The sequence below is a fragment of the Perognathus longimembris genome, chromosome 6 (genome assembly GCF_023159225.1).
Source record: "Perognathus longimembris pacificus isolate PPM17 chromosome 6, ASM2315922v1, whole genome shotgun sequence".
Taxonomy (NCBI): domain Eukaryota; kingdom Metazoa; phylum Chordata; class Mammalia; order Rodentia; family Heteromyidae; genus Perognathus; species Perognathus longimembris.
Genome location: NC_063166.1, coordinates 18,868,771 through 19,157,128, shown reverse-complemented (window position 1 = coordinate 19,157,128; position 288,358 = coordinate 18,868,771). Strand labels below are relative to the sequence as shown.

The window sequence follows — 288,358 nt, the reverse complement described above, 5'->3', positions numbered from 1 at the left end:
ATAAGAAACTCAAGCTTATTTTGATAGCAAGGTTCCTACAGATACCAACCCAAGATGCACTTTCTTACCAAATATTTTTATCTGCATCTGGGAAAGCAGAAATAAACTACTTGTCGCGCAAGAGGGCAAACACAGGAATCTCAGAATAATCTGAAAGACAAGAGATCACGAACTATTAGGAGGCTAATCTCATTATACAGAAGTTGGTTTTCCAAAACAAGATTTGTAAGGATTGGAAAAGTAGCTTGGGGAAGATACACTCTAACTTGATTTGAACTTACACTTAGAAGTACAGAATTTCAACTGAAAACAGATACCACCAGATTATAAAGGAAATGCATGCTGGGAACTAAAGATTTATGCCTGTAATTCTAGCTAGTCAGCAGGCTGAGACCCATAAGATCATGATTCAAAGCCAGTTCAGGTAGAAAAGTTCATTACACTCTATTACCAAAATAACTGCCAAAAATGTATGCTGGAGGCATAGGTTAACTAACAAATCTATAGTCAAACAAGTGTTCAAACCCTGAATTTGAACCCCAGTACTACACACACACATAAGCAATATCTACTGGAAACCTACAGCAAATAAATTACTGATTAAACAAAGTAGTGTTAGAATTCATGTCACATACCACAACTTGGTATAAAAAATAGTGACTATTTCATCCCAAATTCCCGGGATTCTGAGTCTGCCTCTCCATAGGATTAGCCAATCAGACCTCTGCCCACACCTGGGCATAAATTCATTCATGGTGGAAAGATATTTGATTTTCTTGGGACCAGGACCATCAAAATCCTCCATGTAAGAAGTGGCTCTTTGGACATGTAGAAGCACCTTTCTATCATTTGCCATTCCCCATTTGTCCTAATTCAACCTGACTTCTTTCTACCATAGCCAGACAGTGAACTTAGGACATACTAAAAAAGGTACAGGAAAGTGTTTCATAGACTTTGAGCCTGATGTGGAAGTCAAACAGTTAGAAGCCTGATTTCTGAGGCTTGCAAATACCTGTGGAAGAACATACTCCCAGAAGTAAACCCATAGGGATAAAGTGAACTAGATCATGAATTAATAACCCAAGGATAATGAGAGACATCTTTTGGAAGTTACTTGAAACCAAACAGTTGGAAATGTCCCCAACGTGGTATTCAATTTCTACTCATGCTAAATTTTTTTCTATGGCTACTGTTTATTTCCTCTTTTCTCATTTGTCACTAGTTTTCTCGTACTATGTCACACACATTTTTTACTCTGTTTATGAAAACCTCCTATTCACATATTTTACTATATTTTTAGTTTTTAATATTTATACCCACTAGAATATTTTATACATTTGTATATGCATGTGCGTGTGTACACTTCATACAGAGAAACAATTTAAGCCATAGAATCAAAACATCATAAAATAAATATTTAACAAAAATGTATCCAAATATATAAAAATAAAAACTCTTCAAAACTCAAAAATTAAAAAAATAACCCAATGAATCAAACTGGTCAAACCAAAAGAAAAAAAAAAACAAATAGAAGAAAAAAATCTTCTCAGTCTTTCACATTTACAGAGTAGAGCCTCTGGAGACATCTGTGAGGAATGGGCTGATCATATGGCCTTTTGTGTAAGGGTAACCAATTTGTAGGGTAGAAGTAGCACTGCCTATCAATGCAGCAGTTTACAGAGCCACTAATAAAGTCTACAACTAGGAAAGTCTATCATATGATAGGCATATCTTGATCCTCTCTCTTCAACACAATGGCTTTCTTCCCTATACACAGCCTCTTCTCCAAGCTTTCTCCATGGGAAATCAGTTCTTGTTGACATCAGTGTTCATTAAATTATGTATTTGCTTATCCCTAAGGCACGTGCTTGTTAAAATGTTTTATCACATATCACATTATATATTATCACATATAAGATATGTGATGTTTGGTAAACAACTGAGTTAGTAAGAGAAATATACGAAGTTGAGGAATACAGAGGGGAATGAGAGGGGAGGGGCCTAGGGTGCTTATAAGCAGCTCTTTATGGACCGCTTTGCTTAAAAATGAGGACAATCCCACTGGTTCCCATGGTTAAATACTCCTATTCAACTAGCAGAAAGTTTCGAAACATCAGAGAATTTCCCAGCCATGCAATGTCTGTTCGGGTAACAATTTGCCAGATGTCTATGAGAGTTAATTCACTCTAGGTCCCCATGCAATCAGTCCTCTAGTTAACAACTTTACAGGCATTAAAAATTCAGGATTAGTTGTCTAGCACAATATTCTTTATCTAGAAATGGTTCCTACATGACATTAAAGAGAGGAACAATGAGCACTTCACACAGGGTGATGATGTACTCAAAATCTTATTTCTGAGTATAAGGCCTCCACATGGGAGAGTGTCTGCCCATTATCAGTTCTGACTATTAATATATTTTAACACAATTATTTGTAAGAACCTTTTCCATTTAAAAAGAAACATGTCAGAAGTTGCTCAACAAATGAATTCTAAGAATGCTACAGTTTGCCAGAATTTTAAATACCTATTAGGCATCCAGAATATCTTTGTAACTACTCTGCATCCTCTCCATTGAGAGATAGATAAGTAGACAGACAGACAAACAGACAGATGATAGATGCAAAATATTCACTAGCTGGGAAAGAAATTATTAAACATATGACAAGAATCAGCATTCTAGGGGCCTCATGTTTTAATTATGTATACAAATGACTTACTATGGAGAGAAAGATTTGCAGATTACATTAAACTAGGAGTAGGGGGAGGAACAGCTCAGTAAATAACAAGGTACTCAAATGCCAAGCAACAGCAAAGGATTTACATTATTATGTGCTCTACATGAGCTTCAAAGATGGGAAATGCAGATAAGTGTAAATAAATATCAGATAATGCACACAGTGGCCAAGAAATATAGAAAGCAGATTTGAGATCAGCAGAGCAATACTGCAGCATAATGATCAGGAAGGGACACATTTATTTTTCACATCTAGAACAAGCTTCCAGGGAAGCCAGAAATGTTTCTGTGAGAATCAGGATAGAAGACAAAATGTACTGCATCACATAAACAAATACCTACTTTACCTCTTGCAAGCACAAAGGCACTAGCTTCTCCATCTAATTTGTCTGTGACCTATGGGTGTCATGCCAGCTTCTGTTTTAAAAAAAATAAGGATGGGGCTGGTTTTAGTCAGTTCTGCATCATCTGCCACTGGCCAGCTGATTAACTTTAGTCAAGTTTTTCACATCACTGGGGCACAGTGACAAGCCTCACACCTATCAGAGGACATCCTAGCCAACCTTTTTGACTACTGATGACAGATAACTTTGTCATTGTAGAAGTTCACACCTCACCCCACTTTTCCTGTGTTGGCTCCAGTACATACCAGTGCCTGGAAATGTTAGGTACTAAACACATAAACATGAGCTAAATAAGAAAATGTTCCTGCAACATTTTCACTTTTCTTATTTTAATCTTCACAACACACTTTTCAGTGCCAAATTATTATTATTATTATTGACAGAACACTCATTTTATGAATAAGAAGACTGCAAAAACTCAGAAAATAAAAGCAACTAAAATGAGAGGTCCCTGACACAATTTGTCTGGAAAATAGCTGGGTTAGCTTTCCATCGCCATATAAAATTACAGGAAATAATCAACTTATAAAGAGTCAAGGGCTCTAATCTACATTTGATTGGTCCCATTGCTTTTTAGTCTACCATGAGGCATCACATCATGGTGGTAGCCTGTGGCAGAACAAAACCAACTTACAAGGCAAGAATCAAAGAGAATAAAAGAAAGCTAGGCTTCCAGCACCAGCACACTTCCTCAGTGACCTAAAGACCTCCCCATAGGTCCTGTCTCTTAAAGGTTTTACCTCTTCCCACTAGTGTTTCTCTAGAGACCAGACCTTTTGTAGGACAGCTAAGATGCAAACTATAGCAATGGTCTTTTTTCTGTATGTAATAGAGATTTTATTTTATATCATTTCTAAGGACATAAATGCTACAGTCAAATATGCCCACCTATGGATCCTGATTTCCCCATTTATTATTTGGGTGACCACGTAAGTTACCTAACTTTCTAAAATTTAGTGGCCAGCTTGCTAACATGGTAATAAGCATAATGCCTACTTCATAACATTATTTTAGAGATTAAATGATCTATTTTTAAAGTAACAAACAAGGGAAGTAAATTATTAAGGAGAAATTCTTAAAAAATGACATAGTAGGTTTATGCTATATATTTTAGTATCTGCAAAATAGGGTTCCATAAGTAGAGTTTTAGCAATACAGCCCAATGTTAGCAGACCAAAGCAAGATGCAGAGCTCTGCCTTCTACATTTTTATAAGCAAATGAAATGTTGGATAAAATTATTGAAAAAATTATTTTATAATAAAAGAATGCAAAGTACTTTCAGTATTCATTCCCTTGACAGAAGAAAATATTTATGATGTATTGATGAATGATATTCTACTTCAATAGCACTGTCATGAAAGATGACCTTTTTGGCAAGAGTCATCTGACTATCTCGTTTATTCAAATAATGAAAATTCTGTAAGCGATGTCAAGTCCCTTTGCCTCACATATTAGTAACCAGATGAGGTAGCCTGAACAAGTCATTGCAAAAAGTGATCTGGCCTACATTAGTGAACTCTACCAAGAATCCAGCACTACAACAACATCATTCTACTGAAGAAGGCTTTCCATTGGCTTATAGCCCACTATTGTTGATATCATCTTTGGACACAAAAAGAGTAAGGAATTAGGACATGAAATCTGAAACATGACTTTGAGAGCACCACAATGTACCCCTTTGATGCACAATTGGATAAAACACCTGGATAGAGACATAACCAGAGCAACTCTCATAATTCAGACAACTCTTAACTTTCCTCAAATATCCTGATGTCTAAGTGGAAATATGTATACATTTCCAGACAAAATTGCCTCCACCTATATTAGTTGGAGGAAGGATATAGGTTCCAGCATAGTTATCTTAAACAAAGTATAAAAATCCAGAATAGTTATTGAACAAATCATGAAACATGCTTTGCCTTACTGTTCAAATGAAAACAATGCATAAAAAATCAAATAAAATATCAAAAGCAAAATCCTTTCTACTATTGTTTCTACATGGGTAGTAGTTACATTTTTATCTTTGAAGATCACAAATACCCATAGTGCTATTCAATCACCAGGAAAGAGGAAAAAAAAGAGGATAAATATTGTTTCACATCATAATTACATTTGTGGAAAGGCAAAGCAATATGACTTGCCTAATCCCCGAGATTTTTCATTCATTGCAAAGGTAATGATCCCCAAATCCCCTTTTCATGAACTCTTCAAATAATAAAAGATAGGCTCACAGGAAGACAGACAAGCCAAAGTAGACAGAATAATTACAATCCGTGACTGTAAAGAGCCAAGAAAGAGTCTGAGTTGCTAGGAGTGAGGACTAAGAGAAGAATGCTGAAAAAATAAAAAATAGAAACAATGTCTTGGAAGGGGAAGGAGAATTGAAGTCTAAGAGCAAACCAGCCCGGAGCTGGCTACTGGCTCATACCTGTAATTCTAACTGCCTCCTGAGCACAGGAGGCTAAGATCTGAGGATTCTGGTTTGAAGCTGATAGGGAAAATCTGCCACTAGCCCAACCCAAATATGATCAAAACTAGCTCAACTTGATACTGCTTGAATAAGTTTTCCAGTGATTTTCAAGAAATGGTAACCATTGGGGTAAACCAAAGCTCAAAACACCTGTACTCTACTGGAGCAAAGGATTTTACTCCTGTCACTTAAGGCCCTGAGTTTAGGGGAGAATCTCCTCCGGACTTGCCTCCAAAAATAAAACTGAGTTCTCCTGCTTCTTTAAGTGAAGCTGGATTTCTTTTCTATTGTCTTTCCCATAACAATGCCAGCTCAAGCATAAAACTTAAAGACATTTATCTCCACTTCATCAGCAAAAGGCTAGGAGTGGAGGTATGACTCAAGTGGTAGAGCACTAGCCTTGAACAGAAAAGGTCAAAAAGGAACATAGACCCCAAGTTCAGGCACCAATATTGGCACAAAAATAAATTAAATTAAAAAGCATAAAGCAATCTGCTCGAGGATTAGATGTGCAGAATCTGCTCTCTCTGCAGATCTCTGTCCTGAGAGGAATTTGAAAGTTTGCAATTAAGGATCAACCGTAATTCTGAGATTTTTTGAGCAACAATTAATTAATCTCTTTCAGGAAGGACATTTTGGCATCATGCTTGTCTTTGCAAAGAAGCACCTGCCTTCAGCTCCCACATTCTCTACCCAAAGCTGCTGTTCAGTCTTCGAAACAGAGATCTGAGCATTGAGTTATATCAATTACGTTAAAAATAAGACCATCTCTTTTTTTCCTTACTAGCAAGATATATGAGCAGGATGGCTCTGGTCACCCAGTAATTCACCTCTTCATCAGAGAACAGGAAAATCTTAAGGAGTGAATGACATAAACTTGAAAGATGACAAGAAATAATCACTGCAAGCTATATGAGTTTTGTGACTGGGGAAATATAAATAAAAATGGAAAGAGATCTAAAGAAAGTATTTTTGCACATTAGGGGGGAAAAGTCTGTAATTGCCTTCCATGCAAGATTGTCAAAGGCAAAAATGAGGACCATTTAGAAAGCAATTAGGTGTTATCCTGGGGAAAACATAACATTAAAAAGAAGATTACAGTCAATCGTTCAAAGCCTTTGCTTGTGCCCCCATAGGGTCCTTTGCTTTAAATGTGCAATTGAAGGATTGACCTACTAGGGAAATCTGATGAGGTTCTACAAGTTGAACTGTTGATGGCAGAGGATGGCTTCATTACAGGATGATAACAGCCCAACACCACAGCTTATTACAGACCTGCCGTGCCCCCAGATATAATTGGATACTTTTCCCATCTAAATTCCAACATCATTGCCAGTCATTGACAAGTGACAAATAGAGGACAAACTTCCGAATTACACAGAAATCCCAAGGACACATATACTAAGTTGAAAAGAGTTGATTGAAGATACTAAGGGCGGAAGAAGGGAAAGAAATGAAAGAGTTCAACAGCAAAGACTTCTCCTCTGAATGTGTTAACCTTGTAATCACCTCCTTCATTTTCCTCAGGGTACCTTTTTTTTTTTATCAGCTAAAGTCTCTTGTTCTACAGCTGTCTCACACTGGAGCCACCAACTAAAAATCAGAATCTAACAGTTTAGAATACTTAGTATGGTTCACCTGGGATTTGCAATTAGACACTCCAGTCATGAATTCCATTCTTCTAACAAGGACGCTGAGCTCGGTGTTCTTATTCCCAGAAAATGCATTGGCTTTGTTCACTGTATCTTTTGCTCTGTTCCCAAGATCCCTAGAAGTTCCTCTGCATTGCTATTTTTCTTTCTCCATTTTCTTTTCTACTTATCCACTATCATGTGCTGCTGTTTTCCAAGAAAAAAAAAAACCTCTATATTCTATATACATTTGTTCCAATCAGGGAGCCAAAGTGAAACATACCAAAGTTGGTATGTTTTCAAGCTTATTACTAACTCCAGCTTTGGAGCAAATGTCAACTTGAATACTAGTACCACTACAAATGGAAACTAAAGCTATGCAATACCAGAATGTAATTATCCATTTTAGATTACAGCTGGAAAGAGCAGAGCCTAGAAGGAAATCTAATAAATTTGCCAAATCTATTAGATTAGATTAACTTAGATTAGATTAGTTTAGTTCAGGTTTATTAGCAGCCTTGACTCAGCTATGATTTCACAATAAGAGCTTTCTAGAACAATAATGAGTATCAAATATCAAACTGCTTGAATTTCTAGCCCCTCTAGCACTAGTAACTAGATAACCTTCAGCAACCAGCTTTACAAAACTCCAATGTTTCCATCTCTAATATGGTATAATAGTAGCATATGTTAGTAATGACTAAATTAAGAAATCTTAAAATCTTAGTGCAGCGCCAACCTCATTGGTAAGAGCTCAGTGTTAACTTGTATTGGGAATGTGTTAATGGAGAAAATAACCAGAAATAAGGTTCCTTTTCCCTAAGGTATATCCTCTAAAAAATAAACTACCCTGAAAACTACATATATTGAAATTTCTACAGTAAAGATTCTCCAACACTGTATGCATCAGGATATAAGAGGGCTTTTTAAAATTCACCAACTCCTAGAGTATCTGATTCAGATTTGTATTTGCATGTCTAATAATTATGTTTTTCAATGCTAATGCCAACACCTGCTGCTGAAGACCAGGTGAAAGCTACTACTATAGCAAAGAGCTGATCAATAAGGCATCTACCAAGGATCAGCCACTCTTGTCCCTGTGATAGTTCTTCAGATGTTTGCAGGGGGGGGGGGGTGGCCAAAAGGGAACACAACTGCACTGTTGGTGGGAATGTAAACATGTTCAACCACTCTGGAAAACAGTATGGAGGTTCCTCAAAAGACTAAACATAGAGCTTCCCTATGACCCAGCAATTCTCCTGGGCATTTCTCCAATAGAATGCAAGCTATACCACACTAAAGTGACCAGCACAACCATGTTTACCTAGCTAAGATATGGAATCAACCCAGATGTCTCTCAGTGGATAAATGGATCAAAAAATGTGGTGTATATACACAATGAAATTCAATGCTTCCATGAGAAAGAATGATATTGCATCATTCATAAGGAAACAGAGAGACTTGAAAAAATATATATTAAGTGAAGTAAGCCAGACCCAAAGAAATATAGATTGCATGGTTTCCCTCATTTGTTGTAACTAGACTGCTCCTATAATATCTACAAGTAAACAAACTGGATGGTTAAAGACAAAAAATACACTTGGACAGTATAAATTATTCAAGACTCTAGATAGTCACACAGTGAGACCAAAGGAGGATATTCTTAGGAAAAGATGATAAAGGCTCAATACCTATGTGCATATAATCATATAAAATGATATTTATCAAAATGTTCTCCAAGAAATGGAAATAAAAGGTTTTTTGTTATTTTGGGGGTTTTGTTTCCCCTTTATTGCTGTTTTTGTTTTCTGTACCCTTGTCTTGCATGTAAGCTTATCTGTTTTGCGGAGGGCAAAGAGGGAGCACAAAAACAGTGAGACAACGGGTGAACAAATACAACAGTGATACTCACTAGACATTATGTTGAAAATGAACTATGCAACTGGCTGGAAGGGGGCCTCTGGGAGATAGGGAGGAAAAGGGTGACACTGTTCAAAAAGAAATGTACTCATTACCCAACTTATGTAACTGTAACCCCTTTGTACATCACTTTACGATAACAATGTTTTAAAAGATCATACTAGAATCCGAAAACTTTGCTCAGTTCCAACTACCAATCATCATAAGCCAATTTAAAAATGTAAATTGCATCATAATATAACAAAATAAACTGAAGTTTAAATTTATGTTTAAAATTTTCCATAAGCACTTGGGTGGGTGGCTAAAGAATAATAATCAAAAATGGAAATGAGATAAATGGCCCTTTTAAAACCTTCAAATTCTAAGATCTAGATAAAGAAAGACATTTCTACTCACATCCCTTTCATTTAAAGTAGTATTCAAGGTAAAATATTTGAAGCCAGTCACAGCAACAAATGTTACACAGAAGCCTGGTAGAGGAACAGTTGACCTCATTAATGCCAGCTTCACAGTTTAATAGCATTCTATCTTGTTGAATGTTAAGGTTTAAAGTGCAAATTAAACATGGCACCAGAAATGTACTGTTCCATTTTGTCCTGTTACAATACATTTTTTGACTATAGTTAATATGACCTTCATTACAGTGACCAAAGAAAGCAAAATTCTAAAAAAGTAAGTTTTTTTTTTCTTGTCCTGGGGCTTGAACTCAGGGCCTGCGTGCTGTTTCTGAGCCTCTTTGTACTCAAAGTTAATGGCTCTACCACTTGATCCACAGAGCCACTTCCAGTTTTCTCTGGGTAGTTTATTGGACTTTTCTGCTGAAGCTGGCTTCAAACCATGATCTTCAGATATCAGCCTCTTGAGTAGCTAGGATTACAGGCCTGAACCACTAAAGCCCCAGCATAGGTAAGAAATTTTCTGTGGTTTTATTGTATCTTATGCTTTTAAATTAGTAGTAAGTACCTTCTAGAACAAAGGTTTTACACATGTATTGGGTTCCATAGTCCTCAAATCATAAATTAATCATGTTTCTACTGACTGATTGTTTCTAAGTATATAACATCCTGCTATTCTACTCCAACTTCTAACTTGAATCTGGAATCTTTTATTCAAGGGCATATTTAAAAAACTATTACTTTTATAAGAAAATGCAATGTGTGAACTAAGAGGACAGGATTTCACCTTTATTTTGTTTCATGTTAGATGAATTTCTTTGACTATTTAAGATTATTCTTTACATAGAAAGAAATCAAATATGGAAGGGAAATTTCTTTGATGATTGATAGTGGTGTTTGATTATTTTTCTTTAACCAAACTCAAACTAGAGCTTGCTTTCACCTTGCAAGACAGATAATTCTTCTATACTGTAAAGCAATGTCTAATTTTCATGAAATTGACTGTAACAAATTATCTTATTCCATTGCCCCATTCAAAAGGAAATGGAAGAAGTTGGAAAAAAATTATACTAAGTGAAGTGAGCCAGACCCAACGAGACATGGGCCCTATGGTTTCCCTCATAGGGAATAATTATCACAGGTTTAGGCTAGTCACAACAGAGGATCACAAGAGCCAATAGTTATACCCTTATGAACACATAAGATGATGCTAAGTGAAATGAACTCCATGTTATGGAAATGAGTGTTGTATCACTGTTGTAATTACTTTCAACATGCCATGTGAAACTGCAGCTTCTTTTGGTGATGATCCTCTTGTATCTCCTTCTTGTGGTTGTACCCACGCTATCATTGTATCTCATCTGAGTACCCTGGATACTGTATATACTGGTATTAGAACTAGGGAAGTGAAAGGGAATATCAAAATCGAGAGACAAAGGATAAAAAGACAGACGACTCCAAAAGCAATACTTGCAAAACCATTTGATGTAAACCAACTGAACAACTCATGGGGGGGAGAGGGAAAAGGGGAGGGGAAGGGGGGAAGGGGGGAGTGAGGGAGGAGGTAACAAATAGTACAAGAAATGTGCCCATGGCCTTACATATGAAACTGTAACCCCTCTATACATCACTTTGACAATAAATAATTATTATTTTAAAAATGCAAAAACAAATTGTCTTATTCAACTTTTTCAGACTTGGACTTTTTCTACACATTGAGATTGCTGAGCCCTAAGGAACACAGCGTGGTTGATGAAGATCTGCGGATTGAAGAGGGGATTCCAGGTACATGTGATGATTGTCCAACTCTTATTGGAGCCAGACTCTTACCGAAATAGCTCCACACTGTGTAATCACTGGTGTTCAAATGGTACAGGAAGATGACCTTGAGGGACAGCATCATTTCTGCTTAAATAATGATCACTAATTGAGGTCTTCTATCTACTAGCTCTTGTACTGAGTATATGGACACACACATGCCACATATATACTACATATATAACACACAGATGGTTCACAATCTACAAGGAGAAAAAAACATATGTTCCCTGTGTATCCTTCCTTAAGCATCCCATACTCCAGGTGCTCTGGGATTGTTTTAGGTGATTGATTATATATCTTGTTCTTTCTCATCCCACAGCCTGAGCACCTAGGCTCCTCCTTCTTGGGATACACTTTCTGCCTTTACTTACTATTTATTATTCATGTTTTCAAGTGTCAAGTTAAACACTGTTTTCTCCAAGAAGGCATCTCTAGCATCCTGGTTATGTCCTTGGTATTCTGAGATTTTCCCATTTTATGACATGTATTGCAGTTGGTAATCATGTATATCATGGGAATCTTTAGTTCATAATCATCTTTTTCACTAGTCAACAACATCTTACAATCTTGATCAAGATGTTGTCATAGCTAGAATCTGGAACCAACCCAGATGTCCCTCAGTAGACGAATGGATCAGGAAAATGTGGTACATATACACAATGGAATTTTATGCCTCTATCAGAAAGAATGACATTGCCCCATTTGTAAGGAAATGGAAGGACTTGGAAAAAGTTATATTAAGTGAAGTGAGCCAGACCCAAAGAAACATGGACTCTATGGTCTCCCTTATTGGGAATAATTAGTACAGGTTTAGGCAAGTCATAGCAGAGCATCACAAGAGCCCAATAGCTATACCCTTATGAACACATAAGATGATGCTAAGTGAAATGAATTCCATGTTGTGGAAACGATTGTTATATCACAGTTGTAACTACTTTCAATGTCCCATCTGTATCTGTAGCTTCTATTATTGATTATGTTCTTGTATCACCTTCCTGTGGTTGTCCCTACACTATCTCTGTAATCTTATCTGAGTATATTGGAAACCGTGTATACTGGTATTAGAACTAGGAAATTGATAGGGAATACCAAAATTGAGAGACACAGGGTAAAAAAAGACAAACAACTACAAAAGCAATACTTGCAAAACTGTTTGGTGTAAGTGAACTGAACACCTCAGGGGGGGGAAAGGGAAAGGGAGAGGAGGGATGGAGGTATGAGGGACAAGGTAACAAACAGTACAAGAAATGTATCCAATGCCTAACGTATGAAACTGTAACCTCTCTGTACATCAGTTTGATAATAAAAATTTGAAGAAAAAAAAAGACTGTGAGGTAAGGTCTATTACCCTCCTAATATTCCAGATGAAGAAACTAAGAATAAAAAATAGACTGTTCTTTTTATAAACAGAATAGAGCACGGAGAGCATATTTAAAAAACAAGAAGACCTCAACTAGAATGCAAATGACCATCTTCGTGGTCCACTGTCACTTGACAGAATTCATGGCAACAGGAAAATAAATCGTAAGAACCCTTGATTAAGTAGTCTGACCTCAGATGCTTTTTACTTCTCTTTCTTCCAGGCTTCAAACGTGCTGGTATTTTTAAGGTACTTTAATAACAGCACCGGAAGTTGCTTTGCTCACCCAAATGAGTAGTTTTCCCCTAAATCAAATAAGAGCCATCTCAAGGGCAGTTTGTAATTCTTCCATGCTGTGACGTAGAGGGTCTGAACAACAAGCTGCAGGGTACAGAGAAGCTAGAGTATGATATTTATGAAGTAAGGGGCAGCAAGAGAGAGTGGAACAAAATAAGACCTTGAATCTAGAGACCTGAATTCTCAGCCCAACTTCTTCTTTACCAATTATGTACCCCTGAAAAGTTGTCCAACTTCTGTGGACTCAGTTTCCCCATCTGTGATGACAGAATTGGATTGGATCATCCCCAAGATCCTGTTTGTCTGTTTCTAGGATTCACTGGCAAACAGGAATTTGAACAGTACATCTGTTTTATCCAGGAAAGGAAACTGAATGTTCTTTATCTGCCTAGAAAAAAATGTAGGGCTTTTCCAACCATATGAATATCTTAACCTATTAGTTATATCCATGCTATTATTTTGTAACAGTCAACAGTAAGCTGGGTATAATGGGAGTATGTAGCAACCTGCCCTTTCCCTATGGAGTCATTTCAACTTCCAATCCATTATTTCAGTGAATGGAGAAGCTAGTTAAGAATTATCTGTGGCTGGAGGCATAGTAGAGCACAACTATAATCCCGGCACTTGGGAATCTGAGGAACAGAGGAGCCTATGTTTGAGAACAGCCTGGACAACAAAACAAAATTGAGGATAGTCTTGGGGATACAGAGTATGACTCTGCCACAACAAATAAACAAAGCAATAAACAGCAAAAAAAAAAAATTCATTGTGGAAAAGACTAAAACCTTTTCTGTAGTCTTAGTTCATGTTCGGCCTTTCTAAATCTATGAATGAGGTCACTGTCTTACAACATAGCAATGCCCACCAGTTAAGGAACGCTTTGAAGACACTCCAACTAAATTATAACACCTCATTAACTAGTCTGATACACTCATGGGGACAACCATAAATCATTACACTGACAAGACTTAATGCTTGCTTTGTTTCTAATGTATTGTATAGTATCTAATTAAAAGACAGAGTGGTCTGGTTTCAGGAAACCTGATTTCTGATACAGAACTTGCCACTGTGTGATAGTGCACAAGTGTTTAAGCTGTGACATAATTCAAAGAAACATCCAGCACTCTGCTAAGCACTAGAGAGCAAGACCGATGCCTTCCAGGAACAAACTGGGAAGGAATGAAACTTTCTGCTATGGGCCAAAGAACTGTCTGTGCAAGCACTGGTCCTTGCCTGTGGAAGCTGTTGTTGTGTGCCACATTCATTTCATTCATCCACTCAGCACCCACTAGCAACCCCTTCCCCTGAAAGACACAATAAAAAGAAAACAAAATTGTCCCTAAGTGACATAGTCCTTCCTTTGGATTCATGGAGGAATGATCTTTTGATTACTTAGTTGTCACAAACAAGTTGCTGAGGACACACACCAGATGGAGAACAATCCCAGAAGAGAAGATATAAAAGACAGAGTCCCCCGTCTTAAGAAGCTGACATGTTATTCAGGGGGAAAAAATCCCTATGCTGAGGGCAACTATAGGATGACAGGTGTGATGGAAATGCACAGGAAGTGATCTTTCCCTAAAGCAGGAAAAGGACTCATGAAGACAATAAAGGACTATGTGGGCATGGACTCAGAGTACTCTTTTCAACTCACCCCATATGCTGTTCTTGCTCCATGACCTAGAAACACAAATCTACTCTCAAACTGGCTTAAAATGGTCATAGAGATAGAGAATAGTAACATTTTTTTTTGCTTTCAAGTTAACATGGACTGGGCAGACATTTCTCCCTGCCTCCTAGATGACAACTTTTGAAAGGTTTCTTTGAAAGTAAATCTGTTGTGCTAATTTGTCTCTTCCTGTACTTTATCAATAAATCCTCAGGAATATTAAACTATAAAGAAAGATTTCCAAAATGCATGGTCCTTTTGAATGCAGTCCACAAAGGCTTCCAAATGAGAACAAAGTACCAGGTGTGTACCACTCCATTCATGTGGTTTTCAACCTTTCAAAAGAGGATGCCAGACACAAAATGGACCACTGGCCTAGATTTTGATGTGTGAGAATGTAAATAACTGTTGGCTTATTATAGTGAAGAAAAATCTCAAAAGCTTATTGTTGCTTTTTGTCCGATGGAGTTTCTTTCATTATGACACAGTCTTTCTATCGTTGGTGACAGGAGAGAAATACCTTTTGTTTATCTTACCAACAGTATGACTGATGGACTCATTCTTATAGGAACAGAGTATAAAGATGAAATACAGGTGGCCAAGACCTAAAGGTCCTTTCCTGTAACAAAACTTAGGCTTTACTGTTACAGAGTATCTGAGAAGGACACAAATATTAGCTTAAAAATAGTAAGGTTACAGTTCTAGTACTTTTCCTAGATAATACTCCTAGATGAGCCATTACTTTTTCTTTTAGCAGAATGGAGTGCTTCATTTATAAAGTATTACAGGAGAATGAGATGGTAAATTATATTAAAAAGTCTCAGGAAGACTTAGAGATTTTGATGGATCTCTGTAAACTACCTTTCCCATATGATTCTAAGGCATTGCAGTTCAAGGAAATTTATAAATAGTTATACTAAAATATATATTAAGAAAGGAATGTTATTTTGTTGCAGGGAGGAATAACCATTGCATTAAGTCAAGACGTGGAATTCTTATGGGTTTACCATATTCACTTCATCATCAATATCCTAAAACTAATCTTTCATAATATTGCTAATCATTTCTTTAAATTTTTTTAAATGAGGAATATGAGTTGCACCTATGAAATAAAAATAGACTTTAATAAATGAGTCAGAAATAGAAGCCAACCTTCATAGATTCCCTGGTCAGGTACTGGAATAAAATTGGCCAAATACTAAAGTTATCAGCACAACCATGATCATTGCAACATTACGTACCATGCTCATTCAACATTACATACCATAGCTAAGATATTGAACCAACCCAAATGCCCCTCAATAGATGAATGGATCAAGAAGATGTGGCATATATACATAATGGAGTTCTGTTCTTCCATCAGAAAGAATGGCATTGCCCCATTCAAAAGAAATGGAAAGACTTGGAAAAAATTATATTAAGTGAAATAAGCCAAACCCAATGAAGAGTAGGTTGCATGGTTTCCCTCATTTGAAAGAACTAGAATATGTCTATGATATTCTTCTTTTTTTTGCCAGTCCTGGAGCTTGAACACAGGGCCTGAGCACTGTCCCTGGCTTCTTTTTGCTCAAGGCTAGCACTCTGCCACTTGAGCCACAGCACCACTGCTGGCTTTTTCTGTATATGTGGGCTGAGGAATCAAACCCAGGGCTTCATGTATGCAAGACAAGCACTTTACCATTAGGCCACACTCCCATCCCCATGTCTATGATATTTTTAACAGGGGATCTCTACAACCTAATTGCTTAATATATAAGACCATATATAATGAAGTATATCAACATGAACTCCAAGATATGAAAACAAGAGGTGATTATTATGCCCTGTACATAGTTTTCTGTTTCTTTTATTTTTTTCATCTCTCCTAATTTTCTGTGCCTTGTGTCTTATATATAAGATTATTCAGGCTGGGAATATGGCCTAGTGGCAAGAGTGCTTGCCTCCTACACATGAAGCTCTCGGTTCAATTCCCCAGCACCACATATATGGAAAACAGCCAGCAGGGGCGCTGTGGCTCAGGTGGCAGAGTGCTAGCCTTGAGCGGGAAGAAGCCAGGAATGGTGCTCAGGCCCTGAGTCCAAGGTCCAGGACTGGCCAAAAAAAAAAAAAAAAAAGATTATTCAACCAGGGAAAGGAAAAGGGAATCACAGAAATAGCAGCTCAAAGGAGAACTAATGCAACAATGACACTCATTTGACACTAGATTGGATATCAACCTTACAACTAGGGAGGGAAGGGGAGTAGGGAGGGGTAAGTGGGAGAAAATGAGGGATGGGGTAACACTGTTTAAAACAAATGCAATCACTACCTTACTTATGTAACTGTAACCCCCCCCCCGCCCCGCTCATCACCTTATCAATAAAGATAAAATAAAAGAGGCCAAAAACATGGATATATATATATATATATATATATATATATATATGTATTTACTAGGGATTGAGAGAGTTGCAGCTATTGAGGGAGACAAGCCTATTTTCTTCTGCAAGTCTGCTGGCCACACAGGTGTAAACTTCAGAAGGAGAATGGTAGAATTGTTGAGACTCTGGAATTTTATAAATTACAGCTCAGAAGAAAAAGAGAGAGAAAAAAGATCAACACTGATCTATTTCACATCAAAGCTGAGCTTTCAAACCACCCTATACATGCTAAATTTCTTAGTGTTATGATATGTCATTCTCTGGCCTCCTAGGAAATTTCAACAACCACCTGAAGCAATCAATAAAAATCCTTTCCCTTCTCACAAGACTCAAGCAATATTCTCTAACTTTGTTTTGAGTCACTGAAAGGAAGAATTTTTTTTACAGTTCTTTTGAAATGTACACCTATAAAAAGAAAAATATGTGTTTGTTTCAAAATTATAACTCTTTTTTATATATATTTCTAAAATTAAGTTCTTGTAATCTTGTAATTAGAACATGCATGGCTTTAAAAGACCTAGATGTTAGCAGGTATTACAGCTATGATGAATTGGTGGGAAAGAATAATAAAGGATGGTTTTAGCAGCTGTGAAGTTTGCAGATGTGGAAAAACTTTGCTGAGTAAAATTCTTAAATTCTTTATCAGAATGTTATCAAAGCCAATACAATAAGCATGTGTATACTCATAACCCATCATGAGTTGAATATTCCAACACATTTGATTGAGAGCTTTAGATAAAACTGAACTCTTCTGAAACCCTTCTCAACCCTTTACCTCTCTCTTTCTCCCCAACAACAATCCCTGTCCCAAACATATTTGTGAAGTGCACTCTCTATATATTAGCCATTAATACATATTTGAAAATTATATAAAAACATGTACAGAAATGCCATCACACCCTGTATAACTTTCTACAGTTTGCTTTTGTTTTGGGATCTTGGGGGTTTTGAAATCTGTTCTTATATATTTGTGTCATTTTTTTTCAACTGCTATATCATGAGTAGCAGCCAACATTTTTTTTGGAGGGGCTTAAACTCAAGCCTGGACAATCAGTATTTGTGCTCCAGGCTGGGTTCTACCATTTGTGCCATGACTACACTCTCAGCTTTTTTGGTGGTTAATTAGAGATTGCAAAGAAATTGTATAGACTTTTCTACTTGGGCTGACTTTGAAATTCAATCCTCAGATCTCAGGTTCCTGAGCAGTTCAGATAATTACACCTGTGACCCACCAGTGCCATCACCGTATTCTTCTTGATAAGCATTTGAAAGATTTTTCTCATCTTACAGACAGTACTGTCGTGTTTGGATTACATGTTCTAGAACTTTCTAGGACCTACATCAAGAGGAGATAGATAAACGGATATATATATGCCAGACCAAACTATCAGTGTACTTGCCCTGTTAATGGGGCTTGAACTCGGGCCTGAGTGTTGTCCCTGAACTGCTCTTGCTACTGCTGCTACTTCTCTTTTTCTTCTTCTTCTTCTTCTTCTTCTTCTTCTTCTTCTTCTTCTTCTTCTTCTTCTTCTTCTTCTTCTTCTTCTTCTTCTTCTTCCTCTTCTTCCTCTTCTTCCTCTTCTTCCTCTTCTTCCTCTTCTTCCTCTCCTCCTCCTCCTCTTCTTCTTCTTCTTCTTCTTCTTCTTCTTCTTCTTCTTCTTCTTCTTCTTCTTCTTCTTCTTCTTCTTCTTCTTCTTCTTCCTCTTCTTCTTCCTCTTCTTCCTCTTCTTCTCCCTCTTCTTCTCCTTCTCCTCCTTCTCCTTCTCCTTCTCCTCATTCTCCTCCTCCCCCTCCTCCTCCTCCTTCTTCTCCTTCTTCTTCTCCTTCTTCTTCTTATTCTCCTTCCCCTCCTCCTCCTGCCCCTCCTCCTCCTCCTTCTTCTTCAACACTGTCACTCCAACACTAGAGCACTAGAGCCACAGCCTCACTTCTAATTTTGGGGTGGTTAATTGGAAATAAGAGTCTCATGGACTTTCTTACTCTGGCTGGCTTCAAACCAGATCTAAGCTTCCTGAGTAGCTAGGCATGAGCCACTATTTCACAACGCCCTACCAAAGTGTTCATCCCAGTTGATGCCCTCACTAACAACGGGAGAGTGTTTTATCACATTTCCCACACCTGATTTTCTATGTCTTTGTAATTTGTCATTTCTGATTGTGTTTCAAATAGCGTTCTTTTTCTATCTTGAGCTATCAGTGAGGTCGACCTTTTTACGTCTGTCTGACCAATTTCTGTTTCTTTTTCCACACTTACCAACTCATATTGTTTGTCCATGTTCTGATTGAGTTGCTTTTTCTTTCATATTGGTAGCTTACAGTTATATTTTTGTGGCTATAATAAATTGATCTATGGTAGGGTCTGTTACTCACTTTTTTAACTTGTGGTCTCTTTTCTGAGAACATTTTAAATTTTATAGCACATGTCAAGATGGCATCATTTATGATTCCTCTTGTCTCTGACTAAAAAAACTTTTAAATATTAATATGATAAATGTACTCACAATATTTTATTCTAACACTTTGAATATTTAGGATAGTGACATATTTTTAAAAATTGTATGTTAGAACATTTACCAATTATTTTTCTGAGATTTTCTTTAATCTGTAAATGTGGTAGATTACACTAATAACTTTTTGTTAATATGAACCAGATGGGTTTTTTCAAGAATATAGAATATTTTACTTTGTGTTCATTCATTTATTATAAATTTCTATATATTGTTACTAATGTTTTATTTAGGATTTTTACATGCTCATAACTTAGAGTGAACTAAAATTTTATTGTTATGAATTTCCCTAATTATGCCTTATCAAATTTATACTGACCTACTAAAATAAGCCAGTTATCTCTTAAGTTTCCCCCTCCCTTCCCCATTTTCTCAAAGAGGAAATAACTTGTTTGTTTTAATACCACTAATATTTATTAATAAATTTTCTGTACCATCACTAAGTATTGTCTACTTGTGTCATATTTGTATTTATATAAGCTTTTATCAACAAACATATTTCAATAATATAATTGTTATTGGGAAGAAAATCATTGGGTAGAAAATGTGGTATTTTCTCTCCCAATATCATCAGTCATAAAGAAATAAGCAGGGCACCACCTCCATCTGGAGGATGCTTGTGATAATTCCAGCACAAGCAACCAGAAACCTTCTGAAAAGCAATATTTAACATCTAAGCTTATAATACAATGTTAATAGAAGTCATGACTAATTGATTTCAAATGGTGAAGAAATCAGTTTTTTTCCTGTTTTCATTCTTGTTTTCTTTGCATAGTTGTAGGAAGAAGTTGCCATTTAACAAAGAAGTTTAGGAATACACTATTCTTGATCAATGTCACCCCCTCAACATTCTCATCCATCCCTCCCCTAGCTACCCTTTCCCTCATGGTTCTCAATTTTGTAGAATATACATTGGATTCTTGGCTGAATTTTCCCTGTCTTCTCTCTTCATTTCTCTTCCCATTTCCCCTTGAAAGAGCACTCTAAAATAAAATTATTCAGGTGACTTTTGTTTTCAAGTTTCTTTTCCTAAATTCTTACTTAAAATGACTCCTCTATAAATTTTGTGTGGGGAACAGAAGATAACACTTTTAAGTTATGATGAATAGAAAAAAAAGCTACACAAAATGCCCTACCCTTTGAAGGCTTAACATGTGAATTAGCACAAAAACTATTTCAAACAATTTTACAGTGAAGAAATCTGGTCAGCTTTAATATTTCAATGTTATTTAGTCACCGTACCCCCTTTCCCTATGCCTTGTCTACTTGGGGTCAAGGAATTACTTTGATAAACATTTAATAAATTGGAACTTCAAAATGGAAAATGAAAGCTACATAGAGTCAATGGGATAAACTTATACATAGGTACACAGTTCACATATAGAACACAACACCCCCCGCCCATAAAAAAAGATAAAGGAAGGAAAGGAGGGAGGAGAGAGAGAGAGAGAGAGAGAGAGAGAGAGAGAGAGAGAGAGAGAGAGAGAGAGAGAGAGAGAGAGAGAGAGAGAATCACCAAAGCTTTAGTCCTATATAATAGCCCTACATAGTAGCTGTACTGGTTTGTTTCACCTTCCTCAAAACACTCTACCACAGACTGGGTAAGTTATAAATAAAAGAAGCCTATTTTGGCCCATGATTTTTTGGATGTAAAGTTGAAATCCTACATCTGGACATTTTTTTCCATCTGGAAAAGTCAGAAAGCAAAAGGCATCCCACTGGAAAGAAATAAAAAGTTCATCTGCTTACCAGTGTGTGTATGTGTGTGTATGTCCATGTACATGCGTGAGTATTTGCATGTACATGCACCGTGGTCTTTCTTTCTTCCTCTTTCTTCCAATCAAGCCCCTGGTATTTAATCATGGGACTCTACCCTGATGAAAGTATCCAACCCTGCAAACCTCCTAAAGACCCCACCTCTAAATACCTTCCATCTCTCACAAATGAAGCGTTAAGTTTCAACACATGAGTCCTTAGGAAACATTTAAACCATATTCAAACCATCGTAGCAGCTAAATTAAGAGAATTACTTTAAAATAGATAGATGTGTGTGTGTGTGAGAGAGAGAGAGAGAGAGAGAGAAAGAGAGGTACTAAAATTCGTAATCATTTGCATTTCCAAAGTGCTACTTTTCAAAACAACCAATGTAGTCAATGTTGTATGCATGAAAGAACAATCATAAAAACTTCTTTTCTCTCTCATTTACAACACACACACACACACACACAACTGGAGTGGAGTGGAGTAGCAGAGGTGTAACTGTTACATATCAGAGTACAAGAAGGCAAATGTGTTAAGTCATTCCTCAAACAGACATCCATTAATATAATAAAATGTCTGTATTCAGCCATGAAAATGTGATTCTCCTTTTGGATTGAATTTACTTTGAGCAACTAACTTCAGCAGTCTAACTAAATAGACTTATTTAAGCACTGCTAGAGATAGGGGAGAGAAAATAAAAGAGAGAAAACAGTTTTGCCAGGATCTGGGGAGTGCTGACCTGTCTAAATGTCTTTTTCCTTTTTTGTGATCATCTATCTTTACACTCAAGAGGACCAAGAGTAACTGAATAAACATTATCTTGTCCTTGGCCTTCACCAAGCAAAATTGTTTATATCGGAGACCATTTCCCTTTAGAGCCTGAGATCATTATTTTAAAGTAAATTGTCAAATGCTCCACAGTTGATCTCAGTTCAGTCCTGCCATTTGCTGCTCTGTGAAGCAAGACCAGGGCATGACATTAAGCCTGTGACTACAGAACATGAGAAAAATGTTCCTAAGATAAAATAAAACATCACCCACAGTTCCTGGCACTGAAAGTAAGCCATTGAAATATCCCTGCCTTAGAAAACATGATACCATACTGTTTCAGAAAAGTGACAGGCAAGCCCACCTCCTGTGCCGTTGTGAGAATTTGATGAAATGATAGCTGGAAAGGAGCACAGGGCTACAACATTTGCAGGAAATTTCCAATAAACTATTTGGATTATAATGTAGCAAAATGTCTCCGCTGGAGAAAATATTGTGTGATTACCTGCTTACACTTTTTCATCACCATACATTGCTTCTTTTTTATCTTTCTCCACATTTATATTTCTCCCTACAACCTGAATCAGCCTGATTATACTACAATAATTACATTATTTATTTCTTGCAACCATCCTAGTTAGGTAGGTCAAGTCCTTTTATATCTGCTGCTCAGTCAAGTCATATAAGATTTTAAAAGGTTATATACAGGTTGCACATCTCTTTTGATCACTAAACCAATTTCTGGAATGCCAATGAGTGTTATCCATCCATCTTCAATTACTACACTGAAATGCTTGTGTCTGGATACTTGGTGAAGAAAAAAAAGATACTTCAGCTTACAGTTCTGGGGGTCCTAGAACATGGTGATGGCTTCTGCACCATTCTGATGAGCAGCTCTTTTCTATGTCACTGTAAAAAGAAAGATAGCCTCAAAATGCTGATGTTCATGAAAGGGAGAGCCCCAATGCTGAGAGGAAATGGCCAAGATTGTTCCTTTATCACAAAAGCTACTGCAAATGAATTATGCTATTCTTAGTCTCTTTCTTGGTAAATGTGCCCTTCTCAGTCTGTGAGATCTGAGGTCTCATTCATTCTTGCGTGAAAGCAGCGTGTTTTGGAGTTCAGAAATCTGACATCAAAATCTTAGTGTTTGCCCACAAGAATAAACATAACAACTCAAAAGGCTCTCTCTACTGACTGAGCTTTTAAGTTTTGCAATACATGGCATGAATTTCTGTTGCAGTGTTTTCTTCTTCAGTACCAAGACAGTACTCATTGTTGAGTAGAGATTTATCCCACATGCTCAGCAAGTATCCATGCAGTCCAATGCAGACACATGCATTTCAGTGTAGTAATTGAAGGTGGATGAATTGGGTGATGTCATTCTTTCTGATGTAAGCATAGAATTCCATTGTGTATATATGCCATACTAGATTTTTCTTATTTCAATGATTTATTTAATCTAATTACACATTAATTTTTCAAGGTTGCTGTAACAATGCACCACACTGACTTAAAACCAACAAACAAAAAAGAACTGTTGCTGGACACATGTATCTCAGGACTGCAATCCTAGCTAGTCAGAAGGCTGAGATCTGAGGATTGCACTTTGATGCCAACACAGGCAGGAAAGTTCAGGAGGCTCCTGTCTCCAATTAAGCACTAAAAAGCCAGAAGTGGAGCTTTAGTTCTAGTGACAGAGTGCTAGCTTTGAGCACAAAAGCTCAGAGACCGCACCCAGGCCCCGAGTTCAAGTCCCAGGATCAACATACATACAAAAGAGAAAGGTATTGTCTAACAGTTGTGAGGCTGAAAGTCTTCAGGTCACATAATAGCAGGGGCATGCTCTCTCTCTGCAGGCTCTAGGGAGGATCTGGCCCAGTACTTCTCTTAGTTTTTACTAATTCCTGTGACAACATAATCACCATCTTCACATGGGATTCACCCTGTGTGTGTCCCTGTATCTACATTTCTCCTCTTTAAAAAGATACCAATTATATTGAATCAGGGTCCCACCTGTCTAAAGTAATATAGCCTTATCCTCCTAATTATATCTGCAACAAACCAATCTAAGGACATAACTTCAGGTAACAGAGCTTATAACTTCAACATTTGAAATGGAGGAATGCACATTTTAAACCATAGCACACTTATAATCTGTAATTAAATCATTGTTGTTATATTTTATATAGATATTGCATGTTTACATTTGCCTATATTTATTGATTTCACTGTTCACTATTGCTTCAAGTGTCACACTTCTTTCTAGATTTAACATTCCTTCTTTTAATTCATATATTTTAGTAGTTCTTTCACCAAGCATGAGCAGTAACTTTTCTTAGTGAGGTGTTAAATTTGTTTTTATTTTGTACACATTATTTTATATACTAAGTATTTAAGTTCTAAATCCTTACTGTCCTCAGACATTTGAATATAATATTCCTTTGTTTTGGAGCCTCAATTATATTTGGTGTGAATGGTATAGTTTAGTTTGTCTATTTGTTTCTCTGTATAGATGGCTTATTTTTCTTTCTTTCTCTCATTCTCTCTTTTTTTCTTTCTTTCTCTCATTCTCTCTTTTTTTCTTTCTTTCTCCTCCCTCTCTCCCTCCTTCCCTCCTTCCCTCCTTCCCCTTCCCTTCCTTCTTTTCTTCTTTTTTTTTTTTTTTTGCACCAGTCATGGGGCTTGAACTAAGGACCCGGGTGCTGTCCCTGAGCTTCTTTTTGGCTTAAGGCTAGCACTCTACCACCTGAACCACAGCACCACTTCTAGCTTTTTCTGAGTAGTTTATTGGAGATAAGTGTCTTGTGGACTTTTCTACCTGGGTTGGCTTCAAACCTCAATCCTCAGATCTCAGCCTCCTGAGCAACTAGGATTATAGTTAGGAGCCATCAGCACACAGCTGCCTTTTCATTTTTGGGTTTTTTTATTTATTAATTAAATTTTGTTGACAAGGTGTTGTACAAAAGGGGTACAGTTACATAATAGGGCAGTGAGTACATTTCTTGTGATATCTTACACCCTCGTTTTTCTTTCTCTTCCCTAGATCAGGTAGGCATATATATAATACCCAGTGTACCAAAAACATATACAGTAGCCACGTGGCATACACCAAAGGAAATTCACCTAGAACTCTAAATATACATCAACAATAGAGTTTGCAATATTTTTTTAATTTAACATTATTTGGAAACAATTGGCTTGACAAAGAGAATCATATAAACTTCCTGTGGCGATAGTGACCATGACTTCATCTTCTTCCCCACACACCCCATTAAGCCTAGTAGTATACAGATGAAGAAAAAAAAATAAAAGAAAGAAAGATTATTCAAGGGGAATGGTAGAAGGGTAAAGTTCCATGGTAGAGCATGTGTTCAGCCTGTGCAAGATCCTGAGTTCAATCCCAACACCTTGCCACACACATATACACTAGATAAAAGAGTCTGATTATGGACTTTTTTAAAGAACCAATGTCAGTTCAATCCTTAGTGAATTACCAAAGGCTGTCCTGGCAGTCATGATAAGAGGGGAAAGGCAGTGCCTGCTCTGTCAGGAAGCCCTATGGCCTGGAGATGTTTCAAAACAAACTCCTGAACTCTGTCTTTTATTTTATACCATTTAAAGAAAAAAAAAGTAACCCCTCCATTCTTGTTCTTTATGTCTTTTCACAGTCTTTGGGAAACCACACAGGGAGTGACTTGCAGCTGAAAAGCCATTTGTAGCATCACTGAGCCACTAATGGCCACCCGCTCCCAGCAGGCTTATTTATAAAAATATGACTGTACGTCGGACCTAGTGTGTACCATGCTTCTAATAACACCCAGCAGTCCATAGCTGATTTTCACTATACCCCAGTTTCCAAGCGGATCATAGAACTAAATCATCTCTTACACCAGCCTGCTCATTTTGAAGCAAGTCATTTTACAGTGTGGTTAGCATAGCCCTTCTAGTTAAGGCTGATTGCTCAAAGCACTTTGGGCGATGTTGTCTTTGCCTCAGCATCTACAGTGAGGCAGTTGACACAAATTGCATCGTATGCTGCTTGAGATTTATTGCTGTTACTGCCAGGAGAATATCTCTGTGATGGTTACTGATGTATAACAGAATAAAACATGCACCCAAATCAAACCCTCAATCAACATTCCTTATTTAGTTCAAGATGCCAGTTGTATTGGTTTTCTTAAATGTAGGCTATTACCCAAGAAGATGACAAACAAAAGCTGCCTTTTTAAACTCATACTAAAAATCCTTTAGTGTAAGACTATGAAAATAACACTTTACTTTAAACAAATCCTTTGGTTCCAAAATAAATACATCGGCATGTCAAAAAACATCTTACAAAAATGTTATGCACATTTTACTTCTTAATCTCTATGGAACCCGTTAATTGGAGAGTTCAAAACAAAAATCGCAATAATTCGTTTCTTCTCTGTGTTCTACATTGAAGGGAAATAACAATAACATAAAATCACCCTCTATAGAAAGGATACACTGAGTATCTTTTGAAATGATTTTTGTAGAAGAATATAGTTAGTTTTCATTTCCTAGAAGCATATTGTGCAGGTCATAAATTTTACACTGCTGCCCAATTAGACTTTATATCAAGCAATACAATTTAGCCTTCTGTGAATCTATGAACTCTTTGGCCCACCATGAATTAAATGGTCCTGCAAATCACCACATACAAGATAACACGCTCTGTGTGCATATTTCCCCATTAATTACTTCTTCAATACTAATGTAATTAAGAGCTAGACCTAATATGTTGGCTTCTTATTTTAATTACAGTCTACATCATGTAATAATATTTTTAAAGTTTTTCTTTTGCATTTCACCTGACTTTATGATTAGAATTTTTCATTCTTTTATTATGATTTTGATTTAACCTGGCCTGTCACAAGTCTCACTTCAAACTTGTCTACAGCTAAGTGTGGCTACAGTTGGAGAGCCTTTCTTCTCTTCAAGTCCCATCTACTCACTCTTTGTCCAAACAAGTACTTACAAAGCACAAAAAGAAAAATCAGCTACAAATAAGGCTTAATAAATGGGGACTATGTGCATGAAATATCTGCTTTAGTGTGTTAACCATTGGTTCTCAAAGTCATTTAATTGCATTGTTAAATGTGATGTAATAGTTTTCCAAAATTGTAACTAGAAGAGGATGACAATGCAACCAACTGGATTAAGTCTTCATGCCAGGTGTTAACTGATCATGATTATCGTGGCCTCTGGGTACCAATGACCATACTGTGAGTGAGGGATGTGAACATCAGAGCAAAAAACAATGATTCTTATGGTCCAAATCATGATTTTGGTATCACTTTTCCTTTACTGTTTTTTTTTGCGGGGGGGGAGAATTTACAACTCCTTTGAGATGCATAGGCTTGAAAAGGTTCAGGAAACTGGTTCTATTGGCATAAACTCTCCATATTTGAAGCTTCTGTAGTAACCAATGTACATAAACACTCAAATTTCAACCTTAAACATATATATGCATATATATATATATATATAAAGACTGTGGAAAAGAAGTCCACAAAATTATTTAAATTACTACTCTTTGTATTAAATAGCTGAGGATAAGCCTAAGATAATTCTGACATTTTTAAAAACTTTATTTCAAATCTCAACAGGATAAGTAAGGATTTCAATATTAAAAAGTATAGCCACTCTGTTCACTGGGGGCTCGCACCTACAATCCTAGCTACTCGGGATGCTGAGATCTGAAGATCTCAGTGTGAGACTCTTATCTCCAATTAATTATAAAAAAAATAAAAGCCAGAAGTAGTGCTCTGGCTCAAGTGGTAAAGTACTAGCATTGAGCAAAAGAAGCTTAGCACCCAGGCCCTGAGTTCAAACCCCAATACTGGCAAAAAAAAAAAAAGTATAGCCAGGATTGTTTATGCAAGATTACATGAAACTAAAAGCATATAGTAAATAGTCAAGAGTAGCTGATGTTGATTACACAAAAAGTATATGTACTAGCACATAGGCAAATTTGGGAAACATTTTGCAAAGTGAAATAAGTCAATAACAAAAGATCATGATTTATACCTAAGTCCATTTATATGAAATATCCTGAAGAGGCAAATCCACAGAGACAGAAGGTCTGATGGTGCAGCCAGGAGTTCAAGGCCAGGCCGAGTGGGGAGGTGGGAGGAAGAATGAGTGAAGAACAGGAAGTCATTGCTGGAAGGTACAAAGTTTCTTTTCAGAAGGATAAAAATATTCCATAATTTATAGCAGTGATGGCTGCCCAACTCTGCAACTATACTTAAAGAGATTGAATTTTACTTGTTGACGGGATGCACTGGATACTGTTTGGATTCTATATCAATAAAACGGTTTCATGTTTTTTTCAAAATCCAGAAGGCTAAATTCTGCTACATAGGAGGATAAAAAATTGTCTTGTATTAGTATTCTTGACAATAGTGGTCAATATTTTTTTTCTTTTTAAACAGTGCAGGATTAGTGACACCAATCAGCATTTCTAACATTTACAGTTCAGTTTTTAAAGAGAGAGAGCTGAGCATTTTGTGTGTGCATTTTGTGTATGTTATACAGAGAAGGTGAAGCTGAACAATGGAAGTAATTATCTAAATTATCAGGACAAATACCTCCCCTATTCCACAAAGGAGATCTACAGCCACAAAGGGAGGAAAGCTATTCAGCATCTGTTTTAATCACATTATCCCTTGGATCGGATTGCCATTTTAAATTGATCAGAACCACTAAGTGACTGCTCAGCTTTCTGTCTTGCTGTATGCCCTCGTAACTACCCATTATTTCTAGGTCTTCAGACACTTCTATCGAGGAAAATGCAAAACAAAATTCTAAAAGGCATCCAGGAGCAGACTGGGTAGCTAGTTTTCCTCACTTGTGGATATCCTGTCTCCAATTCAACCTAGAACACAGACTCCTTCATCATAATAAATACTGCAGGCATCCTGCTTCATTCATGAATTAGGAGAACTGAGTCACAGAGGGCCTTGAAGGCTGCAGTCTCCATTTTACTTAACAAGATGATTTTACAGGCCACTAGTGCCAACATGGCCGACATACTATAAGTTTATTAGCATGCACTAGTTGTACAGAGGAATTTCATGTCATCTCTGTACACGCTTACAAGTACTCTGATTGAACTCATCTCCTCTGTTGTTCTCCCTTACCCATTCCCCTCTTCTTAAAACAATTTCAGTAGATTCCATTGTTCTGTTTTCATGCATGCAACTAAACTACTTCAACTATAGTCATCCTCATTCACACTCTTCTTTAGACCTTCCCACTCCCACTGGTACCCAACCATGCCACAGAGCCTGTTTCACTTCTTTGGGTGAATTTATACAAGTTCCAACACAGATTTAAAAGTAGGAGAGTGAACAGGAGAGAGAATAAGTGAGTGAATGAATAAACAGATGGAAGGTAGATGAAAGGAAGAAAGAGAGAGATGGGAAGGAAGGAAGGAAGGAAGGAAGGAAGGAAGGAAGGAAGGAAGGAAGGAAGGAAGGAAGGAAGGAAGGAAGGAAGGAAGGAAGGAAATATAGGTGGATACACACACATGGAAGAGAGAGAGAGAGAGAGAGAGAATTCCTGAAGAAAATATATTCAGGGTGAAAGTTCAGATCAGTTGAAAGTCTACCATCTTAATGTAGGGCTGCCCACACCACTGACTGAAAAAAGGGATGTTTGTCAGACAGCACATGTCAAATGGACTGGGACCCATCAATCTTTTCTTATCAAGGAGAGAATTCACCATGGACCTAGACTCAGTCACTTGTCTGGCAATCTGGGCAGCAAGTGTCAGAAAATGTTGCCCTTCATTTTATGTCACTGACACTGACCACAATGTTTTTCCTTCTTTACCAGGGAAAATAGGAAGTGAACTTAATGGAGGAAATGAGACTGTCAGAGGAATGATGGGAGAAGACCAATATTTTAAAAATGACAGATTGCCACCACTGAGTGCAGACACTCTCTGTTCAGAACATTCAGGACAGGTTATTATTATCCTAGCATGATTCAGAGAGGGCTCACTCACTCCTGCTGCTAACACGGTAACAAGCTGAAAGCCGGTGACATTCCATCCAGGAGAGACAGACCTGGCTTTGCACAGACAGAGGTCTACTGATGTGAAGTGAGTGTCCAATCATTTTTGTGTCTTAAAAGATGTAGCCATGCAACTTATTATGTACAGGAGGAGAATGGGAGTTTTGATTGTCATTGAGTTGAGTTATATTTTGCAGACCTCTCTGTCATACAGAATTGACAGAGAAAAATGGAGATTTCTCTTCATTGTTATGCAGTTTGGGGAAATTAAGGATGGCGAAGGAAATACATACAAATTAGCAACTCTGCTTTACAATTGTGTAAAAGCAAATATGCATTCCATCCATTCTTTGGGTACTGTATTTAGATCTTTGCCCAGGTTACCCATGATCCTCTCTGGTAAGGCTGGTTAGTAGCCATTAGCCACCACTCCTAATTTGCCACATACTAAAGAGAGGACAGAACCTGCTATCTATAATGGATTGTGTTGCCCAGCTGTGATGTTTAGTAGGTTAGGTATAAGAAAGGTATTTTTGCTTTATGATATTTCCAGTTTACAAAGGATTTATCCAGAGGTAAATCCATCATAAAGCAAAGACAAGTACAGTTAGAGGATCTATGATTTTTCATTGCAAAGGGAAAGCATAAGGACAATGACCATGCTCCTAAGGTTTATTCCTACCCCCACCTCCCACCTTGGGGAAATATCCATGTCAAACAAGGAATGTAACTGCCATTGGAGCTTGGAGACAGTACCCCCTGTAGGCTACAGTGAGCAGAACATTAAAGCTGTAAATGATCACATTAGCTACACAATGGTACTACAGCAATGGATCCATTTCAAAAACAAGTGAGTGCTTGATTTGGTGGCTCAAACCTGTAATCATAGCTACTTGAGAGACAGAGATTGGGTGATCATGGGCAGAGAATAAACCAAGTAAAAGGGAACTTCTTGAGATTCCACCTCAGATGGCTAGGTATGGTGGCACATGCCTGTTATCCCAGCTAGAGAGGAAGTGTGATGGCTGGGTGGAGTGATGTGTGTCTGTGATCCTCAGGATCATAAGGCAGGAAGCACAAATACACGGATCACAGCCTAGGTCAGCCTGGGCATAAAGTGAGACCCTACCACTAAAATAACCAATGAAAACAAGGGTTCAGGTAACAGAGCATCTGCCTAGCAAGCTCAAAGCCTTGAGTTCAATGCCCCAATACAGCCAAGGAAAAGAGAAAGAGAGAGAGAGAGAGAGTAATTCCATCAGTCTGGCTCTGTCAGAAAAATATGTTCTTTGACTGTACTTTGTCCCCTTTCTTAAGAGAAAGAGATGCAGCAAGGGGGAAAAAATCTCAACTGCTGATGTGCTGTAATGAATAAGAGTATGCCTACTTTGGGAGTATTAGAGCTATAAGCCTTGTTTCTGCAAGACACCTTCCTATGTTAGTTATCTCTGAGAGACCCGTCTAGGACCACATACTTTGCCTGACAAAAAGAAAAGACTTAGAGGAAGAAGCTACAGTTATTCTTGACATTTTGGAATGCACTTTTGCCACAGCCTGTGTTCCCTCATGGACTTTAAAATGTGAACCATTATAGGAGAAAGTTTGTTTTCTTTTGAAAAGAAGGGTCACATGTGTCTCGGCTTTGCCTTGAATTAAAAAAGATTTTAGCCTGTGCCTGAAAGGTTACCATCCAACCAAGTGATAAACAAGAGTAACATCTAGCTTTCTACTGATTAACTTATGGTTAGGTAGCAATATGGACAATAGTTGTTGATTTTTTATTATGAGACTAGAAATAAATGGGATGCGTAGGCTAGCCCTAGGTATAAGCTTATTAATTATATGTTTTCTTCCCTACCCTTGTCTGTTTTCCCTAGATTTTGTCAAAGGAATTTTACTTTTACATTAAGAAAACAAGCTGTCAAAAAGGATAATAAAAGAAAAGCATTACTATTTGTCTTTAACTTGGAAAAGGAAGACTATCAATGTGTTAACAAGGACTGACTTTGATAAGAATATGGGTAGTGATTTTTCAGATTTTAGTTTCTCCTAACTCGTCTATAATTTTTAAATTTTCTTCCAAAAACCATTCATTTTTAGTTAACTGATAATCTGAATAATATACTTAAATTGAAAATAAAATGATCCCATATTTATTAATTTGGGAGGGGGGAGTACTGGAGTTAGAATTCAGGGCCTTGAGCTTGCTAGGCAAGAGCTCTATTGTTGAGATTTTTTTGTATTCATTGTTTCTCAAATAAAGACTCACATTTCTACCCTGGCTGGCATGGACCACAATCTTACTTTTATTTCTTATCTAGTTGGATTATAAGCACGCATCATCATGTCCAGCTTTGATTAGTCAAAATGCTATATCATAAATGTTTTGCTCTGGCTGGCCTTTAACTTCAGTCCTCCCACCTCTACACCTGAGTAGCTAACAGGTGTTAGCTTTCATTCTCAGAACCATATTCAATTTCAATTTTCTAGATATTAATGTAAGAGAATGCCACTGGATAATTGGAAGAAAGATGTTCAGATCAGTCCCCATCACTCTTGAAAACAAATGGTCAAACCTAGAAGCATCTATCTGCCTTGTGTTAGGCAGGCCTCAAAGTCACCCAAACAGTGTAGGCTTCTAGTTTTCTTTTCATTGGTATTTGATTGACACATAGTAAGTCCTTTCATTTGTGGAAACATAAATGGACTTAGAAGACATTGGTACAGCAGCACAAATAACACACCATCTGACATAAGTGGAATCTGAAAAGGTTGATCTCATAAACAGTAGAACTATGATTAGCAGAAGTAAGTGTGCAAGGATGAAGAAGGGTCTAGTACAGAATGCATTTACTGTGTGGTAACAGTAGGGATTTGAAGACCCCTAAATGTGAAGACTCTCCAACACAGCTTTTCTTTTCTAAAAGAGCAGCTTCACCAATCCCATTGGGTTTCATTTTTCTTGCCAGTAGAGTAATTTCTTCAGCTTCCAGGAATCTCGGAATCATCCCTCTTAAAATGTGCCTGCCCTACCTGACTGGAAGCTGCTAGCAACTCAGAAAGGTTAATGATGCCCTGGGAAGAACATGGCTCTAGATTCTGGCACCAACATGGTCAGTGTTTTTTCTCTAAGCAATAGTGAAATTGAAGTTTAACTTCCTCTACTGTCTGCTTTTTTTCCCACACAATGAAAGAGTGGGTTCAAAGTCCACTATCATCTTTCTTAGATCTAAACTCTGTCAGTTTAGATAGTTCTAGCATTGAAGGGAAAAAAAAACAGTGTGAAAGGAATGAACACCATTGAGACAAAGCATTCATGGAGCAGGAAGAGGAAGAATTCAGGATCTTGAGACATTGTAAGGAGTTTGGTCAGCATCAGAGTGCCTGGTTTTCCACATTCCCCCATCAGAGATCATGGCCTTAAGGAACATCTCTACTCCTTCTACAGTTTTTCTGAGCTGATCTGACTTGCAAGTTTAATTTCTAATTTTAAGACATGATCATACTGTGTGGGCTTTTTTTTTTTTTTTGCCAGTCCTGGGCCTTGGACTCAGGGCCTGAGCACTGTCCCTGGCTTCTTCCCACTCAAGGCTAGCACTCTGCCACTTGAGCCACAGCGCCGCTTCTGGCCGTTTTCTGTATATGTGGTGCTGGGGAATCGAACCTAGGGCCTCGTGTATCCGAGGCAGGCACTCTTGCCACTAGGCTATATCCCCAGCCCTTGTGTGGGCTTTTTAATGGCTTATTTTTCAGAGGAACCACAGAGAGTTGTAATAAAACTCTTACCAAAAAAAAAAAAAAAAAGTGGCCATTCTCTATGTGTTTCTGTGAGCAGGGAAAGGTAAGATTGCTTTCTAATCACAAATGCATCAAACACAAGAGAGTATAAAATATTTATTATATAAATAGTGCTCATTCTGTGATGATAAAGGTGGAGTTGTACCCTCTTCCATAAGAAACTAAGAAATTAAGGGGGAGGAAGAAAGATAACCAGTTTAAACAAAATTAACACAAGGATACGAGAAATCAAATGTTCCCATACCAAGCAACTTTACATTATCTTAGAAGATACCATTGATATTTTCCATGCACTTTATACTGCTACATTGTTATCTATTTCTGTGAATGAAATAACATTAGTTGGATTAACATAAAATACAGTCCTGTAGCTTTTATCTATGTACCATCCTCTTGGATTGACGTCCAACCGCAAACTGCCTCAGTGCTATAAAGCTGACCTAGTTCCTAAATTAAAAGTTTGCTTCTATCAAGTTTTTCTTTTCATCACCAAGTTTCTTACCCTGATTCATCATAGTCCCACTGGCTAGATGAAGTGAACTGTAAAATTACTCACTGGAAATCCTAAAATAAATTGAAGTGATTCATTCTGGAACTCCTTGCTATTTTAGGACTCTCAGCCATGCTTCATGGCATTCCAAAGTAATACATGAGCCTGATTTGACACCTTGATTCGTTAATTCAGAGAGGTCTAGTCAAGCCCTACACTGGACACATGAGAGACTCTCTCAATGATGATGGTGAAGAGGGAAACCTTGACACATCAACACTACCATTTTATATCTCTTCAAAGTTTGGGTGTGTTTTTTTTAAGATAACCAATGTGGCAATATCTTAAAGGATTCCAAAAATAGATTATTGAAGATAATTGAACCAGTAACTCATGATGCCGGGAGTAATTAAATAAATAAGCAAACAAATGAGTGCAATAATAAAAAACAATCAAACCAGTCATTCCTCTGGAAGTGCAGTCTAGGTGGTAGGTAATTTTTTTAATATATATATATATTTTTTTATCAGACTGAATTACACAGAGGTTACAGTTTCATACAGTAGGCATTGGATACATTTCTTGTACTGTTTGTTACCTCGTCCCTCATTCTCCCCTCCCCCTCCCCCTTTCCCTTCCCCCCCCCCATGAGTTGTTCGGTTGTTCAGTTCATTTTCACCAAACGGTTTGTAAGTAAGGCTTTTGTAGTTGTTTGTCTTTTTTTTACCCTGTGTCTCTCGATTTTGGTATTCCCTTCCAATTTCCTAGTTCTAATATCAGTATACCTGGTTTCCAATATACTCAGATAAGATACAAAGATAGTGTAGGTACAACCACAGGAAGGTGATACAGGAATATCATCAATAATAGAGGCTACAGTTACATATGGTGTGTTGAAAGTAGTTACAACTGTGATATAACAACCGTTTCCATAACATGGAGTTCATTGGTAGGTAATTTAACACCTGACCAAAGAACTAAGCTTTAAAGGTCAAAGTCATAGCCAATATCTCAATGGCAAACAACTGGACAACAACCCACTTACAGGATTTGCCTTGAAACATTACTCCAGCAAGCATTGATTAAGTCAGATTGTTTTATCCACTCTGTGAGCAGTATCTTCACTTGACAAATGCTAACTATTTGCAAGATGGTAAAACAGGACCTTGAAAGAAGATGTTTATTTCTGGTAATTGACTTGCAAAAGGAAGCTCTGACAGAGAGATGCAGGCTGTGCCCTGACCTCATGGGAACACATGTATGACTGATCACAGATGAGACTGTAGACCATCAAACCTCAAATTTCACAGCTCAGTTTCAATGATATAATACGGCAACAAACCAATCATCTGAAGATAACAGTGCTGTGAATTTTTTTAAAAAATCATTTGTGTTTAAGTGATCTATTTTTGTGAAGTGTACTCTAATCTTAGGTTGCTATTCTCAACACTCGTAACAGTATATAGTTAACACTTATATATTACCTACATATTGGGAATACTGTGGTGTATGTATATTAATTCTTTTTTTCTTCTCTTTAGCATTATCTTTAAGTAGTGGTACAAAAGGGATGCCACTTAACAAAGCAGTTTATGAATACACTATATCATGATCAGTGTCACCCCTTTCAGCATTCTCTAGCCCCAACTCTATCTGTCTTATTTTAAAATGATGGTGCTAGATGAAATGTCAGGACTCCTGTTTTTAGCCATAGGTAAAGGGATTCCTATTTGGGGGCCTGGTCTTTCAAGTGTCTTACTTTCTCTCTCTTCCAGCCATGAACTTCCTCATCCCTACTATATCCAAAGGGCTAAGAGAGCATGCCCACACGAACCTACACTTCCCCTTCTAGATGTATTCCTAGTACCTGAGAACTTGGACTACCTACACATTGTGAAGCCTGCTTCCCATTCCTGAGCATCCCTCCTTCCTAGGAGCTAATAGACTGTGAGTTGATGCATTGAAATGGATATGAAAAAATTTAGTTGACTGACTAATAATCATACACAAAACCTTGGTGTATTAGTTTCTATATTCTGCTATGGTTTCCAAAGACAGGTATGGGGTTGTTTGGGGTTTCCTAATTCACCTCAACTTTCTGGAAGTGAGAACCTGTCGTTTAACTTCTAGTTTCAGAAAGTATCCTATAGCTGGGCACTAATGGCTCACACTTGTAATCCTAGCTACTCAGGAGGCTAAGTTCTGAGGATAGAGGTTTGAAGCCATCCTAGACAGGGAAGTCCATGAGACTCTTATGTCCAATAAACTTCCAAAAAGTTGGAAATGGAGCTATAACTCTAGTAGTAGAATACTAGCCTTAAAAACTAAAAACAAAAAAAAAATTAAGCCCAGGGACAGCACCTAGGCCCTGAGTCCAAGCCCCAAGACCAATGCACATGCACAAAAAATAATATAAGTAACATTCAGTAAATTATACCCAATGGGCACACTACATTTGTGATACAAGCAATTTGAGAATTTTAGATGCTTAAAAACTTACAAATTATTTTTAAATGTTTAAATACCTAGGTCCTTTGTGTTACTCTTCCAGTAACATTGGTTTGTGCTTTTCCAAAAGTGTGCCCAACATTTTTCTAGCAAACTGGACAATGAACCAAACCTTTGAACATATTCTGTCTTTCTGGCCTACTGCGGTAGATACAATGTTTAAACTCTTAGTTATTTCATCCATCACACCTTCCTGTTTATTTTGTTTCTTCATGACAATGATTAGACTCTGTTTACAGACCAGGCCTTTCTAGCACAGTGCAAGCCTTGGCACCACATGCTGAACATGAAAAGAATCAATGAGTATGCCTGTTAGAGGTAAAACTAGCTAATGTGCTGCCACTGGGATCAGGGAGATTTTTCCAGAACATATAACATCATTAGTGGAGGAAGCCATGTTTCATACAGCAAGACTATGACTGCTTGTCAATGCAGAGACTTCCAATAAACCAAAATAGTTCCTCAGCCTTTCCTTAAAGAAAGTGCAGGATACTGAAGCAGACATTTCCTTGTTGATTCTCCGTTGAAACCAGCAACAATCTAGAGAAGAAACACATCCTCCAGGGGACAGCATCACAAGATATCCTCAAATATAAAAATAGGAGTTTTAATTTGTTTGCTTGTTACCAAGGAATGTAGATATGGCCCTTCCTTAACCGGAAGTGATTTTGCATACCCAGTAAACATTTGGCAATTGTCTGGAGATGCTGTTGCTTTTCACAACTCAGGATAGGTAAGGGAAGAAGGGAATAATACACCACGATTATCTACTAAGTACCAAGCTAGTAGACCACCTATAATACCTAGGGTAATTTCCTACAACCAAGAACTGTGCATCTCCAAATGCTAACCTGCCAAAGCTCAGAGATACTATTGTAGAGACACAATGGCATGATAAAGGCACACTGAATACTGCTTATGTAGAAATGGAACCAATTTCCACTCTCAGCTGTTGTTACCTAAACACCCGCAAAAGACACTTACAATGTTTACTCATTCAGGCAGGAACCACACAAACTGAACATGTGGGTTGTGTGGAATCAAACCTGGAGTGCTGTATGACACGTTTCTCTCTGGAGATCAAAACCATTTCAGAAGAGTCATTCCACTGAGAGAAGGAATTTGGAGGGTTCTGTAATTCACAGATGAGAAAACAGGGGGCTGGTGGAGACCATTGTTTGTTCAAAGTGACTTCAATGAATCAGATGCACAGCTCAGAAAACTAAGAGGCAAGACACTGAAGAGGATTCTAGAAGAATGCAAAAGGATAGCAAAATTCAGCTGTGTGCCATTCACAAGGCACATATTCTGAGCTCCTTGTGTCAAAGAAAATAAAAAATCAGGATCTACATGGGACAGTTTTTGTGCTTCTCCCTAGAAACAGTGCTCCCCAAGGAGTTCTGCCCCTTCTCCAAGTAAGCCAAACAGCCCTCACCTGACAAAAGCCATTCCCAGGGCTCTTCTCCAGATGTTTATACTGTCATAGGATTTAATGAACTGCAGACAAGGGTTGGTGTGTCCATTCGAATCGTCTCCATAATGAGAAAGATGGATGGCATCTGCCCTTATCCTCTGTCAGTCTGTCACATGGAGGGGGGTCCTCCTGATCAATCACCCTGCTATGCTTTATGTAAATACCAGAGAGGAAATGTCAGCCTATGGATCTCACTGTTCTTGCATGCCTTGTGGGAAAACGACTGGTGGACCCTGCTACTCCCCTTTACAAACAGCATTAATTGGAATCTTTGTTACTGCACCATGGCAGTCCCAATGGAATGGTGTTAAGGCCCCAATTACCACTTTCAAAGGGAAATGTGATTCAGGCTGGTAAATCAGAAAGTGCAGAGAAATCTGAGAAACTCTTAGGATCCCAGGAATGACTGATAAAGAACTTTCATGAATGCTAGATCACTTTCGAGTTCATTTATTCATAAGGTAAAAGATGGATCTCAAAAAATGTGTTTCTCCTCCCCAAAGAAAAAAGGGAACCCCAGTAGAAAGTGGGGAGGCCTGATCCCAGATAACTGTGGGTGATTTTTCCCACAAGGCTGCTTTAGAAATCATACTCTTGTCCATATTCAGGGGCAGGAGGGAATATCAGTATGAAATTAGACTTTGCCACCAAATTATATATCCTACTAAGGCATGTCTCCTCCCTAAGACACCTTCAACCACAAAATTTAAATTTCTTCTAATACTTTCAATGAAGAGGCATTCGGTAATTTCCAGAATTCCTTCAGAAGGGAGTCATTTAGATGCAAGCCCCAAGATATCCCAGTGCATTCCCACTGAGCAAGCAGGAATATCAAGAATGAATGGATAAAGGGAATATGAGATGTATTCATACAAAATGGAGTATTATTTAGCCATAAAGAATAAAATTGTGTTGTTTGCAAGAAAACAAACAGAACTAGAGATCTGCAAGTTGATAAGATTGAGCCTTGCTCAGAAAGATATATAGTCCATGCTTTTGCTGATGTGTGGGATATAGACCTAAATAATAGTAATCATCATCATCATCATCATAACAATAATAATAATAATATGGCATTATGTAAAGGAGAGGCTGTTTGGATTTAGGACCTGGAGATCAATGAATGATGAATAAAATGGGAAATATATTATATATCCATATAAAAACCATGTGATATAATCCACTAAAACTGTTTTTAAAAAGAAGAAAGGAAAGAAAGGGGTAAGAAACAACAATAGAGGAGGTGAATTTGATGAAAGCACATAATATGCATTTATAGAGATATTACAACAAAACTCCTTTGTACAAGTAATTGATGCTAACAAAAAGTATTTTAAAGGGGTGGGGAAGGAATTCCCTATTCACAAGCACAAACACCCTTAATTCAAATTTCTTTTTATCAAATCTTATATTTATGTTATTAAAATTTTTATTGTCAAGGTATGTACAGAGGGGCTACAGTTTTATATGTAAGGTAGTAAGTACATTTTTTTCAAGCTTGTTACCTCCTCCCTCATTTTTCTCCCACCTTCCCTCATCCCCAAACCCCTCGAGTTGTCCAGTTAGTTTACAACATATTGTCTTAATGTTGCATTAGCTCTCCTTTTACCCTTTGTCTCACCATTTTGATGTTCCCCTTCCCTTCTCTAATTCAGCCAAACATATATAAAATACCCAGGTGCCACTAATTTTGGTTCAAATTTCTTAAGGTGAACATAGAACTGCTGTAAAGTCCTGATAGAAAGAATCTTATTGATAAATACATATAGTATATAAACTGGTTTTTTTTCATCTTAGAGAATGAGAAATTTTAACATTTCCTCTACTAGGAAGAGTGCCTCACAGACTTTCTTGCCCAAATTGACTTTGTATCACAATCTTCAGACCTCAGCTCCTTGAATAGCTAAGATGACAGGTGTGAGGCACCAGCAACTAGCCTCTCTCTCTCTCTCTCTCTCTCTCTCTCTCTCTCTCTCTCTTTCTCTCTCTCCCTCTCTCTTTGTAGCCCAGTCTAATCATGATTTTTCTGCTTCAGATTCAGGCTCCCAAATACTGGGCTTACACATATATTTCATCTTTCTTGGCTGAGAATTCCAAATTCTCAGTTGGCTCATTTTCAAAATGATCTATAAGGTTATTGGGGAAAAAAATTGGCCACCTATCACTAAAATAAGGGAATGAAGTAAATGGCAAATGAGACTACCATGAAATTTGAAATAGAAGTTTATTTTTGTATGCACAATAAGCTATAATCATTGTCTGGGACAGCTGGCAGGTTCTCTCGTGCTCCAGTTAAACACAACTCCAGCCATGAAAAGAATCATGTCTCTCCATCCTATATTTACTCTGCAGATGGACAAGAATCCCCCACATGGCTCCTCGATTCTCCCTCCTGTTTATTTGTAAATGTGCAAGCAATCCATTCAGGTTAAAGAGATAACATTAAGGAATGTGGTTGCAATTGCTGTACAGTAGATTACTCTAGCCTGGGCTTCATCTCAGGCCTGTTTTTAAAAAAGAGAGAGAGAGCTTTTCAATTTTAATTAAAATAAAATGGGCCCTGGAACAAAATGCATCTCCTCCAGCAAAGATTGTATTCAACTTGTTCTCTATAATTTCGTCCATCACACTGCTGGCTGTTGCTTTTTTTCCACAGCTCTTAAATGGTGTCTAAATTGACCAGCTCTGTTGCTAAGGCAACGGGCAGGACAATGCTAATAGACGCTACTTAGGACACACTGTGAAAAGCTTAGAAATAAAATTGTTTGACATGAAAGGCACCATGTCAGCAGCCAGGCAACTCTGTTAAAGGCTGTCCTAAGCTGAAGGTAGTTACATTCCACCCCCCTCCTGCCCCAACACACACATTCTCTCTCTCTCTCTTTTCCCTCAAAGCTCTTGTAGAAAATGGATTCTATCTTAGGAGAGTGGACAGTTTTCCCTATCAGAATCACTTTGTACTTTTTTTTTAACTCAAAGTAGAGAAAAATCTTTATGTTGTGCTTTCGAAGTATCCAGAATAGACTTCATTTTGTGCCCAGGAAAATGAGCTGTTTTTTTTTTTTCTTTCTTTCTAGCAACAAAGTCCTTTACTCTCATGAATAAATTACAAATATTCTTCTGAATTTTCTAAGATTGTTAATTAAAATCCACTTGATTTAAGCTGCGTCTCCCATTTTGCACTCACAAACCATAAATTATGGAGGAGGTCAAAGAATGAATGGCAATTTGACATGAAGAGGTTGATTTATTGCTTCAGAAGGAGTTTTATACCAGATGTGGCAGGAGTCATAAATTAAATGCTAAATGTTATGTATTATTATGCTTTCAGGAATATAAATGTGTCTAAAATGCTATGCAGGTGGAATGATAAAAATACGAATCTACTCTCCTGGCAATTTTAAAAGGCCCTTTAAAGCTGTCAAAAAGAAAATAAGCTAAAAAGAAATCTAGATGGGCCGCTTAGATACCTTTAACAGCTCACCCCTTTCCTACCATACACTGGGCATCGCCTTGTAGTGGCTTTGGTAGGAAGAATAGATAAAGAATTCTTTCGTCTGTTAAAAGAGAGAGAGAGAGAGAGAGAATGAGAAAAAAAGAAAAAGTATCACTTGTGCTTCGATGACATTCTGACAAGCATCTAAACCATTATTTCTCATCCACTCCTCCATGGCTACCCATAATTTCTTTTATCAGCTCTCATTTGGAAACCAATCTGGACCTGATGAAACTTGCCTAACTTCACCCAGCAGCTGTCATGGTCATAATTACTAAGTTTAAAAGACCAAAAGGAGACTCATTTCAGGTCTTATGAAAGACTCAGAGCTGGAAGTAACAGTGGGAGGAAAGTTCACTAGGGGGCAGAAGTTACAAGGGCAAGAACTCCATGTGGACTACAAGTCTATTCTGATCCCACCTCTGAAAGGTAGAACAGAAGGCAATGGCAAGTCAAAGCCTGAGAGTACAGCCCTGCTCCTTGCACACAGTTGGGGAGAAGAGAGCCCCTTATTCTTCTTCATCCCATCCCTCTACTCTGTTGTCCCTGTTCTCCCTACCTTTGCACCTCCCAGAGGCTCACTGCTTGCAGGTGAGGCTTTCCCTTCTGGCTTGCTTCTACAGCTCAACCCCTTGGGGAGTAGACAGCCAGTTGTGTCTTTAAGGATCTATATTAGTCCTATGTGCCACTTACACTACATATCCGCAGGAGTCCTGGGGGCGGGGGGAAACACTGTGCAAAACAAGTACCAAACATGAGTTTTTCCCTCAAGGTCTTCCAGTGTTCTCCATCACAGTTCTTCACAGGATAGGCCTGCTACCTGGACCTCACCAAGTATGACCTTCCTGAGAGATGAGGGCCTGCTAGCCGTGTCATGCAGAAGAAACAGCCACAAAGAGTGCATGTGCTGAAGAACACAGCAAAGTAAGGGTCACCCAGTCCTTTGGTGCTCTCAAGAAAGTTGCCAGATTTGGCCAGTTAAAACACAGAGCCCCCATGGTTTCCCTCCTAGGGAATAATTAGCACAGGTTTAGGCTAGTCTAGAGGATCACAAGAGCCCAATAGCTATACCCTCATGAACACATAAGATGATGCTAAGTGAAATTAACTCCATGTTATGAAACGAGTGTTATATCACTGTTGTAATTACTTTCAACATGCCAAGTGAAACCGAAGCTTCTTTTGTTGATGATCTTTTTGTATCCCCTTCCTTTGGTTGACCTCGTGCTATCACTGTATCTCATCTGAGTACCCTGGACACTGCATATACTGGTATTAGAACTAGGGAAGGGAAAGGGAATATCAAAATCAAGAGACAACGGATAAAAAGAAAAACTACTCCAAAAGCAATACTTGCAAAAGTATTTGGTGTAAACCAACTGAACAACTCGTGGTGGGAGAGGGAAAGAGGGAGGGGGAAGGGTGAATGAGGGAGGAGGTAACAAATAGTACAAGAAATGTATCCATGGCCTTATGTATATCACTTTGACAATAAATAATTATTTTTTTAAAAGAACAACAATAAAAATATACAGAGCCCCCAGTTAAATATGACTTTCAGATAAACAGTAAATGTTTTGATAATATAAGCATGTCATAGAATGTGCTTGGGATAATACTTGGGATATACCTACCCTAAACAGAAAGGAGAATGTATTTAACTAGGTGTAGAAAGTCTATATTCTATTGCTAAACTACAGCCATCATGCTCATGTCCATCTTCTGCCCCAAAGGGAACAAGCATTTTGGTGATCCCCTCCCACAAGTCAGTCAACAGGATCACGATTCAGCCATCCTGTGAGGAAACTGAGTTTGGAAACTAAGGAAATGCACAAAGCATCTGAGAAGAAAAGAAGAGCAGATTGTGGCCGAAGATTTGCCGATGGGTATGACACCCTCCCTCCCCTGGAACAAGTCACAGTAAATGAATAGGCACTCATCCTAAACACAGGGCAGTTTTGGGAAACAGCAGCTGCCCCACATGGCCTGTGCCTTGCTATCTCCCCCTCTACACCCTGCCCCAATGAAGGTTACTATAACACTTTGCTCAGCTTATTAGCTCTTTTAGGTCTCAGGAATAAAAGAAATGGGATTACCGTACTTTACAAATATGTTATTTCACCAACCCCCCAAAAGTCCTGTGTTCAAAAAGAAACCTCATAAAACCCAAACAACACTTACCAAAACAATTTCACACACACACACACACACACACACACACACACACACACACACTGTCATCTGTTTTTTGTATGTGTGCTGGTACTGGGGCTTGAACTAGAGGCCTTGAGCTCTTATTTGTTAGTTGGTTGGTTTTCACTCAAGGCTGACTTCCTACAACTCAAGCTACACCTCCACTTCCAGGTTTTTGCTGGTTATTTGGAAATAAGAATCTCACAGATTTATCTGCCCTGGCTGGCATTGAACCTTGATGTTTAGGTCTCAACCTCAGTAGTTAAGACTATAGGTATGAGCCACTAGAGCCTCTCCTTTTTCATATGCCCAAAAGGAAAATATAAACTTTCATAATTTTGTTTTCTATTTATTTATTAGTCTTAAGTAGTTGTACAAAGGAGTTTCAATTCAACATGTCAGTTTGTGAATATAATGAAACTTGACAAATTTTTTTGTTTTTGTGTTTTCTTTTGCCAGTCCTGGGCCTTGGACTCAGGGGCTGAGCACAGTCCCTGGCTTCTTTTTGCTCAAGGCTAGCACTCTACCACTTGAGCCACAGCACCACTTCTTGCCGTTTTCTATATATGTGGTGCTGAGGAATTGAACCCAGGGCTTCATGTACACAAGGCAAGCACTCTTGCCACTAGGCCATATTCCCAGCCCAAAGTATTACCTCTTGTATCGTTCTCCTTTTTTTTTTTTTTTTTTTTTTGGTGGGGCTTGAATTCAGGGCATGGATGCTGTCCCTGAGCTCTTTTGCTCAAGGCTAGCCACTTTGAGCCACAATTCCATTTCCAGTTTTTGAGTGGTTAATATGAGGTAAGAGTCTCACAGGGACTTTTCTGTCTGGGCTGGCTTTAAACCACAATCCTCAGATTTCAGCCTTCTCAGTAGCTAGGAGTATAGGTGTTAGCCAACAGTGCCCTGCTTTATTATCCTTTTTTTTTTTTTGCCAGTTCTGGGGCTTGAACTCAGGGCCTGGGCACCGTCCCTGGGCTACTTTTGCTCAAGGCTAGCACTCTACCACTTTAGCCACAGTACCACTTCTGTTTTCTCTGTTTATATGGTGCTGAGAAATCAAACCCAGGGCTTCATGCATGCTAGGCAAGCACTCTACTGCTAAGCCACCTTCCCAGCCCTTCACTCTCCCTTCTAAAAGCCCTTTTTCAAGTCCTCAAAATTGCGATATAGACATTCCATATGATCCATCAATACTACCCACAGGATACTAAGAACAAATACACACACACACACACACACACGAACATACACATGTATGGGTGTATATGTGTATATATGTATATACATGTATATATATACATATCTACCTATATACATAGATAGGCATACATCTGGTCAAACTGATGTTTGATTTTGTATTGTTTTTGTAGTTCTGAGGATCAAAACCATGCAAAAATTATTTTCAAAGTCATTTTTCTTGCCTGGATCAAACCCAGGGAAAATAATTAAATTTGAAGAACTGAAAGACACACATTTGTAGACTGAAGGGGCCAGTTTAAGTAGATGAGAAGGCCCAGGAAAAAAAGATGAAAAATGTGACATTATTTGAAATTTCAGGTCACTGGAGACCAAGAAGAGATTCTGTAAACTTTCAAAGGGAAAAAGAATGTTTCATTCGAAGGATTTAATCATCTATTTGAAGAAGCCAACAGGCCACTGTTGATGGACAGGGGCTTCCACAGACCAACAAGGCAATTTGACACCAAATACATAATGACAGCAGTAGATTAAAAACAATTATTTAGTGTAAGATATTACTTTATTGTTTTACTTAAGTAAAAGAAAAAATGAACAAAATTCATTTTGCTCTTCACTCTGAACAATACCAATTAAAGGATACCAATACCAATCAAAAGGATCATCTGTTACCTGAGCACCCTCCTGAATGAGGATAATCATTAAATAGAAATTTTCCTGCCAGTTTCTCATACCTGTAAATCCTGGCTATTCTGGATGCTGAGATTTGAGAATTTCTGTTCAAAACCAGCCAAGGAAGGAAGATCCATGAGCTCTTATCTCCAATTAATCAGCTAAAAAAAAATACAAGCTATTGCTCAAGTGGTAGAGTGAAGGTAAAAGTTAAGGCAGAACCCAGATCCTAAGTTCAAGTTCCAATACTAGCACTAAAAGTATATATAAATACAATAAAATAAAATTTCAGTAAGTCAATGTAGAAGAGAGAGAAAGTAAGAAACAGAGCAATCAAACATAAATAAAAATTGTTTCAATATTTTTATCCAACAAAAGTAACTCAAAACATTTGTACACAATGTGAGATTAAATATTAACATTGTTTTAGCTGGGCGCTAGTGGTTCTCACCTGTAATGATAGCTATGAGATCTGATGACTGCAGTTCAAAGCCAGCTGGGAAGGAAAATCTGTGAGACTCTTATCTTCAATAAATTACGCAGAAAAAGCTAGAAGTAGTTTTGTGGTTCAAATGGTAGAGTGCTAGCCTTGAGAAAAAGAAGCTCAGGGACAGCTCCTAGGCCCAGAATTCAAGTCTCAGTACCACCAAAAATATAAATAAACAAAAATAAATTAAAATTTAACTTGTTTCTTAATTTAATTCCTTCACATTTGGAAGCATAAGGTTTGAAAACAATAATGGAGATTAGCTATGATAATGACACTGTACATATGTACAAACCATATCTCTTATTTTCCTTTGGTGATTCATTTAAACAAATTGGTTTGTTCTCATCTACTTCAGCAAAACAAGTGAACCAAAAAGATGGTGGAAGGACCAATGAAGCAAGTAGGTAAAGAAGTAACGTGTTCATTGTTGTTGTGGTTAGTCATTTTTAGTTGAGTGCATGGAATTTCTCTGAGCTCTGCACTTCATATGTATGATGGGACATTTTCCTAATAAAAATTGTTTAATTCTGAAATAAAATAACATCTAATTGAAAAGTCTACCTTAGCCATTTTTTTTCACAACTAGAGTATCAGCCCTATGGACCTAGTTAGAGCCTATAAGCTTTGCTTAGGTGAAGCCTGACTGGTCATACTCTGATCCCAATGTAGTATTTGACTCTGCCATGAATGTTTTCAATACCACTATGATAATCATATAGAGAGAATTTTAGCTAGTCAAAATTAGAGTACAAGTTTCCAGAATATGGGAGGGTAGGAAGGATGCATTTATGGAGTGGTGCTCACTGGCCTATGAATAAAGGAAATCTAAAGTCTAATCTTGCAGGATGCAAGGACAATCAAAAAGCTAAGATACAAATAAGTAGCAATAGTGTTCAATGAAATCACGGAGGTGGGGGGGAGGGATACAAACTGTAGCCTCTTCTCAGGAGATGGGAGATGATAGGTATTGGACACAGATATGTTCATTTTACTAACATGCACTGTAGAAATAGTTGGCTCCTTTAATTCTATTAATGCAACTTTGACTTAAAACAATAGAAACAAAATTACTAAGAAAGAATATACCTAAGTTCCTTAGAGATATGAAAGTAGTACTCTTTGAGTACGAATCCCATATTTCTAAGAAGTTGAAGTAATTATCTAAGGGGAATAAGAAATATACACAAGTTTGGTTTTGTCTTAGTGAGTAAAAATTGAATAATGAAAGTGCTAACAAATCCTTCTAGGGGATACTTGAGTCTAACCAAGGGGTAAAAAATGGATCAGGTCAGGTGAAAAGATTTTATCTTTTTTCCATGTAACAGTACAATCTAATTAGCCTTATGACTAAAGTCATGTTTTTCTCCTTCAGGGAGAGCCTTAGTTATTTCCATTAGACATATATTCACTAACAGGCCCATAAATATTTCTAATTAGCTTGTTTGCCTCCATTTTATGAGTCTGCTTTCAAATTAGCACCCACATTCTATAGAATTAGAAGGCAAATCTTTGAAGATTGTAATTTCCTTCTCAAAGAGGAACAGGACAATGGATCACATGTCCAAAAAGAGTATTCATTAGATCCAAGCCATTTATAGTACATGTTATTTGCTGCAGTATACTTGTCAAAGTTGGATAAAAGGCAAAAAGTGAGTAGCAGTTCCAACCAATTATTTTCAGGTCCAACAGCCAGCTTGATGGAAGGGTGTAGGCAAAGCACTGGGAGAGAAATAGCATGGTGATCAGCACCAGCCTTCCTCAGGCTGTGATCCCAGCTGGCCTTCCAGATTGAAGAAAGACTACAGGGAGTCCTGCCATGACTTGAGAATGATCCCCCAAATCAAGGATTCAAAAATAACACTAGAGCCTCCAAAGTGCAACAAAATTGGCTTTAGCCACATGAGACCACATAAGGAAAGAGGCCTCATCTAGAGAGTCCTATAAAATAGAAATTGTTCAATAATAAACTTATCATCATCATCAACATCAACAACATCATCATCATCATTTTAGAACACAGCTGAGTAGATGTGGCTTTAAGGACAGTAGGAAAAAGGATTAGAAAACAAACAATTTTGGGCTGGGGATATGGCCTAATGGCAAGAGTGCTTGTCTCGCAAACATGAAGCCCTGGGTTCAGTTCCCCAGCACCACATATACAGAAAATGGCCAGCAGTGGCACTGTGGCTCAAGTGGCAGAGTGCTAACCTTGAGGAAAAAAGAAGCCAGGGACAGTGCTCAGGCCCTGAGTCCAAGCCCCAGGACTGACCAAAAAAAAAAAAAAAAAGAAAAAAGAAAAGAAAAGAAAAAAGAAAGAAAGAAAACAAACAATTTTGATACCAAAGGAACCTGCAGGATGAGTTCAAGTGAAGATATGTTACTATTTTGATACGTGATATATTTTAAAACCATGACTATATTTTATTAGAAGTTCATTACGTGCCCAAGCATTGTGCTTGATGGTTTCTCTATACTGTCTTTAGGAATGACAATAATTCTGAATATGCATAGTACCAATGAGGGCCTGCTACTCAGAGGGAATGATTTCTTCAAGATTCTGTGAATAGGAGAAGACAGCACCATACGGCCTGTCTGGGTAACTGATTCCTAGTCTACAATTCTCACACTCTTCTTACATTGCAAATAACTTTTGCAGGAGAACTTTTATAAATTTTATATTATATATAGATATATTATATACAGATATATATCTATGGATGTAGATAAATTAGATAGATAGATGTATGGATAGATAGATGAATAGATGGACGGATGGATGAAGGACCCATTCATTATCCAATTCTCAGTGATAGAAACCGTGACTTGGAGAGGCTGAGCAATTACCCTAAAGTCACCTAGGTAGAAAGGGCGGGGGGGGGGGGCATGGGTACACAAACTGAGACTCCCAGCCTCAGATAATATATATGACTCTTCCAGCATCACATTTCTCGGCCCACCACACAACTATGAAAGATTAAGGTAATTCCTGTGCCATAGGCAGAAGGTTTCACAATAACTCCTTTTTCAGGTTTGAACTAGGATGACCTCATGTAACATATCGTTCAAACAGGGAAAGTTTCAAAAGTAAAGTGAAAACTAGGAGTTGCAATGCATAGCAATCAATACAAATCAAGCTTTGTTAGATACACCAGGGAATTATGTCTGCTCAGAGATAAAAGGGCCCTGGCCATTGCTTCTACAGACTATTTTTCTTGATATCATGAAAAAAAATGTATTTACCTCAGTTTAACTGCTGTTATTACCATCAGGTGAGGTGAAATTCTTGAAAAAGCCATATATGTCGTGCTCCATTTGCTTTTAAACATTACTAGTTAACTGAAATAGCCTATAGACCAAATGTTGCTCACTTGCTGCCTGTTGTACATAAGTTTTATTGGAACAGAGTAGTACCTGTTTGTTTAAGTGTTGACCTTAACTGCTGTGTCCCTGAACAGCAAAGCTAAGTACTTATAGGGCTGATACAACCAACAAATCCAAAATAATTTGCTCTCAGGTTTCCTTACAGAAAGAGTTTATCTGGCCCTGTTGAAGAAACCCACGATCTGAACCTGCTTTTGAGTCTGCATTTCAGCTTCATCTGACCATACTCCATGCCCCACACCCCAAGGTCAACTTTCAATCCTACCCTCACACCTCCAACCTGACTCATATCTCTTTGCATTCCCTTCTCCCTTTACTCAGTGTCCAAATTCCCACCGATTACTTCTGGCAAACTCTCTTCAACGTTGTAAGGATTGGACACTTATAAAAATGTAGGATACACATCAAAAGCACTCAATTGTTAACCACTATTATTACTATGATTTACTGTTCTTATTACTGCCACTATTTCAATACTGTTTTAAACTAGTCAAATTACATTTCCAGTGTTTCATCGTGTCACCAATGAAAGAGCAGAAACTAGCATTGTGATATATAGGAAAATTGTGACTAGGATGATCTCATGTAACATATCATCCAAACAGGGAAAGTTTCAAAAGTAAAAGTGAAAACACAGAAATGTTAGAAACCCTGAATGTGCCCTGTATAAGTTTGAACATTTATGTTTTGATTATGTTTAAGTAGTTGTACTAAGGGTGTTCAATTAAACATGTCAGTTTATGAGTGCAATGCATCTTAGTGTCATCCCTTTCGTTACTCTCCCCATCTCTCCCATTCCCACCCATCCCTTCAATTTTCCTAGTTCCATTTTCACTTATATACATTGAATTTTATCACTGCTTTCTCCCTTCATTTTTCTACCCTCATCCCCTTGGTTTCCTCTCATATGTGGAAACTTTTAAATATATATGTTAACAGACACAGGGTCATATTCACATTTACACAAATGAATTAGCTAAAGTTGAAATATTTCAAGATTTGTCTAGGCAGGATTAGTGCTCATCATTTGTTCTCCCAACCCAAATCTTGAATGCACATGTAAAAGAAGATAAGTCAAGAAGCTAAAATAAGAGTCTGAGTATCTATTTGGGATTATTTCTGACACTGGTATTAATGGTCTGAAACAGAGTGGAGCTAAGCCAACTCTAGCTTGAAAGACCAGAGTGACCATCTTTATCACTGTAGCATCTTTATGATTTATTGAATCCTGGGATTTATGAATGATTTTTTACCACTTTGTTGTATACTAATCCCAGCTTTTCTTTCTATATTTGTGCCCTTGGATAGACTATTAGTCATACAGTTTATTGATAGCAAGGAGAAAACACATGTTTAAAATACACATCCCAAGCACACCAAATGGATCTTTAATTTTAGGCTGCCATTCCTTTCATTGAGCTCTTCTCAGAGTTTCCTGCAGTGTGAATAATAACAGTGTGGCTGGCTAGCTTTTTTCTTACAGATGCATGAACTGGCAGTAGGAGCATTCATCAGAAAGGAAAGGTTCTCCCAAAAGGGCATTCTGAAAATAAACAAAAAGCCTGCTTGGAAATCTGTACAAGAAGTCCTAGCACATGACTTGAGTGTGATTTGTACCAAATTTGTACAGTGATTTTATACCTGATGACTAACAATGCATAGAATGAAATGAATGCTCATTGGGTTTCAGCGTTGACATCAAAAGAAATGCCTTCTCCTAGAGTTCAAGAAAAATATTTTTAAGCATATGTATACATGTATATATATAGACACACATATATGTATTCAAGTCAAAAATGAACAAAATCACATGCCAAAAAAAAAAAAAATGAGCCAGGCACTAGTGGCTCAGACCTGTAATCCTATCTACTCAGGAAGATAAGATTTGAGGATCGAAGTTCAAAGCCAGCCCAAGCAGAAAAGTCCAAGAGACAATTATCTCCAACTAACCAGCACAGAACTGCTGTGCAGGTGTGACTCATGTGGTAGAGTACCAACCTTTAGTAAAAAAGCTAAGCAAGAGTGTGAAGCCCTGAATTCAAGCCCCCATGCTAGAATATAGAGATAGAGATAAAGATACAAATTGAGATGGAGATGGAGATAGATGGATGATAGATAGATAGACAGTCAAAATAAAAGTGGGAAGCTAGTTAGATATCAGTGTGGAGCCCCAAACCTCTCTCAGGGTCAAAGCAGCCTGGGTTAGGACTATAATGACAATACCAGGAGACAATGGCTTTCTAGGCTATAAATTCTGTAAACTCAGGAGTCTAACACTGAGGTATCAGCACTAAACACAATCTCTGAAACAGAATCCTCAAAAACTCCTCTTGTCTGTCAACATCAGAAGTTTATTGCTAATCATGAACTTGAAATTCTCCCCTAAAACATTAACTGTGCAACACAACTCAAATGTTAAGAAAATAGCAACCCTTTATCAAAGAAGAAGATAAAAGAACACATTTTAAGGCCAGGAATGGTAGCTTACCACCACAGCTACTCCTGAGGGAAAACTAGTTGGGCAAGGTGGTATGTAACTATCATGCCAGATGTTCAGGAAAACTAAATAAGAGAATTGTGGGGAATGAAGGTGTGGTTCAACTGGTGGTGAAGTGCCAGCCTTGAGTGAATACGGACACACACACACACACACACACACACACACACACACACACACACATTAAAAAGGAACACAGAATAGAGGATTACAGATAGCCAGACCAGCCTAAGCATAACCACAAGGGCACATTAGAAAAATCAACTAAAAGCATAAAGGCCTGGGGGTATAACTCAAGTGGTAGAGCACCTGTCTAACAATGTAAGGTCCAAAGTTAAAAGCATGAGTACAAAAGAAGAACAAGCAGGAGGAGGGGGAGGAAAATAAGAAACCAGAAAGAAGAAAGAGAAGGAGGAGGAGGAGCAAGGATATTTGTTTTAATGCAAGAAGCCTGTGCAATAGACAAAAATTTTCAACTTGTTCAAAGCAGAGCAAATCACCTGAGGAGTACAATAATACAAGTAATAATATCAAGTATCCATTTTCACAAGGTACCAACTTCAGCATTATATGTTTATAAAAGTTATATACCATCCTCTAAAAATATCTATGAAGTATTTATTATTCTTGGTGCAAATGTTTGAAAATCCAAATATGAAGGCTAAGAAAAGTTAAATGAGCCAGGTGTTGGTAGCATACTAGCTACTCTGGAGGTTGAGGTCTGAGGATTGCAGTTTGAAGCCAGCTCTGGCAGGAAAGTCTGGGAGTCTTTTTCCAATTAGCCACCAAATTAATCTCCAATTAACCACGAAAAAGCCAAAAGTAGAGCTGTGACTCAAATAGTAGAGTGCTAGTCTTGAACAATTAAGCTCAGGGACAGCACCTAGGCCCTTAGGTCAAGCATCAGGGTTGGTACACACACACACACACACACACACACACACACACACAGAGAGAGAGAGAGAGAGAGAGAGAGAGAGAGATTATGTGGTAGTTAGGATTAGAACTCAGTGCAGAGTTTGAGTTTGTGACTATTAAGCAGTAAAATCACGGGCACTTACATCCCATTATGGGTTAGATCCCATACATACACCAGTGTCACAAGAGAACCTTGCTTCCCCAGGGTTAAGTAGGAAGAAAGATGTATCTGAATGTATAACATTCTGATAGTCTTGTGTTTTGAAATCAGACTAATTAATACTCCTATTGGATAAATGCTTTAACTGGTGCAGCTTCAATAAAACAGTATTTGTGCTGGCTTACATCAACTCGCCTGTCTGAAGGATGCATACATCTATGGATTTCTTCGACACAGAAATATTTCTAGGGGCTGGGAATGTGACCTAGTGGTAAAGTGGTCGCCTCATATACATGAAGCCCTGGGTTCGATTCCTCAGCACCACATATATATAGAAAAACCTGGAAGTGGCGCTGTGATTCAAGTGGCAGAGTGTTAGCCTTGAGCAAAAAGAAGCCAGGGACAGTGCTCAGGCCCTGAGTTCAAGCCCCAGGACTGGCAACAACAAAAAACAAAAACAGAAGTATTTCTAGTCTGTAGTCACTCAATGGGGTATTATCTTTTTACAGATAATAATACTGACATTCAGAGAAACTGGGTAATTCACTCAAAATTACAATGTTCATATTTGAATTTGATCTTTTGTATAGTTAGATAGGCCTATATATCTATATCTATTTTTATAACATAGATAGATAAATCCATATATCTATCTCACAAAATATATACCTGTGTATATCTCTACCTATAAATGTAGATATACCTATACATGACTATAGGTATAGATCTATAGGAATATCTACCCTATCAAAGTTCTGAAAATGTATGTGTGGGGGTGTGTACCAAAAGATACACAGCCACTTAGAAGTATCAGAACAACCTATGATTGCCTTGCCTTACTTCATAAATATAGTATTAACTTATCATTTATCATTTTACAACCAGCACCTGATTGTTGAACAATTTAACAAGGAGCCAAAATAAAATCATAAGAGATTAAACTGTGCATCTAAATTCAAACAAGAAAGTGCAAAAGTCAGCACTCCACACCACACACCTTTGTGTTACAGGATCTATCATTTTCTTGACAAAGATAAAGATAGATAAATGATCTGTTTGTTCAATTATACTGTTTTCATCTCTGGCTTCATTTTCCAGCTACGTATTTTATAAATAAATGTTTTTTCAAACATTAGACCTACTAAAATTATATAAATCCCTCCAATGGAAGTAGGGACATCTTGCTAGTGAGTTGTTATAATCTCTCATCCTCCATTTTCATAAAGTATCTTATTGCACAAAATGCCACAGTTTGAATCACATTTATAAAAATACCACTGAACTGTATCCTCTCGCCAGACAAATTGGTTTAGTGACTCATGATCTCCCTATCCCTTTCTTTACCGTGTCTGTTAATTCCATAATTTCATCATGTTTTTTCTTCTTTTCTCTGCATTGGGGATGAGATAAGAAAAGGTAAAAGGAAAGAAAGAATACACACCCATGCTATGATTTTCTGCGTACATTGAACAAAAGTAATGTCACAAAACTGGGTTACATCTTGTTGAAGAGACTCTCCAGAGCAATCACAGAGCCCATGAAGAAGATTAAAAGCTCCTCCAGAGTAGTCAAAGGGGAAAACAGGTATTGAATCTAATGGGATTTTATCTCTGTAGTAGATGCACAAGCAGGCTGTGTCAGAACACTCTAAGTGCCAACTCTTGAGATGTAGAAAACAAGACCATCCTTCATATTATGAGTGACAAGTCTTATTGTAAGTCTAGAAGATGGTCCTCCTCTCTCTCTCTCTCTCTCTCTCTCTCTCTCTCTCTCTCTCTCTCTCTCTCTCTCTTTCTTTCTCTCTCTCTCTCTCTCTGGCTCTGCTTTCTCTTCCTCTCTCCTCCTCCCTACACACACACACACACACACACACACACACACACACACACAAACAAACACACACAAAACCCAAATAAAATATTGCAACATCAGCATTGCAACAGAATCGCTTACTATACCATAATGTTTTAATTGACTGAAAGTCAATCAGGAGTACTACATTTATTATTATATATGTATAAATGAAAACAATGGATAGTAACAAGTTCCCACACTCAAGTCAATTTGCTTAGTCAATAGTTGAGTGATAGGCTAGATTGTAGCTCAATGTTAAAGACCTTGTCTAGCACAGACAAACAAGGCCCTGAGTTTGATCCCTAGACCCACACAAAAGGGAAAAAACATGAAATGGTATTTGCACTCACTAACATAAAAAGTGAACAACTCAAAGACCTTAAAGCACTACCAGGCTAGATCACACTTCCCTACTACAAGAAAGGAAACCAATGAGAAAAGAGGTACAAACAAGTAAAAAATTCACAATCATAGTGGGGATATTTTTGTTTTGCCAAGCTTATCATAGCAATGGATAAATCTTTTAGAATTCCAAAAAGTTGCTACCTTTGGACAACTTCTTGGCAGCATTTATTCACATTGGTTCCCAGGTACATGCTTGCTGTTCTGAACTCTATATCCATCAGCTGTTGCTAAAACTCCCTTTGCAAAAGAACTGTAGCCATGATCCTCTGTGCCAATATAGTCAAAGTGCCACATTTTAATACATTTTCAGTAGAAAGTTTGCAGCTATAGGAAATTGTCAACCTCAATCATAAGGCCTTAGTTAATGGGCTTATTCAAAAGTAAAAGTAATGTCCTATTTTATTCTTCCAGGCACTTTACTAGTGTATGTCACATTTACATGATTTGTGTTAAAATAGAATAACACTTGGAATCATGCAATGTTAAAACTACAAAGAATCCTACAAAGAATGTGTGAAAAATAAGATCCATCCAGAGGTTAAATAATGCACACAAAATCACTAATATCTTTCCAGTTCCTGGAGTTCATTTCGATAAATATTATTTCATATGATCAGATGTACACAGTTATTGCACCTTTGTGATTCTCTCCTAAGAATAACCTATTTTTGTCTTACTCCATGTGGATGCCTAGAGACTTGTATACTATATCATGTCCCTGTGTATTTGTTTTCTTTTACCATCCAAGTGTGTTTACTTATGGATTTATAGGAACATTCTATTTACCACAAATGAGGGAAACAATGCAACTTGTGTTTCTTTGGGTCTGGCTTACTTTGCTTAATATAATTTTTTCCAAGTCTTTCCATTTCTTTATGAATGGTACAATAACATTCTTTCTAATGGACAAGTTGAATTCCATTCTGTATATATACAGAATTTTCTTGATGGACATCTGGGTTGATTCCATATTTTGGCTATGGTAAGCAATGCTACAACAAACATGGTTGTGCTGGAACCATTAGGGGGGCTTGCTTATGGGTTTTTTCTTTGTTGCTGTTTTTGTTTTATTTTCTTTTGGTCTTATTTGTTTGTTTATCTGTCTTTGAGAGGATAGGACAAAGTGAGAACAAATGCAGCATGATACTTACTAGATACTACCTTGAAAATGCACTATGCAACTTGTAGGTTGATAAGAAGGGGAAAATGGGATAGAGTGATGGAAGGGGTGAAATTGTTCACAAAGAAATGTACTCAATACATGACTTAGGTAACTGCAACCCCTCTGTATATCACATTTACAATAACAAAATGTTTCTTAATCTCTGATATCTTATTAAACTAACAGCATCCCAAACTTTATATCTATCCTTTTATTATGATCCATCTTACTATGTTTTGCTCATCCTCATCCCCAAAAAAGCTTTTATATATTGCTCATGAATTTTCCATAAAGTAACATTTCTGCATTCTTATTGTTTAATATGATTATTCTTGAAATATTTGCCTCCATAATTATGATGACTGCTTCAGAAAAATTTTGTTACCTCACACCTCTTTCTATCCCTAAAGTGACAATAACAGTGTTTTTTTTCTGGCTGAATCTAAGAAACATTGGCCTCATTAGCACAGGAAACACTGTCACAAGTTGATCCATTCAGTAGTAGAGGCAGAATAGATGGTGTATGGCTCCACTCTGCAAATGGGAGTCTCAAGTCATTAAAAAATAATAATAAAGCAAACATAGCAACACATTTATCTATATGTTTGCTTCTGTGAAATTAATGTCCAACAAACAAAATCTACACACAGCAACTGCCACATTGAAGTAGCTTTCTTTGGTGCTTGAATAGAATGATTTAGACTTAATTCTATTTGTGAAAACTTAGCCATTGTTAGAATGAGAACCATATTTCTTCTCATGAAAGAATTCATACAGAGTAAGTAAGCTCTGGTAAAGTTCCTATTTCTTCTAAGCTTAAAGAAAAAATCTTGTCTTTCTGAAATCCACAGGTAATGCATCTCATAATGAAATTTTAAACAGAAGTTATACTAGCTATTGCTCTGTGAAGATCAAACCTAATACTTTTCCTTCATTACAAAAACAAAAAAAAAAAACTGAGGTAAGACTTACTAGGCTATTTTATTAATTTGATGTCATTGTGTTCAGATCAGTGGAATTACAGGACTGCCCATAATGGTCTCTGCCCATGTATGGTCTTCTGTTCTCTTTCCCATTCTCTCTTCCCCATCAGTTAGCTGCATGCACAGGAATATAAGGACATGCAAGGCGTGTGTAAAATGTCTGAAACCCAAGGCAATTTGTGGAGAAGAATTCCCCAACCCCCTGTCACTACCAATCCCTTTACATGATGCTACTTATAAATTTTTATGCTATTTATAAATTTGATTTTATTTGTGTATAGAATGCAATTTATTTTTCTGGTGAGCCCCTAAAATCTTGCTAAATTAATTGATTCTAATAACTTATGTCTTTCACAAATGACGAGTTTTCCTTTTTTCTAATCTCTATAGCTCGTATTTTCTGTTTCTTGATTTATTTATTGCACTCACTGTGACTCCTGAGTTTGAGAACATGTTCTCCATGAAAATGCTGATTAGAAATGATGGAACCTGCCTCCCTGCTCCCATCTGAAGCACAAAGGAAAGGTAAGCAGCCTCTATGCCCATATGCCTCTATGATGTATTCATTAGATCTTTCCAGGTATGTGCTATCAAATTAAGAAACTTTCCCCTTGTTCATATTTGGCTGAGAATAGTCATGAAGAAATGCTGGGTTTAAATGTATAATTTTCTGCATCTAATTGTATTTTTCCTTTATTTTATTAGTGTGACTACTTATATTGGTTGAGTTTAAAACACCAAATGAACCTTACATTCCCAGAATAAAATCAGCTTATCCTAAAACATTATCATTTTTACATAAGGCTACATTTCACTTCTCTGTGCCTTGCATGATATTTTCACTCATATTTATTTCTCCTTTCTAAGAATGTCCTATTCGATTTCAAAATTAAAATTATGTTCAGGAAATCATGGTGGGAGAGGGAAAGGTGGGGGGAATGTGGGAGGAGATAACATATTGTACAAGAAATGTACCCACTGCCTCACGTATGAAACTGTAACCCCTCTGTACATCACTTTAACAATAAATAATTATTCAGAAAAAAAATATGTTCAGTTACTAAACAAGTTGGTGAGTGTTTCTCTTCTTTTTCTGGAAGGTTTTCTGGGAATGTTTGATATAATTCACATTGAAAACTATAAGGGACTTTCTCTTTAATTTCTATGTTTAACCTCAAATAAATATGGTATTTCCTGATGTTATCCACCATAACTTTCCTCCTTTCTCTTTCTCATTTCTGATTTCTTTCCTCCTGCCTGGACTATTTCAGTAACTTTCTCAGTGCAAACAAGTGTTATCAAGTGAACTGCCTACACGGGCTCTTATCATCAAAAACACTCAGATTTCTTCTGATAGTTAGTATCAATGTTTGGCTTCCTGTCTTATGGCCTCTGTGATTAAATGGAAGCCTACTTACCTCTGAGGTCTTCCTTTCTCATGCCTCTATGGTCGGTAACCGAACTCTCTGTTAACTGAACCCAAACTTCCTGTTGCTATTCTAAATATGTCTTTTCCTCATCTGTATAACTCCTTTCCTACATAGTTCTCTCTTCCTAAACATTTAGTTTCTTTCTGTTCTTTTACTTTTTTGCTACTCCTATTTTCCAAGCCCTTAAATCTCTTGTTTTAGGGCCATACCCAAACACCACATTTCTCTTGATTTGTATCTTCAGGTAGAAGAACTGATGCATGGTTAACCCTCATCATGGTTTACCATCATCACTGTTAGGTTATGGTTAAGGTTTTTTGTTGTTGTTGTTTTGGCTAGTCCTGGGGTTTGGACTCAGGGCCTGAGCACTGTGCCTGGCTTCTTTTTGCTCAAGGCTAGCACTCTGCCACTTGAGCCACAGCGCCACTTCTGGCCATTTTCTGTATATGTGGTGCTGGGGAATCAAACCCAGGGCTTCATGTATATGAGGTGAGCACTCTTGCCACTAGGCCATATCCCCAGCCCTAAGGTTTTCTTATTTCAGCTTTTAGACACATAGCAATGTCTTCCCCATTTTGTGTTTAGTTTGACATGATCTTCACAATTTGTTGTAGGTACCTTATGAAAACTTCTATTAATAACCTAATAAACTGAGATGGAAGAGACTGGAGAATCACATTTCAAAGGCAACTTTCATTCTATGACTTTTCTCTCCAAAGGTTTAAATAGAAATGATCCTCCTAATGCATTTAAGTTGTGAAGAAAATTAATCACTTGATGAAAGCAGCTAAAGAGAAAGTAGGTTGCATATCAGTATTTCCTTTCTGTCAGAAATAAAGACAGAACATTGCAAAAGGAAAGAAAGTATTCAGAAGACAGATATGACAATTGGTATAATGGTACTGTATGTCCAACTTTTTTAGAGTACTGTGGTCTATCAGGATTGGCTAAGGATACAGTCACCAGCAATGATAGAGTGTGCTTTGTTCCTCAATTAGGCCTCACCTAGAGGACTAGAATTGCCCATGGATAAGCTGAAAGTACAGTTCGCTCTCTCACCAGCTTTTATTAACCACAGTACATCACTTTAATGAAACAATTTACACATGTGTGCTTCCCAGGAGAAAGACTGGGGAAAACAGGTAGATCAGCTTGTCACAACCAACTCACACTCTATTTATAATGAACAGAATTTTAAAAACTGACCTCCAATGGCCATTACTATGAATAGAATTGTGCGAAGAACTTTGACTATATGATGGTCTAACATCCAAACAAATGAGCAAATTACCACCAGGTACACAAACTGAAAGTCCAAGAAGTTATGCAGCTTGCTTAAAGCAAACAGCTGGAAAGCCCAGAGCTGAGGTTTTTGGGTTTGGTTTTTTTTTTTAGAGTTATGCTTCCTTTTGAGTAAGGGACAATATTACTTACCATCAAAAGCAGCTGTCTCTGGATGTCACTTAATGATATACATGATACTTGTTGGGGACACAAGAAAGACATGACTTATACAGGCACTAGATAGAACAGGAGTGAGGGAGAGTCAGAGCAAGATCAATTCCACAGCAGTGAGCCCATCCTTTTCATGCCCTAAAGATCTTACACCTCAGATAGATTCTGCATGCCCTCCCTTTACTCTGCAGGCAAAGGACTGTGGTCCTTTCTGGTCAAGAGCAGACAGCATTCTTCTTCACCAGATGTCATGTGGCACACATGTTTAAGCAAAACTAAGAAGGATGCATCAAGCCCAGGACAGTGAAAGATAACGGTAAATAGAGATAAGCCAAGCATAGGCCATAAGGGCTGTGTTTCTGCAGGGAAATGTTCTAGCCCCATAGCTACTGTCACATAGCCATGCTGGAAGTGACTGAGCATCACCTTTCCCCCAATAATTCTTAACTTTCTTTTAACTTTTTCCAATGAGAAAGAGGAGACTTGCCTCAGATCAGAGCAATTCATCTGCATGCCTTACGGAGCTTTATTCAGAAAGATAATTGGCTTCAGAGTGTATGTTTAAATATATATATATATATATATATATATATATATATATAATCTGCATATCTATATATGCAACAGGATAGGCAATCAAGGCCTTCAATAATAAATCTTCCCAGATCCTTGACTACTGAGATTGTTTTCCCCACTTCTTCCACTCCCTAATCTGTTTACTTCTCTCTACCTTTTGGGTTTCATTTCTTTCCATCAGTAGCCATGGTAACAGCCAGAGAGAAAATACAAGCAGGAGATGCTCACAAGGATCTTGAAACATGGCCCCTTGCCAGCATTTTTCATCAGGGTAATACTGTGTACCACACAAACAAAGCAGCACTCATCCTCTTCATTCCCATTCATTTCCCACCCACTTAGTGGCCGCCAAGACCATTTGTGAAGCTTATGAGATGACTGTCTGGTACATTTGTATTCATAAACTTGCAGATCATTCTTTCAATATTTCAAAAAGAAATGTTTGGCCTAGAAACCATTGGATTCGTCTCACCACTCCCTATTAACCCTTACCTAAGGACTAGGCATTAACCAGAAATGAGCTTTTCTATGAGATGTTCCGTTCACGGTTTATCTTAATCAGAGCTGATTGTTTAAGATCCCATAAAGACTGAATATTCAATGAAATTCCACCACATTGGGGCTTTTCTGAATTTCTCAGCTAGATTGGGACTACTGAAAGGCAGGAGAACAGAATCTGAAATCAGGCTTAGTACAGTATTAGCAAAAAGCAGTCCTGATTAGATTCATGAATATATGAGCTCACCCAGACAGAATACCTTATTACTGATTGCATGGTTTTAAATCAAAGGAGATTACAAAACAATGATCATATGTCTGGAACACACTAAAACATGAAGAGTTTGCAGAGATGAATAGAGGGTGGATGGCAGAAGATGAGTGCAAAAACAGCTCAGTCTTCTTTTTAGCTTCATTATATTTTTGATTTGTCACCTGTGATTATTATTTTAAATTATCTATTTTTATTTCTTTCTCTCTACAAATACTAATGGCCATGTAATGGGCTGTGAGCTAGAAAACCAGTTTACTTCATTGAGATGCAATAAAACCCTGACCTTCTAGTTTCTTGACTGCCTCAATTTTTTTTTCTTTTGTGGGATGCCTAGGATCGAATCCTTGAATCTATTATGCAAGTTCCTCTGAGCTACATCTGCAGCCCTGACCTCTGCAGGTTTAACAATAGATATTTTCTGTCTGTGTTATTACAGGCAATAATGTTTTTCATTCCAATTCCTATTCAGTCTTCAACTTTATATGATATGGATTTTTAGGCTTACTTCATAATAGCAGACATTGAGTCTCAGAAAGATTAAATAGCTTCCCGGATATTATATACTGGTAGTAAGGAAGGCATAAGAACCAGCCCTGTGACTGCCTACACCTCCTTACATGGGATCTTGTGTCCATTACCCATAACTTCCCTTAGCTACCAATTGCATAAGCATTTATAGATGTTTTACTATGAACTCCCCTGACCACCATGTTTCTTTGTATGGTCTTCCATGTTTCTTCCTGTGTCTTCCATTGAGTCTACCTACCCTTTATGTCCTCTTTTTTTAATTATTTTATTTTTTAAAATTTTATTGTAAAATTGATGTGCAGAGGGGATATACAGTTATGTAAGTCAGCTAATGAGTATGCTCATCCTCTTCCACCTTCTCTCCCAGTTTTTCCTTTCCCAACTTCCCTCCCCCTCAAGCTTGTATAGATTATTTTCAAAAGTTCATTTCCAACATAGAGTCTAGTGGATTTTACTGCTGAATTGATTCACCCTTTGTGCCAGTTTCTGTGCTTCCCCTTCGCCTCCCCAAATCAGATAAACGTATATACAATACAAAGGGTACAGAAATCAAAACAGCAGACAGAAGTAAATTAATCAAATAAAAAAGGGAAGAAAAGAAAGAACCACATGCATTATAATAAAAAAAAACTTTCATTTCTTGGAGTTCATTTCAATAAGCAGAATTTTATATGATCTTATACACACAGCTATTGAGCCCTTGTGATCCTCTCCTAAGACTATCCTCCTTTGTTCCCACTGAGTGAATGTTTATATTGCTGTTTAATTATTCATATCCAGGTGTAATTATCTGTATTTTACTTTCCTATGACCCAGAAATCCCACTTCTGGGTATCTATCCAATTGACCACAAACCAGGCTACACTAAAGCCACCAGCACAACCATGTTCATTACAGCATTGTTTACCAAAGGCTAGGCATGGAACCAACCCAGATGCCCCTCAATGGATCAAGAAAATGTGGTATGTATACACAATGGAATTTTATGGTTCCATCAGAAAGAATGACATATTAAGTGAAGCAAGCCAGATCGAAAGAAACATATGCTCCATGTTTTCCCTCATTTGTAATGATTAGTATATGCCTAGGAGAGTCCTAGCAAAGATTCACAGTAGCCCAATAGTTATGTACAAATGACCACATAAAATGATGCTAATCAAAGTGATCTCCATAATATGGAAACAAGAGGGTGTGTGTGTGTGTGTGTGTGTGTGTGTGTGTGTGTGTGTGTGTGTGTTAATTTTGTTTTTCTTTTTCTTTTTTCTTTTTAGGGCACTGTTTTCTGATCTTTTGTCCCTTGATTTTTTTTCCTCCTCTGGCTATTCCCTGTGGTGAAAGATTCTAATATGGGTACCCTTTGTCTTGTATATAAGTTTATCTGATTTGAGGAAGGGAAGGGGATTCATAGAAATGGTGGGACAAAGGGTGAACCAATGCAACAGTTATACTCACTAGAATTCATACTGGAAATGAACTGTACAACTTGAGGGGAGGGGATTTGGGGGAGGAAAAGTGGGAGAAAATGAGAGAAGGGTAATACTGTTCAAAAAGAAATGTACTCATTACTTATGTAACTGTAATACCTCTATACATCACCTTTACAATAAAATAATTTTTAAACTACTGCTTTTATTATCAAACTCATAGTGTGATCATTGTTTCTGATGCTTATGATAGAGTACAGCTGACCTTCTGTATGTACACGTTCCACACCTACAGAGTCAAGCAACTGTTGTGGGAACAAAGGATTAATGAATGGGTAATGAGTGATGCCAGAAGGAAACCCTGGCAGTGTGATTGCTCAGGTGTAGTATGTTTGACCTTTGTCAGGATTCTGTCAAAAGATAGGAATTACTGCCTAAGGGTAGTTATCTTACTGCTTCCTGTTATTCCATTTTCTTCCTCTTGAAATGTACCCTTTTGATCTCGTCCCTTAAGCTAGCCCTGGGATGATCCAACCCTATAAAAGTGGAGGGTAAGGAAGACATCTTTGGTTTAACCATGTCTGCTCATTAGTTTAACCATTTCTTGTCTCATGGTGTTGTGGCACAGCATGAGCATTTTTTCATTCATTGCCCTGGTATCTGCTGGATGGAACTGGAAAACTGTAAATTTAAAATAATAATAATAAGCCAGGTGCTCATGCCTCATTCCTGTAGTCCTACCTATTTAGGAAGCTGAGATCTGAGGATAGTCGTTTGAAGTCAGCCTGGGCAGAAAAGTCCATGGGAATCTTACCTCTAATTAACTATAGAACACAGAAAAGGCTGAAAGTGGCACTGTAGCTCAAGTGCTAGGACACTAGCCTTGAGTGAAAAGAAGCTCAGGGACAGTACCCAGGTTCAAGTCCCAAGACTAGCCCCCCCCAAAAAATCAGAAAAACATTGTGGCTGAACATGAACAGACTACCTTCTTGCCAGTATTCTCCCCCCAATACAATTGTATTAGATATTATATTGTATTAGATATTATAAGTATGCCAACAATCATTTAACATATACATGAAGATGTGTGTAGGATATATGTCAGTGTTATACATTTTCTATGAGGACTGGAGAACTGAAGGATACTCAAAGACCCATGGAGTAATTCTAGGACCAATTATCAATGGATACAAAGGAATACTTTTATATAAAGGTTTACACTGAAAGCTGTTCTTTGATTTTCTCTTCATACTTTATTAATTTCACTTCTCAGGAGAATATTGCTTCATTTATTCTTGCTCAGAACATCATGGCAGCAAGGGCATATGGAAGAGGCTATGCCTCTCATGGTGAACAGAAAACAAAAGGAAATGTCAAATTGGGTGGGGTCAGGGAAAGACAGAAACCCAGTGACCTAGTTCTCCAATGAGGTTCAACATCCCAGTTCCAGCAACTACAAGTAGTCTATGTAAAATTTGAATCCTTCAATTGGATTCCATTTATTCCTCTCTGGAAAAATCCTCACAAAAACTCAGCAGTGGGCCTTACTAATCTTCTAGGCATTTTATTATTAGTATTATCCTAAAATAGTAGTACAAAGGGATTTCTAGTCAATATGCCAGTTTGTGAACACAATTCATCTTGAACAGGGTCACCACTTTCATTATTCTCTTAATCCAATCATGTTGACAATCTAGATTAGCCATCATTGTATTGATCCTGGCATATACCAAGGACTTAATTTACATTTGTCCAATTGAATTGACCTATGTTTCATTTTAAAGGACTGGTATTTAAATTATTTTCAATGTGGCTTGATTGAGGAACTTCTTTAAGATAACCTGAGTTATGACTTTTTGATTTCACTGTTAGATTTCTTTGAATATCACTTCTCATCCTTTTGGCTTAAATCAAGTGTAGTGTATTTCTTCACATACATTATTACAATACTAGGGTCTTTGCAAGCACAAGAATATCTCAGATTTTATCATCCAGGGCCATCTGTCTTTCTTTTGACAACAGTAGATATTAACCTAATCACATATATCTTAAGAATATTAAGCTACAATAAAGTTGGAGATAAATTTTATTAGATTACATTAATCATTTCCAAACTGGTACCCCAGGTATTCAGAAAAGACTGTTATTTCTTTCTCTTTAATGTATTAACCTTAAGTCTTAAAGTCTATCCATTCACATCTGTTATCTTTTTCTTTGGTATATATTGCCAAGTATTAATTATCTTTGCAAAGATTTGTGGGGGGGAGTGTTTTCTTGTACAAGTGATAACCCAGGCTTGGAAGATGTATGTACGAATACATGTCACAGGCTTAAAAAAAAAAGCATTAGCTTATGTACATCCTCAAACAAACCATAAGCATAGAATGAAGACAAGTAATGCCAAGTGAACTCTGAAAAAGAGCCAAAACGCAGCTTTTAGAACTTTAATTATTGCTTGTATCAGAGAAAAAAATCTGCTTCTAATACTTTGTGTACCTGTTAAAGATACTAAATCAAGTCAGATATATAGGCATTTCTCTATAGTGAAAAGAATTAGTATCCAATTATTGTGCAAGGACATTAATTGAATATCAGTTTCAATCTGTACAAAGATACTAGTCTCTTGAACTTGTAAATACATTAGGATTGTTCTAAATAGATTAAATACACTGCAGTGTAAGAAAAAGACAGCCTCTTTCTGATTCTGTTTCAGGCCATGACCTCTGTGAAAGAGAGTCAGTTTTTCATACTGGCTGCATGTGCTAATTGTTGAACTTTGTGCTATAGTTTCCATGTAAAATCTCTCCCCAGAGGCTTGTGTCTCCAAGATTTGATGTCTAACTTGTGGCACTTTTGAGGAGTGGTAGAACTTAGAGGGTGTTAGGTCTCTAAGACTGTATCCTCAAAGACAAGTAGAATCCCAATCTTTACTCTCTTTTTGTTCCAGCCACGGAAATGAATGGTCTTCTTTCAACCCACACTCCCACATGGCCCAAGCAACTGAGCCCATCAGTCATGGACTGAAACCTGTAGTACTATGAGCCAAAATAAAGCATATTGGGGTGATTTATCTTAAGTACTTGTGACAGTAACAGCCAACTAATAATACTATGCTTGAAAAATAAGCTGCAATCTTTTTAGAGAAGTTACAAAGGAAATATCTCTCCATTTCTCCTGTGACCTGTACTTTGGAATCAATCTCTTCTTGTATTTTGGAATTATCTTTTAGAAATTTGTCCTTAATGTTTGTTTTAAATTCTTTTTATAATAAGACAATTCTTTTTCTCATATTCCATTCTCAATAGCAATGAAAGAAAACTTGCTTCATCCAGTGTGATATACCGTCTCTGCTGTGAATATTTTCACTGTGAATGAGATCTTATTTCCTCCAACCAAGGGAGCTGAATTGTGACAGGCAATGAGAGTTTCCTGAAGCCACTGGGCTGAGTGGAAGAACTAAGAGCGCAAATTGAGTATGACTAACTGAGTGGTAAAATGGAAATGATTCCCACTTTGGGAGAAAATTCCTATGTCATACCTGAGTCCAGAGAAGGTAATGCTTAATCACATTAGAGGTGAACTTGATAATTTTTAAGTGTACTAAATATACCAAGTAGATGCTTTAAAATAAAAGTTGTTCAATATAGTTAAAAACAAGTAAATTTCCAAAATGGTTTGGGATGGCTACACAGTTCTCTGTGTAATACTTCATGTAAAAGATCAGTTAAGGGCTAGGAATATGGCCTACTGGTAAAGCCTTGTATACATGAAGCCCTGGGTTCGATTCCTCAGCACCACATATATAGAAAAAGATAGAAGTGGCGCTGTGGCTCAAGAGGTAGAGTGCTAGCCTTGAGCAAAAAGAAGGCAGGGACAGTGCTCAGACCCTGAGTTCAAACCCCAGGACTGGCAACAACAAAAAAAAGACTCAAAAGATCAGTTAAGATAGACTTTATCAATGTTAAATACCAAGTGAATTGCATAAACCTATACATAAATTGAATAATTTCAGAAAGACTAAATGCCAGAACTTACCATGGCTTATGTGTATGCACATATATATGCATATATGTATATACGACATACATCAGCTCTAACAATATCTTAAGCAACTAATGAAAATATTTATCTTAAATTATTTTATGAAAAAAGAATTTTATTTATTTCAAGGGCAGATGGCTTCATGTTAATTAGATCAAAGGAAGCTTGAACTTCATTTTTATATTCTGTTGGAGAAATGTACCTTTAGTCTTCAAAGGGCAGCAAACATGTTACAAGGAAATGGGGCCTATGTATGTATCCATTTTTAACCCATTCATCCCAAGATATTAGATTTATACAACATATTGATACTCTGAAAGTCACATGAAAATGAATATAAACATAGTATGGAAGATTTTTTAAGTAGCAAATGCAACATCATCTGTTTCCTTAAGAAATTAATTTGTTGTAAGACATGTGATAGTGACAACACTTTGGAGACTGAAGCAGGAGGACCAAAAGTTTGAGTCCAGCCTGGACTACATAGTGAGTTCCAGACAAATCTGAGATCTACAGCGAGAACCTGACTTTAAAAATAAAAAAAAAGAAGCAGAAAAGTCACAATCCACCATACTTTCAATGGGTTGGAAATGGAAGTATGTCCCTATGACTTTTGTCTAGTGTTCCAGTGTACAGAACTGACCAGGTGGTGGTGCCCTTCGCCAGACTAAGCAACAGTGATAATGGCCTTAGTGGGCTTGGAAATCCTCAATTCAAGGACAGTTTGAATGATATGTCAGGCATCCAATTGGAGATGTTAACCTGGCTGCTGGATACATGATCTGGGCATCCAGGGAGGGAAAGGGAATATTAAAATTGAGAGACAAATGGCAAAAAGACAAACCATTCCAAAAGCAATACTTACAAAACCATTTAGTGTAAACCTACTACACAACTCTTGGGGGAAAAGGAAAAGGGGGATGGGGAAGGGGAAGGGGGGAATGAGGGAGGAGGTAACAAGTTGAACAAGAAATGTACTCACTGCCTTACATATGAATCTGTAACCCCTCTGTACCACACTTTGACAATAAAGAAAAAAGTTTAACTTTTTAAAAAAGAAGTTAAAAACCAAAAGAAAGATCTCTGTGTATTCTTTGGCAAATCTCTTGCATAAAAAGTAAATAAATAACATTCCTATATGGTTAATAGGTAAAATCCTTATAACATCCTACATTTAACCCCCCCCAAAAAAATTTTAAACTAAATGATGTATTGGCAAGGAATTAAAAGACTTTTCTTCTACTACAGCTTCCACTTTCCTCTGTTTTTACTACTATAGTGGGTACATGTATGTATACCTATATACATACATGTATCAGATACACACACACACACACACACACACACACACACACACACACCAATAAACCTTCTCATTCCACCTATTCATTCTAAGAATACAAATCCATTCCTGTAGACCAATTTACCTCCTCTGGGCTTCTGTTTCTACCATCTTAAAAATTCCATATATCATTGTAGAATGAATGCTAGTTCTATAGAATAAAATAAATTATGAAAGTTAAAGGTAATTCCAATGAGGGCTTAGAGATAATAGTGAAGACATTGTTAGAAATTAGAAGAGTGATTTTCATTAGAAAAAAATTCACGTTGGTTATTATGTATTTTACATTGTGTTGTGTAGAAAGCAGAACTTCTAGGTAATGAGCATTTAACATAGGAGATTTCCAACTAAAGTATGAAAGATGTAGCTTGAATGTTTTCCTTTTGCATATAGCTAAATTCAAGAGGGGAAAAACGACAGAATGATGTATTAAGCAAAAGAACCAGATTTAAGAAATTGTTAGGCTGGACACTTATAGCTCACACCTATAATCCTAGCTACTCAGGAGGATTGCAGGATCATGGTTTGACTCCAGCTGTGGAGATAAATTCAAAATCCTATTTCAGTCAACAGCTAGACACATGCTTGTTATCCTAGCTACAAGGGATGCATAAACAGATCAACTGAAGTCAAGAATAGCCTGGGCATATAAACAGATCTTCATTAGAAAAATAACAAAAACAAAAAAGGCTAAAGTACAGTTCAATAGATAAAGCATCTACCTGGACAGTCTAAGGCACTGAGTTCAAACTCCAGTGATCAACCACATATATACTGTTAGTTTATATATAGATTGTATAGACTGCAAATGGTGACACAATTTAAAGATTTAAATTGGATTCCAGTAGCTCCTAATTTCAATCCCAGCGACATGGGATGCTGAGATTGGGAGAATCATGTTCCAGGCCAAAAAAAAAGTTTGTAAGACCCCATTTGAACAGAAAAAGTTGCCTGTTATCCCAGCTATGGTGAGAAGTGAAAATAGGAGGATTGTTATCTAGTTTAGCCTAAGCCAAAAGCAAGATCCTATCTCAAAAGTACCCTGAGCAAAAAAGGGTTGGAGGCATGGATCAAATAGTACAGTCTCTGTCTAGCAGGCATGAAACCAAGTTCAAACCCCAGTACACTGTCTCTCTCTGCCTCTTTCTCTCTGCCTCTCTCTGTGTCTCTCTGTCTCTATCTCTGTCTCTCTCTCTATATATATACATACATACACACACACACACACACACACACACACACACACACACACATACATATATATGTACTCCAAAGGGAGTACATCCCTGAAATTTCTGGTTTTCAGCACTGTGGTAGAATACAAAGCTATTCTTTTAAGCCACCAAGTTTGTGTTAATTTGTTACAGCAGCTATAAGAAACTAATAGAGTATTTTTATAATTAAAAAAACCAGGGACCACACCTTCAGAGTTAAGCAGTTATAATAAATACAATGTTCTCTTGGAGGCCAAAAAAAATAAGGCAATGTCACTTCAAACTTCCTTTACAGAAAATTAGGATAAAGAATAAAGCAGCCAATGCCCAGTTTTCTCCTGGAGTCATCAGACAATAGCCCTTCCCACTTTCTTTGCTGTAGCTTTGAAAAGACACTGACATGAAATATATCTGAAGAAGTCAAGAAGAGAGAAGTCATACATATGACAAATAGTTAAAGAAACTAAGATCGCATGTTTAGTGTTTTTATCCTAAAAACACCTGGTGAGGAATATGACAGCTATTCTCAGACTGCCCAGAAGCTTGTCTTGTGAAAGATAGAACAGCCTTAATGATTCCCTCTTGGGGACAGTGTCTGGGAGATTCTTGCCAAAGGAGCAAGCTAGATCCCCAAGGGTCCATCCAAATAAGAATCTGAAATTCCACTGCCATTAGTAGGAGGAAATTAGGTTAAGTTTATATTGTATGCCATTTAAAAATGTGTTCATTCATTGGTTAGCTTCCTCTTTTGCCACACCACATATATATGTGTGTACATGCATATAGGCATGTATATATTTATGCACATGCAGATATATTTGTTTATTACATATGTTATATTAGCATAAAAGCCATGTAATTTACATATAGCTTCTTTTACTGTGTTCTCATTAGAAATTAAAAGACTCTTGACTTCTCAAAATATCTCATATTGTTCATTATTTCCCTAAATGCACAGTGTAGCACAGACACCAGCTCTGAATCAGGACTGGATAAACAGAACCAGATAATGACAGAACATACTCTATTTTCCTTCCAAAGACCACCCAACACAAAAGCACACTTGCTGTTCTCAAAAGGTCATGAAGGACTTTTTTCACCTTTCCTTACTAGTTTTCAACTGAAATTCATAAAACTTGCTGATCCTCGCCACAAGAATGCAATAAACTTAGCAGGAACTACACTTGGTTCTAAGCACTAATTAAATGCTCATCCCATCCTCCACAGAGTGGTCCCCTCAGCTACCTTAACAAGTACTCTCTCTTCCTGTACTCTTGATCTCTAAACAACTGGATAAACAATGAAGAACCCATGCTGTATCTCTGAGATCTCCTCTTGGCCTATGCTTGTAAAAGCAGAAACGCAACATGGACATCAAAGAACCAGTTCTTTACACTTTGTTAGCAAGCCACAAGGTCTTATTTTTCTAATTTTTTATCTGCTTCTGAAGAAGCAGAGCAGTTATTAGCTGTTCCCAAGCAGGAAGTGCCTGGCCAATTACCATTCCTCTGTGACTCTGACCGAGGATATAATTACCTACAAGAAATCAAACTTACCAGTGTTTTCAAATATGCCATTGGAGCCCATAATTCTAATATGGGTCTCCCTTCATTGAAAAAGAGTCTTCTATGGTGCCATTAATAGGCATTAATCACTTATAATATCTCTACCCCAAAACATACAAGGATTAGAATGCTTTGTCTCCTTTTCCTTAGACTTGCTTGCAATAAATCGATTATAGAAATCTTCCTTATCTTACTTGCTCGTGTGTGTGTTCATGGATGCAATTTTGACTCCAACTGTCCTAAGGAAAAAGAAGAGTTCTAAGACAGGTTTTTAACCAAGAAAAAAAAAGTTAGAACTAGCTTTAACCAAAACAGTAATTTTATTTCTGAAACATGCAAACAATCCACACAAGTTTGAATCCACTGACAATAATGTGCTTGTGAATTCTAAAGTTAGGATCTTCAAATTAATTCTAAGCTGTATCTAAGTATTACAAGGTAGAATGTCATATACAAAAGTTGTTTCTGGCTTGTTGTTGTTGTTTTGTTTTGTTTTGTTTTAATATAGATAGAGCAATTCACTCATTAACCAACACAAATGCGCCAAAATTCCCAGAGGCACAAGATAATTGCTAATAAAAATGATTATGATTCATTTTATTCATACAAAAATACCATGTAAATACAGAATGATTATAAGTCATTATTTCAAATCTGATTTGAAAGGCAGAGCATCTATATTTGGCTACACTTGTTCATCTGCTCCTACATTCTTGGCAACCATGAAATTGACTATAAACAACTGACACTTTATTTCCAGAAGCTTTCAGATTTTCAAGCTATAACATTGTACACTTGCTTTGGCAGCTCTTATTTAGGCCACTGCATGAAAGTTTAGATACCTACCATAAGTATGGGAACTACTGACTTGGTTTTCTTCTGCATGATCAATGTCATGTCTTTTAGAGCAAAACCAACAAGTATGCTAAAATGAGTTAGAGAGAAATTTAAATTATGTGTTAGCACAGAATATATTCAAGGGCTAAATCCCTGCATCTTTCCTTCACATAACAATTCTACATTCTACCAAGTATTATGGTAGCTCTCAGACTATGCTAAAAGGTCCCACAGAGTCAAGACACTGGGCTAGATTTCTATGTGTGATCTTCCTTCACAACCACAGGTAGTTACTAAGACTGTTTGGTGAACCTCATGTTGAGAAAACAAAAATGTTGCAGTCTCTAAACAGATCTACAGGCAAGCACTCTGCCCTCTCGGCCCCCACTAGCCATCCCCACACAGAGATGTGCTTTCTTGGCCCAGGCATTTGTACGAGAGCAGGGTGGAGTAAGCTGGGTGGCAGGAAAAAGACTTAACTGAGACACTTAGGCAAGTCTTTCTCCATCTACCCCCACCCCTCTGTGCATAAAATGATAGGTGCCATTTGCTTGGTGCTCCTTCAACAGTAAGACAAAAACCCCTCTCACATCTAATCCCCCTGAATACAATGCAGTATCATTCCATGGGAAAACAGGATATTAACGGAGCTTTCTTTAGTCCATACTTACACTACTGAAGTAAATAAAGGCTTAAGAATTACTTACAAAACTGTTTGGTGTAAGTGAACTGAACACCTCATGGGGGGAAAGGGAAAGAGGGAGGAGAGAGGGGGGAATGAGGGACGAGGTAACAAACAGTACAAGAAATGTATCCAGTGCCTAACGTATGAAACTGTAACCTCTCTGTACATCAGTTTGATAATAAAAATTTGAAAAAAAAAAAAAAAGAATTACTTACAAGCCAGGTGCTGGTGGCTCACACCTGTAATCCTAGATACTCAGGAGGCTGAGATCTGAGGACACGGTTCAAAACCAGCCTGGGCAGGAAAGTCCATTAAACTTAGCTCCAATTAACCACCAGGAAATCAGAAATTGTGCTGTGGCTCAAAGTGGTACAGCATTAGTCTTGAATGAAAAACCTCAGGGACAGCACCTGGACCCTAAGTTCAAGCCCCACAACTGACAAAAAAAAATTATTGTCCTGTCCTAATTGATCACCACAACATTACAGCTTTCTAAGAGGTCCAAGACATCCCTGGAGAGGCCTTGAGAAGAGAGATGGTGAGCAGCAGCCTCCCTCCCAATCCTGCCAAAAATATCTGCTTCACCCAGAGCAGTTCTGCCTCAATTTTATATGTTAACCTTATGAGCAAGATCTCAAGCCCCAGGACCAACACACACACACACACATACACACACACACACACACACACACACACACACACACTCCCATAATATTCTACACATGACTTCATCTTTCTGTTCATCTTTCTGTTCCCATTAGTAAACCCTCTATTTTTTTAACTCAGGCCTGGGCACTGTCCTTGAGCTTCTTTTGCTCAAGGATAATGCTCTACCACTTGAGCCATAGCTCTACTTCCAGCTTCTTTGAGATTAATTAGAAATAACAGTCTCACAGACTTTTCTGCCCAGACTGGCTCTGAACCATGATCCTCAGATCTCAGTGTCCTGGTTAACTAGGATTACAGAATACTATGGGATTTTTAAATTCCACAAATTAATCAAAACATAGAGAAATAAAATGCTTAAAGTGTCCATTCCACCTGGGACATTTTCACACTTTTTAGTCACAACTCAAAGGCCCAGGTTTTTTTTTTATTACCGGACAAGGAAATGGATAAGTGGCTCAGTTGAAAGCAATTATAGGAATTAGGTAAAAAATTCAAAGTAGTTATCTTAGTAGTTTGCTGACAGTATGTTCATCTTAAGTTTTTACTCTAAGACAGAAGATTCCTAGATGGGAAGACTAAAACAAAAGATGAAATATGAATTCTCCCATGACTTCTCTACAAGGTTCACAGTCAAGGGCTGGGGATATGGCCTAGTGGCAAGAGTGCTTGCTTTGTATACATGAGGCCCTGGGTTCAATTCCCTAGCACCACATATACAAAAAATGGCCAGAGGTGGCGCTGTGGCGCAAGTGGCAGAGTGCTAGCCTTGAGCAAAAAGCCAGGGACAGTGCTCAGGCCCTGAGTCCAGGTCCCAGGACTGGCAAAAAAAAAAAAAAGGTTCACAGTCAATCAAAAGATCCCAAATTCCTTGCTAATTCACTCACCTGAAATTCAATGACTTGTCACTCTAAAGGGTATTGATGGCAAATTTGTACTCTCTTCAGTCATCCAGTCTCCACACTTCACCACACTGTGGATGCTAGTCAGGGACATAGCTGACTCACTCAAGGAAGAACACAGATGGCTTCCTGGTGAAGTCCAAAAACACCATTGAAACAAATGATCCTTTGTCTAGGGACATCATTCCAATCTACCATCTCAGCTATAACATAAGTAGTTTGCATTGCCTATCCAAGATCTGTACAGCTCATTTTTCTGTCGAAAACCACACAATATCCCAGTCACTTAGGCCAAGCTGACATGTGTCTTTATGTGACTTCTGTTACCACAGTTCCATCAGGCTATAAAAAGCTGTTGTTCCTTATAAGGATATAAGGTGACCATATAAGGATATCACTCCATGAAGTGTTGACTCCTAAATAATAAATGAGAAACGTTCTTACATTAGAAAACAATCAAAATAATATTCACAAATTCTATATGAGCCAGGGGGATTTCCCAAGATTCTTTGCTTCAAGAAGCAGTACAATGGACCAGGGTTTCTCTCCACAAGAAATCCACATCACAGTCCTCTTGTCTAATTCCTGAATAAACCTATTCTCTGACTTACCCTTGCCATCATGGTCAATAGTACATGGAACGCACTCCTGATATTTATTAGCAGGCTACCATACTTCCTCTCCCAAAGAAAGTCAAAGTAGAGACACTCTCCCCAGCCTTTATCCTCTAAGGAAATTACAAGAGTGAAACAGCTCAGTTGTGGGAATATAATTAATGTCATTAAATCACTGTTGGGAGAATGATTATGTTTTGAATTTAGAGGTCACCTACCTGCAAGGATTTGCAGAGAGAAAATCTCCACGCTCACATTGTTGTATCCATCTCCATGCCGCTTCCTGTGAGACAGGCTGACAACTCGCTTTGCTCTCCATGGCTTCTCTGAGAAAGCACACACATTTAATTTAGCATACTCAGAAGCTTCCCCTAAAGGACCTGACTTTACCTACTCCCTGGGATGTATGTGTTCAGAGCCAACCAACTATAGAGACCTGCACAACTATAGAGAAATCAACATTTCCAATCACCTCCTGCTTAAATTAATGATCTGATGTCATGCTAGTGAAATTCTTCGTAATTTTTAAATAAGAACCACACACTACATTTTTCCCCTGGACTGCACATTTTTGCCGCAAGTCCAAAATGTATTGAGCTGAACCTGGAAAGTGAATGAGGAAGCACTGTTTCAAGAAAATGATTCTTTTTCAATCTCTGCAGGAATTGTGTCCCTAAAGGCTATGTTAGCCATTCATACAATGGACAAGAATTTTAGGTTCTCCATCCAGACAATGATTATATTAAAACTTTAGTGTTTCAAATGAGTAGGACATGATGAGGTCATCTCTAAGAAAAAGGTTTCAAGGCTTGTACCTTCTTTTCTAGGTTCTGTTTCTCCTGCTGTAGTAGCTGAGATGGAATTTCCCTCACAGAGGTCCCTGAAATAGAGAGACAACTCCCAGGAAATCAGCACTAAACATGATCTTTGAACAAGAAGTAGAGACACAGGAAGTCACAAACTCAGACTACTAGAGCATTCTTTGAGATGCTTTGAGACCCATGCAGGAAGCTGGGGTGAAAAGGCAGAGAACATGGGATACACTGGGCCAGCGCAGAGTTTCTGAAAGTAGAGAAGACCCCAATACAGAGAAGTGAGTGGGGGGTGAAGAAGTCCACCAGCTACTGTGTCATGTCTTCACTCCAATTATTCAAACCTGAACTTCAGAAAATGTAGTGTTATGAGGGTTTGTTAGTAACGACGGCAATATGTGACCTTCAGTCCCTATTTGTGTCTCAAATTCTCAGAAAATGCAAATTACTTCATTTTTAGGGATAAGGAGAAGAGGAAAGATAACTCTAAAGGATCCCAAAAGCTACTGTCATTTTTCCTAGGGTTGACTTTACAGATAAACAGTATTATAATAAAATGGGAGAGGCAACAGTTTGCTATAAAAATCCAGCCTACTTGATATGTGTGGTTCTCTCAGGCAAGGAATCAAGGTCAAGATGAATTTCCAGTAGCCTCTGGAACCACTCCATAAGAGAGGTCTCATGCTACTTGCAGGTTGGAACAGCTGCAATGTTCTTTTATTCATGACCAAATGTTTCCAGAATGATTAAACTGGTGTGGTAAATGTGCGGTCTATATCAACCAAGTGACAAAGATTAAGTGAGATTCAGATTAAAATGCTAAGTGAGTTTGTACCAAGATAGAGCCAGATATATAGTTAGCACTACGAAAAAAACAAGCAGAAGAAGAAGTGTAAAACAACTACCTAGAGAAAACCTCAGAATAACAAATTGTACAAGATAAAGTGTCTTGAATTCCAAGTAAGTCAGTAGGGATGCAATTAAATTTTCAAAAGTACAATTGTTGGGCAATATGTAGGGGCAAAAATCCATACAGACCAATAAACAACTTAACCATCATTTGTATTCATTGTGAATTTGGTTTAAAAGTAAAGTAATAATGTGAATTTTGTTGGTACAATAAATGTTGATTGACAAATTCATGGACAAATTATGTTAGAAACCAAAAATACCCTAAAACCTCTATAGTTAATACCAAAACAATATACGCTAAGACATGTAGAGCTCTCCCTTCCCCAAAGGATCCACAATCAAAATCCAAGATGAACGGAAATTTACTCCTTACAAAAAACTAGTTGAGACAACTAGTCACAGAGTTATAACAAGTAGGATCAAAAAAGAAATGCTACCAGAGAAAAACTGCAATTATTATGAGAAATATATTAAAATTTTGTTATGTAATGAGATAGAAATGAAGAGCACACAGCCTTTGATGGCGACATTTGAGGTGATATAGGACATTGGTCAATAAATACGATATTTAAATTAATAACCTCTAACTGCCCTGTGCCTCTACCCTCTAAATCAATATATATTCCATGTATCTCTACCCCATTTATTTCCCAGTCTTTCTTTGATACAATTTGTATTTTGGGGAAAGGGTCTTTCAAAGGGAAAAGAAAGAGCAGTGTTAGACTGACATCCTTACAAATTCCGTCATGACCTATTATCTAGGAAATTTCCCCAACTCATTTCTTGTGAACACTCCTTCCCAGTCTATTAGATACAATAAGCCCGTCTTCCTACAAGTCAGGAAAAACTATTCTCCCTCCTGGAGCTCAGAACAAGAATAGTAGAATTAGCAGAACCCCATTCATCCTGACTGCCAAATATGAGATCATACTCAGGATAAAGTGAATTAGAGGTCATAGGCCTGCCCAGCACTTAAGAACACACTTGAGTCTAAGCAGCCTAAAAATACTCAGTCTCTTTGCAAGGCATCTGTGCATTACCTTGCATGTGGAAATATACATGATTTTAACAAATTCTTTCTCTCTTGGGAGAAAGTTAGCCTCTTGTTTCCTTCTGCCCTCACAGATATTTACTGGGTGCTGTAGATGCTGATTCTATCAAGTAGGTGAATATATGTGGCTGTCCTGAAATGGAATGGAAAGATAAAATACAGACTGCTAAAGAAAGGTCAAGAAGAGACAGCTGCATGGGAAGAGTAAGTAGAAAACAACATTCAAGATCCAACCCCTGAAGAGGTGTTAAATGACTGGTGGGAGAGATCCCTGCTGTAATCCAGTTAACATTTAGCACCTAATTATCACTTCTCAGTGGAGTCCAGACTAGATAATTGTGAACTGCAACCTCTACTCAACACAGGAAATGTGTGATGCTACTAAGCCACTGATTGAATCATTTAGCAGGTACTATCTACCCAGAAGCAATGGGAAAGAGATGGATAATATTGCTATAGTTAACCAGTGAATATTATGGTAGTTAATCCCACTTTTCTGGATCTGGCCTGCAGAATTAGTCAAACAAAATATAGATAGAAAACTCATGGGGAAGTTGGAAATGTCAATACAATCACATGTGTAATGAAGTCATTTGCTGTGAAAGAAGTTGGGAAAAAATGCCTACTGTAGCAATCAAATATGGCTGGGAAAGGTTTGTAACACATTGCACAACAGTAATCATATTTACATTACATCTCAAGGACAAGTGGCACAAGAAAGAGGAAAAGCATTCTGGAAAGAGAGAAGGATAAATGAAAGAAGGCTCAATATGTTTGAGAAAACATATGTTTTCAGAGCAGAGGGAGGGTAAGCTATTGGAAAGACAAGCAGAGGATATTATGGGCCATAGCAGGAGGAATATCATAGTCTAATGACTGAAACTTGAATTTAAACTTGTGGGTAATAAGAACCAATAGGATTTTGCTTAGATCATTTGTGAGTAATTTTTTAAAAGAAAAGGGTATATAACACAGTGGTTTTCATCCCTGAAAACTTATCACACTGGATGTAGTACAAGATAAAATGATTAAAACATAAAGAAAAAAGGAAAAAAAGGAAGGAAGGAAGGAAGGAAGGAAGGAAGGAAGGAAGGAAGGAAGGAAGGAAGGAAGGAAGGAAGAAAAAGAAAAGGAAAGAAAGAAACCAGATGAGATGTTGTGATGGTCCAGGAAAAGTGACTTAGAATTGAGAACTAAGGCAGAAAACAGGGCAATTATCTCTCTCTCTCTCTCTCTCTCTCTCTCTCTCTCTCTTTCTTTCTCTCCTCTCTCTCCTCTATCTCTTCTCTCTTCTCTTTCCTTTCCTCTCTTCTCTCATCTCTCCTCCCCCTCCCTCTTTCTCTTTCTTGCCTGGAGTTTAAACACAGGATATTGCACTTCCTAGGCTTGTGCTTTACTACTTAACCATGCCCCTGGCCCAGTTTTTTGCTGATTATTTTGGAAATGGAGTGTAGTAAACCTTTCTGCCCTGGACTGGCCTCAAACCATAAACCAAATTTGAACTTCCTTAGTAGCTAGGATTATAGGCATGAACCAGTGCTGCCTGATTGACTCAGGAGATACTTCTGAGAGAGAAACAAAATAAGTGAGTAATATCTGAGTGTTCAGGATGAAAAAAAAGAGTTTTAAAAGAGAGAATTAAAAATATATTTAAATACTGGGTATGGTGATACACACTTTTAACTTTAGCACTTGGGACACTGAGACAAGAATCCTGAGAGCTAATATCCAATGTTAAGTACATAATAAGACCCTGTCAAAGAAATAAAGAACGAAAAGGAAAATAGGAGGGAAGGAGGAAGGGAAAGAGGGAGGGGGGCAAGAGGAAGGCAAAGAGACAGAGTTTACTGTACATGGAGGCTGGAGTGAAAAACCACATCCTGAACTGGGGAAAGCAATGGAGGTAGGAGCCTTCCTGGGGCAGTGAAGGACCGCTTGTCCTCATGCTCTCTATACAGGTACTGAACATCTTCAAGACTGCTGCTTGGAAACCTTTATTTCACTCGTGGAATAAAATGAAGCTAACTGGATCACCTTAGGTCGTCATCCATTAGCTCTGCCACATCTGAACCACCTCAAGCTCCAGCTCCCAAATTTAATCAAACACATTAAGCACATACTATCCTCAAGCAAAACCAGAAAGTAATTTCTTTAAAGCAGTGCTTCAGTTCTCCAGCAAGCAGTGCCAGGAAAGAGAAATATGTACAAGACCCATACAGAGCCCAGGAGCAGGAGAATAAATCAAGAAGAAAGCAAGTCATCACAAAAGCATGTCCACCATTGCTGCAGGTGGCTGGTGCTCAGTTGCCCCAGCATTGCACCTAAGATGCACACTGATTAAGGGGTTCCTTGCCTCTCCTATTCCTCCCTCCAGGTATTCCTTTTGATTACTACAATAGCTGAGAAATTAAAGTATACAAAAAAATACCATTCTACTATGTAAGATACTAGAAAACACTTGCTCTTCAGACCTGGGTAAATATATGTTAAAGCAGGTCTTTTATCTCCAGTTTCAATACAGCAGTTTTAGCTGCCAAGTGGTAGCTCCTTGTTCTTTATGCACGTTTTCTACTTTTGCATTGTACGGGGTTGAATAGTGTCACATGCATCTTATCTTTGTCCAGCCAGAACCTCAAAATGAAACATAATTTGAAAAATGGACTTTTACAGATGCAGTTCATTAAGATGAGGGTCAGAGAATGGACACTAAGTCCATTAACTAATATTTTTATAAGAGAAAGAAAGAGAACCATGACATGCAAGAGACATGGTGATGTGAAACTGGAAGGAGCCATTTCAAAGATGTACCCACAAGCCAAGGGGTTCTGGTGGTTGTCGAGAATTTCTGGCCAACACCAGTAATGAAGAGAGAGGCATTAAGCTTATGTTTCCTTTGAAAAATCTGAGGAGAAAGCAGCTTGTCCACATCTTAATTTCAACTTCAAATATTCATCACCACAGAAACACAAATTTCTGCTGTGTTTAACCACATTGCATTACAGAAGCCCTAAGAAATTAACAGAAACTACTTGAGTATTCCAGTTACCCAGCTAAATCTGCCAAATTAGACCTCACAGTCCACATACTGCAGTAGATAGCTGGACCAGAATTGGTATGTAACAAAGAAAAATCCTGAAATACAGACTTGAATAATTTTGCTGCAGAGTTACTCCAACGTTCAAAGAAGTTGAAGAAGGATTCACAGACAGTATATGACAGATTGTAGTTATTTTAGGAAGAAAAGAGAAGACATTCGACTTCAATGTTTTCAAAAGCAAGACCGGGGAGTTAATTCTACATGATGAAAAATCTCTGTTCATATTAGTGACCCAGAAAAGAGAGAAGAAATTGAAACCATTTATGAGGAAAATGACAAGGACAGAAAAATAGTGGAATAATGAAATACCCTATGTCATCATCTCTAAGACAAATATTCTTTCTTAAGTTATCCTCTAAAATTTAGATACAACATAAAGTTTTTGCTTATAAGGTAGATTGCATGCCATTGTTTTATGAAAATCTTTCTTTGATATCTTCTGGAAACTTATAAAGCAACCACGTGAAAGTACATTAAAATTGATAAGATGTAGCAAGAAGTAAGGGAGACCGTTTTGGACAGCTCTCCGAGCTTTAGACAAGTACTTTTGTGGAAGATGAATTACTCTTTTCACATTGAAGACTTCCCTGGGAATTGTAGGATGGGAAGCAATGCCCTCACTGGCCTACACAATGCAGAAACGATCTTTTATATGCTAGAAAATGCATGCTACTCTCCACCATTGCAAAGTTATCTTTTAACAGCTTTCAAGGTTGGTTGTTGGTTGGTTGGTTTTTCAGAAATTTTATACTTGAGAAAAGTATGAAGAAATGACCTGGAGGATTACATTTGAAAAATAGTCTTTACTAAGTTCTTGATTTCATTGGTTTGTTAAAAGGAAACACAAAAAGACTAGGTAAATGTATGTGTTTATGGCTATAAATATATTGAGAACTCAGCCTTCTGCATAACCTAGAACTTTGACTATCATGTCAAATGTCTTTTCTTGAAATTTAGTGAGTTCTCTAGAGAGAGGAATGTAAATGTATAACTTGTTCCTAACAGTTCCTACGTTGTCTTATCACTGTTAGATGCTATGGTTGCTTCACTTGGTAAAACCTGAAAGCACACTGAACTTTTCAACTCCAATGCAGACTTCAGATCAAATGGATTGAGTTTGTACAATTACACACTCTGTTGACATTGCAAAAATATGTTTATTAAAACATTCACCTCAGAGGCCATGCACATTATTCCTGTTGGATATATACTAAACTTAATAAAAATTAAATAGAAAACAACTGTAGTATCATAACAGATCTTTAACTTTCCTTATAAAGTTTACTGTAGACAATGCTAACCCAGTGTCCACTCATGGAACCATTTCTCAGTCCCCCCACCCCACGCCACACTGGGTCTCACACCCAAGGTACTGCTCTCTCTTCCATTCTTTCTGTTCTCATTTCTTGGGATTATCTCACTAAGCATTTAAGAAGAGTACCAATTAAATAGCTCCTTTCTCAATTCTATTTTCACTTTAAAGCTTCCTGTTCACTGTAGGGGGGCCTAGAGTATCTTTGAAAATAATTCCCAGATTATGCCTTATTTTAGACCTAAGTGTTGCTGATCTGAACTAATTGAACTGAATTAACAAATTAAGCTGTTATCAGTCATTACTAGTGTTGCTTTGGTTTCCTTAAATGAGGATCTATTTACATATCAAAGTATAAACCAAAGGGCATAAACTAGGTGAGTTTGATAGTAAAATTGTTTTTTGTTTTGTTTTGTTTTTGCCAGTCCTGTGGCTTGGACTCAGGGTCTGAGCACTGTCCCTGGCTTCTTTTTGCTCAAGGCTAGCACTCTACCACTTGAGACACAGCGCCACTTCTGGCTTTCCTTGTTTATGTGGTGCTGAGGAATTGAACCCAGGGCTGCAAGCATGCAAGGCAAGCACTCTACTGCTAAGCCATATCCCCAGCCTCGATAGTAAAATTGTTTATCATTGTGGTTCTCACATGAAGCAAATGGCTAAATCAACCCAGGAAGTAATGTCAGAAAAAGGATGCTGGAAATCCTCCAAGAACTTTTCCTTACTTAGCAACTTGAGCTGAGACCTGATATCTGAAATCATAATGAGAATTCAGATTCTACATTCTACACACACACACACACACACACACACACACACACACACACACACACCCCACTTCTATAATTTTAGCTCCACATTCATGAAAGAAATAATATTCCACTTTCAATTCTGTGATAGCTATTAGAGCTATTATTATGTGGTTAATGAGTTAATATACTCAAAGCACTTAGATGTGGATCAGAACCATGGTAAGTATTGTGTAAATGTTAGCAATTACTATCATTATGTCCATCCATTTCTTTTGTCCTACCGAAGGTTATTGAGAGTCTCTTAAAAGCCCAGCAATAGATCCTATAGAAATAAAGACAAATTAAATGTGATCCCTGATTTTGAAGGTTTAAATGTGATTTTTTTAAACACATGAAAACAGATGGTCAATAAGCCATCCCCATTAAGCCTGGAAAACATACAGAATCAAACAGCATGCTTGTACACTTTAGGGAAAGCTAAGTAGGGCAACAAGATATGGCTTCCTCCTTCTGTGTAGGTGGCTAGGCAATTTGATTAGAAAAACAATGAAACGATTCATTACTACTAATATGATGGGAGTAGTAATAGTAAACTATTCAGGACTATCTTCTTGTTTTCATTTTTCTTTTGTTGCTTTTTTTTTAAGAAACAAAGGCTCACTATGTATAAGTGAGGCTTTCCTCAAAGTTGTGATGCTCCTGTCTCTGCCTTTTGAATGCTAGACTTTGAAGCAAGTAGCACTATACCCTACTCAAGGACCAACTTCTCCATGTCAGGTATTTTATTCTTATTTTCTCTACTCCTTACCAGTATTCTCAAAGATAAGCATTGTTCTGCCAGTTTTATAAGTAAGTTGACCAAGTCTCAAGGAAGTTCAGAAACTGTCCTAAAACAACACACTAGGAACTCAGAGCTATATTAACTCTAAAGCCCACAGTATAATATTTCCTCCTCCCAGATTAAACAAGGTTGAAGAAATGGTAGCTATAATGTACTATGTGACATGTGGCAGGGCAAATATGGTAAAAGGCCTGAATTCAAATCTTGGTTGTATTCCTCACTAACTCTATACTCCATGAGCAAGCCATAAGCTACATTACCCTATCTACAAAATTAAGGTCACTGACAGAATTACATAAGACTTCAGGTTGCAAAATACCTCTTCCTTCTGTAGGGACTTCTCTTGTCCATAGTAATACTGGGATTTGCAATGCATTTCAAGTGTTCTTCTTTTTTTCATCAGATTTTGTTTCCCAATTTTGATGTTGGAAAATGTGTTCATGCTGCCTTCAACTTAGAGTCAGTTAAAAGTGTGGATTTCTTGGAAGGAAGAACAGAAGGCAAGAAGGGAAAGAAAGGAGAGGAGGAAGGGAGGAAGAAGGGAGATAGAATAAAAGAAAGGAAAAAACGATAGCGAGAGAAAGCCACCCTTTTTCCACATGCACATGTGAGATGTGGCATATTCATTTATCTAGGAGATTGATGTAGTCATCACAAGGGATTCATTTACAAGTGGAAACTATAGCCCTTGGAGAAGCAAAAAGAAGAGTATAACAAGTTTAGCAATGAAACCTCATCCATTTGCAGGTCTATCTGCCCTGGACACTGCCTACCCCCCTCCTTTCATGTTACCCCTGGTCATTTGTGGATATGATCAACAGCTAAATGAAGTGTGAAATTCTTGGGAACATATATATATATATATATATATATATATATATATGTGTGTGTGTGTGTGTGTGTGTGTATTCTTCTCTTTTTATTTGGCAAGACTATTTCTTCTACTCTGACTAATTAATTATCTATGAATATCTTCCAGCATCCCTAGACTTTCTTAAATGAAAGAACAGTGTGCTCACCTTTCAGAACACAAGCATAATAAACAAAATGATCCAAACAGAGGGCTGTGACCTGAAGCCAGGGACAGAAAAGCCTGCTGTGGCTTCTTTCCAGCACTGTTTTCATTGGCATCAGATACTGCAGAGCATAATTCCCAGGACCTCCAGCACAATGGATTTCATACTGGAAAGAGGGAAAATCACAGAAGCAAAGGAGCCACAAGAATGCGATGAGGTTTAGCAATCTGCAGGCTCCACCTAGGAAGTTGTCCCAGGTTAAAGGCATGGGAAGAAGAGAGGATGGTGACATAGTGGGGTCCTGCTGTCGTAGAAAATCTTCCTTATTTCGGGGGAACAGAGCCTGTAAGATAATGAGCTGCTGATTTTTTCACAGTCCTGGGGTTGATTCCGGGTACACGCAGCTCCATATGGTATATTCGCACTCCAGGATGCAATTTTTCTTGTATTTGCAAAACTTTTCTTGAAAAACATCTCACAATTTCTCCTTAATTTTTCTACCTGGAACTGAGCCACTGGCTAGTTCTTTAATGCATTTTTACTGCTATTGTAAAGGTGATATACATAGGGGCCTTATAAGTCATACAAAGAGTACATTTCTTCTTGAACAAGGTCACTTCTTCCCTCACCACTTGCTAGTTTTAAGTGTCCCAAAAGCAGGATCTAAGATCACTATTTCATGTATAAATTTCTACAATAAATCTATTTTTATTCTGAGTGTAAATAATAAACTTAATCTGTAGTATTTCATCCAATGATGAATTGATCTCCTTATGTAATATTCCACCTGATTTTAGAATTCATTTGAAGGAGCAAATGTATAAAAAAAATTTATGGAGATGGTTTTATAAACACAAACAGAACGGGAATCAGACGGTGCTAAAACATATTAAAAACTATAGCAATTATATGACATTGGTATATAATAATAAGTTATTCTGTTTATAAGTAATAAACAGAAAAAAATTAAACCAGATCCATGTACACATAAGGATTTAAAACTTAAATGTAAAATGAGGCCCAGGCACAGTGTCTCCAGCTTGCAATTCTAGCTTCTTGGGAAGTAAAGATTGGGGTATCATGGTTTGGGGCCAGCTTGGCCATGCCCTTTTATGAGACTTCATCTTGATTCGTGCAGTGACACACGTTTGTCATCTCCAGTGACATAAGGAAGCACAAGTATGAAGACTGCCTCCCAGGACAGCTGGGCCATAAAGTAAGACCTTATTCTCAACATTTCAAAAATAACCACCAAAAGAAAAAAGGGCTAGAGGCATAGCTCTGCAGTAGAGTGCCTGTCTGGCAAGAAGCAGCCCAGGGTTCAATCTCTAGTACGAAGGGGAAAAGAGAGTGAGAGAGAAAAAGACAGAGAGGGAGAGAGGGAGGGAGGGAGGGGGAAAGGAGGGAGGGAGGAAAGGGGAAAGGGAGGGAAGGGAAGAGGAGGAAAGAAAGAGAAAGAAAGTAGAGAGAGAAAAAAGAAAAGGAAGAAAGAAAGAAACTGAATCTATAAAGAAAGAACAGATTAGTCAGTAGATACAGTAGGCTTTCTTTTGAAACAACAAAAAAATTTCACCTGGAACTTCTATAAGATTAACAGTATTTTTTTTATTTGCCAGTCCTAGAGTTTGAACTCAAGCCTGTGAGCTGTCCCTGAGTTTTAGGTTAATGTTCAAGGTTAGTGCTCCACCAATTGAGCCACAGCTCCACTTTAATTTAAAGTACTAACATAAAATATTAAGGAATATGAGTAGGACATCATAAGAAGTGCTTCATAAACAAGAGGCAAAAAGTAAATATGGTAAATTTAGAACATCTGAATTTTAAGCTTCCACTTGTCAAAAGATACCATAAACTGACATTAAATGTATGCCACAATTGGATCCTGCATATCTCAATCCTAGTAGCTAGAAATTTGCACAGGTGAGCTATAGAGATTGTTGTAGCACTGCTCAGGTTAAGTATAAAACTAGAATAAGCCCAGCTGTCCACCAACATGGAAATGGTTTTCAAAATATGATACACATATCCCAAGGGATTGTGAAATATTTAAAAATAATTTCTGGGGCCGGGGATATGGCCTAGTGGCAAGAGCGCTTGCCTCTTATACATGAAGCCCTCGGTTCAATTCCCCAGAACCACATATACAGAAAATGGCCAGAAGTGGCGCTGCAGCTCAAGTGGTAAAGTGCTAGCCTTGAGCAAAAAGAAGCCAGGGACAGTGTTCAGGCCCTGAGTCCAAGGCCCAGGACTGGCAAAAAAAAAAATAATAATAATGATAATAATAATTTCATCTACATCTACTAACTTGTATTCATCTCAAGAACATTTTAATGTGGGAAGAAGAGGTAGCATAAGGTATTTTTCCTCCAAGGTGCATAGCAAATGAGCAGGAAAGATACCCCCAAAATTAGCAAGAACAATTATTACCTTTTAATAAAGGGGTAATTAGGGAGAAAAATGAGAGAGGAGGTAACAAGTTTGATAAGACATGTACTTTTTGCCTCACTTATGAAACTATAACCCTTCTGTACATTACATTGACAAGAAATTAATTAATTAATTAAAAAAATAAAGGTATATTTGGGTAGAAATAAAATTAGAGAGAGTAAATAACTGAAGAATAGCTTTGATTTTATCTATACCACCTCCAGTTTTTACTGGGATCATTTAGTTTATATAAGTAAATTTAATTTGCAATCAAACTGTTACTGATGCTTATTAGAGATTTGTGTGTCCAATATTTGCAAAGTGTTCCATAGTTATTATTTCACCCGCAAGTCAAAGCAAGTCCCCATGTGTTATTCTCATTTTACGGTGAGAAACTTGAGCCTACAAAACAGTCATAGGTGTACATGACTTCACTGTCTACTGTTTCTTCTTTTTGGAATATTCTTTTCCATTGGGTTACTGAGAAACAGGACAAGATTAATTAAAGTGGATTTGTACGAAGATTATTTCCTTGTGAATTGGTATGAAATAGATTGGGATGGGAGGCCCCATAGAAGGAGAGAGATGATGTGGAATGATGTTTTGATATGTAACCCTCATGCCCCTCATTTTCTGTACTCCTATTGGTCCATTTCTTTGGAATTTTCTTCCTCCACCTCAGATAAGGCTAATGGAGGGCATGTTTTCTTTGTGCTTCACCCATGCTAAATAATTCATTAGTGCTTCCAAAGGAGACTTAATTGTGACACATCTTTATGATAAATCACAGAGGAGAAAATTACTTTTAATAGAAAACCCAATTAAAACCTTCTTCCAGTGGCCACAGGGCCTATTCAATGGAAGATTAACACTGCTTGGCCTTTGACTCTCACTTAATGAGTATCAACCACTGCCCATCTTCTCGTGAAACCTTAGTCTTGGGGAAGAATGTTACCCCATGTTGTAGAACATTTAGTGAGCTGGTGAACTGGGAAGCTGAGATTATTCTGGCTCTTCCAGCCCCAGGCTAGTTTCTCTTTCTCTGGAAACTGAGTTTGTTTCTAGGAAAGTTAAAACAGAAACCCAGAAGGGGTAATATGGATGCATTTGTGATCCAGAAACTCATATCCTTCTTGTCTGCTGTCCAGAAAGAACAATTTATGGATGAGCTCCATCATCTCTAAGCATCTATCAAGTTAAATCTAAGAAAAGGAAGACTCACATCCAACCCTCATCTCTGCTGGTGCCTGCCTTTCTATTTTTTAATCTTGATTTCTCCACAGAAATGTTCTTGAGCATCACAGATGTTGGTTCACTCATGCTGAGGATCCCATGGTCTCTGAAGAAAGATGAGGAAAACTAATTCCAGATTTCCAACATCACAAGCATGACCAGATCTAGAATACTAGCACATTCTCAATAAATGCTTCACTTTGGAGTAGGATGCAGCATAAAATGTTTCACTTCTGCTTGTGTGAGGCAAAGAAAAATGTCCTAACTCCAAGTCAACATTTCTGATTCTAAGGGCAGTGGAGGGAACGTTTTCCACATAGCTTTCCAAAGAGCAGTCCATCATTGAACTGAATTTTGAAAAGAAAAAAAATAAACACTAAAAAGAAAATCAAAGACTAATTGATAGCATTTGTCAATCTCTGTGGTGCAAATACTTCTACAATAGCCGATTTCAAGCTATCAATGGGCCTCACACTCCTGAATACATACATCCAACAGCTCTTGAGAGCCAGCACTGGAGAACTACAGCCCACAGAAGTCTCCCACTGGATTCTTTCTTGAGATAGAGAAAGTCAGAAACACAAGCAACAACTGAACTCTCTACCTGTCTGTTGAAACTGGCTATGACTCAAATAACTAAGGCAATAGGGGATTTGGAAAGGGAGATGACAATGACCAAATCTCTCTTGACAGTCATCTCTGAAGACTTATAATCAGGATATTTTTACTTGGGTTCAGTACACTGCAATCTCTAACTCAGAACCTTCAATCATTCCTCTGGGGATAATAGTTTGTGGGGAGAACATCTCAGTAACCTCTAACATGAGAGAATGAATTCAGAAGAAAAATCAGTATATTTGATATATACTGAGGACAAGAAAGTCCCAATAAGCTGAACACACTCAATAGAAGCATAAGGAAAACAACTGTCTCACCACATTTACCTAGAAAATTCCCAAAGAAACTAGGAGCTGCAAGTGTTAAGGTTTGAGTGAATTCCACTTGACTCTCTGCAGTGGAAAAGTCTGACCCACAAGCCATGTAAGTCCTATAGAATCATTTGGTACATGGCAAGACAGACATGAATGCTTCTCATCAGCTTCTGGTGTCCACCTGCTTGTCCTGTTCAATTTCTATAGCCCATGAATAATGTTATGATACCTGAATGGCCTTTGGCAGAAAAAAAAATAGTTTCCCTATTCCCACCAGCCAGGGAGACCCCACCAGATATTTGCATTATAAAAGCATGGCTTTACTCTGGAAAACAGTACGGAGATTCCTCAGAAGGCTAAACAGAGAGCTCCCCTATGACCCAGCAGCCCCACTTTTGGGCATCTACCCAAAAGACTACAAACAAGAACACACTAAAGCCACCAGCACAATGATGTTCATCGCAGCACAATTTGTCATAGCTAAAATACGGAACCAACCCAGATGCCCCTCAGTAGACAAATGGATCAGGAAAATGTGGTACATATACACAATGGAATTTTCTGCCTCTATCAGAAAGAATGGCATTGCCCCATTCATAAGGAAATGGAAGAACTTGGAAAAAATTTTACTAAGTGAAGTGAGTGAGCCAGACCAAAGGAAACATGGACTCTATGGTTTTCCTCATAGGGAATAATTAGCACAGATTTAGTCTAGTCACAGCAGAGGATCACAAGAGCCCAATAGCTATGCCCTTATGAATGCATAAGATGATGCTAAGTGAAATGAAGTCCATGTTATGGACAGGACTGTTATATCACTGTTGTAATTACTTTCAACATGCCATGTGAAACCGTAGCTTCTTTCCTCGATGATCCTCTTGTATTCCTTCCTGTGTTTGTCCCCGCACTATCACTGTATCTCATCTGAGTACCCTGGATAGGATACTGTATATACTGGTATTAGAACTAGGGAAGTGAAAGGGAATATCAAAATCAGTAGACAAAGGATAAAAAAACAAACGATTCCAAAAACAATACTTTCAAAATCATTTGGTGTAAACCAACTGAACAACTCATGGGGGGGAGAGGGAAAGAGGGAAAGGGGTGGGGGAAATGAGGGAGGAGTTAACAAATAGTACAAGAAATGTACCCATGACCTAACATATGAAACTGTAACCCCTCTGTACATCACTTTGAAAATAAATAATTATTAAAAATAAAATAAAAATTTAAAAATAAAGATATGGCTTTGCTTTTATTTACAATATATCTTACAATACACACACAGACACACACACACACACACACACACACACACACATAAACACAAATGAGGCAGATAAGAAGAGTCAAAAGTTCCAGTGTTGGTCAGCCACACAAAAACCTGGTAGAGAATGAACACAAATATATGAGCCTAAGACATCCTTAGATCCAAAGAGCTCTAAACCAAAGCCCAGAAGGTGAGTGAAAATGAGGGTGAAATTGGAAAGGATCATTTTCCAAGTGGAGGAGAAAAGCTGTATCCAGAAAATGAAGTGCACCAAAAATAAACTACTGTCCAAAACAAGTCTTGATAGAAGACAGAAGCAGCATTTCCAATAGATAGCTCCAGGGCTAGAGGGACAATGCCCCCCAGGTAGCCCTTCAGGACTTTGATCATAAAGACAGATATGGAATGTTCTCTGCCCTTGTGTGGCACTCCCCCTCTACATGGGGAAGCCAATGCCTGTCCATGGCTGCCAGCTGCCAGAAGGAAGCAGAGAGCGTAGCTGACAACCTCCTCTGGTGACCTTAATCGTGTCTCAGCCCTGCTCCCAGGTACACATCAGCACTGTGGATTGCTGACTTCCTTGATTAAACTATTGGTGGACAACAAGCCAACAAACCTTCATCTTTTGTCATTTTCTCCTTACTGTGGGAAGCCAGTTCTCAAGGGGAAAGTGTAACTCATCCTTGTGCAATAAGCTTGCTGACTCTGGCTTTGCTGATCTTTCACCATTGGAAGCAACCAAATTAAAAAAAAAATCTGTTTTGGTCAAGGAAAAGGAGTATTTTAATAAAATCACTGGTAAAGTGAAAAAGTAAGCAACATTACCAACCACCAAATATCTCAGAAGCCTAGTGACAACAATCATATTATAAATCAAGAACATCCAGAAATATCATTGCTTGTCACAGGAAGTCTTTTTGGTTCCCTCTTTGATCTTTTTACACACACACACACACACACACACACACACACACAGAATATGAGTAAAGGGCAATAGACTTACAGGAGAAATGATTATTTTTTAAACTTGCACATTTTTCCCATAAGAATAAATTCTTTTGCTCTTTAGCCTCATGAAGCTCAAAAAGAGGGAGCTTGGCAATTAGTACGCTTCCTGCACACTATGGGAAAAAAAAAAAAAAAAAAAACCTCATACAGTCAGACCTACCCTGGAATTCGTTTTGGTGATTTTATTAAGTCTCACTCAGTTCTAAATTACTGATTCAGAGCTCAGCAATGACACCACAGGGGGCTGAAAGAGGTCATTTGGATTCATAACATTGCCACATCGCTGTGAGTCATCTGGACGACTCACCACCCCTGAGGAAGTTGAAGAAGAATCGAAAGTCCCCCACCATCCCCCAAAGCCACCCCTTCTCTCCATATCACCGCTGCCCAACTTTGCCCTTTCATTCCTTCCTCTCCAGAAGTCTTCCTGCCCCCAAGCTCACCCCCTTCCTACCTGCCACATGGCATCCCAGAGTCACCATTCTAAAGGTTATATCTGGTTATGTGATTACTCAATTTAAAAACCACACAATAGGTGCTTGTGACTCTTTAAAGATAAAGAACAAACTCCTCAGTACAGCTTGGGAGGCCCAGAATGCTCTGGCTTCTCCCTCTCCATTGTCCTCAGCACACCTACATGCATTATTAAGGTTCTACTAATAACTCATCCCTCCCATTTCTGTGTTTTCTTTCTGCTGTTGTTTCAGCTAGAAATGACCTCCTTGACCCTTAGTCTAATAGTCTGGTTCATTTCTATATGTTAGGTGCAGTTGATTCTAGAGAAGTCCTGTTCTAAGGGTGGGCTCATAGCCTAGAACAGCCCTTACCAAGATTTTTCACACAAACCCATTTGTCATATTATGCATGCATAGAGCAAGTGTACCGCAGCCACTGTGCTCTGGGAGTTGTGTAGAGCTAAGCAATGTGCTTGTCTGCTTCACAAATCTCACTCTAGTAGCTGCATAAAGTCCATAGACAGCAGGCTGATGCTCTACAGCTCCTACATATACAAAACAAAACAAAAGGTAACTGAGTAAGTATAAGATTCTATTTCAAATACACTAGACAAAGGCAACAATACTTGCATAATTCTTAACACTCGACTATCTCTGCTTTTTTAGATTTCATTTCTGAAGATCTCTGAGCCCCTCCAAGCTCCTTTTAGAAGGGTGATTTGGTGGGCTGGCCTTGAATTTTAGGAAATCACCATACAAGGCCTTTGCTGAGAGCCTCACAATCAAGTCCTGCCTGAGATGCTCTCCATGGTACCCCGGCAGCTGCCGCTTCACATGGGAGGACAAAATAAACATACAAAAGTCTGATTCTGAATAAAGCAGGAGCCTCAAAAGAATTCTTGCACACAGCTGATAAAGAGCAAAGGAAATCATTGCGTAATCTGTGATTACCTGAGAATTTCTAGAGCTGTCAACAGATTTTCATTTCCTGCAAGTTCTTGTGGGAAATAAATGAGAATGCATTGGGGTTAGAGAACAAAAAATCAAAAACTCAAAGAAAGAACCATTTTCATGGTACTCTCTGGTACCAGTCAGGGGAGAGGGGCAGGAAGGAGGTAGGTTAGGATAGAAGGGAGTGGGTAAGAAGGGATCCCTACCCATCTGCCTCTGCCCTCTTGAACTTGTTAGTGATGAGCAGTGCTTGACACAAAAGTGCCACCCACACTCAGAGGCTGCACAGCAAACCCTGACAATTGCTGAAAACTAATTATCTAATTGAGACAGAGAGAGAGAGAGAGAGAGAGAGAGAGAGAGAGAGAAAGAGAGAACCTTTCCTGAGATTATTGAGCATTGCCTCCCAGGAAATCAACACAGTTGTAAGGGTTTCAAAAGTATTTGGTGGTAAATGCTTCTCATCTATCCTTCTGGTAATACATTCTAGACATGTCTCTTAGTAGCAAAAAAAAAAAAAAAAAAAAAAAAAAAACAAGCAACAAGAAATTGGGCATCCCCCATGTGCCCCCAACCTGATATAAGTTATAGTCTGGTAGAAAAGGGAAATATGCCTCTCTCCTTATAGAACTTCAAATACAAAAAGTGTGTGTGTGTGTGTGTGTGTGTGTGTGTATACATATACATATATAGACAGAGAGCTCACAGTTTAAAACAAAGACCTTAAGTTTCAACTTTCCAAATGCCAATGAGATGTCATTCATACCCAGGAGAAGGGCTAAAAAAAAAATCAAGTGGAACTCTCTGAAATTGCTGGTAGAACTGGAAAATGATACTAACATGTTGGAGAATTGTTTGTCAGTTTCCGCTAAATTTTAACTTCCATTGAATTTTGGCCAAGCACATGCACATAGTACCCCCACCCACCCAAAGCGATGCAAATGTCCACAAAAAGACCTAATTAATAATGTCTATAATACTCTTCCTCAAAAGTATTCAACAGGGCTGGGGATATGGCCCAGTGGTAGAGTGCTTGCCTCGCACACATGAAGCCCTGAGTTCAATTCCTCAGCACCACATACATAGAAAAAGCCAGAAGTGGGGCTGTGGCTCACTTGGTAGAGTGCTAGCCTTAAGCAAAAAGAAGTCAGGGACAGTGCTCAGGCCCTGAGTACAGCCCCTGGAATAGCAAAAAAAAAAAAAAGGATTCAACACTGGAAGTAACCCAAATGTCTATCTACAGGACAATGGATACATTTTGGTGTGTCTATACAAAGGAATACTACTCAGTGATAAGAAAACAATGATTTGGGCAGGGTGCGGGGGAGGGAGATGAGGGAGAAGGTAACAAATTGAACAAGAAATGTACTCACTGCCTTACGTATGAAACTGTAACCCCTCTTTGACAATAAATAAATAAATAAATAAATAAATAAATATTCATATATTAAAAAAGAAAACAATGATTTACCAATACTATATAAAAGTATCTCAAGACTATTATGTTGGATGAAAGAATCCAGACATTTTATACTCAGACAATGAGCCTATACATCCTGGAATGACAGGAGCCATGATTACATTTACATGAAATCTAAATACTAATAGATTGTGAAATAAATCAGAAAGTTGTTGATCATGAAAACTACCAAAAAGATATAGAGAAGTTTCTGAGGACATTGGAGTGGTACTGTGAGTGGTAACCATATACATATATACTATTTCAAAATCCTTGAAACTTAACTCTAAGCTTAATGTGTCCAATTCAGAAGAAACCTTGTTGGTAATCTCTCAGAACTTCTTGTTCTTTATAACTTCTACACCAAGAAACTTTGCTTCGTAGCCTTTTAGCATATCAATGGCCCTCCTAGGAAAAAGACTTTTAAACATCTCAAGGTTTTGGAAATAAATACATTGTGCAAAGAAGGTAGATATTATTATCACATTACAGTGAGAAAACCAGAGCTCAGAGAATGTAAGCAACTTTCCTAATGTCAACTAGCTAGTGAATAATAGAACAAAAACTTCATACTGAATTACTTATCTTTAAAATATGTGTGCTTTCCAAAACCAAAATGCTCAAGGCACCATGTTATAAGGTAGAAACTTCTCAAAACTATGGTACTAAGATTCTCAACCTGGTATGCCAAAAGAAGGAGGAAACTCACAGAAGGACAGGTTAATGTGTCTTCTGGGGAACAAATAAAAACAAATCACAATCAAAGTCTTGCAACACATTGCACACTCTTATTTCCCAAACGTATAAAAACCTGCTAAAACTGAGTATGAAAAAAAAACCTTAAAAATTCACAGATAATGACTAAAAGGCAAGAAATAGGCATGCATTGAAGAAATTTAAAAATCAAAAATTACACCCCAAAATCGAAAACTATACTGTATATTTAACTAACACTCAACAATAAATAATAAAATATAAATTTTGTCCAAAGTTTACCTAATTTGTTTAAATATCGATAATGTCCTGTGTTGGTAGAAATGTGTGGTTTCTTCAGATACACAGTGTAAACTAATAGGAACTGGCATTACTTTTTTGAAAAACAATTTGGTAGCGTTTATTAAAATATAAAACAGAAACTTCCCTCAATCCTCAAAACCACTTTTTATTACTGCTTTTAACTTTTCAGGGATTAAATAAGACTACATAGTTAAACAGAGTAGGAACTCAGTTACTATTTGGATTTTTATTTTTAGGAGAGCTGATGTAAGCCAGAAAGACAGATTCTTAGCAGGAGTCCTGGGAGTTGGGCGCCAGACCCCACCCAAATACCCCTAATGTTACACAAGACAGCAAGAATTTTTATTTCTTTAGCACTTCTTAAATTATGAAGTATTTTTATGGGTGTTTCCTTAATACTTCTTGAGGTTGACATGGTTATTTCCTAACCTTCTGATATGTTAATAAATAATCCATGTTTACACTGAAAAAAAAAAAAAACAGATCAAATGTTGTCAATCCCCCCTCTAGTATTCCAGGCAATGACTTTAGTATACTACCAAAAAGAAAGGTACTCAAAAAATTTTGAGGAATAAGTTGATGAAAGCAAGCAAATGTGTGCCACTCTTCCATTTCTAGCCCCATTCTCTTTCCATTCAGCCCCACCATGGACAAGAGCTCAGCAGGAAGGAGGTGACCAATAGAAGATTCCACGAAAAGATGTCCAGCAGCCCCAGTCAGTCCCATCTCTGGTATGCTGAAATCCAAACTCCCAAAGAGCATGAATAGTAGCAAGTACTGCCTCTGCAGCACACACCCATCCAGGTAGATGGATCCCAGGAGTGTAGCCAAGAAAGTCCATAGAGCTCCGTGATCCCTCAGCATCCTAGCTCCCTCACATTCCCAGAATTCTCTTCCTTCAGAACATGCAAAAAGATCTAACCACATCCCAGATCTAACTCCCTTACTACCTTCATGGGCACATCTCTGAGCCTCTGTCTTCTCACCTGTAAAGTAGAGATGCTGATGGCTGCTACCTAGAAGGAATGTGAGGCCTACATTTAATAATGTATAGCACTGAGAGCAGCATCTGAGATCTAGAATGCACTCCATGGTTTCTAGCTACAATCAGAAGGCCAATCATAAAGAAAACCTACAGAGAACACAATAAACAGAGGTATATCTGTAAAAAGTGTGTGTTTGTGCATGCATGTATTGCATACTTAATGAGACTGGGGAGTCGAGTTTCCTGAACGGAGATAGTTTAATACTTTCATATCAGGGAAGAGGTTATTTATTTCAAGAATCTCTCCAGAGAATCAGATTCTCAAGCTGTGTTACTGTCCATTTGTAAAAAAAAAAAAAATCATTAAGACAGGAAATGAACAGTGCCACACCAAAAGTTGAAGTAATCCCAGATACTACCCTCTGCCTGAACAGCTTCTCAACATCATTTTCCATGCATGGGCTCAATGAAGAAGCCATCCTAATAGGGAGCTTGCTGCTTCATCATTCAGCCCCCCAAGTGGGGATGTTCCGCTACTTGATTATCATAAACAAGTAAAAATGATGCCACAATCTGCTGTACTGCTGGGTCCAGATCACATCACTCAATAGTCTCTAGTTTAATATGCTACCAATGTGTGATTCCTTCAACTTGGCGAGGCCTCCTTTAGCAATTTTGCCCAAAGTCTATAAACACTGGAGAAATGAAAAGAAATCGCATTTCTGTACTCACTGCAATCTCCCACCTGGGATTGTTTACATCTCTGTCATTGACAAGGCAGCACTAGCCATTGGGAGTCAGTCATGTTTTTCCTGCTGTATCTTCCCCAAACCTCCATCATCTCTTGCTTACAACATAAGGAGACAATGTATTTTCACTGCAAAATGGTCTGTGCTCCATTTCTTGACACTTACTTGAGCTTCCTCTTTTGCAGCAGATTCAATACAGAATTATTTAGCTCAATTTACTTCCCATGTTTAGAACATATTACCTGTTCCAAGAATGCTGAATGAATACAACTAAAATCACTTAGGAGCATCAAATATTGCAGATGCTTCTTGATTGGATGGTCACTGTTGTAAAATTCTTGGCCAACCATCCTTGGAACTTAAAGAGGATTCAGCTGGCAGTGTTTCCTCCTCCCCCTCCTTGCTCACCTCCACCCTCAAAACCCCAATGCAGTGAAGCAGAAATCCAAAGACATGAGAACCATGGCTATACTGGTTTTCTCTTTCAAAAAAATTTTCAAGTCATTTTTATTTTTACTTCTATTATGTAGTTGTACAAAAAATTACAATTCTATATACCAGGTTATGAGTACAAGGCATCTTGAAATATGTGACCTCTTCCATCATTCTCCTATTAGTACCTCTCCCATCCTTACCCTCAAATTATGTAGTTCAGTTTTTACGTAGTGTCCATTTTATGTAATATCTGCATTTACTCACCCTTCCCCACTCTTTTCATGTGTCCTCTTGATTGTTCTTTCACCACAAACAAGTTGCCCCTTCCTGTTATACATTTTTTCTGAAGTGGCTCATTAGTTAATCAAAGGAGTTACACCTTTGGACTCCTTTCCGAAGTATACCATCCTTTAGTCAGTTTGCGTGTATTTGCCTCCACCATGAATTCTCATTCCTATCTTCAACAAGCTACAGCCAGCCTCTCCCCCTTCCTAAAGAAGCCATAGGGTGAGTGTGTTGATGGTTAGGGCATGACAAAAAGGCATCCACTGCTTCCTGAGCAGCTTCAAACTGTAGACAATTCTTAGACAGTATCTAAGAATTGCTTATATTTTTCACAAGTGCCCTATTATCTATTCACTCTCAAACTAATTATTCTCACATGAGGAATTCTCAAATTACCTGTTAAATGCATGTCCTCATTCTGTTGTAGCCCTTACATGGCTCTTATTTTCTGTACCTACTCAGGTGTTTCATAGTAAACCATGAGCTCTAAATTAGGGCCATACTTTATTTGTGCATCTTTCCAACTTATGCATACTTAATATAGTCAACAATTAAAAAAAAATAGCTTGTGGAAAGCTTACTCTGCCCCTCTTCAGCCTGAGTGGGTCAGGATACAACACACATGGACTTGCCAGCAGAACCTTCATGGTGGGAGTTGGAACAGATTGCAGATGTTTTGAGTTACATTTTATAAAAAAATAAAATATAATTTTAAAAAAATGAGGAATGGGAAATAGTAGACAAGCAAGATATAATTTGCAAACAAAGTTCTCTTTGAAACTGTGATTAAATTGATGTGACTAGAATGTGGTCCACAGTAGAGGGAGCACCCAATAAAAATTGAAAAAGTTGTAAAAAGTGTTTCCAGTTCAACCCTCCACCAATAACAGCCAGAATCATTCTACAGTGTCTTGTCTTTTATTTTAATTCAATCCATATTTCTCTCACTGAGAAAACACATATTCCATGTCTCTGTATCCGTCAGAATTCAGTATCTGTCTCAGTCATAGTCCTTGTATTAGCCATTGCTTTGGAAACATTGCCTAGATTCTCTGTCACATGCTTTAGCCCTGATGTTAAGAGACAAGATAGAAACCATACATTTAATTCCTTATTGTCCTCTCACAAAAAGCTGTATGAACATTTTCTAAACACTGGAGTTGAATAAATGCTTTCAGAATTGAGATAAGCTAACCTAAAGTAGAAGATAGAAGAAAGAAAACAACTACGGGAAAATTAAAAGAAAAAGATAAAAGAAGGAAACCTAGATGGGACAATATTAGTGTAAAGAAAAGAATTAGTAGTAAAGCAAATCTTAAGTCTATAAAAGATGAATCACTTGAGGCTTCCACAAAAGGACATCTTAATTGGGAGGAAAGATGGACAAGGACTTTTATATTCCTTTCAGTGTTAAGGCTGTAGGTCACATGGAAATATGACTCTAATTCATAGATCACTAGGCAACTGTAGGACTATTCACTCCCCAAAATGTAGTCCTTTAGTCTATCTTCTAAGCCATCTAGCTTACAGAAGCTCAATGAACCCCACAGTCCTGGGCACAGCTCTGTGTATGGACACTTCATTAACATTTAGTGTATTAGGTTTGGTCAATTTCAAAGCACAAAAAAATACCCTCATCATGCTCTTTCTTTTCTACTTCCAGAATATAATGTCCCAGTCCTGGGTTTGTGAAAACAGAAGACCCTGGCTCACTATCCACATGCATTATTTCTGATAAATCAAGTTTACATCACTGTTACTACCTTATGTGGATCAAATCTGCTGCTTGCCAAAAGAAGAAATATTCCTTCAATGTTCTATTTCTCCATGATGGCCTTGGTGGCCTGGCCATATGGGAATCATAATAGTGACACATAACTCTCCTGCACAGTGCTTATTACATCACACTTGAGTGGACCTTGGGCAAAAGATGACTAATGATACCCATCCTCTTTTAAATGAATCAGACAACACCTCAGGAAGAGTGAAAATAGAACTAGACTATGAATCAGCAAATGTGGGTCTCAAAGTTTGGTCTCTTGCAAAAGGCTCTGGAGGGTTGCATAATCATCTCTTCTTTAAAATGTGTTCTCATTAGAATTGTATATTCTTACACTACTTATGTTCCTATTTGCCACCCCCCCCCACCTGAATTGAATTACTATGTTTTAGGAAGAAGATATTGTACTATCTGTGTGTTTTGTCCAGATATTTGAGTGCCAGCTGGAGGGGAAATAAAACACTCAGCTTTTGCAGAAGATTGGTCTCCAGCCAGCCACCAGTGGTTCATGTTGTAATCCTAGCTACTCAGGAGGCTGAGATCTGATGTCATCCTGGGCAGGGAAATCCATGAAACTCTTATCTCTAATTAACCATCAAAATGCTGGAAGTAGAGCTGTTGCCAAGTGGTGCAGCACTAGCTTTGAACAAAAACATTAATGAACAGCACCCAGGCCTTGTATCTAAGCCCTAGTACTGGCCCCCATCAAAAACAAAGAACACAAAAATAACATGGTTTCCACAGCAGCAACTTAAAACAAGGAAAGCCTTTGGCATTGACTGCTCATTTAGAAAAATTACTTCATACAAAAAAATGCCATTCAGTAGACATTTTTAGGGCTTGCATATAGCAAAGTGAAGCCAAGACAAGCTAAGAGGGGAAAAAACAGCATGCATGCACTTACTCATTTTAAAATATAAAAATATATTTCTCTTCCAACAAAGAGAAGAATTTATTGATTAAATTATCAGTTTGTACTATAATACAAAATTCAAAAGAAAATCTTTACTTGCTTGCAAGAAGAGCAAACATCATAAGCTTTTTGAACTACTCACAGATCTTGAAAATTAGTATAACTATACCAATATTAGTGCTGGTGATACTTTTTATCAAAAATCAGTGGGGAAAAAAGAGAAACTTTGTCCACCTTTAACCTAGAAATTCCTTTATGGTTCTACTGTCTTTGAAGTCATTCTTTTTGATCCTCTCAGGCCCTTTATTGACCAATATAAATGATCAACTCCTCATAAATTTGATAGAATACATGCTTTACACTAAAAGAAATATACTTTGGAATATCTCAGAGACAAGACAAATGTCATACAAAGATTTTTTTTTTGAGCAATGGGTTTCCCTGGAGTCCTGAAGTCCTAGCATTTTACCAGTCAGTCAATTTCAGGAGCAAATTCTTTTGTTCATTCCTTTATTGTCAAAGTGCTGTACAGAGGGGTTGCAGTTTCATATGTAAGGCAGTGTGTATATCTCTTATCCAACTTGTTACCTCCTCCTTCATCCCCCCACCGCCTTCCCCCTCCCCACTTCCCTCCCCTCCCACGAGTTGTGCAGTTCGCTGACACCATATAGTTTTGTAAGTATTGCTGTTTGTCTTTTTTATCAGGAGCAATTTTTAACATATATCAATTACCTGTAAGTAAATTAAGGCTCTTCCAGTTTTTCTTACAGTTAAAAGTTGAAAGCATAGGTCTGAAATGATTTGCAAAGCAGCATAAAACTATACAAGGGAGCCTGGAAAAGGTATGTCTTACCCAAGTTACTCTTCATGAACAACAGAAAAATTTTGTGAGCAAAGATTATAAATAATGCCAATCAACATTTCTCTGTCCACCAAGCAAGCCATGATGGTTGAATGAAAGAGCTAGAGTATCTCTTTCAAGAGAATAATTCATTACCAGAATCTAATTCATTCTAAACCTTTGAGTTTATGTCTGTGTTTCCATGCTTTAGCCTTGATATGACCTTAGACCCATGATTTCAGTAATGGTAGAGGTAAGTTAGCCTAACACTTAACATCTAGTCCAAATGCGGGAAGAGTGAAGAGTGCTAACTCAGAATCAGATTAGTTGCTATAGCCTCATTGAACCATTGAATTAGTCAGTACACCATGCAGCAGATATGCATGCCGGATATGTATGTACATGTGGTAATATTCAGTATATCCTTTATTCCTCTAGAAGTCTACCCAAAGTCTAGTGGCCTCAGCAGCCAGTACAAAGTGAGAAATTCACGAAGACAGAGGAGTTGAGACCTGTAGAGCATGTTGCCCTAGATACTACTCAAACTTGGTGAGGATGGAAGAACTGGTTAACACTTGTCTTCTCTATGATGACAAGAATTTTTTGCTTCAACACAATTACATCCTTTATATTTTTACTTCTGAATATATCAGCATGACTTCAGTGCAGTAGATCCAACTATTATCTGCCCCAGAAGGCACGTGAATGGGTTTCAACCTGTTGGTAAATAACTAAAACTTTTTTACTCTATTTTAAAGATATTTTGGTTCTGCCTATATAGAATTGTATCCACCCATTGCTGCATAAGTGTATACTTACTAAGGTCTGTCCTCAATTTTAACCCTATTATGATGGCTTATCTGCAGTGATAACAAAGCACATCTGAAACCAGGCCTCATGTTTTATTTATTTTTAAAAAAAAATTTATTTTCAAACTGATGTACAGAGAGGAGGCCTCGTGTTTTATATCCTCAATCTGTGTTCAATATTTTTCACACACACGCGCGCGCGCGCACGCGCGCGCTCTAATATTTCATCAAAGAAGAAATTCAAATGCCTAATAAATTTATGGGGGAAACAAAAGCTCTACACCATTACCATCAGCAAGATCAAATCAAAACCGCAATGTGATATCATCTCCCTTCACTTAGAATTACTACTGTCAAAAATAGACAAAGCATAACAAGTGCTGGCAAGGATGTGTGGCATGGGAACTCTCAATGCACTGTCAGTGGGAATACAAATTAGCAGAGCCACTATGCAGGAAAGCGTGGAGTTTCTTCAAAAAACTAAAAATGTATCTGCCATACAATCAAGCAATCCTACTCCTAGTGATATAGCCAAAGAAAATGAAAGCATATTAGAAAGATTCCTGCATGCCCAGGTGTATATAGCATGATTCCCTATGGGCACCAATGTAGATTATTATATGACTGGATAAAGAAAATCTCTCTCTTCTCTCTCTCTCTCTCTCTCTCTCTCTCTCTCTCTCTCTCTCTCTCACACACACACACACACACACACACACACAGGAGTATAATTCAGCCATAAAGAAGAATGATATCTTGCCATTCACAGAAAAATGCAGCAAGTGTAGGACATTATATTCAATGTAATAAGTCACATAGAGAAAGACAAATATCTTCTTTCACATATATGAGGACTAAAGCAAAGTTCATCTGAATAGAAAATATTGATTAATAGATGTTGGAAGGCAGGGAAGGAATAAAGGGAAGTAAGGATGGTTACACAAAAACAGTTTGTCTAAAGTAATAAGTTTTAGTGTTCTATCACACAGCAGAGGAATCATAGTTCACAATAATCTATTATGTATCTTATGAGTAACTGGGAGACAGAATCTCAATGTCTCTCCACATAAAATAAGGATATGGAGATGATTTAATTACCATCTATCTATATATGTACTGAAATATCACACTACCTCTTAAATATGTATAATTAGTAGAGTTAACAAAAATGCTTTAATCTTTAAACAATGAAAATGTTAATTATGCTGAATTGGTCATTATGTAGAACATACATATATCCTACTTTCACACACTCCACCATAAATATGTTTAACTAAAATAACAGTTGATATGTATTATATTTACATATATATAATAGCTAGTAAACCAATGCCTCCCAACTGTAATCTGAGCTACTTAAAAGTCTGAGATCTGATGATCAAGATTGGAAGTCAGCTTTCATGGAGACCAAGAAATTTTTTAGTCAATTAATCAGAAAAAAATAAAGCTGAACTGTACATGTGGCTCAAGTGGCACAGTACAAGATATAAGTGAAGTAGCTGAGCAAGAGGATGAGGCTCTGAGTTCAAGCCTCCTATATTCATATACATATACATGACACATACTATTATATATATGAAATATATAATAAAATATAAGATTGCTCTCTAAACTTTATGATCTTGATACATTATTATTGTTATAGTGGGACTATTTAGGGGACACCCTCCCTAGGACCCCCTATAGCCCTCTCATCCAGCAACTATGAGAGCAATAATCTTCACAGCAGGGGACTACCAGTTCTGTGGCTAGCATCCATGTCCTGCTGAGTCAATTATTAAATGTTTTGAATAACATCCCTGACTTACAAGAATCTGTCAAGAAACAAATGTCATGCTACTCTTCTCAAGTACACTGATACTAAGTTAATGTGATAAAATGAGCACACGAAAAAGAATTCTATCATGGATAATGAGTTATCAAAAGTCAGGCTTCTCAAAGTAAATGAAACAACAAATCAATACTGAAGAATAAGCTGAGAGGGAGTTCCTCAGCATGAAAGTGGAGTTTCATGAAGACTTGGAAGCAGATCTTCATTTGATACATTCAGGATCCACTGCATAATTTGCAGGCAGAGCTGAGTGCAAGGAAAACTTCATAGCACATTATCCAAAAGGCAGAAAACTATCTTTTTCTGCATTTTAACAGCAGTCTTCCTCCCAACATGTTATGATTTATTCACTGTTTGATATTATATTCCTGTGGACAAAGGGTACTCAAAGGGTGAATGTAGACCATCACAGACACCAAAGCCTGACCTCACAACTCACATGTCCACAACTAGGTCTAGAGCAGGTACAAGGGAAAGAGAATGGCAGAAATTCTGTTCCTAGAAGGCAGGGAGGCAGAGGAAGAAGGAAGCAGTTATAAACTAAAGGCTCCAAACCCCCAGATCATCACACATTTTCCCCACTGGGCTTTATTTACAGAATGCAAATTTAGAGAGAAAGTTATTAGGAATTTCAAGATGGCAACCACAGGGCACTGAGCTTCAAGTGCAAAGCTGGCTTCTCAGCAGGGTCTGTGCATCTGCACTGATTACCCATGAAACCCACTTTGGAGATGTCAAGAGGAGTTATGTTGAAGCCTAAGGGGAAGAGTAACCCAAGAAAGAAGAGACATATAATCCGTGTAGACAGCTAACCAGCCATGCTGTGCAACCGTCAGGATGATTTCTATGCCACATGAGTTAGCTACTTTAGGCCTCCAAATAAAACTAAGCAATAGAAAATTTTTGTCTCTGCCTTTAAAATTCTCTACTCAGTTTTCTTCTCAAATAAACAGCAACACCTATGGAAATCATCATTCTGAGATCCTGGGGTAGCTTTCCAGGCTCTCGGTCTACTTTTATTTTCCCTTTCTAACCCTATACTATTTCCTTTCACACACCTCAAATTACTGTTGGAAGAACGGATATGGTTGGCTCAGTAATTATTCAAATGGCCCCCAATACATTCTCTCTCTCAAATAGAAACTTGTAAATAAAAATTATTTAACATGTTAAAAAATCTTACAGCAGTGCATTTATTTTTAAGATCAGCCAATATTCTATTGATAGTAGGTGATAAGAGAATACATATATTTGGGCAAAAACCTGCCTCTGTTGGCTTTCAGTCTTCTGTGCCAGTTAGCCAGATTTGGTGTCACCACCACTGTGGCCTTCTGCACCCTCTATACATGCTAATATGCAAAGCAAAGATTTCCTGCCAAGCAGGAGGCTGGGCCTAAGAATTGACCAAACAGAATTTCTTAGCCACAGCAATTCAGAAAAACTTGAAATTGAATCTTGATCACTGGGAACCTGCCATCATCATTAAGCAGACAGAAAGCAGGCAGACATGTGTTGTGTCCAGGAACCCAGAAAACATACAAATGACAAGCTCCTGCCTGGTGTAGAACATTGCAGCCTCTGCTTGGTCAGGCTGTATAGCAAGACAGACAGAGTCTAACCAGGCCACTGTCATCCTAAGAGCAATAGAGGTAACAACCAAAGTGTCTAGGGACTGGAGACTCTGCCTTTCATCCATAAATGAAGGAACTCAGTGGAGTCCTTTCTCCTTTGGTAGGTATCTCATCTTTCTCATTCATACCCTGGATTCTAGCAATAAGCTTAGGAGCTGAGTCCACAAACTCCATCCTGTGTTTTCCTTCCCTACACTTGTTACCATATTCTTCTCTCCTTCTTCTACCTGAGTTTTTATCCACCTGTCAAGGCCTGACCTTAGATCCACATCATTTATTTGTTAATATGTTCATGTGTTCAAAATGAATACTTAGACAAAAGCAATGTTTAGACAGTATATGAAATGTGACTTCAATTATGGCTGATGCTTACAAGCAAACAGGAAGAATATACTGGTTTACAAAATTCTAGCCCAAGAGGAAAGAAACTGTACAAGTACCATCAAACACGTAAAACTGGATGCTACAGTTACTCAAGAGAACCATGTGTTGGGCTGGGAAGATGGCCTAGTGGCAAGAGTGCTTGCCTCCTACACATGAAGCTCTCGGTTCGATTCCCCAGCACCACATATATGGAAAAAGGCCAGAAGGGGCGCTGTGGCTCAAGTGGTAGAGTGCTAGCCTTGAGTGGGAAGAAGCCAGCGACAGTGCTCAGGCCCTGAGTCCAAGGCCCAGGACTGGCCAAAGGAAAAAAAAAAAAAAAAAGAGAATCATGTGTTGTATTAAAGGGCATCAGATGACCTCATTGAAAAGGTGGTAGTTGTGTTAGTACTTGAACAGGTGGAGACAGATTCAGGGAAGAAACAGTAAGAATCACTGAGAGGATGGGAAGAAGAAAGTGCAAGGTATGTGTGAAGAACATCAGATATGCTTGCTATGATGAGAAGTGAACTTAGGAGACTCATGAGATAATGTGGTTAAAAAAGGCATTTTGAGGTCTAATCATAGCATCCTTTCTGAAAAACAGGTACAGAAACAATATCCTCTGTCAACTGCTCTTCTTTATGACTGTTTATAATGTTCCTGTTCATACTTAACCCTTTGTACTCTAAATGGCGGCATTCAACAAACATGTATTGAATGCTGAATTAAGAAACTAATCTCTGTTAAGTGTTTTCTTTTAACTCATGGAATTTTATGGTATGTACTAAGTCAAAGTTCAGTTGTATCCAAGTAATTATCTTTGTTCTCCCCATATAAAAAGCAATGATTTGTGAAAAGCAAGATAATGGTGACAATGCATAGGTTACAGAAATCTTGAGGTATCTTATCTCATTAACTCAAATGTCTTCCAAGTGAGAAAGAATCAAAGGCAGTTGTGCTCCTAGAAAAACAGAAGATTTGAAACTCTACACTGAAAATATTTACAAGCTTCTAAAATGTTTCACTAAATAACAGTGAAATCATAAGAATGCAAAAGACTTTGTGATAAGTGCCTTGTGGATAGTTTCATTTGTTCTGGTAACTACCCAGTGAAGTCGGTGTTATATTTTGGTGCAACATTTTAAAGGTAAGGAAATGGGGCAGACAGTGGTGAAGCAACTGGACCAAAATCAAATAGGTAGGATTGAAACCCAAGTCTGATTATGTTTGAAATGAACTTTACAGCTTGGGGTGGGGGAAGGGAAGGGAGAGTGGGAGACAATGGAGAAGGTAACTGTTCAAAAAGAAATGTACTCATTACCTTACTTATGTAACCATACACCCTCTGTATATCACCTTTACAATAAAATTTAAATTTTTAAAAAGAGAGAAAAGCATGGGCTGGGGATATAGCCTAGTGGCAAGAGTGCCTGCCTCGGATACATGAGGCCCTAGGTTCGATTCCCCAGCACCACATATACAGAAAACGGCCAGAAGAGGTGCTGTGGCTTAAGTGGCAGAGTGCTAGCCTTGAGCGGGAAGAAGCCAGGGACAGTGCTCAGGCCCTGAGTCCAAGGCCCAGGACTGGCCAAAAAAAAAAAAAAAAGAGAGAGAAAAGCAAAATAAATAAATGAATAAACCAAGTCTGTCCAACCTTACATCCTAATTCTGAATGAATGGATGTCTTACCACTATAGACCAAGACTCTTACCAACAAAGTTGGCAGCAGAAAATCAGTCATGCCCTTTCAGAAGCCTAATGGTTGACCCAAGAGCAAATCAGAGACCCTGGAGTTTTGTAGACTTCCTTGATTCTTAAGGCCTTTCAAGGATAAGAAAATATGCACACTCATGTTATTATCTAAAATAAATAAGTGTTTGCCAGGCACAAATACCAAACATGTGAAGAGCTAACAAACATGTCCAAACTCACTTTTATGCAAGGCTAGAAAAGGAGAAAGAATTAAGTGGCATTTACAAGCTTAAGTGGCAGTGAAGAATGCTAGAAAATAGGTAGGTGTCAACCTCAAAGTTCACAACTCTGATCTCTGTGCCCCTTCAGAATTTATTCAATATTTACTTTTGCATGCCTACTCTTTAATAAAATAGAGCTGCTTTTTAGGCTTTTTCTGTTCAGGAACTCTTGTGGAGGAGAGAAAATGATGGGGAATGTACACTTATACTCTTCATTCTCTAAGGATTATTAGGAGACCAACTTGTAGGTGTGTATATTTCTATACTAAACTGACCACATACACACCAATTGTTCTGAGACACTGCCTGGCAGTTTTGTAGTGTGTTCTTGCTTTTACGCATTCATTCCTATCTCTTGGGTATCGTCATTCAGTCATCCACTTTCTTCATCTTTCTTTCATCTAGACATTGAAATATCCGGGTGTCAGGGTCAGGCGCAAAAGGAGAAACTACCAACACCGATGGAGGTGATAAGGTTCTCACAGTCGATGAAGCTGGACCAGCAGAAAGCAGGTGCTCATCTCCTGCCTCCCGGGGATGGAAAACAGAGGGAGTTACAAGCACAGTTCTGATGGGGCGGTGATGTAAGACACATCCATCACGGCCGTCTGCCTCCCCACCCGTTTAAAAAAACATGCGTCTTTTGAACCAGAATGTGGACTGGGCTGGATAAGAAAGGCAAGAAAAGGTGCGGAGCCCTGGGGAGTTACAGCACCTGCCCAGACACCCTCCGGGGTGGGTGGGAGTGGCGTGCTGCTGCAGGAAGGCGGGCTGGACTGGGGCTCTAGGCCTCTCGGGACCACGCCCACTCCCCTGGACCACACCCACTCCCGGGACCACGCCCACCCTCCTCTTGCTCAGGGACACAGCGCGCGCGGCCCAGCTCCTTCAGCTGAGGCTGCGCGGGCCCGGGCTGCTGCGCGGGCACGTGGGGCTCCAGCTGTCAATCAGGCGCGGGCTGAACTCGGCGGCGAGGCGGGAGCAGCGGCGGCAGTGGCGGCGGCGGCGGCGGCGGTGGCGGCGATGGGACCCCAGTGAGAGATCTGCGGCTAGCTGGCTGCACTTGCTCCACGGGTCGGGGAATCGGAGGGGAAGGTAATACCATGCGGAGCCCAGGGGTGGAGACTCCCCGTGCTCCATCCACGTCTTTCTCCAGCTCGCCCTCTCCCCCCTATTTCCGTCCTCCCTCATACACAGATCTCTCCCCCGCCCCCTCTCCTAATTCGTGTCTCTTATATGCACACAAATCTCTTCCCCAAAATGTGGGTATTAAAATCTCTGAAAAACATGCACATGGGGGGGTAGCCAACTCCATCCTTGGATGGTTTGTGTTATGTAAGAATTTAGGGGGTGTGGGTTACAACGAAACACTTAAAGAGTTTCCTTCCTGTGAGACTAGAAAAGTTGTATATCAGGGAAGAATACAAGCTATGGATGTGGAGTTTGAAAAGCTGTTTTATTTTTCAGACTGAATGGAACCCCCACTTTGTTTTCCCGGCTCCCTTTTCCTATTTGAAGACTTTGGGGGCGGGGGGGTGCTATGATCTCAGTGTCTACTTCTTTGTACTACTAGGAAGGGAGATTGGAGTGGAGGTCAAACCAAAGCTGATTGACCTCAAAACACACACAGAGAGAGAGAGAGAGAGAGAGAGAGAGAGAGAGAGAGAGAGAGAGAGAGAGAGAGAGTGAAAGAAAGAAAAAACAACCATCTGGAGTTGAAGAGCTACTGTTTGCTTAATTGGTTCCTGGCTCTGTGGCAGAAATGTTTTTCAGAACCTTGGAGAGCTCCTCCGGCTCCAGACAGGCCAGGGCCTTTGGTAGAGGACACTGTGGAATCAACCTCCAGAGACAAAATGAGAAGAGTGACAGACAGAAAGAAGGGACATTTAATCGGGAGAGGGGGGAGTGGGGAAGATGAGAGATCAGAGGCAGAGATAGAGACCAGGAGAGAGGGAAAGAAAAATGTGTGTGTGTGTGTGTGTGTGTGTGTGTGAGAGTGTGAGAGAGAGAGAGAGAGAGAGAGAGAGAGAGAGAAAGTGACCTATAGTTGACTCATTTTCTTTTGCTTTATTTACATCCCCGATTCTAATTCCACTGGCTTCTTTCCTTACATCTGCCCATATGTCACTCAAACTTTGGAAGCAAGGAAATGAGCCTTGAAGAAGGGTCAGCTATGCACTATGAATTCTCTTGGAGATCCTGACAACAGTTTGTTAGGCCTTTGCTAGACTTATCTCTCTCTCTCTCTCTCTCTCTCTCTCTCTCTCTCAAAAATTATGAATGTGTGTCTGTTCATCAGGAAGAAATTTTTAAATAATCTCTTGGAAAATATGACCCTACTTATTTTATTTCACAAGAGTAGAGTAATGAAGGCAAACAGATAGCTCTATGGCTGGCAGTTGCTTCTTTAATTACATTTTCCTCAGACACCTGTTTTGCTTAGGCAGATGGAAAGTAAAATGATTTTGATAGGAAGAAAATGGATAGAAGAGTAAAACTAAACCAAATGAGAAAGTTTTCCAAAGAGCCTTACTAAAGTTCTGATGAATCTAAACATACCAGTAAATGCACTAAGTAATGCACTGATTTTACAATATAATGGAACAAGCCCCATAAAAAATCAGTTCTGGAGCATGTGGGAAGCAAGAAATCTTGTCTATCAGAATTTGCAGAACATTGTTGGGTCAATCGAGTTGGTACTACCTACTACATAGAACGTGCTTTGTCCAATATAAAGCATTTCTATGGTGTGCCATAGTTTAGAAAACTCCTTTGATTTATGTAATTTTAATTTCCCTACAAATCATCACAAGAGCCCATTAGAAAGTCATAAAAAAACTTAAAATTTTATTTTTGTTTCATTAAGAAAGCTGTCTCTACTCTTGAAAAACTTATTTATTAATGGTTTGCCTGCATTCAAATACTTTTTATGCATTATCTAAATTGGTTGTGAAACCAAGAATTTTCTATCTGGATCCTATCTGCAGAAATTGTTTTCTTAAATAGGCTTGAAGAATGTGCTGCTAAAAGAAAAGATCAAAGAATAACAACCAGAGGACAAGGGGGAATTCAAAGGTAAGAGCCCTTATCACATAGATTCATAAGCATCTATGGTCTATATGTAGGTAAAGAAGAGCTTTAAAAGGAGAAGATAGGGATTTTTTTCTTATCTCATTTTGGTTTGGCCTTTGTGATAGATAGATAGACAGACAGACAGAAGGATCTAGCTAGACAGACAGTAAATAAGTATCTTGAAGAATTGAAGCAATTGATAATGAGAAAAATAATTATATATCATTACTCTTCTTTTTATAAACTTTTTATAAATCTGACTAGCCACTAACATAGAGGAAATGAGAAAAAAAGATCATAATAAAGGATCATGATCTCTCTGTCCTGTTCCAGAAAAATAAAATATCTCTGAAATGATCCATTGGTAGAAACACATTTCAAGGTTTAAGATCATACTGATATAATTTCATAATGCTGGATTTAAAAGTAGCAAAGCTGTTAGCAGGCTTTCATGCCTCCCTGCCTCCACTAGGTATCTGATGGAGTCCTTTAAGTGAACTGACCTTTTGGTTTTGTTTTGAATAAGTGGTCTAAATGGCCTGTGTGCCTATACCTTGCCTCTGGAAGCACTAACCCTGTGGAAAACGGACCCTAATGGAACCTTAACTTTCATTAGCTCAGAATTATTTTGAGGAAGGGAAAATCAGCATTAAAAATGGAATGACTTTTTAAAGTGAATAAATAGAACAGGGCCTATGCCTGGCCCCACAACTGACTCACACCCAGAGCCGTGGGAAAACACTCATCCTTTCTATGTCTCAATGTGCTGTCTCTCTTCTCTCAAGGAGACTATGAAGGCTAATAATATAATACCTATGATGTGCTCAGAGTTTCCTGAGTCTTACTTCTGTTTTCATGCTATTCATATTTTTAAAGGAAAATGAAACTCAACTGCATGTACTGGACTGAAATAATTCAAATTCCCAGCAAATTAATAGTAAGCCTACTGGTGCACATAATGATCACAGTAACACATATACAAGTTCATTTGCTTAATCAAAGAATTATTCCAGGGATTCTCAGCATGTCTACTCTCTCCTGCTGTGAATGTGTCTTTCTGTTCCATCTGTTTTCTGGAGCTTCTATCCAAGAGTCCATGAAGTTACATTGTGTCCCACTCACCTTTGTGACCATCATCGTTCTCACAAGTACCTGGTACATGATTAACACTTTAAAACATGGATAACAAGGAGAAATGAAAGTGAAGGATGACTCAGGCCATCTCCATGTCAAGCCATGTGAGACACAGAAAGGTTTCAGAGTACTGGTGATTCAAGTGGTGAACAGGATAGAAAAAGTCCCTCCCTCATCCTGTGCCTCAGATACAACCTAGCACATGTATGTCCTGTCCAGACATAAAAAAGTAAACCAAATATAGATTATCAGTGGTAACAGGTGCTCTGCAGAGAAACAAACGTGTATATATGGACAAGACTCATATTCTTTCCAGTTGTTAATATCTTCTAAAAGTGACATCCTTGAAAGGATATATAGATCTTCTGAAATACTCAGGATTACTATCTTAGGCCACATCCATAACATAGAAGAAATAGGTCCAACTAACAATATTTAAAAATTCAGTCTATTCAGTAGCAATCAGCAACCTCATTAGAGGCTTAATTTCTCCTTCACATTAAGCCTTGGAATTAAGTAAGAACTCATATTTGAATTAAATAAGAATTTGGGACTGACAGTCTAGAAGGAGGTAGGAAATCATAAACTCCAACAAAAAGTTATTGACTCCATCTGTGAATTGGTAGCCAAAACCCCTAGAAAGATACATCTGGAAGGAGTTAGAGGTCAACAAAGCCCAAGTATCTCACTGTAACGCCAATGAAATCAGCCTAGAAGCTAATGAGGTTGCCTAAGATTTCATGAGCAGCAGGCTGCAGATCTGAAATCAGGGTTTACCATTGATGTCAACTCTCTGTGTTTAGCACAAAACAGATTGAGCTCTCATTCATGCTTTGTGCTTTTGGAGAATAAAGTGAAGCTCACCAAAATTTGTCTTCTGGAATGTTTCCAACATCACTAAAAATCCATTCCAACTTGCAATACAAGCTGGGGTTCAGAAGCATTTCTTCAAAGGCACCTTATATCCCTTTTGTGGTTTTACCTATCTTGTTTTTAGAATAGGTTAGCCACCAAGCCTCATTCTGTAAACCCTAAATGTTGAACCTGGTATGCCAGAGACCATTTGGGCAGGAACTTAGTCTAGTGTGTGACATGGTCTTACTTCTGCTTCAGAGCTCAAACCTAAGAAAGAAGTTTAGCCCCTAAAACAGAGAGTATCTCTTACTGTTGCTTTGAGGGACTTTACTTGTTCTTATTGTATTCCTAAGGTTTGTTCGTGTGTGTGTGTGTGTGTGTGTGTGTGTGTGTGTGTGTGTGTGTGTTAAAGTTGCTGGTGCTTTACAGGAAATCTGAAAAAATATAGAGATTAGTTGGTTCTGAATATACAAGTACATGATTCAGTCCACACTCCTTCTTATTGTGCTATCTTTACCCTGACTCACAGTGTAACCTTTAGCAAGATGATTGCTCTGTGCCTCAGTTTCCTCAATGACAAAGCCAAGTTAGTAATACTGATACCCTTGACTTGAATTTGTACTAGAATATCTTAGAGCAGAATGTGTTACTTTCTTCTTACATGCCACGAGTAATAGGCTGTTGTTAATCATCCTCATTGCATAAGCATTTAATAGAAAGTACTGACAGGATCATGAGAGCACTTAAAATACAAACATCACCTAACATTCTTCTGATCCATCAGACCTTGCTGTCTGAATCAAAGTACATTCTAAAGCCTTGACTCATTATGAAATAATATCTTTCTGAATGTTCAAAGGGGGGTGTCTTTTTTATTTTTTTAGAAACTACATCTTTGTTTCTCAGCACTGTTTTCCTGGGTGACTTCTTTAGGTGCAGCTGAGCCTGAAACCAAAAGGCAGTTCAGGCACTAAGTCTAATGATGGCCAATAGACAGAAAGTTAAGGCAGATTGGCCTCCAATACTACCTTATTTGAGCTGGGAGTGTGGCTCAAGCGGTAGAGCACCTGCCTAGCAAATTCAAGGGTCTAAACTTCAAAACTTTGCTTGTATCCATTTTCTATGACCAAGGCTACCTTACCCAACTCATTTGACTATTTCATGTATCTAAACCCTTTTGTGCTTAAGAGCACACATTCACAAGATGTTCTTATAGGCTTACTTAGTGGCTATGAGACAAAATAATGCTGAATATCCCTAACTTGCCTCATGATTCTCAAGTAAACTAACGGGATACTTACATGTTTGATAGAACTGTATATTGCCACTTTTTTTTTTTTTTTTTTTTTTTTTTTTGCCAGTCCTGGGCCTTGGACTCAGGGCCTGAGCACTGTCCCTGGCTTCTTTTGGCTCAAGGCTAGCACTCTGCCACTTGAGCCACAGCACCACTTCTGGCCATTTTCTGTATATGTGGTGCTGGGGAATCGAACCCAGGGCCTCATGTATATGAGGCAGGCACTCTTGCCACTAGGCCATATCCCCAGCCCCAGATATTGCCACGTTTTAAATAAACATCACTTGGTAGTTCCTTGACAAGTAACTGAAAATATTTATTTTTTTTAAGTTTTTATTATAAAACTAATGTACAGAGAGGTTACAGTTTCATACATTAGGCAATGGATACATTTCTTGTACTGTTTGAAAATATTTAATATACTTATGTTGGGTATTAAGTTTCTTTACCTCAGAAAATTTCTGTCAAAGAGAAAATAATTTTCACATTGTCCTTCCTCTTGGTATGTGAGATTATATAGAAAGAATAATATAGAGAATCATTAAAAACTACCAAGTATTTTTTTATATTCAGAAACACATATACCTGTTAATACGAAGATCATAAAATAGCCAGGCACTGGTTGGCTCAAATGATAGAGCACTAGTCTTGAACAAAATAATTCAGGGACAGTGCCCAAGCTCTATTCAAGCCCCAGGACCATCAAGGTTTCCCTTGCTGGCCAAAATTACTGCCCTTAAGTTATTCCTTCTTGTTGTTTCCTACAATGAATTATTAACTAAATAAATATGAATGCTTCTCTCCATGAGCATCAATCATATCAAATCAAAATGATATCTCCATCTCAAAAAGCTAGAGCCCAAGCACCCTGTCCATGGTAGGCTGAATTATCTCAATTCCCACTTACAGGAAACAACTCCTAGAAAATAATGTATCTATTTTCTATGTTACACGCTAGCCACCACATAGATGTATCTGCCAATAATGACTGAAATACATGGCAGTAGAGTTACTGAGGTGTAAATTATTGGTCCAGCCATTTGTGATTAATAAACCATGGAATGTAAGTAGCTCAGCAGCTTTGTAATAAAGCTTCTGAATGACCTGACAATCAGTTAAAATGTTAGCAGAAGATATATGAGATCTGAAAACTGACATCCAAACTCCTCCGAGTAACACCATGTGGATTCCACAAGGGAACTTTTTTGAAAATCTGAAAAAACAATCCAAGACAAATTTCAGCTGTAGCCTGTGGGAATGCCTGCCTAATTCATTAACACATATAATGTAAAAACTACTGAGTTCTGAGAGATTAAAGACTTTTGGGGGCAAGGCAGTCAAAATCTCTTTGTTGATATTTCTCATGTGTATCCTCCTTATATCTTTGCATAATTTAAGCAAGCCACCTGTGCCTCTGTGATTTTTCCCCTTTATGGAAAGCCATTTCTAGTGTTTGAGTGTTGGGGGTGATTTTTGTATTCAATAGAAAAGAAGGACAGCGAGTAAGGAAGACAGATCACTACAAGAATCTTTTGCCTCAAGAAAAACACAGTATTGAAATAGTCTGACATACTTTAATTTGGTTCTCACTTTTCACTTGTCTTTTGGTCCTAAGGCCAAAGCCCATGGGCTGATCCATGTGAACATTGTCATTCCAGCTGGGAAGATGAGTTCATGCAGCAACATCTGTGGGTCCAAGCCAGCACAGGCTGCCACCGAGGGCGGGCACCAGCGCTATGGAGTGCGGTCCTACCTGCACCAGTTTTATGAGGACTGTACAGCCTCAATCTGGGAGTATGAGGATGATTTCCAGATCCAGAGATCACCTAACAGGTGGAGCTCAGTATTCTGGAAGGTAAGGAAAGATCATGTATTTAGCTCAGCCAAGGGAAACAAATATCAAGTGTGGTAAACAATACTGCTATTGGTTTAGTACTCTGTGCATCATTCCTGGTAGCACTAAATGCATTTTTTCCTCCTGTAGGGAAAGAGAATATAAAGCTAAAATGCAAAGGAAGTTCCTAAGCACAACATACTTGTTGGTGAGCAGGTTAAACATTGAGTAGGCACAATTGCCATGGTAAGAACAGCAGTAATTATTATTGACACTAATGTGCCACCAAATTCACTAACTGAGAAGGCAAAATACTATATTCTTTCAGCATTCCTTAAATGCTTGGTGTAGGTATTTGACAATGGACAGCAGTTATTATTAAAAAGAAATTATACCTAGCTACTCAAGAGGCTGAGATCTGAGGATCACAGTTCAAAGCCAGCAGAGCAGGAAAGTCCCTGAGACTCTTATCTTCAATTAACCCCCTAGAAAACCGGAAGTAGTGCTGTGGCTCAAAGTGGTAGAGCACTAGCCTTGAGTGGAAAAAGGTCAGGGACAGTGCCCAGGCCCCAAGTTCAAGCCCCATGACCAACAAAGCAAACAAGCGGGAGGGAGGGAGGGAGGGAGGGAGGGAGGGAGGGAGGGAGGGAGGGAGGGAGGGAAGGAGGGAGGGAGGGAGGGAAGAGGGAGGGAGGGAGAGAGGGAGGGAAATATTTATTAAGAGTTAATCCTGAGACATGGTAAGATAATAAGAATACCAGCTCTGCCTCTACCATATATATGACCATGAGGCCGTCTGTGGCCCCTCATTAGAAAATGAATGGAATCTTTCAAGTAGTATTTGGTGAATAGTGACTATATGTCAAAAGGATTTGAAACACAGACGATTAAGGTGGTAAACAGGAAGAAAATATCCTTGACCTCATGGAGCTTCCAGTCTATGTTGGAAAACAACCATAACCCTTACTAGAATAGCAGGTAGAGACAAGTGCCATGAGAAGAAATAAATCCGGATAAGAAAACAGGAGGTGATTGAGACTGGGATTTAGATTTATGTGAGATGAAATCTGAGCAACTACCAGGATGAGCTAGGAAGTAGACCATGAAATCAGTTGGCTGAATGTCACTCTAGGCTGGGAAAAATTACCAAATCTGAAAGGTCTGAAGTGGAGGCAAGAGATTCAGTGGCCAGAGCCACTACTTTACAGATCTTATCTCTACTAAAGGAATAAATCAACTACTCTTGGATTCCTCCTGGGGAATATAAGTGAATTAAGTCCGATGGATTTTATGGAGCACTTTGAACCACACAGAGAAAGGTGCCAGATATGCATGGTTTCTATTATGATCGTTTTAATTTTTTTCTTTTATTTCAAATTGCATCTGTAGGTGGTTTGAGTTGTTGGTGTCCTCTTTGCATTCTTCCATTATGTTAGTATGGATCTCTCACTGACAGCTGTTCTCACACAGTCCTAGGCAAGACACTGACCTTGAACTCTCACTGAGCAGTAGCCTGTGGTAGAGTCTCCATGAAAAAAGAGATTTGAATCATTCAGTGGGTCTGGATTTGAGTCTTTACCCTGTCACTTGCACCCATGTAACACCTATCTCACAATGCTATTTCTGCAAATGTTTGTCTACTATACACTAAAATACCTAGTAAACTCTATTAAACATATAACATATTTCTCATCTCTGAATAAGAATGGTGAACTGAAGTTCACAGTCAAACAAAGGAAGTAGACGTATATATACAGATAGTTGCTATATAAATACTCCAAAAACTCTCCTAAAAGTAGTCATAGTATTTACTGGGAGCACATGGAGCAGGGATCTTTTCATCAAATAAAGTGGCCCCACAAAGACCACCAGTATACTGGGGAATAAGGAAAGGCGGGCTGGGAATTTGGCCTAGTGGCAAGAGCGCTTGCCTCCTACACATGAAGCTCTCGGTTCTATTCCCCAGCACCACATATATGGAAAACGGCCAGAAGGGGCGCTGTGGCTCAGGTGGCAGAGTGCTAGCCTTGAGCAAGAAGAAGCCAAGGACAGTGCTCAGGCCCTGAGTCCAAGGCCCAGGACTGGCCAAAAAAAAAAAGAAAAGGAAGTATCACAGAAGGAAGCACTGCAAAAGATGAATAGTGAGAGGATCTTGCATGTTCAAGAAGCTACAAATGTAGTGCAGTATGGTTGGAATAAGTGTATGCAGGTTTGGGGAGAGAGGGGCAGAGATGAACTGGAAATTAATACAAGAGCCAAGTCAAAGGAGACTGTGAAAGTTACTTATTTAACAAAAATTTCTTCAGAACCTCTTAGCTTGAGTACAGAAAGGGATCTAGATGTAAAAAAATTACAGCTTTGTGGGGGGCAATCTTGCATGAACATACACATAGAAAGAGAGACAGAATGCTACACACAAAGAAAGGAAGGATGGAAGGAAAGGAAAGAAGGAAGGAAGGAAGGCAATAACAGTATGTGTGCAATGATACAGGGCAAATCTGTGACATGCTTTTGCATTAGTGTAGCTGTGGTGCAAAAGGGAGAAAAATTTCAGGGGTTCTTAGGTGGTAGGATCAATAAGATTTAACTATCTATTAATTAGGAATATGAGAAAAGACTCCATAATGGGTGGGTAGTAGGACCATAGAGAAATAAGGAAGGGCCCTAGAATCCTATGTCAAATATTTTGGTTTTTTGAATATTTTGGTTTTCAGGACTCTTTGAGACATTCTATACATCACTCTATTCCTGCTCCAAAATATGATGTGGTCTCTCAGGAGAGCCATCCAGGCTGGGATTGAAGATTTGCAAGTCATCGATAAAAACATTAAGAGTTAAAACTACTCTTAGCTGAGTACTGATTCTGTAATCCTAGCTACGATGGAAGCTGAGATCAGAGGGTCATGGTTTGAAACCAGCCCAAACAGGATAGTCTGTGAGATGCTTTTCTCCAACAAAAATCCGGAAAGGGAGGTGAAGCTCAAGTGGTAGAGTGCTAGCCTTGAACACATATGCTCAGGGAAAGAGCCCAGACCCTGAGTTCAAACCCAGGACACACACACACACACACACACACACACACACACACACACACACACCACATGCAAACCCTGCTCTCACATTCACATCTTGAACAAGATGTGGAGGTCAACAGTCAGAGGAACATCAGTAACCTGTGCAGAAAGAGAGACAGTTAGAAATTCAAATAGAAGAGTGTGTATCAGAGATAACCATAAGAGAAAGTTTCAAGAAAGCACAGGTGTGTAATATTAATAACTGCAGAATAGTTATAGGAGATACAGAAAGGAAATCACATTGGCTTTGATGATTAGTGACTATAAAAGAGCCATTTTAAGCAAATAGTGGCTGTCAATGATAGGAATGGCCCCAAACAGTGAGACACAGGGCACTCAAATAGCTTATGAAAATGGAAGAAATTGGAAATGTTTCTTTCCTGAATAGGAGTCTAGTAAGTAGAATTGCTGATGGAAGAAACCACTATCCAGGCGCAGTGGGTGGGGATGCTAAGAAGATTGTGAAGTCAGGCATAGGAAAGCACCTAGACCACAATGTGACATGATTTTTGCTCTGTGAGGCTTAGTGCCTAACTGAAACAAGGATGGAATTGGGAGTTCATCTGCCACTGTTGCCAGGAAATGTCACTATTCAAAGCTCAGAGCTTAAAAAAATCAGCAGCAGCTCTTCAGACTGTTGTAGGAGCAAAAATCCAGTCTTGCTGATACACTTGCTTATACACTTCCCCGAATAACCTCCACCCCAGATGGTTCCTTTCATATCTAGCTCCATCCAGCATTTCCCCCCACCCCCAGGCTGTTGCCTGCCTTGCTGGGTCTCTCATCCAATAGTTACTACTGCTTCCTCTCTGCCAGAACACCTGTGCTGCCACTGCTGCTGGCTCTGCCTATTGGCACCAACTGCATTTTCAGACCTCATCAGCTCACTGAGAAACAACCGAGAGAGGCTGTTGGTCAAAATAACAACAGTATCTGGCAGAATTTCTGGAACCCAAGTTCTCTTCTTTACACAGTCCTCCTTTCCAACAACAGGGACTGGGTTTTCATACATCCTTTCGTCAGCCAAGATAGACATGAGAAGTTGCTACCCAAACACTGGCCTTGCTCCTGCTTTGGGGTTTGCCACAGCCTGGCCAGGTCCTTGCCTTTCACCATTGGGGTGGACCTCCCTGCAGTCTAAGGATGCTCTATGGGGCTGGGCAGGGGTGAGAGTCAAGACCACTCCAACAGCATTCCATCTCCTCATTTGCTCTCATAGACCTTTAAATGACCCCTTTATTGCCCCCCCATCCATTTAATAGAACCCTCTTTCTCTAAGATCATGAAGTTTAGCTAAGAACTGTGTCCAAAGACAGTCTGTTTGCAATAATGGATGGACTTGCCCCCCCCCCCATTTTTTTATTCCTTCCAGTATCCCGACATGGTACCAGAATTAAGCAGAGGTATTCCCATGGCCCTTCATATCCTCATGCTACACTCCAGAAAGTGAAGCTGCAGCCTCCTTCTGCGGCTTTCTTTGGTCCTTCAGGCCTGTTCCTCCCAACTCTCCCTGATGAGCTTACAGCTTTCGACTCTTTCTGTGGGCTTAGCTCTTGGAAGGGTTCGTGAGAAATACACTGATGGCATCCTCAGAATCCTGAGAGTCAGCTACCTGTGATTCTGTCCTCCTCCTTTTCTCTAATACTTTGGTGGAAATGGGAGGAGAGAATTCTCCCTGGAGCCAACCACTTTCCATGTCTGAAAGTGAGCAGGAGGAGTTCCACCATCTGCAAGCCCTGGTTTGCCTTTTAGCTTCCAAGTGATTCTCCAAGAGTGGATTTTTGTCACTGCTCTGTGGAGGAGCAGACTATGCTGAGAAGCAAACACTGGGCTCCATGTCTAGTAGGGAGGAAATATTTTATTAGATGTCAGGTTGACATAGTTGCTGAGAGGAGCCAAGGCAGAAACAAAAACAAGAGCCCTGGCCTCAGGACTAAGATGGGTACATTTTTTCTGCTCTCCCTCAACTTTTGAGAATTAGTGCCAATTCTTGAGGCAGGAGGTAATTTAGCGACATAGGAAGCATGTCGCCATGGATATTGAAGTTAATTTAGTTTGTGCGTTCAGAATTGTCTATTGTGAGTCATTTTTTGAAGAATTATAAACAATAGTCCCTGAAGGTACATTTATTTGCCACTATTTTTAGAGCAATGTGGCAAGCAATCCAAATGTTTTATTTCACAACTTGATTTCTTCCTATAGTGCCTCCATCTTATATAGAATATCTTCTCTCTTTTAGGAAACCTGATATTGAATTTTCACTTAAGCATTTCTTTTACAATAGTACATCAAAGCATAGTTGTCCATAAAAATTAAGAGAAAATTTGGAATTAAAATTAAAAGAAAATAATAGGGAGGAGATACATAAAATAGTAATGGATGACATATAATGGAAAGTGGCCTGGGGAGTCTCACAGATTTGTATTAAAGCTGGTCATACCACCTGCTAATTATTGGAACTTAAACTTGGGGGGAGGGGTGCCGCTGCTAGACCCATTAGCTTTTTGCTCAGAGTTAGCACTCTACCATTTGAACCATGCCTCCACTTCCAGATTTTTGCTGGTTTAATTGGAGATAAGAGTCACTTGGACTTTTCTTCCCAGGCTGGCTTTGAACTTCAACACTTAGAATTCAACCTCCTGAGTAGATAGGACTACAGGAAATATATGCTTTGTTTGACCCTCAGAGAATCAGTCTCTAGTAGATGAGATGGAAATTAAAATACTGACTGCTCTTAAGATGCATGCTGAAGAGAAATAAAGATACAATGCATACTATGCCTACAACACAGTAGATACTCAGTAATACTATGTTTTCCTCCTCCCTTTGCTAAGGCAGTGGATTTAAGGATGTTTTATTTCTATTAACCAAACTTCTTTTTTAGTATTACCCCTTAAATGTAATAAATAAGTACATATACTTTAAATATTCAAGATTAAATGATTTTATATATTTGCTTATTTTTCCACCTGTTATTATAACTAAACGTAATTAGGAACAGTAGGAAATGAAAGTTTTGTGCAAAAGATTAATAGCTGCTTCTTATTCCAACTATAGAGCAATTGTTTTAACACTGTTACCTACATAGCCTAATAATTTTACAAGGGCTATATTTCCAAATAGTAATAATGATAATGATCATAATGGCAATAATAATAACAGCTACTTATTGTAACAAATTAGCCAAATTCAAGGCTAAGGATCTTTATGCATAGTTTTTTTCAGTCCTTACAACACACGGAGGTAGGTACTATTACCATTACTTTGTAGGTGAGGGAAATCATGATGAAAGCATGTGAGTACCTTTCTTTCTGTGATACACATATGAGGTAGCAGCTCTAGATTCCAGGGCGCAATCTGATCAGTTCAAATGTGTCCACTCCATCCACCAAACAGTCACACAGTTCCTCTTCACAATGGTCACAGAGAAACTTGTCTGAGTTGCTGTTCTGTGAGATTGTGCCCAACTGAAGAACAACCTGGTCTTGCTGTGAGTTTGTAGCTAGCAGTTAACAATACCCAAGCTCTGGGGTTAAAATCAGGCCAGTTCCTGTCTTTTCTTTCCTAACACACCAAATGAGGCCATGTGAGCAAAAGCTCATTTTGTGAAATGACAAAGCATCATACAAATTGAAAATAACCAAGTTTCAGCGCTGTGATTTCTTGTTGGCGTTAAAACCCAAAAGGTCTTCCTTTGACCTTTTCCTTTTGAGCAGAAAATTAAGGCTCTTTTCATGCAGATTTGGATTGACTGTATTCCCTTCTGTCAAGAAAGAAAACATGTCAAGCTGTAATGGCTCAAAGAAAAACTGAGGCTCTTTGCGTATTCTCTTTTGCTTCTCTTGTTACCTTCCTTTAGGTCGGACTCATCTCAGGCACAGTGTTCGTGATTCTTGGATTGACTGTTCTGGCCGTGGGCTTTCTTGTTCCTCCAAAAATCGAAGCATTTGGCGAAGCTGATTTTGTGGTGGTCGACACACAGGCAGTGCACTTTAACAGTGCCCTTGACATGTGCAAGCTGGCAGGAGCTGTCCTCTTCGGCGTTGGAGGCATGTCCATGGCTGGATGCCTGCTCATGTCAGTCTTTGCCAAAAGCTACTCTAAAGAAGAAAAATTCCTTCAGCAAAAGTTTAAAGAACGAATTGCAGATATCAAAGCTCATGCCCAACCCATTACTAAAGCTCCAGGCCCAGGAGAAACAAAGATTCCAGTCACTTTGTCCAGGGTTCAAAATGTCCAACCTCTATCAGCAACCTGAAATTTCTCCCCAACTCATTTATTCTTCCCTTCTCTGATCTGCACACATTATTCAAAGGGGTGGCCAGTCGCTGAGGTGACAAGAATTTGACATTGACTGGCTCTAGGGTCCATGGATGGCTGGGAGCAGCTTGGTGCATAAGCTCACACAAGCTTAGTTAACACTGGTGGTGGGTAACACCATAGGTCAACTTGTGCACTGGCATTGCGCTGCTTCAAGTGGGTGCTGTGTGCCCACTAGAAGCTCCTTTGGGGTTCCTTTTCCAGACATTGTGACATTGTGTTGTTTTCTGTGTTATCTGAAAGCACCCAACAGTTTAGACCAGTCTACCAAATCAATGTGGTCCATTTTCTCTTCTAATGTTGGTTTTTCGAATCCTTCCTGCGTGGTGCTGTCTTCCATTCCCATCTCACTATGTGTAAGATATTGTCGTGTGTGTATCAAAACATGGTGTTCCCTGATCTGAATCCAAACTTGTCTTTCAACTATATCGTAACATAAAATTCCTGAGGTTGCATACAACATTATCAATGTCCTAGAGAAATCATTTTCTCTTCTCTCATTTTCCTTTGCACTTAAAAAAGGTAACAAGGCCAATTTTAGAATCTTGGTGGGGAAAAAAAACAATGTTCAGAGTATATATTGATACAGTATCTACAAGCATTGAACTAGAAGCCAGGAGATTTAACTTTCCTTAGGAATAGGCTGTGTCACTGCAGAATTCTCAGGACTCAGTTTCCCCCTCTGCATAATGGGGAGTCTGAGGACCTTCCATGATCAGATATCTGAGATTCCTTTCCAGCCATATGTCCTCAAGTTCTTTCTGTGTGGATATTTATATGACTTTCAACATGGTGGCTTTTGTTTCAGAATTAAATTCCTGAAAGTCACTGAGTCAGCAAGCTTCACACTACCTACCCTTAAATACCTAACCTCAGCAGTATACACAGTGCTGTCCTATTTTATAAGGACAAAAAGTAAGCCATCCTCAGATAAGAAAGCCCTGGGTAGATATTAACCTTATAAGGTTAATATCTCAAATAAGACATTTTATTCACCACTAATACGTTTCTCTCCTCGCACTTTTATTTAATCTGTAGGTTTAAATTAGACTGAGGAAAAATAAAATAAAAGATGTGATGACCTTGGTATTCTCTCAGAATTTGTGCCATCTTGGAGTCTTGTCTCACTTTTATTATTATTTTCTCTTCCTTCCCTGGATAAATAAAATATGTGAATGAGCCCAACCTGAATTGCATTGTCATTCCTTCAATGTGGCTCTTTTCCCTCCAACAAGATTTCCCATTCTGAGACTGAATAAGCACTGATATTTCCCTGGCTAAATGGATGAATAAATGAAGCAATTAGTGTTCTTTGTGTATTGTGTTTATTTTTCTCCATCCGGGGTCAGGCATAGGGCAAATCAGCACCGTCAGCAGGGATCACCGGGCAGATTATGGAGATATCATTCCAGCATCCTCAGGTTCTCTACCTTCCTATGGAAATACCATTTAATTTTTATTCTTTGAAGCCTTGTGCAAGGCCCCATGCATCTGTACTAGGCAGTATCCTTTGAAGTGTTCTGTGCTTGCTTCTGTCCTGTGTGCTGATGAATCTTAGAGAATGAGACTGGACTTTTCAAAGCTTCCAGAATGGCTGGTGGGGCTTGGGAACATTCAGGTACAGTAATGAAAGTGCCCATTCTACCAAGTAGCACCATTCCTCGAAGGCCTAAAAGAAGCCAAGAGAGATAAACTGGAGGCTGAATCTGAATGAGATTCTCAGAATTCCCAGTCCATGGTTTTCTGCCCAGGCTTTGTGGGAGTGGCTACCAGTAGGCCCCTTCCCCCCACAAGTCAGGAATGAGGGTGGTTATTCTAGTAATGCAGAGGAAGGTAGCCCAAGGGTATTGGAAACTTGGTTGGTCTCCTGACATGCAGGCCATGTGCAATCTGAGGGTGGAAATAAGTAGACTGATTGTTGGGTTTTTTTGTTTTTTTTTTTTTTTAAAGATTAGCTTTGGGTCTTTATTGAGCACATAACAGTTATATGTCAAAGTAGTGGGGTCTTAGACCTTGGTCCTCATTTAACTGGTTGCACTAAAGCAGTCCTACTGTGTAGTAACTTCTGAAAAGACAAATTGATATGGCTTACCTGTAGCTGGGGAGAAAGTGGGAGAGGAGAGGCTGAGACTACAGTTAGAGTATCTCACATATGAGTTCTGACCTGGATATCTTGTAAGCATGGGCACCTGGAGTTGATAGGAACCTGAACCTGGAGTTTTCACCTAAATTGTGAGGAGTCTTCCAGTCCTCACAAGACTTAGCAAGACTTGCTAAGCCTTGTGATGACTCTGGATGGCTATAGAGCTCATCTTTTTATGAAGAGAAGTGATGCTTTTCTAACCCTCCCAATCATTGGACAAAACTCCCATACTTCCAAGTTACCTGAAAGTCCAGTTTCTGTTACACAGAACCAACACACCTTGCCTGTGCTTTTATGGTTGTTGTTCAATTAGCTTCAATCCAGCCACCTTCCTGACTCTCCTCCTTAGAGAGGCATTTGTATATGTTCTTCATGTTTCCCATTTGTCTATGCCATCTTGTTAAATGGGGTTCTTCCTTGTACCACATACGGTGGTTAAATGATACATGTTAAGGATTATCTAACTTCATCAATATTGTTGTTATATATACTGTACTTCAAGCCAGAACACTGATTGTCAAGAGGCCATGTAAGCGGAGACTTTGTGCAGTCCCCTCCTGAGATCTAGCCTACCTCCTTCCTGGTTTCATTCTGGCACATACTCTGAGACCTTGTGCTCTAGTCAACTGTTCTCTTCCCCAAATGTGCCTGCGCTTCCACATCACCCTGCCTTTACTCCCAATACTTATTTTCCCAGCAGTAAGTAGCTATCCACTCCTTCTCTGGCCATTGAAGTTGCCATTCAAGGCCATGTCAAGAAACAAATATGAATAGGAATAAAAAAAATACCATGACTTGAATAAGAGGCACCTTTGAAGCATTTCAGAAGTATGCACTTAATATTCATAGAAACTCTGGGAGTTTGGGAGTACTTATTATATGCTTGTTTTACAGGAGAGGAAACAGGCAAAGTGAGAATAACTCATTCGTGGATACGCTGTAAGTAGCAGAGTTCAGGATTCGAACTCAAGCAGTCTGCCCAGAAGCTGTACTTACTTGATACGCATTTCTATCCTTAAAATTGCCTCCCTCTCTCTAATTTTCCTTTTCTCTCTCTTACTCTCTTTTCTGTCTCTCTCATAGACATGTATCTACACACAGAGAGATACTACAGTTCAAACTTAATATCTTTTTATTACAGGAACCTGTTTACATGTTTTATCCATTCGAATCTAGACTATGAGCTTGGGTTTCAAGAGCATTATAATTACTAGTGAACTCTCACAAGCAAGTGGCTAAAAGTTACATGTGACAATTAAATTGTCATTTAAAATAATTCCTGGGTTTTTACTAAGTACATGGTGCTGCACTGCAGAAAAGGAAAGAATAACATGGGTACTAAAGTTTTTTGCCTTTCTGTGTGTGTGTGTATGTGTGTTAAGCGTGCATATGAAAGAAAGAGCATGTGCATATGTGAGATTGTATGTATGTATCTGTCTGTGTGTGCATGTGTGTGTGCACATGCACGTGGTCAGCATATAGTAGCTCCCCTCCTGATAAGAAGATCTAAAAGGAGCCAAGGTAAATAAAGTAGAAATTGGGCCTGAAAGGCTTATTCAGTATGCTTTGTTCAGCTCAGGCTTCACTGGACATGGGTACTTGTAAATCCCCTCCAGGCTGACAAGCAGGGAAAGCAAAGCAATGGAAGTTTTGGTGCCAGTGTCACCCTGTGCACGTGTAGCCAACTGTTTAAGAAAGGTATTCTGTGGAGCTCCCAAAAGCAAATATTCAGCATGTAATGAAGTAAAGAACAGATTTTCCAGAGTGGGTTAAAACTGCAAGTATGGACAAAAGTCTCCCATAGCAAAACTTTCCGCAACCCAATGGTTAGATTGTAAGAGGTCCAGCCTGATGGCTAGCTTACCACTACTACATCCAAAGGCAGAGTCCTCCAACCGGGATCCATGCCCACTGACATAGAGTTCCCTGTCCTATTCCCATTCCAGAAAGAGAAGAAAAAAGAGCTAGCTATGCCTGGTCAAAGGCAGAGTAAACTGTCTTCAGGCTGAATAAACAGCTGGGTCTTTCATCTTCAAGTATGAAAGTACAACCAGAATCATCAGACATCTGAGGAAAGCCAGCACCTTGAAAGAGGCTAGACAAAGAGAATAATAAATTCCAAGGGAAACATGAGTAATTCAGGAGTCACTGGCGATAGACCTCTAAAAAAAAATCTAATTAGTCTATAGGAAGAAAGTACATCAGTGAGATTTTAAAAATAGAATACTGAGATAAAGAACATCAAATCACTTAAAATAAATTATTAAAAAGAATATATTGGAAGTATTTCTTAGAAAGAAAAATATACTTGTTTAAAAAATGGAAAATATTGAGACAAAAGGTCACATATTTTCCCTCATATGTGGAAGCTAGACCTAAAAGTTAAGCATAAGTGCATTCATGATCATATATACATGTGACATATATATACATATATGTGATCATATTTGTGTATGACATAGAGAAAGCAGGTTTGTAATAGTGGAACTATTTTGAAGGGATTAAAGGGAGAAAGAAAAGGGATAAAATGATAGAGGGTGAGTAATAGAAAATACATCACAGCTGTGTATGAAGAGGGTATAAAAAATTCACAGAAAGTTACCAAAGAATTGTGAGGAGATGGAGAAAGATAGTAATAGAAGGGTTTATTCTAATTAAATTATAGCATATGTATTGTGGAATACTCTGGAAAACTCCTTTATTTATTTATTTGTTTCTTTCTTTCTTTCTTTCTTTCTTTATTTTACCAGTCTTGGGGCTTGAACTCTGGGCCTGAACTCTGTTCCTGGGTTCCTTTCTGCTCAAGGCTAAAGCTATAACACTTGAGCCACAGCACCACTTCTGGCTTTTGCTGTGCTTAATTGGAGATAAAAGTCTCACAGACTTTCCTACCCAGGCTGGCTTCAAACCACAATCCTCAGATCTCAGCCTCCTGAGTAGTTAGGATTACAAGTGTAAGACATCAACACTGACTATTTTAAAAAAATGAAGTGCTCTCTCTCCTCCCCCCGCTGTGTGTGTGTGTGTGTGTGTGTGTGTGTGTGTGTGTGTATCTATCTGTCTCTGTCTTTCTCTCCATTAGTGTTCTGTGATTTAAAACCACAGAAATTGATTCTTTCACAATTGTGGAGGTCAGCAGTCAAAATGAGTTAATGAGTTTTCTAGGACTAAAGTGTCACACTATGGTGTTGATGAGACAAGTTGTTTCTGAAAGCTTCAGGAGTGTTTCTTGCATCTCTTCCAGCTTCTAGAAGCAGCTGGCATCTGGAAAACCCCTTTGAACAACTAATCTACCCATTAAAAATGAACAACAGGAATGTAAAACAGGTCCTATCAAGGAGTAGATTCCCAGGGGAGGAGTAAATATGGTGGAAGTATTTTGTATTCATGCGTGGACCTAGAGCAATAAAATCTGATGAAACTTTTTTAAGAAGAGAAAGGAGGGATGAAGGAAAATGATGGAGAGGTTGAGTCTAAAGAAGGTACATTGTAAGTATACATGGACATCAACAGGAGAGCCCCTCTACTCTATTTAAAAATGTTTAAATAGTGTAGGTACAACCACAGGAAGGTGATACAGGAAGATCATCAATAATAGAGGCTACAGTCTCTGTATCTTATCTGAGTATATTGGAAACTGGGTATACTGGTATTAGAACTAGGAAATTGGAAGGGAATACCAAAACCGAGAGACATAGGGTAAAAAAAGACAAACAACTACAAAAGTAATACTTGCAAAACTGTTTGGTGTAAATGAACTGAACAACTGAACAACTCATGGAAGGGGGGAAGGGGAAGGGGAGGGGGGAGGGGGGAATGAGGGATAAGGTAACAAACAGTACAAGAAATGTATCCAATGCCTAATGTATGAAACTGTAACCTCTCTGTAATTCAGTTTGATAATTTAAAAAAATATACAAAAAAGAAAGAAAAATAACAACAACAAATAGGGTCAAGGGGCATGGTTCAGGTGACAGAGTAATGATCTAACAAACACAAGGCCCTGAGTTCAAAACCCAGGGTTGCTATAAAAAGAATAATAAAAGAAAAACCCAGATCACAAAAAAAGTTTAAATAAAATCTAAAGACACACACATCCAATAAGCAGAAAATGATAATAGCGAAAACAAGAAAAAAGTTATCAACCAATTAATAAGAGAAAATTTCCCATGGCTGTACTATAAAGTAATATTCACATTGGAAGCTTCTACTGTATATTAAGCAATGTGAAGTGGTTTTTTTTTTTAAGTCAGACACATTTTTGTAGTATTTTTAGACCTAAGTGATGAAAGGATCCAAAAAAACTTCCAGAGAAGACAACAGGCCAGCTATAGAATGCCAAAAGTCAAGCTGGGGAAAAAGGGAGTTATGGTTTTATGCAACTGATGGTAGGGTGGCTTTAAGTCTACAGAAAAAATATGTATCACTCTTATCAAGAATCAAAATAAAACAGTAGAAAACTACAAAATAAACTCTACCAGGAAATTATAGCACCAGTATTAAATGCAATTGTAATATGATAGAGAACAATGGATAGAATATAGAAAGTAGAAACCACAGGAAATTTGTGTTTCCAATTGAATACATTCTATTTCTAATAGTATAGGAGTTGAAACCACCAAACACCAGAGGAAACTGCCCCAGTAGTTCTAAGTGACAAATATTTCAAAGCTAAAATAATAAAATATTCTGTTTTGTCATTTTCAACTCTCTGTATCAAACCATGCCCAGAAATAAAATCTAAAGTATGACTATGGAATGGACTGGATTTATGATAAATCTGAAAATGTGAAAGTAAAGGCAGAGCCAGAAAAACCTGGAATATTGAGAGGAAGTTATAAAGAGAGATAATGGCAGGGATCCTAAACTCTCATCTGATTTAATGAAGTCGAGGGTAATTAACTCAGTTATTTGGGCTACTATAATCATCACTCTGAGGAAATACCAACAGATCCAGTGTCTGCTAAGAACTCACTTCTAGCTGTGTCCTCACACACTTCACAAGAAGTCTGGTATCCTCAGCCCCTTAGAAGGTCACTCATCTCAGTCGTGAGAATTCATGAGGGTCTGCCCTCATGATCTAATCATCTCCCAAAACCACACCTCCAAATGCCACTACACTGGAGAACAGGCTTCTACATATAAATCTACCGTAGTTATGAATATTCAATCTATGGTAATGTTAAACTAGCTAAAGATTAGAGAAAGAAGATTGTAGAGGCTTAAGTTTATAATTGGCCATTATAACAATATTTCAATGAAAGAACTGAAAACAATACAATAGCCAATGGAAAGAAAATGTTAAGGAAATAAATTAAACCTTCCTATTTTATACTGGAAATCCATCATTGTCTCAGCTAATGAACAGGATAGAATAATTATTTTATTTGGAGTAATGGAAGAAGCTATTGGAAGAATTTCAAACAGGAAGTGACAAAAGATGTTGCTTCTGCAGGGCCTTGGAGGCCAGGGACCAAGCAAAACTGTGAAGACCAAGTCCTAATCACAAGCAATTCCTAGGAGAAGCTTATGTAGACTTGAAGTCGATCATTGTCATGTCCAATGCTGTGGAAAGGATTTAAGCATTAGCGGATCTTGAAATGAAGAGACTTCCTAGTCTAATGTTCTGGGAAGGGCTCAAGGAAAGTGATAATGAATCTGAGCCATAAAATATGAGAAGTCAGTCCAAGTGCTCCTGGTGAGGGATTATTTAGAGGAATGGATTGTTCTATGTTGTCAAGGGAGTGAAACAATAAGAAGAAAGAGATAAGAGGTAACAGTAGGTGAAAATTCACAGAGCCAAGAGTAAGGCAATTGAAAGAACTGCAAGAAATCCCTTGTCCCTGAAGCAGCTCACAAGCCATGAGAAGAGGATCGGTGGATGACAAGGACATCACAACACAAAGCTCAGAGAAGTTCCTAACCTGGGACTGCCATGCCAACAGGACCTTACCCACGAGGAATCTGAGTAATGGCATGTCTCCAGGATGCCAAGAGCAGATCAGCCTTGCCAAGGAAACCTGGAAGACAGACCCCAATAACTTGGAGCAATAGAGTGAGTCAGAAGTAGACACAAAGTGACAGGAGAGTTGATGTCAATGCCTAAATCCTTAAAGTGTGTGTATCAGCTTGCTCTCCAGGTCCCTGCCTCAACCCATCACTGGTTTCAGAATCAAGCCCTGAGGAATTGTTTTGCTTTGTTACTCTCTTTTTTTTCTGAGAAATGGAAAATGTCAGCTGGAAGAGTTGGACAGTTCAAAATGTGACCTCTAACAAATGTCAATCCTCTATCATGCCCCTGGGTCCATTTTCTGTCTAGTTTTTTTTTTTTTTTTTGAGATCTATAATCTTGTTTATCCAGACAGTTTCTTCTAGAGCACTATGCAAATGAATTGAAACAAAATATAAGCAATGCAGAGAAAATAATCAAAATAATTAGGACATGAAAAGAGGGTTCTCTGTGCCAAGTAATGTGATAAATATTATTTTGCACGTAGTTGATCTATTCTTGAACTTTTCTAAGGTTAAATCTATTGTTACTCCATTTTACAAGGAAGGAAATAGAAATTTGGAAAGATGATGTACCCAAATAGCTTGCGCCAGCTAATACAGTCAGAAAGCAATCCAACTGCTATGTAAGCCCAGGTAGCCTGACTTAAAGGCCCCTCCCTATAAACATGCTTTTCTACTAAGGATTAGAAAATATCTGCATCTCATCTGTACTAGAATAGCCCTCATTAAGAACTTCTCCTATTAGAGAGCTATGCATGTTCACAAGATGCAAAATAAATTGGATGCAAGAAATTATATGTACAGCCATTACCACTACCTGAGCACTGAGTTTGAACTATAAAAATAAGATTCTACTGAGCTTCTGTGCAATGCTAATTTGCATGGAGCTTGAGTGCAAAATGGATTCAGGGGGCCATTTTTGCTTTCCTAGACATCTGTAAGGGCAAATATTCTCATCCATGAACTCAATGAAGGTGGGTATCACCTCTTGTTCATATTTTCCCCCAACACATAGCACAGTGTCTCATTCACAATAGAAGATCAACAAATGACTACTGACCTGAGGCCTCTGAGTTCAAGAAACTGCAATCATTGTTTTTGCCAATCAAACATCCACAGAAGGTAAGAATCCTATTGCTCATGTAGCTCCTGCATGCTTTACATACTTCAAAATGCTAAAATTGTTGGATTTGGGGCATGTACCAGTGCCTTGAAGCCCACGGAAAGCTTGTGGATGTTTATGCAGGTAAGCACAGCTCAGCACTTGGCTTTGGGAGGCAGAAGAGCAAAGTGGTAGACACACAGACCCCAGAGTCAAAGGTCATGCATTGAACTCTCGCTATATCACTTTGCAAACTAGCCAAGTCATCAAAACTGTTTTGCCTCAATTTCCTCAACTATCAAGAATCATGTCAGGATATGCCCAGTGGTGTTAGTGCTGAAAATTAAATGAATTACACATTACTAAAGCACTTGAAATGAAACACATTATTAGCTGGGATGAAGCCCATTTACAAATGCCTTCTTTAGGGCTCCAACCGAGGCACAAAACTCTCATTTGCCTGTGCACACATTTGCTCCCACCCATATAGTCACCCCTACTGTTGCGTCTGCAGTGATTTGGTACTTGCCAGACAGGACACTGACCTTTTCAACATCAAGTTTAATTAAGGCTGGTGAGTCGCTAAAGTGTGATGCTTCGTGTCATTCCATGTAGTTGGTGAGAAAGATTTATTAACTCATTAAAATGTCTTGTTAGTTATTTTCAGCTACTCAGAATGACTGTGACTTCTAGCCAGCTACTTATCCCAGGAAAGACCCAGAATAGAATCAGAGTTTATTGACTTCTTAGACTAGCAGCTGCCTCATCAGATGATATTGCTCCAATGGCACAGGGAAAAATATATAAACAAGCCTGGTGGTTAATTGAGACCCACCTGCTTCTGGTGCTATGGTTGTGCTATGGGGAGGCCACATCCAGCTGCCATCATATTCTGCTTCTTCTTGCATAGGATAGAGCTGATGGAGGAGTCTGGAAATCAGGTTCCATGGAAACTTGGCTTGGATGGGCCTTGCTTTCTATAGAACAACTGTGGTGACCATTAGCCAGAAGCTCAGCCACCTCACCTTGCATTCTGTTCAAAATAAAACCTCACCTGTTTCATCCTAACCCTCCAATTAAGTTGCAATGACTATTCCCCTCATAGGAGACTCCCTTTTTAGAAGAGAGCAGAAACCCCTCATCTGTGTACATCCCCCAGATTCCCTTCTTATCCGCACCCTACAAACTGTGCTTCACTCTAGTGGGTAATAACACATTCATATTTTTTGGCCTACATGGGTACACTTATGGGAAAGCAATTTCCAGTGTTTTCTGGTTTGATTAGAAGCAGAAGAACATGCATAACGGTTAATAATGAGCTGAGACAGAGATAAATCCACTCTGTTGGATTTTCTAATTATGGAACTTAATGCAAATTGTTTATTTCCTGTCTCACATACTTTTTGGACAAAATGAAAACAGTAACTAGTATTTTCCCTCATAGGGCTCTTCTGAGAAATTGTTAGATGGAAGGTGTCTAAAAGTGTCAATTGTGTAATTAGTCACATCGAGACTATCATTTTAATCTTGCAATTGCTTATCATCCATGTAGATAGTTGTTGTTTCAAGCTCTTACAGGGACTGAGAGCCAGTCACTCACTCGGAGTGCCAAGCAGAGATTCTTACTGTTGTTTTGATCACATTCTTTTTTATAATGGCTAATGACAAGAATGAGAAGATGGGGAGCAAATGTCAAATAAGACCTAGGTTTTATTAGCCAGGCACAGTGATTCATGCCTATAATTCTAGCTACTTGAGAGACAAAGATCAGAGGATCCATTAGGCATGGCGGTTTATCTCAACCAACAAGGCGAGCATGATGGTTCACATCTACAAGCTTATCTGGGTGGGCAATATAGGTAGGAAGATGGAGGCTCAAGGTCAGCCCAGAAAAATAGACAAGACCTTGCCTGAAAATAACCTGGAACCAAAATAGGATTGTACATGTAGCTTATGTCATAGAGTGCTTGACTAACAAGTACAAGACCCTGAATTCAAACCCCAGTATCCCCCAAAAAATTAAATAAGATAAGCTAAAATGATTTTCCTACCAAACCTCTAAACATATTTCCACCATCATCTCAAGCTTCCTATTTAACACAACAGTTTCCAGCTTTTGACAATTGAACACTAATTAGCAAATTAATATTTAGGAAGGTAATCTTCAGGCCAGAGAAAAGAAAGCAATTTCTGTAAAAAAAAAAAAATACCAAACTCTCTTCCTAGGATATCTCCAGAAATTGGACATAGTGGCATGGTCTTCCAAAGTAATCTCAGTGGACTTTAACATTTGACTTCTAGACATGAATAGCCAAATTACATCTTCCTCATTTGAATAACCCTAATCATCGCTGATTCTGGATCTAGAGATGGACTGTCAGAAATGCAAGTGAGAATAGGGAATTGCTCTGGAAAGTGTGTGGCTTCTGCTTGCTCTCCCACTGTGGGAGTGAGCAGCCCACAGCTACAGAGCCTCAGAACCACCTGCCTTATTCTATGGCAGCTAGAGTTCCTACCTGAGAGTATGACAAACATTCCATCAATGGCTAATGTGACAACTTTAAAACTTCACATCAATGTGACACAAAAATAAAGTGTCTGGCTGCTGATTGCACTTCCTAGGAAGTCTGACTTTGACCACTTCATGGATATTTGCATTGTGAAAAACATTCTGATATAACATTCACATCATCTGTTGCTATTCCATCTACACAGTCTATATGGGTTGGTATCAATAATAATGAAAGCTCTAAGGTAGCCTCCATTGTCTAGCCCCCCTCCCCCCTAGTTTTTACATATAAACAGCTTGTGAGTTGGACACAGGTTGCTCATGCCTGTACTCCTGGCACTAGGTGAACTGAGATCTTAGGCTGTGCTTCAAAGCCACCCTAGGTAGACAAACTCTGGAGACTCTTATCTATAACTAACCACAAAAATGCCCTAAGTAGAGGTGTGTCTCAGGTGGTAGAATGCCAGCCTTGAGCAAAAAAATTAAGAGTGTTAGGCCTTAATTCAAGCCCTAGTACAAGAACACACACACACACACAAACACACACACACATCAATTTGTATTCTAGTTAGTTCTGGTGTTGGCAGTCTAGATCCCATAAGTCTCCAAGACCTAGTGGTTGGACAGGCAGACAAAGTTCATAACTCAAAACCCTGACAAAGAAGCATAGCTTCGGGAGGGTATACCCTTTGTTTGCCAAGGGCCATTTGAATATTTGTAACTTCATTCATGGGCCATATACAACATAATCATCAATCCATGCAGACAGCTCCAGGTAGTTGATACAAAGTGTATCTGTCCATTCAATCATGTGCCAAATGATTCCACCACTGATGGAATTATTTCTGCAAGTCAGTTCTCTTAGGGGCCAATGCTTCCCAGAACCCTAGTCACCTTGATAAAGGAATCCTTGAATCCCTCGGAACAACTTCCTGTCTTACATAGGAAACTCATGCCAGCTTGCCTGTATGCCTTCTTCCATAGTCTTCCGTGAGACTGATAGTACTGCTTCATTTTGTTGGTACTAATACTTTCTGCAATCTTCTAACATCCTAGTACTATATGTGAACTGTGTCCCAGGACCTTTGCTGTGGACAAGCAGGGGTTAAAAGTGTCACCAAAGCATGCCCTTTAAAAAAAAAAAAAAAGCCTCCCTTTTATTCCACGATATTTTCCTCAGTATTTGATCCAACATCCTCAGGTCTGCTCTAGGATCTGCCATCGAGCTCTCAGGTACATCTACTCAGATATCCCCACACCAGGTTATTCCCCATAAAGGATCTGACATCACCATAGAGCACACACCCAGGCTCTTAAATCCTAGGCTTGGCCTTCAGATCTGTATTTGAATACAGAAGAATTCATTTAAATGCTACTGACAAGACTTTCTGAATTTCAAACTTAGATCTAAACTACTGATTAGTAGATTTAATCCCATCATTTTTCTTTCCTTAATTCTTAAAGTACACTTAGCAAAAGGAACCTGATTCCATAGTCTACCTCACAGTTTCTATTTCTTCACAGATCTCTGAATTCCAGAAACACTGCACCAGTTAATGCATCTCTTTGCATCCATATACCACCACAGTTAGCCACAGGTGAAAATCAGCCATCATTGCTACCATATTGCTATCATCGCTGCTTCCTATTACCCCAAGGATAGGGTACCCATTGCTGTCTGGTCAGCAAGCTATACATCTTCAGAAGTCTACCTAGTTTCCAAAGCCCATGATACTAATGTACTCCTGTTTTAGGTGGAGTTACCAAGATGCAGAAATGGAAATAGCAATTTATTTATGATTTATGGGAGGAACACCCTGAATAGGTATGGGAAAAGTATAAGAGGGCAGAAGAGTAAGTAAAGCAAGGATGTGGTACAGCTGAAAAACAGCTTCTGCCTAACTTTGTAGGGAGCTGTGGAACACAAGTGATTCCCACCTTTAGGTCAAAGGTTGACATCCTTACCTCCCATGTTAAACAGCCATTGATTTGATTCCAACCCAATAATGCAACAATGGACTGTCCTGGTCAAAGTAGCATCTGTCTAATTAAGGGCAAGTCATAAGTCAAAACTCATAGCATATAAGTGCATCAGCCAATCAAAATGGCACAACACATCCTCCCCAACTTAAGAGTTGACTCTGTTGACCCATGAATCAATTGAGAAATAGTCAGTAGAGGAAAATTACAAAGACTGTTTTGAGTCACGTGCCAACAAATATTTTATATTGTCATTATAGCTAATGTGAGACATACTGATAAAATTAAAGCCTCAAAAGCATATGTTCAAAATAAAGAAAGCCAAAATGTATTGAGCCAGTCATACAGCTTAAGGAGTGATAGAAGGGAGTAGAGGTGTGGCTACGGCTCAAGAGGGAGAGCATCAGCCTTGAACACAAAAGCCAAGTAAGGGCCTTTGGCACTATTTTCACATCTGAGAACCAACACACACACACACACACACACACACACACACACACACACACACACACACAGAGCAAGTTACAGAAACCAAAATAAATATTAATATTAAAAATAATGAAAGGCAATTCTAATGAAAATAATCAGTTCCAAGAATCAAAATATAGTTTTTAAAAAAAATTTAAAAAAGCAAGTCTGTGGCCATATGGAACAAAAAGATGTAGTGTATGAATTAATTAAGATATGGGTCTTTAAAAGTTCCAAAAGAATACTATGGGCAAATACTATGCACAAATGTATTTTAAACTATGAGAGAAATGAACCATTTTAAGAAAATTGACAATTGAATGCAATAAATATAAAACCTGAATAGACATGACCAATTTAAGAAAACTGCATTTTTTCAACTTTAAAGATAAACACACAATACCAATCTGAGGTAGTTCTATAAGGAATCAATCTCTTAAGAAAGAGATGGCCCAGACCTCCATACAGCCAAACATAACAATGATAATACAATCTGGTAAAGCATGTGTTAGAAAAAAGTAAAAGAGATTCATTCAATTTATAAACATAAATCCAAGTTTTTAAATACTACTAAGTCAAACCCAGAATCATAACAAATTGCACATATGTATTGATTACTGTGTATATGACCAATGGAATAATGGTTTAACAGATAAAAAGTAAAACAATTCATAGCATTTAAGAACTACAAGAAAGAGTGAGAAATTTAATGGATTCAGTTTCATAAAATATACATATAATTCATCTTTTCAAAGTTTTCACACAAAACACCTCTTAGAAAATGAAGAGTAAAAGACAAATGTCATTTGATGAAATGTACCAAAAATCTGCACAAACACCACTCTTTTTTTAGTAATTACTTATTGTCAAAGTGATGTATAAAGGGGTTACAGTTTCATATGTAAGGCAGTGGGTACATTTCTTGTACAATTTGTTACCTCCTCCCTCATTTCCCCCTCCCCCTCCCCCTTTCCTTCTCTCCCCCTGAGCTGTTCAGTTGGTTTTCACCAAATGGTTTTGTAAGTATTGCTTTTGGAATCATTTGTCTTTTTATCCTTTGTCTCTCAATTTTGATATTTCCTTTCCCTTCCCTAGTTCTAATACCGGTATATACAGTATCCAGGAAACTCAGATGAGATACAGTGCAGGGACAACCACAAGAAGAGAATAGAAGAGGATCATCAACCAAAAAAGCTAGGGTTTCACATGGCATGTTGAAAGTAACTACAACAGTGATATAACACTCAACAAACACCACTCTTAATATTAAATAGCATAAGCTTTCATTTCAGAGGGAGATGCAAATATCTCTCATGTCTGTTTGCATTCACAGGTCACAGCCGGTTTATAAGAAAAAAATAATTTAAAGAATTTGAAGAGAAACCAATGTTAAATTTTATTCTTGGTTTTGGTATTCCTGGAAACTCACGGTTTCATGCTTGCTCATTGAGAACGTGCTCTATCACCTCAACTATGCCTCTATCCCTTTTTGCTCTGATTGTTTTTCAGATAAGTCTTCACTTTTTGTTCCAGGTGGCCTGGGTTACAATCTTCCCAGTCGTCCTTCCCACTGTAGCTGGGATGATGGGTTGATGGACATGCACCAATCTATTGATTGAGATGAAGTTCCAAAAATGCTTCTCCCAGACTAGGCTCAAACCAAATCCTGTAGATTTCAGCCTCCTAAGTAGGTGGGATTACAGGCATGAGAGCCACAAGCACACAGTTACAAATGTCATTTTTTAGATAATAAAATTCTTCATTAAAATCATAGACAAATTACAAATGCCCTTCAAAAAAAAGGAGTTCCACAAATGGCTGAATATAAAACCAATTTACAGAAACCAACCAGATCTTTAAGCATCATGAATAAAAAATTAGAAAACATTTTTAAATCATCCCATTAGCACTAAGCCACAGAACAATAAGACACAGAGGAGTAAGATGTTCAAGACCTTTACAAGAAAACTACACAAATTTTTGGAAGAATTTCTGGAAGCATTTTTAAGATATAAATAAATGCATATCTCAAATTTATAAACAGAACATTTGAATGTTATTTTTAAAACCCTATGGAACTTGAGTCAAAATCTTAATGGTGTTCTTCACAGAAATTGACAAGTTGAGCTTAGAAATTTACATCAGGAGGAGGAATAAAGATGGTAGAGTAGTGACAGGGATTAACTGAGAAAGAGTGAGGGAAGTGGTGACATTGCCCAAAAAGAAATGTACTCTATCTGACTTGTATAACCATAACCACCCTGTATAACAGTTTAAAAGGGGGGAAAAAAGAGGAATCAGTTTGGCAACAACCATGAAGATTCAAATTTAAGCTTCTATCAGGGGAAAAACAAACCCAAAGAAACGGAAGCAGGCTGTGTTGCAGCCACAGGCTCTAGCTGGAAAGTCATCCCAATTGTTTGTTTGTTTTTTCTTTTCCGCTACCCTCTCCTTTTTCCCCTCACTACCCGCCAGTGAATCAACCTCACCAGCAGACAACAACAACATACCTGGGACCCACAAGCTGAATCTCAGCACTGGATAAGGCAGTCACTAGAGCTCAATAGGAATTTCACTTTCAGAGACAAAGCCATTCCAGGAGCTAACTACAAAAGTCTGGAAGGGCCTCTAACCTTGGGAACTTATTCAGTGGGGCCTCTAAGCTGAAGGGTTTGGGCAGATACCTAATGCCTGCCAGGGGACATAGCAGGTTCTCTAACACCACCCTACACCACCCTCCACACACCCCCAGGAATTTCCATGAGGCCCTTAACCCCAATGGTCCACCAGAAATGGACCCTGCAGGTCTCTAGTGGACACTAGCAGACACCTGGGGCCTCTAAGAGCCTGCAAGTGCATTCCCATGCAGCCCCTCCAGGGGTCTGTGCCAATCCATGTATCCCCAAGAAGGACCCTGCCAGCCAACCACAGTGCCAGAGTTCTGTGCCCAGTCAGGCCCCAAATCCCACTATTGCATTTCCAAGCAGGAGATCACAGGCCACCTACAGCCCTGGGGTGAATGGGTCTGTGCATGGGTACTCCCTCGCAAGATCTCATGCAAACCGCATTAAGGGTTGTGTCCAGACAGCACCGAAAGCCTTCTGGGGCATTCCTACATGAGACATCCCCAACCATAATGCCTGGAATCTGTGCCTAGCTTGCCTCAAAAGCTCCTCAGTGCTCTCCTGGACAAATGCCCTCACCCACAGTGCTGGGGGTCAGCTGGCCCCAAAAGCCTGCCTGATCATCCTAGCATAGGACACCACCAGCAGCCCATGGCACCGTGGTTCACACCTAACTAGGACCAGAAGTCTGTATCCCCGGGAATGACACCTTTACATATAGTGCTGGAGACAGCACTCGGCTGGACCCAAAAGCCTGCCCACATCTCTCCAGGGGACACTAAGGACACAGTGCTCAGCCCATGAACTCATACTTAACCTTCATGGTCTCTACAAACCCTGAACCCAGATGTGTAAATCACAGTGAAAGATCACAAAATTCATGAACAATCAAGACAACATGCCACTCTTAAAAATCAACAATTCGAGGCTAGATTCTAGTTACAGCAAAGAAAAGAAGAAAAACAAGAGAACTATTAAAGCCATGAGGAAAGAACTGGCAGAATACAAGGGCAGTTCCACAAATAAATAGAATACTGGGCTGGGGATATAGCCTAGTGGCAAGAGTGCCAGCCTCGGATACACGAGGCCCTAGGTTCGATTCCCCAGCACCACATATACAGAAAACGGCCAGAAGCGGCGCTGTGGCTCAAGTGGCAGAGTGCTAGCCTTGAGCGGGAAGAAGCCAGGGACAGTGCTCAGGCCCTGAGTCCAAGGCCCAGGACTGGCCAAAAAAATAAATGAACAAATAAATAAATAAATAAATAGAATACTGGGAGGAAATGATGAAGAAAATACAGAACATCCAAGAGGACATCAACATAATTCAATGAAGAAAATGAAAGAAAAGATTAACAAAGAGATAGACACCATAAAAAGGCTCTATTTCCCAATTGCAAACCACAATTGAAAGTATAAGCAAGAAAATAAACAAAGGAAAAAATGGGTATCAGAAGTTGAGGATAAAGTAGAGGTATTAGAACAAAAAATCATGAGCACGGAAACAAAAACACACTCAGAACATTCCAAAGGGACACTGGCAGACTCCACCAAAAGATCAAATCTACACATAATACACATAATTGGGCTAGATGAGAGAAGAAATCAAAACTAAAGGCATCAAAAACCCTACTGAACAAACAATAACAGAAAACTTCCCCAATCTCAGAAGAATCTCACCCACCTGACAGAGGCATACAGAACTCCTGACAGGATCAATACTTGTTGATGTGAAAACCTTAGACTTACTAAACAAAGAACTAATTATAAATGCAGAAAAATTAACAAGGGAGCTTTATTACAATGAAAAGGTTAAAATTACTGTAGATTTCTCCACACAAACTCTGAATGTAGAGAGATCCTGGAGTGGTATAATTCAGGCTCTGAACAGTAACGCATGCTACCCAAAACTAGGGTACCCAGTGAAGCTAACATTCACAATTGATGGAGAAACTAATATTTTCCATGACAAACAAAAACTAAAAAAGGAATTCATGTATTCATGAACAGTAATCCAGCACTACACAGGATACTAAAGAGAGCATATTATCTGTGGAAAATAATCAAAGTCAAGGAAACAGCATTGAATGAAAATCAATAAGAGACTAGTAAATACAAAAAGAGAAAGAAGCAAGCTACAGGAAAATAACAAAATAATGGCAGGAAACATGACATATTTCTCCATTGTAATGATACACACTTAACTCCTCAGCCAAAAGAGGTAGAATAGCAGGTTGGATTAAAACACACACACACACACACACACACACACACACACACACACACACACACACTACAAGATCCAAATATTTGTTGTCTTCAAAAAACACATCTCATAGTCAAAGATAAACACAAAGTTCAAGTGAGGGAATGGAAAAAGATCTTTCATGCAAATACATTCCACAAGAAAACAGGAATCACCATTCTGTTATCTGATAAAGTAAACTTCTAGTTAAAATTAGTGGGAGAAAAAGGAAGGACATTACATATTACAGAAGAGAATGATCCAAGAACAGGAAATCACAGTGGTTAATATATATGTACCAAACAACAGAGCAACTAAATACATTAAACACTCCTAGATTTACAGAACATGATAAACTCCAAGACAATAATAGTAGAAGATTTGAACACTCCACTCTCCCCAAAGGAAAGATCAAAAGCAAGCAAAAGATCAGCAAAGAAGCCTCTGAATTAAATGACACAATAAGACAAATGTGCTTAATGGACATCTACAGAGTTATTTCACCCAACAACCAGCAGCCCATAGAACATTCCCCAAACCTGATCATATTCTAGGAAATTCAACATGCCTAAGCAAACACAAAAGGATGGAGATAACTCCTTGCATCCTATCTGATCTGATCTCAGTGGAATTAAATTAGATCTTACCAGCCAAAACACTCGGGAAGTAGTGCCAAGATGGCAGGGAAGCAACAGGGGATCACTTTAGCAATCTCTGATCAGATATTTAGGGTCTTAAAGTTCATGTCACTTTACCTCAAGAGAACAAGGAAAATATAAAGACAGTCACAAGAGGGAAGAAGAATATTCCTAACCTACTCAATGATGGAATACTGAGACGTGCCTCCCCCTCGTCACCCTTCCTGCACCTGCAGTGCCAGCTAGGCCTGCCCAGAGCAGACAGCAACACACCTGAAGATTCGGAGTTACAGATCAGGAATGCGAGACTGCTGCATCCAGATAGAAACCATTCCCCACCATGCATCCGGTCCGCTCAAACCAGCGCCAGAAACTGTGAAGGACGCCACCTGTCCCACGGGAGACCAGCGCTGGCAGTGACCCAGAGTGCTGGACCTGGACACTCTCCTTCCCACCTGAGCAGGAATACTACACTTGAAGAGGACAAAGAGGCTATAGCCCTTTCTCCTGCCCCTTCTTCTTCCTGCAGAGGACCATTGGGACATAACCCTGACACAACCCGCAACTACCTACAGCCACAGGGACCAATATTGGTTAGGGGGCTGTGCATGCCTCACAGCTATGGCTAAAGGCAGTAGAAGAAAAAACACTGACCTGCTAAAAAGCAGCAGAGACGATATCCCCGCCCTGCCCTGTGGCAAGCCACCTGTCCCAGAGGCCTCAATCCAGCCCCTGGCCCCATGGGAAGTACATGCCAGTCTGAGACTCCAGTCGAGACAATTTCCCTGCCCCATCCAGCAGGAATCAGCCCCCTCCTGGGCTCTTGCCTGTCTTAGAGGCCTGAGCACCACAGCTCTCCACCCCATGGGAAGCAGACACCAACCAGTCCAGGACTCAAGCAGGGATGATTTCTCTGCCCCACTCTGTGGAAGCCTGCCCCCTCTGAGGTCCACACCTGAACCCGAGTTTTGAACGCAGCTCCCACCCTTTGGGAAGTAGACACCAGTTCAGGACTTGGGTGGGAACAACCTCCCCTTAAGGCATAGTAGGATGTCCAATCGTCCCCCACCCCCAATCCTGCTCAAACAAGGTCTGAGTGTTGAATGCTACTTCCAGCCTCTCTGAAAACTGATGCCAGTCCAGGCATCAGGCTGGGACAACCTCCCCACTACAACTAGCAGAAACCCGCCTACTCCAGACACAGATACAGGCCAGGACACTTGACTGCTGTACATCACATAACAGGAACCTGCCACTAGGCCTAAACCCAGGCCAGACACCAGACCAAAAAGCCCTAAAAACTGGCCAGAACCTAGTTATCCTGTTTTCACCACCTTGAGCTGAAAGGTGCCAAACACAAACTACAACAGAGATTCACCCAATGATCATACTCCACCACCACTAAACTTAATACACAATATGAATGACCCCAGCAGTCTCTGAACCCAGGGGCACAGAGGTGCAACAGATAAAAGGGAAACAAAAAATGTCTGCACAGCTAAGGACAAAGTTACTACAAAGACAACCAATAGACTAGAAGATCTTTACCAGCAAAACTTAAGACAAAAGCCTAATATCCAATACATACAAGAGCTGAAGAAACTAACTCCTCGCAAACCTAAGAAACTAACCAGTAAATGGGCATGGGAGCTAAGGAGAGTCTTCTCAGAAGAAGAGGTAAGAATGACAAACACATGAAGAAATGCTCATCATTCCTGGCCATAAGGGAAATGCAAATCACAACACTGACATTCCATCTCACCCCAATTAGATTGATCAACATTGTGAATTCGAACAAAAGTAGATGTTGGTGCAATACAGGGAAAAAGGAACCCTCTGCACTATTGGAAGGAATGGAAACTATTACTACTCTGGCAGCAGTCAGGAGGTTCCTCAAAGACTAAACATAGACCTTCCCTATGACCCAGTCTTATCACTCCTGGGCATCTACCTGAACATCATGAGCCAGAACATGACAAGGACACCACACATCCATGTTCATTGCCACACTATTCACAATAGCCAAGATATGGAGACAGCCCAGATGCCCAATAGGTGAGTGGATAAAAAAAAATGGGACCTATACACAATCTAATTTTACACAGCCAGTAGAAAGAATAAAACTATGTCATTTGAAGGGAAATGGATGGAACTAGAACAGATCATGCTAAGTGAGATAAGTCAAGCTCAGAGTGTCAAACCACACATTATTATATGTGAAAATTAGATCTAGAATATACTGGGATATGATAAATTATACAGGATTCAAGATACTCGCACACAGACCAAAACAGAATACTCTTAGGTGAGAAATGCAAAGGTGCAATGCTAATGTGCTTGTTCGTTCTCTCTCTCTCTCTCTCTCTCTCTCTCTCTCTCTCTCTCTCTCTCTCTCTCTCTCTCTCTCTCTCTCTCTCTCTCTCTCCAAGATATGGAAACAAGGAATCTCTTGTGTAATTTTTATTTTTGATGATTTGATCTTCTTTACTTTTTTATGGTGTATTCACACGTATGTCATTGGAAGGGTATGGGCTAGGGTACAGAACTTGAGGAAAAGGGGTGAAAAAGTGCAGCTGTGGAACTCACTGGACACTTATACAACTCATGGGTGGAGATGGGAAGGAGGGACTGGGAGACAGTGAAGGAACAGAAGAAACTGAGCAAAAGTAAATGTACTCATTACCTGACTGATGTAATTGTAACCCCTCTGTATATCACCTTTAGAATAACAATAATATTAATTTTTAATAAAAAGAAAAAAAACATTCAAACACATGGTGACTGAACAACACACAGTCAAACAACAGGTAGATCACCAAAGAAATAAAGGAGCAAATCAGAAAGTAGTTACAATTCAATGAAAATGAAAGCACATAATTCTGTAACCTCTAGAATACAGAAAAAGCAGTGTTGTGAGGAACTTTATAGCTCTAAGCATGCACATAAAGAAAACAGAAACAGCTCTTGTAAATATCCTCATGATACAAACTAAAGCAGCTAGAAAAACAGGAACAAGCTAAATCCAGTGCTACTAAACAGACATACTAAAAGATCAGGGCTTAAATTAATGGAATAAATACTGAAAGACTATACATAAAATCAATAAAACAAAAAGCTGGTTCTTTGAAAAAAATCAATAAAATTGACAGAGCACTGTCTAGATTGATGAAGAAAAGACTCAGGTCAACAAAATTAGAGATGCCAAAGGAAACATTACAACAAACATCCATGAAATTCAAAAAATGATGAAGGATTCAAAAGATAGAAAATCTAGTAGATATGTATAAATTTCTAGAGGCATACGAAGTGCCTAAGATGAATCAAGAAGAAATAAACAGGCCCATCACATGCAATGAGATTAAGAAAGTAATAGCCATCCAGCAAAGAAAAGCCCAGGTCCCAATGAACAAACAGAAATGTAGACCAATCTTTCTGACAAACATAGATACAAAGCTCTTCAATAAAATACTAGCCAAACAGAAACATCACACATTGTCAAGTGGGTTTATCCTAGAGATGCAAGGCTGGTTTAACATACGTAAAGCACTAAATGTAATACATCACATTAACAGAGCCAAAGACAAGAAATACAAAGAAAAATTAAAAATAATTAGAATTATAACATATAATTGACTTCAGAGTTCAGTTACATTACTGCATAAATAGAACATATTAAAATATGTTATATCTGACTGTGCCAATATTAGCATCTTTTTTAGATTATACCGTTTTGGGGGAGGGGGAGATAAACCATAGACTGCAAAAGATATTTGTGAAATACATAATTGGCAAAGGTTATGAAGAATATTTGAAGTTCTTTCCAAGCAATAACAGAAAATCCCCAACACATGAGATACACACATAGATCAATGAAGAGAAACTCTCTTGGCCAATACATGGGATCAGGAAAGTGACCCTTCATAAACAAAGAACACACATGTCTCAAACTTCAGATAAATAAAAGGAAATGGAAGGCTTATTTGATGTAGAGAGTGAGAGAATGGCATTCCTCTAACATGGCCCCAGTTTTCTAGGCTAATGTCAACCATGTCATCAAACAGGAAGGGCAATATGGGAATACAAAAGTCTTCCAGAGAATGTGACATTTGCATTTGGGGAACTTGGAGCCAACTGAGTTGCACACATTTGAAGCTGGAGTGGAGATGCAAATTGGGAAGTAACAGCACATAGGTAATTAAGACATGGTTGTGAACAAGATTGCTCAGGGAGACTTCTCCACATTCAAAGGCAATGAAGGAAAAAAATAGATTAACTGGGAAAATCCTATCACTTGTCCTTAGTCAATGCTATGAAACCAAGGAAAGATGGCTCCTCTAGTTTTAAATTTAGTGGAATTTTGTTGGTTTTCTATTTTTAAAGCATTTTTGTTGTTAATACACTAATGAATTTGTAAAATTCAATGGACAATAAAATATAAAACATCCCTGTACTCTTTATCCTTTTAATGGATGATTGAGTTTGAGCATTTGATAGACTGTACAACAATTGAATAGACTAATGTCCATTAAGAAAGGAGGGAAATACACAGAAATCTGAAGGAAAGTGGTGTGTTTATTTGCACAAATATGCATAAAATAACAAATGTATCTAGCAATTGTATAATGCCTTGTAGAAATCACACTCACTGCAAGCTCTGAAAAGTTTGTCATGTCAATTAACCATGTAGTCTAAGGGGATTTTTTTCTGGAAATTTGGGTCTCCCGTCATTGTTGAGGTTTGCTGTATTCTTACAAAATGATACAGATAAAGCAGTAAAGTGCAGAAGAGGCAGTCTCCACAGTCATGAGATCTAAATCACATAATTTTTGTACTTAGATGTTTTGGAAAGGAAAATAAAATTATTTTTATTCATGAAAACAGTAAATGTCCTCCAACCTGAAATTCAACCAAACTCTGTGCGAAAGAATAAATATGTTCCTGTAGGTGTACAAAATACATGTACTGTGTATCATACCATTATGTATCACAAAACTTCCAGAATTGTGTGTCTGTAAGAAAATCTTTTCACAAAGAAACAGATTTTTCAAATATAACTGAAATTTTTATGAAACAAACGAGTTATATGTGAAACTGTAGGAAGTGACAATGAAATTGAATGCCCATACTATACAAAAATGTATCTTTTGATGTGTTCAATTTCTACATAAGCCAAAATGTTTCTATTGTTTATGAAAAACAGATTAATACATGAAATGTTAGCAATTCAACATCATAAAAAGCCACAAACCATGCAAATACATTTTAATTGTATCACACATCAATCTACTCATGCAAAAGATACCATGAATGAGCATTTTAAAGCATGCACTGACCAGAAGTAAAAGCCTAACTGCTCATAATTTGATCAAAATATAATTTTCCTCACAGAAAGACATTCTACACATAAATCCTATAAAAATAATGAGCTCAAATTCAACCCTACCTACATCATCAACAATTACTTATGTTATTGTATATCTTAAAGACTGAAGATACAAATAAAATTATGGAACGGGGAAACAAAAGAAGCCTTCTCCAAAGTTGCGTTTGTGATAATAATTGAAACACTCAAACTGTTGGTTCAAGCGGATGAGACTTCAGAAAATTCATTTGGCCCATTCATGGATTAAAGCTAAGTCATTGTTAACTTGAAACAATGGAACCCTGTTATTACTTCCTGGTTTTATAAATGTTTGTTAATCAGATTTTCTAAAATTCTTCCTTAAGTGCCCTCTCCTATAAGATGTTATGACACACTACAATTAGTGGGGTTTTCTCATTAACATATGAAGACATTCTTTCCTTCTCCATCTGTTACTCAAATTTCATAGGAAAAAATATACCAATTTCATGTTGGGAGATACATACATACATACATACATACATACATACATACATATCACTCATCTATATACCAGGGCTTTCTTTAAAGCAAAAAATCTTGAATTCATAAAAATAATACTCAGTAACAATGAACTGCCTGTACCCATTGCCTGAAAGAAGCAGGCTAATCTTTAAAATATTAGCTTCATTCCAAGAAGACATTAGAATCATACCAGAATGCTTAAATGCTTCTGCACTGAAACTGAACATGTGGTACACATGCTTATCTCACACCAAAAGTAGCCCTTGATAAATCACATAAATCACACATGTATACACACACACACTTCACCCAACAGTAACTAATCTTATGAAAAGGCAGCGTTGACACAAAATATTCTCTACCTAAAGTATATTGTGCTTAAGGCTGAGGAAAAGTATATTCTATAACTGGAAAACAAGACATGTACGTCTTATTTTTTAAATAGGATTTTTAAATGTTTAACATCTCTTCCTAGAATAATTTTTCATTAAAATGCTGGTAACTCCTTTATTCTTAGAAGAAAATTTAAATCTCTTAGTCTCAGGAAATGAATATTTAAAGCACCATGATATATGTCATTTGTTAACATTTGCTCTCATGTTTTTATGCATTGCTTTCCCTCAACTTCACCCACAAGAACCTTATTCTATTAATAACATTGTGTTGAGGAGGTCTTCTGGATGCTTTACAGTGTGTGCATGCATCTGTGTGAGTATTTGATATATATCTATTGTGTTTCTGTTTGGATTGGCCACAGTTCAGATGTGATGTTTTCTAGTCAATCACTACTCTACTTTTTAAACTCTGATTCTGCTATTTGTTGAGCAACACATGAAAGCATAGAACTAAATCCCATAAAGAACTGATTATCAGGGCTGGGGATATGGCCTAGTGGCAAGAGTGCCTGCCTCATATACATGAGGCCCTGGGTTCGATTCCCCAGCACCACATATACAGAAAATGGCCAGAAGTAGCACTGTGGCTCAAGTGGCAGAGTGCTAGCCTTGAGCAAAAAGAAGCCAGGGACAGTGCTCAGGCCCTGAGTCCAAGCCCCAGGACTGGCAGAAAAAAAAAAAAAAAGAACTGATTATCAAATTGAAGGACCTATCATATTGTCCTGCAGCCACTCTTCTAAAGGAAGTGATCATTTTCCTAAGTAAACAAACTTCATCTTTCCTATATAAGATAGTACATCTAGTAAAAACTTTTGAGAATGTTGGTTTTCAAGCAACACAGTAAATAAATTAGTATGAATAATTTCATATACACATGACTTCACAATTTTGAGCCCATAGGGATATCTGACTTCCTTTAAGTCACATATAGAATGGCTCATCTTTCATATACCAGAATAAGAATTAACACTTTCAGAACAAAATAGGCACCATAACTGTATCATGCTCCTCCTATGCTGGGATTCTAACATTTCTTAAGTAAGAACATTAGATCATAAGGCATCTTATGGCCACAGAAATGAGTAAAACGTTATTATGGTCTCAGTATTACATTTTATAACTAGAAGGCAGTAGGTATTCAACAAATATTTTAGCAGATGTTAATCCACATAAGACATCCTTAGTCTGAAAATGACTTTGGTCAAAATCTTTTATTTGTTCAGCAAAATTCCTAATGTTCCAATTTCACTAAGCAGTAGTTTACAAGTGTCTTAAAATCCAAGTAAGTTTAAGAAAGCAATTACATAAAATGAAAAGTAGGAAATCTGTATGTACAGCATCAAAAACATTCTGAAACATTATTTTGGTAATTATTTAAAAAGCAACAAGTTCTTCATAACCCTCTTGCTCCATAAAACAATACATGATGCATCTACTCTCATAAATGACCCCTAATCTATCTGGAAATTTCAATTTGTGGATCTAGACTGACATGGAAAGCGCCCATCATTGTCTCAGAGGGAGCTACCACGTTCAGTGGGTGAATTGACTTATTGAAGTAGTCCTCAGAGCAATGACCAAAATTTTAACTCATAGTAAAACATTTTTTTTTGCTTAAGTGCCATATTTTTTGGACTAATAATATGCTTGCCACCAATTATAACGTGGTAAGTTATTGATTCCTTCATGATAGGTTACAATTTTATATGTACATCCAAAAGGAGAAGACTATATCGTCATTCTTTTATACTCTTCTGGTTCTGTTGTTGGTTCTATACATTCATAAGGTATACTTACAATTTTCAAGCTTTTCTTTTTCAGTAAAATATCAATGTTGTACTTCATTAAAATGACTCATAAATGCTTCCTTAAAACCTAAAATTCATAGCATGAATAGAGCAAAGAGCAGGAAGGAAGACAGAAATACTTTTATTAAAGAAAAACAAGAGAAATTCTTCATTGAAGAAAGAAAAGAGAACACATCACCTTGAAATCTAGTTAAAATTTGTTATTTATATTTTTATTAACTGTTCAAAATCATACCCCTAAAGCCCAGTAATAGTGCTAGAATTTAATGTTAAAAGGCCAGTGGATTATTTTCTTAATAACATGAAGTGTTTATTAATAGTGCTTTATATTGTCTTTCTTTTTTAATAATCTGTTTCCTGGTAAGACACACAATCTAGATTTTATGCCATTTATCATTTGCCCTCCCAGATTACTACATTCTTGAGTCGTTACTACTTTCCAATACTGTTACATACTTCCCATTGTAGAAAAAGCTAAAGTAGCTGTTAGAAAAAAAATAGAGCTAATTTCTTTATAGTATAGATAAATGACAACTGTTTTGATTCCAGATAGTTGATGATTAAATCCTGAGGGGATTAATAATGAATCTTATGAAAGTACTCTGTTCAAATTTATAACTTCTACATAATTAAAATCTGCTTTATTATGAGAAAAATATATTATTCCTATATTTAAAGAAGAAAGGTATCACCTCTACTAATGACCATCAGTCTAATGCAATTTCCATTTTCTCCACACATACCTCACAAGATGAGAGTAAATTAATTTAATCAGTCCACAAAATTGTAATCAGGAACTGGTTTCATCATGACAATTTTTAAGGTTTTTTCACTAACTCCATTCAGATGGATTCTAAGTTTATAGGAGGAAATCAGCTTGAAAAGGTAAATATAATCAGGAGAATAAACATTTGCTGATAGCTCTACAGGCAGAAATATCACAAGATAGTCCTAATAGAACAAAAAAAAGTGCAAGCAAATAAAATTGGCTAGTCAAAGGTTCATCTGATATCCTACTCTTTCCTTCTTATTATGTTATTTTTGCTTTCTGTAAAAGAGAGTGAGACAGAAAGGGAGGGAGGGAAGGAAGGAAAGGAAGGCAGGCAGGGAGGGAGGGAGGGAGGGAAGGAAAGGAAGGCAGGCAGGGAGGGAGGGAGGGAGGGAGGGAGGAAGGAAAGAAGGGAGGGAGGGAGGAGGAGGAAGGAAGGAAGGAAGGAAGGAAGGAAGGAAGGAAGGAAGGAAGGAAGGAAGGAAGGAAGGAAGGAAGGAAGGAAGGAAGGAAGGAAGGAAGGAAGGAAAGAAGGAAGGAAGGAGTCCTGGAAAAATTCAGTCTTAACCAATATTGTGTTTTCCAAAATAATAACATAATATCATGAGGGGGAATAGGAAAAGGTATTATTGGTAAAGAGAGACTGGATTAATGAAAATCCATAGGATTTCCAAAATTTATAAACCACCAATCTATGCTCAGTAATATAATTGGGTTTTCCTTTATAATCCCTTCCTGAGTCTTGACATTGCAGCCACAGCACTAAAACCCAAAGCACTAGAGGAAAGACATGACAATACCGATAACTAAATTCTAGATGAAGGTTTCCTCCTACCAAAATGAACACCTCATCTTGCCTTTTTAGTTTAGTGTTTTGGCTTAAGTAGGAAGAAAGAAAGGGATATCAATAAGTAGTGGGAACATTTCAGTCTCGCGCTATCTCTAAATTATCTCTGAAACTAAGTTATCATTTGCTCAGCTAAGAGTTGATTGCTTTAAGGAAATAATACATATTTTCCTATTACCAACTCTTTAAATTCTATGCTTTCTTAGATAAATGATTTTAGAACAATCTGCCATCGAAGAATCTCACTTCTAATTGTATAATAAAATATGCAATAGCAGTGATCCTATTCTTTTATCCTTTATAAACACAAGTGGTCACATGTCTGCCCCTCTTATTCTTTGAAATGCACATTTTAAAACATCTTCCACAAAGAGAAGTTACTCTCCTTTAGTAGCTAGAACTTATCTAATCTTTCTAACAAGCCTTGGTTTTTAAAATTCAACAAGTAATGTCCAACCATCCCATCCCATTATGTTATCAGTAACTATATGATTATTATTCAAGTATGAGAACCCTTCATTTTTCTTGTATTCCATATACTTTCTTTTTTAAGATCATCTATGCCACGGCAGCATAGTCCTTGTTTTGTTCGTTGTTTTCATTGTCTTGTGGACTAGTGATTTTTACTTCTGGCCTTGGCGGTCTTTGAGAGTCTAAATCAGCCTGGAGAAAAAAAATAAGTCAAAACAAAAATATTCAGCTCTTTGGTTTTGAAAGCTAATAAAATTTACAAAGAAAAGTATATCTTCATATTAAAACATTCTATGAAATCATGTAAGTACTCAGTTAAAAATAGTTCTTTGATTCCCTTTGGTTATTAGACTGTCATTACTCATTGATTTTTCCATTCTTTTCTATGTCTACCAAAGCTCTAAACACAAAGATGTCCTACCTCTCCCCAAGCATACTGGGCTAAGAGTAAAACACTGTTAAGGGACTGTTTGATACCATGAAAACACTGCTGATGATAATGATAGACCTTCAGTGTAAGCACCCCTTTAATAGTGATTTTCCTTTAAGTCAGCTAAAATGTTTGAGGAAAGGGCGATTTGTAACTACGACAGCTGTTAGACCTCTTCCTGCTGCACTAGCTTCCTTGAGTGAAGGATTATCAGCTCTCCAAACTGCCCTGGTATGAACACTCCACAGACACCTTGAGGAAGCTACACAGGAACCAAAGTTTCTTGTTGCTGAAACACAACTCTGGCTCCAGAAGATACTGTCCCAACCATGACTATCAACCAGCATGCACCCTGCCTTTGGTCATCATAAGCCTCTGGGAACTCCAGATGACTCTCCTGCCACATTCATGAAGACCAGAGGGTAAGCACCTACTTTGGTGACCCAGCAGGAAGCCTGTGATTGGTGCAAACATAGTCCCTCATTTGCATGAGCGATTGTTGGTGCAAGCGCCCTTCCCATCCACCCCATCCAGGCTATATAAGCAGGCCCCTTGACCCACTTTGTGAGCTAGCTTGGAGACATCCTCCTGCATTGTCCCTGTAAAAGGTTTCTCTCTCTTGGGCTTTTCTTGCCTATTTTTGATTTTTTATCAAAAAAAGAAAATCAGGGCTGGGGATATGGCCTAGTGGCAAGAGTGCCTGCCTCAAATACATGAGGCCCTGGGTTCGATTCCCCAGCACCACATATACAGAAAATGGCCAGAAGTGGCGCTGTGGCTCAAGTGGCAGAGTGCTAGCCTTGAGCAAAAAGAAGCCAGGGACAGTGCTCAGGCCCTGAGTCCAAGCCCCAGGACTGGCCAAAAAAAAAAAAAAGAAAGAAAATCAAAGGAAGAGTTGATAATGTAGAAACAGCATAGTGATCATAGCTGCCTCCTCAGCAGCCACAACAGCAGCAGTAGCAGTGATAGTCACTGGGGAGTTCCAGAGGACAGCCAGGGCAAGTAGCAATGGGGAGGAGAGGCAACAGAAACAGTGAGAACTATCAATAAATTAGAGAATCGACTGTCACTGGAAGGGTTGCACAGAGCTGCCAAGAGTCTCAGGCATCCTAGGCCTGAAAGTTATAACACTTGTTGCTATCAAGGGCCAAGAATCCTGAAACCCTAGGCTCAACAGATGCAAAACTTGCCACTGTAGCACGGCAGGTCTGTAGGATGACTATAACACTAACAGGCATTATATCTGCTCCACCCATTTCTGCTAGAAGTTGGTGATTACTGTGGCTTCCAAGTACTAAGGCCATGTGATTACAGTTCAGAGCAGTACAAGTCTCCAATGTTAATGCTTAGATCCATGCCTCTGGCTTCTAAAGCCTTACACAATAAGGCCCTAGTTTCAGGGCTCAGAGTTGTATGCACCTGGGCCTGCCCAGGTCTTTGTCACTGGGCACTTAAAAGCCAGGACTACTAACACTGAAAGAGTTTCTCCTTACTTACCCACAATTCCTATCTGGGTAGAGCAAAATGATTCCAGTTACCTGATTTGAAATACCTTTTCTGGCACCACAGTCTGCCCATGTTTTGAAAGCAGACTCATTTCTTATGTGTAAGCTTTAACTTTCTCAGCCCTCCTTATTCCCTGGTGAGTTTTCTTTTTAAAAGCATATTTCTACTTTTTAGTTGAGCATTTTTCAGAGATAAGAGTAAAATGCAGCAGCTCTGCACTCATGCCTCATTAATCCAGCCCGTTCCTAATGCACCCCTAGTTTGAGCTTCCTGCTACAATTTACAAATTCATAGTTAATACTGCACCAAGCACCATCAAGTATCCAGTAGATAAAAGCAGGTAGAGAAATTCAAGATGCAAAGGCAGCTTTTCTCCAGTAGCAACCCTCATTCCTGCTGTTGGGATTTCTTATATATTATTAATGGTATTATCACCTCCTTTATAACTTGTCTTCCCCACTAGACTGAAAACTGGGGGGTAAGATTAGAATAAACTGGTTTTCAAAGTATGCTCTAGGGTCTCCATGGCCCCCAAAGGGCCACCATTCAAGGAGACAAGATCAGCTCCAGCTTTCCCAAACCCTGCAGCCATGATTTATGTTCCAGAAAGGAAAATAAAGAGAAAAATAAACAATGGACACATGGACGTTCCTAAAGCTTTGTTGTTTCACACAGCTACCTTGCAAAGTTTCTTAAAGGTGTCTTGAATACAGTGTAAGTTGAGTCTCTCAATAAGTGTCTATTGCCTATTGTGTATTTGTCCTATATCTCTTGTTAATTCCCTATTAATCATGTCTCACATTCCACAAGAACTGAGAGCAAATGTTACTCAGTGAGCTAAATGGACTTTTTAGTCATTTTATAAGAATCTGAGAGAAAAGAGAGACAGAGAAAGAGAGGGAAGGAGAGGAAGAGAAAGGGGCTTATAACATTTGTAAAATGGCTGGAATAAGTAAAAGCTGAAAGAAATTAAATAGTATGGGATATTCCCTACTCTACCATAGTGCTTTGGTACAAGTCCTAATGGGTGTGCACACACAAGTAAGCAGGAGAATAGATACCTCTTCTTGTCCATTGTCAGCTCCTTGAGACTTTCTTTCCTCCTCCATGGTCTGTTGAATCTCATTAATCTGGTTCAGTTCCTCTCCATTTTCTTCATCAGGGCCTCCATTTACATGAGCTGGGCCTTCCTTCTCACTGTTAACCTGTATCTCTTCAACTTGGTCAGGGGCATCGCCAGCCTCCCTACCCACATCTTCAACTTCTCCATTCATTCCTGAGAAGTCTTTCTGTTCTGCATTCTTGTTTGCTTTCTCTCCATCTTCTTCCTCATCAACTATTTCTGCCGGCCTCTGATGGATCAAAAGAAATAATGGAGAAAATTAATTAGTATAACAGAGTTTTCCAATGCGTATTAAGGTGATATAATAATTATCATTTAACAGTCAAGTAAAACAACCTTACACTTGCATGATACTGATTGTGTATAGTATGTTTACATTAGCTGAATACCGACCCCACTCCATACTTCAAGCTAACAACGGTATTGTGAGGTTGGGAGTGTTCCCTTTTTGAAGATGAGAAAATTAAGGAAATGGAAGCCCAAGAATATAGTCCAAAGTACCCTAGAAGAGCCAGAATTTGAACTAAGCATGTAACTCCAGAACCAGTGCTTGTAATTGCCCTGACAGATAGAAAACTAAGTGACAAGATCCTTGGACAACATTTAGGGGAATGTCTGATTCAGAGGAGGAAGCAAAAAATAGGTCTTTGTGAAAAGGTTTTCATTCTCAGCACTGTAGGCTAGAGAAACCAGGATGCAAACTCAGAATGTGGGCAGCTTTGCACACAAGACCTAAGAGAATTGACTGCTTAATCTCCAAATTCAAAACTTATTTCAAAAACTCAAATTAATCTTTTTTTTTTTACTGCTTTGGGAGTGTACATGTAAATCAGTTTTAAAAGAAAACAGGAAGCCAAGTCCAGAGCCAAGACTTTGAGAAGGTAAAGACAGTCAAGTTTAAGCCCTCACCAGGCACTTACTCTCCACTACTTAATTTCCCATCTGTAAGATGGGAAGGTAATAAAACTTCTGTGGGGATTTAATGACATGTGTTATGTCAGATGCCAAGCACAATACCTACCACATCCCAAACTCTTAAGAACATAGAAATCCCTCTCTGTCTTTCCATTTATGATACATTTCTTCCTAAAACTATCATATTCTTTGTTGTCATCAATAAAATAACAGTGTTTAAATTTAGAGTAGGAAGAACACATAATTCGTTATATGTTAAAATCACAGACCTATCCTTTTCAAGTCCCAAATTAGAGTTTGGGACTTAATGATTACTGCTCATTTCCAATTCTAAAAATCAATTCTCTTCTACCTAAGCAAATAATTGCTGCAACAATAATGGTAGCACAATGTTTCCAGTTTATGAAGTGAAAGAGGAAAACAAATGAAGCTGTCCAAAATAAAATTCCACATATGATTTTGAAGAAGAAAAAGTTGGAATCATGAATTCTTATGGTCTGTTTAAAATGAAGTTCCTTACCCAGGCACCAGCGGCTCATGCCTGTTATTCTCAGCTACTCAGGAGGCTAAGATCTAAGGATCTTGGTTTGAAGCCAGCCCTGGCAGGAAAGTCTATAAGACTCTTATCTCCAATTAATTACCAAAAAAGCCAGAAGTGGAGCTGTGATAGTTCAATTGGCATAGTGAGGACCTTGAAACAAAGAAACTCAGGGACAGCACACAGGTCCCAGGTTCAAGCCCCAAAACTGGCACATACACAAAAAAAGAAGTTCCTAATTTGATTTTATGATCTCAAAGATGCATTTATTTAAACATCATAGGGGAGAAAAACAGTATTCTTGAAGTACTAAAATAACATAAATAGCATAGCCTAGAATGCCAGATAGATTTCTTATTAAATTATCTGTGCAAGTTGGATGATTGTATACCAATCTCCCAGAAATTAGTGTATGTAAACTGCTGTAAAATTTAGGGTTTCTTTTTAAAGAGAAGTTATATAACTTTTCTTATACTGTAGCTGATTTACTCCAGTCATTTAGAAATCTAGATATTGTCCTTGCCTCTCTGAGAGATACTAATGAGTTCCTGCTAAAATCTAATCAGGTGGCTACATATGAAAGGAAAGGCATAATTGAAAACTGATAACTTCTTCTTTCTTTAGGTTTTAGACTATTTCCTAGTCTTCACCTTTTTTCTTTTAACCTATTACCCAAACTCATGTTACTTTTTCTTTACCTTCTGTTGCAAAGTGCTTGTATATACCCTAATCTCCTGGTAGGAAAGAAGGCCTTAGCCCTAAGTCCCAGGCTCTATTCTCTGTCATTATTTCCATCCTCACTAGCAGGCAGAGCTGCACTTCCATCCTGTTATTTCTGTTAGACTTTCCTAGTGCCATTTCCTTAGTAGGCATCAAGTAAAGCCACAACTGATTAGCTCATTTTTAAGAAATGCAAGATTCTGAAGCTGATATGATCAATTTAAACAAGATGGTCACATTAGTTAAAAGGCTTATAATCCTTTGAGGTTCCTCAAAAAGCTAAACATAGAGTTCACCTATGATCCAGCAGCCCTGCTTTTGGGCATTTACCCAAATGATTACAAGCAAAACCACACTAAAGCTACCAGCACAACTATGTTCATCACAACACTATTTACCATCACTAAAATATGGGACCAACCCAGATGCCCCTCAGCTGATGAGTGGATCAAGAAAATGTGGTACATATACACAATGGAAATCTCTGCTTCCATCAGAAAGAATGACATTGCCCCATTCGTAAGGAAATGGAGACTTGAAAAAATTGTATTAAGTGAAGTGAGCCAGACTCAAAGAAACATAGACTCTACAGTTTCCCTCATTGGTAATAATTAGTACACGTCTAAGATCACAATAGCTCAATAGCTAGTACATGAGATCAACACATAAGATGCTAAGCAAAATGGAAATAAGTTTATCATTGTTGTTATTTTCAATGTACTATGTGAAATTATGCCTTTTCTTTTGTCTTTCTTCCCCATAGTTTTACCTCTGATGTCACTGTAACTGGTTTTGGTACCCTGGGTAATGTTGATTGGAACTAGGGAAGACAAGGGGAACATCAAAGTAGAGAGACAAAGGATAAAAGGCAAACTAATGCAACAGCAATACTTACAAGACAATATGCTGTAAACCTACTGTACAAGTTGGGGAGAAGGGGAGGGAACGGGGGAGGGGGAAGGTGGGAGAAAAATGAGGGAGGAGATAACAAGTTTGATAGGAAATGTACTCACTGACTTACGTATGAAACTGTAACCACTCTGTACATCACTTGGACAATTAAGTAATTTTTAAAAACCACATATTCAGCCCATTCCAGATTCAATACAAAAAAATTCCTGGGACTGGAGTAAAATGTATATTATACTATGGCACTACAATTCAGGGCAAACAAAAATGCTGCTATGACAGATCTGTAATGAATAAATGAAAAGTGATGTGCTTTTTGGTGTAATCTCCTTTGAAGCAGGCATTAAATTATTAAAGATGCTCCCAGTGTATACATCAATCAAATCATCCCCAGAAGGAACACTCAGCTTTACACCCAGAGAGAGAGAGAGAGAGAGAGAGAGAGGAGTGATGGAGGGAGAAAAGGAGGGGGAGAGAGAGAGAGAGAGAGAGAGAGGAGTGATGGAGGGAGAAAGGGAGGAAGGGAAAGAGGAAAGGAGGGAGAGAGAAAGAATTTGTCCCATGGTAAAGACCTGCAAAGAAGAAGAAGAGCAAAGACAAGGAAGAGAAAGAACCCTCCCTCTACCAGATGGTAGGTGTTCATGGTGGGAGGGAACTGAGAAATACAAAAGACAAAGGAAGAATCAATTGGAGACTCCCTTGATTCCTCTCCCTCCTTCCCTCACTAAACAAAAATGATGGAAGTCTGGTATCCTACACACAACTGAGAAGTCATGCCAACTCTGATACAGGGGCTCTCACAAGAGAATGCACTCAGTGAATGGAACTGGAAGCAGACCCTGCACAGAACATTACCTTACCTCCCTGCTAAAGCTAGTTACACAATCTAACTGATTGTGTGTCACACCTGGGAATCTCATAAGAGAATTTCAGGGAAACATTTAAGTCTGCTGATGTTGTCTTCCTTGGTGAAGTCAGCTTGCACTTGCAAAATAAGCTGAGCAGAAGGAGATGGTGGTTAGACAGAAAGGCAGGAAGTCACTCCAACCTCAACTAGTGAACTTACCTCTGTCACCTGTCACCTTCTGAGTGCTCTCATGAACTTGAGAGTGCGACCTCACAGGATTGCAGTAAGTACCAAATGAGATCATACACATAAAAGACCATTAGGAAATGAACAGACTCTGCACACATATGATTATCACTCATTCTTCTTGTCACAGATATGGAAGAAGTTGGGAGTTGTCTAATACAAGGCTCAAGTACAGTATTTGCACTTATGAAATGTTTCCTAGTGGACCACATTGGGCTGTATTACTTCTAAATCTCACTTACATGAAGACAAACAAGATGCTTAGTGATTGTATGTATGGGCTAATACAGTTCAATGTAGGCTAACATCTGTCATAGAATTATTTTAAAAAAATCATTATCAGTCTACTGGTTGAAAGCTGGAACAAAATGAAACTGACATCTGACAAAAGTATTTGGGGTCAAAAGACAGTTCTATAAGATTGACTCCAATTACATTGCCATGTTGTTGTTTATATTCTTTATTATAAACAAAGAAACATCAGTGCAAAATAATACATCAGAAGATATTTTACCTATGATTAACAGTCTCTCTCATGTCCATTACATCAAAATTTCATCAATTTGTGAGTAAACTTAAAAGAACAGGTTTCCAGATTGAAATTCTTTCTGTAAGGAGCATATATAACTCAAAATTTTAGGTCAAACTCATGGCTATGAGCAATTATGTAACACTCTGAATGTTTCACTGGAATAAAAAAACAGGCATTCATTACACCCTTTCTTAAATACTCATTTAAGTAACTGGTGTGTGTAATAATATGTTTATCAATGACTCTATGAGCCATTTAAGCTTAGAGGATCTCAGTCTCCCAGTCTCCTTGCTGCACATCTTTAGCACTCTAGATTATGGACATAACACACACATATGTACAATTACAAATGTGGACCTTTAACAGAGATATTCATATAAGAAATCTTCAATTTTTCCTTTCACTTATTTTATTATATTTAAGACGTTGTACCAAGGAGGTTTACCTTCCATTTTTTCTTTTTGAAAGCATAATATTTTTATAACCAATTGCTGTTAATATTTGTTAGGAAAGCTATACCAGATTTTTTGAGGGGCAGGGGGGCGGTTACTTAACATGACAGCAGAGTTGGCATTTTGAGTGCATTTTGCCTGAGTTTGCCTACATGCATATCTTGCTATTTGTTTTGTCCGTGACATTCTGAGAAACTGGCTGATTTGTATGGAGAGACAGAAAAGGTCTGGTACTTGTTATTGCTGGCTACATCCTAGCAGGGCCCACTCAGGGGAAACCATAAGCATTCAGGTTTTCCAGAGAATATGCATGTGTTACTAAGGTTAACTCAGCATTCTTCAGTGGTAAGGGGAAAGAAGATGGAATATGGAAATCATATGGAAATAAGCACAAGATATGGAAAGCATCAATTACCTGCAAGGTATTTCCATAGACAGATGAAGCTGCCCAAATGACTTACACTTTGAACTCACATCACACTTCTGACAATAACAGCCAAACCCATAACTAGAAATAGGAAGAAACAGCTACACTCCCCAGCTTACTTAGAAGAAAATGTCCATATTTTTAATATTTACATCAAAATTTCCAAGTGATGTTTTCATATTTATGACTTTTGCTATCTGAAATAACAGCACAAGTCAGAATTTTCTAGTTAAGCTCTCCCACCTAACAATCCACCCCTCTTTCCTTCCCTGCCTTCCCTTGTTAAAATGTACCCAACACAGAAATGCAATATGGGAATCAATAAAAATGAAAAGATTCCCTGAGCTGTCCATTTTCTCATGCCATATCTGCTACATTTGGAATTGGGGGCAGGAGAGGAGTGTGTGGATTTGTTAAGACTTTGGAATAGAAGGTGTTTCTGTGGATTTCATGGTAGAGGCATTGATGCTGAAAGTACAGAAATTATCACACTTGTTTTTATTTCTGTTCCCATGGAAACAGAAATCATCTCCTACCCAAGTTGAATGAGGTATTTTGAAATAATCAGTTTCAATTTTTCATGATAGCAAAGTGCTGCTTTTTGTTTCCAGCTTTCAGAGCTTTACTTTTCCAGAACAAAAAGTATTTAAGAAAAAAAAAAAAGAAAGAAACCAAGAGATTTTGATGTGGTAGTCTGAAAGCACAAAACCCTACAATAAGGATGGTTGTCTTCAGAGTTGTGAGTGCCATATATGAAATGGTGGCTGGCCACGTACTGACAGCTGGCTCACCCAAGCTCTGAAACACTCACAAGTGAAAATATACAACCAATGAAAACTTGTATTGATATGGCATGAGAACATTTAATCATCCTTGGGTAAAATATCCCCCCATCAAGTGTTCTCACTTTAAAAGAAAAGGTTGCTTCTTCTTTCATTTACACAAAAATCCTAGGGCTACATTTTAAACACAGTGCAACACAAATGGAAATCAAACACAAATCTAACCTGATGCCAGGCAAGGCCTTACTAAAGATGCACAACAAAGTACAGGACCCTGGTCATCTTGTACCTGATCCTTACAGTACCCATCGTGAATCTGAATCACTAAGAAGCCATGACTTGAAAATAAAGAATGGAAGATTGCACCCTTGGCCTGTAAATCTCTTCAATTAGAAGGTAGTGAAGGCTGAGAGGCCCTCTACTCGTAATCAGAAATCCCAAATCTCACTTCCTTTCCCTTTAGTTTAAAGGGAGGACACCTTGCTTCTGGTCATGGCCTCTAGGCTGCGGTTATTATTGATATGTATGGACCAGTAGTCAGAAGCTATTTAGCCAAAGGGACTGGGCAAGCATCATAAATACACCACTAAGGACAAGACTTATAGACAGTGTTGTACCTCTGTAGTTCTCTCTCTAAACTACAGACTGTAAAGCCTACTTAGAGAGATTCAGAAACTCCTAAAGCATCTCTGTCAGGCAATTCGACCACAGCATCAATTTGCCAGCCAAGTGTAGGTTCTATGAAGTCATCTTCTTCTCCTTCTGATTGATTAGTATAGAAGTGGTTCCTGGGTAAATGCTATAAATGGAACAAACATAGAGGGATTTCTTTTCCTAACTCCCTCCTGATGCCCCTCTAAAATGTCAGCAAAAGCAACTTAAAAGTGTTGAAACCATAACACTAAGAAGGAAGTGACTATGACAGTTGGGGAGCAATAAATTTGATGGATGGGGAGCCAGTGAGAGAAGATCTGAGCAAACTAAAAGTGGAGCCTCCAGAAAGGGAAACCAAGTAGTAAACTTTGCCTGCTCCTTGTACTGAACCCAAGGAGAATAAATGTCTTGACTTAATAGAAAGGCCTCCCAGACCCCTTCCACTAGCCAGATCTCAAGCTACTGACCTACCTTTAATACAAAATACTAAATGCCTCCTCTAAAAGGAAACAGTCCATCACAAAGAGCAATGTGAAAATGTAGAGACAAAACATGTTAGCCCACCAAGGTCCCATGAATGCTGGCAGATGTTAGATGACTGGACAAGAGACAAGGGAAAAGTTGCTCCCAACATCAATAGCCAGCCCAGGCCCTGGGTTCAAGCCCCAGGACTGGCCAAAAAATAAAAACAACCCCCAACATCAATGGCCAGGATATCAACCTGTGTACTTAAAGGTCCATTTCTGACCAAGCAATGAGAAGAGGATTAGGTAAGTCACACTTCTGAAAAACAGAACTCCAAGCTTGGGAAACCCAAGCTTTAAATATTTTTATTATAGAAAAAGACATATACACCTAAAAATCTCCATCTTAAGGAGCCTTCAATGAACAACTCAAGGGCATCAGATCATGTTTAGTAGGGAGTCAACCCATCTGACCTTTGCACAATAGGGAGAGTCGATCTTTATTGTTCTAGACACAAACCTACCCTTTGCTCCAAAAGTAGAGTTGCTTGATCTCATCACTACTGACATTTTGCCTGGATAGGCTGGGTTGTGAGAATTCTCATGTGAATTCCATAGGGTTGAAACCCATAACTGCTGCCCACCAGTTGCCAACCACAGTTCCCCAGTTACATATGACAGAAAAACAACATATCTCCAAGAACAGTTAAATAGCCTCTTAGAGACAGAATTGCCTTCAGCTGAGAATTGTTTGGGAAGAAATCACTATCTCTGGACCTTCACTAGAGAAGTATCTTGAAGAGCCAACCCAGAGCAAAGATAGTCAGTTCTCTGCCCACAAAATGCCCCAACTAGGTGGGGAACCATGGAGAACAGACTCCAACAGAGAGGTTCAAGACTGTAAATTACACAGCTTGTGGGTAATATTTACATACACATACATACACACACACATACACACACACCTTCCTTTGAGACCATTTTACCAAAGTTACAATGTACATTCATTTACATCACAAAAATCAAGTCCAAAGGTATTAACTAGCCAATAGCCCTCAGAGAATATCTATGTTCATCTTTCTTATCAATAAGTGGAAGACAATAACTGCATGTCCTCTTTTATGTTGGATTATTTTTCTTTCCTTCCCTAGGTTAAGAACGGGCTTTTTATCTTTTCATTTACTACTTCCCTGGAAGACACTTCTAACGCCCTTTGAAGTTAGATAGACCTGCATTCAAGTCTCATTTCCTCGACTCAATGCTATAACCTTGAGCAAGTCAATTCACCTATCTGAGCTCTTCTTTCTTTCTGTAAGTGAATGTAACATGGGGGATAAGACCAATCTTACAGGGTTGTCACTATGATCAGATGAGATAATGCCATGCCTGATACTCAGCAGGTACTCAATAAGTGGTAGCTATTATTTAGTGTAGACCACCAGCAGGCACATTCTTGGAGCTGTGCAAACTCTTAATGGAGCTCATGGACTTTGCATTGATTTCAGTGTGGTTTTTTCACAATATTTAATGATAGCTCCTAAGAATGTAAAATGGCTCTAAAACCTGACCTCAGACGCACCTGGTGCCATTCAAATGGACTGAACAATCCCACTGCTAAGATCAATAAAGTCAAAGAGGAAAATAATGCTGTTTTGTTACCTGTCTTTGTTTCCTTAAACTGACATCAATTTGTTGATATGGTCCAGCTTTGGCCCATCTGTTTCTCAGCCTCTCTTGCATACTTGAATTTTAATAAGCCAGGATCACAAGTCAAATAAGAAATCAAGCTCTGATGACACACACCCAAGGCTGTTCAAGTATTATCAGAGATCAAGTCTTCCCCACAACTCCCCTTCCTTATAATCAGCAAATGTATAAGTAAACAAATGCCTCTTACAGATTTTGCATACTGTTTAGTAAGTGATTAACAGAGAGATTTCTCTTTCACACATAATGCTTATGGTTTTCTCTTGATATTTTGACTTTGGAATATAAATGAGTCCTGGCTTCTACAGCGATTAAGTATTGTACATACATGATTACTCTTCTTTGTCTCAAAATATAATATTTAATTATAGCTTCACAGAGACTTAAAATTCTGTTTTCCCTCAGGAAAAAAATAACTATAACTGGAGTTTATGAAAAATTATTAGTTATAGAAAATCCTAGAAAATAAATTGGATTTTTTTTTCTAATCTGTGATTTTTTTTTTTAGCACATTAGGCTTTTCATCAGGAAGGCAACATTTGCAGAAAGTGCCTGTGGAATAATCAAGCAGCAAGCTCACTTCTGCCTTGCTAAGACAAATACAATTGAGAAGATCATCCATGGAATTTGTGGGGTTGTGAAATTTGCTTTTAGCAAAGGAAATATCACATAATAGACAGAGGACAAGTGGCAATTTCTAGTGACTTCTCCCTATCCTCCAGAGCCTGTGATTGTCATTTCTCCCCCCCCTCCTCTGAATTCCAATCCTCCACTCAGAATGGTAAGAAAATCTGTTGAGTTACATTAGCATAACTGACTTCTACATCATTTAACACAGAATTAACAATAGTTAATACTTTCTGTTGCTATGCATTTATAGTACACAAATGCATACACACACACATGCACGCACACACTCATGTACACACTCCTGAAGAAACTAGGCTGTCCCAGTGGCCTAAAAAAATAAATCGATACACACACAGCAAATATTTGACTTGCATTTATGTGAGCAATTTCTTTAAGAAAAACAAATTCCAAGCACAAAAATTCCAAGGACCTTAAAGGAGAGAATACCATGGCATTTTTTTTAAATGCCTTTTAAATAGAGAAGGACTCATTCCCTAGACAAAAAACCCTATTCAATTCTCCTTTGTGTAGTAAACTTTCTCTTCCTTTGCATCTCTAACCCAAATCCATCCCATTGTGCCATTTGATGTTGCTTAGCAAAGACACACCATTGCCCCATTAAAAAAAAATAAAGCCTCAGTCTCTATGGCTACTCATTATGGGAACACTAGGAAGAAGCATGAGAACTGTTAATGTTTTTAAGGTCTTTTAGCCACTTAACACCTGGGGTTTCACTGCGGCAAGCACTGTAATACCATGTACCATAACATAAAGTTTAAAAGGCAACCAGTGATTCGTGGTTTACACCTAGGTTTACAAGAGTGGAGATTACCTGATCCACTGGAAGCTCAACCTGAGTATCTTCATCTTCTTGGACTTCCACTGCCCCCCGCATTTCAGATCTCTCTGCTCCGGCTTTGAAAATCCCCTCATCTGTGGAGACAAACACAGTGAAACTCAAATCCAATTGCGACACCATGTGGCTGAAGGTTGAAATGACACCCAAATGGCTCCTGATGATTTTCCAATGGTATTTCAGTTCCTTTCGTAGTTGTAGGATTTAAGCAGTCTCCACCTCAAATTCCTCCACATTTTCACTTGGAAAAGGCTGAGCTAACCAAACAGAGCTCTCTTGGAATTCTTGATCACGTATTGGCTACCCTGGTTTAGGACTGTGATGGTAATGACCGCGAAGATTTCCTTTCTCTCCACTCAGCCAAGAACCATTGATGATGCTTGTTGCTTTAAAATATACTTTTAGAAAATTTCCTTTCCAGAAGACTATTGTACACTCAATATAATGCACTCGAATAATTCTCTCTATTCAGTCATGTAAAAAATATTTTATTGCAATGTAACAATAGAGCTGCCTTTCCACATTGCTCCCCTCAAAATGCAATATCATTTAGTTTGCAGATTTCTGCAAGATTTTTTTTTTTACAACCTGTGACTTTAAACCCTTAACAATAAAATGGAGCCTAAATCTCTGAGACGTCAGGTTAAGCTCCTTCAACTTGCTCTCCTCTGGAAAGCAATAATCGCTGTTTTCCATATTTGAAGTAGTTTTAATGTCTCCCCTCAGCCTTCTCTTCTCCAGGCCAAGTAATCAAAGAATCACAGAACCATTTGTCATTCTGTCTATCTGCTTGCCTCAAGACAGATTTAATGCTCCAGCCATTCTCACAGCTGTTTGCACTGTCCAATTTTTAAGACACTCAAGGGTTAGCAATTTTACCTCTTTTCCTAGTAATCTATTATAGTATTTGATTACCCTTACAATCTAGGAAATGCTTTTATCTTTGTCTTCCAGTCCCCTATATTTCTTGAATTAGGAGTAGGTTTCCTAGAGCATAATGATCCATTTCCCATCATAACCCTTCATATTGCTACTCATGAACTCACCTTTAATTAAATGTAAAATAAATGTATTTTGTACATTGGTTGAGAACCAGTTATGTGTAAGGCACAGTGTGACAGCTGAAGATAGGACTATGATGTGCACAAGTCTGGGGATGGGGACAGAGCTCAGAGTAGAGCACTTGCTTAGATGTCCAATCAGACATAGATAATAAGCACATCACCAAAAAAAAAAAAAGCCACACCCAGGGAAGAGCTATAATCAAGAAGAACTCCAGTGTTCAGGAAAGTCAGAAGGTATAGCTAAGGCAGGAAAGGAAATGAAAGGAAAGGAATGAAGAAAGTTAGGGAGGACAGGGAAGGAGGAAGAAAGAGAAGAAAACAGGCATGTTCAACATTCATTTCTGAAATCACCTTAGAAGACAGCAAACATAGTCAAATGCCAGGCTCAGTACACTATAGTTATGACTTACGTACATGGCTTTTCCAATGACATTTTTTTTGCCAGTCCTGGGGCTTGGGACTCAGAACCTAAGCACTGTCCCTGGCTTCTTTTTGCTCTACCTCTTGAGCCACCCCTGGCGCTTTTTCTGCTGAGGAATCAAACCCAGGGCTTCATGCATGCTAGGCAAGCACTTTACCACTAAGACACATTCCCAGCCCCTTCAATGACATTTTTGTATCCAAATATGGCACTTGTTTACAAAGAGATATTAAAAAGAAACCTACAGATACCAATGGAATATGTTCTTAACACTCACATTCAATGAAATGTTTAACTATATCCAAGGAGAGCTATGAATGGTTTGCAGATGCGTTTTTAGAGTAGGCATCCCACTAGAAAAGAAGAATACAGTGGATAATAACAAATAAAATAAAATTGAAAGGGCACTGGAATGGAAAATGGCAACCATAAGGATATAAACAGCAAAGAAACAAATCAGCAAAGCTCAGCATCGTGTACAGTGACACAGAGAATACAAAGATAAAAATGTTTGCCTGCGGTGTGGGGGGAAGGGCGTGTTCCTCCATGAACTGAGCCTTGTAAGTCTCCCTTAGCAGCCCAGAGCCAGAGATAAAAGGTGGAAAGGGATGGGCATACAGGGATGGCCAGCAAAGTAAGTGAATGTGAGTATGTGTTTTCCTTCCGTCACTGCCATAGTAAGATGCCACTGAAGGCACTTTATGGAAGCCAAGGAAAATACAATGAAAATCTTAAACACCTCCATGCAAGGACAGAGTCCATAAGAAACGTGCAAAAATGTTACACATTTTATAAAGGGAAATATTATTCAAAGACTTCCCACTCTCCCTTTATTTTTACCATTAACTTAGGCATGTGCCATAAATTTGTGATTCAGAGCATAATGGCAATGATGATATGGTATAGGAACATCAAACAACCTAACTATCATTCATGATGGGCAGGCTGGAAAGCATTCCTAAGAATTATTATGTTATACTAAAAAATGGGATAACAGCCATTCTGTACAGTAAGAACAATCACACTTAAATTTTTATTTCAATTTTATATGATGATGTGTAAAATTAAAGACAGGAGTTGTATTTAAAAGAAAATACGTATACAACGCATTTTAGTATAAATTCTGTATACATCATATGTATGCATTTTAGAAAATGTAAAAGAAGAAAATATTTTTTCATCTCAAGACTCAGAAATAACTGTCATATTTTGACAAATCTGTCCTCTCTCTTACACATTTATTCACACATGCACACGCGCATGCGCTCACACACACACACACCTATTTTAGTGAACATGTAGTTTGTAAGTCTATGAGACTCTTATCTCCAATTAACCACCAGGATGCAAGTTCAAGCCCCACAACTGATAGGAAAAAAAATCATACCATGATAAATTCTCATGCCAACTAATGAAAACAATAAAAGGTTATCATGCCATATAATAATAGAAAATGCAGTGATAATGATAAGAATTATTAAATGAATCCGTTAAATTTTATGGCATTGATGTGTGAGTATGCGTTAGGAACTACTGAATAATGGGGCTCAGAGAAGCTCTTTGAGAGCTTAGCATCTCCTCAAGGGAGATCACAGAAACATGGCTGTTTCCTATTTTCATATTTATACCTATAGCTCTTTTCCTCTCTTCTTAGCACTGGATTTCCAAGCATAGGTGTGGTGCTCTACACACAATAAATTCTTAATACATGTTTATTGAACTGTAAGCCAAAGGACAAATCCTCAGCTCATCCCTTTCTTATATTTGTCAGCTCCCCTCACACACACTGCCCAGTAAATAGTTCTCTTTTTCCAAACTCATGGCTAAAGTACTCTGGCTTTCTGGTTTTGATACAGCTAAGTCATTTCGTTTCTCAGCCTCTCACCTCAAACCCATGTACCTTTCACCTTATACCAAAGGAAATATCACCTCCCCATGTTCTTCCTCATTCTGCGTACAACCATCTGAGGAATAACACCCATAGGATGAGCCATCCCACATCCTGGACTGAAAACCAGAATCCCTCAATTCCATTGACATCCTCTTGGTGCCCCCTTAACCACACGTCTTCTTTCATACATGTAGAGACTTAGCTAATTGCCCGTACAACCAGAACCAATGTACATAACACTCATGGTACCACTGTGCTGTCTTGTGTCCTGCACCTGTGCCTTTATGCCCAGTGCCCACTACAACACCCTTGTGCTTGTGTGTCTGCCTGTTTTACTCACAGCTCAACCCCCATTCCAAGTCATTGTCTGCTGAGTGTCCCCAACACCACACAAAGCCAACTCCTGCTGTGCACTCATTCTCTAGCTCCCATACTTTTGTTTATTTACAAATCATGCTTAATTGTATCCATTCCTCTTGCTGATTTTCCCTGTCTCCCTGTTGGACTACTAGCTCCTTCAAGCATATATATACATATATATGTGTATGTATATATACACATATATATGTATATATATATCATAACTTCTGTCTTTACAAGTTCTGTGCATAGCACAATATAAGGCCCTTGACAGAATTTAAGAAAATGTTTGTTAAAGTGAACTAACAATACAAAGCATTATACAAACACCAAAACTCTTGGCTTGCCTGGAAGTATTATTTGTAATAGAATCTGTAACAGAATACTGTATCCATGGCCAAGATCAGTGAGCCAATGTGAATGTGCAAAAGTAAATCAGGCCATAAATCAGAAAATTAAAATCATTTGACACACAAGGACTGCCAACACACACAAACTACAAGGGGAAAGAATGTGAATGATATAATATGTTTCTCTTCTGCCGATGCCCTGTTAAAATGCAACCTAAGACACTTCATGGAAGGAAGTCAAAGAAAAAAGTTGAAAATTTAAAACACCTGCATGCAAGGACAGACTTCCATGAAAAATGTGCAATCATGTTTTATTTTTATAAAGGGAAATATTATTCAAACACTTGAAAACATTTTCCTCTACTAGATATACTGCACATTAGCCAATTAGAGCATAAATGAAATTATTATATATAATAATGATAATTAATTATAATAATGTAGTTATTTATACAGCAATGTCAGTCATCCAAATTCACAAAAGGTTGTGAACTGTCACAGTAGTTTCAGTTACTCAGCAATTTACCTACTGATCAACATAGCAGATAAATGAATGGTCCCTTTTCACCACAGATTGCTCATCTATAAACATTTGTTGAGTCAACAATAGTCTTGTGCACATTCAGGATTTCTTCCAAGTTCTTTATTCATAACCACTGGCATAATTTTCAATTGCTTGTGGATTTTTTTTTTTTTTGGTTGGTCATGAGGCTTGAATGCAGGGTCTGAGCACTGTCCCTGCATTTTGTTGCTCAAGGCTAGTGCTCTACCACTTTGAGCCACAGAGCCACTTCCAGTTTTCTGGTAGTTAATTGGAGATAAGAGTCTCACGGCCTTCCTGCCTAGTGTAGGGTTCAAACCATCAGCCTCAGATTTCAGGCTTCTGAGTAGCTAGGATTGCAGGCATGAGCCACCAGCACCCAGCATGAAACTATTTCTTATGCTAGGTCCATGATTCTGTTCCCTCTAAAATTAATTGTACACAATAAGAACAAAAGAAGAATGCATGTGCATCATGTAAATGAAACTTTTCTTTTATGTGTAGACAAATCAGGCTGTTGGGAAAAGCAGTAGTGGGATTAATGAATCATCTTGGAATATATCACCTTGCAGCACACCTAGTGCCTAGCTCTAGGCAATCACTGTCTCTATCATTCACTCCCACACTTCCCCCATCCAACTTCTAGCAACAGCACTAAATAGGGACCATGTTTGTCAAAATTACCAATAACCAATTGATAGGTCCATAGTGATGATCATCTTTATATCTTTATATTCTCATTCACTTGCTGTCTTATCCACTTTCATATGAGTGATTCGTTCTCTTTGTCTCTTCTCTCTTGCTCTCCTCTCTTCACTTCTCTCCTCTCACTCTCTCCTCTCTCTTTCCTCCCTCTCCCCCTCCCTCATTCTTTTTCTCTCTCCTCCTGTCTTTCTATTTCTCCATCTCTCTGGTCCTCTCGGTCTCTTCAACATCATTGGAAGCTTCTTTCCAACTTTCTTTGATCAACCCATCCTCTTCTGCTAAATTTCTATGTGTTGAACTACACTAGAGTTACACTATGGATCTACTTCTTTATCTATAAGTTCTTCAAAGGTAGTCCCATCAGAATTATAGTTTAGATATAATTGATGTGCCAGTGACTCCATAATTATACGTATCTTCATTGCTAAGAGCTTCATAGACGCCCCTGTGTACCTACTCAATTGCCTAGCTTAATGTCTCACCATGGAGGGCAGCTCCATCTGGATGTGGCCAAGTGGGAGGCAATCCATGATTCCCGACCCTACATGGTTCCTCTCCGACATTCTCCACCCCAGGAAATGGCATCACTGCTTAGATCCAAAATCCTGGAATTCTCCTTATTTCATTTTGCCTTCCTTCTCCATTTCCATTCCATTGTTAAGGCTTGTCAGTTTGATCTTTAGAAAACTACATCCCCAAATCAATGCATTTATTTCTGTCTTCACAATGAACCTGGCATAATCATCATTATATGTTCCAACAGCTTCTGAATTCAGTTTTTACTCTTGGTCTTCTCTAATCCATCCTTCCATACAATATTCAAGTTGTATTAATAGATGATAACAAGCATTTAACTCATTTCACAACTTAGAAACTCTCCAAACTTTTTCTGAAGCAGGACAGCATCCAAACTCTCACTATGACTTATAGAAATGAAATCTGGCACTTACTCAGAATGTACCATTCTTATCACTTCCCCCTACCTATTAAATTCTACCTACATTGATCTTCATTGTTCCCACAGAAAAGTCATTCCTACCTATGGCTTTGTGTTTCTTAACCCTCTGCCTAAAATCTTTCTGCCTTTCTTACATGATTGGCTATTCCTAACCATTCAGATCTCAGAAAACTCCTCATTATTCCACTTATAGTAGCTATACTTGCTTTCTCTCTCTCTCCCTTCCATATATTATTACTAGGTGAGATTTTGTTTGCTTGCATGTTAGTTCGGTGATATGGTATCTATCCCTCTCGACAAAGTGAATGCTCCAAGAGATCACTGTCCACATTGTTCACTGCCCCCTCCCTACCACTGAATAGAGGTTTAAGATAATTGAGAAGAATGGAAAGTAGACACCAAACAATATTTGCTGTATTGAGAAAGAATATATAGTTAACTTAAAAAACACTAGGCCAATCCATTCATTCTTGGTGTTTTTTAGGAGAATTTTGCCACACGCAGTTTGACCACACATGGCTACACATAATTTGGATGAGGATGGGAGAGAACAACAAATAGATTTGGAATTTTTTTTAAAGAATACTTAGGTGCAACAAGGCAGAATAATAGCCCCTAAGAAATGTCCACATCAATCCTCCTTGGAAACTGTGAATACATTACATTATATGGCAAAGGGAAACTAATAAAGCTGCAAATGGAATTAAGAGTAGACCCAAGATGTGGAGATAAATTGGATTATTCCTGCATACCCATTGTATCACAAGTGTTCTTGTCAGTGAGAGGTACACAACTAGTCAGAGTAATAGCAATACAATAAAAAGTTGAACTGCCACTGCTGGCTTTGAAAATGGAAGAGAAGATAAAACAAGGATTATTAACAGCTTTCAGAAATCTGAAAGAACAGCTAAGCACCACAGATTTATACCCATAATTCTAGCAAGTCAGAAAGCTGAGATCTAGAAGATCACCGTTCAAAGCCAGTTTGAACATAAAAGTCCATAAAATTCCACCTGCAAAAAACTAAAAAGGTAAAAGGCAGAACTTCGAACATGGTAAAAATGGTAGATAGCCAGTCCAGCAAGTCAACCAAGCACAAGGCCTTGAGCTCAAACACCAGTATTAACAAAAAAGGGGGGAAGGAAAAAGGAAAGAGAAAGAGAGAGGAGAAAAAAGAGAAAGGGAAAGAAGGTTGGGAGGGAGAGGTAGAGGGAGGAATAGAGAGAGGGAGGGACTAGAAAAGCATGTACATGACCCTGAAACACTTTAATTTTAGCCTAGCCAGATACTTTTGGAAATTTTGACCTGCAGAACTATAATATATTTGTATTATTTCAAGCTACCACATCTGTGGTAATTTGGAAACAATGGTCATAGGAAACAAATACATTACATAACTAAAAGTCTAGAGAGAATATTAGGGCAACAACTACCACACACCTCCTTTGTAATTCCAACCAGCACCTGCAAGTCAACTGCAGGCAGCTACTGCCAAGAAAACAGTGGTCAGAAAACCCCCTTTTGAGCCCCCGGTCATTTGCTTTCCTTGCTGTCAGTTCTTCTCTTTCTCCCTCCCCCACTAAGAAGTGTGCACCATCACTACCATTTCCAGACATTCCACACATTGGCCAGAAGAAAAGGGATTAGGTATTTTAAGTCTTCCCCTGCCCTAAAACCTTTGTTACAAAAACCATTGCTAACAAACTAAAGAGTGAGGATAAATTCGATACACAATGCTGCTCTCATTCAATTACCACACGAAGGATCAAATTCAATGCTTGGATGCACACTACACCCAAATTCAGCTCTAATCTTTCTCCCTTGAATCCTGAATAGACATTTTAGCGTACATTACACAGTAAAGCAATAACAAACACTCCAGTAAAAATGAAAATGCTCCTCAATTATTTTTCACTTATCCCTTATGAATTTTATGGCCTAAGAAATGAAAGCCGAGCTATGGCGGAAGAAAAGTCAGATCATCACGACGTTGTTCAGAACAAATTATGAATCTGTTTCCCCCACCGAAACGTGGAACAAATAAATGCTGGGGGTGGGGGTTACCTTTCTCCAACTGCAGCAGCTGAAATAAAAGCATTTCTTGGATTCAGTGCCTTCGTGTTTCTATTTCACAAATAAGAAAAATGATCAAATAGTAAGTGATATATTTGAACAATTGATAGTAATCACTCTCAAAGGCTGACATTTCATTCTCACCAAACCTGTTAAACATTAATTTTGAATAGTACTACAGACCCATGTTTTAATACATTTAGTGTTTAAAACAGATTTGAAATTTACCAGGATAAATAAGAAGCAAAATAACATCCTGATCACCATACTATTTCATGAATATCTTTAGATATTTATTAACAGGACACTCTGTCTCTAACCAGGAAAGCTTAATGTGACTATGAATATTTTAATCTAATGTCCTCCAAAAGCTATCTAATAAAAACATTAAATCACATTTAAAACAAAATGTTACATTTAAAAAGCAGCTTGCTACACCAGAATTACCAGGGAAGGGGAGGGGAAAGGAGTTTGTGGCTTTGAATACATAAAATAATATTCTGAGAAGAAAAAAAATGCACATCTCCTCAAAGGAAATATTCTTTATGTTTCAGATCCAGCACCAGAGGAAAAATTTAAATGTGTAAGAAGGTGACCTAAACATAATTTTTATTGCCTTAATGTTAATGCAAACTCCATGCATATGTGGAATCGATTAAATTGTATATTACTCTTTCCCAGTGGCGGTGGTATTATCAAATTCAGTCGAGAACTAGAGAGCATACAGAAAGGTGGTCAAGAAGGAGGCAGTCTTTATGATATTCAGCAAATACTGAGGTGGAAAGGAAGAGAAGATTCACCAGCCAGCACTTCTGGATCATTTTTGATTTTGCAATAGTAAAGGTGATGTACAGAGGGGTTACAGTTAGATACACTAGGTTCTGTATACATTGTTTTTTTAACTGTGTCACTTCTTCCCTCATTTTCCCAGTTTTCTCCCCTCCCAACCTCCCTCCCTGACAAGTTGTATTCACCATAGTATGTAGTGAGTATTCCTGCTTCCTTTGTTCCACCATTTCTGTGTTTCTCCTTCCCCTTTCCAAATCAGATAAACTTACATACATGGCAAAAGGTGCAGAAATCAAAAACAGTGGCAAATGGGGAAAACCAGAAGAAAAAATAATCCACAAAAGTGGGTTATTAAAAACTCCATTTCTTGGAGTTCATTTCAAAAGAAACATAGGCTACATGGTTTCCTTCCTTTGTAATTATTAGAATGTGCCTATAAATCTACAAATACACACAATGGCTAGAAAAGGACAAAAAATTACACTTGAACATGATAAATTAAATAGTACTCTAAACATTCACACAGTAAGACTAAAGGAGGTTATTCGTAGGAGAGGATGACAAGGGCTCAATAGCTATATGCATAAGATCATACAAAACGATGCTTACACAAATGACCTTCCTGTGCTAACTTCTAAATTAAGGTTCATCATCACAAGGAAGACTGAAATACTAATCAATGACAGCTTATGTTCAGAATGCATCTGATTTGATTTGGTGAGAGAACCCAACTGTCTTTCAATCACTAATCTTCTCCATATGCTGCATTATGTCCCATAAGCTCAAATCGAAACTCTGCAGAAACCAAAATATCACAAGCCATATTTTTCTTTAGCAGTTTATACTATTACATGAAAATAACATTGTTCATATACTTATATGGGCTGGATTTTCATAGCTGTAGTTGGAAATATCTTGCTTATTCCTCTTCCTCACTCCCACACCAGCGTATTAAATATCATCTGTTAGAGAACTGACGTATCAATTTGACTGGTAAATATTTGCATAGAATTGCTTTTAACCACATGTATTTTATCATAACTTTAAATAGATGTAACAAAATATTCCAAGTGTAAACAGAAAGCAAAAGTAGGATTGTTATCATTGACTTCCTCAGAACATGGGTACTTTTGTTCGTACCTCTACATTTCCATTTTGTTCTTTTTATATAGAGATGTTTTAGATTTTCATCAAATTTAGGAACACTTAGAATACAAAGATTACAGAATATGTTTATAACATATATAATTTCTAGATTTATTTTACAATCTATATAAAGTTTGACATATTTGCTATTGTTTATATTAGGTATGTGGGACTACTAATTAAAAAAAAGTACTTTTGGGTAGATTTACCTAAACTAATAAGTATAGCTAGTTTTACTTTACCATGTTTAACCTCTGTAGCTTTATAAAAATTACACTGACAGTTTTATCAGAATGACTGCACTGTTCCTCTTCCATTCCAATGACTTGTAGTTGTGTCACAATTTATATGTCTAATTCTGGCTTGTCCAACTACCTCCAAATAACCATATATTCCAATCTGTAAAAGAATTATATTTAAACCACAAAATATACTCTACAAAAGGTATGATGGTAACAAAGCAACAAAACACATAGTAGTCCTATACCTTATGGTCATTGATCCATTTACCATGCAAACATTTGCTAAGCCTTACACTCAGGTCCAGGCTAGATGCACCCCAAAGGAAGACAATGTACTTAGCTCCAGATGCCTATTATCTACTGAAGGAGTTACACGGAAAACTCAAGATCATTAGCAGAGTAGCTGCTACACTGGCTCTTAAGAGAGAAACTACAAGTAGGAAAAGGACACTAGGGAATGAAGACAGCCAGGAAAGGCTTGACAGAGCAACAAACCAAAGGAAAGGTTGGATCAGGAGGGATTAGAAAGAATGATAAAAGGGGTGATTTCCATCAAGGTACAGTCTACTTATAAACTGATTTGTTGAATGGCAACCCCTTTGTACAGCTACTTAAAGATAATACTGTTGTTATTATTATTATACGAAGGCAAGTAGAATTAGCCATTGAAAAGCAGAAGACAGTATTCTGGATAGAAAGATCCACATATGCAAAGGCTTGGCAGTATTCTGTGTTTTGTTCCAGGAACTGTAGGCAGGTTGAGCTGAAGAATAACTGAATAAAAAGCCCAGCAAGCAAAAAGAGTCATCGCAAGAAAAATAAACCGTTGCCTCTGATGACAGTGAATTTGAACGTGGCCTTGAAGATTACTAAGGGCAACTAAAGGACTTTAGCCGAGAGTGGAGTGAAATGTCCTTGAAACAGGACTGCCTAGACAAACAGGAGTGGCGATTTGTGGCAAGTGTATGGGGAGAAGGCGTCACTCATACAATGGATTCTTCGAATGATAGTACCAAAAATGCAGGTAACAAGTCACAGTGACCCACATTCCAGGGAAAGTGGAAGGGCAATGAGTTTGGTGACAGGAGAGTTGGAAGAAATGATGTGGGAGATGAACACATTCCAGGGTGAGTCAGGAAACTCCAAAACTCAGGCATCAACACATACCGCCAGTCCTGGTTATGAGGTGGGCAATGGCATTGTGGGACCACAGACCTGCATTGGGTACTGGAGGTCTTACAAGACAGCAACAGCTGTGAAATTGATGAAAGAGGCCAACTAATGGGTTGTACAGATAGGACTCGCTGACTGCCTGGATACAGAATTGTGGGAGAAAGGAGCTGTGAAAGAAAGGAGTTGTGGCCTAGATGTGGCTAGTGTATTACTGTGTATTATTTATCAAGACTAGATAGACAAGGGAAGGAAGAGAATAAGATATGTAGAAGAGAGATGATGAGTTCCAGTTCTAGCATACAGTTTTTCCTTGACTTGCAATGGGATCATGTCTCACTAAACCTATCATAAATTGAGTATACTGTAAGTGAAAGTGCATTAATACATCTAACCTGCAAAACATCATAGCTAAGCTACATAGTCCAAGATAGGATAACTGTTGTTTCCTCCTTGTGAATTTGGGTTTGACAGTGCTGGCTGGCCCTGAGGGACATGACAAGGGATGATTTGAGTGTATTTTTCAAGCCTAGATTAAAATTTAAAAATGCAAGCTACTGAATTATACTGAATGCATACCACTTTCACAAAATGGTCAATGCCCCCAAAAAAATGTAGGGCTGGGGATATAGCCTAGTGGCAAGAGTGCCTGCCTCGGATACACGAGGCCCTAGGTTCGATTCCCCAGCACCACATATACAGAAAACGGCCAGAAGCGGCGCTGTGGCTCAAGTGGCAGAGTGCTAGCCTTGAGCGGGAAGAAGCCAGGACAGTGCTTAGGCCCTGAGTCCAAGGCCCAGGACTGGCCAAAAAAAAAAAATGTAAAGTAAATAAATTATCATAAAAAAGAACCTATTCAGTACTATGACAGTAATGTCCAGAAAAAGGTTGTCTGGCAGTGTAAGTCTGTTCAAGATAAGGATATGGACTTGGGAATTGTCACAATACAGTTAATCAGTGAAGTCAAGTGTCTGGGTAAGAAATTAAGATGAGACTTTAAGATAGTAGGGGACTAAATTCTAGAATATAACACTCAAGGAATGCGCAAACAAAAAACATCACACACAAAAGAAATTGAAGGTAGCAAAAACAAAGAAAGAAACAGGAAAAGTGAAAATCAAAAATAAAAGAAATCATCAGCCTGATGATATGATCCCATATATGGGGATAATTTTGGTAGAGCATTTAAATCAGAGCATAGTGGAATTTTCTATGAAACACAAAGGTGGGATCCACCCCTCTTATCAAGATGACTGGTTGGGAAGTAAACAGAGACCATGGCCCTGAAAAAAACAAAAACAACTCTGAGGCCTGAGGCCAGGCAAGTAGGAAGAGATTAAAAGGGTAAAATCCAGTCTCTTCGGAACCCTCCTTTTTGGTGAATTCATCACAGATGTCAGCACCGTAAAGCTATTGTTAAACCTGTGTCCCTAATGCACAAACATGTCTTCTGAAATCCAAACATTCTTTCAGAAACTCAAACAATCCCCATTCACTCATGACCAAGTTAAATCCAAACAGATCATCTTAAAAACATAAATGGAACTAGAACTGTATTTCATGTACATACTCATCCTTCTTTTCATAAAATATATTTATTAGGGTTTAAGTCTGAGCTAAAATACTTGAATGAATTAAACCGTTGTAATGCATGCGGGGGTTGATGGTCTGGAGGAAGCCAGACGGAACCCCTCAGGCCTCCACGCACTTTCTATCTATGCACAAAATCTTAAAAAAAAAAAAAATTTAATTTAAAGCAGAAGTTGAAAAGCTAAACTAGGGTCATAAATTTTCAAAATCTGTCTGCAATCAACAAACTATAAAGATTAAAGTAGTTACAATTTTTAAAAGTTACAACTTTAATCACAAAAAAGTTACTATTTTAATCAAAATTTATTATAAGTAAATTGTACACATAGCATATATTTAAGGGATTAAATCCTGTCTCAAATATAAATAAAAATCAACTGAATGTGTGTGCATTTAAGTTAGTAATTCATCTCAGTTATTACTGAATCACAGCTGTCATAATTTAAGGCTCCCGCGTTCACTTTTAATTACAAGCAATAAATGTTTTTAAAATAATGTGCTTCCTGTTAATATGACTAGTAAGTATCAAGTTTGTAAACAGCAATGTTCAGAGCTAATCTAATTCTAAAGTAGATCCAAGTGTGAACTGTGGTCTTCACTTAAAGTAAAAGGATATGAGTGAAAATGTGCAAATCAGTCATCCTGAAAGAGGGGGATCGCATTTCATCTAATCTGAATAGCTGGCTGAATCTGAGCAAGTAGACTGTAACTTACTATTTCAACACTGCACACATCCGTATGCTTCTATTTAACCAAGGGTCTGAGGAATCCTTTCCTCTACCAAGGGCCATTTGGATATTTATAACATCGTTTGCAGACATAGAAGATTATTGATACAAATATACAGGTCTCAGGCAGACTATGAGAAGCCTAAGTGTGTGTCCCATTGTGTGTGAGATGATTTCAAAGCCCTCACAGGGCCTGATGGGGTGAGGAATCTGCTGTAGACAACCAAGGTAAGAGTTCCTGAACTCCACAGCCTTTTAGGTGTTTAGGAAGCATGTAAGTGATGAAGAAAAAGATCAGACTTAGAACTGACACCTTGCTAAAGCTACAGTTTAGCTTTTACTACTGATTAATCTTCCATCTCAACATAGAATGAAAGTTATAGTGTTCTACTTAGAATATTGTCATCAGTCAGAGCCTGCAACTCAAAGAACTGTTATGAATAAACAGCAGATAAAAAACATTTTTTATTTTCATATACAATATCACAAATTTTATTTAAAATAGCTTGAGCTGAGTCCCCTTAAAGAATTCTACGGGATTCCGTTTTAAGATGGTTACTTCACAACACATACATGCCTTTATAAACAGTGAAGAGAAAAATTTAGACACAAAATGCCAAGACATCAATGGGAAAAGTGATTACAGTGGCCTCAACAAATCACAGGAAGTACGAACATGAACCATCAAGCAGTACCATTTATTACAAAAACTACCAAAGCAATCAACCCACTCAGCATTAGTCCCAGTTTACCATAAGTACTGAATGAGCATTCACAGGTTTCTGGGCTCTTCCAACTTAGTATTGTGATTTATTATCAGCCTCTGTAGCAAAAATGTACGCATGATACATTTTAGAAAATAGAAAATGTGCTTCTTTAGCATTGTAAACTATGATTGCAATTTGTTACATAATAATTTCATTCCCAAAGGAGTAATCCTTGCTTCTTAAAAGTCCAGGAATGGTATCTTTTAGGTATCTTTACTTTAAAAAAAAATAATTACTTATAATGAAACGTTGATCACCTGCTTATTTTCCTCTGGGAAGGAAGAAACATAGCAATCTTCCATTAGATTTTTCTCTAAGTCACATATTTTAAACTATTTCCATTGTATTGAGTGTGGTATGAATTACTTTTTATTTGATTCTAGTATTCCATATATTTCTGGATGAAACACAGACATGGGAAACCACTAGAAAATATCTACTTTTGGAATCAATGATAATGCTGATACTGTCAAGAAACATTTTTCCTTTAGTACTTATCTAGAGTAACATGTAAATTAATAATAATAGCAATCTTAATGCTGTTTAGTAACTACTTTCTGAATGTCTATTGTCTGGTAAGCATTTTAATCATGTTACATATAATCAATTCACTTACTTTCTATAACAAGTTCATTAAAAATCATTATTTTCGGGGCTGGGGATATGGCCTAGTGGCAAGAGTGCTTGTCTCGTATACATGAGGCCCTGGGTTCAATTCCCCAGCACCACATATGCAGAAAATGGCCAGAAGTGGTACTGTGGCTCAAGTGGCAGAGTACTATCCTTGAGCAAAAAGAAGCCAGGGACAGTGCTCAGGCCCTGAGTCCAAGCCCCAGGACTGGCCAAAAAAAAAAAAAAATCATTATTTTCATTATCATTTTACATATGTGAAGTTCTACACAAGTTCATAGATAGCAAATAGTAGAAGCAGGATTCATATGTGATATACAGCAATCTGACATAGGAAGCCACCTTTTTAACAGCTTTACTACTGTTTTCCAATCTGTTAATCACAATCTATCTATAGACTATGACATGGATTTACTGGGTTGCAACTAGTAGGTTTTCTTCCCGCTAGTTGGTGTCTAAGCCATAGATGAGAAGCAAATTCAGAACTCAATACAAAAATAGCAAAACTGATAGAGTGAGTGGGGTTATATGGGGGCAGATTCTGAGCTCACATAGGGGGAAAAATGAGAAATAATGAAAGAATATTCCTTAAAATAAATCAAAACTCTAGGGTTGTATAAGAAATAAAACATTGGGGGAGGAAGAAAGAATAGAGGGGTATCCAATTATATAACTCCTTTGAACAGTTAACAATTGAATGAAAAGAGTTTCAAGAACCTGAAACACATGTCTTGATGGAGGAGTGAGGTGGAGGCTAATGGGAAGGGGACAGAAGAATGGAGAGAGGAAGGGTAAGTGAATTCAATCGTAATACTTAAAGTACATCTGTAAAAATGGAACTAGGAAATTTTATAAGACAGGTGTGGGAGAGAATAGGTGGGAGAGGAGAGAAGGATAGAAGGGGTGACATTAATCACAATGCATTGTACACATAAAAGGACACTGAACTTCCCTTTGTGTAACTATTTGAAGATCATATATTTTTTGTCAACTCAAGCCCAAAACACAAATCACAAAGAAGTGTGTGTCTTGGAGCTAACTGGAGAAAGAAAAGTTTCATCTACATTTTCTTTTTGCCTAATGGACAGAAAGAAAAGGACTTTCCCTGTGAGCTTTTCTTTAAATTTCTTAACCTATGATCAAATCTTCTAAACATCTTTTAGAATAATTTCTCTTCCAGATGAAGGAAAACTACATTTTTTAACTTAAGGGTTTAGCTGTTGGAATCCTTCCATAAAAGGCATAATTGCCAAAATAACCCCAGACTTAATATCTGATTATATCAGGAATCACACTGGAAATATGTTAATGTAGGCTCGGAGTAAAATGTGCATGAATACGAAGGATGAGAAAATCCAAAACAATTTTATTCTTAGCTCAAAAGTGAAAGGCAAGAGGTTTAATTTCAGAGTAGAGAATTCTGGAAAACCATCTGTTTTCCTTACATGTTCCTAAGCTTATCATGTTCTTTTCCATAGAAAAAGTTAAAAACAGAGAAAGTAATAAGTTGAACTGAGTATATAATAATTCTATATCAGCAAGACAGTAAAAGAAGCTAGAATGCAAAATAAAAGCAATCAAATAATTGAATAGTCATTTTGAAATTATATCCACTTACTGGAATAGTTTTCCTTTATTGAGTAAAAGCTTGAACTTTTATGAGAAAAAGGCTGCCTACACTATATGTTCTCATATGAGTACATGTGAGTAGAATAAATAATTTTCTCCTTTTTAAAAGTGAGTGGCCAAATGAATTTAACACACATTCATGAATTCCACAGCTGGTTTGGAATGGAATCTAGCAAATACATCTATCAGAAAACTTCTGGGGAAAAAAAAAAAGCTTTTAAGAGGGAGCTCATAATATCATTGAAACCATATCTAACTGAATTGACTTCATCATGAATATAATTCTAAGAATATGTGCCTGCCCCAATTTTAAACTTAGATGTACCACACATTGTTCTTAAATATATTTGAAGCTGTGCATTTTGAAAATAAATGATGAAAACACATGCAGCGGTCCCACATAGTCACAAAAGAAGCTCAGGAAGGGTTGGCATTTGTGCACATGTGTGAGCAATGCTAGCTCTGTGCAAACACTAATGGCATTTCAAGACTCCTACCGGAAACAACATGCTAAAGCATTTATTTTGTGCATCAAGCTTCCTCTCCCAATTTATCTATTTTATGAGACTCATACAGGTTGCATCAACTTTCCCTTAACTTTGGAAGGGGCTGTGCATTGTCAAGAGATAGCACGCGCTGGTAAATGAATGCATATAAAATGACAGACAATCCCCAAAAGAAATGTCTATGTTAAATAAACAACCCATGTAAATGTTTTTCACATCTGACTTACTTCCCTGAATTTATTAGCTTGTAAAAATAAGCCATAAATTACATTGCATAGGGATCTTGCCAAATAGGCTCTTTAGAAATTATTGCCTGTCTGAGGGTTTGCAGCTAGCAATAGTTGCTGTATTTGCCCTGGTAACCAGCAAAATGGCCCTTGTAAAGCAAAGCAAAATTGTCACAGAGAGAAAATAGTTACAATTACTATTCACTTAAAAGGTTTTAAGCATAAAAACTGTTTTTACACCTTCCCACCAGGGAAAAATAAAGGTGTGAAGCTCTTTTTCTAATGTTGACCTTGATGCCCATCCTTGACCTTCCTCTAAACACAGTGCGACAATGTAGATCATCTACAGATGCCTCCACTCACAGCTTCCCACCAATATTCTCAGGAATCAGAGGTATAATAGACTCTTTATCCAGCTTCTCCATTTATAACCCTTTCATGAGTTCATTCACTCATTCATTCATTGGGTGCTGACTCCTGTACCAATCATTGATTGCAACTACTCTTTAGATGCTGAGGAAGTTACAAGGTATAAGTCTGAGCCCTTGCTCTTTAGAGGCAAGGATTGTGGTTATGTGTTCACACTAAGTTTCCTTGTGATCTGGGGGACATCTGCTTGGAGTCTAGTGTGCCCAGAGAATATACTATAGCAGATGGGTGGGCAAAGAGGAGATGCACGACTAAGCTGATGTGAAGGACAGAGCAGCCTGACAGGTCACATAGGTTGTAGAGCCCACTTGGCCAGGCATATTTGACCAGCTACAAATCTAAAAAGTCAGTGAGGGGCTAAGATGACACCAAGAGACTCAAAGAGGATTGTTGGTGCTCCAATATAGAAATAATATATTTTTTAAGTTATCAGGGCCAGTGGTATAGTTCAAGGGGTAGAGTGCCTGCCTATGTTATCAATGTAACATCACGAGTTAAAAGACCCAGTAACACCCCCTCAAAATAAAGATGATGATAGATAGATAGACATACAGATAAACAAAAGAGTTCTATACGCTTTGCGTACTCCTATTTTTATACCAAGTATTCTAATCTTTACCTCAGTACTCAGAGGTCTGTGAGGATAATAACAATAGTATTGTTATTTTCTTTTGTAACTGAGGAAATTGAGGCAGAGATAATTTTAATAATCTAGCCAAAATTACATGAGTGTTAGGTGAAAGAGCCACTTAGTAGGGCCAAAGAGGCCAAGTGAGATGAAGGTGAACAGACCTCACTGGGTTTAACCAGGGGCAACCATTGCTAGTACATTTTCCACTGAAAAGTTAAAAACAATAACAACAAATAATAATAATCCAACATGTTGAGCATGAATTGTAGGTGAACCATAATAGAAACAACAGTAAGGCATTTTTCTACAAATGCTAGGAAATTAGAGTTGTTGCTCCTATGACTTGTTCAGTTCTCTCTAGCTGCAGCATTTGGTCCATGCATGTGAGTGTGCATAGCTATAAGCTCAAGTACTTATATACACACATATATGATGTTGTTGATGCTTGAAACTGAGGGGCCAGAAATCATAAAGAATCTCAAAAGCCCCTGTTGAGATTGTTGTCAAGGAAGCACAGTTGAAGATGAGTTCACAATGGCCCTCAAGCATTCTCTCCTGTGAGAAACTCATGACAACCTTGTGGTGTGTTTTCAGTGATCCCTCCTCTGTGATCAGACCACAGCCTAGCCTTCTACCTCTATGGAGGCAGCACATACCACACAACTATAAAGACATGAGGAAGGAGACCACATCTTACTCATCTTCATATCCATAGCATCTAACAGAGTTATACAATCACTCAAGAAGTGACTGAGTGGGTAAGAGTTTCTTTCTGCCACATGTGTGTTTTAGGAACTTTCCCTCTTGCTGCATGTAGGAGAGCATGGCAGAGAGAACAAGGAGAAAGGTGACATTTCTTTCAAGGCACAAACAACTTTTTGGCTCTCATGCCTCCTCCTCCAACTTGGGGTTCTTCTCATATCCAGATTGTTCTATGTGGCTGTAGGGTCTCCCAGAAAAACTTGAGAAATTTATAGTTGCTATAGTATTCTGGTGCTTTATCTTTTTATTTTTAAAATGGAGCTAGCTATAACATTTCAATTTGATATACAAAGATAATTAAGATATCAGTGAGTAATTCCTGAGCCATCTGCAACATGTTGAACAACTTATTAGGTGTGATCGATTCACAATGGGCAGTAGATATAAAAAAAAAATGAGCTTATCCTTGTAAAACATACAGCCTAACTGGACACACACACACATACACACACACACAATGTGTGTGGCTCTTCTTCACAATCATCCCTAGCATCAGTCAGGTTGTTTCACTGCATTATTGTCAGATGAAGTTTCTCATATCAGTGAGCTATGACTTATATTCTGTAAGTTACATGGCAATTTAGATAGGAAGTTCTGCCCTATATGCTTACACACAAACACACACGTACAAATATAGTATATGACCAGGATCATATGTGTATATGACTATCAAAAACAGATGAAAATTGAACAAGCCTGAGATGGAAAAAGGCCTGGAAGGAGAGCTCATGACCTTGACAAGCTGATTCCAGAGTTATATTGGAAATAGTTCTAGCAGTCTTCTTTGGGCTGTAAAAGGAAAAAACATGGCTCAGTGATACCAATTTCTTGCTTAGACAGCTGTGTGGACTATCTAAGAAAGAAATCATTGGAAAGGATCCACAGAGAGTGAGGCTACCTTTGATGTAGAATCGCTTAAGTTTGAAAAGCCTATCATCAGATCAGGAGATATAAGACATAGCGGGGCTGACAGAGGAGTAGACCTGTGAAATGGGAGTAGAGGCACTGAAGGAGTAAAGGAGGCTCTGATGTACAGCTCTAGTAACTCTAAGGAACACCACACTCCGGAGAGCCTTCCCTCTAGCCTTCCCTCCTGGAGTGAGAAGGAATAGGAAAGCAGAAGTAAAATAAAGGACAGGAGTATCACAAAATCCAAGGGGAGAGAATTTGTGATGGTGGCAATTTGAGAAGTGTCAGGCAAATTCATTGACTTAATTAGGCACTAAAGAACATGGAAACCTTCTTGAAAGCATACACATAACATGCAAGTTTTGTGACTCCATAAATGTGTAAGACTGGGAGAATGAGGGTGAGATTATAAAGCCTTCTGGGAAAAGCTGATTCTCTCCAGGCTTTATATAAAGATAAAAAATAAATTATACATGTCTCTAGACATTCACACAGTGAGAACAAAGGAGGATATTCACTGGAGCAGATCACATATCCATTCAATATCTATGTGCATATAATCATATAAAATAATATTTTTCAAAATAAACTCCAAGGAATAGAAATAAGAGTTTTTTGTTGTTGCTGCTGTTCTTTTTTTTTCCATTTGTCTTGTTTGTTAGTCTTTGGGAGGGTAAGGGGGGACACAAAAAAGGTGAGACAAAAGGTGAACAAATACAGTAGTGATACTAGACACTGTAGAAAATGAACTATACAATTTGTGGGTGGAGACAAGTGGGAAAAACTGGGAAAGAGCAAGGGAAGGGGTGACATGGTTAAAAAAGAAATGTGCTCCTTACCTGATGTATGTAACTGTAACACCTCTGTTTAGCACCTCTACATAACAATACAATATATTTTTTAAAAAGAAAATAAAACCTTATGGAAGGTTAAAAAGAAAAGGAAAAAGTGGAAGAAGTCAGTGTTCCTAGTCAATACTAGACATAAGCAAAAGGTACTGGATCATCAAGTATCTAACTTTTAGTCTTCTGGGATGCACACGGAGGAGTACAGGGGAATAAAGAAGAAACGCATTGTGGAGGGCTGGAGGCCAAAGCCACACCCCCCAGGAGTTCCTACATCCTACAAACAGCAACCACAGCAATACCCACTAACTAGCTCCTGACTTGATTGCAGCTGGGAAGGATGCTGGAATGGCAGAACCCGCCCACTGGCTTTGCTGCTGTGAGTACAACCTGCAAATGACACATAGGAACCCATTTCCCTGCTGACCTCGTCTGCCCACTGTTCACAGCTGAGCGTATCCTGTCTCCTGAATAGTAAATAACAACAACAATAATAATATGGGACAGATCAAAGATGTTCAGGAGCTTAGCTATCAGAAATTCTGATAAAACTGATGAGAGAAGAAGATGAAACACTTGCCCTCTTTAAACTGACTCTCACCTGGCTGTCCTTACACCTGCTGATTCTACCTTACTAAAGCTCATCATCCCCTCCCTTCTCTTCCATGGCTCCTACAAAGCATATATATATATATATATATATATATATATATATATATATATATATATATATATATATATCTCCTTGTTTTCATTCATGGGTGAATGTTGGCAAGCATGAAGCCTTCTTCCACAATTTCTTCTAAACACACAGAGCAGCAGTTTCTAGGCCAACTCTCGACATTCTAAATTACTGAACCTAATGAATGGAAAGGAGTTTCAACACTTCAATAATCAGTTGAAAATCAGTGCTGGCTCCTTTTTTAGAATCTGGAAGATTCTTCCAACTGCCAACAGGAGCAAAAGGCTATAGTAAATTTGAAGAAATGTCTGCACCCAACTTAAGAAATTTACACATTGGCTTTTCTTTTTTTAATGAAGGCACATTATATAGCATTAATTGGAGATTTTAAGCAGCAGGTGGTGGGATTTCATTTTATTTTTAAGAAAAAAAAAATCTAACAGTTGTCAAATGGCCTGGGTCGAAGTGAATTATTTTGAGGGTTTTTTTCTCAAGCTTTCTGAAATGAAGCTTTTACTGCCTGCCGTGTAATGGTCTTCTTTTGCCATGTAAATGTGGGATCAATCGAGTTTTAAACAGAAAGATTTTTCTAATGCGTTTCTGGTATTTTTCAAGCTGTGATACAGCTGATAGGAGTTCTTATAAAATGTGAATTACAGGAAATTCATATTTATAAGCTTCTGCGAGTAATTTTAGAGCACTGACTTTTAAACATCTGATAATAAAGAATTCCAGAAGCAGCACTGTACAAGAAATTTTTACCATGTACTTTTTTTTCCTAGCCCAGGCCCGGGAAGAAGAAACATACCTTGAGGCCTTCCTGCATGGCAGGCATCTTATGAGCTTATAGTCAGTCCCAAATACCCCTGGAGGAGGAAGGGAGGAAGGGAGGGAAGGAGGCACAAGGTACACTCTATTGGTTCCCAAGCAGTTATGTTACAGCCACTACCAGGTTTGATAATTACAGATTTCTACAGTGGTTTGTGATTCTGTTTTTGGCTTCTAATTTCCCCTCAGAAAATATTGGAAACCATAACATTGCCAAGTAAATATATGTCGAAGTAAAATATCCAGACAGTTTTTCCTGTGATCTCTTGGCATTCCCTTCTTCTGGCTTTAAGCTACCACAGGTCTAGTGGGTTACAATATCAGATTCAAAATCTCATAGTTCTGGAGACTGAGGTGCTGGCTTCCTTTCCGGTGGCTCCAAGAGCACATCCATCTTCTTGCCATCTTCTGGAGGCTTCTGGAGGCTGTCTTCAGTCCTTGATTCCCAGTTCCCTTTTACTTTCAAAGCCAGCAATGTCCCACTGGGAATCAACTTCACAATGTTGTTTGTCAGGATCTTTTCATTTCCCTCTCTCACATATAAAAGACACCATTATTTCCCATCCACCACAGAAACTCAGAGTCATCTTCCAATGTTCAGTTCAACTGACTGGCAAGCTTAATTCCCTCCTGCCAAAATTCAGGTCTTGGATTGGTTGTAGACTTCGGGAGGCAAGTATTCTACCAACCAAGTTTCCATTAAATCTTTCAGATTAAAAATGCAAATAGGCCAGGTGCCAGTAGCTCACACCTATAATCCTACCTACTCAGGAGGCTGAGATCTTAGGATATTGGTTCAAAGACAGCCCAGGCAGGAAAGTTGAGACTCTGATCTCCAATTAACCACCAGAAAACCAGAAGTGGTGCTGTGGCTCAAGTGGTAGAGCATTAGCCTTGAGATGAAGAGCTCACGAACAGGACCCAGGCCCAAAGTTCAAGCCCCACAACTGACAAAAAAAAGTGCAAATAGTTTTCATCCTTTATTCTCAGGGATATGTTTCATACTATACAGACACTAAGTTTATTCCTCTTCCTGAGTATCCTGTGTACAATGCTGAACAAAAGATGTCTCAGAATGTCAGTCAGGAAAGAGCAGATCAGCAAGAGATTTCATTATGCTACTCAGAATGGCACGCAAGTTAAAATATAAACTTTCTTCTGGAATTTTTTTTCACCTAATATATTCATACTGTAATTTACCATGAGAAACTGAAGCTTCAGAAAATAAAATGAATAATGGGCTGCTATAGACATTTTGGTAAGGTAAATCAGCTAGTCAAATAGAAAAGCTGTACCTTCTGTCATACATAAGTTTATCTGTTTGAGGGAGGGTAAAGCGAGCACAGAAATGGTGGAACAAAGGAAAACAAATGCAGCAGTGATACTCATAAGATACTATGTTGAAATTGAACTATACAACTTGTGGTATAGGGGGAGTTGGTAAGGAAACTGGAAGAAAATGAGGGGAAGAGGTGATACTGTTCAAAAAGACATGTACTCATTACCTGACTTATGTAATGGTAACTCTTCTGTCCATCACTTTTATAATATAAATAAATAAGTAAATAATCTTGTTTAATCCATGCAAGCTGTCTCTTTAGAATGCTCAAATTCTGACTTGATTTCTTTTTAAATTCCAAGAACTTATAGCCATATCTTCACAGAACCTGGAGAAAAATGTCAAATGTTGCTAAATGCTTCATATGGCTGACAGCAGTGGTATGCTCTTGTAGTCCTAGCTCTTCAAGAGATGAAGAGGTTGAGCTCAGGAGCTAAAGAAAACATAGACACTACCTCAAGAAAGAATTCAAGAAGTTGGGTGCCAGTGTCTCATGTCTGTAACCCTAGCTACTCAGGAGGTGGAGAGCTAAGAATAATGGTTCAAAGCCAGACTGGGCAAAAAAGTCCCCATGTGACTTTTACCTCCAGTTTAACCATTCAAAAACCAGAAGTAGAGCTGTGGCTCCAAGTGGTAAAGTACTAGCCTTGTGCAAAAGAGCTCAGGGACAGCACCCAGGCCCTGAGTTCAAGATGGATGGTTCATATGTGTAATCTCAGAATTCGAGAAGATCATGAGCTGAAAGCCAGCCTGGTAGCCATGTCTGTCAGAACCTGCTAAGCCAGAGGAGTACATTTCACATTCACACACCTGACTGATCTCAGGGCTACAGAAGACGTGTCAGGGAACACTCAATCCCACACTGCCTCTGGCCTGCTTCCCAGCAAACCATTCCCTTCCTGAGAAGCTGTGGCTGGCCATTGGCCTACCTACCTCTCCACTAATCCTGCCTGCTCTTGGACCACATCCTTCTCCTGCCCCCTTTCCTGAATAGGCCTTGAATTTCTCCCCCAGCCACTAAGGACCAAAGGTAAATGGTCCTTATAAGAGTCTTCTAGGGGATTTTACTGTTGGGAAGAAGAATATTTAAAAATTGTTCATTAGTACAACTGATCTCACTGAGCATATACTGTGCTCCCAGCACTAGAGCCCAAGAGTGAACACAAGCACAGATTGCTGGCCTTATGGAGAGGTCCTGTGTAGAGATGATGGGGGTGGGGGGGTGTGGAAAGAGAACAGAGAAAGAGAAAGAGGATCACCATGTCACTGCAAAAAATAATCTTTGAATAGACTTCAGACACATAAGAAATGAATATCTGAATAAAGAGTTCTGGGCAGAGGCCTATAAGCAAGCCTCTCAGTAGGTAAGTGCAAAGGGCCTAAGGTAGGAGAGGGTAAGAGACAGTATTCAGGCCCTGAGTTCAAGCCCCAGTACTGGCACACACTGAACACACACTACACCTAAAATTCACTGGCATACCTCAAGACTACATTCAAATCCTATTTTAAATGTGTCTTCTCTTCCATTATTATTTTCTTTAGGACTCTGTCTAGTCCAGTTTTTAATTACCAAATAGACTTATATAGACCATGTTCTATTAAATCATGGTCACAGGCCAGAGCCAGAGGAATAAGAATTCACTACTGAGGGACAAAAATTCACAGGAAATGGGAGACTTAGGAAAGATATACTTTGCCTGACCCATGCCGTCGTTCAGGCAGAATTCCAAACTCAAGACTTGGGAACGATGGTAAGATGATGTTGTTCAGAGAATACTTCTCCTTCCATGCTTCCTTCCCAGCACCCTTGCTGCTGCTGTCTACCCTGGCCTGGTTTCATGTCTGTTTCCTTGCTTGCTGTCTGCCTCAGGCAGGAGACTGTTGGCTCCCTGTGAGCCAAAATCTTGCTCATCTCACAACAGGACCCTGGCCCAGCCTATTCCCATCTTTGCAGAAGTCTTTCATAAGACTCAAGCCAGACACTCAACTTGCAGACACTCATCCATGAGGAAAGGAAAGGCCACAAGGTGATGCTTTCCTGGACTAACAATACTGCAATGCCTACACGTGAGAGATCTGCTTTTAAAAGAACACACACCCGTTTCCTGACACAGTCCTGTCCAGGCCTATTGAGAAATGGGTCTTGTTGGGACAAAAGACACCCTCATCCCAGTCCACCCGACCCTGGACCAAATGCCAGCCTCTTGTCAACACTTGGGGAAACTTTTATCAAAGGGAAGAGCTATCCTTACTTAAGCAAAAAGTGGTAGAGAGGGGGAGGGAAGTGATGGCAGAGACATTAAAATAGCAGGGCTATAATTATTTATGTGAGGCAAACATTCTCAGGATGCTGAGCAGAGGCACAATGTGATGGGACTATTCCCATCACATTCATAATAATAATAAAAAGGCCTTCACCTCCCATGACAAGAAGCTGCAAATCTAAATAATTTTATCTTCTCCTCTGAATATTTCCCAGGATACAACAGTAGCTCTCAGGCAGAGACAAATTACTCACTGAACACATTAAAAAATACTCCCTTTCAAAAATGACTCTGAGATCTTATTTGTTACTTGCCTTTGGTAATTTCATATATACAGGCATATATTTATACATATATAAGTGAAATGCTCCATTTTGTCGATGGAACAGTTTAAACTTTATACAGTAATAGATGTAAAAAGATACACAGTAAGGCTCTGTCTCAAAACTCAGTAATGTCCATGCTCTCAAACAATGTATTGCAAGATTTATTCTCATATAAAATGCCATATAAAAATCGAAGCACCACAGCTTAATTAACCAGGCACAGAAATATTTAAACTTTTCTCCTGCATAATAAATATGAGTTCACTAAGTTTTCAAACACTTAAGGACAGAGTAATGTTTCCTTGTGGAAACGAGCACATGGCTCCCATTGTGTTTCAGAGCTTTGTTTTATGCACAAGTTCTAAGAGTCAACTCCATCAGCATGTTCAGGCACTAAACAAACTCAACAAATACTGAAGTGTAGGCCAGGAGGCCATCAAAATTAATTAGATCGTTATATTTTAGAGCCTCAAAGGACTAGAGAAAGTGAATGATTCAACTCTTTTGTTTTGCAATTGGGAACCGAATTGAGGAATAATTTGCCCCAGGCATGAAGAGACCAGTATTTTTCCCTTACACAGGCCATGCTCGTTAATTTACAATATTTGATAGGCAAAGTATTGTTAGGGCATGGGGTTGAATGTGAGGTATCAGATTTCTAATATTGCTTTAGCAACTTTGGAGCTATGTCTACAGCATTACCCTTCAGAGAGTCTGTTCTCAATAAATAATATGAATTGATGAGTGAGTGAGTGAATAGAGTTTTTTAGAGAAAAATTAGCTTTAAGTTGAAGTTAGTTCTGGGCAACTTTCTGTATCAGATAGATATCAGCCTTCCTCAATCTGCAGCATCAACGAAAATAAAAATCCAGGGAGCTGTTGCATGTTTTTCTCTGTTCCATGCTTCATTTTCTAAGCCTAATATGTTTTCAAGGACCACAGACTGAGGTATCTTATCTAATCCCAAAGTCTATCAAACTTCATCAAAAATGCTAATGAACCAGTCAGCCCTATTCCAAATGCTACACCATTTTTTAATGCAGGTGTACTATTGTGTTTATTTATAAAATCACAAATTGCTTGACATCTAATGAAGAGAAGCTGTTTCTTGGCCTTCCCGCTGCTTCCCTTCATAAATAATGTGTCATTTTTACCTGTATGCTCATTCATTATGTGGTGTGGCCATTTGATTTTCCATTGATCTAAATCACAACTGCTTTATAAAAGTGCCAGACACTAATAATCTATACCATTCTTCACCACTTCACTCTTTCCTGCATTTTACTCTTCCTGTTTTATGAGTCTTTATCCCCCAATGAGATTACAAACTGCTAAGTGTCAGGAGCCATGTCTTAAATATCACAGTGAGTAGTCAATAAATCCATTTGATTTTACTTTGGGTTTAATTGTTTGAAGCTTTTGGAAAGATCCAGGTGGTTTAATTAGAAATCTACTCCTTTCTGAATTGTTTGAGCACATTAGGAAAAGATGCAGTAATGGGAAAGAGTCTAAATAAAGTTCTCTCAAGATATCTCAATAAAGAAATTTCTCTTTTTTTGAAAGGGTCACTAGTTTGATAGATGACCAAAAGAAACCTAAACATATAAAATATCTGCATTTTAACATAGTGACTACATTCACTAGTTCACATATCTTTGTATATATGATAGTGAAATTTGTATTGGGAACTAATTTGCAGATTTAAAAAGATTCATGCCAGGCACAGGTGGCTCATGCCTATAATCCTAGCTATTCAGGAGACTGAGATCTGAGGATCATGGTTCAAAGCCACCTCAGGCAGAAAAGTCCCCATAAGACTTTTATCTCCAATTAACCACTCAAAAACCAGAAGTGTGGGCTGGGAATATGGCATAGTGGTAAAGTGCTCGTCTTGTATACATAAAAACCAGAAATGGAGCTCATAGTGGTAAAGTACTAGCCTGAACAAGAGAGTTCAGGGACAGCGTCCAGGCCCTGAGTTCAAGCCCTACAACTGACCAAAAAAAAGAGAAGGTTCATTCACTCATCACCATGATTAACAAGCAGAATGAATACAAATTATATCCATGTACACAATCCAATGAACACAGACTGTATCTGTCACTCAGTAGGTCCCCATCAGTGAGAAATAAACGTAAGATGTCAGTAGAGTTCTGACACACAGGAGCACCCAGGAAAAGACTAATAAATTAGAGTTCAATGGGATCAGGAGGATGGCTACAGAAAAAGGTTCAGAGGATATCCTTAAGGGTCACACCTAGGCTGAGGAAGCATGGAAGACTTCATTAGCCATGTAACATTGTAAGGGTCTCACATCCAGGGTGGTGAATGTGGAAGAGGTTGGAACAGAGTCAGATCATGAACTTGAATGACAGATTGAAGACATTGGGCTTTGTCCATAGGGGCTATGGAGCCATTTTAGAGCTCAGAGAAGGTAAACTGCACAGCCTGATTTCAGACAGATGATACCGATGGGAAAGTCCAGGAAAAAGGACACCCATTAGGAGGTTACTGCCTTCTGGAGAGATAAAGGAAGCAATTTCTTAGAATCAGCAGGACTTGGTAAATAATTTGGGGTTATGTGGTGGAGAAAGGGAGAAGTCAAGACTGTGCCTGAATTTCAGGTGGTAACAGTGATGATAATGAAGATACTTCTGGAATGGAACATAGTTATTTAGGAATGTTGGCTATAAGGTCTTTAAACCCTGAAAAGTGTGCATCAATGTCCAGGGTTCCATTTGAATTAGTGGAGGTCCCATCGAGCTCCACTTATTTCAATAAACTTATCAATAGCACATTGGCTCAATACCTAAATTATGGAAATAAGTAACAAAACCAAGGCCTCAGATGATTCTGACCAGCTGCAATATCAATTAACAAAATTAAATTTAATAAGAAAATATTTTGCATCTCCATTATGGGCTTAGAAGATGTGGTTTAATAGCTGTTCTGATGAAAATAAACATGACGTAGCACTTAAATTTAATATAACCTTTCCTAAGTCAGAAACTTGGACTTATTTTTTTTTGCTGGTCCTAGAGCTTGAACTCAGGACCTGGGCACTGTCCCTGAGCTTCTTTTAATCGAGACTGGTATTCTGCCACTTGAGCCATAGCACAACTTCCAGCTTTTTGTGAGTAGTTTATTGGAGATAGGAATCTCAGCGACTTTCCTATCCAGGCTGGCTTTGAACCATGATCCTCAGATCTGAGTCTCTTGGGTAGCTAGGATTACAGGTGTGAGCCATCAATTCACAATACCTTTTTTCACACGGAGATGAGCCACAGCATCTATGTAAGCATTAGAATGCATAAGTGGTCATAACAGTGGATGGGGACACTGAATAAGGATGGATAGGCTTTTAATTGGCAGAGATCCTCTTTCACTTATTAGGCCAAAGTAGATTTTCCATAAAAATTTCCTTTAAGAAAATAGTCCTCCATAGCTTGCCAGATAAACAGAAATCCCACAGACTGGGAGAAGATCTTTACCGGCCATTCAACGGACAAAGGCCTCATATCTAAAATACATGCAGAACTAAAAAAATTACCTTCCTCCAAAACAAAACCGCAAAGAACTAATAGCCCGCTCATCAAGTGGGCTAAAGACCTACAAAGAGACTTCTCTGATGAGGAAATGAGAATGGCCAAGAGACATATGAAAAGGTGCTCTACATCACTGGCCATAAAAGAAATGCAAATCAAAACAACATTGAGATTCCATCTCACCCCAGTAAGAATGTCATATATCAAGAAAACTAACAATAACAGTTGTTGGAGGGGATGTGGCCAAAAGGGAACCCTACTTCATTGTTGGTGGGAATGTAAACTAGTTCAGCCACTCTGGCAAGCAGTATGGAGATTCCTCAGAAGGCTAAATATAGAACTCCCCTATGACCCAGCAACCCCACTTTTGGGTATTTATCCAAAAAACCACAAACAAAATCACAGTAAAGCCACCAGCACAACAATGTTCATTGCAGTGCAATTTGTCATAGCGAGAATCTGGAACCAACCCAGATGCCCCTCCGTAGACAAATGGATCAGGAAAATGTGGTACATATACACAATGGAATTTTATGCCTCTATCAGAAAGAATGACATTGCCCCATTTGTAAGGAAATGGAAGGACTTGGAAAAAATTATACTAAGTGAAGTGAGCCAGACCCAAAGAAACATGGACTCTATGGTCTCCCTTATTGGGAATAATTAGCACAGGATTAGGCAAGTCACAGCAGAGGCTCACAAGAGCCCAATAGCTATACCCTTATGATCACATAAGATGATGCTAAGTGAAATGAACTCCATTTTATGGAAATGATTGTTATATCACAGTTGTAACTACTTTCAACATCCCATGTGTATCTGTGTATACTGTTGATGATGTTCTTGTATCACCTTCTTGGATTGTACCTACACTATCTCTGTAATCTTATCTGAGTATATTGGAAACCGTGTATACTGGTATTAGAATTAGAAAATTGAGAGGGAATACCAAAATTGAGAGACAAAGGGTAAATTAAGAGAAACAACAACAAAAGCAATACTTGCAAAACTGTATGGTGTAAGCGAACTGAACACCTCAGAGGGGAAAGGGGGAGGGGGAAGGGGGGTATGAGGGACAAGGTAACAAACAGTACAAGAAATGTATCCAATGCCTAACGTATGAAACTATAACCTCTCTGTACATCAGTTTTATAATAAAAAATTTTAAAAAAAGAAAATAGTCCTCATTCTAAAACTACTAATTATACTCCTGAGATGTAATCATCCCAAGGTAAATTCTATACATGTCTAAAACATGTCTTACACTTCCATATGTACTTCAGGGATCTCAGATTAGGGCAGCTACTGATGTACACAAAAATTCCTAAATAGCCTATAACCAGGATGGGAATATTCGAAGTTGTTCTCACAGTAAAATGTCTAAAAAGACCCAGGGATATTTTTCCTGGATGAAAACTAAGACAAGTATCAATAGCTGTCTCTAAATGACTGAAAAGCTATCAAATCAATTTATTTTTTTGAGCCAAGTGCCAGGAGCTCATGCCTGGCTAGCCACAGGAAGCTGAGATCTGAGGATCTGAGGATGGTGGCTCCAAGCCAGGATGGGCAGAAAAGTCCAATTATCTCCAATAAACTACCAAAAATCCAGTAGTAAAGCTGCGTCTCAAGTGGTAGGACACGGACGTTTGAGCAAAAAATGCTCAGGGACAGTTTCCAGACCTTCAGATCAAGCCCTAAGACCAGAAAAATAAAAGCAAATATTGTTGAGAAACAACAATGTTTGGCAGGCAATGTCACCAAGCTAAAATATGCATGAAAGTCATATAAGGCATCATTTACAGGGTAAAAAGCCAGAATATTTTAGAATCAATGAACTCTGGCCAGTTAGAATATTATAAACAGCCAGGGTGGCCATTGGCCCTACTGATGGGTGTCAGCTGAAAATCAGCCCTGATTATATGTCAGATTACTTCTTTTAATTCACTTGAAAAATTAATTATCATCCTTGAATCCTCAGTGGCTTTAAAGAGATACATTAGGAGGTAGAAAGAAGTTAGAGGTAGTAATTGAACATTGAGTTTATGCCAGTTTTTCTGATTACACACATCATGCAATTTATCTCCTGCTAATTGAACTATAGAGCTTTCTCCATCGGGATTTGGGGCTAAATTTGAAGTTAGTAGAAGTTTGTGGACTTCCACAAAATTATTTGGTCAAGAAGGTAAGAATAGAACTCCTCAGCCATATTGCTTCTCAAAGCTGTTTCCACCAATTAATTTCTGTTGTGGGTCCAGAAAATAGAAAATCATTCATGTTATTATTTGATTACCAAGCATTTTGGAATAAATGACTTACAGACTGGGGAACTGGTCAATTTCAAAATCGAAGCAATCCAAAAAGAGTAATCAAGGCTCTGTCATCACAGGGTAGATTGCTAGAACATAGTTAACAGCATCATGCTGGGAACAGAAACCAGAAGTGACACACAGAGGAGAAACAAATAAAACTGGGAACGACAAAGAATCGATGCCCTCTGCAAGCTGAGAGTCTAAAATATTCATAAAATTTCCATTGCCCAAAAGCAGCAGGGGCAACTTCATTTCAATTAAGAGGATGGGAAGAAAATTGAATGTTGTAATAAGATAATGAGCCCCTGCTAGTGCACAACTATTTGTGTAAAGTCAGTATGTCCTCAAAGCATTTGATATTAATATCAAGACAACCAGGAACAATGAAGGTAATTTGTACCTGCTTACATGAGTATACTGTAATCATTCTTGCTAGTTGTATAGTCCAAGAACTTGTCACTCCCTACAGTGGAATACAGGCTGAAATGTTCCCATTGGCTTATTAAGCCTGTGACCTTCAGCCACCTGGAGGTGGAAATGAACAGGTGGACACTTCATTATAGGTATGTGTAATGTACTATTAATGAAGATAAAAAATATAAAGGAGGAAAAATGCACCTTGTATTCTATTCTGTAGTTTTCTACAGGCCTTCCAAAGACTATAGCCAAAAATGGACAGAGAGAACTAAGTCTTTTTTTTTCCTTTTAGTGTTTTTGAAAATTATCTTGTCTATTCAAATGTCTAGAGTGTGTGATAATCTGATCTATGTATATGGCACATAATGATCAAACCAGAATACATAACTTTCCTGTCTCCTTAAACACTTCTTAGACTTTTTATTAGTGTATCATAAACCTAGCAATTACTTTTCCAATATTATCATTTTCTACACAGGGCCTTCAGAAGCACAGGGCATTTTATGTAACTATATGTCATGTCATCTTGCACCAGGAAAACTGCACTGTTTCCAGATCATGTATCACTCACAGGTCACAATAAAAGGGGCAATCACTGGGCTACTTAGTATCTTTATAGGAAGGTTTCATTTAGAAACTAAGAATTAAAATATCTGACATAAAAATAAACACTGAATCACATTTTTATGTCCTCTGGAGTTTCAAAATCACTTCTAAAATATTTCCTTAAAAAAACACTAGGGCAAAAACAAACAAAAACAAAAAACTGGCTTTTCTATATTCATGAAACATTCACTGGGGAGACTATTTAAATGTCTTTGGGGACAGGGAATGTGGCTTAGAGATAGAGTGCTTGCCTAGCATGCATAAAGCCCTAGGTTCGATTCCTCAGCATCACATACACAGAAAAAGCCAGAAGTGGTGCTGTGGCTCAAGTGGTAGAGTGCTAGCCTTGAGCAAAAAAAAAAAAAAGCCAGAGACAGTGCTCAGGCCCTGAGTCCAAGCCCCATGACTGGCAAAAAAAATAAAACAACAAATGTCTTTGACAGTGTTTTTAAAGTTTCACAAAGTACTCACAGAGTAATTTCAAATGAACTTATTTAAATAGGCTATGCTTTCCTAAGTTCTTCAAAACTGAGAACACACACACACACACACACACACACACGTGCTGTGTGTATATCTTCCTATATTTCATATTTTGATGGATTTCAAAATAGTAGGCACAATTTTCTCAAAAAGAAGTCACACAGTAGTAATTAAACAGTTTGGGTTTTGTTTTCTTTTTGGTATCTGAACCATCCACAAAAATCAAATCCAGACTTCCCCATGAGATCCCCATGGCTGATAGGAGTTCACACTAGGTCTCCTCCAGCTACATGTCATGCACCCCCCCCCCATCCCACACTTTTAACTGCCCAATTCCAACACTCAGTGCCATTGATGACTCAGAGCCTGGACACATACCAGTTTTCTGTCTGCATCTCTTTTGGCTATCTGCAGGAAAAAAAAAAAAAAGGCTTCCTTCCATCTAGCACCAAAAACCAACTTCCCTGCAGTCTTCCTGTCACCTTCCCCTGTCTTTCTATACCCTCAACTCCAGTCAAGCCTCTGGGATAACATTTCTACAGCATAAATAGATCCTTATCTAACATCTCACAAGGGTATGGGAGCCCCTAGGGACAGGTGATATATATCAATCACTCAAGAAGAGCCTGATGTGGGCAAATCTATAAAGGAAGGACAAACAAACAGATGGACGGACCAATGGGTGGATGGATGGGGGGGGAGGTGGATGGATGGATGGGTGGGTGGGTGGATGGATGGATGGATGGATGGATGGATGGATGGATGGATGGATGGGTGGATGGATGGGTGGGTGGGTGGATAGATGGATGGATGGATGGATTGATGGATGGATGGATGGATGGATGGATGGATGGATGGAAGGATAGATTCTGCTAAAAAGGCACTGGAGATTTCTAGCCTGGCAAGGTCTTTCCTCTGCATTCCCTCCTCTATCCAAACACATAAGAGCAAGAGAGAAAAGAAGGATATTTTTTAATATAGCCAGAAAGCAGCAATCAGCAATTAAAGGTAGGGCAGAAAAGCCAAGTGGGGTGCAAGACTGCAACTGTGGGTATCTTCCAGCTCCTCCTCTGGAAAGACACAGTGCGGCAGGAAACTCCCTGCTTCAAGAAACTGTGTTCACTCTACTAGCATGGGGGGTTAAGGCCAAGCTGAGGTGGAGGTGGCTAACCTAGAGCTCATCAGGTAACACATGGTAGATCTGAGGTCTACATCTGCCAGCTTCCCAATTCTGGCTGCAGAATCTGTAAGATGAGGCTAATAAGGGTTCACCTCATGGGGTCACTGAGACTACAATGAGTTAATATATTTACAGTGCTTAGAACAAAAGCTGACATCATACAAGTATTGACTATAATTATTGTCACTATCACTTTTTTATTATCTTGTTGTTGTTGTTGGTTGTGCGGCTTGAACTATGGCCCTGGGAGTTATCCCTGAGATTTTTTTGCTCAAGGCTAGCACTCTACCACTTTGAACCACAGCACCACTTCCAGTTTTCTGGTGGGTAATTGAAGATAAGAGTCTCACAGACCTTCCTGCCCAGGTTGGCTTCAAACCATGATCCTCAGGTTGCAGCCTCCAGAGTAGCTCGGATTACAGGCCTGAACCGCCAGCACCTGGCTCATTTTTTAAAATTATTATCATTATCATTATCATTGCTGAAAGGGTGATTTTATAAAAAGGAACAACAACTGATATCTTTTGCTCCAGCATGGCAGCTTTTCTGGCTCAGGCATTCTCTGTGGCCATGAACGTCCTCAGATGTCACGACCCATATGGCCAAGCTTTGAAAATGCTGGGGGTAGGATCCATACATTTCTGAGGTAAGTCTGGTTCTGGAAATAGGGGAAACATCACAGGAATGGGTATGGGGGAAAGGACATTGGGCAGGAAAGAGTTATAGATAACAGGAGGATGGGGGCGGGGGAGGCTCAGCTTATCCACCACCCACTTCATGAGTGAGGCTCATTGCCTTATTCCTGTATTAATGCCTGCTCTTCATTTCCTATCTTATAACAATAGTGCATATTTATAAGGTCTATTATCCAGCTTCTGGATGAAGAGAACTCGCCTGCCAATCAACAATATATCATTCAAAAGACCTCAAAGCAGCCAGCCAACAATGCCTGTGTTTTTAAGGAAAGAGTTGCCATAAACAGAAAGGAAAAAAGAATTCACACTAGAACATAAAGTCAAGAAGATGTAGAAATGGATAGAGGGTGTTGCTACTAACAATTAAAACTCTACTTCTGCTCCTCCCATCTCGAAAGGAAAAGTGAAGAGATGGTGACCTGCCTGTGCATCCAGCTGTCCAAATGAAAATATGATTTGGAACCAAGAAGCCTGATCAAAAGGCTTTCCTCTGAAGAAAATGCGTGCATGAGATTGGTTTTAAAATAACTCATCCGTGGTGAGGAAAGAACAGATGACTTCGCTGCTGGAAAATTACATGAGATGGTTAGAAGTCACTCTGACCTTTCAGCCGGGAAAGAAGATCACAGAGCTGCCTCTGAGGTCTTAGCCTCTCCTCCTTTGATCTGACTGGGTAAATGTCACTGTGTTCAATGAGAGAAGCAAATTCTGCATTTGAAGGGAGTGGGCAGAATCCCCATGAGGCAGGAGTATGACACTGTCCTTCCCTCCCACATTCTAGCCTCCCCCTCTGTGCCTTCTTACCCTTTTCTTCTGCATTTCACCAGCCTAAAGACCACAGCTTTTGTCCCTCTCCCAGCCTATGCCAGCCTGACTTCCCCTAAGAGCACTCCAGGTCCCACATCATTCTTCCTAAACCAAATCCCTCATTGCCAATAGCTGACATTTGAAGTAATGTAATGAGCCAGATGCAGGTGGTTTACACCTATAATCCTAGCTACTCAGGAGGCTGGGATCTGAGGATCGCAGTTCAAAATAAGTAAAGGCAGGAAAGTCCGTGAGAGTCTGATCTCTAATAAACTACTCAGAAGAAAGCCTAAAGTGGCTGTGGGGCTCAAGTGGTAGAATGCTAGGCTTGAGCAAATGAAGCTCTCAGGAACAGAGCCCAGGACCAGAATTCAAGCCCCAGGACTGGCAAAATAACAACAACAATAATAATAATAACAACAACAACAACTTGGTGAGCTGACGTGATGTAGACCCCTCCTGTGGGAAACATGCAGGAATGAGACTAAATATGAACTCAAAAATTTTATTCACCACTCAGCTCAAAAAGAGAGCAGTCTCCATTCTTTGAAGGAAAGTGGGTAGAGATTTAGACTGAAAGGGCTGGGAGTTAGGATTCTAATGCCCATACTCTAGGGTGCTGGAAATGAGACCCCAGTATAAAATCAGGACCTTTATATGAGTTTCACATACCTGAAAAGTGGTCTTTAAAACTGTCTGGTAGGCTACAATACAGCAGGAAACCTAGACATCTCTCTAGGGCCCTTGAGAACTCAAACTTCAACCATGTGCCATGTGCAAGGCTAACTGATCTGAATTTGCCCTATTCATCTGTCTGTAGCCAAGGCAGTAACCATAAGACTGATCCAAAGCAGCTAGGTGCAAGTGGTTCATGATCTGTAAGCCTAGCTACTCAGGAGGCTGAGATCTGTTCAAAGACAGCTCTGGCAAGAAAAGTCCTTAAGTCTCTTACCTCCAACTATCAGAAAAACTGGAAGTGGAAATGTAGCTTAAACTGGTAGAACACTAGCCTTGAGCAAAAGAACTCAGGGACAGCACACAGGCCATGAGTGCAAGCCCCATGACAGACAAAAATAAACTAGTCCTCAGGAAAATCTCAATAGCCTCAGCAGGAACAAATGCAGCTGATGGGAGATAAATGTGCTTTCTTGATACTAAAGGAAATTTTAAGACACAAGAATGACTTAGCAGAAGAAACAAAACTTCCTGTTGAAAGCTAGTTCACCATCAAAATTTACAAATGATGAGAATAGAATCACTATAGAGGAAAGTTTGTAGACCCAGAAAATAAGAGAATCAGCACTCAGAGGGCAGGAGATAACAGAACAACTTTAAAAGGGATGATTTTAAAAGTGCTTAAAACAATTAGAGACCTAACGTATGAAACTGTAACCTCTCTGTACATCAGTTTGATAATAAAAATTTGAAAAAAATAAATAAAAAATAAAACAATTAGAGATGAGATTTTAAAAACATAGTGAAATAAGGCTGAATATATAAACAAAAGCTTTGAGAAAGGCTCCAAAAGAACTAGAACAACTATTGCTATTGCCATGCAAGTTTTGAAAGACAGATGAAACAGATAAACCCAGCAAGAGAAAATATTAATAATCTGGAAAATAGGTCTTAAAGAAATTGCCAACATGCAACATGGGAAAAAAAGAAGTAAAAAACAGATATATATATCAAATACAATCTAGCCAACTTCTAAAAAAGAAAGCTGCATATCTCTCCCTATACTAGATATGAATCATGAAATGATATAATCTACTCACCCTCCAAGTATATGGTTTGGATCTTAAATGTCCCCCAAAAGCTCACTCTGGAAGGTGTGGTACCCAGGCAATAGCACTATTGGGAGGTAGTGAGAACAACTGGGAAAGGGGCCTAAATTGGAGGAAGTAGGTCACTAGGGAATGCTGGACTCAGCTCCACCCCCTCATCCCCCACACACAAACAATGTGATGGTTTTCATTGTGTTATGATGCAGCACAAAGGCCTTCATCAGATGCCAGAGCCATCTCTTGGATTTCACAACCTACAAAATCATGAGTCAAATAAGTTTCTGTTCATTATAAATAACCCGATCTGTGGCATTCTATTATAGCAACATCAGATGGACTAAGACAGTTCTGTATCCTTATCATACACAGAAGTAATGTTGAAAGGATGGCAGTTTGGGGCACAATGGACTTTGAAGCCAGACAAATCCGTTTTGAAATTTAACCACATCCCTTTATAGATGCATACAATATGTATGTTCTCCAGCCTCTCTCTGGGCTAGTGATTGGGGCATGGTGGTAGATGACTAAGAATCTCATCTTGTAAATAATCAGAGTCAGAATCCAATACTGGCTTGAGATCCTATCTACCAAACAACCTAAAAGCAAAAGGACTGAATAGGCATGGCTCAAACCCTACCACTCCAAAACAAATACAGGAACAACACTATGTATCTATTCAAAAAATAATTTATCATTATCATCATACAACATTGCATGATAATGTTCTAAGAAGTAGAGCTTTGGGTTCAAAGGTCAACCATTTCACTTTCCAGACCCAGGACTTCACACACAAGTTACATGGTCTGATCTGAACTCCTTCAGGTCTCAAATTTCTTATATATAAAACTGAGATAACAGCTTTCTCATGTCACTGTGATGAAAATTATACAGTAGGCATAAAGAACACAGAGTATTGCCTGGACCTACAAAGCCCTTAACCAATGGTTGGTATTATTTTTTTAGACCCAATTTGCCACAACCAGTTGAACTAGCAGGAGATATGTGATTAAGCAAAGGTCATTGTATGACCTTTGGAATATTAAGACACTCAAAGGTGCATTTTAATGTGTAATTCCTTCTAGGATAAAAATATGTCTTTGCTACATGCCAAGTCTTTGACTATATTAACTGGTAACTTATCCATATGAAAAAATGTACTGGCCCACCTCATATAAAGACACAACAAATGAAAATGACTATAAAAGCCAGGAGCTGGTGGCTCATGCTTATAATCCTAGCTACACAGGAGGCTGAGATCTGAGGATGGCGGTTTGAACCCCGCCCGGGCAGAAACGACTGTGAGATTCTTACTTCCAACTAATTACAGAAAAAGCTGAAAGTAGGGCTGTGGCTCAAGCAGTGGAGTGCTAGCCTTGAGCAAAAGGAGCTCAGGGATGGAGCCCAGGCCCAGAGTGCAAGCCCCAGGACTGGCACACACACACAAAAACACTATAAACATTACAAAAATGAACTTCTCTATAAGTGTTACAATAGAATAGGGGCTCAATAGGGAATTGCTAATAAGATGTTTGAAAACACAATGCATCTGTCTTCCCATAATCCCAATTAACCTAATGGCTTATTCTTTAAAAAAAAAATTTTAAAGGTTAGTACCAATTATCAATGTGCCATCCCGGGAGCAGGTTTAGTTCCTTTGTTCATACTTAATCATTTTAGGTATTTGTTTTAGGAATATAATAGAAAAATGAGAAGTTCGTAATCTCTAAGGGTCCTTGCAATTTGATTTTTGGAATTCAGATTCAATATGTTAAAATTCAATCCTACAATGAACTCTTCATCCTAAAGTGACTTGCTGAAAAATACTTGGTTACTGGGCAAACAAAAGAGTGAGCAGAGTGAAAGACTTTGCCTTCTAACTCACTCTAAATGAAAGCTAATGTCAGCTGATTACTTTCAATGTTCCTGTAATTAAAAATATACAACAATTGGGACTCCCTGGAGATGGCTTTGACTGGCAAAAGCCCATTGAACTAGTAGCAATTGTTCAAATTCTACTGGGGATCTGATGGCTTTGATTCCTGCCTAGGAAGACAGTTCTCTATTCACTATGATAGCTCTTTTTTTTAATTCCTTTGAGGAATTGCATGCAGCTTCTTCTGAAATTTTTAAAACAATGCAGCCTCAACTTTGCTTGCAGCTGGGCTGCTATGATACACAGAACAACTTCAGCCTTTCCTAAAGGAATCAGAAGTTTCAACACAAAATAAGGATGTCCTTGTGGTAAGATTCTTGTACTTGAAGCTTTTAGCTCCTTCTACCTCTGTGTGTATTATATCCAGACCTAAAGAAATCAAGTTCAAAAGTTATATCTAAAAAAAAGAAGAAGAGGAAGAAAGGTGGAGATGGAGAGGGAAGATGAAAACCTCATCCTCCAACTGTATTGTTCAGCGATAGCATACTCTGTTCAACATTTGGGCAGAGTGGATATTCTGCTCAGACAAAGTGAATGATTGTGGCCTTCTCTCATCTCATTTCTCTGTAGGGTAACAGAATGTCAGTTATAATATTCTTTGAATTATAAACTGAGGGGATAAAGCTCTTTTTTATTGTGTCAGGTGTGATCGGTGACTGCAGTCTAACAGGATCAAGTGTGCTGCTCACTTGAAGAACAGCAATGAGGTAAGCACGGCTCTAACGCAGTCTGGTTGGAGGCTCATTAATTAGCCACTGCTCATGAAGGCCGCCAAAGAGACACTGTAAGCACAACCGCAGTCTGAGAAGCCTAATTGGTAAGCTGAAGCCCTGCATGATTTATCAGGTTTTTACACCAATTCCTGGCAGCCTCCTTACTCCATCCTCTTGACCAACCCCATCTGCTACTCCCGTGAGTAGCAGAAGGCAATGGGGAAGGTGGAATCTATTAAGCCAAAGGCAAGTGTGGCCAACAGGTAAGGCAAAGCCAAAGGCCAAAATCAGACCATTCACTCCAGGCTACAGGGCCAAAGGAGAAGAGACTGGGGTCACCGATAAGCAGAGGTGGCCTGAGCTCACTACCTATCTTGGTCCCTTCTCTGGGGTCAGTAATTAAGACAAGCTGAGATGCCTGGGTGGACCCACCATGCTTATAGGGCAAAGATTCAACACGGGTAGTAATTCTGCAAATAGTATATAACTCTTGCCTAGGGCAATGAAAAATGTGCTCTGAACACACATATAGTCTAGGCATTCAAATTCCAAATGCATGTTGTGCCTCCTGATGACATAAGACAAAAGTTACTGGTGGTAAAACCATGAGACTCACAATTTGCATTCACAAATTTATATGAAATGTGTGAACAGTTCTAAAAGACAAACTGCTTGAGGTTGGAAATAATACAAATTATTCTGCAAAGATGCCATTTTTCCAACTTGCAACCCAATCCTTGCACCTATCCTATTTAGTATAAAAAATATATAAATCATATCCCGAAAGCACTATACCAAATGGCACACAGGCACCAAAATTGCATAGCATGATGACGCATAATTGTGGCACTTTCAAACAGCATTTGAGAACATGTCACAAGCAATGAAAAATGTAATTTATTTCTACTGACAGATATTAATTGCTCTGTGTTAGAAAATTTGTGAACCATTACTGAAAAGCAAAAATGGTAACATAAATGCCTAGAAAACAACCACAAGGAAAGAGGTATAGTTTAATCATTAAAAAAAATACCTCTCATAACACAAGGGGAGGAAATTTCTCTAAGAGGACAGTTACTATTAACATTTGTAATTTGTAGCCATCACACAACAGGAAAAAGCTCAAATATGCAGTCATTTCCAGCATGTCTGAAGTGTTATTAATTTCCAATATCACTGGCTAATTGAAGTTTAAAGTTCTATTCTGTTTCCTTCCCAAAATACCTTTGTTAGGGCAAAATGGGGCATTTTCAGGGGGACTTCAAAACAGGATGTATGCAGAATAGATCATTTCTTCAGAAGTTCCCAAATGGTCACAAATCAGTTCATTTGTAGCATGAGATGTTTTTGTTTTTCTTTATTAGTATAAGTGTTGTCATTGTTGTTAATCAATTTGTGTCTTTCAATTCAGTGATGATGAAATTTAGATGGTAGATGAATGGATCAAAAAATGCGGTATATACACACAATGGAATTCTATGCTTCCATCAGAAAGAATGGCATTGCCCCATTCATAAGGAAATAGAAAGACTTGGAAAAAAATCATACTAAGTCAAGTGAGCCAGACCCAAAGAAACATAAATTCTATGTTTTCCTTCATTGGTAATAATCAGTATATGTCTAGGACAGTCCTAGCGGAGGATCACAGTAACTCAATGGCTAAGTACATATTATCATATGATGCTAAACAAAATGAACCCCGAGGTATGGGAACAAGAGGTTCTTAATTGTGGTTGTCATTTTAATGTACTATGTGAATTTTTTTTCTTTAATTTTTCTTCCCTATGCTTTAGCCCCTGTTTTCATTGTATTTGATTTGGGTACCCTGGGTATTATATATACATTTGTTTGAATTAGGGAAGAGAAGAGGAATACCCAAATGGTGAGACAAAGGATAAAAGGCAAACCAATGCAACAGCAATACTCACAAGACAATATTTTGAAATTTAACTGTACAGCTCTGGGGGTGGGGAGGAAAGAAGGTAGAGAAAAATGAGGGAGGAGGTAACAAAGTTTGACAAGAAATGTGCTCACTGCCTTACATTTGTAACTGTAACCCTTCTGTATATCACCTTGACAATAGAATTAAATTTAAAAATAAAAAAAAGAAATTTAGACAACAATGTTAGGTTATAGTATCTTCCACAGCCAGTATGTCTAACCATACATACGTCACCCTGACTCCTGAAACTCTGGAATCTTCGAGAGAACACTAGGTAAGACTCTTTAGTCTCTGGCCTGGACATGGCCCAACACCTGTGCTATTACCCATTCTCTTTCACACATTCACAGAGACTGTGTCCGCTAAGCCTCATTTCTACAGCATAGCTTCAAACTCACCTCTCCTGAGCACATTCTGACACCTCATATCCAAATTTGGCCCTGAATTCCTACATCACTTCTGACATCAAGGCACTGCAGGTCTTACAAAATACTAGGGTGAGGGATGAATATGGTAGGTCATGCCTATAATTCCACCTACTCACGGTCTGTGGCTGGCCCAGGAAGAAGGACAGGACTCTATTGAAAAATAGAGTCCTGGGAATGTGGATCAAATGGTAGAGTATTATGTCTGGCAAGAACCAGGCCCCAAGTTAAGTCCTCATTACTGTCAAAAACAAAACAGAAAACAATGGGAACCATGCACTGGTGACTCATACCTATAATCCTAGCAACTCAGGAGACTGGGATCTGAGGATTGTGGTTCAAAAATCTAGCCCAGGCAGGAAAGTCCTTGAGACTCTCATTGCCAATAAAACTACTTAGAAGAGGCCAGACGTGGCACTGTAGCTCAAGTGGTAGAGCACCAGCTTTGAGCAGAAACTCAGGGACAGTGTCCAGACCCTTCAGGCTTCAGGATAAGAAAAAAGAAAAACGAAAATAAAAAAGAGGGGAGGGGAATTAAGAACTATTATTTTCTGCAAGTGAAATAATATCATATTTTTAATCCTAAAAAAACCATGGAAATTACTACATGTAATTATACTTAGTAATATTACTGGAAACAAAGTCAAATGTGTAAATCATATTTAATAAATCATATTTTAATAAGCTACCAAGTATCTGAAATTTGATTTTAATTTAATTTTCAAGTTTAGAAAATTAAACTAGAAAATGATACCATGGTAATATTACCAGAAGGCATAATATATCTGTAAATAAACCCCAAAAAGATAAGAAACACAGGACAGCCATAAAACATAAAAGACAAACTAAGAAGTATTTGAACAAATGGAAGGATATACATCCTATTTGATTCAATATTTTAAAGACTGAGCTATGGCTATAGCTATAATTCAGTGCCAACTAAAATCCTGAAGAAGAGTTATTTTGGAAATTTGGAAATGGATTCTAAAATGCATTGGAAATAAAAAGGACACTGAACAGAGAAAGCAATCTTTACAGAGCTAAATTTGCCAAAGGATATCTGATATTCTTAACTGATGGTCAAGTAAAACAATTAAGGAACAGTGGCAAAACAAAGTGAAAGGGAAACAGAGACACATGTGGAGAAACATGGAATTTAAGACAAAGTTGACAACATGCTTCAGAGGAAATGATGTGTGATTTGATAACCACATGGAGAAAAACTATCTCAACCCCTCCATCATCCTATATCCTCAAAACAATTCAAAATATATTGAGGCTTTGAAAGTAGCAAGTAAGGCAAATCAAACTTCCAGACCCTCAAAAACCTAAGAATCCATGGGGGAGACAAAATTTTTATTTTAAGGCAAGATCTACCCTAATTAGAGAACTAGACATTTTTAAAGATGAAATACTTCTGCTCTACAAAAATAGTAATTAAGAAAATGACAAAACAAGGTCCAGAACAGGAAAGCTATTTTTGATATATTTATTCAATGAAAGAATCACAAAGGAAGAGATATAGCCCAACAGTAGAACCCTTGAATGGTATGCACAAGACCCTATGGTCTGCAAGCACAGTGGGTAAGGAGGTCAGGAGAGAGAACTATAAATGAAAATGGGGTCTATGAAGCAGAAATACAGGCATACAATTTGAATAGGACCTTTATGATTTAAAAACAATTCAAATGGAAAAAAGACATTGGGAGAGCATTCAATTTCATCCATCAGGAAAATGCAGATGGAAAGCATAATGAGAGAACACTGTCATTTTCTTAATAATAACAAATATTATATAACAAATATTGACTGTAGTAATTCAAACTTCAAACACAGATGGCATGGGTGTGAGCTAGTACAGCTACTTTGAGACATCAGTGACATCCATTAAAGATGAAATAGGTACACATGGCCCAGCATCTCAATGGGAATATGTATATTTACCAAAGCGACATAGATAATGTTCCTAGAACATAGACAGTGCTCATTCAAACACCAAACTGGGAACAACTGTGAAATCATTGCAGAGTACAGAAATGAAATTATCCAACACACAATAGAATCCTGCATATTTCAAGGAGAAAAGCTATTGCTACATACAAAATAATAATAATAAATAAACAACTCATTAACCTGACTCTGAGGGAAAGAAATCAAAACAGAAAGGATTACAACAAAATATGCAGTCTTATTCCTTTTTTAAGTTCAAATAGAAGAAAATATAACCAATGAAAAGAGAAGTTACGGTCATGGTTTCATCCCGGGTTGATGTCTTGAGGGATGGAGAAAGAAGGGATTGTGAGTTACTAGCCATGTTCTGTGTCTTAATCTGATGCTTGGTTATTCACATCTATTCCATTTGTGATCATTCATCAAGGCCTATGATGTGCTTGCACACATCTCTGTATGTTACACGTCAGGGAAAAAAAAAAAAAAAAAGCTTATCTTTTTCCCGAGAGACAGAAAGAGAGAGAAGGTTGCATATGCTCAGATTAAAATAAAAGAATGGCCAGGCACTAGTCGCTCATGCCTGTCATCTTAGCTACTCAGGAGGCTGAGATCTAAGAATGGCAATTTGAAGCAAGCCTGGGCAGGAAGGTCCGAGAGACTCTTATCTCCAATTAATCACAGAAAAAGCCAGAAACTGAGCTGTGGCTCAAGTGGCAGAGTGCTAGCCTTGAGCAAAAGTGAGCTCAGGGACAGTGCCCAGGCTCTGAGTTCAAGCCCCAAGACCATAAATTAAATAAATAAATAAATATAACTGGTTAAAAAGAATAAACAAAGGAGTGGGGCCACCTGAGTCTGTGTAGGCACAGGAGAGGGATTCATTGGCAGGCTAATGATCATACCTTTAGAACATTTTGTTCAGGCCACTGGAGTTCTGCCCTAACATTTAACATGACAAATTAGAAATGTAAATAACTGTTAGTCCAAAGTGGCTTTTAAATCCTCTAATAATGGAAAATCCGATACCGCATAGACAGCATTACACAAACAATAATTCTACATTATAAAATGAGGAAAATTCATCAACTCAGGTCTTAATAGCCTCCATTTTTTTTTTTTACTGGTATCTTCCAAGGCTGCCGTTATCTTGGCAGCACAGGGCACTGATTCAGGGCCCATACAACCAGGTTGACTTTTTAGCAAAATTATAGCAAGATTAATTTCTGAGTTTTCCCTTAACAGATGCACACATTGCACCTAAGCTCTAATATTGATTCCTTAAGTCAAGTAAGCAATCATTTTTCTAACCTATTACTTTGTTCTATGCTTCTACTTACATGGAAGTGTGTGTGTGTGTGTGTGTGTGTGTGTGTGTGTGTGCACATGTGCTAGTCCTGGAGCTTGAAACTCAACATTATGGCAGAGATCCTATTAATGTCTACATCACTATAAGATCTTTGAAACAGCTGCAGGTGCCCTCACACCTGTAATCCTAGCTACTCAGGAGGCTGAGATCTGAGAATTGAGGTTTGAAGCCAACCTGGGCAGCAGTCTGTGAGGGGCTCTTACCTCCAATTAACCACCAAAAAGCTGGAAGTAGAGCTGTGGCTCAAGTGGCAGAGTGCTAGCCTTGAGCAATAAGAGCTCAGGCCCTAAGTTTTTGAGCCCCAGGAGTGGCACAAAAAGAAAAGTTTGATTAACAAATCTGATTTAATCCAGCTAGCCTTAAGTAGAAAATATCATCATTACTAATAGCAATGCCTAACTTCAAATGAAAACATGCCAACAACTTCAACCACATTCAGAAAAAAATGCATCCTGTCATCGAACTTTCAGGTAACAAACTGTGTTTGAAATTGAGCCAGATGAAGGGTTTACCAAAGTGAGTTAAGACATTACTCGGGAGAGTATATGGACCCGTGGGGCAGGGCAGAACAACAGATGCTTCTGTCACAAGGTTAACACACATATCTGGGAAGTCAGATCCTGCTATGATCACTGCTGGGCGCCTTCAGATGAGATGGAGCCACCAAAGGCCTTCTAGAAAAGTTATGAGAGCTGTGAGGATGTTCTATACACAGGCAGAGGCAGGGGAGCATGCACAGAAGAGGATGGTGGGGGATGAAGCTGGAGAGAAAGGCTACACAAGGAGTTTCATCAGGAAAGGTGGGTTTTTTCAGAACACCATCAAGGCACAGCTGTGAAGGATGGGTGAAAAGGGAGTGTAAGAGGACATCTAGACACAAGGGCTGCCATGTGTTCTATGTGAGAAAGAAGGAGCTTAAGCCAGGGATGGCTAGAAGGGCCACATCCAAGAGAACATGAGAAGATAAAAACCAAAGGGAATTGGCTTGTTTGGGTGTGGAGAATGGGGATGGCATGGAGAAGTTTAGGCCAGTTCTAATCCCAGCAAAATTAAAATGGTGGGGGGTGGTAAGAAGAGAAGTATAAAGGAAGGAGGCAGAGACTGCCAATCATCAAAAGATGGGAGCTGAACACCTCTCCTGCTTCCTTCATAGCAACACAGATCCCACTCCAACCTGGACGTGGGTAATGTCCTGCAATGGGGGATGTAGGAGGAAAACTGAATAGAAAGAGGATCCAGGGCTTAGAGAATACTATTTTTAATACATGAAGGTAAGCACCTATGAGAAATCAAGGTAGAAAGGAGTTTCAAGGAGTCAGATATATAAGCCTTAACTAAGAAAAGAGGTGAAGCAAATTTCCAAGGCCTAAAAAAGAAAAAGAAAAAAACTATTGAGATCTCAACTCCTCTGCCAAAGAAGAGCTTTGTAATAAAAACTATAGAACAACAAAGATTAAAAGCTCACTGTCACTTTAAGAAAAGGTCACACTTTCTGGTTGTTTTTGTGAATGATGGCATGTAGAGTAAACTATGATATAATTTTAATCACTCATAACTTCTACAAGAGTGCACATTAACTTGTCATGTGATTTGAGAAAGGATATGGCATTGGGAGGTTGAACAGCAAGGAAGAAGAAGGAAAAAAAAAAAAGAAAGAAATTACAGCAATGCAATTCTCCATTGTCCAATAAGCAAATTTCTCAGCCATAATTCCCCTTCCCTGTTCATCCCTGTTCATATTAAATTAAACTACTAGTCTAACTTGGGAGGTTAATTAACATTTAACTATTCTTGATTTTAAAATGCACTAGAGATTTTAAATGCTCAAATCAGCCCCTTTTCTTTTATTTTCTGCTCTTCCTTCTCCCCCAAATTCTATGCCCAGAACTTCCTTTCTCAAATAAACACTAATTCCAAATCTCAGCAGTCAGCCCTCCCTCCCCTGCGCTTTTCATCTTGCACAGGTATTCTGCTACTGGCCACATTCAATCTTTACTCCGAAGCACTTTCTAGTCTCCAACTCAATTTTAAGCTTCATGAGGAAACGGTAGGTTTTCTCTATCTTTCTGCCTGTCCTCTGAGGCCAATATTCACTGCACTGACAATAAAATGTGATGGAGCTTAAGAGTAACAAGATTAACCTACAAGCACCTGATGGGAAAGAGATGATTACTGTTGGTTATTTTTAGTTTTTAGAATTTTTAATAGAATAAGAAATGATTCTTCCTACCCAGCTGATCTCTCTCTCTCTCTGTGTCTCTCTCTGTCCTTCTACTCTTTTCTAATCCTACTGACCTTCTTCAACTTCTTTATCATTCTTCCAAGAGACTTCTTCAGCTGTTAACTGCCAATTAGAGGGGCAATTGAGTCTTAGATGGGAAAAGGAAGGAAGCTATGAAAGGCAGCTAGCTCAGGAAACATGAATTAATCATCTACAGTGGCTTTCACTGCAGCATCTCTCAGTTCAAATTCAGTTCTGCACTTCTCACATGGAAACCAGTCCTAACTAATGTCTCCTCACATAAATACTTTTTTTGTTGTTGTTCCCAGACTAGGACTCAAAGTTCCCTATCTGATGTTGGTTTGCAGTCATTGGTTGGAGCTCTACCACCTAAACCACATCTCCAACCTACAACTTCTGTCACCAATAAGCTCTTCAGACACTTCCTGAATTGAAAAGGGGGGTTCTTATTCATTTTTATGAACATACATTATTACAAAAGTGCACAATAATCATGCTCCCAAATAACCTCAGGGTGAACTTGTGAATAAAGTCTAATGGGAAACTGTTGGCCGGCAACTTCAGATTTCAGATCTACATTTGACACAGAATTTCTGCCACATAATAGAGAAAGCTCTATTTGTGTTTATCATCTATTCTTCTTTGCATCCTTCTTCTGGTATTTGCTCTTAAGAATCAACATTAACTCTTTACCTTTAGGTCTATGAAATTAGTATTCTTTTTTTTTTTTTGCCAGTCTTGGGGTTTGAACTCAGGGCCTAGGCACTGTCCCTGAGCCTCTTTATGCTCAAGGCTAGCACTCTACCAACTGAGCCACAGCTCCACTTCTGGCTTTTTCTAAGACATTTATTCAAGTCTCACGAACTTTCCTGCCCCAGCTGGCGGCTTCAATCCAAGATTCCCTGATCTCAGCCTCCTGAGTGGCTAGGGTTACAGGTGTGAGCCACTGGCGCCTAGCTGCTTCTTTTCTGTGGCTCTAGTCCTCACCTGTTGGCTGGCAACTTCAGATCAACATATGCAAAGAATGTCTTCCTCCAGCTCAACTGATTGCCACACAGCTGCCTTTCTCTCCCATTCCTTGAGAATGAATAGCAACAACCATCTCCTGTTACCCAGCAAAACACTCAGTGTCCTCTCACCAGGGTCCCACTTAATGTCCTACCTCCCTGTAGCAGTGTATGACATGCTTTGTTAATCCAGTTAACTGCATATGTCTTGTCTGCTCTCCTCTCTCCATCTCACTTGTCAAAGACTATTTATTACATTCACCATCATCCCTTCCCTTGTCAGTTACATATTAAATGACTTCTAGATTTTCATACCTCTGGGAAACTCCCCTAATCCGGAATCCACACAACTCTCTCCCATCAGCTGTCTCTCCAAAATACAGATAGGGCTTGCCACTCTCTCTTTGGGCTTCCGGAGCTAACAGCTGCAACCTCAGCCCTAACCAGTGAGGCTGCCAGGTAGGGCTTTTCCAAGAACAAAGACTCAGGACACCCAGTATTCTGTCCCCCCAATTCTGGAAAAAGTCACAAAGCCTAGAAAGGTCTTTGGAATGCTGGAGAAGTCAGAAAGCTCTCTGAACCTCTGTGTCCTGAGCTATCATATCAGGATAATGATATTTACCTGATAGGGCTTTTTGAAAAAATGTGAGAATATGGAAAAGTGGACCCCCTCCTAAGTGTTATTATTTCTTTATACCTATTACATCTTCTCTTTTCTCTCGCCTTATCCTCTCCACATGCCCATATGAATCTACTTAAGATTCTCTGGAGCTGACATGAAATTCAACATGCCTCCACACCTATTCTCGGCCTCTTTCCTTGCCCAGGGTTGATTCCCCCTCCTCCCTCTGAGAATGATCCACACATCCTTTAGTGTTTGTCATTTCCTTTCCCTCATGGCCTGCTCCTTAGGAAGCCCCGCCATGAAGGGGGACTTCCTTCCCAACACATACCTAGACAGTGACATTTGACATGTACTGAGGCTTGAGGGGAGAACTCTGCTACTACATTCGCATCCCCAGAGCCGGACATGGTGCCTGTTGAGAATATAAAATGTTATTAATCAAGGTTATTGTTTCTGTATGTTCAATCTAATTTAACATTACATGGAAATTAGAGTGTGATAAAGTATAGTGGATAAATAGCAATGTTTAGAATCTGGATTGGGTTCCAGTTTCCTTCTACCATTTAGCAGCTATGTTACCTTGAGTAAGTCACTTAACTGTTGGCTTTTCAGTTTTCTTCATCTTCAAAGTTGGAGCGTAAATGTATATACCTCTTAGATCCTCAGTGAGGAATAGATATGAGACCTCAACAGCCCTCCAGTTTAAAAGTAAACACTTAAGTATGTAAACTTAGAAAGGAAAAATGGGCAAATGAAAGATAGCCCTCAGAAGAAGAAATCAAATAGCTAATAAATACATGAAGAAATGTTTGACATTCTTGAGCCAGAAAAAAATGCAAATCAAAAGTACACTGAGATTTTATCTCACTCTAGTAATAATGACAGTTATCAACATAACAAACAATACGGAATGCTAAAGACAATGGGGGAGGGGAAGGAATCCTTATATATGTTGCAAGTGGGAATGCAAACTAGTGCAACTAGTACTATGGAAATAAGTATGGCATCGCCTCAAAAAAACAAAAAATAAGCCTATCATATGAACACCACCATACCATTATTGGACATATAGGCAAAAGGAAGTAAATAAATGTACAAGAAAGATCTCTTCCCCGGGCACTGATGGCTCACACCTGTAATCCTAGCTACTCAGGAGAGATCTGAGGACGACGGTTTGAAGCCAGGCCAGGCTAGAAACTCTGTGAGACTCTTCTTTCCAATTAACCACCAGAAACCAGAAGTGGTGCTATGGCTCAAAGTGGTAGAACACTATCTTTGAACAAAAAAGCTCAGGAACAGCACCCAGACCATGAGTTGAAGCCCTACAAACAACAACAACAACAAAAAAAGTATATCCCTTTCCTAGTAAATTTTCCTATAGCTTTCATGTAAAAAAAAGAAAAAAGATAAACCATGGACTATTATTCATCCACAACAAAAAGTGAAATTATGACATTTGCAGGAAAATGGATAGATTGGAAATCATCATGTTGAGTGAGATAAACCTTGCTCATTTATGGAATGTAAACCTAGAATTGTGATGGATGATGATGATGTGATGATAATGAAGATGATAATGATGATGACAATGACAAGATGAAGCCAATGCCAATCTATAAGTCTCCCATCCAGGCATAGAATCCCATTAATTCACTAGTACCTTGCTTATAAATATGAACAGATCGCCAAAGCTCTGCAATCATTTGAGGAAAGCAACCACTGGAACTAATACTCACATGCCTGTGCAAATGAACACGTATACACACACACGCACACACACACACACACACACACACACACACACACACAATTTAAGGGGGGAGCCAGGGAAGAAGGATTCAGAGGAACCAGAGTAATATGGTACTAAGGACAAGCCACATACTGGTGACTCACATCTATAATCCTAACGCTACATATCAGACTGAGATGTGAGGATCACAGTTTGAAGACAGCCCAGGCAGAGAAGTCTGTGAGACTCTTATCTCCTATTAACCATCCAAAAGCCAGAAGTAGAGGTTGGCTCAAGTGGTAGACCACCAAGCAGTTCCAAGTGCAGCTCTCAGCCTATGAAAAATGAGTGTTGGCAGGCACACACCCAATGTCCTTGCCCCTGGGTAAGACCATTCTGGGATGTGTTCCACAGGATATCTTTGAGGGTCTAAGAAAGCTTGAATGCAGTTGTCCAGAGCAGTAACAAAAATACTACTCCCCTTACCTGCTATCTGCTTATCTGTCCACCCATTCCTGGATCTCCTCCCAAGGAACTACTAACAGTGGGTTGTCTTCCTCCAACTCTTCCTCCTCCTCCTCCTCCTCCTCCTCCTTTTCCTCCTTCCCCCCTCCTCTTCTTCTCTTTCTCCTTCTCCTTGTCCTTCTCCACCTCCTCCTCCTCTTCATCTAATAAGCTAAGCTTTTTGGAAAAAATCTAAATTAACAAGCCTTAGAATATGATCAGATCACTTAAGAGAACAGCAACCAAGAAAGGAAAGAGCCAGTAAAGTAACACATTCTAAGTTCTGAGTGGAAAGAGACTCCATCTGTCAATTCTGTCTACATATTCAAAATTCTGTGTGAAAAGCATCTCAAGCAAGATTTCTCCACCTATCCAAATTAATATGATGAAGACACATCCAGGCATGTTGGGTCTCAAAAGAAATAACCATCTGCCTACTCATGCCTGAGAATCTACTGGAGCCAATCAGCAAATGAGTAAGCAGAAGCTCCTAAAATGGAATCCACACAGAAGAAACACAACAAGGAATTCCCAAGATGATAACAAGGGAAAATCTGAGACAGTGCATGTTCTGTGGGCCTAGAAAACACTTTGTAGACTAGAACCAAAGACCTACAGACCCCACAAGGGTTTTCAAGAAAGAAAATCTATTACCCTGATGTGCTACCTGGGGAGTTTTGTTCCACATATTGTGCATGGCAGAGGCAGCAGCTATACTCTCCAAGCCCCGAACCTACAAATGACCTACAAAAAAGATCTTTGTTTTTTTTTGTCTTGCCTTGTCAGTCTTGGGATTTGGATCTCAGGACCATGGTTGTGTTGGCTCAACCCACAAACACAATTTACAGCAACACCAAGAGTAGATAGAGGGGAAATAGATGGTACAGGGGCAGCAACAAGGAGCGCGTGTATGTGTGTGTGTGTGTGTGTGTGTGTGTGTGTGTGTGTTGTGTGTGTGTGTCTACATCTATGTGACTGTATAGTGAGTGCTTGATGTATGCCTGGGTGTGCTTGTGCTATACATGAGAAAGAAGAGTGCATGTGGGTGATTAGAATAACAGGGAAGGCTACACAGATGAAGGGTTTCAGACCCAAGGCAGGGCTCAAGTTGGAAGAGGTTTTCCTTCAACTTAATCCTGAATCTCCTGCCTCACCCAGTGAGGATAATATACCTTCTCTCCTGCCACCATGAAATCCCATTAAATTTCTTTATAACTATTCAGGGAACACAAATTTAATGAAGCAAAGTATAAAATAAACAGTGGCCTGGCCTCTTGCTATCATTCTTCAATTTGTGTTGAACATGAGGGCTTTCAAATGCCTGCTGTCAATTTTATTTTATTCTTCCCATCACTAATAAACATGATTGTTGGTCCCTATGTGCACACACCATTGTGAATTAATGCACCATTTGCTGATTGATGGGATAGCAGAGCATGGCACTGAGACACACAGGATCTAGAGTTACGCTGTGTGGATTTGAGCCTCTGTGGCCTAGACAGCAACTCTGTTACAGACAGAGCAAGCAGGTCTGATTAGCTGCTTGCTTGATTGCACAAAAGCTTCCTAACCCTTTGGTGCTTTCATTTCTTTGTCAGTAAAATGGGAATGCTGAAAATAATGATAATGCTACTTTATATGGAAACTGTGAGGATGTGTGAGACAATTGTTATGTATTAAGCCTAGCACCCAGCACCCAGAAAGTCTTACTATCCTGTCAGCTAGTGATCTCTTCAAAAACAGATTTAAAGAAGGTGGCTCGCTTAATTTCCATCATAGAAAAGTGATGCCTTACAACCAGCAGCTAATGTGTGAAAAGGTTGCCTTATCTGAGTATTCTAGTGCTTCTCACATTGGGCTCAGGAGAACAATAATGCTACCTGGTATCCTATTGCCAAGGATCCAAAAAAAGAGAAAAAGTATGGAACTAGGCATTGTGGTTCACACCTATAATCCCAGCACCTGCGAGGCAGAAGCAAGATCTCAAGTTCAAGATCAGCCTGAACTTCCTCAATCGCTGTCCCAGACAAACAAAACCTAAAAGAAATATCTAGGACTATTTCTAAATTAAAAGTGAAGAGAATCCTGTAGCAAAGAATGTGACTTAATTTTCTATGATTCAACATTTCCCAAATTTAGACTGGAGTACCAAATTATTTTTACTAGAAACAGCAATCAAAACTCCATTTAACTACTGCCACCACTTTAGGAAAGGAAAGTCCATTTTCTGGATGAGAGCCTTTGCCCTGTGACCATCTAGACCTGGAGAGGCTCAAAAGTTTGACCCTTCCGGGCTGGGGATATGGCCTAGTGGCAAGAGTGCCTGCCTCATATACATGAGGCCCTGGGTTTGATTCCCCAGCACCACATATACAGAAAATGGCCAGAAGTGGCGCTGTGGCTCAAGTGGCAGAGTGCTAGCCTTGAGCAAAACGAAGCCAGGGACAGTGCTCAGGCCCTGAGTCCAAGCCCCAGGACTGGCAAAAAAAAAAAAGTTTGACCCTTCCAACCCTGGCCTCAAGAGCTGTCCTCCAGGACTTCAGCAGAGGTGTCTCATAGTTACCATGGCACAACATCCTTAATGTAGAGACTTCTCTTCCTGTTAAGGTCCTTACTTATAAAGCAAAACAAGGCCTAGGAGAAAGACAGCTACCACCAGTCCAAAAGTAAAACACACACATACACACACACACACACACACACACACACACACACACACACACCCCTTATACAGGGGCAAGGTTTCTATCTCAAAGTAAAAACTAGTCTTTATGAAGTCATCTTGTCCCATTTCACAGAACTAATTTACTGTTATCATCCAATTGTACAAAATAAGAATAAATGGGATAGCTTTAAAGTTCAGAGGCTCACATATACTTTCTAGGTATTTTGTGGTTATCTTTATCCCTTTGTGATAATGCAGGGACTGTGGAGATTATACCGCATGTTGGAAACTAGGGCAACACAGACCCAAAATAGACCCATATATAAAAGAAGACACAGTCTACAAAAATAGCCCAGAATACCATGTAACTGGGGAAAAGCTCTTCCTTGCCCAGTAGTGCCACATGTAACTTGTGATTAGACAATCATATTAAACCAAAATATTACTCTATGTAAGCAGAGTTGGCCTCCTTTTCTCATAGTGCATTGCTCCTTTATATACAGGCAAAACTGATATAGAGATATAAGGAATGCATATGAAAACACACCTTAGCATTCATGGATGGCAGATGGAGTTTGGTTTTTGAAATTAAGAAGGTAAACTGGCTTACTTTATCCTGGAAAATGCCTCAAAGACTGAATTCTTCAGAGCAATAGGTACGCAAGAGAGAAAATGGAGTTGCGCGGTGATGAGCAATGTGTATGGCTTAGCAAGTGTTTATTGAAAAAAAAATGGCACTGATAGACTAGGAAAGGAGGTGGGTTCATAAGTCATGGAGAAGAAATTCAGACACAGAGGAGGACTTAGGTTCTAAGAGTTTTACTCTTTCAGCACTCAAGTACCTGTTTTATGCCGTCAACAAAAAGGATTTGATCATTTGATAAATAATCTGAGATCAGCTTCAAACATAGCCATCTCTTCTGTGTTCTCCATCACTGTAAAAGTGGATCTGAATGCTACAGTGAGGTCAGGTCCCAGGCTGACATGTGTAAGAGTAGAGACACCAGATTGCTGAAGAGGAAAAGATCCTCTAATTAATTCCTGCCATCCAAAAAAACAGAAGGGATTTGAAGCCATCAACCCCATTTTTACAAAAGAAGATGAAATACTGGAGAATGGAAACTTCTCAAAATCTCTCAGCTATGATACATCAGAGTTCTAATAAGAAACCAAGTGGGAGCAGATGCATATGGCATCCTTCACTCCTTCCCTAGGCCCCCGAAGACATTCATATAAGTAAATCCACCTTGGAACCAGCCTAGAAATTCCCAGAAAGCATTTGCCATTGACATATCCATGATCTCTCCTCTCCTCCCTCCCCGCCATTTGCAAAAGTAGGAAATGCTATTTATTCTGAGGATTTGTGAATGAAGCTCCTACTCCTAAAATATCAACCCTTGAATGTATTGCTGATAGAGTATCACAAGCGTACCATTACTCGATGTTTGCAACATGTAACCTTTAATTTCAGTTATTACCACAGTGTAGATGTTATTCAGTACCTCCATGCACACACATGCATGCACACACAATCACCCTGTCAGCAAACACTCACAGTACACTGTTATGTAGAGTAAGGCTACATAAAGCTTAGCTGCATCCTTTCTGTGTGACTGAAAACCAAGGAGCTGATGATGATAGGCTAGGACTAGGACAATACTTGGTCTTAATTTATGCTAGGCCTGGATGGAAGAAAGAAATATGGCCAGGAATTTAGGATAATAGACTCCATGGTTACTTCCTCCCTTCCCCACTAGAAAGAGAAACTTATCTGAGCTTTTCCTCAGATCTCAAGATAAAATACTCAGGGTGATTCAATGTTATTGTTTTTTGTTATTGTTTTTTAATTTTTTATTATCTTTAAGTAGTTGTACAAAAGAGGTGCCATTTCACAAAGTGTATGAATACAATGTATCTTGATCAGTGTCACCCCTTCAATATTCTCTCATACACATACCCTTGACCCACCCCTTCCCTTATTTTCTTAATCTGTGTTATACACAATGAATTTTTTTATTCCATTCTTCTCCTCCTCCCTCCCTCGCTGCTCCTACACTTCATTCATCTACCCCTCTCCCTTTCACACACACACACCCCTGCCCGAATGTACACATTTCCTGTTGCTGATTTTGTTGGCTTTTGACCCAGTCTTTCTTTTAAAACTTATACTATATAGAGTCTAACATACTTCAGTTAATTCTTTTGTGGTAACCACTTGCATACCACCCCACATGTTTACTTATAGGTTTGTAGGTATGTTCTATCTACCACAAATGAAGAAACCATGTAACCTTTGCTTCTCTGGGACTGACTTAGCTCACTTAATACAATTTTTTCCAAGTTTCATTCCAAAAAGCAGGTGAATCTTGCTTCAGCTTTGATGTACCTGAACTCCACAACTGGTGAGAGAACATATTTTATCTGTAGTAAGTTACAGGAAGGTTCAGACCTTTTAAGACAGCAGAGTTAATAGAATTCTGGAAAATTACTGGAGCCCATGATGGTACGAGAAGAAAGAAATCTTACTTGGAAGTAATGGATAATATCTGTGAAGAGAGATCAACAAGCCAAATCCTGGAACTGGGAAGAACATAAAAATCCCACAGAGGGCATTACTAATAAAAGAACATCACTGCTAAGTGCTCACCTGTAATACTAGGGAGGCAAAGGTAAGAGGGTCACTGTCTAAGACCCCAGTTCAAACAAAAGCAGATTTTATTGAAAAACAAACTAAAATAAAAAAAGACCGGGGGGCATGGTTCAACTAGTAGAACACTTGCTTGACAAGTGGAGACTCAGTTCAATGCCAAAGAAAGAAAGAGAGAAGGGAAGGAGGAAGGGAGGGAGGGAGGGAGGGAGGGAGGAAGGGAGGGAGGGAGGGAGGGAGGGAAGGAGGGAAGAAGGGAGGGGGGAGGGAGGGAAAGAGGGAAGGAGGGAAGGGAAGTCTCAAACCATCAATCCACACCTCAAGAGTGTTCGCCTCTGACTCTGGGCCTGGTCTCTTCATCTCCAGACTCCTCCTCAGACCCAAACTGACAGACTCTGGCCTACACCAGTTCTGTGTCCACAGGTGTCAGGGTAACATGAGCTTTGCACACTCTGAAGTGGAACTCCTAGTTCATTTTCTCACTAGAAACATGGTGCATATGGTGAGCCATTCACACAATATCATCATACATTGCAATGGTGATGATGAATGATGGGCTCCAGAGAGCTCTATGGACATATAAGAGAATGTGATCCAAATCATAAATGAATTTCATATAATGAATTTCTAGGACCTTGGACTACAGAAAAATTAACTCCAAAAGAACTGGCCACTGAAGCCTCAACCCTACCTCAGTTCTCAAACTATGCTTCTTTCACAGTCCTTGTCCATACAATGTAGCAAGTGCACTGAAACACAGGATAGGAAATGATATTTTAAAAGCTATGCAATGAGCTGGGGATATAGCCTAGTGGCAAGAGTGCCTGCCTCGGATACACGAGGCCCTAGGTTCGATTCCCCAGCACCACATATACAGAAAATGGCCAGAAGCGGCGCTGTGGCTCAAGTGGCAGAGTAGCACTGCTAGCCTTGAGTGGGAAGAAGCCAGGGACAGTGCTCAGGCCCTGAGTCCAAGGCCCAGGACTGGCCAAAAAAAAAAAAAAAAAAGCTATGCAATGAGAGTATAGTTTGGTGGAAGAGCACTGGCTAGCATGTTCAAGGCTCTGGGCTTCATCCCCAGAATCTAAAAACATGAGGGCTTAGTATTTATGCCACTGAAACTAAGAAGTATACCTTAGGCAGTAAAGAAGATAGGCACATTATACATTCCAAAACTAATTTTCATTAATATAAGTTAAATTCCACAGTGTACATAAGAAATAACTAAAAATCTCTTCTGAACTGGAATACTGTTGCACAATATGTTATTTACAATGAGTGAATGGATGATCGAGATGTGTGAAAAACAAAAACCATACAATGTTGGGGTTTTTTCACCATGCTAATGGTTGTTGTAATAAAATTGGACTCATGTCCCACAACAGGTTTTGCCACTTCAATGGGAACTTATGGTCAATAAAGAGAAAAGCTGTGTTTTCCTTGTCACGGGGTAAGTGTAGTAACAAGAAACAAGAGGTCATACATTTTACCTCAGCTTACTATATAGAACCAACTCTCTGCTCTGTCAAATCATCTTGATATCTTCTTACCTACTTTCTCCCAGCACACAATAGCCCTTTCAATGGTGAGACCTGGGAGAGCACATTTTCAGAAGGTACTTCTAGGTTTGTCTTCCAAATTTCTTTGTGAAGGAAAATCATGTAAGTGCCTGAGCTGGTTCATGCCTGAGCCAAAGAAGCTTAAGTTTCAGTGCCCCATGGACTCTGAGACTCTGAGGATAAATTGCAGTAATGGTTCGTGCTTGGGGCAATGTGAGCTAAATCATGTGCACGTTGTAGCTATTAGGAAATTCAAGGGCATGACTGCTCAAGGGCAGTAACCCAACAAGGTCATAATAATTCAGACCTCCTTCTGCCAACACTGCACCTGCTCCAAACCATTCACTAGACATTGAAATATCACGAGGTTCCTGGGAAGTATCATGGAAGGGCACTGGAATGAGGCCAGGAACGGTATCCATCACCAAAAATACTGTTGCTCATGTAGATGCATGGCCTGTGTGTTTGTGTGCACAAACACACCCTTCAAAAGAAGAGAAGTTATGCTTTTTACTACATTTTAATACTTTGCCATTAAAAAAAAAAGTACTGATCAAAGCCAGGTGCTGGTGGCTCACATCTATAATCCTAGCTATTCAAGAGGCTGAGATCTGAGGATTGTAGTTCAAAGCTAACCCAGGCAGAAAGTCCCCATGAGACTCTTTCTTATCTCCAATTAACGACCAGAAAACTGGAAGTGGTCCTGTGGCTCAAAGTGGCAAAACACTAGCCTTGAGCAAAAGAGCTCAAGGATAGTGCTCAGGCCTCAAGTTCAAGCCCCATCAATACAACATATGCTGCACCAATACAGAACAGGCTCTATCTTACTACTTCTGATATTTCTCATCTAGACACACTGTACATCCCCTGTTCCAAAAGTTCTAAAGGCACTAAGTTTTTTCATGCATCAAATATGAATAGCACCAATGAATATACTGATTAGCCACAATGTTCCAAAACAATAATCATGACCATCTTTCTCCTAGTGGAGAATATAGCCAATTAATGCCTCTAAAACATATCTCAAGGCATTACAACTCAAGTGAAAAGTGTGACAAAAATCCATGATGGTCACTTAGGCCAGTATTTAAATTCGGCTCTAAGAATGCATTTCACACCCAACTTCATCAATCATCAAACCAATCTTACTTTGCATCTTGGCTACCAAGAGAAAATAGTATTTTGTTTCCCTGAAGAAATATGTCACTGCTCGCTTGAATTATTAAACCTTACTATTACTGAAAGTCAAAAGAAGAAAAAAAAAAAAAAAGAAGGAAAAATAAAATAAAATTAGACTCAGGTTGCCATCTACAGTCTGACATCAGCATTGCTCGTGTATATACATCCATTTATACCTTACTGTCCATAAATATCTTTTAAAATAAATACAGTGTTCAACTACAATCAAAATTATTTTTTTGATCAAGATGAGTCTGGGGGCTCACGCCTGTCATCCTAGCTACTCAGGAGACCGAGTTCTGAGGACCGCCATTGTAAGCCAGCACCGGCAGGAAAGTCCTTGAGGCTCTTGTCTCCCATAAACCACAAAAAAAAAACAGAAGTAGACTGTGGCTTAATTGATAGAGCACTATCCTTGAGCAAAAACAAAAAATATAGGCACAGTGCCCAGGTCCTGAGTTCAAACCTCAGAAGTGGCACAAAAATAAATCAACCAATTAAGAAAAATAAGAATAGTATATAGGTAAAGAACACTGGACCAAATGTTTGCATAATGTAATACATGATATAAAATAATGACAAATATTCAATGTAATACTAAAATTTCACACTTTGTACAAAGAGGAAAATAGGTCTAATACCACAATTTAAATATATTTCAAACAGAAAAGACTATGCATATTTCATCTCTAAAATCGAATTGCTGTGTTTTCACTCATTATTTTGACTTCCCACACCCTTCACTTTTCATCTGCTTCAAGTTCTTATTCCCTCAAGATATGGGTATCAAAAAGCACATACTTGGTTCAAATTTCTAATATAGGTGGCATTCAAGCAAACCAAAAAAAAAAAAAAGCAACTTCACTAATAAATGAATTTAGAGGTTGAATTAAGGAAAGAGAAAGAGGGAAAAAAACACCTTTTGATAGTCAAATCTGGAAAGTTTCTACAGCTCCAAACATCTGGAGAAGAAATAGCATGGATTTTAAGCTAATAGTCAAACTTATCAAGTTTTTTCTCATTGTCTTCCTGGCTGGGGGCTGGGGGCAGGGATATTTGGGGAAGCCACATTCACTTTCCATGTGATATTCTATCAAGATGAAAACAGACAAACCGCTTTATCTAAATTCCCCTGTATACCAAACACATCAGTGGTAAAGCTCCTTACTGGGGAAAAGAAATTCGGTCTCTAAAAACTCCATTTGAAAGGCACAGGCCATTTTAAAGCCTATAATCTGCACATTTACAAAACTACATTGGAAAATACCCACTTAAGATGAGCAATTATCTAAAGCAATTGCAGGGTTCTCTCAAGACTAGGAATGAATTAGCACTCCTCCTCCCCCTTTCTGAAAACTACTCGATTCCATATTAAACATGAGGTTGGTGTTTTCATGCCCACAGACGTAGTATTTATGAGTGCCCAGAAAAGCAAAACACTGGCAGCTCCACTCTCTAATAGGGGTTTCTTTCCTAGAGGGGGTATCTAGTAAGACTTGTGTTCACAAGTCTCTACAAATAATGTAACCTAGAAAGATAATTGCCCCCTTTCTTTCCAGGGAAAACTACTAAATCCAAAGACTTTTAAAAATATACTGGTGGTAGGAACTGGGATTTCTGTAAGCTAATAAGAGCCTTACAGACAATAAGCAAAGCATATCTTCTGTAAGCCTTTTAGACAATAATTCATGAAAAATTTTAAATGGCTTTTGTTACTTGGTGGGTTTTAAGGTATTACAGTGACATCTATTTATTAGCTCCTATCATTCATTCAACATTTATTAGGTGTTTCATATCTATAAAATCTAAATCAGCACTGGGGAATCTCACAAGTCCTGGTAATATATAGCCCATAGCCTTAGGGCCTTTCAATAAAGCCTCTATTATTCTTAATTCTGAAGGTATGGCATGTTCTTCCAGGCTCACTTTCCCTCTTTGATTCCTACAATTTAACAGGCACTCAATAAACATGTGCTGATTATTCTATCCTCATTTCCTGGTCATGGAAAGGATTGAAAATTTCAAGATAAGCCAAATATTTTTTTAAATCACAATACAAATCCACGTTTTGAAGACAATGGAACCCCAAAATAGGTAGATTGCCAAGGTTCAAAGGAAAACTACGACAGGAATCTAAGCAAGGCACCAGTGACTCACACCTATAATCCTAGCTACTCAGGAGGCTGAGATCTGAGGGTCATGAATCAAAGCCAGCCTGGGAAGGAAACTTTGTGAGATTCTTACCTCTAATTAATCAGCAAAAAGCCAGAAGTGGAGCCATGACTCAAGTAGTAGAGTAGTGGCCTTGGGTGAAAGAAACTAAGATAAAGCACCCAGGCCAAGAGTTCAAGCCCAGTAGAATCCAGAAAGGAATTTAGAAAGGAATCTAGATGCTTGACTTGTGACTGATTTCTATCAACTTAAATTCTTGAAGATATAAGTTTCATCCTTCCTCCTTTCCTTCTGACTCTACAGTGGTTTAGAATTCTAGTAATGCTAACTACTCTTCAGATTGACTTTGAAATCAACAAGAGCTTCCCTTTTCCCGTCCATCCTCCCTCTAAGCACCCCACCATGCCTCACAGGTAGAGGGTATGTGACCCCTGGGGTGGGGGGCTCTGTGTTGGTCTGTTCCTGCCTCCTCGCCCCTGTATCACTACACTCTTACCAATTCACTCTGCTCAGAGCACATTTGGAATGAAACCAAAAATAGCTTCTTTTCACACAAACTTCGTAGGAAAGTTCCCCATATTCATCATGCCTGTATCTTTATGAAATCCCAGACTTAATGCAAACTCTTTACATTTTATTTTATATTGTCCCTTAGCTGTTGGGAAAAGATAAAATGACATAACTAATTTGGATTGATATGGTTGGTTGGTTGGTTTGCCTACTGGAAAATTTTATCTGATTGCTATTCTCTTGCAGATCAGTTAAATCAAAGAAGCATCTTTTCCAGAAGGGTGAATCATGATAAGCATGTAGGAAAATAGAACAAGGAAGGTGGTATTGTGGCTCAAGTGATAGAGTGCTTGCTTAGTAAGCTTGAGGCTCTGAGTTCAAAACCAAGTACTGCCAAAAAACAAGAAAGAAAGAAAAAAGAACAATGAAATCAGTTAAAATTGTTTTAAGAAGGAGAGGAAGTGGAGTGGAGAAGCAGGAGGGAGGGAATGAGTTTGATCATGATGAGCCCCTCTGTACAGCTAATATATGCTAATAAAAAATCTTTAAATGCCTAGCATTCATGAAGCCTTGGGTTCAATTCCTCAGCACCACATAAACATAAAAAGCCAGAAGTGGTGCTGTGGCTCAACGGGTAGAGTGCTAGCCTTGAGCAAAAAGAAGCCAGGGACAGTACCCAGGCCCTGAGTTCAAGACCCAGGACTGGCACCAAAGAAAAAAAATGTATATACACAAGCAAGGGTTACAGACCACAGACAGAAGAGACCAATGTCATAGCAATTGATATGAATATTGACCAAGTGGTTTGAGTAGGAGCCGAGAGGGTAAATTTTCTGACTTTTTTACAGGACCACCTTGAGCAGCATTTTATGTCAGAGCAAACATCCCTAGGAATCAACATCTCCCAACAAAGAAAACTGAGCAAGACCAGCAGCAGCAGCTCAGAGCTCTCACAGTCGGCTTCATAAACAAGAAGGGCCAGGACATGAACATATCAATTTCAGAATTAAAAACCTTACCTCATACTCAAGAAAAGGACAGAGAAGAGTAACACCCTAACAAACTTACCGTTTCCTGTGATTTCTTGTTGCGAATTCTTCAACTTCACATTTTGTTTCCCTTTGGTTGGTTTTTCTGCACTCACATCTTTCTTCCCTTTCCTCTTCAGGGGCTGAGGAGATGAGTTGTCACTGGATCCAATTGTTGACTTTGACTGGCGATCATTTCCCTACATGGCAAACAATTGGACCCTCGTGATCAGTTAATGAACTCCGAAGGGGATTCCCAGTACACACCAGTCAATAATGAGTGATCAACAGGGTAAGGAGGGGCACAGATCCTGTGACTGCCCACTTTCACACCACACTGGCTCCAAATGTACCTTCTTAGAAGCAGAGGGTTCAGTACTTTGCCCTGCGTGAGGAATGGTTGGTTGCTCCTGGCTGGATCAGTTAATCTAGAAATGGCTTCTAACCTAGCTGTCAAGATCATACTAGCAGACTCAACAGCTGGTGAGCACCCCACAGTTCGGGACCAGATGGGCCCCAGTCCTTCCTGCAGGAGCTGTGGTCCCTTGATCAGCCAAGTCTTTGCTGACTGTCCCTGGCCCTCACACTTGGCTCACAAGGAGACATGGCACTCACCAGAGGTGGGCTCTGCGGCCCCTCACTGGCCTGGTCCAGTGCCTGGGAAGTCACTGACCAGCCACGACTAGTGGGGTGGCTGCTGTGCTGGTAGCCCGCCTTGGAACTGTCACTGCTTCAGGAAACTCCCTCCTAATAAGCCAGCGTGACTCAGGTGCTAAACTCACCTGATAGTTTATAGTATGAAGCTGCAAGTAGTAGAAATAGTGAAAATATTAGAGACTCAGAATACCTGGCTCAGAGCTACTGCTGTCATTAATATCCCTGGGACTGAGAGCTAGGGAACTTCTCATTCATTTGGGCCTCTGTTTCCTTAGTAGATGGAATGGGCTATGGTACCCATCTTCCAAGTCTCTCAGGAGGATGAAGGGGAAAGTTGAAAAAGGGATGAATACAGTGCCTGGCAAGGAGCATGAGAGGGCTGACTCCAAGAGCAGAGAAGAAACAACTTTTCCTAACACATTCTCAAAGTCCTGCCATGATGAGTGAAATCTTTATGTCATATCTGTGCTAGGCTAGAATCTGCAAATACATGTAGTGATGCTAAATAAACAAATCTGCCCAGAAACCTATTATAACTGCTCATTTTAAACATTTATATATTCAGCCATCCAGAAGCATTTAAATGGTTTTAGCCATCACCCAATTAAGAACAGAGAAATTCACAGCCTTACAAATGAAGTTATTTATGCTATTTTGTCGTAGCCTACAAGAAAATGAATTATGCATAGATTTATTAACAGTATGAAAACTTGTCCAAATCTATAATGCTTTTTGCATAATTTAATTTCCTGTTCCAACTGCAATTTAGACATACAGTTTCCATTTAATTATTGCATTAACGACAACCAGAGATTTTTTTTTTCACCCGTTTCATTTTCGGTGATTCTTTGTTGCAAGTCCATAAACTGGCAGAGAAAACAGATAAAATTAATATAGTGGAATTTCCAAAACCATCAGCCAAGTCCCATGTTTTAGTCTATTTTCAATGGAGTCTATTCACACACACAAAAAAAATTAAAATTTAAAGCTTTGGAGGAGAGAAGCAACCCTTCACAGATGGCAGGGAGGTCTGAGGCTACAGCTTAATGGTAAGGACAATTGCCTACCATCTATAAGGCCCATGGTTCAATCCCAAGCTCAAGAAGAAAACCAAAAGTTTAGCCAAGTGTGATGGCATATCCCTAGTGCCAGCACTTGAGAGACTTGAGAGCACTTGAGATAGAGAGGAGGGTTGAACGTCTAAGGCCAGCCTGGGCTACAATGGGAGATTTTATCTTAGAAAACAAAAACCAACCAACAAATCAGATAGCAGAGATGGTGCTAGACTTTCAAGGATAAGAATGAAATTTGTGGCTGAGAAATTCAGAAACCCAGCCAAGGATATATGGGGCTTTTTTTTTGGGGGGGGGGTGGTAGTGGTGTTGATGGTGGTGTTTTTGTTTGTTTGCTTGTTTTCACTTTTTTTTCCATTAGCATGGCTGTGTAAAGGTCTCCTATATGCATACAATGTACCTGGATCAACACTCTCCCTTCTGCTCTTTTCCCATGCCAAGCTTCCTTGTTCCCTTTGCACACGTGTACATAAAGTATTCGCCAGTGTTCACCTTCTTCAGTTCTTCTGTGTGGGCATTCATACCTCATACAGGATTTGTTTTACATTCCTGCCTCTTACTGTTTTTGTGTACACTAAACATTCAAAAGGGTTTTACTGTGGTAAAATACATGCATGTACAGTATTTTAATTGGGTTGAGCCTCTCTTTTCTCCCCATCCCTACGACCCTCAACAGCTTTGCGGGTGTTTTTTAATAGCTCTCTGGGGAATGTAACAGAGAGGAGCAAAAAAGCCCTATTCTGTAATAACAGGGGATGGATGTCACTTTACAAATCACTTCATTTCTGTTAGACACATTCAAAGGTGATTTGGGAGCATTTAAAAAAAGACTAGTTGATTCAAATCACAGTATCTTTGACAAGTGACTTTCACTCTTTCATTCAATGACTAATCTCTGGGCACTTTGTGAGTAGAAAGCAAATGAAACTGAGAGAAAGGAAAGAATTATTTTGTATTTAGGAAATAGGAAATAATTCAAATGCTTACTTTTTTAAAGGAGAGAGGGGAGGTGGCCCAACTCAATGTGCTCATTACCTGAATCACATACCTGTAACCCCTCTGTACGTCACCTTTATAAAAAAAATTTCAGGGACCGGGAATATGGCCTAGTGGTAAAATGCTCTCCTCGTATACATGAAGCCCTGGGTTCAATTCCTCAGCACCACATACATAAAAAAGGCCAGAAGTGGCACTGTGGCTCAAGTGGTAGAGTGCTAGCCTTGAGCAAAAAGAATCCAGGGACAGTGCTCAGGCCCTGAGTTCAAGCCCCAGGACTGGCAAAAAAATAATAAAATATAATTTCAATACATTAATAAATGTACAGGAAATTACTTACAAATGTATATATTACATAATGCAAATTATATACTTTAATACTTTATTCCATGAACTATATGTGATAGATAAATCATAAGCAGAGTTTTGAGGAGATAGTGAAGGGCGGAAGGGCCCCATCTTTGCTATTTTGAGGCTCTGGGATAGGTGACCTGGAAAACAAAGGTAATCATTGGAAGGGTTTAGGGTGGGGGGAGATAAGCTCACACTGCTCTGCTAGTAGATAAAACTGAGCACTCCATGTTCTAGGTACACATTAACACAAGTGCCCACCACATTAATAGGTAAGTGTGGTTCTCAGCCTGGAGGTCTGATTTATGCTTTCTAATACTCCCCGAGGCACTCAAACACTGCTTTGTCTGGCATTGTCTTTCCAGTACTCGCCTTAATTTAACTTCTCTTCCACAAGAGGGCACCTTGATCCTGTGTGGTGAGGTCCCTGCAGTTTAAAGGACCTCCTCTGGAAGAGGGGTTTATTTTTATTTATATTTATTTTTACTTTCTCGAACTCTTCTGAACACCAGAAAATTCACTTAATCTATTCCTGTCGCTTTTTTTTCAAAAATATTTTTTCTTTATTGTCAAAGTGAAGTACAGAGGGGTTACAGTTTCATATGTAAGCAATTTCTTGTTCAACTTGTTACCTCCTCCGCTTGTCACTTGTTTAAGTATAAAGTCACAACCTAAAATTATTCACAACTGAATCATCTCTGTGTCTCTCCTAACAATATCCAGCTAGACAGTGATTTGCAGACATGTAGCAGTGGGAGTCTACTTCTCCCCCAGAACCTCAATTTCCCATTCCACCCCAAATCTGGCAGTGCTGTGCACCCTGACCAGCTCATCTTGGGGTCAGAACATTCTCTGCACATCTCTGTGGAATTGCCCTGTCTGTTTGTCTATCCTCCACAGACACACCTACACATTCTCTTCTTCCCACAATAAAACAATTCCTAGCTGTATAGGAAACACAAATTGTCTAGAATTCTAGTTATGGGTCCCCTCTGAGTTCAGGGACACTTCCTCGTTGGTTTGATCGTGGTTCTTAAAGTTAGCAAAACCAGCTCTCCCTACACAATGCCCCTTGCTCATACTCCCTTCTCTCAAGGCCAGGCAGTTAATGATCTATAAAACACTGCATTCTCCAGAGAACCTATTAATTAAAAGAAAGGAGTCAATTGATGCTGCTGGTAAGGAGAGAGAGCTTGTGACTTTGGGTTTACCAGCATAGGTCATTTTCTCTGTGTGGCTTCCTGCCAGACATTCACACATACCATCAACAGGTTTAGTGAGAGCCTATTATGTACCTAAGGCACTGTGCTCAAGGTTATGTTCCTGTGTTCAGCGGGACCTTCCTAAAGGAAGTCCCTCCCACTCAACTGGCCTAGGCCTCTTCCCATAGTCAGATGGACAGATGGATTCTTCTTTGACCTCAACCCTGATTGCTATCAGAGGTGTGGTGAATCTGTATCACTCTCCTCTGAGGGCATGTAACCTGTGTACATTTAGTATCTCTGGAATCTCTGAGAACCCTCCCCCACCTTAACACACACACCATCCCCAGCACAAGAACAGTGGCCAGGGTAGAATATGCACTCAACAAAGAGCTTCTGACTGAATGCATCAATGGCAATGTACTCTAAGTAGACTTACAATAGCTGCCTGTCATCCCTATGGCCAACCTGCCCAAGTCACCTCAATCACATACTGGACTCAGCTCATCCCTTTGCCTCTTGCTTCTTGCTTCTATTTCTGCCCAGACTTTCTTTGTATAGACCAAAGCCAGAATGAACTTTGAAAACTGTAAATCAAATAATAATTACTTCCATCTTTTCTTTTTTCTTTTCTATATTCAACACTGGGGATTGAACTCAGGCTATAACTTTTTTTTTCTTTGCAGTCCTGGGGCTTGAATTCAGGGCCTGGGCACTGCCCATGAACTTCTTTTTGCTGAAGGCTAGCACTCTACCTCTTGAACTACAGTGCCACTTCTGGCTTTTTCTGTTTATGTGGTTCTGAGGAATGGAACCCAGGGCTTCACTCATGCTAGGCAAGCATTCTACCACTAAGCCACATTTCCAGCTGCGGGACCTAACATTTTCCAGCCAATCACTTTCACCACAGTCTAGTCCTTTTACTTTTGGGTTGTTTTTCAGATAAAGTTTTGTGCATTATGCCTAGGCCAGCCTTTAATGACAATCTTCCTATCTCTGCTTCCTGAAGGGTGAGCATTACAGGCTTATACCACCATGCCCAACTCTCATTCCTTTTATTAAAACCCTCAAATGCCATCCAGGCAAGGCATAAAACCCAAACTCCTCACTTAGTCTATATGATTGGGCCTCTCCAACATCAGCTCAGACCACCTTGTCCTTTTTCCCCTTTTTCTTTTATATTTGCCTACACTGGGACTTGAACTAATGACCTTATGACAGCCATTCAGCTTCCAGACTCACAGCTGGAACTCTACCCCCAGAGTAGCTAGGATAACAAGCCTAAACCATAGTGCCTTGCCACCCTGGCCTTCTTTGTGCATGTTCACTGCCAAACTCTGTGCCAATGGCTGGAAGGATTGCATCTTCTGTCCGGATTACTTTTATCCTGGCCTCATCCTTGCAAAATTGATTCCTTTATAGCATTAAGGTCTCAGCCTCAGAGAATTTAATATGCTATAGTGCTCTGCCACATTTTAGCTTGCTCTTAGCACTTTGTAAGTATTTATATATTGGCAGAGTAAAAGAGAGAGACAGAGAGAGAGAGAGAGAAACTAGAAGGAACTCTCAGTAAGGTCCAAGTCCTTGACTGTCTCTTCACCACCATATACTCCATGCATTGCATAGTAGGACAATACTTGTCTTATACTAAGTGCTTAACAAATATGTAAGTGGATAAAGGGGATAAATGGAAAAATTGATGGATGGAAGGAAATATGAATGGGTGGATGGATGGATGGATACATGGGTAGAAGGAAGAAAGGAAAAATGGAAGAGTGGGTGGAAAGATGGGATGGATGGATGGATGGATGGATGGATGGATAAGTGAGTGGGTAGATGGGTGGAAGGAAGAAAGGAAAGGTGGAAGAGTGGGTAGAAAGATGGGATGGATGGATGGATGGATGGATGATGGGAGGAAGAAAGGAAAGATGGCAGAATGGGTGGATGGATGGATGGATGGATGATGAGAGGAAGAAAGGAAAGATGGCAGAATGGGTGGATGGATGGGTGGAAGGATGGATGGATGGATGGATGGATGGATGGATGGATGGATGGATATCCAGAGTGCTGGGGAACATTATAGCAACATTATCAGTAAATTCACTCATATTGATCCTTTTTCTCATCTCTGTCTCCCTGGAACTCAGTATGATGCCAGACACCTAGAAATTCACTCAGCATTCATCTTGAAATGAGCCAGTATTCACAGCAGATACTGAAAATTTCCTAAACAAGCAAGAAAAAAAGAAGATTGCACATGCATACTTGCAGGTGTGTTTTCAAACTGAAAATATGCTGCAGCTTTTAATGAAAAGTTGAGATTTTCAGATTTCCTAATAGTAAACACAAAACTCCAAAGTCCAAGTACATGCAGAGCTGCATCATGACCTTCTTCTTGACAGGCATTTTCCCATGACCCTGGGTTACTCAGTGACACAGGGTCTCAGTTTAACCTCCACCGTGAATGCTTGTATGATAGGCAGAGAGAATCCTGCTACTACAAAGCCCTAAAGAAAAGTGTAAGAGAACCCCTAAATTAATTAGCTAGTTTTGTAATAACAAAATATAATTTTCAGCTACTGATGTCTTCTCATTCCTCTTCCTCTTCATCCTGGGAGGTTGGTTATTTCCAAGCCTAGGTATTCCCATCTCTGTAATTCTCTCCTTTCTCTCTCTCTCTCTCTCTCTCCCCCTCTCCCTTTCTCTTTCTCCCTCTCCTCTTTCTCCTCTCCTGTCTTCCTCTCTCTCCTCTTCTCTCTGTCCTCTCTCTCTCCCCTCTCCTCTCTTCTCTCCTGTTCTCTCGCCTTTCTTCCTCTCTTTCTTCTCTCCTCCTTTCGCTCCTCTCCCCTCTCTTTTCTCCTCCTCTCTCCTCTCCCCTCTCCTCTCTCTCCCTCTCTCCGTCTCTGTCACACACACACACACACACACACACACACACACACACACACACACACACACCATTGACGCCTGCCTGGTCCATGCTGTCCTGGGTATAAGGGGAATCACAGTGACACTAAAACCATATTTGGCAGCTCAGATCTATCCATGGCAGGATAGATCCTCCCCAGGTCTCGCTGTGCTCTGAGTGCTTTGAACAGATTTCCTAACACTTTCAACTCAACATGTTGGAAATAAAGCAGGCCATTATGTTCTCTGACTTTCCTTTGCTGACCTAAGGACTATCCTTTTCTCTGGAAGGTAGCCAAGCACAGAAGTCCTGTGGTTATCTTTGGCTCCAACCTCTCCATTAGCCCTAGTATCCATGATCAAGCCAGACTTTATTTCTTCATACACTCTGATCCCTTCCAGCTGCCCCTGCCATCTCCCCAATCTAGGCATTTATCATTTCATACCAGTCGTCTCCTAATGGATGACTTAATTGTGGATTCTCACTACAGGAAGTCTTAAGACTTTAAAAAGGACAAGATAAGAGCGAGGGTCCTGAGATGGACTTAGATGCGAATTTTCACTTCTCAGAGGCCCTCATGCCCCTTGCAACTCAAGGACAAAGACGTGACTTTTCATTGTGGCCTATAAGGTTATTGGGAGGTACCTCACCCTCTACTCTGAGGGGACCACAGTCTCCAGACAGCCTGAGGGATTCCTTCTTTGCAGGAGTCAGGGGTGGGACCTCCAGGCAGGCCACGTGGCTCAGCCCCATCTCTGCCCTCTGCCCAAGGCAGCCCTTATTGCTTCTACTCTTCCTGCTTCCTTTTGTTTTAAATGTGGATAACAAAGCTGTCTGCCATGTGGGATGAGGATTAAATTTGTAAAATAAAAGAGTGTTTAAGAAAAAAAAACAGGAAACAAGATGTGATTCACAAATTCAAAATTCATAGATTTATTTCAGCTTTTTACTATGTTGCTTCTGCAAGGAACTTGGCTTCGGGCTGAACCCTCCAGAGTCAGGAATTATGGCTTTTCCGCATGCCCATTTCCTTTCCTCATACTACCCGCCTCTGAGGTCTCTTTTCCTTCTTCTCCTTTCACAAGACTCTTAAATAATCCTCAAAGGCAGACACCAAATCTAGCTTCCTGAACAGCCATCATCCATCAATTCCTTCTGTCTCATCACCATTACTGATCTCATCACATACTTGGTGTTCAGCTTTTATTTTGAGCTCTTCTGGGGTCTCTTCTTTGATTAGTGTACATTTTGGAGGGTTCTATTTGTTTGTTTTGTTTCAGTGGGAACTGGAGTTGGAATTCAAGGCTTTACATTTGCTAGAGAGGTGGTCCAACCACTTGAGCTAAACCTAGCCATTTTTCTTTTAGTTATTGTTCAGATTGATCTCATACTTCTCTTTAGAATGACTCTCAGTTTTTTTGAGAACTACAATAGGATTATCATTTCCTTCTCAGTCTTTGCCAAAGATAGAAAATTAGACCGGGTTGATCGTGGATATGACCTAGTGATTCTTAAGCTTTTATCTATTACTGCTCAGATCTCAAACCATGACAGAAATCAGATCAGATACACATACAAGGGGGGAAAAATATCAGTATTCTAAAATTATTATACCTTAGGGTATGAACTGTAACAATAAAGCTTAGGTCTTTATGTTTTCACATAATTGCTTACATGCCACAAGGCAACTGTGTTTTATTTCTTTGAATTTAATTGGAGACCAAAGGATAGTCTCTCATCTAGAAATATAGAATGTGAATGAGGAAAGGATCTGATACTTACACTCCCTTTAGATCTTCTGGATCCTACGATAGGAGGTAGAGAAGAGGCTTTCTGACTGTGGAAACAAATTGCAATGCAGACATGTGAATATTATTTACAGGTAATGCATAATGCAAGATAACCATCACCCATCCCACAAGACACCCATTTATTGACATTCGCATTCCACGGAAAAAACCATCACACATTTCCCAATGTCACAACAGACTCCTAAAAATCTCCAACCTTTCCCAAAATACTTCTAAAATTTTCCTCTATAATAGTTTGATGGATACTATAAATCAACTTTATCACATCTTTATTCAAATCCTCAAATGTTTCCATTGGCATGTCATAAAATTATGTCTCAAATGAAGGCATGACTTGTTCAGACTGAGATAAAAAAAACAAGACTTTTTCTTTGTTTTCATGTGATAGAAGAGAGCAATGGGACACTGGCATTTAAAGTCAGGGAGTTTTTCAAACCAGTCATGGTTACAAAAATTTTTAATTGTATTAGTAGTAATAACTCTTTCTTAGAGTACAGGTGACTTCATAGATGTCTATATTATTGGGGCAAAACACCCACCTAGAAACCCAATTGAATATCTCCAAAATAGGTTGTGTATATAAAAGTAAATTATATTAATTTGTATGAAGAAAAAGCCACACAGGAGTCATGGTTTTCTTATTACCCTCAAATCTACCTTGTAGCTCCCAGCAGATTAATCCAGAGTTGCTTAGCAGAAATTGTTAAAGGATTTCCATTTCATGGATGAGTAAGGATAGTTAGCAAGAAGGCTGCTGGCAAAGAATTCTAATGCACTAGGAAATGGCGTGCTCCTACGCAGCTCAAACAACCACCTCTGACATTCCATTTCCTCTCTTAGTTATTTAGAAGCTTCAGCTGGCCGCACAAACACACAGATCTCACAAATTATGAATTCATAGAAAACACATTAGTAAGGTCCTGCTCTATCTCTGTCAAGGACAATCATAAGAATTCTATGTCCAAGGGTACAGTAGCCTTGGAATTTCCATGGAAAGCCACAGTCATGAGACCCAGGACACTGTGGGCAGACCAGAGGGCCTGTGTTAGGGACAGCCAGCACTGTATGTGGCTGCGCAGGGCATCTGGTTGGTGAACTAAGACCTCTTTCATAAGCATTGGGAATTTATGGAGAAATAAGCTTAGAGTATATTCTTATAACTAATGTGTAACCCTGAATATTTTGCATGTATTTACTACATATTTACCTTCCTAATTTGTTTGCATAAGTAGAATTATAGTGTTATTATTTTTACAAATACTGTGAGGGTTGTTGCCTTTTTACTATAGTTGGATGTTTCTATTCAAACCAACAAAAAATTATTTGGTATAAACATTAAAATTTTCTTTTTTGGCAGTTGAAGGGCTTGAACTCAAGGCCTGGGCACTGTCCTTGAGCCTCTTTGTGCTCAAGGCTAGTATTCTACCACTGGAGCCACAGGGCCACTTCTGGTTTTTGAGTGGCTAATTGGAGATAAGAGTCTCACAGGGACTTTTCTGCTCAGGCTGGCTTCGCTGGAGGTATAGCTCAATCATAGAATGACTACATAGCAAGTGTGTGGCCTTGAGTTCAAATCCTAGCACTGCCAAAAACAAAATAAGATGTATGTAGAGAAGATGATCTGGTCACAAGAATAAATCTTTATATTTACCCTAAACTGAGTGCAAGATTTTTAAAGAAATACCATGCAACCTTTCAAATAAAATTATGTCAGAATTGCTCTCCATCTCTCATGGCAATAAAATGAAGATCAATATATGTCATGCATGCTTTCTATAAATAAGATTATTTATACCTATAAAAAGATTATCAATTACATATGAGCAGTTAGCAAAAGACCTAGTGCTATTTTAAGTGACAACTGAAGCACCAGCAAGCACACAGGTTGAAGACTTACCCATAAGGCCTTCTCATTGTTGACTTGTCAAAAAGTAGTTCACTGTAAGGCAGTTTCTTAAACTTATCTCTGCCAACAGCCACGTAAAATTGCCCATTCTCCAGCTCTGTCCCACTCTCGACAAGTTTTCCTTCTAAAGTATACAGTCTGTCAAAATGTCAATAATGCCAATGGTCAGAATTTCAACTAGCATGTACCACCTGCCTAAAATTATAAATAAAAACATTCTGTTCTTCATTTGACTCATCCATCTGATGATCATTGCTGCAAAATCATTAGATCCAACAAAATGCCAACATTATAACGTAGATCTGATTATTAACTAGCCACACAGTATTTCATCCAATGCTTCTAATCATTGAGCTCACATCCACCAAGAGCCCACCACTAAGATTTTAGAAGGGGGAAAAAATAACTTATACAGAATGTGTTGTCTTAAAGCTCTTGGTGGTATCATAATTGTCTTGATATATGTACCAGGCTAACAAGTGTCTCTGACCACCAAACTGGGTCAGAAAAAAGAGGTTAGAGGAAGGAGGTGTGAGCCAGTCAGTGGCTGTGTGTGTGTGTGTGTGTGTGTGTGTGTGTGTGTGTGTGTGTGTCCCTGAGCATCTTTTGCTCAAGGTTAGCACTCAACAGTTGAGCCACAGCTCTACTTATGGCTTTTTCAATGATTAATTGGAGATAAGAATCTCTGGACTTTCCTGCCCGGGCGGGTTTCGAACCACAGTCCTCAGATCTCAACCTCCTGAGTAGCTAGGATTACAGGAATGAGCCCCCAGCATCTGGTCTGTTGGCAGTTTTAATGGTAGAGAACCACACAGCATGCATGTTCTGGATTTTTTTTTTTTGCTGTGCTTCTGTGAATAAGCATTGTATCTTCCCAGCACTGAGGGGCTTCAAAAAACCTTCCTTTAAAAATTAAAAAAAAAAAACTTTTACTAAATGGTTTAAAGTGCCCAGAGATTCTTTTTAAGAACAGGGAAAATAAATCAGAACTAAGCCAGGAAAGCAATGCATATTTATGAAGATTATAAAGAGCTAGTAATTGAGAAAATGTCACAATGATCATTGGACAGATTCATAGATTCCTTGTATTTCATAATAAAAGCAACATTTGCAAAGGCATGTATCTATTACACCCTGTCAGCTGTCAGCTTGTTTAAAAATTCTGTAACTGGCTACATCAGATGAAGTCATGAAAGTACACTGAAAATAAGTCCCTAAAACCTCTGAAATGCATATGTTTGTAGCTAGCAAACAGGAGTTAAAGTCTCTCTGAGTCTGTACTTCTACCCATACATGGCTCAATATTGTCACTACTGGATTTTGGGTTTCCTGCTTGGCCTACAACTCTGATGCTGACATCCCAGATCAGACAATTGTTTGTTGGAGAGCCAGGGAGGCTGCCCTGCCCACAGCAAGATATTGAGCAGGACCTGGGCCACTAGACATAGCAGCTGCTCCCAACCCCCGGTGGCGAATACCAACAATGGCTCCAGACATACTAACTGCCAAGGGTCCCCTAGAGGCAAAACTGCGCCTGGTTGAGAACCACTGGCCTGCTGCCAGGCATTCTTCCTTTACTTTTGTTCTAAATAGTTAGATCTGAATCAGTAGTTAACTTTTATAGGTAGAAATGAAAGGCAGCAGAGCTGTACACTCTGAAAATCCCCAGCCAAGATGTGATGAGTTTCTTCTGCAGGCAGATCAAGGGGCAGGAACTGATTCTAACTAGGACATCAGCCCTTCTGATCTGCTTTCTTCCTTTGCTATAAAGTGCAAGCATCTCAAACACCAGAGCCAACCTGATTTTTATGGGATGTTACTGATAAGTACACTGGCATACATACAGATATATTTTCATTCTGTGAAGGAAAAATGGGCTTGTCCTGTGTACACAACAATCAAACCTCTCCTATCTGCTGAAATACATGAAGAAAGAAGTTTATTAAAGTGAATATTCACAGAAAATGTATTTCCAATTCTATGCTAATACTTTCACATATTTGATTCCTATGTATGAATTTCTTCATATATATAGTGTATAGATATATGGTACATAGAATATAGATCATATATAGGATGTATAAGTTATATTTGTACTGTACTTTGTGGGAAAGTATATCTAGGCATAATACAGTATATTTCTTTATGTACTTTCTATTCTATATTGGGCAAGTTTGCCTTGATGAGGATTTCATATATATAAAGATTTTGATCTAACATCAAAATAAAACCCAGATGAATCTAAGAGTTAAGTAATGTAAAAGCAGAAGATGAAATAAAAACACAGAAGACATTTTTCTAATCTCAGAATCAGAAAGATCTGAGCTAGCCATAAAACTTTAGAAGGTTTGAAATTTTGACTCTGTGAAAACAAAACATACTTATATGTGAAATATATATGTATATGAATCATAAAATATATTTAGAAGTCTCAAAAGAAATGGCCAGTTTCAGCTGGGCTCCAGTGGCTCACACCTATAACCCTAGTTACTCAGGAGGCTGAGATCAGAAGATCTCAACTCAAAGCCCCCCAGGTAGGAAAGTCTGTGAGACTCTTATCTACAATTAAATCACGGAGGGGAAAAGCCAGAAGTGGCACTGTGGCTCAAGTAGTAGAGTGCTAACCTTAAGCAAAAGGAGCTCAGGGACAGTGCCCAGGCCCAGTGTTCAAGTCTCAGGACTGGCAAAAAGAAAGAAAGAAAGAAGGAAGGAGAGAGAGAGAGAGAGAGTGAGTAAGAGAGAGGGAAGGAGGGAGGAATGGATGGAAGGAGGGAGAATGGAGGGAGGGAGGAAGGAAGGAAGGAAGGAAGGAAGGAAGGAAGGAAGGAAGGAAGGAAGGAAGGAAGGAAGGAAGGAAATAGCTAACTTCTCTAGTATGTAAAGAGCACCTATAAACTAATAAATAAATAAAGGCCAGGACAGATACTTCATACATAATGAAATATAAGCATGTGTCATCTATTTAGAGCAGCTTAGTAGTTAAGAGCATAGGCTCTGGGACAAGATTGCCTATGAGCTTGAATGACAGCCCAGCTACTCAGTATCTGTATGAATTGGGTCAGAGTCTCACATTTCATGTGTTCTAAAAAAGAATATCACTATGTACCCCACAGGATCACTGAGTTTAGAAATCTAAAAGCATTTGAAATAATGCCTGTCACAAAAGAAGTAACTTACAGTAGCTATATATTAGATAAGTAAAAATCAAGAAACAATAAAACAGGTTTACCAAACACAAGTGGAAAAGCAAGGTATTTCATTAGTTTTACACTACAAGTAAAGGTATGAACTCTCAAATATGAAACAGAGGGTGACTTTCCCCTCTCTGGGCCATATAAGGCCCTCCCATGAACTTCCTACGTGAGAATAAATTAGTACAAATTCTTTCGAAGACAAGCAGCACTTAAAATGCATCTCTCATATAACACAGCCATTCAATTCGGTGGCTTTTAGTCTCCTAACAAACTGTTCATATAGAAAGGCCATATCTGTACACAAGATTGAAAAGTGAGCAAAAAATTGGATTAACTTAAATTACAATCAAAGACACTGTAAATAAATGAACACACACACACGCACACACACACACACACACACACACACACACACACACAACACCAAGAAATATTTTTCATTGCAGAGAATACCCTCTTCTTAAACTCACTAATACATCCTGACATCTGAATTTTTACCCCAGGAAAATAGCTCATACCATCAAATAATCATGTATGTATGGGAGGGCAGTTAATTAAGAGTCAAGTCCTCCCCCTCTTAAAACACTGTTGGTGCTCATCTATGTACTCTAAGCCAGAAGAATAAAAATAGCTAAATTATGCTGGTGTGCCTCAAGGTACCAAGGACTGTGTGAAGCTCTTTGCATGACTATAATTTAAAATAATTCCACAACATAAATACTGCCATCTATCCATTCCACAGATAAAGAAATAAAAGCATACTCGTGCTAGAAATTAAATCTAGAATTAAATGTTAAATCTAGAGAGCAGAGTGTTGATGGCTCACGCTTCTAATCCTAGCTACTCAGAGGCTGAGATCTGAGAATCACAGTTCAAAGCCAGCCTGGGCAAAAAAGATTGTGAGACTATTATCACCAATGAAGCACAAAAAAAAAAAAAAAAAAAGCTGGAAGTGGAGCAGTGGCTCAAGTGGTAAAGTGCTACCCTTGAGCAACAAGGCTCAGGAACAGTGACCAGGCCCTAAGTTCAAGTCCCAGGACTAGCACAAAAAAAAAAAAAAATCAAATCTAGGAACCAACTACTCCAGTCTCCAAGGAATGTCTTCAACCACCGCCAAACCCAAATACTTGCAAGAAGATTGCTTTGACATACCTGTGGACCGCCCCACTCCTGAGAGTTATTTTTTCTGTGACCATTTGCAGTACATGGTCCCACTGATTCAAGGCTTTCCCGGGGATGAGGAGGCGGGAAGCTGGATTTAGGAGATCGCCATTTGCAATCAAGCTGAGGAGAAAAGGAGGCCAAGCCATTTAAAACAGTGACTCTGGTACCTGTCAAACGTAAATTCCAAACCCAAAAGGAAACCACCAAACCAATTATAACTCAAAGAGGGAAGGTCTCCAACTTACAAAATGGTGCAGGGTTCCTGGAGTGATTTTCTAAAGCGAGCTGACACATTGATCCTGCTGTGGGTTACCGGTTTTACCTTTACAAGCAAAGCAGAGAAACATAAGTCGCTGAAATTATCCTAGCCTTTTCTTTTTCTATGAGGAATAGCATCAAGTTTCTAAGAAAGATGCTGAGACCAGTTAGACCTTTGGGAAAACCTTGTTCTTTTCTTACTTGAAGAAACACTCAGGGCTTCCTCACCCTCTATCAATACTAGTTGCCCTTCTCAAAGCTCTTGAAAAAAGAAAAAAAAATGCATTAAGCCCTAGGCATACTGATTGTGATCTGTGCCAACGACAGAAACTTGTAGACTATTCTGAGAATTTCAAAGCAACTGGAAAAGGTGGGAAATGAGCAATAAAATAATCCTTCAAAAGCCTGAGTTCTGAATGGCTTCCTCTGCAGCCATACATAAGGGTTGTGTCACCTCTCTCCTCCCATTCCTCTGGTACCTGCTTCCAGAACCATACTACCACACTACTCAAGTCCAAAGAGACTGTCTCAGCTTCATGTTCACCCCCACCCCTGGGCTGCACAGGCACCAGCACCCTGGAGGGCTGATCACTCTCCCCTCCTCTCCATTTGCTTCCCGAGTCCACACAGCCCAGAATAACCAATTCTCCCAAGAGATGATTTTTACCATCTGTTCCAGCCTCAGGACAGCCCTTCACCCCTCCCAAACCAATGAGCTTTCCTATTCCTTACAACCAATAGTCCAAATCATTGCCTGTCATAACGCTAAAATCCCAGGAGAGAAGAATAGGAAATTCCCAACACTTAAAAAATCGTTAGTATCTGAAGAGATGAGAATGCTGATTTTCCCCTGATTTAATTATTATACATTTTATACATGGATCAACTCTGAAAAATATATCCCATAAAGATGTGCAAGTATTATCAGCACAAAACTCAGACTCCGATATTAGAGACAGCTAGCTGTTAATGTTCCAGGCTGGCATTGTCAACTGGCAATAGAATTACTATTAAGTAAAAGCAGAACCTCCTGAGTTGGGTTCAACACTGTTTGGGGAGCCCCAGAGAATAAAGATATTGAGAAGGCAAGCCTAGAGACTTACTAGGTTATTGACTAGGTACATCTAGTAAGTCAGAGAAAGATGGGCTGAGAAGACTGACAAAGCTCTATTTTCTACTCCCTGAGTAAAGAAAAGATAGATGATGATGACCATAATAGACATGTACTTATGCATGTGCATACGTACATATACAATTTTTTCTTGTAAGTATTTCCAAAGTCAAGGTAGTAAAAGTGACTTAACTTCACTCACCCTGACAGACCAGCACTCTTAAGTGGGTGTGGTCCTTGACTATAAATCACACACTGCTATCTTTTTTTTTTTAACTGTGCTTATGCATGGATAGCCATTGGAGGGGAAACAACAAAATGCTTCATGTAAACCAGTTAAGTCTAAGAAAATACTTTAAGTCAAGTTTACAAATTTTTCATAACACTTAGAATAATCCCACCACACCCAGGCCAACATGCTAGCTAGTACCCTCATGGACTTATTTATGAAAAATAAACTCAGTGAAACTAACTTTAGGTTTTTAAGTATACATCTGAAATGATGAGATTAAGGTCAATAAATGGAGTAACAGATCGAAATGGAGTAACAGTAATTCCAAAAGTGATTTGCCAAGGCTTTTTACATAAATGATTCCAGTATTCTCTACCTCCATTTCTTGATTTGTAAAAGTAGGACTATTCCTACCTACCTCGCCCAAAGGAATGTGCCCCAAGCTAATTAATGAAATGGCAAAATCATTCCCAGGGGCAGGTGTTAAACTCAAAGCTTTAGAGAATCAATACGCTTGTCTCAAACCTCAGCACTTAGCGCCTCTTGAAGTTCTGCCCAGAATATGGTTCTACCTGAAAGACTCTTTTTTTTTTTTTTTTTTTTTTTGCCAGTCTTGGAGCCTGAACTCAGGGCCTGAGCACAGTCCCTAGCTTCTTTTTGCTCAAGGCTAGCACTCTACCACTTGAACTACAGCGCCACTTCTGGCCTTTTCTATATATGTGGTGCTGAGGAATCGAACCCAGGGCTTCATGTGTACGAGGCAAACACTCTTGCCACTAGGCCATATTCCAAGTCCTGAAGTTGTGGATCAAGAAAACCAAACTCGGGCTGGGGATATAGCCTAGTGGCAAGAGTGCCTGCCTTGAATATACGAGGCCCTAGGTTCGATTCCCCAGCACCACATATACAGAAAACGGCCAGAAGCGCTGTGGCTCAAGTGGCAGAGTGCTAGCCTTGAGCGGGAAGAAGCCAGGGACAGTGCTCAGGCCCTGAGTCCAAGGCCCACGACTGGCCAAAAAAAAAAAAAAAAAGAAAAAGAAAACCAAACTCACTTTGAGGATCTGATGAAATGATGCCCTTGAATAGACACTATCACAAAAACCCACTGATTACTTTCCTCTTGTAAAAACAGATCATACCACTTACATACTCAATTTTCTATAGTGTGTGTGTGTGTGTGTGTGTGTGTGTGTGTGTGTGTGTGTGTGTTTTCTAGCACTGGGGTATCTGCTTGCTAAGCTGGAAATTTCAACCTGAGCTATGTCTTCAGCCTGGCTTTTTGTTGGTCATTTTTGAGATGTATTCACTCAGACTTTCCAGTCCTAACTGCTTGGAACCTCAAACCCCAGAGTCTCAACCTCCTGAGTAGCTAGGATTACAGATGTAAGTGACTGAGAGCTGGTTTCAAGTGCTTATCTTAATGTTATATTTATATGATTGTTTGTAGTATAGACTTAGGCATTTGAAGAAACACATATACTGACATTTGTCATTTGTAAAATATAGGCCAACATACAAAAAAAGTTTTCAAATCTATTTCCCTTATGTGTTTAAGAAAAAATGGGCTCTGAACATAAAAATCTTTGTGGTTACTTCATCACTACTTTACAAATATAATACACAGCAACAAAGAGAACAAAGTCCTTTACAAAACATTTAATCAATTTTCATAAGTGTGTGTGTGTGTGTGTGTGTGTGTGTGTGTGTGTCTTAAACTCAGATCCTGAACTCAGAGCCTAGTAACTGTCCCTGCGCTTCATTTGCTCAAAGCCAACACTCAACAACTGAGTCACAGCTCCACTTCTTGCGTTTTGGTGCTGAATTGAGATGAGTGTCTCAGGGACTTTCCTGCCTGAGCTGGCTTCAAACTATGACCCTCAGATCCCAGCTTCCTGGGTAGTTAGAGTTCCAGATTTGAGCCATCAGTGCCCAGCTTTCATCTAAGCCTCTTTTAGATAAATGAAAAAGACCAAAAAATGTTAAAGCTATCAGTGCAGAGATTATTGAGGAATCAATATACCAGACACATTCAAACTATAGGCTGTTCTAAAGAGAGTTTTTAAAATAATATAGCAAGGCTACAAAATGGAGTGCTTACCTAGCACACTTAGGGCTCTATCCATAGAACCACATAAGAGTAAAACAAAATAATCATCAGTTTTTCATATTACTATTTTTCTCATGAAGGAAATACTGACTGAGATGCCTGGTGCATAGTAGAATCTATTGAACTGACCATGTCCTTTTGATGATAGCAAGGACCATTGCTGCTGCTGAAACATACCTCTCTCAGAGAATATTTCCTAAACCTCATGGATTAAAGCCATTTTGTTGTGGATCTACTCCAGATGCATACCTTGAAAGAAATATTTGGCAAGATAGTAAAGACAATGACCCATCTTTCCAACAGAATAGTTGACTCAATAAGAAAGAGAGAGAGAGAGAATTTCACATCTGTTTAGGAAATACATAGAAGGGGGACTGTTGCTTCCATTCTAATAAACACTGAAGTTAAAAGTAAAATCATTAAACAGCTTAAGACATAAAGAGTTCTAGCCGTACTGAATTCCAAAGAGGGATGGATCCTTTCTTAGGGAGCAGAAAGTTACAGCCACTTCTGTGCCCAGAAGACAGAACAAACCTTCCTGAGACGATCAGCCCCCAGGTGAATCGGCATGACAGAGAAGATAGCAAGTCCACACCACCAACAGATGCCTCACACAGGACCTGCTTCAGGCTCACAGAAGTGTAATAAAAGCTAAGAACAAAGAAAGCAATCCCTTGGTGTGAAAAGTGAGAGGTGGAGCTTGGTCATAGAGAGAATCTCCAGGGGCTTATAAGGCTGACAGTTGGACTGTCAGGAGAGATCTCCAAATCTCACCAGTATTAATTCCCAATAAGAGAGAAAGAGAGAGAGAGAGAGAGAGAGAGAGAGAGAGAAATGCTTGAAAGCATACTGAAGTCAATTAAAACTGCAACCCTACCTGTATACTCAGCTATACTGGGTTATACTATGAATCAGCTCTTTTCCTAACATGCCAGCAGAGGAAATGGGTGTATGTTTTTTCTGACAGTAAAGATTACCTACTTTAAATTCCACATGTTCTACAAACAGTTGTACAGGATAATCAGTATCCGGTACAACTACAAAGAATGGAAACCAAGGGGAAAGTAGGATCCTTGCCAAGAGACAAATGATCAGACAAAGATGATCAAGATGTTGAAATTGCCAAATGGAGATTTTATTATAGCTATTATACATATCTTAACACTCCATAGGAAATGTTAAAGAAATGAAAGAAAATACATGAAAAATAAGAATGTTAGCCAATGGTCTCATAGTTGCATATTTGAGTTCATACTGGAACACATTCTCTCGCCTTTGAAATTCTATATCCTTCTACTGAATCTTTCATGCCATAATTTTCATAAATATATTCCTCTTGGGACATCAATATTTATTTTATTTTCTTAGTAAACGGCTGCACCTATAACCCAAAGGTCTACTTCAGGTGTTTTAAATATAAAATACTTCAATTAAACAATAATTAGGACAAATTTTCAAGCATATAAAATGCTCAGAACTGAATGACCTTGACTTCAGAGTATCTTTATAAGTGAATCACTTTCAAATATGGTTATAATTGCAACTACTAAGTTTATCATTATTTTCATTTATATTCATACTTATCCCTAGAAGGAACCTTATGAAGTTATCTTTGTTCTAATGAGCATCCTTACATCCTAAGGTCATATAGCAAGCAAAGAAATAGTTGCATAAATCAATTTTTGTTTTTGTGTTTGTGTTTGTTTTATGCCAGTCCTGAGGCTTGAACTGTAGGCCTACGCGCTGTCCCTGAGCTTTGTGCTCAAGGCTAGCACTCTACCACTTTGAGCCATAGTTAAAGCACTTTGAGCCACAGCTCTATTTCTGGCTTTGTGTTAGTTAATTAGAGCTAAGAGTCTCAAGGACTTTGCTGCCCAGGCTGGCTTTGAACCTCCATCCTCAGATCTCAGCCTCCTGAGTAGCTAGGATTACAGACATGAGCCAAGACTATCCGACTTTTTTCTTTTTTTTAATCAGTCATAACCTCCTTCCTCCACCATGTACCACGATGCTTAGTGGAGATCCACTTTTTATTCCCACCAGGATTTTCCTACTTTCTGCTAACAAAATTGGCACAAATAATAGATGCATATTTGTACTCATTTAAATAGATCTTAGTTGAGTTACATACAAATGAATAGATACAATATTATGCATTTGGTAAAAGTAGACCACTTTTATTCATAGACACTCAAATTTCTCTTCCTGTTATTTGTTCTTTATATGATCTGACGGGCATAATTTACATACCACATCAAGGGAATAAAAATTGAAAAACTGAAGCCCCCAAAACTTCTAGGAAGTTTAGATTATAAGCATGTTGGTAAAATCAGGCTAACTACTAAAATATTTTAGAGAGAATATTTTTATCCATATTCTTATGCAATGATGATTTTTAAAAATTCCAACCACTGTTAACTTCAGTATGAACCTAGTTATAGAAGATATCTCTAATTTTAATGAGCAAGCTGTTTAGAACAGTCCCAGAAGGGTCCAATTAGTTTCTTAGAGCTGATGAAACTGCTCATCTCTACCTGAGTCCATGCAGCCTCCTGTGTTGTTATACCCAGTCCAAGTGCTAACTCCCAGAAGAAAGGTCAGAGTTCATATCTCTCAACCAGTGTTATTTTTCTGCCAATAATGAATGCTCTAACATCAGTCTACAGATTTGCCTTTTCCAACTACCACCTAAATGCATGCTTCCTTCATTGAGGAAGAAAACTATTCAAAACAAACAAAAACTAAGGCTACTCAAAACCTAGAAAGGTAAGAATTCTTATTTTAATTTAGAAATTTCCCAAAAGAGATGGGTGCCAGGCTCATGCCTATAATCCTAGCTCTAACCTGGAGGCTGAGATCTGGGAACCAAGCCAGCTCCAACAAAGACAGGTCCAAAAAATACAAGAGACTTATCTTCAATTAATCAGCAAAAAGCTAGAATTCAATGCATGGCTCAAGTGGTAGAGCCTCAATACTGAAAGCTCAAGTTCCAGAGCTTAAGTCCCAGTATCCAGACCAAAGGAAAAAAAAATACCCAAAAGAAAAGGTATCCTTTAATAGGTAATAATTTCCTTAGAAAATTCTTAACTGGGCTAGGCTGTACCTCAGTGTCAAAATGCGTACCTAGCAAGTGCAATGTCCTGGGTTCAATCCACAGTACCAAAAAAGAAGAGAAAAAAATACAGTTAAAAGAAACTCATACAGAAAATTCTTAACTGTATTTGTAACTGTATATTGCTGGGTTTGTTTTTTTTTCAGCAAATTTTGATCCATTAAATCCATTTCCCAACACATTAGAAAATTTTAAGCTACTGTCATTATGCTTTAATTTCCTCTTTATTCTACTCTGAAATATCTTGAAGGATCAAACCAACCTAAGCATTGTGAATATGTAAGTTAAGCCACAAGTTTATTAACTACATCCTAAAAATAATTATGTGCAATGTTCACTTTATCTTAAAGGAAAAACCAAACAGTACTTGAATGCTTGTTAAGGTATTCATGAGTAAGTCTGTATGGGCGTCCCTGATGCTAGGTTGAAGAAAATTATACAACCCCCATAAAGTTAAAAAATAACCAATTAACCCAAGAGAATTCTCAGAAGTTCCGGGAACTGCTACTAACCAAGCATTCGGGGGCAGGGGGAGGGGGGGCGGGAATATTTTTGGACTGCTGAGTTTCCTTTTGTCTTCCTTCTTAACTTACTACACCATTCATACTAATCCACCATTGTCATTTTCTGTTTTGTTTGGTTGTCCCAAATGGGTTTTGTTTAGAAAAACCAATCTGGGCGATGGAATGAAAAATTTTCATAAAGAATACAGAGAGTGCATAACAACACAAGATGAAAGCAACCAAGCCGGTGTGTGTGCAGGAATAGCCCCTGTAGCTGGGTTTCCACCTGCCTGGAAAAAGTGCTTTAGCCTGGGGATTGCTACTGATAAATGTGTCAACTATACATAAGCTACACGCAGGCCTGCATTAACCCAGCAGCACACACATCGGAAAGGAAGCCACTCTGTTTTTAGTCAATGTTAGGTTTTAGGTTTTGTTGGATTTTTTTACCCACAATCCCTTAGCTCCATACTAAGGAGAAGTGAGCGGATCAGCATGCTGTTGTACCTGGGGTCCCTAAGTAACAGAGGAATAAACATCATACACATAATGAGTCCAGGACTGGGCCTACACTTCACTTCTCACTGCATTTCCTAAGGCAAGTCACTTCACCAATCTGCATGGCTCTGAGGACCAGTTGTTAGATGTTGGCGCCATATTTTGATCATCTTTAAATTTCCTTCAAGTTCTCACATTCTCAAAAATATTGAAGTGTAACCAAAATGCAAGCTATCTTGAACAAAAATAAAAGCTTTTAAAGCTAAAGTTATTAAAATATGACTTTGCTAATCTTGAGTACCAAACAATTACCAAGGCAGCAGAAATCTTCATTGCTTGCAATAAAACATCATTATGTATCCCCAAATGAGATATTATATAGGCATCCTCTCCTGCTTGTTAAAACAAAAAATATAAGAAACTGAGATAAAGAGAGAGAGACAGAGGGAATAAACGTTAACTAGGTCAACTAAGTATTTATGAATCATTTCATGGGTCTATAACCATGCATTTCAAAGGAAAATATGATATTTACTAAATTTGAATTTATAAGCATTGGTATTTTTAAAGAGGCCTGAATACCTAGGAAAACTCCCTAAACTGGGTTACAATATTATATACTGTTCACAAATAAACAAATATGATGCCTATAACTGCAATAAGATCCATTGTACATTGCATAGTTTATGTTCAATATCAAGGATTCATATCATTAAGTATAATAAATTTAACTGAACAAAGTGTTAAAAATCATTTTTAAAATCATTTTTAAAAATCATAACAAAAAAACAACAGCATAAACAAAGTCAAACAACTAACAAACCAGAAAATATTGTACCATAAACCAGTCAAGGGATGATACTATAACATATAAAGAAATCTTAGACATTAAGAGATAATGAACCAAAAGTCTCACAGAAAAGTTAGGAATGAACGCATGAACAAGCAATTCACTTTTCTAAGAAAAAAAAAACTAGAAATGATCCTTGAACATATGAAAAATGCTCAAACCTTATCATAAGAGAAATACAAATTAAAACTATACCAACCTAGGAGGCTGAGATCTGAGGATTGTAGTTGGAAGCCAGCCCAGGGAGAAAAAGTCTCCCTGCGGCTCTTATCTCCAATTAACCACTCAAAAACCAAAAGTACCACTGCGGCTCAAAGTAGTAGAGCACTAGACTTGAGCAAAAAGAACTTAGGATCAGGGCCCAGGCCCTAAGTTCAAGCCCCACAGCCAACAACAACAACAATAAAAACCTATGTCAAGAAGCCATTTTCCAACCTAACAGATGGTAAAAAGAAAAAAATAATAGTGTGACTATATATTTTGCTTTAGGCAATAAAGACCAGCACTCCCATGCAGTGTAGAAACTGAGAGGAATACCAACTAGCCTGGAGCTTCCCAGAAGAACCTGACAATATCTAACAACATTCCACAGTCTCTTATCTTTAGGCCCAGCAAACCCATGCCTTGAACTCCATAGTGAATCTACACCTCCAACAATACAAAAACACTTGCAACCTATGTTTATTTGTACATGATATATTAGAAACAACGTGAATGCCCACACACAGGCTGCATAAAGAATGGTATGTCAATACAAGGAAGGGCTTGATGTGGCAAGACAGGCTGAGAAAGATCTTTACCCCTAAGCAATAGAGATTCCCAGCACATGTTGTTAAGTGAAAAACAGGCACAGCCTTCAAGGATATCTATAATGTACCACTCTCCAGATAGAAGAGAATATTTAAAAATACATATATACATATCTGCTCATATGTATAAGAAGACAGAAGAGGAAGGACTAACCAAAAAACTGAAGAGAATGGTGTTCTACTAAGACTGGATAGAAGCCAAGTAGAAGTTGTTAAACAACCAGAGTTGATTTTAAGCTGAGCTCATCCTCTGTGCCCATAAAACAGACCAGAGCAAGCCAAAAGTGAAATCACTCCTGCTAAATGCTATGTAATAAAACTAAAATTCCTCAGAGCAAATTTTTCTAAACACAAGAGAATGCAGTTTAACTTTATTTGCATAATAAGGTACATTCCTCCATTGTAACCCTTAAAACAATAACCTAAACCTACTGCCAGTGGCTCATGCCCATAATCCTAGCTATTCAGGAAGCTGAGGATCAAAGTTTAAAGCCAGTCCAGACAAGAAAGTCCAGGAGACTCTTATCTCCAATGAATCATCAAAAAGCCAGAAGTAGAGCTGTGGTTGAAGTGATAGAGTACTAGCTGTGAGCATAAAAGCTCAGGGACAGTGTTCAGGCCCTGAGTTCAAGCTCCATGATCAACATACACACACACACACACACACACACACACACACACACACACACACACACACACACACCAATAACAATAATAATCTCAAGTAATCTAATGTTAGTTTTGTCCCCTATTATTCTGTTTCCTCAATCCCAGTTTACTAAAACTCCTGTCCTGCCATTGCTCAATGAGAGGTCTATCTCATTCTATACTGTAGAATGGAAGCAACCCCAATTCATGGCTCACAAATAAAACCAATTCAATCTATCATTAAATGCATTGTAATTTTGTCCTTTAACAAAGGAATGCATGGAAAGCAACTAACTAGCAATGGAGAGGAGTGATACTTACCTTTTTGTACAATTTAGGTCTTTTAGGTTTGTGGCAAATAATTAAAATCAACCAATATGGAGGAGAACCAGAACATATACCATATGAAAAATGAACATAGAAATAAAATATATCTTGGTCATACCCATCAAAAACTAGAACCAAGAAGCAATGGGGAGAAAATGCTCAGGTCACACAAATGATTGTCCCAAAAACTTTCCTGAAAGCCAATAAAACAAAACCGCCTGCTTTATGTGTTGTTTTTTTTTTAATTTTTATTGTCAATGTGATGTGCAGAGGGGGTTAGAGTTACATATGTATGGTAGTGAGTACATTTCTTGTCAAATTTGTCACCTCCTCCCTCATTTTTCTCCCACTTTCTCCTCTCCAATTCCCTCCCCCAGTTGTACAGTTGATTTACAGCATGTTGTCTTGTAAGTATTGCTGTTGCATTGGTTCACTTTTACCCTTTGTCTCACCATTTTGATGTTCCCCTTCCCTTCCTTAGTTCAGATAAATGTATATACAATACCCAGAGTACCAAAATCAAATACAGTGACAACAGGGGCTAAACCATAGGGAAGAAAAACAAAAGAAAAAGGCATAATTTCACATAGTACATTGAAAATAACAACAACACTGATAAACCAGATATTTCCATAACTTTGAGTTTATTTCACTTAGTATCATCTTATGTGGTCATATGTACATAGCTATTGAGCTATTGTGATCATCTATTAGGGCTGTCCTAGGCATTTACTAATTATTACCAATCAGGGAAACCATGGAGACTGTGTTTCTTTGGGTCTGGCTCACTTCACTTAGTATGATTTCCCCTATGACCCAGAAACCCCACTATGAAACCAACCAGATTCCACTCAGTAGATGAATGGATCAAGAAATTGTGGTATATATACACAATGGAATTCTATGCTTCTATCAGAAAGGATGATATTGCCCCACTTGTAAGGAAATGGAAAGACTTGGGAAAAAACAATACTAAGTGAAGTGAGCCGCCTGCTTTATCTTTAAGACAATACACAGCACTTATTCACAGAACTTTCAGCTAGGATATTAAGACTCTCTGATATGCCCCAATCAGAGCTTACCAGTTCCCTCAAACATCAAAATGCCAATAATTTTCTTTCATAAAAACCTACATAGACGTCTCTGTACTGATAACCTAAATTGAAGGATGTTCTACAAAACAGTTGACCTTCAAAATTATCAAGGTTATAAAAGACTGATAAATAGGTACCTATTGATAGAAACTAAGGAGACTGAGAAGTAAATGAAATGTGAGATCCTAGGCCAGCAAAAAGGCATTAATGGGAAAACTGGTAAAATTCTTATAAGGTCTTTAGCTCAAAAATTTGTATCCATTTTAATTTCATAGTTTTAATAATTGCACAATGAGCCAGGCACTGTAGATCATGCCTATAATCTAGCTACTTGGAGGAAATAGAGAATATAACAATTTCAGGCCGGCCCGGCAAAAAGTTCTAAGACCGCATCTCAACCAATAAGAAGCTAGGCACACTGGTACATGTCTATCATTCTAGCTATTCAGGAAGAACAAATGGAAAGATTGCAGCTCAGGTATAAATGCCAGGGCCTATCTAAAAAATAACAAGTAAAAAGGGCTGTATGTGCGGCTCAAGTGATTGATCAGCTTCCTGGCAAGCTCAAGGCCCTGAGTTCAAACCCTAGCACTACCAGAAAATAAAATAACTGCACTGTGGTTATAAAATGTGTTAACAGAAAAAGGTAAATGATACCATTTGACATACTTTTTTCTAACATAATTTCAAAATCAAAAGATAAATGAATGTAATACTCAATACTCTTTCATATAAATGCTTACTATGTAAAAGGGTTTTCTCCTCCTGTCTTCTCAAAATTATCCAGCACAAATCTGAACTTCCCACAAGACAAATCTAAAGGAAACCTCTCAACTTCTGTCCTATGATTACATTTGAGCTTTGGCTTCATTTCAAAGAAACTTGACCTTTTTTTACTTTGTTAGTCCAAGAGACAAGTTGAAAGAAAAAAGAAAGAAAGCAAAACAAAAGCTCAACTAAATTTACACTAAATAAACTATTTGCCCTGCAGTACTAAAGGAGAAAAGTATGAGCAACTCCTAAAGACCAGTCATGGCTTTTGTTACTAATAGTCCGAAGCAGGGGGTCCTCTTTCACATACCAAACATATTAGCTCAGAACAATAAGAAACAATGGCATGTTGTTAGCCAGTGAACCTGGTTTAATTAGGAAAATATTTGCATTCCCTAAGGATAGAACTAGGTCAAAGAGAGAGAGAGAGAGAGAGAGAGAGAGAGAGAGAGGGAGGGAGGGAGGGAGGGAGGGAGAGAAAGAGAGAGAGGGAGAGAGAGGGAGAGAAAGAGAGAGAGAAAAGGAAGGAGCAGGAGGGAGAGGGGGAGAGAGAGAAAGAAAGAAAGAAAGAAAGAAAGAAAGAAAGAAAGAAAGAAAGAAAGAAAGAAAGAAAGAAAGAAAGGGAGAAACCCTCACCTCTACATCAAAACTACACGTCTAGGAGGTTAAGGCACATAATGTAGACAAAGAAGAATGTTCAAGGGTCAGTGAGATTATTTTTTCCCCTAACAGTAAGGAACCCTTGAAAAGTAATTGTTCAAAATGATCTGTGGATGGCACCTACCTAACTGAAATACCTTCACCTGAGAACAGAAAATGTAGTTAAAATTTTTGTACATAAAACACACAAAAGTAAAATTCATATTTGGTCCATGTAGAACTCTAAGAAAGCAACAGTTATGAGTTGTGTGTCTTGCTTGTTAATATGTGTTATGATAGAGGGAGAGATTGAAGGGAAGGGGAGGGGGGAGGGGAGAGAAGGGGAGAGGAAGGGAAGGGAGGAGAAGAGAAGGGAGGAGAGAGGAGTGGAGGGGAGGGGGAGAGGAGGGGAAGGGAGAGGAGGGGAAGGGAGAGGAGGGGTAGGGAGGAGTGGAGAAGGGAGGTCTGTTTCCAGAGAGCAGAATTTCTTTCTGTTCTGGGATCTGAGGGAACAGAAAGTGAATGTGCCCTAGGTTTACTCAGTTTTCCTGCAGCCTTCTTAAATGGAGAAGAGAAAGAATATAGATTACCAAAGCCCTTTTCATTTTCCCAGCATATTTACCAATCCCTTTTTGTGTGATTCAAGCTATATTAAAATGACTGTTCATTTTTGAGAACATACCAACCCACAAGAAGACACCCTTCCTAGCTTCCACCATAGTAGAAAACCAGTCCACATTAAAACTTTACTATAGATTTATAGTTTAAACAACCTGGCTAATAACATATCTTATATATAAATTATATACATATTCATATATATATATATATATGTGTGTGTGTGCAGACAGACAGATTGATTGATTGATTTCTTTGCTAGTGTATCTAGCTGATAGGAAAAAGAAGTGATCATTTGTATCAATTAATACCAGAAACACAGAAAGAATTTTCATGTCATCCATAACATTTCAATCAACTCCTACAATACTGTGTAGTCTGGCTATAGTGTTTACTATTTACTGTCTCCCAAACACACAGCTCACTCTGGGATCCCAGGCACTGTGTTTTTTTTCATAGTCTCTATTTCATCATGGCTAGTTCCTAGCACATTGCAGGCAACAATGGCAAAACATTGTCGGAGATCTAGGTACTGCCATAAACCCTGCAAGGGTTCCTGAACTGTCAGAGCTTGCAATGAACTAGACAGTATGTGTTTGATCCATGGAATGGAACTGAATTAAATGGGAACTTCAGTTAGGCCAGGTTTTGTTCTCCAATCCACCCCACAACAGAAGGAACTCAGGCTGTACAGCAACCCAGCCCAGGACTTTCGACCATAATCACCGAGATCATTCTAAGTTATGTAAGCATTTTGCTTTAATTCCTACTGACTCTCTTAATCTGACTTCCTTGAAACTAACTACATCCAATATCTTCAAGTTCTTTACCAACTAGTAGCACGTGTTCACATACACAATGGTTTTCACTGCAGAAATTACTTTTAGTCACTGTCTTACTGTTATTCACTCATGAAGATATGAGGACTACCCATCTGTAACCCCAGCACTCGGGAGGCTAAGCAGGAAGATAATCAATTCCAGGCCAGCCAGGGATACATAGGTAGGCTAAACATATATATAGTGTTACTGCTTGACAAAAATTAACAGTCTTAAAACAAAATAACTTTATAGAATCCTCATAAATATGCTTGTCTTGCCCTTGCATTGGTTAGTGCTTGTTGGACATACTTTTAGTTCGATGCATGTTTATATACCCAGTAATTGTTAGTCTCCAACAGATGATAAAGACAGCAAACACAATAAAATGAGATCTAGGGTTGGGCATAGTAGCTCAAGCCTATAAGCCTAGCTATTTAGAAGGCAGAGATCTGAAGGATTACGGCTGGAAGCTAACCTGGATATAAACATTAGCTGAGTGTGGTAGGGTATATTTGCCACCCCCAACTAGGTGAAGAAGCAGGATCACTGTCCAGACCAGCTCATGCATAGAGCAAGATACTGTTCAAATAAACAACTCAAAAAAGGGTTGGTGGGGTGATCCAAGTAGGAAAGTACCACCTTGCAAACAAAAGCACCAACTGGGACCTAGATTAATAGTCTTTCTTCTGTGTAGGAAACTATAGATTATTTCCGAGTGACATTTTAACTCCTTGAAAATTAGCAAGAGTTTATATGTCAAAAGATACCTGATACATATTTTCTCCAGACCCAAAGGGGTAATACTTTCTTCCTATACCCAGAAACTTAGCAAGCTCTCTTGCTCAGGTCACAGAGTTTCTCAGTCCCCTGACACTGGCACAAAGTTGCCAACAGCTGAGATTTTCCAAGTAGATTCTCCTGTTGTGAGGACTAAACCCTTTGGTTTAGATTCCTGTAAAGAACATTCTTGCACTTTGGGCATCTTAAATAGGAAACTCTTCTAAAACTCAACAAGTTGATATCACATCTTGTATCTGCCTATCTGTGGGCAATGGGGGAGGGTGAATGTTCTAAGAGCTGAGAATCTTTGCTTTTGAGGGCATGATATAGCAAAGCTCATTTCTGGCATGTATGAGCTGTAATTCTAGCCCCATGGTATCCCTGTGACATACTGACCCAAATCATAAGCAACATGGTCATAAAATGTTCTGCCTTTCTGTACTTGCTCATGGCCTTCTTAACCCACCCTCAATGTCTATTGAACTACTGGCTTTCAGCCTGTAGTCTCTCACAGAACTATTCTTTCCCTGGCCCTCATATGCCATGCTACATTTGTTGGATTCACCTAAGGGCACTTAACATTGACCTTGGACTCTGTGGTACACATACAACATTTTACTACTATTATTGCTATGTATATCTGTCCCTTTTTTTTGCCGGACAACAAGATCTTGGAAAGTAAGGACCATATATTTGTCATTTTTCCCAATAGCATGACTTATCATTGTAGGTAATCAATATTTCTGGGTAATTAGAGATACTGCTTTTTAAATCCAATTCCAGCCAGGAAATTATACTTGAGGTCTTAGAATCAGGATTTTTTTTTAATCTCAGACCTATGTGGCCCCAAAATTCACACCCTTTCCACTATGCCATATCATCTCTCAATAAGCAACACTTTAATGAATTATTCAAGTAAAAATATATCGGCCTTGCCTACTGATGTAAGCTCATAAATGATGGTTTGGAGCAAGAATTCAGGTGAATAAGCTTAGCCTCCCAAATTTAATATAGACATGCAGTACACAGAGATTTACATAAAACCACAGCTAACACGACAGAAGAAAATGAGGGCCTTTATTCCCTTTGCACAAAAGATAGAATTACAGAAAGCCTTGTTTGTTTTCCTAAGCATAGTATCTGCATGAAGAAAACAAGATCAGTTACCTTTTTTCACCTGAGATTTATTAAAAAGGTCAGCTGACCAGAGGTAACACTGTATTTCTGCTTCCACTCCTTGCTTTCACTCTGCAGTCCCAACATTGTGAAAGGAAGAAAAGCAATAACCAAACTAGGGACGCAGTACAGATAAATAACAGAACGGTTCAGACAAACAAACTCAACATCTTCACGTGGGCCATCCAGTTTCAAAACACAGTGGGAAACTGAAGAAGGATTTGTCTTCCTCAAAACTGAGACCAACCTACCTCTTAACATGAACATTCCTAAATTCCATAGCGAATGGCCCTTATTCTATTCTATACATATCATTCTATATTATATATATTCTTATATTATTCTATATATATTCTATAATGATCAAGGGTTCCCATGAGAGAACACAAAATCAGTCCCATGCAACACATCCTTCCTGTACTCAATTCTGTTCTATCAACACTTATTTCTATAAAGCCAAAATGAAGACCGGAATAAATAGTGGGGTGGTGGTGGAGTGGCAGGTTGTGCTTGTTCAACTTTCTTTCTATGTAAATATAGTGCTTACAAAATATGAACAACGTGGGGGGGGGGGAGTGAAAACACATTGAAGAAAGTCTCTTTTGCTTTCTTAGATACAGAGAAACGAACAAGTAAATAAACAAAATAGCAGCCACTTTCCCTTCAAAAGAAAAAAGAATGATCATTCCTCCAGCATGAATTCTAGTCATCTATGAACTCTGGTGAACTCGTGACCAGGGACCAGGGAATTATTTTATTATTTAATCAACTAAATTTGCTTCACAACTGTGGTACCCCAGTCAGCAATAACCATAACTAAAAGCCAGCTTTGTTTGCAAGGGCTGTCTAGCCTGTTTCTGGCTGATCTCTCCTGATAGTACTTTCCTTACCAGCACTCAGAAGGGTAGCTCTTTGGCTGGCTTGTTGCAATTAGGTTTCCAGGTTACCAACTACCAAACAACTCCAGGCTAGATGTAACTTCTAGACATCCTGTTCCAGAGACATTGAAACCTGCCTCCTGCACCAAAAGTAAAATTGCAACCTTCACACCCATGGGGAGTACAACAATAAATCAAAGGAAAGGATCAGGTTGTGCAAACAGTGTTGGTTGGGCAACGTTGTAGTCACAAGTCATTCTGTCCACCTTCAGGAAGAGGAAAAATGTGGCCTCCAAAACCACCAGAAAATTTGGCCTTTCAAACAGACCACCACAGAGAACAATTAAGAATGTTTATCTTCTGTGTATCAATGGCTATAAATCAGAGCAAAACAAGTCAATCAGTCACTGGCAATTTTCATTAGTATACCAGTGGGAAAAACCCAGCAAAATATTTGGACCAACAGTTTAGAAGACATTCTATTTTTTCATGTGTTAGTACTGGGATTTGAACTCAGGACCTTTATCTCTTTGCTCAAGGCTGGTCTACCACTTGAGCCATATCTCCAGTTCCATGAAAGGACATTCGGATGCCCAATCAACTGAGGCTCAGTTTCACCACTCATTGAAACAATCAGTTAAATGTGATGATAAAAGTAATATACAGCATGCAGGCAACAATTCAAACATGGCACATGAGGCAAAGGAAGCCTTGTGCCCCGTACAGATAACTCGCACAGTGGCCTTGGAGAACAGTGTGGCATTGCTTAATAAAAGTAAAGGCCTAGAAACCCTGTCCATCAACAATTTAATTCCTAGGCATACACACCAACAAACTGGAAGCATGTGGGTACCAAAATTTGTGCACCAAAGACTCATATCACATTGCTTATAATTGCCAAAAATAGAAGCAAAGCATAGTCCAATATTTAATCTGACAAATATGAACATTCACAAGTAAATAAATGAATAGAAGTGAATTCATATAAGATACGCTTTAAATGATTTAGATATTCCAGAATATAGCTAATTAATTCTAACTATATTTCTATATTTAGCTGTTGTATGCTGTTATACTTCAGCAGATATAGTTACTTTGTGAACTCACTAGTTAATATTAACTTATATGTGTTATATATACACATAAATTTTCATATATTTATGTTATTATTTATTAACTTGCCTTCCTCAAGTATATTGATATATTTAGATATAACAAAGGTTAATTTGTAATGTGATTATTTAATAACCTTTGTGCTTCATTTTATATCACATTTGAATTTATTTGAAACCACTTCTTTTTCTTCTACCCCGATCTTTTACATTCAGGATATTTGTATCTTCATCTGTCCTCTATATTTTCTATCTTCTTGTTTATTTCACTTGTCTTTGTTACTTAAAGAAAATCAATCAACAAGAAATCACAAAATGTGTTCACAAGTCATCTTTTGCACCCTATCAGGGCCAGTCCCCTTCTTTCTCTCTGGATCTTTCCAAGTCTTCATGTTACTAAAGAAGGTAAGGCTAAAGAGCAAGCCAGGGACTGGCTGTCCTTCAAGAGCTTAGAACACAGACAGATTGCTGATGTCAAAGAGATAGAGACAGCTTAAAAGAACAGTTAAGCAGTGATGGCTCTTAGGAGCTAGCCATTCTGTGTGTGAGCAGTGGCTCATACATAGGATGGGCTGAGTGGACGGATTGCTGTGGGAGTCTTCCTTCCACAGGAATTCTTTTGTGCCTGTAACTTAGGGGAAGATTTACAAAATGGGGGACATCCTGGTACCTATTTGAGTGAAAAGGGGAAGGTATCTAAAAGAGGGGAAACTGAGGCAAGCTGATAGATGCCAATCTATGTCTTAATCATGCTAGAAGGAGCAGAGAATGAGCACCTAGGTTTTTGTCTTCTTTTAAATTCAATATGTCTTTCTCTCCAGATACTGTATTTTAGGAGTAAATGGCTTAGTTCCTTCTCATCGTTGCTGGGGGGGCGGTGAAGATTATGGGGGGCACAGTAGTGAGGTTTGAACTGAGGGCTTCACATTTGCTCTCCAAAAGTACTCTACCACTTGAGCCATCCCACTTGCCTTTTGCATTAGTTACTTTTTAGATAGGCTGTGGCTTTTGCTTGGGGATCCCCTCAGACAATACTATGCTTCCTTAATAACTAGAATGATAGACATGAAATAGCACACCCAGCTTGTTCTCTACTTCAAGCTTACCTCAAGCTGTGATCCTCCTCCTGTCTTCATCTCCCAAGTAGCTGGGATTACAGATATGAGCAACTCTGCATGGACCTTCATTGTAGTAATTCATAGAAAACCGCAACTTTCCAAAACTACTACTTCACCAGGACTTTTATGCCAGAACTAATGGTTCAACAAAGCAGAAAATACATCAGTGGTGAGATTTACAACATCCACTGTCAAGGGTTTGGGGCCAGGAGTCTAAAAGCTGAGTGTCTCAACTGTTCATTAACCTCCTTAATCCTGGATCCTGTGACATAATATAGTCTGGGTTGTGGACACCTCTACCCCTCATTAAAACTGCTCATTCTCTGAGCTAAATTCTCCAGCATTATCAAAGGTTTTGGAATATAGCCAAGATCTTTTCAAAACCCTCTTTTCTTCTAAAATAAGTTTTAGACTTTTGTTTCTTTTTGCCTACTACAATAATCCTGCGTAATCCATGTGTGTATTTTTCATTCGTTCTTTAGATTAGCCTTTGAGAAATGATGTAAACACTCCTCAATATTGAAAGAACAACACCAAGAGCTAGTTACACATAACAGATTGGTTGTGTGCTATTTTTATTTGCTGAGTTATTTTTTTTTCTCAAATTTTTATTATCAAACTGACGTACAGAGAGGTTACAGTATCATACGTTGGGCATTGGATACATTTCTTGTACTGTTTGTTGCCTTGTCCCTCTTGCTGAGTTATTTTGTTTTGCTTGTATTTGTATAATAATGATCTCAACCTTGTCCATCATCTACTCTATAGTGATTGATGGGAGTAATAATAACAATCACCCAGCACCTGGAGAAGGTTTTATAGCTGATAAGACACTTTATATATACATTTTTCCCAGTCAGTCAGATTCTGCTAAAAACAGCCAATATGATGTTGGTGGCAATTAGGGACTGATCAGACCTTTATTAACACCAGAAACAACATGGTAGAATATCTGAATATGTATCTGAACATCCATCATGCATAGTGCTATGAACTGAACATAAACCCTTATGTTTCTAACCCTTGCAACAATCATTTAAAAAGAGTGTTCTTATTTCTATGTGTATTTTACATGAAAGAAGTAAGGCTCCCTAAATATTAAGTACACTTAAGCTTTCAGACCTAGCAAGGAAAATTCAGTTCGTCTGTGACAAGCAATGCTCTTATCTACTTGCTTCTTCCACTCCTTCCTCCTGTTTCTTTGTTTACCTGGTAACTTGGTAGATGCTACTCAAAACATCTACTCAGCATAGCTGCAGAAAACAAATGGTCCTTTGACATTAGCCTGGTGAAAACAGAAGAAATGCATTCAGTGGTTGTTGGCACAATGTCTGTGTCTCGAATGTCTCCACACTCTGTGGTAAATTTCCATGTAAAAATATTTTCCATTTCCTGTGGGAGCCTTTTTATAAACTGACATGCCAAAGCCATTTCAAGTACTGTATTGGAAACATTCAACATAAATATCTTGCTCTATAGGGAATATTAGTAAAAGCCAGAATGAATGCCAATTAAGAATACAACTAAAATAACTCTGGCAAGATTTTGGGAACTAATCTTGACTGTAAAATAAGGATGTTAAGGTGATTATAAAAGAAAATTGGACCCCTTTTCTCTAGTCACTTTTTTTTATCAGCCTTATGTATATTCTCCTCCCTACCACCAAGGTATGATAAATTTATAAACTTTCATTAGTCTCAATAATTCTCCAAGAGCAAAAAGACTGAGTAATCACCTTCAGTGATATTCTACTAATTCAGCTGAAAATGCTTCCCTCTGCACTAACACACAATATATTAACTAGAAGTCCTAAATTGTGACCTCTTCAGGACCATCTTGCTCATCAATTCAGTACTTCACAAGGTTTTTTTTCATCAATTTCCTACTTCATAAGACTTCAATTGCATAGTTGTAAATGCTTCTCAGAACACTATCTTACACAAAGAAAATGCACACCTCCTTTCTCTTTCCCTCTCTGTCCCTGTTTATTCTCTCTCTCTCTCTCTCTCTCTCTCTCTCTCGCTCGCTCGCTCCTTCCCCCCCTCAAAGTAAGCTCCAATTGCCTATGTCTTCCAACATTTAGGTTGAACTCAGTGGTACATGGCTGTCACTTAGTAATGGTGCGATAGGCAGCTCATAGTCCAGGCACACACCTAGGGCAGGAAGTAAGTCCTAAACTAAAAAATAATCAATGTAAAAAAAATGCAAAAAAGGAAGCTGAAGTCATGGCTAAAATAGTGGAATGCTTTCTAGCAAGCAGGAAGCTCTGAATTCAAACTCAAGAACTAACAAAAACAAACATGTCCTATTTATCCAGTGTCCCACGCCAGAAATCATCCAAATCCTCTCCTTTCGTTGTCTCTACTTTCAATATAACTGTAAACTATTTCTCAAATCTCATTCTTTCATTATCTCATCCCCTGCCATGGTGAACACCATGTTCTTCTCCATCAAGTGCTCTCCCACCTTCGTTTTGTTTATTCCTTGATTATATCCCTTCAATAGCTTCCAGTGGTTTTAGGAAAGGTCAAAACTATGTTTTCAAAATGCTCTAGTTGGTTCCTTCTTTCCCAAGCCTTGTCTCTATCCCCATTCTTCAGCCCCAGAGAACACACACGTGATTCTCAAAAATGCAGTACGCTCTCTCCTCAGCAGACCTACTTCTCCCAGATCAGTCTCCCTCCCCTGTTTTCCTGGCTAACATAGAATCTTTTTATTTAGGTCTCAATATAAATGTCACTTCTTCAATGAAGCTTTTGAAGATGGTTTGGGCGCTGGTCGTTGCTGTCCACGGAGGGTTACGGAGATGGAGCTCTAAGACAGTTCCATCACTACTTTCTAATTCTGACCATGTATTCAGAGTAATTACATAGAGTCTGAGATACAGGAGCTAAACTAACATTGTTATTAATTAAAGTGTAAACAGCTAGCTGGGCATCAGTGGCTCACCCCTGTAATCCTAGCTACTCAGAAAGCTGAGATCTGAGGATTTGGGTTCAAAGCCACCCAGCCACCATTCTTATCTCCAACTAACCAGCAAAAAGCTAGAAGTGGAGGTGTGATTCAAGTGGTGAAGCATCAGCCTTGAGCAAGAAAGCCAAGTCAGAGCATAAAGCCCTGCATTCAGGCCCCAGTACTGGTATGAAAGTACACAGAGAGAGAGAGAGAGAGAGAGAGAGAGAGAGAGAGAGAGAGAGAGAGAGAGAGAGAGAAAGAACAACAAATATCTAGCAATGCTTAATTTTTTATGAATGATACACTTATAACAAATATTGGACAGGTCCTCTTGACATCAAATTTGGAGAATAAAATTCTACTAACTTTGAGGCCATAAAGTAGGTAATTCCTAAACAGGTGGAGAATTGCAATTTGATTACAGTTATACATTAAGCCAGTAGATTTGGGAATTGAGGGGAGTGGAAATAGAGTGTAGAATAAATAAATGAGTCACTAAGTAAAAATGCTGAAAATTCTTAGCATTGTCTGTACTGCATTATTTACCAGCAGTAAATCACATTGTCTACACTGCATTATTAACATGCCTATGTTTAGGTTGACCTGTAAAAGAGGAGAGTAAGGCAAAGTTAATCAATGATATTGATAAAATAATTAAGATAGAAATCACACTGAGAATGACAATCTGATTACAAGTACAGAGTAGGGGAAAAACCATTTAATTCTATTTTCATACACTATTTGAAATTGTCAATCAATTGAGCAATCATAAGATACAAACTTAGCACTTGCAAAAACAAACATACTTTGAAAGCTTTCTTCCCATAATAAAACAGACAAATGGTCTCCAGTTGGCCATGGTTCAACTTAATGATAATTTGCAACTGTACAATGGTAAGAAAGCAAGACACATGCAGTCAAAACTGTACTTCAGACTTTAATTCTGACATTTTCCCAGGCTAGCAGTGTGTGGCACCAAACATTCTATGTTCTGGGCAAGTGGTCATAAGCTTCATTTGTCAATAACCACATGATCACAGGCAAATAACCTATAGTCTACAGCAGGCTGTGCAGCTAAGCTATGACAATCTGTAGCTTAGGCATATCAAATGCATTTTCATCTTAATGATGGGTTTATCAGGTGTTAAATCGAGGAGCTATAAATCAAGAACTATATATAAATGTTTTAATTGAGATGTCAAATCATTTAAATTCAACTTTTTTAACAAACCACCTGTAATAGTTTCCCATACTAGCTAATAAAAATGTGAATGGAAGTTATTTGCTCCCTTCTAGGAAAGTAGACTGTTAACTTGGACTTTTTTTTTTATCACTTACAATGTGATCTACAAAATTTGACTTGGGTAATTCCAGCATTCATTGGGTTGAGGCAAAAGGATCTCAAGTTCAAGGCCAGCCTGAATTATAGAGTCAGTTTGAGACAAGATCGGACTGCATATTAAGACAATTTATCACAGAAGGGATGGGAAAACTCGGAGAAAGTGAAGGAAGTGGGAACATTGTCTGAAAAGGAAATGTACTCATTGCCTGACTTATGAAATGGTAACCCTGCTGCAGAACACCTTAATAATAATGATAAAATTATATTTTAAAAAGCATATTTAAAAGAGCAACTTGGATAATATCAGGCCACTTATCCTATAACATTTTCTAGAACTTAACAACTCTGTTACATAAAAAGTTGTAGAATTTGAGGCAGCAAAGATGTGCATAGAGGTTCATAAATCCTAGAGACTCAACAAATACTAGTAGAGAGGGTGAGAAGAAACATAACGTGGCATAGACTGCCATTAGAAATTTCCTAGAGAGAAAGGTTACAGGTTAAACATTAGACATTTACCAAGTCAATTTCATTGTCTGTCTCCCACAATCCCTTAGCACTTAAAAGTTTTGCCCCCCAGCTAGCAGGTGGACTGAAAATCAACCTTATTTCAACAAACCAAACATCCAAACTATGTAATCATGGGATGACATCTGAGCTTGATCTGGCTGGCTGCTTAGAAAGGAGTCTTTCACAATGATGTATGGGAATTTTCACTGTTGACCAAGCTAGACACCAAGGCACACCACCTGCATACCTCACGATGTAATCAACCAAATGCAAATAAATAGCCCTGCCTTTAAAAAAAAAAAAAAAAAGCCCTCATTGGGCTCTGTTGAAGTACACTGAAACTTGGGTTGTTTTTGCATAGAGATAGCCTACTACTTTGAAATCATGGTCTTTCATTTACTTTTCCAATACAGTGCCAGATAAAAACTTAATCAAATACAAACTTGAAGGGATGGTTGGCTATTTAGAAGACAATTTGGGACCAAGGACCTAATACTATTAGGCTCCTGGTATCCAAACCCAAGGCCTTAGCCCTATATACACAGTATTCTCATACTTTCCAAGAAAAGCTGCTATTTTTATCTGGGGAAAGATGCTACAGATCAAAACACTTCAAAACAGGAATATTCCCCAAATCCTTTGGTCCTTATGGTACTGCTCCAAAATTTGGTGCTTTATTTTTCTTGATGACTTGAAGCATCAACAAATCCCAGCACCCCCTTGCTTATTTACATGGATGACCTTCCCAAAAGGAGAAATCCCACCCCCCTCCAAGAGGTCCTGTCTGGGTCACTGCCTGGCACTCCCTATGTGATCAGTGTGGCCAGGAAGCCTCCCCAGGAAGGCCTTGATGACACTCTAACCCACAAAACCATCTCCACTATCATAGCATGTAACTAAAACATGCATCTCAGAAGAACGTATTTATGCCTAAAAATGGGTTTTTAAAAAAAAACACTTTCTTTCAATAAGCATTTAGTGGTTTTCTCTAATTTGGAAAACAAATCCGTTTTTTTTCAATCTGACCTAAATTCTTCAACCTTTACTCTATACCTTAAGTTTCTTTCCTGCTCTCTACCCAGAGTGATGGAGACCTGATCACCACAGACTATGTAATCATTGAAGCCAATTCATTATGAGTTGAGTCTAAACAAATCACCTTCTTCCCCTTGACTTAAAATTTTCTGGTATTATTTTCTAATTTTATTCTTTTCAAGGTAACTTACCAAAAATCTCTTCCCAGAGCCCACCCTACTGCAATTACCTTGTGGTCATTTCTGATGGTACATAATAATTGTTTTGTTATATGGCTAGAACCTAGCCTATCTCCTGGTGTTCACAGAGGCTTTTGATAAATATTCCTGAGAAAATGTGAAATAGTACAAGCAGCATTGCTCATGAAGTTAGTCATGGCAGTAGTCAACGTCTCCCCATTCCCTATACCACCCCCACCCCCTAGTAGCCACTTATTTGACTCTCCTTTTTTTTTTCAGTACTAGATTTTTTAACTCAGGGCTTTGTGCTTGCTAGGCTGGTACTCTACCAATCTCCAAATCTACTTTTTGCTGGTTATTTTGGAGATAGAATCTAGCAAAGTTTTCTGCCTGGGCTGGTCTTAAAACACTATCCTTCAGATCTCAGCTAACTGAGTAAATAGGAGTAGAAACATGAGTTAATGGTGCCTGGCTCTACTCTCTAATTCTATAAGTTGAACAGTTTTTTATTCTATTTTTAAGTGAATTCATGCCATTCAGCTATTTGAGAAATAGGAATTCTAGGTTTGGGTTGTAACCCAGTGGTAGAGTACTTGCTTAGGATGTGCAAGGTCCTAGTCTCCATCAATAGAAACACATACAAACAGAAATTTTATCATTTGCAACATGGATGAGCATAGAATACCCTATGCAAAATGAAAAAAATCAGAATTAGAAAGACAAATGTATGGTAGTTTAAAAGACAGCGTTAGCAATTTCACTATTTCCTAAGTACTTTTCTACGTTTCCCTAAAAGACTGATAATTATCCTTCTTGCTTAGAACATCTCATTGCTGTATAATCATCATCAAATAGCATGTCTGCCAAATTTACCAATAGTAAATTTCCTAAAATCATGTCTAAATGCCAGAGAGGATGGAAGATATTTGCAACAAATGTCAGGATATGTGCTAATGGATAAACTAAAGTCACTTATTTTTTAGCTTTCTGGTCATAATTAGTCATGTACATTTTTGCTTAGACTCATATCTTGCAAGTTGACATAAACCTCTCTTGTTTACTAACATATAGACATGCACACAGATCAATAACAAAACAATAAAAAAGTAAAACAATTATATATTATAGGAAAATAAAATGTAGTCAGCTGTTCCTTAGCCAAAAAAAAAATCTCTTTATTGGGTTCTTGCAAGGTCTTATAGACTCTTAGGTTACTGTGGCCTCTAACATGATCTGGCTTCTCATAAAAGAATGATTCTTACTTATTAATTATACTAGAGAGGTTGGGGGGAGAAATATGAGATAAAAGATTGGGAAGGGGCTTCCACCATGGTTGGATACATTTACATGAACCTATTTTGGTTCTTTAATGTACTGGAGTTGACATGATCTAAAAAATCTTTCTTCAAGTTAGAGGAAAAAAATATTTGGGAGTTTAGTTCTTCAGCAGTTACCTCTTTGGGCCTCTTTGGAACCCCGAATTCTCAAGCTGAAGATAGATAACTGAGTTAAACCACCTATCCCACGGTGTGGTTAATGATTACACTCAGTTTAATGTCTAGAATCCCATTCCCAGACAAAGCACTTTAAGTAGCAAGCTTTACAGTATGTTTCATTAGAGATTATGCACAATGATTAAGCTGAAACATGAAGTCTTCATAACGATATTTAAAGTCAGAGGCTGTTCAACTGACTGAACAATCTAAAAGTACAACTCAGGTTCCCACAAACTTTGTAGACAAGGTAAAGTTTTAGGGCTCTAAACACTTTCTTCCTTTCTCTTCTCCTATCCATGCTACTCCATCCTATTAGAAAGAAACAAAGCTTATCCAAATTCCCCTAATGAAAACCCAAACAGTGCAAAGGATGACTGATCAAGATGCATGGTGTTCATAAACTGATTTGTTGAATGGTTAACTCCTTTGTGCAATTAGTTAAATACAAATAACAATTTTAAAAGTCCAAAGCAAAGTTGTAATATTTGAGAGGATTCAATAGAATGGCTGATTCAACAAGCAAGCTTCCATTCCTTGGGAAGGCTTTTATTAGAATCTGACTTCAGATTTTAATTTGCATATTTCTTTTTAAGACAGCACTTCTCCAAAGTACATATACACATATTTCTGTATACTCATTTGGAGAAGGTGAACTTGATCTGCTCTCTCTTGCTTGCCCCCCCTTTTTTAACAAGCAATTATTATTATAAATGTGGGGAAGGGATAAAAGAAAAACTGTGCCTGTATTAGGGCTTAAACTCAGGGGCTGAGGACTGTTCCATAGCTTTGGCTTTCAAGGCTGGCACTCTATCCCTTGAGTCACAGCTCTACTTCTAGCTTTTTAGTGGTTAATTGGAGATAAGAGTCTCGTAGATTTTCCTGCCTGGGCTGCCTTCAAACTGGGATCCTCAGATCTGAGCCTGCTGCGTAGCTAGGATTACAGGCATGAGATACCCAGTATCTCATTTAAAATTCTGTGTCCGTAAACATTAAAAAATAAGGATCAGTAAGATTCAATTGGACAAAATGAAAGTCTGCTCTGTTCTGTATTAGAAATCAAGAGGAACATAAAGGTGGAGGTAGAGAAGGGGGAAAAAAAAACACAGAAAAAAAAGAGTGATCACAAGGAACATGACCAAATGCTACAGTCTAAGTAGGATATAGAATAAGGAATTATGCCCGGTACTGGTGCATCACACTTGTAATCCTAGCTTCTCAGAAGGCTGAGATCTGAAGATCGTGGTTCAAATCCACCTGGCTCAAATCTGTTTTCTCAAGCCAGCTGTCTAGATTTTTCCTTTCTGGCCAGAATCTCTACACTATTTTAACTTACTTGAAATGACTTTCTAGGTGTGGAAGTTTCTCGGGAGTAGGAAAACTGAGTTCTTGGAGACAGCTTAGATAGGAATCTGCTGCTCCTCTTGCATTTTCCTCCGTCTACCTATTCCATTATTTTCAAGTCTGAATAATACTGCATTTTATGTATGTACCACATTATGAGTTAATTTTTGTTCATAATATATGATACAGGTCCAGTTTCATTTGTTTGTACATGGATATCCTGTTTTCCCAATGTTATTTGTTTCCCTATGGAGTAATTTTAGCAGCCTTGTCAACAAGCATTTAACCACAGGGTTTATCAAAAACTATGCTATTCCACTTGTGTATGTGTTTATTTGTAGTGCTGGGGATTGGACCCTATGGACTTGAGCATGCTAGGCAGGCACACTATCACGGTTCTACAGCCTCAACCCTAAGATTCTTTTTGAAGCAGTATCTCACTATGTAGCTCAGGCTGGCCTTCTACTCCTTCTACTGCTCCTGCTTCCTGAATGCTAAGATTACAAGAGTTTGTCACCATTCCTAGCACCATACGGTTTAGATTCTGTAACTTTATAATAGAAGTATATATATGTGTCCAAACTGGTGAGGCATTTGAAGATAAATGAAATAGTTAAAGGTCTTTATTAAAACAGTAAAAAGAAATTCTCCTGGTGTTTGGGAAAGTAAACATGATCATTTTTTTTCTGTTTTGATTGTGAGATTACCATCTTCTTTGCCTTTTGAAATTTAGGGGGTTTGGGGCATTTATAATTTTTCATGTATTATTAGCATGAATTAGGTGTGCTCATTTTGACATTTCCATATACAATGTACCTTGGTTAGACTACTGTCTTTGTCAATTTCACATGTACATGAGACTCTTATCTCCAATTAACCACCCAAAACCCAGAAGTGACACTGTGGCTCAAAGTGGAAGAACACCAGCCTTGAGCAAAAAAGCTCACAGACAGAGACCAGGCTCTGAATTCAAGCCCCCGACTGACAGGAAAAAATAAAATAAGGGCTTTTAAAGAAAGGGAAGCCAAGTATCAAGTCTTGAGTTGATGATACTTCTACATTAGCTACAAAAACTAGGCCCTTTCTACAAACGACTGATAAATTTCAACACACAAAGACTGGCATGTGAGGAGTATTTGTGTGGAAATAAATGAAATGATGGACTCTGTGGGCTGATAAGAAACTAAACAGATACAAACTCTAAGGGAACTGACAATTCTTAAAATCAACCTACCCTTCAGGAGCAGAACGGCACAGCTGCTAGCTTTGCAGTGCACTTTGGGTGTATCTATCTATCTATCCTCCAGGCCTGAATCAGAGCCAGGCTGCTTTGCTCTCTTGGCCTTCCAGGGTTGTTTTTGCTCTTTCTGCCAAACCCAAGCTGTGAGTCTTTCATAGATACGAGTCTCAAATATTCCCTTTTCATCAAATTATAGACTATGGCCTTCTCAAAAGCTTAATCTTAGAGAAACAGACCAAAATGTGTAACTTCTATTAACTTAACCATTTCAAACAGGCTGACTGACCCCCACTGTAGTCCCATCTGCACTTCCCTAAGCATCTCTAACACAGTTGTCATTTGCATGCCAAATAACACCATGTCCTTCGTAAGGGTTAGTTACTGGAATGGGTTCAGTTCTTCCTATGTCTGTCCCCATGTTAGGTTCACAAAGGAAGAGGAACAAGACTGATTGTCCAATTCATGTCTCTTCAATGATGAGCTTCATAGTACAAAAAAAAATCAAAATCATGAATCACAGAAGATCTTTGAATGTCAAAGTGATATGCAAATTCTATTTACCATGGTTGCACTAGAAAGTAGGTACCATTCCCCAGACTCTCAACTCATAAGTGATGAGAGCTGTGCAGTGTTCACTTTATGCCTTGTTCACAGCAGTTACCAGTGTATAACAAGGGATCTGGAGCCAGGCTGCTGGCTCCCTTCCCACCCCCTATACATATATCATGTACCAAGTTCCCTTACACCATCCAAGAAATGTCGCAGTGTAGGTAACTATTTAACTTAAGAATGTCATTATTTGGAAAACTCACTCCAAGGATGGGTTGTGTGCTCAAGGATGAACAGAAGAATTTACAGCTCGAAGTCAAAGCAGAAGAAATCTGAATGGCCCACAAAGGTCTTGCAACAACACAGTAAGTCAGAAGCAACTGAACCAAACAGCTACAGCCACAAAATTGAACCACTTAGGTGGTATTAGGGATGGTCATCCATCCTTTAGACAGAGTGTAAAGTCCTTCAGGTAAAAGATTGTGTATACCATGTTTGTTTATGCTCACTCAGCCCTCTGCATTGTGTGGTATAAGCATTCAATCACGTGGCAAGCAAAGCAGAGAAGATAGAAAAACAAGAAGAAAGGAAGCAGAAATCACATGCCAGTAAAGTGAGAGGTGAGCCATGTGCGACCTGGAGAAGGGATTGCACATGTAGAAGGTGAAGCCCCCACTGCATGAGGACAAGATCTACAAGTTGCATAATGTAAGGAAGGGAGAATGAATCCAGTAAGTTGGCATTGGGAGAATGGATCCAGTAAGCACAGAATAAGATCTGAAACTGGACTCTTTCTTTCTTCCTCCCCCAACAACCTCTTGTCTCCCCAGTTTCCTCCTACTGTCCAAAGTGCATGCAAATTAGCATCATGTGCTTCTCTCAGATTCATGGAAGAGATCCAGTTCTGCCCCAGAGAAAGGGGAATTGGCCCAGCTGCCCTCCCAATGCCTCCTCAAAGATAAGGCTCATGGAACATAAAAGCAATGACACGAATCATAGAGCACCTTTGAATGTCAAGATGACAAGTACATTCTAGTTACTATGACCTACCATTACAAAGTAGGCACCATTCTGTCTAAATTATTAACTATCTAAAAGCAATCTAAGTTTACCCTGAACTTGAAAGAGTAGGAAATGCTAACTCCCAATGCACCCTCGAGATTTCCAAGCCATGAGGGCTAGGACTCCAAATCATGCATTTGGCAACATCCACACAGAAATACAAATGACTTTCTGCAGTTAAAAAACATCTACTGAGAATAATTAGAATGAATATGCTTGGAGCAATTAGGAACACAGACTCATAAACTCTGCTATGGTGGGTTTACTGATGTGGTGGTATTCCTGTAAGAATTTTGCGTAATCAACAGTCAAAGTGATATTTCTATGGAAAAAAATACTCTGAAATTTCCCTTGGGAGTCCAAGAGCCCCCAAACTCCATTTCTGGCAATGAAAGGAATGGTTCCCTTGTTCAAATCAGAGTGAAAGCCACAATGTGGACTTTGGGGAGGAGGATTTAGCGATGAAGATCAAGACTATGAATGAAATTAATTCAGGGGCTGGGAATATGGCCTAGTGGCAAGAGCGCTTGTCTCCTACACATGAAGCTCTTGGTTCGATTCCCCAGCACCACATATATGGAAAACGGCCAGCAGGGGCGCTGTGGCTCAGGTGGCAGAGTGCTAGCCTTGAGCGGGAAGAAGCCAGGGACAGTGCTCCAGGCCCTGAGTCCAAGGCCCAGGACTGGCCAAAAAAAAAAAAGAAATTAATTCAAATGTTTAACTAGCCTGGGTATAAAAGTGGGGAGGAGACAAGCAAAGAATCAGGTTGGGGGGTTGGAGGATGTACTGCTGAGCATGGTCAAGCAGTGACTTTCCATCTCTTCTCATCTCCTTTGCATTTCAAATTTCTTCTTTTCATCCCCACTGGCTCTGTGGAGAAGGACTGAGAAGAAAAAGCTACAGCAGGGCAGATAGAAGGAAGGACTGAAGGGACTTGTGAGAAATAAGGTGGAAGACATACAGAATTCTATCAGAGATAAGAAGTGGACTTTTTCACATGTGAGATGGGCATTCATAAATCAGAATCCGTGCAGGCAGCTCATGTATTAGTCCAAAGTAAAGAGAAGATATGGGACTTCCCAGAATAGAAAAGCAGTTAGCTGGTTATACTAACTAGTCTTTATGAATGTTGTTAAAGCTATCTCTTAAGAAGAGGTATTTTCAATCAATTCATTGGTACACCTGTTACACTTCATTAGGCCCAATGTCTTCACCAAAGATACTGGCCACCCAGGGTGAATATATTGTACTACATTACTTGGAAATTCCCACATCTCTACTTCTACTACAGACATTCAGGTTCTGTCACAAATTTCATGCAAGATGGCCTGCTTCCAACAGGTGTGGACCCTTCAAACAGAACCATTTCCAGAACTAATTCACCAACTTGTCCTTTTCTTTTTTACTTGCTATAGATATTAACTACTGGTAATTCTTTAACTGTAATGTATAAACAACCTGAAAAAAATTACACCACTCTCTCCTCCAAGCTATAAAGTCTATTCACTTTCATGGATAATCAATTTGACATATAATGAAAAAGCAAAATGACAAACAAAAATACAAGCTATTATAAACAACTAGGAGTAGCATTTTTTGCTGTGAATTATTTGAGTAATGAATGTAACTTTTCATGTTCTTCACCTGTTGCACAATTGGAATTTGTTTACTATGTCACTTTTTTTTTCTAGCGGGACCTAGTTGGCGCTGTTGGGCATAATCAGAATGTGAGAGGAAACAGTGAGAGGTAAGGAGAGTCACTCTGGGGCTTGAGGCTGTAACTGAGAAGAGTCTCCCTTCTCTTGGAGATAAGGGGTGGGTTTTACACATGTAAGATGTGTGTCCACAAATCAGAGCTGTACACTGGCTTGTGCATATAGGCCTAAAGGAAAGAAATGGGAGACGTGCATGGCAGAACCCCCAAATAAATGGAAGCCCCTGGTTATGAACAGCAATCAGATCTCTGAACAAAGGCTCATCTGGATTTAACTGAGACTTTCATTGTTTCACTGAGATACTTTAAGATGTTAGTTGGCTTTAATTCATTTTTTTCTTCTGTAAACCAAGGATTTACTTCCTAGCTTCATACAGCATTTGCTGACAATGCTCAAATGAATTTTAATACAAGATAAGTGCTTTTCTGACATCATAACATTTAATTGTTTCTTTTGAAATCCTCAGGGGCAGTCACTGGTGATCGTGGTTGTAAGGAATGGAGTTTTGATAAAGACTTATCTAACCATGCATACATTCTTCCTACCCTTGACAGGAAAAAAATGTCTTTGGATTTAGTTGGAGAACATGCAGCTAGAAGATGAGAAAAACTAGAATATCTTCCATTTAATCCTGCCTGTTTTAGAATACCTTCTCTGTCTCTTTATTTCTGACAATTACCCAAAGAAACCTCCCTCTTTTCCTTAAAATGTATAAATGCATACATCCCATTTACATGCATTTGGGAACTCTTCTCTTATTGTTAGAATGCCATCCACATTTCTGAGACATGCCATAAGAAACAGAAGAGCCACTTTACTTGAGCTTTCAAAATAGAATTAGTATTACCTCTGTATTGATAACTTCCATGGGTCTTTTCTTGATATCTCGTATGTCCAGGTAACTGAAAGAAAAACAAACAAATAGTGAGGGTTGCTCTTACAGATTTCAAGTTAGATATGTAAATTCCTTATCATGTAAACATGATTTAAAAAAGGAAAACTAAAGCAAGTTATAGGAAATACATAAACTCAATGCAAAATTCAATGGTTATTACAGTATTAAGAACTGCTTTAATTCAGCATCAAAACCAGAGCTTAGATATGTCTACCTTAAACTTTCTTCAAGGGACTGAAGTGTTAGAAATGCATACTTCTACAAGGGAATCTTAATAGTTAACTCCTAAGTATGGAAAGTATATTTCAACAACTTCTTCTTCTTCTTCTTCTTCTTCTTCTTCTTCTTCTTCTTCTTCTTCTTCTTTTTCCTCCTCTTCCTCCTCCTCCTCCTCCTCCTCTTCTTCCTCTTCTCCTCCTCCTCCTCCTCCTCCTCCTCCTCTTCTTCCTCTTCTCCTCCTCCTCCTCCTCCTCCTCCTCCTCCTCCTCCTCCTCCTCCCTCTCCCCTTCATCTTCTTCTCTCTCTCTCTCTCTCTCTCTCTCTCTCTCTCTCTCTCTCTCTCTCTCTCTCTCTCTCTCTCTCTCCCTGTGTATTATTTTATTAGAGCTCACACCCTCCTATGGCTTTTTCACTAAAGGCTTGTACTCTACTATTTGAGCCACACCTCTAATTCTGGTTATGCTATTTAATTGTAAGAGTCTCACAAACTTTCCTGCAAAGGCTGACTTTAAAATCATTGTCCTCAGATCTCAGCCTCCTGGAAAGCTATGATTACAGGCATGAGATACCAGTGCCAGCATATTTCTATTTTTATATGAACTTGATAAAGAATGCAGTCTGTAAAGAAATTTAGCAGTTGGACTAATGGAAATACTGAGAATATGCACTGAAGTAACAAATAGGAAATAATAGGGTATCATTTTCCAATATGAGCACTATAATGGTACAGAAAGGCTCAGCCATGTGAGACAGTTTAAGAATTGATTTAGCTTAAAGACAAATGAGTGGATAAGTTCTGGGGACTCTCAGACTAGTACTATTTACAACACATATCAACTACTTATCATTTACTAGTTACTGCATAAGCACAACCTACAAAGTTGCCCACAGCAGTTCATATTGGAATTACTTTTGCTCTTTAAATGTTTTTTTTTATTGTGGCTGATGTTATTTGCCTTTTTGGAAAGAATAGTTAACTGATACCCCTGAAAAATATATGTATTTCATTTGAATAAACAGTAGTTACATAATACAATCCAAACATTCTCTCTTTCTTTGCAATAATGGGCCTTTTGTGAATTTACAAGAAGTATTTCCAGCAGAATTCCAACCAAATACACTGTCATGTACAAGAAAGTGATCTCAGAGCCACAAGATTAATGAGGTAGAGTCAACTCCCACAAAGCACAGGGAAAGTTTGGGGATAATGGTCTCCAGAAATTTCTTCCAAAAAATAAAGTTGTTTAAATGTGATTTGAAAAATATTAGCAAAATCTAAGCAAAAGATAGTCCCACAACCATTTGATCATTTCTATTTGAAAAATGTATTGCTATCTTCCCATGTGGGGTCTAAGTGAAAGATCAAAAATTACCCACAACATCTTTTAGACTCTTTTTTTCCTGCTGCTTCCTTCATTTGTTATACAAACTTATAGCATTAGGATTCAAGTATACTCAGCATTAAAATCTTCTTAGCCTCTGTCACTATAATCATAGATGCTGCTATTTGAACACACACACACACACACACACACACATATATATATACACATACATACATACATATATATATATATATATAACTAGCCAGCATGGAAAACCACCATGGACACTGTTATTTTAAATTCAATGTGTGTGTGTGTGTTAAAAACAAAAAATCATGACCCTTATATACATATAAATAATTATCTGAAGTATCCTTTCTATTTGGTTTGGATTACAACTATATCTTTTTATTTTATGAGTTGCAATGCCACATAAACAAAATAGATGGATTACAGAAGCAAGCCTATAATTTTCAATTGTATTTCCTTGTTCAGGTTCTGAACTAATTTTGCATTCCCATTAAATTGCTTGAGGTGTAAATTGTTTAATAAAAATATATAATGCAAGGAACTGACATATAGATGCTTTACATTTCTATTACACTTGGTGTTTATAAACTACATTCACATCCAGAATATTTACTTTTACAACAGCCCTGTGAGGTAGAAATGGTCATGTTCCTTTTCTTTCTTAAGAAACTGACTAGCTACATCCAGTGATTTACCCAAGGGCTTCAAAAATAAAACAGGTAGCTAAGCCTCAAGTCTCCTATTTGAAGCTCTACGACACCTTTAGACTAGAATTTCATTTAGAAATTTTCTATGAAAGTAGACCACTTCAGAGAAGGGAGAAAATAAACTCAAATGTATCTTTCACCTTCATAAAAAGAATGCTTGGTACAGCAGAGCAGTACACCTCAAATTTAACTTAAATAAGCTAGGGCAAGGAGAGATGATTTTAGAAAAGCTGACAATATTTGGGAAAGTGTTGCTATATAGTTAGAAAAATTCACAAGTATGATTATAGTGAAGATTGTTTTTATTCTTTTGCTATCCTTGATTCCATGATGAGTTTTCTTTTTTTGGAAAAAAAATGTGTATTTAAATACTACAGAATATAGAATTACCATATATTCCAGCACTTTCATTTTTGGGTATGTACTCAGGACATAGAAGCATTATTCATGATAATCAAAATGTGAAACAACTCCAATATTCATCAACTACTTAATGGATACGCAAGTGTGTTGTGTCCATATCATCTAAAATGTTATTCTGTAATTTTTTAAATGCCATACTGGACATGCTACAGCATAGATGAATCTTAACAGCATTATAGTAAGAAAATAAGACAGATAAAACACTACTGTAAAATAGTATACTATTGCATAGTTCCACTTATATGAACTGTCCACAACAGACAAATCCATACCAATAGAAAGTGGGTGCATGATGACTACAGGACAGAAGGAAGGGAAAGTCTGTAGATAAAGTTTTCATGGGGTAGGGGGTAGAAATGTTCTCAACTAGTTTGTGGTGATGGCTGCATGACTGTAAATATATTGATAATCACTGAACTGGGTAGAGTTTGTTATTTAAGCTATAGCTGAGCAAAGTTGTTTTAAAAAATTATTTTAAATTGATGGTGGGGTGGAAATGTGGCTTAGTGGTAGAGTGCCCGCCTAGCATGCATGAAGCCCTGGGTTCAATTCCTCAGCACCACATACACAGAAAAAGCCGGAAATGGGCTTTGTGGTTCAAGTGGTAGAGTGCTAACTTTGAGCAGAAAAAAAAAGCCAAGGATAGTGCTCAAGCCCTGAGACCAAGCCCTAGGACTGCCGAAAATAAATAAATAAATAAATAAAACAACTAATGGGATATAAATTTCGTCCCACAGTGCCTGTCCCAAGCAACTCTTAACTACTTTATTTTTCTAACTATACTTATCACTTTGGATGCTAGATCACAGGAAGAGTAGTGTACCCGTTCGATTAGCAGCCCCTGAGGACAAGGAGTCAGTATATACTCTTGTTCATCTTGGTTCCTTTCTCAGACCCTAAACACAGTTTTCTAGTGCAAAGAACATCTGGAATGAGTGAACTTCCAGGCAGGAACCGAGCAAAGCCAACCCCATCTTTGAAAGTCTAACCATCAGGTTGCTAACATATTGAAGCCAGTAAAATGTTTCTCCAAACATTCTGTGAGTCGTATATATGTAGCAGAAGTTGAAAGGAGAATTCTAGAAGTGGAGCTTTATCCATTCTACCTGCAAAGTTGAAAGAATCAAGCAAAGGAAGGGGAGAAGCAGAGCTGTTTACACTTGTGGAGATGGCACCGCATCCAATATTTGGAAGTAATGACTAAGGAATCACTGAAACTAAACAAATTGGTTCCAGGAAAACGCGAGGGAGGAAAGGAAAAAAAGGGAGGGGGGATGCGGAAGTGCCGATTTTAGTCACTAACTTTTGCAAGGATTATTTTTTTTCTTACTTGTTGTCATTATGCATATTTTTTTACACTTGTCTATCGACTGCTACTCAAGCAAAACTCCTTCCCCAGTGAGTTTCAACCTCTATCCCCCAATCGCGGAACTTTGGGAGATGCCAGGCCATCCAGATGTGTGTGGGGTGGGGGGGGATGTCATTCACATCTACATATCGCACACCGCAGAAGGACTCACTTGAGTTTCTTGAAGGCTTCCTGGCCCCCCGCCACGTAGTTGCCCCCACTCTCGATCTGGTCGAGCTTCCGAATGCGGTGACCGGTCCGCGGGGTGTAGATATTCCTGACCGCCCCGAAGGGCGCCTGGACACCGCCGGTCACCTCCTTCAGGAAGACATCGAAGCTGGACACCTTCTTCTCGTGGATGACAACGCGTCGCCCCACAAAGAAAGGGTCCCCGTTACGGTACACCAGCACGCTCTTCACCACGGGCTGGGACCAGTGGCTGGAGCGGGCGCTGGTGCCGCTCATCTTCCCCGCGGGACGACACCGCAGCCGGCGCTCCCCTCGGCCCCGGGTCGCCTGAAGGCACCCGCAGCGTGGAAATCACCTGCTGGAAACAAGGAGGGCAGCGGTCAGACCCACGGAGGACGGGGCCGTGGCGGCAACCACGCGGCGGAGACGCTCGTCCCGGCTGCGGGAACTCAAGTTCAAGTTCAAGTTCTTCACCGCCGTGGTGTGCGCAGCCAATCAGTGCACAGCCGGCGCCACGCACCTGCACCCGCCGCACCTGGGGCCCGCCGCCCGCCAAGGCGCGCGACCTGGGAAATGGGAGGGGGGAAGGTCCTTTAACTCCTGCCCGGAGCGCGGCCGGGAGGGGGTGGGGGCAGGCACACGTGCGAGCTCACACTCACACACACGGATTCACGCACGTTGTAACCGCGGCGAAACTCATCCCGGAGCAATCTATCCGGGTCGCTCCCCACAGCCTGACTTTTCCTCTCTTTACTTCTCAGCCTCCGGTTCGCCTCCCGCCCCCGCCCTCGCCTCGCACACGCACACGCACACGCACACGCACACACGCACGCATAAAGTGATTAAGATCCTGGCAGAAATCGCCTAGGTCTTTCTCGGCGGGCCCGGCACTCGGGCCCTCCCGCGGAAGCAGCGCAGCCCGCCGGCGACTGGCAGTCAGGTGGGCATCTCCTGAACACAGCGGGGCCCGAGGGGCGCGCGACTGAGCCCCGAGAAGGAGGGAGGGCGGACCGTAGGGAGGGTCCACCGGGAGACACCCGCCGCCACCCGGAGGGTTACCTACCTCCCGACGACGTCGCACCCCGGAGGGCTGAGGGGTGGGGGTGGGGGTGGGAGGGGCGTCCCGGCTGGGCTCGGGCGGGGCGGGGGCGCAGGGTGAGGAAGGGTGCTCTTGTGGGGGAGGGGGCCGTGCTGGGGTAGGACGGGGTAAACTCCACGACAATGGCCGCCCCGGCGTGCGTCGTCCTGGAGCTGGTTCCTGCCAGCTGCCGTTACCTCTACGAGCCTCCCTCGGCCCCGTGGGGGGGGCGGGGGTGGAGGGGGGGGGAAGAGTGGTTGTTGGGTTATTTTTTTTACCCTTGCCGTTTCCATAGCTACAGAAGCCACGCGCGCGCAGAGAGCCAAGTCCATGGACTAGGCCTGGGGTGCGCTGGCTACCTCCGGCTTTCCTGGCGGCCTCCGATAGAGGTGCAAAAGGAGTTGAGGGGCTGGGGAGGCATGAGGCAGACGCCGGAGTGGCAGTATCATGCCGACACTCAATAAAGGGATGCCCGCTGTGTGCCAGGAGCTGCGTGCCCAGCTGGAAAGGTGACATCCGGCGGTGTTTTTCGGTGTCTCTCGGGTGGATCTTTCTGTGGAAGGTGGGAGGATCTTTGTAGGAAGGCTAGAAAAGCTTTCCGTGCCTGAGAACTCACAGCCATGCTGTTTGTGTAAATTGTTAGAACAGCCAGACAGGCGCTGGTGACTCGCGCCTTGTAATGCTAGCGACTCAGTAGGCTGAGATCTGAGGATCGTGGTTCGAAGCCAGCCTGGGGAAGAAAAGTCCCCGTGGGTCCCTTTTGACTGGAGAAATCAACCCCTCAAAAGCCGGAGGTGGAGTCGTGGCTCAAAGTGGTAGAGCGCTAGCTAACCTTGAGCAAAAGAGCTCAGGGACAGCCCCACGACTGACAAAAAATAAATAGTTAGATCAGGAAGATGGCATAAG

The 288,358-nt window shown here is 38.8% G+C and overlaps 2 protein-coding genes across 4 annotated transcripts; one reads left to right on the top strand and one right to left on the bottom strand.

The window, feature by feature from the left end:
• The first annotated feature begins 112,089 nt into the window (after window positions 1–112,089).
• Window positions 112,090–124,639, top strand: Nrsn1 (neurensin 1). The gene is made up of 3 exons (XM_048348390.1): window positions 112,090–112,149; window positions 117,088–117,284; window positions 124,197–124,639. The coding sequence occupies exons 2-3, from the start codon at window positions 117,096–117,098 to the stop codon at window positions 124,593–124,595; spliced, it is 588 nt and encodes a 195-aa protein (XP_048204347.1). The 5' UTR covers window positions 112,090–112,149; window positions 117,088–117,095; the 3' UTR covers window positions 124,596–124,639.
• Window positions 124,640–154,148: 29,509 nt separating this feature from the next.
• On the bottom strand, window positions 154,149–287,667 carry Dcdc2 (doublecortin domain containing 2). 3 transcript variants are annotated; one of them, XM_048348382.1, is made up of 12 exons: window positions 287,438–287,667; window positions 286,358–286,732; window positions 282,086–282,140; window positions 248,598–248,674; window positions 248,341–248,472; window positions 243,986–244,132; window positions 242,060–242,114; window positions 233,131–233,290; window positions 219,426–219,509; window positions 168,246–168,346; window positions 157,529–157,819; window positions 154,149–154,723 (listed from the first exon to the last, which is right to left on the bottom strand). In XM_048348382.1, the coding sequence occupies exons 2-12, from the start codon at window positions 286,648–286,650 to the stop codon at window positions 154,619–154,621; spliced, it is 1,500 nt and encodes a 499-aa protein (XP_048204339.1). In that variant the 5' UTR covers window positions 286,651–286,732; window positions 287,438–287,667; the 3' UTR covers window positions 154,149–154,618. The 3 variants fall into 3 exon arrangements, with proteins under 3 accessions (XP_048204339.1, XP_048204340.1, XP_048204341.1); XM_048348383.1 differs by having other exon boundaries at window positions 286,358–286,729; XM_048348384.1 differs by lacking the exon at window positions 219,426–219,509.
• Window positions 287,668–288,358: the final 691 nt, after the last annotated feature.

What these genes read in the sequence shown, in the direction of transcription:
- Nrsn1 (XM_048348390.1), top strand. Translation starts at nt 117,096, where the DNA reads ATGAGTTCATGCAGCAACATCTGTGGGTCCAAGCCAGCACAGGCTGCC. An exon ending in GGAGCTCAGTATTCTGGAAG is followed by an intron (nt 117,285 to 124,196) that starts GTAAGGAAAGAT and finishes ACCTTCCTTTAG; the next exon opens with GTCGGACTCATCTCAGGCAC.
- Dcdc2 (XM_048348382.1), bottom strand. Translation starts at nt 286,650, where the DNA reads ATGAGCGGCACCAGCGCCCGCTCCAGCCACTGGTCCCAGCCCGTGGTG. An exon ending in TGGAAGTTATCAATACAGAG is followed by an intron (nt 248,675 to 282,085) that starts GTAATACTAATT and finishes TTGCTTGTAAAG; the next exon opens with GTAAAACCGGTAACCCACAG. An exon ending in TTGAGCTTCCAGTGGATCAG is followed by an intron (nt 157,820 to 168,245) that starts GTAATCTCCACT and finishes TTGATCCATCAG; the next exon opens with AGGCCGGCAGAAATAGTTGA.